A 204,701-nucleotide genomic window follows, 5' to 3' on the forward strand; every position below is an offset into this window, starting at 1 on the left:
TGAGAAGTGTCTGTTTAATTCATTTGCCCATTTATTAATTGGGTTTTTTATTTTTTAGTGTAAATTTTTTTGAGATATTAACTCTCTGTCAGAAGAGTAGCTAACAAAGATTTTCTTCCATTCTGTGGGTTCTCTCTTCAAATTTCTAATTGTTTCCTTTGCTGTGCAGAAACTTTTAATTGATGTCATCCCATTTATTAACTCTTGGCCTTATTTCCTGAGCTTTAGGGGTCCTATTGAGAAAGTCTTGCCTGTGCCTAAAAGCTGGAGCGTTGACCCTATGTTTTCTTCTAGGAGTTGCATAGTTTCTGGTCTCATTCCAAGGTTCTGATCCATTTTGAGTTTTTGTGCAAGGTAAGAGATAAGTGTCTAGTCTCATTCTTCTACATATGGATCACCAGTTTTCCTAGCACCATTTGTTTTTTAGGCTGTCTTTTCTCGGGTGTCTGTTTTGGGCACCTTTGTCAAGGATCAGATGACTGTTGATATTCTACCATTGGTCTATGTGTCTGTTTTTGTGCCAGTACCATGCAGTTTTAGTTACTATAACTTTGTAGTAAAATTTGAAGGCAGGTATTGTGATGTCTCCAGCATTGCTTTTTTGGCTTAAAATTGCTTTGGCTACTCTGGGTCTTTTATTCTTCTAAATCAATTTTAGGATTGTTTTTTCTAGTTCTGTGAAGAATGTCATTGGTATTTTGATAGGCATTGTATTGAGTCTGTATATTGCTTTTGGTAGTACAGCCATTTTGACAGTATTAATTCTGCCTATCCATGAACATCTTCTGAGGTCTTCTTCAATTTCTTTCTCCAGTGTTCTACTGTTTTCATTGTAGAGGGCTTTCACCTCCTTGGTTAGAGTTATTCCTAGTTTATTTATTTGTTTATTTATTGAGGTTATTGTAAATTGAATTGTTTTTTTGATTTCTTTATCAGCAGATTCATTGCTAGTATATAGGAAAATTATGGAGTTTTGTATGTTGTTTTGCCAAATTTATTAGCTCTAGCAGTCTTTTAGTGAAGTTTTTTTGGGCGCTTCTAGGTATAGGATCATATCATCTGCAAACAGTGATAATTTGGCTTCTTCCTTTTCTATTTTTATCCCTTTTATATTCTTCTCTGGCTTAATTGCTGTGACTAGTACTCCTGGCACTATATTAAATAGGAGTGGTGAGAGTGGTCATCCTTGGGCTGGGGATATAGCTCAGCTGGTACAGTGCTTGCCTCGCATGCACATGGCCCTGGGTTCAAGCCCTAGCACCACCAAAAAAAAAAAAAAAGAAAGAAAAGAGAGTGGTCATCCTTGTCTTGTCCCAGATTTTTTTGAGGGGGGGGCACTTGGGATTGAATTCAGGGATGCCCAACCACTGAGCCACACCCTCAGTTCTATTTTGTGTATCATTTAGAGACAGGATCTCACTTGAGTTGCTTAGTGTCTCGCTTTTACTGAGGCTGGCTTTGAACTTGCGATCCTCCTGCCTCAGCCTCTGGAGCCACTGGGATTATAGGCGAGCACCACTGCACCCAGCTTGTCCCAGATTTTAAAGAAAATGCTTTCAGTATTTCCCAATTTACTATGAGGTCAGCTTTGGGTTTTTCCTGTGTAGCCTTTATGATGTTGAGGTAGGTTCCTTCTATTCCCAATTTTTTCAATTCTTTTTTTTTTTTATCATGAATGGGTATTGAATTTTGTCAAAGGCTTTCTCTACATCTATTGAGATGACTAAGTGATTTTTGTCCTCAATTCTGCTAATGTGATCAGTTACATTTATTGATTTGCATATGTTAAACCATCCTTGCATCTCTAGAATAAAACCAACTTGGTCATAGTGTAGTTTTTAAAATATTATTATTATTATTTTTACCTTTATTTGTTTTTTGTTTTTAAGTGGTGTTGAGGATGAACCCACTGCCTCACACATGCTAGGCAAGTGCTCTACCACTGAGCTACAATCCCAGCCCTAATATTATTATTGAACACAATTTGCTAATATTTTAAGTATTTTTGCATCTAAGTTCATCAGGGATATTGGTCTGTAGTTTCTTTCCTTGATGTGTCCTTAATCTGGTTTTGGTAAAAGGGTGATATGACTTTATAGAATGAACTCATAAGTGTTCCATTAAAAAAAATATTTTCCATGGAATAATTTAGGAGTATTGGTATTAGTTCTTATTTAAAAGTTTTGGTAGAACTCAGCTGAGGTGCTCTTCTGATCCTAGGCTTTTCTTTGTTGGAAGGTTTTTATTGTTCTTTGTACATCATTACTAGTTATTGTCTGTTTAGGTTTTCTATGTCCTCTTGATTCAGTTTTGGCAGCTTGTATTTGTCTAGAAATGTATCAATTTCTTCTAGCTTTTCTAATGTATTAGAGTACAAATTTTCAAAATCATCCCTTATGATCTGCTGGATTTCCAAGATGTCCATGGGGATTTCTCCTTTTTCATCTCTGATTTTATTAATTTGGTTTTTCTCCCCTTTTCTTTTGGTTACTTTGGCTAAGGGCTTATCAATCTTGTTTAAAGAATCTATCTTTTCAAAGAACCATCTCTTTGTTTCATCGACCCTTTATATTTTTTTATTTATTACTATTCTCAAGTTCATTGATTTTGGTTCTGATCTTAATTATTTCCTTCCTTCTACTGGGTTTAGAATTGGTTTGTTCTTTTTCAAGAGCCTTGAGATGCATCATTAGGTTGTTTTTGGGGGAGCTTTCTGATCTTCATATGTAGACACTCATAGCTGTGAACCTTCCTCTTAGAACTGCCTTCACAGTGTTCCAGAGGTCCTGGTGTGTTGTATTACCATTCTCATTCAAGTCTAAGAATTTTATAATTTCTCCTTTGATTTCTTCTATTACCCATTCATCATTCAAATCCCTATTGTGCCATTTTCATGTATTTATATAGCTCCTGTAGGGTTTTGTGTTAATTTCTAATTTCATTCCAGGATGAAATAAGATGCAAGGAATTATATCATTTATTTTTTGTATTTGCTAAGAGTTGCTTTGTGACCTAAAATATGGTCTATTTTGGATAAGTCTACAGTTTCTGCCTGAGGGAAACCCTTTGCTGGAGTAGCCACTGGACTATGCCCAAGTCAGACTGGGCAGGGCTGACCTGGCTGAGGGTAGCCTGTGTCCACCTCCACCTTCAATGACCTCACCTTCAGCAGGAGGCAGACACTCACCAGGGAGCAGTGGCAGGCCCTTTCCAAGGGCCTGTCAGTAACCCTCAAGCAGCTCTGAGATGGGTGTTGTTTCAGCCTTTTTTAAAGAGGAGAAGACACATCCAAAAAGGCTAATGACCATGTGAGGCAGCAAATCCAAGAAGGAGCCAAGAGGGCAGGACAGACCCAAACCCAGGCTCCCAGACATCGGGCGAGGCTGTCACTAAAGCCAAGTGGTTTGTTGTACTGGATGGAGGTGAGGGTGCTGGGACAGGACCCAGCGCTCGCGTGGGTGCCCAGTGCAGGCCAAGCACTGCGCTGTTTTCTCTTGGAGCAGCTTCAAATAGCCTGCAGGAGGCTGGTGCTCTTAGCCCCATTTTACAAAGAGAAACCAAGACCAGAGATGGTAAATAATTTCCCCAAAATCCACACAGCAAATAAAGGAGTTGGATTTGAAACCAAATTCCATCATTCACAGCTTTTTTTTTTTTAACCTTATTTTATTCATTTATTTTTTCAATGTGGTGCTGAAGATCGAACCCAGTGCCTCACATGTGTTGGGCAAGCGTTCTACCACTGAGCCACAACCCAGCCGCCATTCACCGCTTTTTTTGTTCCCGCAGTGTGCTGGGGGTTGAACGCAGGGCCTCACCCATGCTAGGCAGATGCTCTACCACTGAGCCACATTCCCAGCACTTATTTTTTGACAGGATCTTGCTAAGTTGTCTAGGCTGATCTCTTTCATTCATATATATATATATATATATATATATATATATATATTTTTTTTTTTTTAAGAGAGAGAGAGAGAAAGAGAGAATTTTAATATTTATTTTTTTTAGTTTTCGGCGGACACATCTTCGTTTGTATGTGGTGCTGAGGATCGAACCCAGGCCGCACTCATGCCAGGCGAGTGTGCTACCGCTTGAGCCACATCCCCAGCCCCTTTTATATATTTTTTAAATATTTATGTTTTAGTTGTAGGTAGACACAATATCTTTATTTCATTTTTATGTGGTGCTAAGGATCAAACCCAATGCCTCATGTGTGCTAGGCAAACGCTTTACCACTGAGCCACCACCCCAGCCCTCAAGGCTGATCTCAAATTTGCCATCCTCCTGCCTCAGCTTCCTTACTTGCAAGTTATCGGGGAGGGGCTGCAGTTGGTTCCCCTTCTGATGGTTAGCATTTCATCTTGGAGCAGTCAGCCTTCCTTCAGGTCCTCTGACACAGAGCCCCCAGTGGCACTACTGTTCCTCTTCAAAGAATTCATTCTCATTCTGGAAGCTCCCATCTGCCTCAGTGCCAGGTCAGGAGGTCACCTACCAGAAGTCTTTCATGTCCTTTAAGGAGGAACTTGTCTCAGAGTTGCAGTGGGAGAGGCACAGGTTGGGCTAAAGTTCTAAGCTGACGATCAATGGACACCTCTTCCATGACAGCTCTGGCTGTCCCTGCAATCTTCTGATTGGGCCAGAGGTCAACTGATAAACCCCAGCTGTTCAAACACACCATTTTCTCTCACTATTCTCAGGCCACTTTCTAAAGCATTCCAGAAAAATCATCTTGGAATGGAACTAAACTGCTGGCGTGGAGCAGCCCCAAGGCCCCAGCCACCTAACACCGTCAGTAAACAAGACAGAGTGACGAGCCTGGTTCAAGGAGCAGCTTGACCTGCTCAAACCCCCTTGGCAAAGCAGGGCTTGACCGGGCCACAGAGACGGGCGTGGGAAAGGACAAGACCAGACCACGCCGAGCCCGGCACTTGAGTGGAATTCTCTAAAAAGTTTATTATGAAGCATGTGACAGACAAGAAGGCGTAAAAGGAATGTTACAACGAACATCCATGTACCTGTTGCCCAAGGTAAGAAGGAAATGTAACCCGAAGGCCCTGTCCCTGAAGGACTCTCCCATCTCCCACTACATTTGATCATTACCCTTAATTTGGTGTTCCTTGTGCTATTGTGGAGTCTCTTCTTTATTTTTAAGAAAAGAAAGAGGAAAAATTTACAAGGCTACAAGGAAAAACTCAATCCAAATGTAATAAAATCACTGCAAAGCTTTCTGCTAAATAGGTAACGGCTCAGTGTGGCCAAGGTGAGACTCAGAGAGGAAAGGCATAAATCCAGGTGGCTGCGACTGAGCAGGGTACAGGGAATTCCACTGCAGAATATAAAGCTTCCAGTTTGATCAAACCCCATGAGCCCCTTCCCCATGTGCCAAGAGCTGCTGCCTCACCCACACGCAGGGCACAGCTGGCAACAGCTGCTTCAAGGAGTGGTTCACACTGCCACACATCTGGCCAGCTCCTGGGCGGTCTCAAGAGCAAGGCAGAGGGCACAGTGACTCTCAGAACTACTTTACAAATAAATGTCTGGCTTTTTTCAGGAGTTGCTTGAACACTGGGCTGAAAGTCCGAGCAGAGAACAGGGTAAGGGCCAGGTGAGGAGTGCTTTGTGGCACCTGGAATGTCCTGGTGCACATAATCACATGAGCAGGACAGTTCCGTTAGGCATTGTATGAAGATGATGACACACTGCCACCATGGCCCGTCCAATTGGTGTGGATAAACTGTCCTGGTTTGTCCAAGAGTTCATAGGTATGAGCCCCAAAGTAATCCCGCTGAGCCTAGAAAAGAAATTAAGTTGTGAGGGTGATATGCAGGCATGGACCCTCAGGACCAGCCAGGTTCAAGTTGAACCTCCAATCCTTCTCCGCAGCTTACCTGGATGAGGTTGGCTGGCAGCATCTCGTGTCTGTATCCATCATAGAAGGAGAGGGCAGTGGTGAAACAGGGCATGGGAATGCCCACCTGGACCCCGGTGCTGACCACCCGCCGCCAGGAGTCCTGCACACAGAAAGCAAAGTCAAGGACAAAGGACATTCTGAGGGACAGATTCCACTCTTAAGACAGACTTTCACAGGCAGATGAAACAGATGCCCCAGTGGTGCAACCCACTAACACGATTCACAGGCCACCGCTCTCAGTTAGTTAGGTACCTGGCAGTTCTCAACAGCCGACTTAAAGAAGTCATCTAGCAGCAAGTTCTGCAGCTCTGGGTTTCGATCAAAGGCTTCTTTAATCTTTCCCAAGAATACACTGAAATAATGGAGGGGGAAAAAAAAAAAAATCAATGGATCTTAACCCTAGCCGCTGAATGCCTGGCAGGAGGCAGGGGAACAGACTGATGTCTGCCCTCAAGAGCCCAGAGTCACAATCCCCACCCCTCAGGGCTGGCTGAAAGGTCAGTAAAAAGTACAGAGCCCAAGCCTGGGGAGGCCAGGCCAGAGACACGGGGCAGGCACTCAGCAGCTCAGCACAGTTGCCCCTCAGTCTGCACAGGGCAGGGTTCTAGGACCCCACGGACACCAAAATCCACAGACTCTGAAGTCCTTATATGGCCTAATGTCTGCATGTGACCTTGCACATCCTCCCCCACGATAACTCCCCTCTGGATGATGTACCACACCAAATACCTACTGCAGTGTCAATGCTGCTCGAACGGTTGCTATACCACACTGTTGGGGAACAGACCAGGAAAAAGGCCTGGGTGTGTTCAACACAGACACGGTTCTCTCCATGGCACTGGGCACTGGGCCAGGGCCTTGCACATGCTTAGCAGTTGGCACTAAGCTACATCCCAGCCCTAGACTCAATACATATGTATTTTTTTAATGTTTTCAATCTGTAACTGTTGAATCCCCAGGTGTGGAATCCGCTGGTACCAAGGGCTGGCTGCATGGGACAAAAGTAACCCACATGTGCCGGTGCTCTCGGCCCCAGGTGTGGGGAGGTCCCAGCCCTCCGGCAGCCCCAGGGGGCCACGCGCTCACCTCCTGATGATGCAGCCGCCTCGCCACATCAGGGCAATGCCACCATAGTTGAGGGTCCAGCCAAATTCAGTGGCTGCCTGTCTGAGCAGCATGAAGCCTTGGGCATAGGAGATGATCTTGGATGCATACAGGGCCTGGAGGACACGGGGCCCTGTGAGTGCGCAAAGCAACCCCCGCACCGTACAGGAACAGGCTGGAGTCCAGGGCCAGGACGGGGCTGACCTCTGTGCCTCCTGCCTGCTGCCCTGCCCCACCACCTTCCAAGGGACCCTTGAAGCCTGTGGCCAGCGAATGCCCCACCTTTCGAATGTCCTCCAGGAATGACTTCTTATCACCCGCAAACTGGACCTTCTGGGGGCCCTTCAGCTTTCGGCTCGCTTGGGTTCTCTCGTCCTTCAGAGATGATAAGCACCGCGCAAAGACGGCTTCTCCTGCAGAGGCATGGGGGTGGGGGACATCAGCAAAGTTCACACCAACTGGAGGAAGGAGGGAGCGGGGGAGGGGGTGAAGGGTGGTGGCCAGAAACCCTAGTTTTAAAAGAGCTCAGATTTAAGGGCTGGGGCTGGGGCTGGGGCTCAGTGGTAGAGTGTTTGCCTAGCATATAAGAGGCCCTGGTTCGATCCTCAGCACCACATAAAAAATAAATTAATAACAAAGATATATATATATATATATATATATATATACACATACATATACATACACTAAAAAAAAAAAAAAAAAGCTCAGATTTCAACCTTTGGCCACAAAATTCAACCTTGGTCAGAATAGATTTTTATAAAAACGTCTGAACAGTTCATTTGACATCCAAACCTCCCATCAGTCTCCCAACATGAATATAAATATTCAAAAAAAGACCAACTTGAGACTCGAAGGGAGTTTTGAGGAAGATGAAGGAGCAAAACAGCTATAATTCAGAATTACTCAATATTTACCCAATATTGGTCTTCCCTTAAAAGAAAAAAATTCTTTCTTTCTAGTTGTTGTTTTTCTGGTACTGGCGATCAAACCCAGGGTGCTCCACTACTGATTTACATCCCCAGCCCTTTTTACTTTTTATTTTGAGAAAGCATCTCACTAAGTTGCTGAGGCTGGCCTCAAACTTGCAGTCCTCCTGCCTCAGCCTCCTGAGTAGCTGGAATTGCAGGTGTGTGCCACTGTGCCTGGCTCAATATAGAATTTTAATATTAAAACATTCAAAAATCCTCAAAAATTATCCCATATAACGTTTAATTGGTAATAATTCTAATAAATTACTCTTTAACCCCTCCCCACCCAGACAAAACACATTGAAATCTCTGGGACCTAACAGATTTTAGTTTTGAGGAAAGAGTATCACCATAACCTGAGAACACCAGTTGAACTCCAAACTTATCCTAAGCAGATATCTGCCTGCCTTTGCCCAACCACTTTCCTTCCTTGCAGGCACACTCAGGATGACTTAGCATTTGTGGAAGGAAGCTTCGTAGGGACTGTGCAGTGGGAGTGTGGCAACTCTCCCGTTACTTAAGTCTGGCCAGATCAGACTCACTTCCCTGAGCTCACCACCCAGGGACCCCCCTCTTCCTTGCCTGCCTCTTGCCACCCAGTGCATGCCCAAGGTGAGGCAAACTCATTAGGAGATGGAGAGAGAGGAGACGGGGAAGGGCTCCTGGAATCAGGAGCAGCAAACAGGAAAGTGTATGGCCTCGGGGAGACCTTCAGCCAGGAGCAAAGACCCCCTCTCCATGGGCGTGGCCCCTGCTTTCATTCCTCTTTCCAGTCTCATCACAAGTACCTCTATTGCATTTTGTTTTGCAGTGCTGGGGATTGAACCCAGGTCCTAGATGTGCTGGGCAAGTGCTCCTCCACTGAGCTACCTCTCCAGCCCATTTCTAACTTTTTAAAAATATTTTTAGTTGTTGGGCTGGGGATTTAGCTCAGTTGGTAGAGTGCTTGCCTTGCATGCATAAGGCTCAGAGTTCAATCCCCAGCACCACACACACACACACACACACAAAAATATATATATATATGCAGTGCTGAGAATCGAACCCAGTGCCTCACACATGCTAGACAATCGCTCTAACACTGGGCTACAGCGCAGCCCTTCCTTTTTTGGCTTTTGAGACAGGTTCTTGCTAAATTGCCCAGGCTGGCCTTGAATTTACCATCCCTCTGGCCTCAGCCTCCCCAGCAGCTGGGCTTACTGGTGAAACCACCACACCTGGCTCTTGCTTTATTCTTAAGAACTAATCCTCTGTCTTCTGCTTTTTGCTATTTCTGTCTTTTTGAGTTTGATGTTTAGCTTGGATTGCAACTTCCTTCTAGACATCAAAGAGGAAGGAACTTAAGAAAAGGATATTCAAGGACTTCAAATATACAGACTATGCTCTACTTTTTTAATATCTGGGAGAAAACTCCTGCACAATATTCTGAGTACATAAACATGTTATTCTGTGAACTTCTCTACGAAAATTATAGTTACCTTCCCCACTACAGAGATCCTAGGTCACTGGCTACGACTAAATCACAAATGCTAAAATATACCAAAAGTAAAATTGACCAGGAAGGACAGGAACTTCTGCATTTATCCCAAAGCCCACAAGGACAACAGGATCATGGGAGACTCGGAAGCAGGGTCAGCCTCTCACACTGTCAGTTTTCTCATGTGCAGAAAAATAAAAAAGCAGCCTGATGCCAGGCAACGTAGCACACACCTGTAATCCCAGCAACTCAGGAGGCTGAGGCAGGAGGATTCCAAGTACAAGGCCAGACCTTGTCTCAAAATTAAAAATCAAAACAAAACACTGGGAATACAGCCAAGTGGTAGGCATCCTGGGTTCAATTCAAAACTTAAAAAAAAAAAACGAAAAAACAAAACTCTGAAAGCTGACTGGAGATCCGTCTAGATCAGTATTCCTGAAGGATGTCAAGACCCAACGTTGGGACCAAAGGGCTCAGGGGTAAAGCAGGACATTACCAATGAGGGTGACGGGAACGCCGTACTCCAGGGCTGAGATGGCGGTCCACTTCCCGGTGCCCTTCTGCCCCGCACTGTCCCTGATTTTTGGCAGCAGATGTTTGCCATCCGTATCTTGGAACTTGAGGATATTGGCAGTGATTTCAATCAGGAATGAGTCCAGCTCCGTCTTGTTCCATTCCTCAAATGCCTGGTGCAGAGCAGAGAGTGAGGGAGAGGCAGGCGGGTCCCCACTGACTCCTGCTGCCCACTGCCCCGTCCTGTGCTCACATGGCCAACACTGCGGCCAGCAGCTCTGGCAGGAGGCCTGTCAGCGTCCACTCCTGCCCACTGAGTCTTGTGCCTACATCCCTCGGCTGTGCACGGTGTCAACCTGGGAAGCCTGATTTTCTCATCACAGAGCCGCTCCCTCCTCAGGGGCAAGCTCCTGGCTTCACTTGGATTTCCGAACATACGTCACTCCCAGAAAGCCTAAAGACCGCCAGACCCGAAACCCGCCTCTAGAGCTGGGTGGGGCTCAGTGGTGCCGCACTTGCCCAGCATGGGTGAGGCCCTGGGTTCCACTCCCAGCAACTCAAAATATAAACAGATAAACAAATCCTACCTCTTACCCCAGTTTTCTTTCCTTTGTTAACACCTATCACTAGCAAATTTTATATAATTTCATTTAAAGTCTGTCTTCCCAGCTCATGAGGCTAAGGACTTTGTTTCCTTTACTACTGTACATTTATTTGTTTGTTTTTGCAGTACTAGGGGCAGAACTCATGGGCACTCCACTACTGAGTAACACCCCAAGCCTCCCACCCCTCTTGTAAATCTTTCATTTTGACAGTGTCTTCCTAAGTTACTAAGGTGGCCTTGAATTTGAGATCCTCCTGCCTCTGTCTCCAGAGTAGCTGGGATTATAGGTGTGTGCCACTAGCTCGGCTATATTCAAAATTTAGAATAGTGCTCCACATGTAGTTAAACATTCATGTTTATTGAATAAATGCACTAAGTATGTAAACCAATTAAATATGAATACAAAAGGAAAAGCACCACTTCTATGGAAACTTAAATGTTTTGGGAAGAATGAAGGCAAGTGAGCAAAACAGTCTGCAGTAAAGAGAAGAGAGGGTGAGGAGCTGGCCAGGGCTGGGGCCCAGACACAGCAGCCAGGAAGCCTGGGCTCTGTCCCTGCACTTCAGGAAAAGTCAGGAAAAAAAAAGGCCTTGGCTCTATGATTGGTGGATCAACGTACTTTCCTATGTTTGTTCACCTCATGCTGCTGAAGGACTTAGAAGCAGCGCCTCTGCCTGCAGTTGACTGAAATGCAACCAAATCCATGAAACTGGCAGAGGCGGCGCAGAGCAGGGTGCCACCCACGCTAGGACCCTTTCCGCTCTTTGAATATATTCATAACAAAATGCCAGGGAACTGCTTCTGCTTCCACTTGGACCGACTTTTAAATTAACTCTCAAAAAGCAAATCCCAGCCAGATGTGGTGGCAACTCCTGTGATCCCAGCAGCTCTGGAGGCTGAGGCAGGAGGACCAGGAGTTCAAAGCCAGCCTCAGCAACAGCGAGGCGCTAATAGCAGCCCAGTGAGACCCTGCTCTAAATAAAATACAATAGGGCTGCGGTGTGGCTCATGGTCAGGTGTCCCTAAGTTTGATCCCTAGTTACCAAAAAAAAAAAAAGCAAATGCCAGCTTGACGGGCAAAGGAAGCCAGTCCTCCCAGGGGGCCCAACTGCAGGGTCCAGGAGGGCAGCATGACGTGTGTGGGCTCACCAACAGGTCCTGGAACTTCTGCTTCACCACAGCTATCCTAGTTTATGGTCCCATTACTGATCGCTTCCCTTAAATTAGCTGAGGCCACGCAGACCAGCAGACAGCCCGGAGACCAGGAAGGAGGAAGGGCTAATTGCGGGTGCCAGCGCCTCTCATTCAGGCAGTGATTACTCCCTGCATGCGGGGCAGTGCCCTGGACCTACCTGGGCCATCTCCTCATGCCCCATGCCCAGGACGTCCCTCATCAAGTGGTAGGCCTCACAGATCAGCTGCATGTCGCCATACTCTATCCCGTTGTGCACCATCTTCACGAAGTGTCCAGCTCCTTCCTCCCCGACCTGTGACGACAGAAAGCACCAAGAGACTTTCAGGGCACAAACAGTACACCCGAGAAGTCCTGACGGCAAAGCTCCCTCTCTATACAAACAAGAGCAAACGTGAAGCAAATAAGTATTTGACACCAAATCACACAGCAATGCAATGCCAGCTTCAGTTCATTCAGTCTAATGTCATTTAAGCTGATCCCTGACTTGTCCCATAAAGAAAGGCCTTCAGGGATCTTCCGTGTTCTCCAGCTCTAGTCCGTGTCTTCTGACTGCAGTTTAAAGCTACCTCCCAGCACCTGCCCACAGGTTAAAAGAAGTTGTCTTTTTCATGAACTTACACTTTTTAAAAAAACATTTATTTTTTAGTTATAGGTGGACACAATATCTTTATTTTATTTTTATGTGGCGCTGAGGATCGAACCCAGTGCCACACGCATGGTAGGCGAGCGCTCTACCTCTGAGCTCCAGCCCCAGCCCCAAATGTTTTTTTTTTTTTTTTTTTTGGCAACTGGAGGTTAAAATAAATTGGCTAGGGCTGGGGTTGTGGCTCAGCGGTAGAGCACTTGCCTAACATGTTCAAGGCCCTGGGTTCGATCCTCAGCACCACATAAAAATAAAATAAATAAAGGTATTGTGCCCAACTACGCTATGACCACATAGATAAATAAACAGGCTAATTAAACCACTTGCACTTTCTTCTGGACATAATTGTACTTTTTGTAATGACTGCTGAGGATAATGGCCTTGGTGCCACATTCTGGCCCAACCCTGGGACATCTAGAGTGTGCTCTCCTGGCTCCCATCTGGATGTTGGAGTAAAATCAGAACACAGAATCTGAATTTACAATGGGAAACTTAACAAGGGATCTTAGTGGTGACAAGATCAATACATTCTGTCCCTACAGATACGCTACCTGGGAAGCCAAAATTTCTGAAATTGTCTTGTGGGCAAGTTAAAAGCACAAAGTAAGGAGTCCAATCCTGCCTGGCCCCAGGGCCTGCAGTCACATGCACCACCTGCACGACAGGGATGCACCTGCCTGGGGAGTGGGGTCTCTCCCTGTGGTCACATGGATCTACACCATGGCTGTTCACCGAGACCTCATCTGCCTGGGTTCCCACTAGCTGACCAGCCCCTTCTGATGGTGACACTGGCCACACGGCACTGTGGCCAATCACATCTTGCTTCACCCTTCCTGTTACTTCAACAGTGAGCTGAGGGGCGCCTGCTTTAGTCTCTTAACGTTTTTTTCGGAGACCTGAGCCTACCCCTGGAAGCCATGAAGGTCAACCTGGCTTGATCCAGACAGTGCAGTCTGCTGTGTCCTGTGACTTATCTTAGGTGTATCCAAGCAGAAGTTGCTCTCGCCACACTGTGTCTGTGGTGTAGTCAAGGAACAAAAGTCCCTTCTAGCCCTTTAGAGGAGAAGACTGCTCAGCCCTTCACAGCCAAACTCTCCACCCTCGGCAGAGGCTGCACCCATGCTGTCCCCTGAGGAAACGGCTGCGTCACCATGCCCCAGGCCCTGGCAGGCCAGGGAGGGAGCGCGTCCCTCGAGCCTCACCTCAAATAAAACTACAATAATAACCGCAGCACATAAAACAGCTGATAGAAAAAGAAAGGGGTCAGGAGCTAGAGAGATCTGAGGATCATCTAGCCCAACCCCCATGCTGTCCAGAAAAAGAAACCGAAGTCCATGGGGAAACTGGCATGCCTGCTGTCACAACACCAGCTATAATGGACACCCAGAACAACAATGCCCGTCTGCCCCAGGCTGGCATTCTTTCCCACCTACGACACAGGCTGGAGCCACAGATGGGAATAAAGAGTTTTCTCCCAGCAACAGGAAACACAGGAAGGGGAGGGTCTGAGCTGGCCCTGGCCTCCGCCATGCAGTGAGGGTCTATGCGCTGTCACTCAGAAAACCCAAATCCCCAGCCTCAGGATTCTCCCACATGCTGGGCAGGACATGGCAGCAGGAGCCATCCAAGCCCCTCCTTCACCCCGGCAGCAAACCCCACTTTGGTTTTGACTTCTTTCTCTGGCCATGAAATAACATGGCTAAGCAGTTCTTCCTTTTTACAGACTCTCAGCTGAATGAGGAAAGCCGCTCGGCACCCTGCAAGGGCCAACAGACGTGCAGACATAAAGACACAGGCGTGCGCTCAGCATCAGCCAGGGCCTCGAGTCACACAGCTAACCACTGGGATGACAAGATGCTCTGCACTCAGCTCTGACTCGGCACTCAGACACGCTCGCATTGCCAGCTGGCTTCCAGGGTGGCCCGGAACTTGCCCAGTCACAGCAGGGTTCTCCAGTTCCCACTTTTGCAGCAATGCCTTGGAAGATGGTCTTGATGTGAGGCCTGCGGAGAGAACGGTGTGGTTCAGCTCACATGCGCGTGCGCGTACACAGACACCAGGAGAAATTTCCACGGCAGCATCAGAATGAGCAGGCCTCACGACAGCTCCTTAAGACCAGGCACAGCACGATCCTGCGCCGTCCATCTAAGTCCAGACAGACTGCGCAACATTTTAAGAGCCGCTCTTATTCGGAGAGCAAGCAGCTCCTCATGGTCCCTTCCAGAGCTCCACTAACTCCCTCCCTGCCCTACCCGCTGCTGACCAGGAAAGCCTCAGAGCTTCAGTAGGCTGGGGCGTAGCACCCGGGCAGAGTGGTCACCTCCAGCGTACAGGGGCCTGGCTGCCATCCCCGGCACCGCCAAAGAAAGTCCTCATCAGCCGCAAAATCCGACAGGGTTCACCCAGGACTGGGCTGCAACGGGCACACCTGAACCTCTGAGCGCCACTGACAGTTACTGCGTCCTGAAGGGGAAGGAGCCACTTCTTTCTTTTTCTTCCCCTACTCCTCTGTCGCGCTGGGGATGGAACTCAGGACCTCATGCTTGCCAGGCATGCGCCCTGCCACTGAGCTACCCCCCAGCCCTGAAAGGGCCATTTCTGTGGTACCAGAGCAGCCCGAGGACAGGAGCACTTCTGCACCCCAGAAGTCTCCAGGAGCCACCATCCAAGAGCCACAGGCAGGTGCCCCAGGGTTGGGGTGTTTCAGATTCTGACAAGCAGGAGGGCTCTCCACCTCCACATTTTAACATGCTGAAGAGACTCCCAGACTCACGCATCAGAGATAACTTAAAGACAATCTTCTGAAAGCAACCCTCCACGGCTCAGGGTTAGCTGTCAGTGGTCCTGCGCTTACCTGATACAGCTCCGGGGTACCTGGGAATCGGATCACCTGGAGTCACACCCCCCCCCACCCCGCCACAGGGTCCCTCCTTCACTGTTGCTTTGAGCACTCATTTGGCTTCCTCTTTCCTGCGTCTGGGCAGCAGGGTTTGCCTCACCCACGCTGTGCATGGTCTGCTGCTCGCGTCCCTCTGTCTGCATCTTCCTACCCACACTGCCACCTCTTAGATCTACGCATCCCAAGTCCACCCAGCAAAGCCCTCCCCTTCCTCTAGGTGGAGCAGAGTGAACAGCCTCAAGTTGGCTTTTCCCCCAAGTAAAAGAATGTCTGCCTCCTCCCCAGGTCTCATCAGACTTTCCCATTACTCGCAATTACTGGAGTCACTTCCAGACCACACGAGCTGACAGTGGGCCTGACTCCCACGGTCAGTGCCCAAGACAAGCCTGTCGGACCCCCAGCATCGTCTCGCAGGGAGTAAGCGAAGGAGGGCAAGGGTGGCGCATGCACAGGCACCACGTCAGAGGAACGCAGGCACAGGAGGAAGAGGCCAGGCTCAGAGCTGCTCTGGGTGGTGCCGAGGGAACTCACCACGCCTCCTTGTTCCCTCCCGGCATGAGTGAGGGGCCGTACCGGGCCCCTTCCTCGCCACCACTCACTCCGCTCCCCACAAACAGGATTCCCTTGGCCTTGAGGTCTCGACATCGCCTCTGAAAGAGAGAAAAACAATTTCAAAAAATTAACTTCCTTCCAGTGAGTGAGATGAGGTACAAGGCAGGTCCAGACATCCCCTGCTGCCAGGAGTGACCCACAGATCTGCGAATAACTGATGTATCCGGAACCTTAATCGCCTCAGTGTGGCCATTAAAAACAAACAAATAGCTCGAGGAGTATTCTAGATATCTATCCTGTCTCCTTGGGGAAAATAATAAAGTCACCCCACCCACACTTTACTGGAAAAGGTCTCGCACAGTGAGACGCACTGAATTCAGAGTGGGTTTAGCTGATCACGGTGGCGCACCCCTGGAATCCCAGCCACTCGGGAGGCTGAGTCAGGAGGACCCCAAGTTCACAGCCAGCCTGGGCAACCTAGGGAGACCTCTCAATGTTAAAAAAAAAAGGGCTGGGCACCCAGGGGTGCACTGGGTACGATACCCAGTGCCAAAATAAACCCACAAACAAAACAGAGGAGGCTGACTACAAGCACGCCTTACCGCCATTCAGCGCCTCCGACCACGCAGGACGCCCAGGACGTCAGCTCAGAGGTTCTCAAACACATTACGCACTAACAGAAAGGGAGGGGACGGCAGACACAGCCTGCCGAATCTACGCAGTTGTCATTCCCAGCTGTAGGTGTGACTGAGAACCTTGTTCATCAGGTGTGTCTTAGCAGGAAAAGGCTGAGTACTAGCATACCAGCACCAAGCCCCAAACTATCAGGACCACAGGGCAGTTCACCATAGTGTCACATGAGCAATTCGGACACCTCTTTCTAGAGTGCTGTCAAGACGTGGAAGGAGCCGGCCTGAAGAACACTTACTATGGTATCCCGATATTCAGAATTTCCTCCATCAATGATGATGTCACCAGCATCTAGCAATGGTACCTGTAATCAGACATTAGCATTAGGGTGGACCAAAGACAGAAATAAAATGTACCTTGGCCACTTTAAACAAACAAGAATTTATCCCAAATAAACACTGCGAAAAAGCATACATTATTTAATTTTCAACAATCCTCTATGGCTACAGCTATACCTTGCTTAAAAGTGTAAGGCTGGGCAGGATGTGATGGCTCACACCTGTAATCCCAATAACTCAAGAGGCTGAGGTAGGAGGATCACAAGTTCGAGGCCAGCCTCAGCAACTTAGCAAGACCCTGTCTCAAAATGAAATAAAAAGGGTTGGTTGGGGATGTGGCTCAGTGGTAAACACTCTTGAGTTCAATCCGTGGAACCAAATAAATAAATGAAAGACTTTACAAAAAATAAAACTTACCTGGAAAATTTGTACCTCCATGGGTACCACCTATACAAACTCAAAGTCTAGGGGCAGGACTAGCTCTAAGAAATGAAAAGGCTTCCAGTATAACCTGTGCTGCACCAGAGGCAAGCTCAAGTCAATACTCCCCCAGTGGGTCAGTGTTGGGGTAAATGCAGCTACCCAGCTGCTGCTGGCAGGAAGAACTCAACAACACCCCCAGAGAGCACCCAGCAGGCGAGCTTCATTAGTTCTTGCTCAGTCCCCCCTCCCACCTATAATACCTTCCTATGTTGAAGACACAGCACACTGTGTCTGAAGCTAGACATGGGCAGCTTGGCCTCTAGCTACACAAATGGCTTGGTATGTCTTTTCTTTATCACAGAGTCCTTCCTTTCTAGGCCATTTATTTAAAAAATGATAGCACAGTGATTACAAATTCCTCTTCTTGTTGAAAACCCACTGTTAACACCACTTTCTCAAAAAGGAAGGCTTGAGGCCAGGCATGGTGGCACACAACTGTAATCCCAGTTTTGGGAGACCAACCTTGCACTTGACTGAGTCACATTCCCCAGCTGGGTGCTGAGGTGCTCAGTCACAGAAATGTGGTAGAGCTTTCCCCACCCTTCTTGGGTTCGAGGGACAGTGTCTTGTGCATGGGTGTGTCTTGCTACAGCCCCATGAGTGGAGCTTCGCTCACGTGTTCCTTTGTTATATTATATTATATATATTATATTGCCCTGTTTAGGATAGAATCTTCCATGGAAGTGCCTTGTGTGTGTCCCCTTCTTTTACTGTGTCCTTGGGTGTGGCCTACCCAGGTGTCAGTCAACCTGCTGACAGTGGACATCATGAAGATAGACTCAGCCCCCTGAAAGCTGACCCCTTGCCTCATTTGAATAGCTTCTCCTCAATAAAAGGGGTCAGCATGTGCTCTCGCGCTCTCTCTCTTTCTGCGGACCCTTAAGGTCAGAGGAGCCGTCACAGCGACCCCAAAGAAAACGGTATTGTGTCTCTTGTGTGGTTATTTTGCACAGCCCAGTCAGCCCAGTTTACCTGGAGTGACCCCTGAGCCTTTTAGTCGCCAGAACAGAAACCTGGCACCAGTGGCTCAGGAGGCTGAGGCAGGGGATCACAGTTTCAAAGCCAGTTTCAGCAACTAAGCAAGGCCCTAAAAAACTTAGTGAGCCCCTGTCCCAAAATAACAAATAAAAAGGGCCAAGGATGTAGCTCCATGGTTAAGTACCCCTGGGTTCAATCCTTGGTACCAAAAAAAACAAAAAAGACAAAACAAACAAACAAACAAAAAAACCCTTCCCCTTCCCTTTGTCGCTCGTCTCTGCCTTTCTTACAACTACATGTTGGGCAGTAGTACCTTGTTTTTTTTCAGAGCTGTTACTGTAGCGTTTTTGAGTATCTAAATAAATTAGTTGCCCTGGTTCCCAGCATTCATGAGTATTATTTTTTCTTTTAAAAGAGATATAACTGCTAGCAGAGCAAGCATGCCTGTAATTCCAGTGACTTGGGAGGCTGAGGCAGGAGGATTGCAAGTCTGAGGCCACGCTGGGCAACTCAGTAAGATCCTGTCTCAAAATAAGAAGGGCTGGGGATGTGGCTCAGTTTAATCGCCAGCACCCCTCAAAAAATACAAGTGCTAAAGCCAACAAATTGGTACAAAATAAGTACCCAGTTCCTAGGATTCCCTAAGGAAATCTCTTATGGTTCATACTAAATTATACAACTCGTTAAGAATTGTTGTATTATGCAATCAAACTGCAAGATCTCGGGGTTGGTGGTGGAGTATGTGCTTGTGCCTGGCAGGCAGGAGGCCTGGGTTCACCCCTGTGTGGGGTTGGGGAATGGACACTAGTAAGATCTCTTTGAATATCAAAGACAGAAAGACCATTAATAGACTGCTGTGGTTCAGTATCTTACAGTCAGCAAATTCTTATTGAAATGTCTCCTAACTGTCCTCTAGTTATTACCACCCTGACTACCCCAAGGATATACTAGTACTTAATTAGCACCAATCAAGTTAACCAACACAGAGAGCTGAACAGTTCATATCCAGAAATGGAAACTAAAGAAATCTCTGAAATAAAACAGCTAGAGGACATAACAGCAACTGTGACAGAAGCAGCAGCTGAGAGCAACTGGCCTCACCAGTTTTTCAATGAAATCGTCCACGGCCTGGCCAGCCTTCACAAGCAGTATGACGCGCCGGGGCTTCTTCAGCTTGGACACCATCTCCTCCAAGGACCGCGCACCTACCACTTTGGTTCCCTTGGCCTCATTGGCCAAGAAATCATCAACTTTGGAGACTGTCCTATTAAAAGCGCAGACCTAAAGCAACAAAAGATGGGCTTAGTGACAGGACACACTGAGACCAGAGACCAAGTGACAATGAAAGTTCTATTCAGCCCCAGGTGGGGGAGGCCCCATCTGCCTTTGCCTTTCCCTCCCCCACCTGCAGGCTGATCCCAGTGGTTAACTCCCCTCATTGGGACACAACAGCAGAGAACTGAGGCAAAGACCAACTGCCCACAGCACATCAGGCTGAACCTTCCCTACTGGTTCAGAATCAGAATTGAATCTAGGAAGATGGGGTTCAGTCTCTGTATTTGATTTTTTTTTTCCAGTGCTGGAGATTGAACCCAGGGCTTAACACACATAAGTCAAGTGCTCCACCACTAAGCTACACCCCTAACCCCTTTTGTCCCTGATAATCCTGGCAGCTAAGCCACTTGAGTATCTAGAAATAACATTTAGATCTCACTGGTTGCCCTCACCTGTAGTCCCAGCAATTCAGGAGGGTAAAGCAAGAGGATCATAAAGCCAGGAATCTGAGGCCAGCTTAGGCAACACAGTGAGAAGTTGTCTCAGAAAACATGAATAAATAAAATAAAATTCATTCTCCCCTGATCTCACTAGGGAATGAGATTGGCTCTAGCTGTGCATAGTGGCACACATCTGTAACCCCAGCTACTGGGTAGGCTGAGAACTGCAAGTTAGCCATCTCAATTTTTTTTTTTTTAAAGGGATGGGGACGTAGCCCTGTAGCCCTGTGGTAGAGCGGCTTGTCCAGCTTGTGCAGAACCCTGGGTTTAATCCCCAGCACCAAAAAGGGCATCAGAGCTGTACACCCAGCAGGAGCTCTCCTCCCTTCCATTCATCTCTACTTAAGATAATGAACCTTACAGGAGTCCTCTTCCTCTAAAGCACACCCTTCCACACCCACAACTAAAGTGACAATTCTTCTTTTCAAAAATTCCATAAATGCTGATGGGGTATGTCTGTACTCCCAGTAACTCAGGAGGCTGAGACAAGGGGATCACATATTCGAGGCCAGCCTGGGCAACTTAAAAAGTTCCTGTCTCAAAATAAGAAATAAAGGGTTGGGGTTGTAGCTCAGTGATAGAGCGCTTGCCTAGCACCAGGTTTGATCCTCAGCACCACATATAAATAAACTAAAGGCGTTGTGTCCACCTACAACTAAAACTTTAAAAAAAGCAAGCCATGAGCCGCAAGCAAAAGCGATCTTGAATAAAGCACATTCGGATTCCGTGGGATCTGGGAACTGGGCTGACTGTGCTAATGCACAGGAGGAGCCACAGGGAAGGCACTGTGTCCCCACCACTTACCACAAAGCCATGGTCATTCATGTTCAAAATTAAGTTCTGGCCCATGACGGCCAATCCAATCAGTGCAATATCAGCTCTGAAAAGCCAGAGAAAGAACAAAGAAAAATGTTAGTGCCACTAACACTTTTTGAAGTTGATCACTTCGGCGGGATTGGTGACCGACTTTCCCTCGTACCCCTCCCCATCTGCACTTGTGAGGCCAGGCACCTTTCCCCGCGGGACCTCTTGAGCTGCAATGGGCGCTAGCGCCCGCGAAGCCTCGCTCCTGCCCAGACTCTGGCCATCACTTTCACTGCAGGCGCAGTGCACGGTCAGGTCTGGTCAGCAGGCGGTCGCGCAGCGGTCCCCGCGGGACGGGAGCCTCCATCGCTCCCAGAAGGGACCCGCCCCAGGCCGCGTCCGGAGAGAGGCACGGGGAGCTCCCCGGCCTTAGGTGCGGGTCCGGGCCCCACGCGGCAGGCGCAGGCGACCCGCGAGGGAGAGGACCAAGCCGACCCGCCCCCGGGGCGTCCCGGCAGGCCGAGCCGAACCCTGCTGCGCGGGCGGGTCACTCACTGGGCCATGGCGGCGACAGGCAGAGCAGAAGCGAAGAGGAAGAGGCACGGACAGCTCTCAGCTCGCGGGCAAGTGCGCTGATGCCCGGCTCCCGCTGGCCCTCGGAGCCTGAGCTGCTCCCCGCCCCGCTTTCAGCGCCAGCCAATAGGAAGGAAGGGGCGGAGTCTTTAGCCATGCCATTGGTTCTCTCCGGCGCCTGTTACACCACCTGAGGGCAAACGGGCACGCCTACCCCCGGGGCCGAATCAGTAGAGCACCGAGCACCTCGATGACACCTCGGGCGCGCCGGGCCGCAGCGCCGCGCCCGCGCCGGGCTAAATCGACGTGGTCCGCGGCCCGCGGCTCCCCGCTGGCGCACGCGGCCCGGGTCTGCAGCGCCGCGCGGAGGAGGAGCTCCAGCGACCACCGAGCACCTAGATGCCTTTTGCTCGAGTCCATCGCTGCTTCCTCCCATCACTGCCTCGCACTATGGGGCACTCACGTCGTGTCCCTCGACTGCCGGGCAGGGGCCAGGTCTATTCGTCCTGTCATGCGGCACGGGGAGTGGGGACAGGAAGTGTGGACCCTCAGCGATCCGGTGTGGAACCGGGCACCCGCTTTCTGCCGGTGAAGAAAATGAGGCGTAGAGAGCAGGCAGTAGACTTAGGAGTTGGAGTGTGATAGGGCCAGGACTGAGTCTTGCTGATCAAGACTTGGGTACCATCCAACCCCGTCCAGCGTGTGTGTGTGTGTGTGTGTGTGTGTGTGTGTGTGTGTTGATACCGGGTGTTGAACCCAGGGGCGCTTTAACTATTGAGCCACGCCTCCAGTTCTTTTTAAATTATTTTTTTTGAGACAGGGTCTCGCTAAATTGCTGGCTTTTGAACTTCTGATTCTCCTGCCTCAGCCTCCCTAGTCGGTGCAATCACAGGCTTGTGCCACCCCATCCCGTTTTACAGAGGCCACAGGACCTAGGAAATGGACCCGATTAAATGCAGAGGCAGATACGGGAACGGCAAACCTTAAGCCAAAACATTAAAGACATTTGGAAAATGTCAACAGTATTGATCTTAGTGAATTTCTTGTTTTAAAGAAATTGGTTTTCTTCTCTGTGTGTGTGTGTGTGTGTGTGTGTGTGTGTGTGTGATTAACTTAGGGCTGCTTTATCACCGAGCTACACCCTAGCCCCTTTTATTTTTGAAACAAGTTCTTACTAAATTGCCCAGGCTGGCCTCCAACTCCCCATCCGCCTGCCTTAGCCTCCAGAGTTGCTGGGATGATAGGTGAGCATCACCATGATCAGTGCCAGGAAACTGTTTTTCAAAAGTTTCTGAGTTTCAGTTTTAAAAACCGTATATTCTGATATAACTTACTAAACAAAAACTCTTTGGGTCTTCAATAAGTTTTAAGAGTGTGAAGTGGTACTAAGACCAAGAAGTTTGAGAACCACTGTCTAGCTCAACTTATATCTGAGAGATGACTCGCTGAGTCCCAGGGTGACAGAGCTACTGGAGAACAGCCTCTTGGAGACAGCTTGCTCTCCCAGGTTCCCTTCATTCACATCTGGGATTCAGACACAGATGCATGTGGTAGGGCAGTAAGTTATCACAGATGTCAGATCAGATGCTGGACTTTAGTTCTTGGAGACTGCCTGATTAAGAGGGGAAAGAATGGGTTTGGGTGTCACGCTGATAGCTCATTCTGGTTCCATTCATTTCATATATATATATATATATATATATATATATATGTTTAGTTGTTGATAGACCTTTATTTTATTTATTTATATGTGTGCAGAGAACCAAACCTAGTGCCTCACACATGCCAGGTAAGTGTGCTACCGCTGAGCCACAGCCCCAGCCCTCCATTCATTTCTAGCTGTGTGATTTGGGAAAGTTTTTGAAAGTTTGTTTTGTTGGTGCTGGGGATTGACCCAGGGTACTGGGTATGCACACACTGTACCACTGAACTTCATCCCCAGGGGCAAATTATTGAGTCCTTCCGTAAGAGAATTGATACAACCTCACCTGGTAGCTGGAAGTTTAAATTAAGCAAATGGGACCTTGTGCCTGACATTTGGTACTTGTATATTAGCTTCTATTGTTGAGGCCCAGAGCACCAACCCCACAAATCCGGCACCTTGGTGTGCTGAATACTTTGGACTGAAGAAACCGAAAAGGCCTGATCAAGGTCTTTCTGATCTCAGGTCTTCCTGTCTCACCTCTCTTACTCCTTTGGAGGGAATTCTGCAAACCAGAATTCCTCTTCCCTAAAGTGGGTCATAGAGACTAGAACCCCACTTCCCTAAAGCCAGCCATAAAATCCTAGAAATATTACTCAAATCTACTTTTTTTTTTTTTTTTTGGTGTTTTGGGAATTGAACTCACACATGCTAGGCAAGCACTCTACCACTCAAGTACCCCCCAAGCCTGGTTCTTCTACCTTTTGGGGCAAGAACTGACCATAAAGGAATTCCACAGCCTACCTTGTCTGATAGCCCCTCATTTCAGAGGGGCCCTGACCCATACCCTGGGGAAAGAAGGAGTGCTGTGCAGAAAAGCCTAGAAAGAAGCTGGGCAGGGCTTGCTGAGTCCCCCTCTCAGTCTGTCACCGCTAGGTTAGACTCTCTGTGCAACCACTTTTCTTCATGGCTGTCCATTCCTCACTGGACCTAAGCATAAAAATAACCAGTTTTCCAGGGTCTTTGGAATCTTCATTTCTGAAGGCTCCTGTGTTGTGTAAAACTTGGCTTAAATAAATCTGTTATGCTTTTGTCTTGTGAACCAATGATTCGTTACAGGAGGTATTCGCTGTGACCCTCATGGTGGGTGAGGAGAGGGACCATCCTTTCTTATCCCCATTCTCTTTTTAAAGGATAGTACTCAGAATGAAGGGACATATGCTGGGTATGGTGGTACATGCCATCAATCCCAGGGACTCCGGAGGCTGAGGCAGGAGGATGACAAGTTTGAGGCCAGCTTCAGCAACTTAGTGAGACCCTGTCTCAGACTAAAAATAAATAAATAAAAAGTGATGGGGATTTAGCTCAGTGAGGGAGTGCTCCTGGGCACTCCCTGGTACCACACACGCAAAAAAAAAAAAAAAAAAAAAAAAAAAATAGAGGAGACACAAATTACATTGGGAAGAAAATTCTCCCAGCTTCCTTTGAAACCTTCCAGAGAAAGAGGTAAAAGCATGGCTCTGCAGAAGGCTCCTAAGTGGTTCCCAGAGCTTGTGCTGAGCTGGGGACACATGGCTCCATCATCTGTTTTCTACTGGAAAAAACAACATTCCCATTTGACGATGGCAGAGCCAGGCACCCCTCACCCCCCATCACTGCCTCTCCCCTCACTCACTGCCGCTTCTGTGTTCCCTTGGGAGTGGGGTGTCCAGCATGTCCTGTTACAAATATCCATGTTTTTTAGTTTGTTTGCTTTCAGATGGGATCTGGCAGTGTTGCCCAGGCTGGCCTGGAACCCCTGGGCTCCACAGATTGCCTCCACCTCCTGAGTCACTGGGACTACAAGCATGCACCACCACTCAGGTATTGCTTTGTTTTCTAGAGCATTCCAGTACAATGACTGGGACCACGGGCCTCAGTCTGGGCTTATGTCCCGGGGTGAGACGCAGCCAAGGTGGAGGAGCAGCCCTGTCTTTGCTCGAGCCCCACATGGTGGTCTTCGGGTGACTGACCACTCTGCAAGACCAGCTGTGCAGTGCCTCTTCACCAGACACATCAGTGAGGCAAGGACTCGCCTGCCTCCCCCTCTCCCTGCAGTCCACTAGGTTCAGAGACTGCTTTCTGGCTCCAGAACTGGGCCTGGGGTTCTGACACACGATTTTACTTGTGTCACCTCTCTGGCTCCTTCCAGCTTGCCGTTTCAGCTCACAGGAGGTGTCCCCTCTTCCTGGCTGGCGTCCTTAGCATGGTGCTGGTCACTGCTGGCTTCTGCTCTCATTCCCATTAGACCATTCAGTGTGAGAGGCCAGTGGCGTGTCTGCATGTTCAGTGTGTTTCTCTCATCCTCCATATACCTTGTGCACGGCAGGCAGCACTACGTGTTGCTGGTGAATGGCTGGTTTACATTGGCTTTTTAAAAGGGGAATTACTGGAACCGGGGCTGGAGCTCAGGGATAGAGTGCTTGCTTAGCCCCTGCAGAGGCCCTGGAGTCAATCCTCAGCACATTAAAAAAAAAAAAAAAAAAAGGGACAGGAAGGGGCACTAACTGTTCAATTCCATTTGGTGAAAGTGGTCTTAGTTGTACCTCCGTCTCCTTGTGTACCTATGAATAACAATTTCTTGCATTCTAAAAACTGTTCTGCTTGGATGATAAATTATATTGGTGTCCTACTTTGACACCATATGTCCTGGGGTTGGGGACTTGGTGGAGAGTGCTTGCTTAGCACACGCAAAGCCCTGAGTTTAGTCCTTGACCCTGGGAAAAGAAAAACAAATAAAAACCCACCCTATGTCCCAACGTCAGATTTCTTTTTAGAAAATATATTTATGGAGGTGTCAACTAATTGCTGTATGATCCGTATGCTGTAAGTATAGGCTGGAGTCGGCTTTCTGTGGCCGTGTAGGCCTCACCATAATCCAGCTTCAGTGCACTCCCGCTGCCCAGGTTTCCTCACCTGTTAGCTCCCTCCCCAGTCCCAGGCAACCTCTGATCTACTTTGTTGTATAGTCGAATCCTCCCCTGCCTTTCTGACAGGTAAGCCCCTGGAGACAGCAATGTTTGCAGAGGGACTAAGATGATCTCAACAGGTAGGTCCTACCAGGTTTCCTTACTCTATTAGGACTTTGTCCAGTCACTTTTTTTTTTTGGTACCAGGGATTGAAGCCAGCAGCACTTAACCACTGAGCCACATCCCTGGCCCTTTTTTATATTTTATTTAGATGCTAAGTTGCTTAGGGCCTCACTTAGTTGCTGAGGCTGGCTTTGAACTGGTGATCTTCCTGCCTCAGCTTCCCAAGCTGCTGGGATTTCAAGGTGCACCCGTCTGATCACATTTTGACATGGCTGTACATGCTTCAGACACACAAAAGGACACACAACCGAGAGAGAGAGGGCAAGGAACTATACCTTGCCCAATGCATCTCTTCATCCATATTCTTTGAAGTTTCCTTGAGAATGGGCCAGAAGACATACCTATGAGTTCTGTTAACTGCTTGAGTGGATTAGTCCAACCTGGGGACAAGGCTGTGGGAACACTGATTTGTAGCTGGATGGTCAGAAACACAGGGGCTTGCAGTTGACATCTGAAGTGGGGTAAGTCTTGAGGACTAAGCCCTCAACCTGTGAGCTCACAGGTTCACTGAATTAGGGGACACCCGAGAGCGAACACTGGAGTTGCTTGCTGGGTACAGGGGGAAACCTTGGGTTGGGGCGACTTGTGTGGTGACAGCGTGGAAGCAGCTGTGGCATTTGCTCTTCTAGAGGTTTGTGGCGCACAGCGTGCCTCATTGCTCCTCATGGCCAAGTGCTTACCTGCTGATAGACATCTGGATTGTTTCTAAATGAGCATCAAAGAAATTGTTTTAAACTCAAATTGCTGTCCACATGTATGTTTTCATTTCCCCTGGATCGATACTTGGGAGTGCAGTTGCTGGGTTGTAAGTATGATTTATTTTATGGGACTTAGATAGAACCTAGGGTCATGTACATGCCAGGCAAGTGCTCTACCACTGAGCCACATCCCCAGTCTATATATATAGTTGTTGATAGACCTTTGTTTATTTATATGTATTTGTATTTATATATATTTTTATTATTTATTAATCGAACCCAGTGCCTCACACATGCCAGGCAAGTGCGTTACCGTTGAGCCACAGCCACAGCCTGTGACTTTTCTTTTTTAAAAAATTTCTTTGAGGGGCTGGGGATGTGGCTCAAGCGGTAGCGCGCTCGCCTGGCATGCGTGTGGCCCGGGTTCGATCCTCAGCACCACATACAAACAAAGATGTTGTGTCCGCCGAAAACTAAAAAAAAAAAAAAAAAAAAAAAAAAAAAAATTTCTTTGAGCTGGGCGCAGTGGCACATGCCTATAATCCCAGCAGTTTGGGAGGTTGAGACAGGACGATCACGAGTTCAAAGCCAGCCTCAGCAACAGTGAAGCACTAAGCAACTTAGTGAGATCCTGTTCTAAATAAAATACAAAATAGGGCTGGGGATGTGGCTCAGTGGTTGAGTGCCCCTGAGTTCAACTCCCAGTACCAAAAAAATATAAATAAAATAAATTCTTAGAGATGGGGGTCTTGCTATTTTATCTAGGCTGGGCTCAAACTGTCCTCCCTCCTCAGCCTCCCGAGTGCTGGGACTGCAGCTAAGCACTGCCATGCCCAGCTGCTACAATTACTGATATGGCTGAATATGTGGGTGCTTTTTGCTATTTGTTTTCTATAGATCTTCCATTTGTTCCTTTGTACTGCTCCCTCTCCCCCAGCCACACACTGGGGATTGAACCAGGGGTGCTTCGCCACTGAGCTACATCCCAGGGTGTCAGTAGATTGCTGTGGCTGGCCTGGAATTTGCCATCCTCTTGCCCTAGCCTCTTGAGTAGCTGGGATTATAGGCGTGTGTCTCCTGATGCCTGGACTTTTGTTACATTTTGTGCCTGTGTGTGCTATTTGAATCCCATGGTTGGTATTTCTTTTTTCCTCTTTTGTTTCCTCTCTTTTCTTTGTGGTTGTGTAGGGATTGCAGTTTGTATCTTTCATTTATTATACCATATTCCAGTTTAACTGACAATTCTGGTAAACTGTAACTTTTTACTCCAGTACTGGGGATTGAACCCAGGGGTGCTATTACTGAGCTACATCCCCAGCCCTATTGGAGACAGGATTTTGCTAATTTACACAGACTGGCCTCTAACTTGTGATCCTCCTGTCTCAGCCTTCCTTGTTGCTGGGATTATAAGTGTGGCCATCATGCCTAGGCTACTTTTCTTTTGAGCTTGACTTTCAGAGAGCTGCCTGTGTCTCCATCACTCAGAGCCATAGATTTGGGAAGAGGTTATGCTCAGACCTTGACCACTGTGGTTGGGCTGGGAAGTGCATTCTCAGCTTCCCTTTCCCTTCCCATTCTTCAGTCTCCCTGGGCCTTGGAGTCCCACCAGGCACATGCCATGTATAGACAGCTTCCCAGTCAGCCGGGGCTCATCTAGTCCTTGAATTCGGCACTCACCTTTCCTGCCTTGCCCTGCTGTTTCTAGCTCCTCTGCTGCTTGCCTTGGAAGCCTCAGGCTAGCAAACTCAGGGCTTTCCCACTCCTTTCTCACCAAGCTTCCCAGTTTAGACTGATGAAGCCCAGGTCCCTGCCTTCCCATCTGCCCAAACCTTTCACACACCAACCTTGAGCTAGTGAGACTGTCCCCCTGAGGTGGTGCAGCAAGTGGAGCTGTCCCAGGCAGGAGTCTGCAGCTCTTGCCTGGGGCTCCACCAAGTGTAGTCCACTGCACCCCCACCCCTTGCCTAGCATCTGCAAGGCCTGGGGTTCAATGGATCCCCAGCACAACCAAAAAAAAGAAAAGAATTTTTTTTTCAATTTTATGCTTTTTAAATTTTCAATTTTTTGTAGTTCACCCCCCCGCCCCCCGCATTCCTTTACACTGCCACAGCCAGCACCTCCATGGCACTGTCCCTCTTTGTCTGTGGCTAAGGCCTTCTGGAGTCCATAGGCTGTGCCTAAAGGTACAAAGCTCCTGGGAGTAGGTTTGGTGCTGGGTGCCACCACTACTGGCATTTCTGCCCCCCCAGACCAGGCTTAGCATCTCACCTCATGGCAGAGACCAGGATCAGAAAAGGCAAGGAAAAGCTTCTAGAAGACAAGAAGCTGGAGCTTTATGGGCTTGTAACAGCCTGCCTGACTGCAGAGACCCTGCTTCTTGCCAGGTATGGGCATGTCAAAATGACCCATGTGACAAAGAAACAGCTCAAGGAAGTTGACTATCCCAGCCAGTCAGTGGCAGAACTGAACTTTAACCCAAGTCTTCAGGGACCAAATCCAGCCCTCTTTCCTAATAGGGCGAGCAGGACTCAATTGTGCATGCTCACGACTGACTTCCAGCAAAACTGGGCATACCTGTGGACTGACCATGTTTAGTTGACTCTAAATGGAAATCTGGATTGAGCTCTGAGTGACTAGTTTCTGGAGAACCCACAGTGGCTCCCTCAAGAGGCCCTTGCTGAAGGGCACAGCTTTCAACTGTACTGCAACTACTTCCTCTTTCCTGGGCTCAGTTACAAGGAAAGCTTGCTATCAGACTTTGCTGAAGAAACAAATTGATTGCTCTAGTCTGAGATTTGGCAAGGCAGGAATTATGCTGAGTCAATGTGACTAAACATCTGAACTTCCTCAGTCACCTCTGGGTAGGCACCGACTGCTCCAGCAAACAAGTAGAAATCTAATCATAAAGCCATTAGGGGTTTCTTTCTTTACTGTCACACACTGCGTGGACTTACCATTTCTATGTTAAGCAACAGAAATAAACAAAAAACCAAAACTGCTTTCCCAGAGTATTGAAAACTATGGCCAAGTAGCTTAGGAGAGAGGGGCTGGGACCTGAGTGAGTGTCCCTCAGAGACACACATAATGCTGGAGCCAGAATTCACCCTGACCTGCTGTTTTTAGAAAATCCACAGATACTCGACATGTCATGCTTAAGAAAATCAACCCATGTTCACTTAAAAAATGTTCTGGCTTGCTGACTCCCAGATCCCAGATCAAAGCAAGGGCATGAATTCTACAAAAACAGCCTTCTAGGCACACCTCCCAGGGAGGAACCCTTTGACTTACAGAAGAGGGTGTGTGAGCACTCGTGGGTTGTCCAGACGTGAAAATCCCAGCCCTGCTGCAATTCCTATTACTGAACTGAAATGGCTGGATGCATGCAAGAAGGCACAATGCTCAAAAAATTCCTGAGACACGAATCCAAAAGCCAGAGGAGCAAGCACGCAAGGTACTCAGAAGAGCTACCCGGCTGTGTAGGGATGAGGAGGCCTGAAGGGAGACTGGAACCCTCCCCATGCGAACAAAAGTGGAATGACAAGAAGTCAGACCAACAAGTAATGTAGCAACATGAGCCCTGTTCCACTGACCTCCTGACTCTCGGTGCAGTCAGCTTTGCCAGCGACGTGCTGTCCTGGTTGAGGTCTATCTGTAAGGTACAATCAGCTTCCTGAGAACAAATTCAGGGATGATGATCCAGTTCAAACTGAACGTCCAGCAGGGTTCAAGGGAGACACGGCCCAATGTACTCTATTCTCTAGAGCTGACCTAACTTTCAAGACTATGAAGGCACCCAGTCAAGTGGGTCCCTCCATCCTGGTCTCCTCCCCAAAGCCAGTTTTCCTTCCCAGTCATTTCACTACAATTAGCACACAAACAGGCTGTGGCCCCATGTCCCCTTCCAGAAGGTTAACCCTTTTCTTCTCCCGTTTTAGTAAGTATCTCTGAAAGAATTGCCTGTTCTCCCTTGGAACTTGCAGCTGGAGTTTTTCTCCCACAATACTCTGCTCACAGGTGACCTTGCTCTGGCAGAGGCACTTATTGTCCTCCCCTCACCCCCAGGACTGGGAAACAAATCCAGGGGCACTTTACCACTGAGCTACACCCACAGCTTTTTTGTTTGTTTGTTTTATTTTGAAATAGGATCTTACCAAGTTGCTGAAGCTGGCCTTAAACTCACAGTGCTCCCTGGCAGAGGCACTCCTGAGGCTCCATTCTAGACCCTTCTCTAAGTTTGGAATGAGACCTCAGACCTGGGTGGGCCAGTTGCCTTCTCCTCCTCAGGACCTCTGCTGCCTTCAGGGATTACACTGGACTGACCTCACCTGGAAGATCATGAAACAGGCCGTCCCAGGCCCTACCAAGACCACCTCAATCAGAATCTGCATTTTGGAATGGTGATCCCAGGTGATTCTGGTGCTTACTAAAGTTCCAGAGGTGCTACTCCAAATCCTTGAAAACTGAGTTTCAGTATCAGAAAACCCATTTTCCCTCAGACATAAGTTGCATCCTCTAATAGCAGTTTTATCACTAATAAAGGTGATATTTTGGTCTCCAATTGGCCTTATCTCACTTGGTTCTGAAACTGGGAAATAGTGATATGATTGGCTCCCCCAAACTTCCTCCACCTTCCTGTTGCTGAAACCTATGGTTCGCTGCTTCAGTTTATCGGCTGCACTGGACACAGTGATGGCATCCTGCATCTTCCAACACTTAGTGGCCACCTGTGGGAGACCAACCTTGCACTTGACTGAGTCACATTCCCCAGCTGGGTGCTGAGGCGCTCAGTCATAGAAATGTGGCAGAGCTTTCCCCACCCTTCTTGGGTTCGAGGGTCGGTGTCTTGTGCATGGGTGTGTCTTGCTACAGCCCCATGAGTGGAGCTACGCTCACCTGTTCCTTTGTAATATAATCCCTTGCCCTGTTTAGGATAGAATCTTCCATGGAAGTGCCTTGTGTGTGTCCCCTTCTCTTACTGTGTCCTTGGGTGTGGCCTACCCAGGTGTCAGTCAACCTGCTGACAGTGGACATCATGAAGATAGACTCAGCCCCCTGAAACCTGCCCCCTTGCCTCATTTGAACAGCTTCTCCACAATAAAAGGGGTCAGCGTGTGCTCTCGTTCTCTCTTCCTATGGACCTTTAAGGTCAGAGGAGCTGTCACAGCAAAAAAGGTATTTGTGTCTCTTGTGTGGTTATTTTGCACAGCCCAATTAGCCCAGTTCAACTGGAGTGACCCCTGAACCTTTTAGTCGCGAGAACAGAAACCCGGCAGCTACCTGTCACTCTTTATGGCCACGCCTCTTCCTCTTTGCTGGACCAGTCTTCTCTCCCTGACTTCTACATGCTGGAGTGCTCTGGACTCTCCCCATGTTTCCAGCCTCTACCTTCCTTCGTCAAAGACCCTCTTTGAATACAACCAGTTTACCCAACTGTCCTGCAGAGTACACATTCAGGTGGAAGTGCTGGCATCTCAAAACAAACACGACCAACCCGACAGCTGTTCTTCTACCATTTTCTTCATCTTGGGAAATTGCAATGCTGTTCTTTTTGCCCAGGCACGCATCTTGTGAACTACTTTCCTCCTTTCTTTCTGACTCCACAAAAAGGCTCTGAGTAAATGTTGGTTCCGACTTGACAATGCTGGTGTCTCCAGACCCGTCCTGCTCTGACCTTGGTCTAGGCCACCATCATCTCCCCTGGAATACTCCTAGTTTGTTCCTTTCCTACTTTTGTCCCTCAACCCCCAGCAAGCTATCTTCCACTCGGCAGTCAGAATGGTCTTTTAAAAACACAAATAATAGGACCTGCCTCCTCATCTCAGAAACCTTCACTTGCTTCCCATTTCACTCTAATAAAGACCCAAGTCCATCCTAAGCCCTGACCCCTGGGACGTCCCCATCACTCCCCTAGTACTCATTCCACACCAGCAATCTTGCTACTTCTGGAACCTACTTAGGACACTGTTAACCCTGGGGCTTAATTTTTCTGCTTGAGACCTCCTTGCCCAGGGATCTGGCGATTCAGGATTCTGCTTATACGCCATCTCCCAGGAGAGCCTTTCCTTTCTGCATGGTGTAAGCAGAGGCCTCCTCCCCATCCCTCTCATTTTCCACTTGGCTTTACTGTCCACTGTGACCCTTACTGCTTGACATTGTGAATGTTTTGCAGATACTGTCCCCCACTGGAACAGAGGCCACAGGTGCTTGCTCCGTGTGCTGCAGAATCACTGGCCGCCACACTGTATCAGCACAGGATCCCCATTCTCAAGTGCTGCTCATAGGAGAGCTTGTTAAAGTAAACTGACATGTTGATATTTTTTCAAATCCTCTTCCCGACAAAGAAAAAACAAACAAAAACCAACACTCAACATAACACTAGTACATCATTGGTAGTTATATACAAAGAAAGGCTTCAGTTGGGCAGTGGCACACAACTGTAATCCCAGCAATGTGGGAGGCCGAGGCAGGAGAATTGCAAGTTTAAGGTCAACTCAGCAAGACCCTGTCCTAATAAAAAACAAATAGAAAAAGACTGGGTATGTAGCTGGGTGGTATAGCATTAGCCTAGCATGCTGGAGACCCTGTGTTTGCTCCCCAGTACCACAGACAAAAAAAGAAAGGTGTTGCAGGAGAGAAACACCAAATCTCTTAGCAAAAATAACTAATATATTTAAGAGGAAAATACTTTTAAACACCACCACCACATTAGCTTTACTGGTTATATAAGAAGCACTACTTTTTTTTTTTTAGTTATAGGTGGACACAATATCTTTATTTTATTTTCATGTGGTGCTAAGGATTGAACCCAGTGCCTCTCGCACGCTAGGTGAGCGCTTTACCTCTGAGCCACAACCCCAGCCCAAGAAGCACTACTTTGAGTATCAGCAAGGAACCTGTAGGTCATAGCACCGTGATTTTCGTTTAATCTTTGCAAGTCAAGAGAAGAAATCTGTGTAATTACTTCTAAAGGATGTGAGAATAAATGCACATTGAGAGCCTTCTGATGCACTGGCTGTACCTTTATTATTTTTACCTTGTTCACTAATAGTTCTGTGATGTAAGTTACCATACACAGTTAGATACTATGTCTGCATTGCACACCTAAGGCTATACAGCAAAAGAATCAGAATTAGTACAAATACAAGAACTATATTTACATTCTGTATACTCAAGCTCCAAACATCAGATAGTATTTACAAAATAAAACATGAAAATGAAAATCCAAAATTAATAATGTACATTGTTGCTAATGTGCTCAACTCCTTCACTGGGGAGAGATCAGTTTGCAAAAGTCTTGGTTCAAAAAGGCCACTTATGCTTCATGGGTTTTGTTATAGCGTGTGAAGATGGTGACAAGAGACTTCAATCTCAACAGACAAGTACTTTAGAGCCACAGTGTCTTAAGACAATGCCTTAAACACAAGAAGGCTGGTGGATTCCTCAGGTGAACTGATGCCAGAATACACAGCATGAAAATAAATGAACTGGAAGACACGGAAAAGCAGCACACAGCAGCCAGGGATCGGCAGGAGGCTAACCTCCGCTTGCACTTCCCACCTAAGCAGCCTTCTGGCTGTGAGTTGTTTGTTTTGTGGTGCTGGGGATGGAACCCAGGGCCTCAGGCATGACAGGCAGGCACTCTGCCACTGAGCCCCAGCCCAGCCTCTGGCTGTGCTTTTAACTTTTATCAATCTGATTTCTTCTTTTAAATGATCGGGGGCTTTCATAAGATTTTATAGGGCTCAAATACTAACTTCATAAATGGCCTTTTGAACAACAGCAGCAAATAATCTCTCAGCAAATGATCTCTGAGCTGCTCCACAGGGTCACGGTCTGGCCTGCAAAGCTGATGGGTCACGGGCCGTGGCAGACGGCTGCAGTGCACACATGCAGAGTCCTATTCAAACACATCCAGCAATCTCCTGAGAGCAGCAGCAGAATTATTCTTTTCTTCTTCAAGAGCAAGTTAATAATCACATTTTGAAAAGGAAACCCAAAGGAAATGCACAGGACCCAAGTCAAACAACCCCTGACACTGTCCAGGAGATCCCAAGCAGAGCCCAGCACCAGAGCAGGAGACATAGGAAGAGTTCCCACAGGTGCTGCACCCAAGAGAATCCTTCTCTTCCAGTCCAATGTGCAATTCATTATAGCTGTATAAATATACAAATACCTTACAAAATTAAATATCCCTGTAAATTAGATAAGAAGCAGCAGGCAATAAAGTCTTTGCTTTGGGATTTGTGCCAGGAGAAGTCACCTCAATTTTAGATCCCCAAAGACCTTTCAAAATGATCTAATTCACTCCTTCATCTAAAAAGCTGAAAAATCCATCCATCTCTAATGTGAGTAGCTATCTAAATTCTATATAGCTGGGTGGAGCAAGTAAAATAATAGTGGTTTCTTAGCTGTGAAAACTTCCTTCCTCACATCAACAATTTCTCCTTTTTAACCATGTGTTGGGGTCCAGGTGCCCACCCAGCCACCAGCAGCAGCCTGGCCTGTGCTCCTGACTGTGTGCAGGGGCTGGCTGGCCCCCCACAGTCCTGGCCTGAGAGCTGACTGACTCCCAGGGTGGCACACAGAAACAGGGACAGTCTGAGCACTGGTTTGGGGCTGGTTGTGAGGCCATCTTTCACTTTGGTAGGAGAAAGGAGGATGGGGAAGGGAGAGAAGTTTTAACTGTCACACGTTTTTCTGTGGCTGAGTTTTCTTTCTTGCCTTTTTGTTTATTTGAATGAATACTTTAAGTAAGAAAAAATAAATAAGCCACCTGAAAACGTAGTTACCTGATGGGTCAGATCTCTTCAAGTTTCCTGCCACCACAGCTACAGCTGGAGCGCCATAAACAGTCTACTCTAAACCCTCTCCCTAAGCTTCAAAGCAGAGACAGCCCTGTTTGGAATGGGAAACATGCATCTTGGAACTGTTCAACTGATCTGAATATAGGCCCCAAGAAAAGGAGTGGAACCCAAGGCTGTGTGTACCCATCAGCCATGGCAGAGGCTCCTGGGATGGGGGAAAGCATGCCTGACCAAGACCCCTTGCAGGACAGACCACTCTCCTACCTCTGATTTTCCAATGAGGCCTTCGTATTTGGGCGTGTGGTGAATACAGTCCAATTTGGCTCATTCTAATGTCTGACCCTCCAAAGCAAAGACTTTTCCAAGCCAGTTTTGAGTTAGACCAAAAAAAAAAAAAAAAATCATTTGTTTCAGTGTATCCCAATTTCACTCTTTCTACCTCCCCCTGCCACAGACACGATCCTTCTGTCCAATTCAACAGCAGCAACACTGCTGATTTAATTTTACAAGTGACCTTCAAATTTCATCTTCATTTCCCTGAAATTATCTTCAGCTGCTATCCATGAAGCTGTCTCTCAGCAGACAGATCCTGCGGGACGGTGTGCGTGTCCAGCAGACCATGAAGACTTCTAACTACATTAAAACCTCACACACCGCTTAGGTAACAATATTAAAGTTAGTGACCCATGTTTAAAAATCCACAAATTTTGTTGATCACCTTTCAGATAAGTCTGACTTCTCTGCTTCTTTTATTAAGCTCTCCGTGATTCACTTTCCTCCTCTTTCCAAGGCAATCATAAGTGAGGCACGGAGACTGGCTCGTCAGAGAAGAGCCCAACCCAGACTAGACAGAGTTCAGAAGTGGAGCCTGGATGACAAGCCTCCCTAGTGACTGGATGTGAGAGCTCTTGACCTACTGGAAAGTAATTCAGCTCCCCACTACCTGAGAGTGCCCAAGAGCCCTCACTCCTGTCAGACGGAGAGCACAGGCCTGTTCCTGGAAGCCTGAGCAGTGGTGAAGTAGAGGTGAGCAGGGGAGTGAAGGGTGGCAGGGAGCAACCCCGAGTCACTGGCAAAGCACCTCAAGGACATGGGGGCTTTCTTTAACCCCAGTCATTCCTACAGAACCCACTGGCAGTTGACAGGAGCAGCGTTATCTTCTATGCTGGTCTTTGGAAATGGAAGGATCTGGTCTGTAAGCAGGAAAGGAGACTGTTGGCAGTGAGCACCCTCCTTTCTCCTTGGGTGGTATTTCTACACTACATGGAGGAGATAGTAACAGAGGAGGAGAGACAGGGCAGGGTACAGCAGCAAACTGTGGGGAAGGGCTCACTCCACCCTATTCTTTGTCCCCAGGTCTGTCTTGTTTTGTTTGGAGAGGTGGTGGGAGTTGGTCTTAATCTTGGGATCCAGAAAGTCAAGACTGCCATGTTTGCTCATTTATGAGTACAGGGTGATGAGCTACTGGATGCACAGGCAGATTTCCACATTTATACTGAAAGCTGCACTTTGATCAAAAGGAGCTACAACATCAAGTCCCTAACTCAGCATCAAGTTTATCACTCCCCCTTGTGGGAAATGTGTGCATGACGCTGCTCTAATTCATAATGTGTCCACTGTCATCCTTAATGCCAACAACAGAACTCAGAAACTCCTGAGCAAGAGCCTTCCTCTCAGTAGGGAAAAGCAGTTCACAAAGTTCCCTCTGACTGCTGCCTTCATGGCCCACTGCAGGTCCTGTGTCTTGTGAGCCCACTGCACCCTCGGCCTGTCCCTTCCCACAAGGCCAACAGCAACCATGGCCCAAGCCTACTGAAAAGGCTCCTCTTGCAGCTCCCATTCCATGAAATCCTGTAACTGTACTCTGGGTAAGCCCCCAGCTTGACTCAGAATCTTAACTGTCCCATTCTTGAGCCCACTAGAACTTTTTCCCTGAATGGAAATACAGGGATTGGCCACAGAAAAAAAGAGACAGAAGGGAGGGGGGGAAATATAAATTTTTTTTCTCAGGGTCTAACAAGGCCAGATTTTTCCTCCCTTAGTCTCTAAGCCACCCAAGAAAATATTAATGCTATCACAGAAAAAAGAAAAAAAAAGGAACCTTGAAAAACAGTCAGAGGTATTATCCAAAGACAACAGTGAGACCTCAGTGGTGGTCATGATGGGCCCTTTCATACAAAAGGCAGCCAAAGTACACCAAAAAAATAACGTGGAGACTCACTGGATCCCCTCAGGTGTGTGTGTATATAGGTGCGCACTGCTGTTAATCTTTTTTCCTTTCATTAGGCCACATGCTACTAACAAGATTCTTAGCACAAGAAAAAAGGAAAGAGTACAGAGCCATGAAGATGGGCAACAGGAGAACTAGAAAAAGTGCTGGACAAGGAGGGAAAAGTAGTTAAGCACAGGGTCACATACAGGAGCAACCGTCAAGAATCACAAAGAGAATGAGAGGTAACACTTCCTTTATCTCTCGAAGGCGAGTGCAGCTTAGTATTTCGGCTGGCTTGTGCATCTGCGGGACAGTTTAGACCTGTGGGACAAATGGGAGGCAGGATCAGCAAACTGGATCTAGGTGTCCTCATCTCACAGGTCTTTTTCCTCTGCAGGACCAGGTCTTCTGGGACCTTGAATGAATGCTAGGCTGAGGTCCTGCCCACTCTGGGGACCCTGTGACACTAGCCTCACTGAGGACCTGTGGCTGAATCACAGGGCTGAATGGTGGGAGATATTAAGGTCCTTACAATCTTCCCTTTCCTTGGTGCCCTGAACCCCACCTGTAGACCTTGAGAACAAAAAAAGGAGATCAACGGGTACACGTGTGACCAGAGTCTCCTTGGTGACCAGGATACAAAAAGGTACCTTAAGGAAAGGAGAGGCCTCATCACCACTATACAGTTCATTGCAGTCCTGCTCTCCCTGCACCTCAATGTTTCCTATTTATGTGGATATCTCTGAAGCCAAAAGTCCAGGGGAGAAAGCAAACAGAAGAACTTCTTACCGTATTGTGCCAGCAAGGAGTGGGTTAAAGGCATATAACCAGTCATTCATGTCTTTGTCATTAAGAGCCTGCAGAAGGACCCCACGATGCTTTGTGCATACAACAAAAGTGTTAGGTGTCTGAAAGAGAGAGGTAGAGAAGAAGGTTGCTGCATGGAACAAGCAGTGGGGACCATCCTGCCACATTTGCCAGATTCACAGGGTATAAAGAGCTTCAGGCTGAAAGCTCAAGGAATTCAAGTCTATAGGAGGATCCATACCACACAACAGAACCTTAAACTCAAAAGGGAAGGCACGTGTGGCAGTGAAAAGCCAGGGCAGAGCAGGACTGACCTTCACCATGGCCTGCTGGTCCTCGCTGTATTCCACCTGTGCTGTGGACAGGTTAATGATGCCACGCTCCACGGGGTCCTTGTCACTGTTATAGATGAAGACGTAAGGGCGGCGGACCACAACAAAATGTTTAGCCCAGTTGCTGGAAAGTGGCTCCTTGAAATGCAGATATCCTTTCTTAGAGACCACTGAGCTAAAAGGACAGTACAAAAAAGTTAGTTTCTCACAAAAAGAAAATGATCATATGCTGAGCATGAGATGATGCATGCCTATAATTCCAGTCAACTGGGAGGCTGAAGCAGGAAGATTGCAAGTTCAAGGCCAGCCTCAGCAACTTAGCAGGTCCTAAGCAACTTAGTGAGACCCTGTCTCAAAATAAAAAATAAAAAGGGCCAGGGATGTGGCTCAGTGGTAAAATGCCCTGGGTTCAGTACCCAATTCCACAAAACCAGAAAAAAGACAGACAATCATGAGCTGAGCACTATTAATGGTCTTTTTGCCCTAGATTATTTTCTGCCAAATTAATATAGCAAAAGAGCAAAAAGTGCCCCAACACCATGCTGTGTCAGATGCCGATGCCTGATGAGGTGTAGCTGGGGCAGAAATCCAGTCTGGCTCCTTCCCCAGATTCAAAGTACACTAGACTACAACAGGCTCACACACATGAGTTGGAAGTCAATTCTTCTTGCTAATTTTTTATATCTAGTATCCCTGGGGAATAGAGTACTTACCCTGGTCTAATTTCTTCAATATCTGGAACGAGATTGAGAAATTCATTTTTTCCTGCTCTGGCCAAATAGGGTGTTTCCACAGCTGGAACAATCTGAAACTGTTCAAATTCTGGGCAGGGACTAGAGGCTCGGGAATTGGCTTCTGGGGTCCTTTAAAAGAGAGAGGTTAGAAAGAAAAGGGTAATGAGAGTCTCAGTAAGGCCAAGCATCTTGGGCACAGCCACTTCTCCAGGAGGGTATGGCTCCTCTCCCTGAGCACTAGCTGCAAATGTCAGTTTCAGAGAACTCAGCTGAGTAGACAAGCTCCTATCAGAAAGTCAACACTGAATTCTACTGGTTTCCTCCTAGAGTTGCAAGAGGTCACTGATGATCACTGAGTCTCAGTTTATCTTCTTAGCCTAAGGCTCTCTGAACACAAGTTGCTGAATGTGAACTCTATTCCCTTATGTTTCTTTTTAGTTCTGTAGTCAAACCTAGGGTGGTTTTCAAAATGTGATCTCTATACTTGCCTGGCATGCATGAGGTCCTGGGTTCTAACCCTAGCACAGAGAATAAAAAAGTGGTCTCTGACAGCAACAGCTTCATCTGGGAAACTGTCAGAAATTAAAATTCTTAAGATTCTAACAGATACCTCCAGCATCAGAAACTTTGGGTGGGGCCTGGCCATCTACAAGCCTTCTAGAGGATACCAATGCACTCAATCTGAGATCTCAATCTGCCTTAGGAGTAGCAGATAAAGTCAACAAATGGGAAGAACCTCGGTTCCTAATGGCTGTGCAAGCAGAGCTGCAACACTGAGCTGGATCAGTTCTCTTTACTGAGAAAGAATCTCCTAGGTTCTGTGTGGTATCTTCATAGAGCAGCTTAGCCTAAGATGGTATCTCACTGATTGTAAGAAACCTTTTTTTTCATAATTTATCACTTCTTAAATTACGATGCCTCTTACAGGTGATGGCATGTTAAACTGAATTAGTTTTTTTTTTCTTAGTGGCCTATAAAATAATCTTATAGTTGATGGCATCATCCTAAATTTATAACATTTAATGAGAAAAGGCTCCAGTGCATTTCTGAACATTGCCAGGGGGATGGCACTGCCCTCACTGAGAACCAGAGCTGGGGGAAGGCTGACATTTTCCTTGGTTCTTAGACTGACTTCTCTGTGAAATTTGGGCACTTACTTCTGATCCGCAGAGTTGCTCCTAGAGTCTACCAGAGAGGGGCAGGTGGAGGAGGGAGTGAGGGTAGCGCTGCTGAAACTGGACACAGAGGGATCCCGCCCAATTGGAGAGATATCAGACAACTGGAAGCAAAAAAAACCAAAGAACAAAAAATAGCCAGTGAGATTCAGGAGCAAATGGCTTCCTCTCGCCAGGCACAGTGGGGCACGCCTGCCATCCCAGCAACTCAGGAAGCTGAGGTAGGAGGACTGCAAGTTGAGTTAGACTAGGTAACTTAGCAAGACCCTGTTAAAGATCAAAAATAGAAAGGGCTGGGAATTTAGCTCAGTGGCAAGGCACCCTTGGGTTTAATCTCCTGTACCATAATAAATCACGAGTAAATAAAAAAATAAATTTTGAAAAGCTACCTTTGCCATAGTCTTTGATAACCATTGACTTCCTTTCATAAATCTTCAGAAGATCACTTAATAAACCTACAGATGGGGCAGTGGTGCACACCTGTAATTCCAGCTACTCAGGAGCTGAGAGGAGGGATTACAAGTTCAAAGTCAGCTTCAGCAATTTAGCGAATCCCTAAACAACTTAATGAGATCCTGTCTCAAAATAAAAAAATAAAAAGGCTGGAGGTGTAGCTCAGTGGTAGAGCACCCTTAGGCTCAGTCTGAAGAGCTGCCAAAAATAAAAAGCATGCACATAAAAAATTATTATTGTCAGTAAATAAATCAAACAAAAATTCAAAAAGAGAAAGTAAATAAGTCTACAAATATTTTATAGACTGAACATAACATTAGGAATCAAGACATATACAAAAGAGGGGGCTACAAAGCACCTGCTGAGCATGTGGGAGTCCCTAGGAGAAATAAGAGAAAGGGGGAAAAAAGATGGGAAGGGAAGAGGGGGAAAAAAAGCAGGGTGGGAATGTAGTTCAGTGGTAAGTGCTCCTGGGTTCAATCCCCAGCAGCAAAATAAAATAAAATTAAAATAAATAAATGCATACAAGCTGCCTCTGCCATAGGCATTAACAATTAGTGCCTTCCCTTCATAAAGTTTTAGGGATAAGGGATACAGCTTAGTGTAGAATACTTGCCTAGCACATGTTAAGGCCCTGGGTTTGACCTCTAGCATCACACACACAAACTCAAAAAAAAAAAAAAAATTGAGGGGTGTATTTCAATGGTAGAATGTTTTTCTAGCATGCAAGAGGCCCTGGGTTTTATCCCCAGCACCATTTAAAAAAAAGAAAGACATTTACAAAAGAAGTAAAGCTGTTTTTTAAATATTTCTATGGCCCTCTGACATTAATTAAATAACATTATGCATGCATGAACCCAAGCAGCCACCACATGCTATGTGTTGTACTAAGAACACAGTAGAGGTCCTGCTCTCCTATGTCCTGCTCTGGAGTTTACATTTTAGTAGAGAAGGCAGACAATAAACCACTGAACAAACGCTTTTAAAAGTGCTGTTTGGGGACTGGGATGTGGCTCAATGGTACAGCACTTGCCTAGCATATGTGAGGCACTGGGTTCAATTCTCAGCACCACTTATAAACAAATAAAGGTCCATCAATAACTAATAAAAATATATTTTTAAAGAGTGTTGTTTAGTAACTGGGTGCAGTGGTACATGCCCATAACCCCAGCAACTTAGGAGGCCAAGGCAGAATTCTAAGTTTGAGGCCAGACTCAGCAACTGGGAGAGATCCTGTCTCCAAATTTAAAAAAGGTAGAAGGGGTGGGGGCTGGGGATGTAGCTCAGTGGTACAGCACCCCTGGGTTCAATCCCCAGTACTGCAAAAAGGTAAAGGGAAAAAAAAAAAGGTACCAGGTAATAATAAGCACTACAGTGAAAAATAACATAGTGTGGTGTGGAAAGTTGAGAGGGCGGCCAGCTTGCGATTGGGCAGTTAAGGAGGCCTGCTCCACACAGACAATCTTAGACCCCTGCAAAGACCCCTGGCAGGAATGAGCTGGGAGTGTTTAAAGAACAGCAAAAAAGCTCATGCTGATGAAGATAGAGTGAATGACATAGTTCTCTGAAGTGTTTTCCTCACTCTTTGCTGAACGCACTGGGTTTTTTGCCACCAAGAAAAAGCCTTAAGACTTTCTTGTGCCTTGTCATACACAAACATATCACCGTCTACAGAATATTCTTCTCCAAGGGATTTAAGGAGAATCCCAAAATGTTTTTCCTCTGATAATCACTGTAAGGGACACATACATTGTTATCTTCAGAAGTCAGTGTTCTGACTTTGAAAAACCAGATACATTTTCAGACATAATGGTCACATATCAAGCCATCTAAAAGCATCAAAAGCCAGGGACAAAATCTGGAACGCTGAAGAGAAACTGGTAACCAACACACTGGCTAATGATGATGGCTTCAAGGTGCTCACCTTACAGTCACTGATGCTGCCATGAACTTGGTTGAATTCTCGATTAAAAGTATGGGTAAGAAGCTGCAGGCACTAAAGAAGAGAAAGAGAAAATGAAGTTGAACTTAAGACTTCATTGGCTAAACAAAGCCTGGGATGCAAGGTAGGAGGGGAACTGACACACCTAAAACTCATGCTGGGGCTCAGATGTTACCCAGACAGCTATGGAAATTAACTACATATACAACAAGGGAAGTCCGGTATATGTCTAATAAAGATGATAAAATAAATAGATCTAGATGGGCAAAGTGACACATGCCTGTAATCTCAGCAACTTGGAAGGCTGAGGCAGGAGAATTGCAAGTTTGAGGCTAGCCTCAGCAATTTAGTGAGGCCCTATGCAATTCAGTAAGACCCTGTCTCAAAATAAAAAAATAAAGGCTGGGCATGTGACTCAGTGGTTAAGCAACTGTGGGTTCAATCCAAAATAAATACCTAATAATAATACCAAAATAAATACATAATAATAAATAAATAGATTTAAAAAGTTATTTTCAGAGTAGGGTCAAAGAGCATGAGAAGAAGATTAACATTAAACAGGGATGAGAGGTGGGAGGGAAAGGGAGAGAGAAGGGAAAATGCATGGAAATGGAAGGAGACCCTCAGAGTTATACAAAAGTACATACAAGAGGAAGTGAGGGGAAGGGGAAAAATAATATAAGGGGGACAAACGAATGTCAGTAGAGGGAGCAGAGAGAGAAGAGGGGAGGGGAGGGGGGATAGTAGAGGATAGGAAAGGCAGCAGAATACAACAGACACTAGTATGGCACTATGTAAATCAATGGATGTGTAACTGATGTGATTCTGCAATCTGTATATGGGGTAAAAATGGGAGCTCATAACCCACTTGAATCAAATTGTGAAATATGATATATCAAGAACTATGTAATGTTTTGAACAGCCAACAATAAAAAATTTAAAAAATAAATAAATAAATAAATTAAAAAAAAAAATAAAAATAAAAAGTTATTTTCAGCAGGATGCAGTGGCATACACCTGTAATCCCAGTTGTTCAGGAGGCTGAGGCAGGAGAGTCCAAGTTAAAGGCCAACATGAGCAATTCAGCAAGATAAAATAAAAAATAAAATGTGCTGGGAACATGGCTCAGTGACAAAATGCTCCTGGGTTCAACTCCAAGTACCTAAATAAACAGCCATTCTCAACACAACAAAAGTGAATTACTGCCAGGCACGGTGGTGCATGCTTGTAATCCCAGCATTTGGGGAGACTAAGACATGAAGACCACAAATTCAAGGCCAGTCTCAGCAACTTAGCAAGACACATCTCAAAATAAAAAAGGGTAGGTTAAGTATCTCTGGGTTCAATATCGGTTTTTTTTTTTTTTGGTTATTGGGGATTGAGCTCAGGGGGTTTCAAGCACTGAGCTACATCCTCAGCCCTATTTTGTATTTAATTTAGAGACAGGGCCTCACTGAGTTGCTTATGCCTTGCTTTTGCTGAAGCTGGCTTTGAACTCAAGATCCTCCTGCCTCAGCCTTTGGAGCCGCTGGGATTACAGGCATGCACCACCATGCCTGGAGGGGTTCAAACAAAAAGTGGATTACTGCAAACACCATAGTATGTAAATGCTTATGAATGTAATAGCACTCCTTTAATTCTCAATACACGGAGACTTTTGGATGGACAAGTTTTCCTAAACAAACTAGAAGACTATTAGGTTAAGAAGTTGCCTAGCAACTATACACCTGGGAGTCATCCTCAATAACCCTCTTTTTTCCCACCACATCTGATCAGATTCCCCCTTCCTCTTCATCCTCATTTAAAAGGCTTAAACATGCCAGGTGCAGAGGCTTATGCCTGTAATTCCACCAACTTGGGAGGCTGAGGCAGGAAGATCCCAAGTTTGAGGTCAACCTCAGCAATAAGTGAGACTGCTCAAAATTTAAAAAATAAATAAAAAGGGCCAGGGGAACTGACCCCTTCTACCACCCAACAAAAAAAGGTTTCAAGATGGGTCTGGGGATGTAGCTCAGTGGCAGAGTGCTTGCCTAGCATGATCAGGTTCTGGTTTAAATCCCCAGTACTGAGCCCCCACCTGAAAAAAAGGGTTCATCATTTCTTATTGGATTACTATATGAAAAGAGGTCTTCCTTTCTCAGTGATTCTTTTCACTACTATTCCATTCTTTTTATTGCTGCCAGGGAAATCTTTCTCAAAAAATAATTTTTAAGGGCTGGGGATATGGCTCAGTGGTAGAGTGATTGCCTAGAATGTTTGAGGCACTGGGTTTGATTCTCAGCACCACATAAAAATGAATAAATAAAATAAAGGTACTGTACCCATCTACAACTAAAAAAGAATAAAAAAATAATAATGTTTAGGGGCTGTGGCTGTGGTTCAGCAGTAGTGCACTTGCCTGGCATGTGTGAGGCACTGGGTTGGATTCTCAGCACCACATTAAAATAAATAAATAAAATAAAGGTCTATCAACAACTAACAAATACTTAAAAAAAATGTTTAAAATATTTCCACATTGGCTAAGGGTATAGCTCAGGGGTATTTCTGGGTTCAATATGAATGAGACTCTGGGTGTGATTCCCAGTACTGGGGGTGGGGGAAAAGCCTATACCACTCCCAAGATCCACTTGAAATTTTAGTGTCACACATAGTACCCTCTCTTATCTCCCACCCCTCTTGCACATGAATTCCCTAAGACTGATTATAGAGAAGTCTGCTGGCTCTGTCCTGTATGTCCTTATAAGCCTTCCCCGAAGAGAAACACGCCTCTGTTGTATGTTGGTTGCCCATAATCTTATGCATAAAGCAGGAATTGAGTCTTATTTACTTCTACATTCAGAGTATAAGCATAGACCTTGAACCAGTGTCTCTCAAAGAAAGTGATGAAAATGAACAAACTGCAAGATTAGCTCAGAGCCTTGAGGTAGGAATGCTCAGCCAGGAGGAAGGAGTTCTCACCTTGGTAGCCAGCTCTTTCTCACGATCCACTAGGCTTTCAATGTCTGCAGAGTCATAGCCACTGCTCTCACTAGGTGTGATGGCACTTTCAAAGGTTGTGGTTGAGATCTGAGAGGAGATGCTGGTGGAGGTGCTGAGGGTCCCACTGCTGAGGCTGGGGGACAGCGAGTCACTCAGGGATTTGGGGATGCTATCACCAAGTCTTTCACGCAGCAGGAGGAAGTGGCGGGTTTTCTCCACCTAAGAAGATCAACACTACTGCCTCAGCAAACACAAGGCTCATGAGGGTCTTAAGAAGCAAAATATTATGACTTCATCATCACAGAAAACTGAAAAGCCATGATCACACGGCAAAGCCAGAGGTTAAGGACTGGGATTGTGCCATCCTGCAGCCGAGTTCTTGCCCTTGGCCCCTCCTGCCCTTGGATACCTCATGCAACAGCTCCAGCTTCTCCAGTTCCCACTGATGCTCCAGGATTAGGCTGTCTCCACGCGGCCGCCAACCTGCTAAATTCTCTTCTCCCCGCACATATGCCACCGAGGTATCCAAGACTTTTCTCCTCCTCCTCTGCATACCTAAGACAGAGGGAACATTTTTTCTTCTCAGAGAAAAATTCAATTCCAACTTTAGGTCAAATGAGTTGTTAATTCTTTTTTTTTTGGCAGTGCCGTAAATCCTATCCAGGGTCCCACACATGAGAATTACTAATCATTATACATAATAAGCTAACTATGATTTCAAGATCCATAAAATTTTGTTTATTAATACAAATTCACACATTTCTCTCAAAGCAACTCTCTAAACTTTTTTTTTTTTGGTGTGGTGCTGAACTTTTTAAAAAACTGAGTTTTATATTCTTTGATAATTATGAAGATTGAAATACAATGTGAGAAAATGCTCAAGTTTTGTGTTAAGTGAAAATACAGAGATGTTAAGTAGTCTGTACACTATGATTCTAAATGCATTAAAATATATCCATATGAAAAAAGTGGAAAGGGACTGCACACACACATTTAGTAGTTCAATGGTGGTAGATGACAGATGGCGTTAACCTCCATCATTTCTAATTATTCCTTCATTTATTTATTGCAGTACCGGGAATTGAACACAGGGCCTATGCATCCTATACAAGTACTCTATCACTGAGTTATACCCCAGCTCTTTTTATTTTTTTATTTTGAGACAGTATCTCACACTAAGTTGCCCAGAATTTGCAATCCTCCTGTCTCAGCCTCCTGAGTAGCTGGAATTATGAGAATCACCATTCCTGGCTTCCCATTTATTTTTCATAAATGATACACTAATTCCACAAAGGAAATACATGAACTTATATTATTCTTTTTCTAAATCTTTCCTGTGGGCCCTGACTCCTTTTCCATGTATGTTATCTAAAATGACTCAAACTACTAGGCTGGGAATATAGCTCAGTGGTAGACCACTTGCCTAGCATGAGCAAGGCAGGCCCTGGGTTTGATCTCCAGAACCACAAAAAATATAACAAAATAACTCAAATGCTCATTAATCAAATATTTTTTAAATGATTTTTTTTGGGGGAGAGAGAGAGAGAGAGAGAGAGAGAGAGAGAGAGAGAGAGAGAGAATTTTAATATTTATTATTTTTTAGTTTTCGGCAGACACAACATCTTTGTTTGTATGTGGTGCTGAGGATCGAACCCGGGCCACATGCATGCCAGGCGAGCGCGCTACCGCTTGAGCCACATCCCCAACCCAAATCAAATATTTTTTAAAAACCTGTGCAAGGACAGGGGTATAAGTGGTAGAGTGCTTGCTTGGTATGTGTGAGGCCCTGGGTTCAATCTCCAGCATTGTAAACAACCAAAAACCCTGTGCTATGGTTTGAACATCTCCCCAAAACTTATGCTGAGACATATGGTGGTGCACACCTTTAATTCCAGTAACTCTGGAGGCTGAGATAGGAAGATTCCAAGTTGGAGGCCAGCCTCAGCAACTTGGCAAAGCCCTGAGCAACTTAACGAGACCCTGTTTCAAAATAAAAAAGGGCTGAGGATATAGCTGATGACAAAGTGCCCTTGAGGTTCAATCCTCAGTACCAAAAAGCTCCCACAAAATTCATCTTAAAATTTAACTGCCATTGTGATAGTATTAAGGGGTGAGACCTTTAAAAGGTGATTATAGCTTAATATTGTTATCTTGGGAGTGAGCTAGTTATGAAAAGGAGAGTTTGGGCCCTCTCCCCTCTAGTTTCTGATGCTATAGGTCTGGGTTAGAGTCTGAAGAATTTGATTTTTTTTTTCTTTTGAATCTAGGGCCTTGCAAATACTAGGCAAGCATACGACTATTGAACTACATCCCCAGCTCAGAATGTGAATTTTTGACAATTTCCCAGGTGAAGCTGCTGCTGTTTCTGCTCAATAATGTATTACACCAAGTTATCTTTGGGCTAAGGTGGTGAGGGAAGTGGTTACAGTTTTGAAGTCAAATTCATTCTAATTCACTCAAAAGTTTTATATTTCCCGGCCTAGCAACATTTTGTTTGATATAATTTTTGAAACTATTTTACATATCATAGACCAAACAATATTGCAATTCTGAAAAAGGTAATTCTTACCACCATCACTAAAGTTGGTTTGTAAAATATACATGTTTCTAAAATTTTTTCATCTAGCTACATAATTTTTTAATTTTTTTGTAACAGGGATTGAACCCAGGGGCACTTAATCACTGATCCACACCCCTAGCCCTTTTTTGTATTTTATTTAGAGACACAGTCTTGCTGAGTTGTTTAGGGCCTTGCTAAGTTGCTGAGGCTGGCTTTGAACCACGATTCTTCTGCCTCAGCCTCCCAAGGTGCTGGGATCACTGGTATTCATTACCAAGCCCAGCCAATTTTTTTGTAATATACTTGAAACATATCAAGATATTATCACCTCTACAATCCATAGGCACTTACCCGGACTGCCTGTGTCTGCCATTTTGCATAAGCTGAGTTCATAAATTCCAGTGACTCGATTGCTATTTGAAAATAAAGTAAAACTGCTTCATTTCTTACAGCACAAAAATAGGAAAATCTCAATTCCACCTACTTAAATTCTTCTGTAGGGACTGTAACCCACCTCAAATGTAACTACAGATATTTCTTATCAGTCACTGTTCTTTTCCTATTCTGAACTAAAGCAGTATATATATATCTTAGGAGGAGCTTGTTTTTATCTCAGTCATTTGATAGCTACATTAATAGGATAATAAACTAGAAAATTCATAACACAAATGTAAAAACTAAAAAATTTGCTTTTTGTTAACGTAAGAGAGAATAGATGAGGGGGAAAATGTCTGACTGGAATGAAATGACATACAACACATTCTGGGGATCATGAGTGAGAAGGGATATACCTTAAATATGCCTAATATTAAAAAGAAAAAAATCCCAATGATAATCTGTTAGAAATAGTAATAGTGCCATTCAGTCCTGCAAAGCTGTTTGGGAAATGTTTACAATGTAATATTCTTCCTTTCTTTATTAGCTTGTCCATCCATCAACATTTTATTAAATGCCAGATGCACGTCACTGTACTCCAGCTATCAGTTACTCAAATGGTTTATAATTTGTAAACTAACCATAAAACAGCAAGCTGGGGAAGACTAATGACTGCTGATTCTATTGTACTGGTCAAAGGAACTGACAGGTAAACATCTCAAAAACTTACGAATCTGGTGACTTTGAGTAGCCACTGCCAAAGAGGCTGCGCAGAGAGCGTGGAGGTGAGATCTTGGCATCTCGGGAATAGAAGACCATGCACACATCCTTGGTGACGACAGCTGGCTGGATGCAATGATCCAACTGGAAGCACACAAAAGCAGGTGCTATGTAAATGCAGCAGAGTACCTGTGACCACAGGCTGTGCAGTAGCATATTTGGAAAGCTAGATTTGGAGATGGCAAGGTTTCAGAGCCACCAATTATTTAAATAGAAACTGAATAGATAATATGTGCAAGGTCAGCATATAATCTCAGAGGAAAATATAGCTCAGTGTTAGAGCACTTGCCCTACCACTGTTCAACAGATGAGCAAACTGAGGCACAGAGATTTTTCAAAACAAGGATTTGAACTCAGGGTGTTTTCAGGCTTTCGGCTGTGGAACCACTCCTATGCTCTGCCACAACCATGAAAACAAAGAGGTGCTATTTTTTTAAAGTCATACATTCTTTAAAAGAATGGTAACTGGGTTACTAAAGCATAAGCCATCATAAAATTTGGGATCTTTTGACTAAATAGAGAGCAAGAACACAAACTAATATAACAATCAACAAAGTATAATGAAGCATATAATTTAAGGATGTGGAGGAAGAAAGGAGGATGAAATACGTCAATCTTCCCTGACTGACTCTATAACTTGCCCAATGCTCTGGGCTGGATACTCACAGTCCTTGAAGTTCTGAGTCTACTCACCTCTAGGTAGGCTGACAAGGTCATGTAGATCTTTTCTCCATAGGGTGTCACTCGGTTCAGAAGAAGGGAGTTATGCAGGGAGCTGTCCCATACTGCCTCAAAACGGTAGAAAGTCCTGAGGTCAGAAACACATGAGGGCATCAGCCAAGAGCAGCTGTTGATACTGTAGTCCAGGTTCTGTTACTGTCAGTAATCCTAAGGAATCCTACACCAGCCATCAACACTTTTATTTATTACCCTCATCTCCTAGGAGGAAAAGTAGGTCCTTATCCTCTTGCCCCACCCATCATTAAGGTATACTTGGCAGTGCTCACATTGTTCTTCTTTTAGGACAAGCTTCTGTCTATGAACATAAAAACTGTGTGAGAAACTAAAGACATTAAGATGAGAAGAATAAGTGAGTATGCCTAAAATCCTAGAAAAACTAAGCAAGCTCCCCTGTCATTCAATGATGAAAGCAGATCTAATCTTCACATCACCAGATCTGATCTTCATAGGCCAGCACTGCCAAGCCTCAGAAACATAAGAAATACAGGGGCTGGGATGTGGCTCAAGTGGTAGTGCGCTCGCCTGGCATGCGTGCAGCCTGGGTTCGATCCTCAGCACCACATACAAACAAAGATGTTGTGTCTGCCGAAAACTAAAAAATAAATATTAAAATTTTTCTCTCTCTTAAAAAAAAAAAACATAAGAAATACATCTGGGAGCAGGTGCGGTAATCCCATCAGCTCAGGAGGCTGAGGCAAGAGGATCGAGTTCAAAGCCAACCTCAGCAATTTAGTGAGGCCCTATGCAACTTACTGAGACCCTGTCTCAAAATAAAACATAAAGGGCTGGGGTTGTGGCTCAGGGGCAGAGCACTTGCCTAGCATGGGTGAGATACTAGGTTCAATCCTCAGCACTGCATATAAATAAATAAAATAAAGGTCCATTGACAATTAAAAAATATATATATATACACACAATAAAAATATTAAAAAAGGGCTGGGAATATAGCTCAGTGATTAAGTGCCCCTGGGTTCAATCCCCAGTAACAACAACAAAAAATACATCCGGAAGGCTTGCTGGTGGGAACAGGTAGAAGAATTTTAAATATGGAGAGCCTTGTTCTAAATAAAAGAATAAGAGCCGGTATTTCAATAAAAGATCCTGTATCTAAATCAAATACAAAATAGGGCTGGAGATGTGGCTCAGTGGTTGAGTGTCCGTGAGTTCAATCCCTGGTACTCCCCAAAAAAGGATGATTTTTTAAACAAGAGCCAGCTGTTATCATTTGTTACTTTTTGTATTTCATACATTTTCTTTAGGTATTAGAGATTTAATCCAGAGGTGCTTAACCACTTAGACACAACTCCAGCCCTTTTTATTTTTATTTTATTTGAGACAGGGTTCTCACTAAGTTGCTTAGGGCCTTGCTTAGTTGCTGAGGCTGGCCTTGAACTTGTATCTTCCTGCCTCAACCTCCCAAGCTGTTGGGACTATAGGTGTATGCCACCACACCCAACCAATGTTTTTTTTTTTGTGTGTGTATGTTGGGTATTGAACTCAGGGCCTGTGCATGAGAGGCAGGCACTTTACCAACTGAGCTATATCCCCAGCCCCCAGACAATCTTTTATTTAAGAAAGAATCAGAAGCTAAACTTAGAAGATACCCAAAAAATGTTTTTTGAATTGTTCTAATATCATTTTTCCCTACTGACAAAAAATACAGACAAGCTGACATTCACCCTTTCAGTTTAGCAAGTCTCATCTGAAACACTGCTGGATTTGATGGCAGTTTTACAGATCAACCTCAGGCTCTGCCTCACCCTTCCCTCCTTGTGACCATGACATGTGTCAGGGAAGATGCTTCGTCTACTCCACCACCACTAGCTCTCCATAGCACATCTGACTCACCTAGGAAGAGTGTCTGCACCCTACCACTAGGTTCCTCCTTAGTCTAGCCCAAATGGTGATCTGACTGGTTCTGCCTTCTCTAGGTCTCCTGTGATAATTAGCAGGCAAGTCCTCTCTAAACATACCCAATGCTTCATCCTCTGGAATGAACAAAGGAAATGACACATTTCTGAAAGTGAGCTCCTGGACCACACATACTCCAAGTGCCTATAAGGTGTGGTCACGCCCCTTTATAGCTGCTTTTTAATTTAACTCTTACAGGACTAATTCTTAAATGGCTAGCTTTTAAAGCAACAAGCTTGGGTCATAAAATTCTCAACAAAGACACTGAAGGACTATACATAGAAGCAGCTAATAAGATAAAGTCACCAAGGGGCTCAAACAGCAAATTAAATGATAGACAACAGGAAACTTTCCATGGCTTCTGGGTTCAGGGAGGCATCCACATAGCCCTGCTTAGATACAATCTTCGCTTTAATCTGGTTTAAGACAGATTCTAACATTGGGTGACAATATTCACCATTTCAGCAGAAGCCACCTAAGAACTATAATCACCTCAACAGCTGTTCTTTTATTGTGTTATGGCCTTTGTCAAGGTGCCTAGACTAGGGCCTACCTATCAGATGGTACAGGGACAGCCACTACTTGTACTAGCCCCCCCCCCCAAAAAAAAAAAGTCCCTCTGACAGCTGAGAGAAATTCCTATCACTGCTGCCTATAGCCTATACTTAGTGATTTGCTCTGAGCTCCAGAGAACTCCACCCTGAGTTCAAATCCCTGTTTTGAAAAATCTCTGTGCCTCAGTTTGCTCATCTGGGTCTTTCAGCTGAGGCAATGTTTTACACTTGTACAGGAAAGCCTCTCCAAATTTGTGTTTTCACGTAACCTAAAGTGAAAATTTCACTGGCAGAAACCTGGCTAACATAAAGGAAATTTTGACTTCACTAAAACATTGCTATATTGAAAAAAATTTGTGTGTTTTGTTTTGTAGTTGCTACAAAACATTCTATTGGAATACCCACCAAAAATGGCAGGTTTTTTTTTTTTTTTTTTTTTGGTACTGGGGATTAAACCCAGTACCAAATTGGTCCAGCTGTAGGGTCAATGTGCCCAGCTCAAAGGTGGCAATTCTTGAGAGGTGGTTATAAGAAATACTCTGAGATTGGTAAGCAATATCAATTAAAAGAAACTGGCATGAGCCAGGTGTGGTGGGGCATGCCTGTAATCCCAGAAGCTGGGGAGGCCAAGGCAGAAGGATTAAAAATTAAGAGTCAGCCTAAGCAACTTAGTGAGGCCCTAAAGCAACGCAGAAAGACTCTTGTCTCAAAATAAAATATTAAAAAGGGCTGGGAATGTGGCTCAGTGGTTAAATGCCTCTGGGTTCAAATCCTGGTGAAGAAGAAGAAGGAAGGGGGGGGAGGAAGAGGAGGGGAGGAGGATAAATAATAATAATAATAACAATAATATAATAATAATAATAATAATAATAATTGGCATGAGAACCTGGAGTTAGAAACAGAGTTGAGTCCCAGTGCATGCTTTTTCCTGTATGGTTCAGGAGGTAGTGAAAAATGATTCCAAATACATTCCCTAAAGATGTGCTGACCAACACAGGACCAAAGTAAGAAACAGGTTTCAAGGTAACTGCTTAAATTATATATTCACTTGAATTATTAATTGCGAACAATTTAAAAACCAACTTCTTATGGTCATAACTAATTTTTTCCTGAGACATTCAATTAAGAAAATGCAATGGTGAGGCACTAAGCAACTCAATGAGACCCTATCTCTAAATAAAATATAAAATAGGATTTTTTTTTTGTGTGTGTGTGTGTGTGTGTGTGTGTGTGTGTTGGGGATTAAAGTCAGGGTCACATGTGTGCTTAAGCAAGTACTCTAAGCCCAGCCCCTGATGGACCCTCTTGAGTTTACTAAGAGACTCTCTGAAATACCAACTAGATGGAGTCCGGGTTAAGATATAAACTTGGGGCCAGGGATGTGGCTCAGTGGTAGAGCATTTGCCTAGCAAGTTTAAGACCCTGGGTTCCATTCCCAACACGGCAAAACAAAAAACAAACAAAAAAACTTGGATCTGGCAGTATTGTGGGAGTGCAGTCCCAGACCTGAGTTTGATCCATGGCACCACAAAAACAAACAAACAAATAAATAAGACGTAAACTCATTAATAATATCAGTCAAAAAACATTCAGGCTATATTGTCATGCATTGCTTCTTTCAGCTTGCTTCCCTAAATCAAATAAAGGAAGAGATGGGAAAAACTTTCTTTACTACTAATCCAGACTTTTTTCTATTCCAAAATAAGAAAGATAAGGACCTTTGACAGAAGAATGAAAAATGTTTACAAATACACTTAACATTTCTTCACACAGACTCAGCTAGCCAAAGTGGTCTCTACTACCACGCAGAAAAAACAAAGAAGAATGTGAGCAGTTTTCAAAGGTTTTGGTAGAGCAATAAACCTCTCAAGCTTTTGAGAGAGAGAGAGGAGGGACAAAAGAGAACAGAGAACAAGGCCTGATATTCCATATAAAGTGAGGGGAGATGGGCATTCCACTTTGCAAAGTAGAGAAGAAAAGCTTAAAGGGTATAAGAATAAAATGGACAAACTTAGTAAAAGGAATGAGAAAATAATTTAGAACTCTAAAATTATGAAGTTATATGTGAAAATGTACACACAGCAGAAAAACCCAGGACACAAAGAAAAAGGTCTTGCTCTATCCTAGGCACAGCTTAGATTTACATGGGGAACAAACCACTAAATTAAAATAATAATCAAAGCAACATAAGACATAAAGCATTCTGATAAACTAGAATCTTTATGTGCAAAGAAACAAACAGAAAATACCTAGGAATATCCTTATCAAGAAAGAGCCTGCAAAAACATAGAAAGGGCTTTTGTTAGTGCAGCAACAGAAGGGAGGGAACAAAGAAAAAGAAAAAGCAGAAACAACAAAAACAAAAAAACATGGAAAAGTCAAATTTGCTAATAAGCAAAGTGAATTCAAGTGGACAACTGACAGATATTGGGATCCAATTTGATACAGCATTTACAATGACATGGTCCCTTTTCCTGAGACATTCAATTAAGGAAATGCAATGGTGAGGCGCTAAGCAACTCAGTGAGACCCTGTCTCTAAATAAAATATAAAATAGGGCTGGGGATATGGCTCAGTGGTTCAGTGCCCTTGGATTCAATCTCTGGTACCAAAAAAAAAAAAAAAAAAGATGATTTTAAACTTACCCACTGTGAGTAGTACATTTCTATTTCTGGCCCAAAACCTATTTATGCCAGTTGTGCTTATTATTATCTAATGAAACATTAAGGAAATTAATAAAATATGAAGATAAAAAGAATTCTTATTCTAAAAATTCAATAGTTTTTTTAAAATATCTTTTTAGTTGTAGATGGACACAATATCTTTTTATTTATTTTTATGTGGAGCTGAGGATCAAACCCTGTGCCTCACATGTGCAAGGCAGGTAGGTGCTCTATCACTGAGCCATAGCCCCAGCCCCTAAAAATTCAATAGTTTTGAGTTGTTTAAAAACAGCTGTTTAAATGAAGTTTGAGCAAGATAAATGTAAAAGAAAGAGTAAAATTATAAGATGTTTAAGTGATAAAATGTTAATGAGATAAATGATAAAAATTTGAAAGGATTTTGGATTTAGATTTTCTTTATAGGCTTTCTAATTCCGGTTCTACCAAACTGAAAATCATAGATGATGAGTGTGGTTTTATAAGAAAATAAACAGAATTCCAATAAATAATTCTGCAATTAAAGAAAAGGCCTTGGTCCTACAGCAAAAGCTTGATAAGTGATATAAGTGTATTTCACTTAAGTTACAACAGAAAGACACCTTTAAACAATCTTTTCATTATTCTTAACTTTAGTCAACTTTTTTATTAACTAATTTTACGGTTCTATTATATAAGATAAGCTGCTTCTAAAGACGGCAAATTCATTTCTTACAGCCTGATCTGCTGCTGGGCATGAGCCAAAGGACATTTTCAAGCCAAGGGTGGTGGCACACAGCTATAATCCAGCTACTTGGGAGGCTAAGGCAGGACTGCCAAGTTTGAGGCCAGCCTTGGAAACTTAGCAAGACTCTGTCTCACAATTTAAAAAATAAAATTTTAAGTGAGGGTGGCTGGGGATGTAGTACTGTGATGGAATGCTTCTAGGTTCAATCCCCAGTACCAAAGGGTGAATACAAAGAACCTTTCATGTTACTCTAACGCAGGTAAAGTCAGCACAACCAGCATTTAAACCAAACACCATCATTCCCTGGTATTTTGCTAAGTATCCTAAGAACATTTAAGATACATTTTTTAAAATTGCAAAGAAAACAGTACTAGTGAATGCTAGCTGAATATTGACTATAAATAATGTCTAGCAGAAGAGAGAAAGCTATGTGGAGTTACTACTGACTTTAGGGAAATGGGATTATTCACAGTTCTGCCCAGGAAGGGTCAATGCACACCCCCCTATCTCTCTATCCACTCCCCAAATACATACCTGCTTACACATTCCTTCCTCCCTTTCCACAGTCCCTGCTAGCTAACCTTACATGCAAAAAAGCAAGCAGAAGTTTATTCCTTTTTCCTCTTTGTATGCAAAACTTCTCATTTTCCCCTCCCTCTTCCCAAATAGACACGAACAAGTTTTTCAGTAGATGGAGGTACAGAGAAGCCCTGTAACGAGAAGCATTCTCAGCCCACATTAAACCTACAGCTGCTCGGCTGAGGTTGTGGCTCAGCAGTAGAGCGCTTGCCTAGCATGTGCAAGGCCCTGGGTTCGATCCTCAGCACCACATAAAAATAAAATAAAGATTATTGTGTCCAACTACAACTAAAAAGTAAATAAAATATATATATAGCTGCTCCTGCTTCCCAGCCTTTACAAAAGAAAGAGATGGACTCTCTGAGTCAGCCTTACTCATAACCCCTTTCATGGGTGAGGTAAGAGGAAGCAGCAGGTCTGTCTCCAGTCTATCACACATGAAGCAACATGAACATGTACTTTAATGCACTGTCATCGCTTGGATATAAAAGAATATTTTGAGAGAAACTAGTTTAAAATTAAAAACAATAAAAATCCACTATTTACAGCAGTCACTCTTGGACACAAGAGTTTATATTAATTTATCAACTTTATGCATAAATGGAAATAAGAAGCAAAAATTGATAACGACTAAGTCTATACTAGCAGCAGCAAAGACTGAATGCAAAAGGCTTTACTATTCCTTGGAGGACAAATTTCCATGCTACTCAGCAGTGAGAAACCTTTCTCCACAGTAACCATTTCACCAGAAAATGTTTAGGTTTAGCAATAATTGATGGGCACTTTTAAACCCTTGGGTAGTATGCCGAGGTTTTTGGTCTGGTTTTTCTTTACTACGTGGCAACATCTAAGGTAGGAGTAGAACATCCATTCTCTAAAGGTAAATGATCACACACAATCCAATCACTTTTCTTTCTTTTTTGAGAGCTGGGTAGGCAAAGGAAGAAATAGGGAATTTTGAAGTGAGAAGTAAATTAGTTTCTTCATCTGCATGCATTTCTTAGGATGCCCCACCTGCTAGAGTTGTGGGAAGACTTCAGGTATTTGGCAGAGATGATGTTCAGGGACAGGATGGCATCGATCGCAGCTTCATCCACCTCAGGTTTATTCCTAATCCGGCCTAACAGAAATAATAAAGAAACCAGAAGAAAGGCACATTAAAAACCAGACATTAACATATTAAGTCCAAAACAAACTTTCCATTCTCACAAAGTTAACCCAGTCCTCCTAGGTCGTTTTCACTGTAACTGGTTAAGCGCAGGGTCCTGAAGGCTTCTCCAGTCTGTCTTGTTTCCCCTGTTTTGCACATTTAGTCAGTTGTTGAAACCTTATTCCAGCCTTGAAACCTTATTCTTTTTTTTTTTTTTGACTTCTATGCCTTATGCCTTTATTTTCTTATTTATTTTTTTTTTAATTTTTTATTGTGGGTTGTTCAAAACATTACAAATTTCTTGACATATCATATTCCACACTTTGATTCAAGTGGGTTATGAACTCCCACCTTCACGAAACCTTATTCTTTGTTCAAAGAATTTTTTGTATTGATCTCAGTTTTTACTCTCAATATTATTGTCCTGCTCACAAAGGCCATCTTCCCCTTCAATCTGGAACTGGCAACAGCCATTCATCTGGTCTCCTTGCTAGTCACATGTCCTCCATTCCAATGTGTTCTTTAGCCACTGACTTTATTCTACCACTTTCTTGCTCAAAATGCCACAACTCTGTTGTTTTAAATGCTATAAAACTAGGGGACACAGTACTCCACAGATGATAGGAACACAACCTTGAGAGCTGGACAGCTGGATTCAAGTTGTGGCTTTGACTCTCACTAGCTATGAGGCTTAACACTCATCCTGATTCTGAGCCTCAGTTCATGACAGTAATAATTTCTCCCTTATGTGACTATTACTAAGATTAAATAAACTAATACTTTTAAAGCACTCAGAAAAGCACATGGTGCCTGATAAACATTACACAAAAGAGTTTGTCAAACTAAACTGTAGAGTTCCTCAGAGAAGCCCGAGGGACCACTGCTTCTGGATCTTCCCCCTTCCTTTCTAATCTAAAAACATTGTCACTGTGGGGCTGGAGATGTGGCTCAAGCGGTAGCGCGCTCGCCTGGCATGCGTGCGGCCCAGGTTCGATCCTCAGCACCACATACAAAGATGTTGTGTCCGCCAAGAACTAAAAAATAAATAAATATTTAAAAAATAAAAAATAAAAATAAAAACATCTCTTCTGTTTTGTACATTAATATGCCATAATAATATAATTTTGAGGGCCGGGGTTGTGGCTCAGTGGTAGAGCATTCACCTAGCATGTGCAAGGCCCTGGATTCGACCTTAGCACCACATAAAAATAAATAAATAAAGATATTGTGTCCACTTACAACTAAAAAAAAAAAATTTATTTATTTATTTATTTATTTTTAAATTTATTTTTCAGTTTTCGGTGGACACAACATCTTTATTTTATTTTTATGTGGTGCTGAGGATCAAACCCAGCACCCCGCGCATGCCAGGTGAGCGTGTTACCGCTAGAGCCACATCCCCAGCCCCCAAAAATAAATATTTAAAAAATAATTTTGAAAAAGCTTAAAAACCACTGCCTCAGATAAGAAAGTATAATCTCCTCCCAAGGTTCTTAATCTGGTTCATGGGGACACAAAAGTCCATAGATAGAACTCAAGCAGTCCATCACTTAGATGGAGAAAAAATTATATCTTTATTCTCACAAACAATTAACTGAAATTTGACATTTCCTTGAATTATGGAAGGCAATAAACCACATATGAATTAGCAGTACCTGTTGACTCTGTCCCCTGTATTAACCACAGATGTTTCCACATCAAACTGATTTTCATTCATCCATCACCACTGTGGAATTATGGTCATCAGACTCACGTTAGATCTTGTGATTTAATGCCTCAACGAAGAATACATTGTAGTGCAAATGTGTTTAATTAATCTTACCAGTTGTATTCCAGTATCATTAATTTCTTTTGTAATTTATTTTCTAAGGCTTTACCATTGCCAAAAGGTCCATGGCAACAAAGGTTCTGAACCTCTGCCTTGGACTACCATTCTGAAGCTCTTACTCTGTAGGATGCTTGATTTTTCCACTTTGGTCATGGATCTCTAGCCATTTGATGTTAGGCATATGCATGTTAGGCCTCTCTTACTTAAAATGTTTATGTTTAGAAAACAAATTCTCTTGAATCCATTCAGAACCTTTCTCACAAAGTTAACCCAGTCCTCCTACGTTGTTTTCACTGTTAACTCAATAATGGGAACTGAGAAACCAGAATTTCACTTTTGTGTATAGCCAGAGAATAACTGGAGATCGAACCTAGGACCTGAAGCATGCTAGCGAAGCGCTCTGCCACTGAACTACACTCCTAGCCCTGAAGGGTTTCAAACTCAAGGACTCTTATCATCCTCATATACTGTGTTCTCTATACTGGAGAACACAGAATATAACCAGTGTCCCAAACAGAGAATAATGACATGTCTAAAAAGCCAGGTTTGTGCTGCAGCTATAGTTCAGTGATACAGCACTTGCTAGGCATGTGTGAGGCACTGGGTTCAATTGTCAGCATAACATAAATAAATAAAATAAAATAAATAAATATATTTGAAAATAAATAAACAAATAAATAAACAGCCAGGTTCTATTCTTAGCTGATGTATACTTACCTACCACCAGTTCACGGACATCTTTCCAGTGGAGTTCACTCCCCTTCTCATGGATAATGGTCACTGTGATTCTTCGCTGGATACCCTGGGTAATAGAATAGGGCTGTGAGTTAGCTGGGGCAATCTATCATTTCCTCTTATTTGTTGTTTTCTGAATTGTATGGCATAGGAATGGGCAGGAAGGAGAAAGATGGAGAAGTAGGAGAAAATCTCTCCATGTTATTATTCTAAACAAAGTGGGGTGAGCCAGGAACTGAGCAATATTCAGATTCCGATAAGGTTTCAAGAGAGATGCCATGATTGTGTGTCTCAACTATGGGACTCCCTGCTCCATGCCCAAGCAGTTCTGAGCACTGACTGAATTCACTTTTGATTTACCCAAGTGAGATGTAAATTGAAAAATCAGATTTAAGTCTATCACAACTTTCATCCTCTACCCATCATTAGAGATTATGGCTGTGAAAGCACAGGGCTTCTAAGCATTATGGTAAGTATATGAAATCACAAGGAGCTGCACAAATAATAGTAAATGAATGAAACAAAATCCTTTTATGAAACAGCTATTCTAAAATATATATAAAAGCAAGGGTATATATAAGCCAAGGCCTTAAAAAACACACACACACACACATACACACAAAAGAAAAACAATTTGTGAGCCCTGGGTTCAATACCCAGCAACCAATAAAAAGAGAGGATAACATTCTTCCTCTCAGCTCCCTATCCCTGAAATAGAGATGAAAAGCTGAGAAAAATAAAGAGTTCTGAGGGGAAGGAAAGGGGAAATACTGGGAAATGATGCTGACCAAATTTATATTGTGTGCCTGTATGAATATGTAACATGAATATCACTATATTATTACAAAGCATTGATATGGAAAAAAGAACAGAAAGAAAGACAGAAAGAGAGAGAGAGAGAAAGAGAGAAAGAGAAGGAGAGGGGAAGGGAGGAAGGGAGGGGGGTGTTCTGTTTCTTTTTTTATTATTATTATTTTTTAGTTGTAGTTGGACACAATACCTTTGTTTATTTATTTTTATGTGGTGCTGAGGACTGAACCCAGGGCCTTGCATGTGCTAGGCGAGTGCTCTACCGCTGGGCCACAACCCCAGCCCCCTATTTCTTTTTCTAAATTATTTGGTTCGCTCCTAGGTGTTTCCCCCTGTCTTTGTACCTGGTGAAGCAAAAATGTCCCCTGGCAGGGCAGGCCTGCTGTATGGTCAACCACAGCTGGGATATACCTATAAAAATAGAAATGCAAAAGACAGAAGTCAGTACTATTCTCATCTACAAGGCCTTCCTTAACCCTCTTAAGACATTCTGGCTGTGAAAGCATAGAATTTCCAAACATCAAGATAAGTATATAAAAATCACAAGGGAGCTTCACAAATGATAGTGATTGAAAAAATAAAACTCTTTTTTGAAATAGCTATTCTAAAATATATACAAAAGCAAGCATATATATAAACTAAGATCTGAGGAAGAAACATCAAAATAATAATTGAAGAAAATAAAACTTTTTTGAAATAGCTATTCTAAAATATATATAAAGCAAAGCTATGTTTAAGCACTGTAGCCCAGTGATCTTTGTTTTTCAAAACTCTGATCTCTTCTCTCTCTCACCTATGTTGGCATTTAATCACAAAACCATTGGCCTTTACAACCCTTTCCACATGTCTATGGTGTCTCATCATCTTTACTAGACTGAAATACTCAAAGGACAGTAACATTTTTTGGTCTCACCTCTGGCCCTCACATAAGAGTCCAGTAAATACCGTATAAATGCAAAGCAATTGAAAGAGATAATTTCAGGTTCTAGATCTTTTTTTTTTTTTTTTTTTTAAGATCCAAAAAGCAACTAACTGGTAGAAACCATCACTGTAACTATATCTTCCTTACAGTGCATTAATGATCTGTCCCCTGATAATCAAATTCTTCAAAGTGACATCATTGCTGACAACCACATACAGGATCTCTTCAAATAGGAGAGTCAAATATTACATTTCCTAATTTTGAAACACTTTGCTCTATATTAAAATTTAGAAAGTTGGACTTACTCTCCTGTAGGTTCCAGTTCACTGATCTCAAACCAAACTAGGAGGTCATACTTGCTCATGCTTTGGCCAAGGCTGGTTTTGCTCATGGGGTTTAATTTGGTGGCTGGAACTTTAAAAAAAAATTTTAGAAAATATCAAATCTGGTCCAAAAGCAAAAGCTGAAGCTTCTCTAATGTTAGCATTCAAGGACACACTTAGGAAAAGCAGCAGGTCAGAAGACAGATTTCAAAGATGACCCAATATTAACCATGTAGGTACCTCTAATTAAGAGAACAAGAAAAATGGAGAGAATCTTTTTCCTCCTTAACAGACTGTCCTCAAAGATAAGAAAACAGATTTATGCAAAATAAATGTGCTCACAAAATCACTAAAAACTCTTCAATTCTAGAATCTTATTTTGTGGCATGGTATCACTGTAGAATGGCATAGAGACAGTGCTTAAAAAGGATGTAGAGAGGAACTTCACACATCATGAGGCTCCATGGAAGCTGGAGAGGTGAAGTGAAGATCTATCCTTCAACCCACAGCTTGCAGATCTTCCTGCACCCAAGGGTCACCAAGGATCTTAAGGATGGCAAAACCTAGGCCATGTCCCCAATAATCTACATCAGTCTATGGACTTCCTCCTTAGAATTCCAACATGCAGACAAATCTGGAAACCAGTGGTCTAATTTGTAAATACAGGAATCTCTAAATGACCTGTTACATGTTTCCTTCAGATTTAAATTCCAGGTTCCTAATGGTTTTGATGCTGTGCAATTCTTAATTAAGTTGCTTAACCTCTGTCTCCTTGGTGTATAAAAAGCACATAATAATATTTAGTCTGCTACCATGAAAAGGTATCATAAAGCCCCACTACCATAATAGACAGGAAGAGCTTTATGAATCATATGTGCATCCTACCAGGTGTATTCACCCCAGATGAATTTCACATGCACTGGTGGTGCTGGTGAGGAAGAAAATAGGATTATGGTTCTGGCAGTCATCTGAGGGTCAGAAAGAACAACCACAAGTATTTAAAAAAGCAAACAAAGAGTAGGGGTACAGCTCCGTGGTAGAGCACTTGCTTAGCATGTGCAAGGCCCCGGGTTCCAACCCTAACCTCAGGACTGGAAACACAATAAAACAAAACAAAACCAACTATTAGTAAAAATCTTCAAAATTAAAACTACTACTTCAAAGAATCCAAAGAAAAAGTATCAGGAGCGCCTCACCCCTAGGGTGATGTGAAAGAAGCACAGGCAGCAAAGGTGCTTCCTAAAAGCACTCTGAAAGAAACACGGTGTGATCTTGACAATATGGTGAACTCTACTTTCAGCTCAAGGAGCAAAAAAACATAGATGTTTTCATACACGGCGAGCCAGGCTTCAGGACAAGCCCTTGAGTTGGTTCTACATCTAAGACAGCTAATTTAGCTACTAACCATCTCGTTTGGGTACCCTCTCGCTCTGGCAGCTGGGAACTGGCAGAAAAAGAAAAGGCGGCACTGGGTCAGCCTCGTTCTGGAAGGTGGCAACAGCAGAGGAGGCAAGCACACTGGCGTGCTCAGAAAACATGTCCAGTACATGCACATTCACATAGCCAGACACGAGAAACCGAATCAGCTCAATCTTTCTCTCGTGGTCTGAAGGCCGATGAAGATGAGGAGTATAGCGGGTGGAGAATGAGAACAGGGTGGGATGGGAATTTGACAAGTGGGCAATGAGGAAAAAGGACAAAAATAAAGAAAAATCAAACAATATAAATGAGGAGGAACAAGTTCTGGTATTGTACTGCACAGTAGGGTGATTATAGTTAACAATAATGTATTGCATATTTCAAAATAACTGGAGAGAACTCGTAAGTATGTACTTATTATGTAATCAATCAAGAATAAAATAAAACAAAAAAAAAACCAAGATAAATGAACATGCAGAATAAGTTTAATATGCAAAGAAATATCCAGTGACTGACAGTTTGGGAGAGTTACAAATAAAGCAGAGATATTTAGGAAGAGAGAGATTATAAAAATCTGCATAAGACCAGAGAACTGGCAAATACAGAGATATATTGTTTTTTTACTTCTTTTTTTCCCTCCCCCAGTACTATGAACTGAACCCAGGGGCACTCTACCATTGAACTAAATCCCCAGCCTTTTTTATTTTAAGACAGAGTCTTGTAAAGTTGTTGAGGCTGGCCTTAAACTTTCCATCCTTCTGCCTCAGCCTCCCAAAGAGTTGAGATTACAGGTGTGCATCCCCAACACCCAGCTTACTTGTAGATCAGGAACCAAAAATTTTAGCTCTGATAGATGCGTACAAGAGAAGCAGGAATATATAAGGATGCACAGAAAAGGAGGGATGTGATTGGTTTCTGAAATCATTTAGAATAAGGATGTGTTCACACAGAGAATATCAGGCAAAGAATACAGATGCTCACCTGGCCTGGAGAGTGGCATGGGTGGAGGGAAGAATCGTCGAGAGGGCTGGGGTGGACTGTAAAGACAGAAATACAAACTAATTCAGGACCAAAAAGAATCAGATGTTCATTTTAATGGCATGTTTAAATTCCCTTTAAGAAAATGAATTTTGTACATTTTCAACTCTGGCATATCATTTACCACATATAATCCCACACAGTGAACAGACTAATGTATTTTTTAAAAAGCCCTCTATAACTCACAGTTACTAAATGAGATCAAAAAAATTCACCTGTTAACACTGACATTGATACTATCAAAAAAGCCCCTCTAGAGCTGGGCTGTGACTCAGAAGTAGAGTGCTCGCCTAGCATGGGTGAGGCACTGGGTTGGCTCCTCAGCACCACATAAAAATAAAATAAAGATATTGTGTTCACCCACAACTAAAAAATAAATATTAAAAAAAAGCCCCTCTAGTTGCTCTTCTCATCAATCTATGTTTTGGTACTTGGGATTGAACCCAGGGGTACTGAACCACTGAGCCACATCTCCAGCCTCTTTCATATTTTTTATTTAGAGACAGGGTCCTGCTAAATTGCTTAGGTCCTTGCTAACTTGCTGAGGCTGTCTTTGAACATGTGATCTGCCTATCTCAGCCTCGGGAGCTGCTGGGTTATAGGTGTGTGACACTGTGCCCAGCTTCTTATCAGTCTTGACTCCACTCAAAAAGTTTCTGCTTTATGAATTTGAGGGTTGTTAGAACAATTATATACAACTTCCATGTTATAATCCTAAGACCCCCAACTTTCTACCATATTTGTTATGGTTTGGATATGAGGTGTCCCCTGAAAGCCACTGCTAATGCAGGAATGTTCAGAGGTAAAATGATTGGATTATGAGTTGTGACCTCATTAGTCAATCCTATTTTGAAGGATTGACTAGGTGGTAACTGTAGACAGGTGGGCATGGCTAGAGGAGGTAGGGCATGCTGTGGAAGGGTTCATCTCTGCATCCCCTTCCTGCTTTTCTGTTTCTTTGCTTCCTGACCTTGCATCATGAGCTGAGCAGCTTTTCTCTGCTTCCATGATGTGCTGCCTCACCTTGGGCTCAGAGCTATGGAGTTGGCCGTTTATGGACTGAGACTTCTGAAATCGTGAGCCCAAATAAAACTTTTCCTCCTGTAAGTTGTTCTAGTCAGGTATTTTGGTCACAGTGACACAAAAGCTGACTAAAACACTATTCAAAGTCTCTTCCTACAAAAGGATGGCATTCAAAGTCATCTGGGGGCAACATTCAATTTGCTCTAACATTAGTGATTAGGGAGCTAGAAAAAGGTGGTGAGATTTCTAAAAAGGAAACATAAGGTAATACATAAAACTATTATTTAGTCATCTTCAACCCTCAAAAGATTTCTTCCTTTCCTACAACTGAGGAATAATCATCAAAACAGTAACAACAAAAGTCTTTGCTCATCTGGTCCAAACCTGTTAAGATCCTGTCCTTGCAGATGAAGTGGGTGCTGCTGATAATGCCCAAAAACTTCAAATACAATCGGCTTGGTTTTGATGTAGTCCACAAATGATTCAGTGACCTCCACTGCAATCTAATAAGGAATAAAGCCATATAAGATTAGGGAGAGATTTATCATAAGAAAAATACACATTTGCACTTCAGTGAGGGCTTTAGTACTATTAGGCTCCCAACATGTGTTGGGTGTTTTGCTCTACAGGCCACCTCCACCAATAGTCAGGGGCTCCCTCTTCTTTTCATTCTAAGGTAACTTTAACAAGCTCCAGATGTTCAAGAACGTCTACAATGTCCCCCAACTGATGACCCTGTTGTCTTTCACACACTTATGTTTCAGCTCAAACTCACCTGGGGCTCCTTCTACCTGCTTTCTCCTCTCTTGTGCCTGAGGGCTGGCCTAGGCGGCGCACTGCCAGGAAGGCCCTTCCCATATCTCCACATATCTTAGTCATTCCTATACTTCAAGGCCCCATTCAAACAGTAATATCAATAAGAAAAACACATACTGACTGTAGACTACGAGCAAGGCAAATCTGACATGACTTCTTATTTATAATACATCCATCATGAAGCTCCTATCTCTCTCCTCCATTTAACCATGCTCCCCAACAAAGTTAACATATCTTTGCATACAGAAGAAACATTTTCTTTCTCCACTCTCACTTCATTTAATAAATGTTTTTCTCACATATCTTCATGTTCTACTACTGCATTTTACCTAGTCTCTCATAATTGTAAGCTCCTTGGGGGGGCACCTATATGACTCATCTGCATTCCCCAAACATATCAAGCACAATTCTATGCATAGCAGGCAATTAATATTTATCACACAAATGTGTTTTTCAAATGTATAAATATAAAAATAAAATAGTATATTTCGGGCTGGGGATGTGGCTCAAGTGGTAGCGCACTCATCTGGCATGTGTGAGGCACTGGGTTCAATCCTCAGCACCACATAAAAATAAAATAAAGATATCGTGTCCACCTAAAGCTAAAAAATAAATATTTAAAAAATAAAAATAAAATACTGTATTTTGAGCTAGGTGCAGTAGCATATGTCTATAATCCCAGCAACTCAGGAGGCTGATGCAGAAGGATGGAAGGTTCCAGGCCAGCCTAGGCTACTTAGTGAGATTTTTGTCTCAAAATTTTTTAAAAAGGGCTGTGTGTGTAGCGCATAGTAGAGTACTGTTGGGTTTAATCCCGAGCATTGCATGTGCATGGGTGTGTGCATACGCACATATACATACAAGTATATTTCGTGTTCACTTGTTCTTCCCCTGGAGTTGTCTTCCTCTCTTCCTTTATAGAGTGAACATGGTTAACAAGAAAAGGCAAGGCAGCATCCTGTAGTAGTGAAAATCCTGAAGGCTAGAGCCACATTCTGTGGTGTGTGTTGTGTGTGTGTGTGTTTTCTGGGAATTGAACTCAGGGGTGCTCTACAACTGAGCTACATCCCTAACCCTTTTTATTTTCAGACAGGGTCTTGCTCTCTAAGTTCTCCAGGCTTGCCCTGAACTTGCAACCTCTTACTCCATCTGTGAAGAAGGCTGTAAGGGGCCCTAGTGACTTAATCACAACATCTGATAAAACGGAAACAGACAGAATCTTAATTTAACCACAGAACATATTTAATTTCTTCTACATTATTTGCAACCAAATAATATAAATATATATGGGTTTTAAGGACAATGTATTAACTTTAAAAAAACTAATATTAAATAGGCTTATTTTTATAGGACAGAAATTTAAAACAACTCAAATTGAGTTGATCTTCTATTCAAACTGATAGAAGATCTCATTGGTAGACCAGCTCTCACACCACCATTGTAACGCAGACAAGAGGCTGGCAGCTCCCTCCCTGAGGACTGCCTCACCACTTTGGCCACTCCCTCTATTGTCCATTCTCTCATCTAAGTGCAAGACTAGCAGGGCCAGCAGCAGTGCTTCCAATTATCACTGCACATTGGCATCCTTCCTCAGCCAGTAAAGCGGAGGCACCCCAAACCCAGGATATGCTTGGCAAAAATGTCCAGATCACTCACATTCTGCACATGATAAAAGCCCAGGGGACTTCCTCTGCCATTATTTTTGAGGGGTTCGGTGGAGAATGCTTCATCATGGCGATGCAAGAAGCTTAATAAAAAGATAAAACAAGCAAATATTGTATTAAACAGTTTCATTAGTATCTCTGTTTTAAAAGCCCAACTTGGATCTGATGGTAAGAGCCATCCTACTTAAGTAGATTCTTTAACTGAGCAAAAATTATTTACATTTATTCCCTTATCAAGATCATCTTCTGGGCTGGGGATGGAGATCAGTGATACAACATTTGCCCATCATGTGCCAGCCTCTGGTTTTGATCTCCAGCACCAGAAAACAAACAATAATTTCCAATATCACACAAATAACATTTTAGATTTTATTTGAAAAAATGAATGAAAAATTAACTGACCAAGATAACTGACCCACTTAACTGGATGTATACGCAAGAATGCTTTAGAGAATGAGAAGTGAGTTCAACAAACTCCTGTTCCCTTGTTGAAGTTTTTATTGAAAATAAAAATGATGGGATCATTTTGTGTAGCAAAAATTGGCAGACTTGAGTTTCTATAAGGTAATATGAAAGTCTGTTCATCATGTAGCTGCCTGGGAGTCTCTAACGCTCAGATAAGAGTAAATTCCAATGTCACCTCTTCCAGAAGGTCTTTTCTGACTTATGCTGACAGTGTTTTGTTCCTAGGAACTGTTTTTCCTTAACAACCTGATTTCACTATTTGTAATAATGTCTTTTTATATGCCTATTTTCCCAAAAGGCAGCAAATAGGGCTTAACACAAAGAAAAATACTCCAAAAATACTTGCTGAATCAACGGACTATGTTTATTTATCTTCACAAATAATAAGATTTTATTGTTAGTCTCCCTATTATTAGTCTGAAATTAAAAGTGGAGAATTAAAGAATCCCTATCACAGATTTATTGCCACATAGAACTATCCATCAGAAGGACCCTCAGGCTGGGACAGTGTGTTCAGCATGTGAGGGGTCCTGGGTTTAATCTCCAACATGTGTGTGTGTGCACGCGCGCATGTGCACGAGGGTATACACACACAAACTCCCTGACCCCATTCAGAAAATAAAAAGGGAAGGGGGAAGGAAATACTTTGAATAGGGGGACAGAAAGACCAGTAGGATGAACTCGTTATCTTCCAAATTAGTTCATAGTCTGTGAGCAGCAATGTGCTCTTGACAATTGCTCCAAATCACTGATTCCATGCTTTCCTAGTACTCCATGCATCCTTATATTTTCTTTCTTCTCATTACTCCTCTCTCTCTCTCCTTCTTTTCTTATCCTCCTCTCTATTTTTTTCTTCTCCTGATTGTAGATTATACCTGCCAGAGGCCCTTTGTGGGCATTAGTGGACCTGATCTGCTGTTGTGGGTGCTGCAGATATCCTGGGTCCCAGTGCTGAGTCAGGACCTCAAGCCACTGCTGCAGAGCTGCACCTTCCCTACTCAGACCAGTGGAGAGATGAGGAAAGCCCAGAAAAACTGAGTCTTCTCAGACCACTGGTCCACATGCTCTCAACTCCTGAGCTAATATAGGTGGAGGTGCTGCTCTTTTGGGTTTGAGGACAAAGGGCAACATATTCCTACATTCCTATTGTCATTTCAGACATCAGTTAACCAAACAGATCTGTTTCATAAGATGTATCACTTTTTCTTTTTTTTTTTTTTTTTTTGTGGTGCTGGGGATTGAACCCGGGGCCTTATGCATGCGAGGCAAGCACTCTACCAACTGAGCTATATCCCCAGCCCCACTTTTTCTTATTAAAATAATAGTGAAAGTTGCCCAAATCAGATTCATCTTAGCCATGTCCATCCTACCCTAAATTTGAGGCTCTTAGTGAAAACACACAAAATAGCTGAAATCAACTGGCTGGATAGTATTTCAATAACACTCATGAGTTTCAGCAAATGGTACTGGTGGCTTACTATGTAGTGATCACATTTAATTCAAGACTTGGCTGAAACACACAAGCTTGGAGCATCCAAGCTCCATCATCAGGATGCCCAGGAAGGCTGGGGCACATATTGAGTGGCAAGGGACAACAGAACTCTAAAGCAGTCTTTGGGTAGTACCAGCGGCAAACTGTAGGCTTACACAGCAGCCCATATTGAAAAATATATTGATGTTAAGAGGAATGAAAACTTTAGATTCACAAAGTGTTTTCCTGGGAGGTCTTGAGAAGAAAGCACCTATAGGCTAGGGTTCTGGAAAGTCACAGGATAGAAAAAGATTCTGAGTAAATGAGAAATGAAACCACAATCTTCTCTCCACACTGGCTTTTCTCAGTTGATGCAATAATAGTTTACTCCTCTTTAGAGATAATTCACTGATTTAATCCTTATTTATTAAGAATACATTTCATGGGCTGGGGTTGTGGCTCAGTTGTAGAACGCTTGCCTAGCACAGGTGAGGTACTGGATTTGATTCTCAGCACCACATAAAAATAAATAAATAAAAATAAATAGGGGCTGAGGTTGTGGCTCAGTGGTAGAGCACTCACCTAGCACATGCAAGGCCCTGGGTTCAAACCTCAGCACCAAATAAAAATAAATAAAATGAAGGTATTGTGTCCAACTACAACTAAAAAAATAAATATTTAAATAAATAAATAAAAATGAATATTTAAATAAATAAATAAAGGTTAAATTCTTAAAAAAAAAAAAAAGCAGAAGAAGACAGACATTTCATCATGAAGAACACTAAAAACGGCTGGGGCTGTAGCTCAGTGGTAGAGTGCTTACCTATCATGCATGAGGCACTGGGTTCGATCCTCAGCACCACATTAAAATAAGCAAATAAAACCAAGGTATTCTGTCCATCTAAAACTACCAAAAAATTAAAAAAAGAAAAAAAAGAACACTAAAACCACTAAGTACGCTTATCTGGATCAGACTCTACATTCTTGGTACAGGAGGACAGTTCACAACAGAATGGTCCAGGAGGATACATGGCTCACTTCTCCCCATGAGGAACCCTGTATTATTCCAGTAAAGGTTTCTGATTCCCACTCTCATTATGAGTGAACAAAGTGTTTTCCTTTGGAGACAGTTTCTCAAGAGTACTAATATCTCCACGAGTGTAAAGCTCTCTACTAGAGGACATCTTCTCACTTAACAGCTGGCTAAATAGGCAGAACAAAGGGTGGCTTACTTGAACTGACAGAAGATATCTGCATACTCTGGAAGGATCCCACTGGCCTGCAACACTGTTACTCGGAAAGTGAAGGCACTGCCCAGTTTCAGATGATTGCCAATCTCTTCTGAAAACCCTTCCATAACCATCTTTCCATCCAGCAAAGTGCTTGATTTCAAATCTAAAGAAGGTCAAGGGAACACACACATGGGTCAAATAATGTGAAGAAGAGCGAGTTCTTTCCATTACTAGTTGATGAAAACAACTATGTCCCATATTTTTCCCTCGTAGACAATGTCCCAATCATAGTAAACTCTGTCTACGCACCCAAGTCATTCGTTCGACTGATTTCTTCAGGAGGAGTGATGACCTCAGAACTCTGACCCTGCCCTTCCACAATTCTCAGCTCCTCCAAGGATAGACCAGAACGAGTCATTGCGACTGAAGAAAAGTCACTCTGAAAGCAAGGCAGCGAGGATGGGGGTGAGTGTATATGAGAACATAGAAAAAACACATTTTCCTATTTTCTTTCTTATGTCTGTATACCCAACAAATAATCACTGGAAAACTATATGGATTAAGAACTGTCTAAGAAAAGGCAACACTACAGTAATACAAACGCCGGGTCTCTGCAGTTGTTTGACATAGCCATATACTACTGAGCAACTCAGGGGTAATCAGCCTCCTATACTTTTAGTTCTAGGCAGGAAAACTGGTCTCCAATGCGGGACATTTTCCTGATAAAATCATCTACTTCCTCTCTTCCCTCAAGGTGTTTCTGCTTACCAAAGGTTTCTCACCTGATTAAAGTACTCGTTATCAAAAGATATTTTAGCTGTTCCAGATTGTCGAATTCCAGAGCCATAATCGGGAGCTTCTTCATCCGCTAAGTGGAAAAACATCAGCAAGGATCAAATGAGACAATACATGGGGAGAGGAGATGTAACTCCTACTGGATTATAAAACAAACAAGACAGTCCTTTTGCATAAGGACAAATGACTCTAAAATAATAAAATGACATTGGCTGTTTCCAACTTGACTCATGTAGATTTACCACACTTAGCTCAAGTGAGACTACTTAGTAAAGAATCAGTTTTATCACTGAGATGGTTTAAATATCACACTTAGAAATACTAAGCCTTTCCCATGTTGGCAAGATTGTGTTGAATAACACAAAACAAATATTTGAAAATATTATACTGCACTTGTGGAGGAGACCTCTACAAACTCAATATTGGTGATTGTGTGATAGGTTTCCATGGGAAAAAGACTGAAGTGACAGTCACTAGGGCAAAGCATTTGGAAGTTAAGACAGAAAAATACAGGAAAGGGCCACATTCTTTCCTCAGAATGTCAGCTGGATAAGTGAAAAGTGGTCCATGTGCTGCAAAATAGCAGCCAAAGAAATGTCTACTAGAAGTATCCTGAAAGAAAATTTAGGTAAGAAAAAGTTCTAAAACTCTTTCATCACTTCTGAACATACATTAAGATACATTATTTAAAATGTCAATAACTTAAAGTCATTCCAAGAGCTTATCTTCAAGTTAAAGGAAATCTTTTTACGCCAATATTCCAAAGTAGTAGTAGACCAGACAAAACAAAATCTATTTTTTTATATTTATTTTTTAGTTGTAGTTGAACACAATACCTTTATTTTATTTATTTATTTTTATGTGATGCTAAGAATTGAACCCAGGACCTTGCTCGTGCTAGGCGAGCACTCTACCGCTAAGCCACAACCCTAGCCCACAAAATCTATTTATGATATGTGGGGACAAGAGCTAGAAAGGAAGTAAGAAAGGCCTTCATAATGGATAAACATATCACTATTTGGGTTTGACTGAAGCAAGGCCCATATAGAGCCACCTTTGTCTCCAGGCAAGAACTCACAGCCTTTACTGCAGAGTTGGTGACCTACCTGCAATGGCCTGTACAGCCACGCGCAGAAATCCCCGCACTTCTCCCTTCTCACTGACGATGGCCACCCTGTGAATCAGGGGCACGGGATACAGCAGATTGCTCAGGTATACAAATGCCCTAGAGACAGACACCAGGAAACAAACATCAGAGCATCCTACAGAGGGAGAGGCTGGCTTTCAGCCTCAGTGAGAGTAGCTTCCTGAACCTGAGCTGGCTTCTGCACCTTATCTTAAGATCATTTCTTGGTTCTATCCTCTCAAACTGCCTCCAGCTGCCTTTTTAGCCCTGATGACACGTGAAAAAATTTCAAACACTGGACAAAGTGCTGACAAAAACCAATCTAGTTCAAATTACTCTCTGTAAGAACTACACTGTAGGTAGAAGAGTAGCAATTGGAAGTAGACTTCCAAGATACTGCTCTGTGAATACTGCTGGTGGGGTGAGAATCCCATTAAAGAAATTAAACCTTTAAACATAAGGAATTACCAAGAGTTCTAAGGTTTCCCGATAGAGAAAACAGAAATCAGGAAACAAAAACCAGGGAAATGTGACTGAAATATGATTAATAACTAAAATAAATTTCAAATCTCAGTATTATGGGTCTTTAGTTTATTCTAAGGACTCTTTTATCTTCAGGTAAGGTGACTGACAAGATAAGAGAGGCAGACACATGTGGGCAAAGACTGTGCAGCCAGAAATTTCTGAGTAGCAAGCTTATAGACTGCATGGGCATCAAGATACATGCTAAGGGGAGAAGCATAAAGCTCGTTCCTACAGGGTTTGCTTTTACTCCTAGAGTCCAAAACCTAAGTCAGAAATGCATAAATAAAAGGTGAATTACAGATCTAACACTTTATATTTCAAACAAACTAGCCAATTCTGTCACATCACCACTCTTTTTTTTTCTTCTCTTTATTTTGTAGCTATTGATTTTTAAAAAAAGGCAATAAAAACTGAGTGTTCTTTCTAATCAGTAGAAGGGAAATAGAATCTAGTTCCTATAGTTACTCCTGTCTTCCCACTTGGTATATGCTGCTCTTTGAACATAAGACAAAAGACGAAGAATAAACATTTGCATCAGGAAACCAAACACAATGGAACGTGACACACATGTGCCTGTCTGCTGCTTTTCCTGCTCTGTTTTTACAACAAAGCTAGAAGGATGAAGGAGTGGACAGATACTTGGGATTTCAACTCAAAATAATGAAAACAGACAACATAACAGAAAAACAAATGTTAATTAAAGTTTAAGAATATAAATGAAATATGAAAGAAAACAAAAATAACTGCAAATGAACATTAAATCAGATCATGATGTCTACTTCCCTTTCAGTCTGCTCCAAAGCAGGAGAGGGGGCAATGCTGAGATAGAAGGTTAAAGCTTTGCTATGCATAAATTTAGGAATGAAAATGCATCTAAAAAGGATTACAAACAAGACCATCAAGCACCAACTACTAGGAGAGTCTAGAAGACTAAGAATTTGGCATATGGAACCAAACGGATCCTCTCACTTCTGAATCACCATACATAACAACTTCCTCTCTTGATGGCATTTCCAACATGGAGGACATTAAGAGCCACTACACACATGCCAGGTGGGGCCAACTGGAGGCCGCTCTGCACTCACTGCCCACCTCGTGCCTTTGACTTAACATCTTTGGGTCTTATTTTAAACACCGTTTTTTTTGTTTGTTTGTTTGTTTTTTATAACAGGACCCCGATGTTATATGATCTGAGCAACACACACAATTCTTTAATCACTGGTAAAATGTATATTTGTGTGATTGCTTAAGTGTCTCTATCACCTACCAGACTCTAAGTCTGTGATGACAGGAACCATTTGTTTTGCTTACTACTGTCTGAAGAGGGCTGGGCATAAGGTAAATACACTCAATAAGTATCTAGTGAGTGAACATCTATCTACATATATAAAAGAACAGCAAAGTGATATGTCATCTACCTTTAAGTAGAAGTGGAAGGTTTCTCAGAAAAATGAGAACTCTCAAGAGGCAGAGAGGCAAAGCAATTCAACTTCATATTGGGTTAATTTTTTCAAAACCGAATTTATGATGGATATTAACTATATATAACATGTTTGATCCCTAACCATACTTAATCTGTCACCTTAAACATAGCTATTCAAAACAGGGGCCACCGTTTTTTAGTATAGCTAATTGTATTTTATGGACACATCACAATAAAGTAAGATTGGAGCTCACATTAAAGAGCAGAATTTCCTTCGTGCCTATGGCAATGGCTATTCCAAATGTGGAAGCACTGAAGGCATTATTGTAGATATTCCTTTTCAGAAAAGAGAATCTATAATTCTGTGATAGGAGCATGGGCATCAGTTCTGACACGGAAATGCACACTCACTAACAGCCCTTGTCATGTTAACAGGACACAACCCATAGCCCAAATCAGTGCTGTATAAAACTTCTCCTTTCAAGTTTTTTAAACTGGAATTTTTATAATTACTCTGCTTTTCTGAAAGTCCTTATACTTTGACCTAGCAGACTGAAGAACAGGGAGGAGAGAAGTTATAAAAGATGTATTACGAGAAAGTTCTGTGAAGTTACATCGAAAATAGAAACAAATTTGTCAACATAAAGATAAGAAAAATCAGTATAATTATGGTGATACAGAAAGAATGTTTGTTAGGTACTTAGAGAGGCCACAGAATAATCATCTTTGCCCATTTTCAACCCGGAAGACTAGCTTACATATTTTGTATTTCATCCCAAGTTATGATGGATGGTTCGTAACATCCCAGCATGCCAAGAGAATAGCTAAAGGGACAAGCTCTTTTAATTTTGATATAAAGATTCATCAGAGGTAGCCACAGCCCAGAAACAAATCTATAAATGGAATTTCATAAGAAAATGGATTTTTTTTTTGGGGGGGGAGCGGTAACCAGGGATTGAACTCAGGCACTTAGCCACTGAGCCACATCCCCAGCCCTTTTCTATATTTTATTTAGAAAAAGGGTCTCACTGAGTTACTTAGCTCCTCATTGAGGCTGACTTTGAACTCACAATCCTCCTGCCTCAGCCTCCCAAGCCACTGGGCTTACAGGCATGTGCCACCTAGAGCAGTTAGAAAAATGAAAATTTTCAGAAGTGAATTGTATTTATAATTATGTGCCAACAGGGGAAAACTGATCCTATGAATCACAAAAACAGGAAAAAAGGTACTCCTCTTACACATCCAATGACTACTAAACAACACTGTTATACATTTTCTTTGCAGAGGAGAATAACTGAAGGCAAAAATGAGAGCTATCCTTCATTTTACTGACTGATTTTCACACACACACACACACACACACACACACACACCCCACCTCCCAGTCTTTTCCTTTTTTTTTTTTTTTTGGTGGTAAGAATATGTTCTACCAGTGTGCAACACCCCACGTCCCCCTGTCTCTTTCTGGCAAGGCAAAGTTAGGTCTAAGAATCTGGAAACTCAAACAAATGTAAAGTCAATTCCTGAGCCATAGTATCACAAATATTTACATAAAAATCAAATTAAGAGTTGACTGCCTTACACTTATATTTTATATCTGATATGAAATATAAAACTAGAAAGAAAATAATGTACATATCTTAACCCAGTTAATATCCACATTAAGTAGCATTCTGACTTCAGTTTTCTAAACAACTGATTAAAAATACAAACGCTTCTAAGTAGAAATCTTAACCAGGATATTCATTTTGCCAGTATAGATAACACAATATGAAAGATGAAAGACTGGCAAGACTCTTTCCTACCAACTCATTTTATATGTGAAAATCCAACAGGTCAATTTAAGTAGCTTGTATTAAGTAGAGAGAAGACTTCTCCTGACCAGGCCACTTCTCCTGAAACTGTCCACTCCTCACAGTACAGTGGTGTAGAACACAAGCAAACAGCTTTAAAGCTATGCAACTGGCTTTGTTCATTGAGGCCAAGTTCATGGGTAGAAACTAGTTTCTAACTTCCAACTCTCTTGGAATAGGATGGATATGTGCTGAAGGATACAGAGAGCCATAGAGTAAACGAAAGCATTATTATCCCATTATCTGTATACATTTTTCTCACTTTTGGTATAAATCAGCTTTTCTGAGATTCTAAGTATCTGTTCCAGGTGACATACCAGTAGAAAACAATATCCATGGGTATATAATCCCATTGTGTTTATTCATGGAGAAACAACTTATAATGCCCCTTCCCTATTATAAAGTCCAGAGACTGTCCAATATTATGACTCAAACCTGTAACTGAGGTTTTCGTTTTTATCAAAAAGCTTTTCTTTCTTCCCTTTCCATTATCTTCTATAATAGTTATGAAACTCCCACCTGGTAGGTAACACCTCTGTCTAATGGGGTCAGGAGACTTGCTGGACATCAATGTTTAGATAACTTGTGTTTACCACTTAACAGTGAAACAATTCCCTTATTTGTAAAGGGTTCAGCCATGAAGTTAAATTTTATATTTTAAAACCGGAACATACTTTTTAGTTAATCCAGTGATTTCTCTACTGTCAAACTTGTAATTATCATTTCATCGTGAAGACTTGATGTGGAAAAAGACACCAGTGTCGGGAATTTATGCACAGAGTTCTATATCACTGACAGAGGGATGCACGGACTGAGAGCTAAAGACAATGCCTCAATTTGGTGAACTCAACATAAGTTTTGATAAATAATGCAGTTTTATGTCTAAATGAACAAATATTCATTTGTTGATGGTGTCAACAAGTAGTTTTCTGAGATTCATCATTATAAAGCTGATAGGTAAAATTCCAGCAGAAGCCAAAGGCCTATAGATGCATTCAGTGAAACTGGATATAAAAAAGGCAGCCACTGTAGACATGAAGTTTTCTTGATTCATTTTAGGACTCAGTAGACTAAGCAAAAAAATGAACCTAACAGTACCCGGTTCCACTTTAGTCTCCTGTAGTACCACAAATTCTTCAGCCTAACCTTGGACTTGGTGTGTTTGTTCCCATGTAACCCCATATGCCTCCCTCAGTCACATTCCTTTAAGAAGGAAGCATAGTCCACAGTATCATTTGTGAATTCATTACCTTTGATTCTTAGCCTTACTTTCTCCTTTGAGATTTCCTCCTTCAAAACAAAATGATTGTTCTGAATTTAAGATAAGCATCCCTCCACATAGTCTTCATATATTGCTGTATGCTGTATTAAGGAGATAGAATGCTCACAAATAATGCCTGAGCTCTCTAGCCAGATTTGCATCTATGGGACTTTAAAGCATTGGCAGACCTGGGACTGAGCATTCATGAATTAAACTGACTAAGTCAGTATTATCCAAAATTGAACAAAGAGGTCTTTATAACAAGAGCTGGTCCCTTTTTGCCTTTCTCACAATAACCTCACCAACCTTCCCACTAAAATGAACCAAGGGGACCGGTCGTAAAACGGGTCATGCCCATCACTGAAGAGATCTGATCCCTCCTCCGTCCCTGCGTCAGAGCCGGTGTCATCCACGAATGCCTCATCATCAAAATCCTCCATCTCATCTTGCTGCTCGTCAGCCAGCTCAGTGATGTCGGAATCGGCCGTGGAAAAAGTGGGGGAGGGTGTGCGGTCGGCAAGGCGCTCATTCACACAGCCGTGGAAAATGGGGGAGCTAGACACCAGGCAAGACGCCGATTGACACAGCCAGGGAGAGAGGAATAGTTGGTTAAACAAGAAGCGATAGGTGCCAACAGGACAGAGTCTACTGGGGAATCAACACAATAAAAGCAAATAGAAAAGCAAAAGGATAAAATAAGCATAAATCATCTGGATCAAGTGAAAGGGAACAAAAGGGCAGGTTGAAAAATTCTACAAAGATGGATCCTTAGAATAAGAAAAGCAAAGGAAACCCATGAGTAGAGCGACCTAGGTGAATACTGTGCTAGCAAATATTTACATTCTCCAGTTCACACAGAAAGACCAGCAGCATCTTGGCCTCAAAGGAGCTACTCAACATTAAGGTGAAATAATACGAATTTAAATGTTTATTTAAATGCTAACATGTTCTTGAAACAGAAGAAAAAAAATGGATGAAATAGTACATTCCAAAACAGCAAGTGCTTTGCTTGGGTAAGACGTTTTTGGCCAATTCATCTCTTTAAATAAGCTTGTCTACTATCGGAGTGGAGTGGAGAAGACTTCCTTCATTTCTACAAAATACTCTTACTTCAGCAACAGATTTTTACATAGCTCCTTTAAAAAACAGACTACTTTTGCAATTGAAAAACAATTCTAATTCTAAAAATAGCACAAAATATAAATTTCCTGCTTTAAAATTTCTAAACTTCTAAACGACTCAATATAGACTCACAGAGGCAATATTTGTTTTCATAAAATGTTGAATATAATGTATATATAAAAGAGACTCAAGAGGACTACAAAGATATGCAATTAATTTGCCCTTGGCAATGACAAAAGTGAGATGAACTGCTTTATGACTTCTCAGATTATGAAGATATTGCAGTCGGCTAAGACAATGATTTTAAGTTGCACAATATAACTTAATATATCTTAATCAATTTATCTTAATTAATTGCAAAACATTTTGTAAATAAGCTGAGAACCAAAGAAGACTGTCAAACCCTTTCAAAAGTTTGAGAATCAAAAGAATATGCATGTTTAAAAATGCTGAAGGGAAGTATACCAAATGACACGGTGGTTATGAGAGGATAAAATGGGGCTCTTTTATTCCTTTTTTCCTTTTAACCTTCTGTAATATCAACTGAGATTTTTAAATTAAAATACAAGTATTCATTATTTAAAAAGAAACCAACAAAATCATCACATACCTTCCCACAAGTTTGAACCAGTGGAATCGATCATAGAATGGATCACTGCCAGTCATCGTAGCTTCACTGTCATCTTGGGCATTAGAGGCCATCTCACCCGCCCTATCATACATCTCACGCATCAAATCCAGCCTCTGCCTATTTAGCAAACATGAAGGACACTGAGTTAATATTATGAGCTTCCATTAAATTTTTGTTTTGGAAGCATCTTACATGCAAGGTTTTTTTTTCCCCCTGGTACTGGGGATTGAACCCAGGGGTGCTTAACCACTAAGTATGTCCCCAGCCCTTTTTATTTTTTATATTGAGACAGAGTCTCACTAAGTTGCTTAGGACCTCGCTAAATTGCTGAGATGGGGCTGAGGTTGTAGCACAGTGGTTGAGCACTTACCTCACATGTGTGAGGCACTGGGTTTGATCCTCAGCACCACATAAAAATAAATAAATATATTGTGTCCATCTACAACTAAAAAAAATATTTAAAAAAAAATTTAAAAATAAATAAATAAATTGCTGAGATTGGCCTGGAACTTGCAATATTCCTACCTCAGCCTCCCAAGTGGTTAGGACTAACAGGCATGAGCTACCATGCCTGGCAAGAGTTTGTTTTAAAACCAGGCATTGTGTTGCACATCTGTAATCTTAGTAGCTCGGGAGGCTGAGGCAGGAGGATTGCAAGTTCAAAGCCAGCATCAGCAATTTAGTGATGCCCTAAGCAACTTATTGAGATCTTGTCTCTAAATAAAATATAAAAAGGGCTGGGGATGTGGCTCAGGGGTTAAGTGCCCCTGGGTTCAATTCCTCAATTTCCAATATTAAAACCAAAAAACAAAACAAAAAAAAAAAAAGGAAGAAAAGAAAAAACAAAAAAAATTTTTTTAAAAAAGCTGTTCCCATAATTTTTTAAAAAATATTATTTTTTAGGTGTAGTTGGATACAATGCCTTTATTTTAATGTGATGCTGAGGATTGAACGCAGAGCCTCGCACATGCTAGGCAAGCACTCTACCATGAGCTACAACCCCAGCCCCTGTTCCCATAATTTAATGTTATTAAAAACAAATGAGGGCTAGGGTTGTGGCTCAGCGGTAGAGCACTTGCCTAGCATGTGAGCGCCCTGGGTTTGATCCTCAGCACCACATAAAAATAGATGAAGGTATTGTGTCCAACTACAACTAAAAAATTAAATAAATATTTTAAAAAAATGAGGGCTGGGTATATAGCTCAATTGGTAGAGTACTTGCTTTACATGCACAAGGCCCTGGGTTCAATCCCTAGCACCACAAAAAAAAAAAAAAAAAAAAGAAAGCCAGAAGTACTGAAACCAAAATCCTCAGTATCTAAGAAGTCTGAGTCTACAGAGAAGCCATCAAAATTCAAGAATGGCCACCTAACCTACAGAGAGTCAACCATCACAGGGGAAATGTTCCGTGGTATGTGACATCTCAAATACATTCAGTGGGAATTATCTCACCATATTAAATGTAAAGGAAGCTAGATTATAACTTTGTTTTTATTAATCATCACCATGAAGTCCAGGACAGAAAAGATACTATGGAGGGTAAATTTAAATATCAGATATCTGAGGAGTGTTATGATTCATTCACTTAGAAGGTAATGGATGGTTAGCAATATCACAGGCCAGCAACAGCATTTGGAAAGCACAGGAAAGAAAGCAACCACATCCTCAAATGAAAACATGAGGGAGTCCACTTGAGCAATTATTATTCCCTAAATAAAATAAGCAGCTTTTGAGTGTGTGCATACTTGAGTTTCTCCAAAGACCAATAATGTGTTGCTCCATTCTTCAGATCCTGAACTTCTACTGCCACCACTGTACGAGGAAAAGGTCTCTCCTCGTGAGTTTTATCCACTTCAGTGGGAAGTAATTCGGGAGGCAAAGGGGAATACAGTGTGTCAGTCAGCAGAACAAACTGAAATTGTACCTGAATGGAAAGAATAAACCATGGACAAATGTGAAAACCATTACATTTCAGCAGGTAAACTTCAGAGACAAGACAATATAATTATACTCCATGGGAAAAAGGTGAAACCTGTAGTATGTGCTATGGACTATCGGCAAAAGAAAAAGAAGAAGAAGAAAAAGCTGCCTGTATGTTAAACACAGGAAATAATCCTAGTTTCAAATGAGCCTATTTACAAAGTTTGTTTCCCCAGCCTTGCAAATATAAACTAAGGTTGCAGTAAGTCTACTTCGCTTGATTAAATGAGGACTTCTGTGGAACTTATACAGAGACCAAAAGGTGGACCAAGAATACATCCAGTCCTTCACTAACAAGAGCTGATGGAACACATCAAGGTATTCCAATTTTAAATTCAGAAGACTATATGACTACTACTCTGAGAAGTATTTACTATGGCAGCCAGGTGCTGTGGCAAAGACCTGTAATCCCAGTACCTTGGGAAGCTGAGGTAGCACACACATACACAATGGTATGATGAAAGAAAAGCACCTACCGCACTTTATTTCTGCAGTTCTGGGGATTGAACCCAAAGCCTCAGACATGCTAGGCAAGTGCTCTACCACTGAGCTAGCCCCTATTTGTTTATTTATTTGGTACCAGAGATTGAACCCAGAGCACTTCACCACTGAACTACATCCCTGGCCCTTTTATTTTTTGAGATAGGGTCTCACTAAGTTGTTGAGGGTCTCACTAAGTCAGAGGCTGGCCTTGAACTTTCCATCCTCATGAGTAGAACCTCAGCCTCTGAATAGCTGGGATTATAGGCATTTATCACCACAACTGGTATATATATAATTATAGGCATTTATCACCACAACTGGTATGTAATTTATTTCTTGTTACCACCCTGTATTTTCACCAATAAATACTAATGAATGCTAGACATTGAAATAAGGGTAGGGAGGGAATTCCTGCCTTTAGTTAGTCTACTTAAGGAGAACAGTGGTTAATAAGTAATTATAAAATGAGTAGGGCTTCCAAGATTGAGAAAAAAATGATATCACAGTTTGCAGAAGCAGAATAGAGCCCTAGAGGCAGACAATGACTTTTACCAAAGACAGGCCATCTATGTGCCTTCCTAATGTTTAATGTGGTCTTTGGCTATAATCTTACCAGACAAGAGACTATTAAACAGTGGGACATACATAAGGATAAATCTAAGATTTGGTGTAAAATTTTGGTAATAATTACAAGAACATCTTTTACCATGTTCAGGCATGACTTTTAGTGCTTGATATGCATCCATTCTTTGATTCCCTCACAAATCCCCAAATGGCAGGTACTGCTGCCAATCCCACTTAGTAGATGAGGGAACAGAGGCAGGGGACAGTTAGGTCACACAACCTGTGGAGCTGGGACTGGACTTACACTATCTGGGTGCAGAGCACATGCACTTGTCTACTACACAGTATTGCCTCTTATCTCAGAAGAGGAATAAATTAGTGGCAGGTGGACATACAGGACTTAAAGGTCCAAATTTAAAGGCAGAAAACTAAAAAAAGTTGAGATTTTTTTTCAGAAAGCCAAGAAAAACATTTTTCTATTAATGTCTCTCCAGCTCTTGTCAAAAATACAGTCTCAGGTATAAAATGAACTAGAAAATATCTATTTCTATGAAATTTTATTTAGTAAAAATTAAATCAGTGTCTACTATATTCTAGGTATATACACTAAACAAAGGAATGCAGAAAGAAGCTGAGCTCCCCCCAAAGGTAAGGTTAGTTCAAGGTGATGTCCAAATGAACACACACAGGCTCAGCTCTGCCTCCAGACGACAGTGTTCCTGCCACCCTGCATACCTTCTTCTTCAATTCCACACTGATGGCATTGGCCTCCTTAAGGTAGACGGCATTGCCCCAGAGTAAGTCCCTTAAGGAAGTAAACTGGTGAGACTTCCACTTCCGGAAGGCCCACTGGGCCAACTCAAACTCATGCTGCGTCCAAGGTACTGAAAGAGCAAAGGAAGCATATTTGATGGTCATCTCACAGCTGTAAGAAATTATATCCGTTCTCTACTTTATCTTGGTGATCAAGCTATTTTCCAGTTTCTATTCATTAAATTGCTTTTGCTTTTCTTTTTAGTAAAGCTTACTAAATTCTGTTGATATTATAGAAGCAGAATTTAAAAAAAAAATCTGAAACAGCACATCAAATAAATAAAATTTTCTCTCATTTTAAAATATATTCTAATGTGGTGCTATATTTTTTTAAAAAGTCCCTGATCGCTGGTATAGCAAATGATAAATCCCTGAATGGGAGGTACTGTTGCCAACCCCACTTAGTAGATGAGGGAACAGAGGCAGGGGACAGTTAGGTCACACAACCTGTGGAGCTGGGACTGGACTTCCACTATCTGGGTGCAGAGCACATGCACTTGTCTATTACCACAGTATTGCCTCTTATTTCAGAAGAGGAATAAATTAGTGGCAGGTGGACACACAGGACTTAAAGGTATAAATTTAACAGTAGAAAACTAAAAAAAGTTGAGATTTTTTTTCAGAAAGCCAAGAAAAACATTTTTCTATTAATGTCCCTCCAGCTCTTGTCAAAATACAGTCTCAGGTATAAAATGAACTAGAAAATATCTATTTAGTAAAAATTTAATCAGTGTCTACTATATTCTAGGTATATACACTAAACAAAGGAATGCAGATGAAGTTCTTTTCTAATATAGGGAAAAGGGTTATGTTTCACTTTGATATTTAAAAATAAAGACTTTAGCACATAAAGAATTCCTTCAAAGTTAATTTGAATTCTTTCTTTCTTTTTTAATTTGAATTTTTGAGACAACTGACAACTTGGGTAGAGAACCAAAGTGTAATGAAACTAGAAAACATCTATTTAGTAAAAATTTAATCAGTGTCTACTATATTCTAGGTATATACGCTAAACAAAGGAATGCAGATGAAGTTCTTTTCTAATACAGGGAAAAGGGTTATGTTTCACTTAGATATTTAAAAATAAAGACTTTATTCTGGAAAACTTAACTAAGCTAGCTGGTAATGGCTTTAAAGTATGGATACATTCCAAAGTCTTCAGCTAGGAATCTAGCAAATTAATTATCTTTTTTTTTTTTTTGAGAGAGAGAGAATTTTAATATTTATTTTTTAGTTATCTGCGGACACAACATCTTTGTTTTTGTATGTGATGCTGAGGATAGAACCCGGGCCGCACGCATGCCAGGTGAGCGCGCTACCGCTTGAGCCACCTCCCAGCCCCGCAAATTAATTATCTTAACAATGAGTAAGCTCTGTATTTACTTGAATATATGAAAGTCGTTTGTACAATAACATGAGATAATATACATAAACATCCCAAAAGATTTATGTGAAGACTGCTCAAAAACCTTGTGAAGCTATAAAACACTATCAGCCTCACCTTTACTCCAGAGATCACAGCCTGTGTTCTCAGCACTGAGCATCTTATAAATCACCTTTATATTGGTTCAGTACAAGGTCAACAAATGGTGGGTCAATTTTGAGGAACCCAGTATTCATAACAAATAAAGGATTAATGTGATAATACAGATCCAAAAGACATAAGAGAAGGTTTCAGTCTCTATATTTCACCTTCTTCTTCCTCTTCTTCCTCTTCAGTAGTTTCTGCAGCCAGGGAACGGGTCTCAACTTGCTTCTGCAAGGCCTGCAATTTACTCTCATAGTCCTGAATGAAAAGAAAGGAGACAACATGTAGGAGAGTAAGGAAGGAAGGAAGGAAGAGGAAAGGAACACAGAAATGCAAGGAATACTGGGGGAATGTAAAGAAAGCAAAGAACAATGATTAAGAGAGAGAGAGAGAGAGAGAGAGGAAACAATAATAAAAAGACCTACAGAGAAATGCTTGGGGATGGGGGGGATGGCGAGAGAACGACAAATCATATACCATAGTCTGCAATGCATAGTGCAAAAAAGTAAAATTAACTGCAGCGCCTCTATTTCTATTTCCCCAAGGACTCAAGAGTTCTTTATTTGGGCTTGGGGTAGGAAAAAGGAGAGATTTTGAGGGGAAAAATGCATGTGTCCCTTATATATTAAAATACATTCAAATAATATAGTACCATCAAGCAATTCTAGAGAAAGATAATTTTGGAAAAGATTAAATTCCCCATTCCCCATTATTATCAAAAGTTCCAGTTTCCTGTTTAAAAGGGTAAACAACTAGAGTTGTAGCCTTTGAAGTTTCATGTATATGAAAAATTACTATCTTTGTAGTGATAGGATAATGTCCCCTTCAAATGACCAAAAGCTCACTGCTGGACTGAAATAATTGACAGATTACATTGTTGTTCAGAAAAAGACACTTTAAAATATGTTCTTATACTATAAAATGGATTATTAAAACAAATCAGATTTATCCTCTGTTTCTACATCTACTCTGTGCATTTTCAATAAGAGTACTATCAGCTCAAAACGGACAAAGAAACAGTTCTGGGCAATGAAAACAATCTCATTCGTTTTATGTGTAAGGCATAAATGCAAACAGTACATGAACTGTGTATCTGAGCTATTAAAACTTCATGATGGGGATAAATTAGGGGAAAACTGCCTAAAAATGTCCCTTGGGGTGTCAATGGAAAAAAAATAACACTTTAAATCTGGGTGCTATTGAAAAAAAAGAACTTTAAATTTCAGTGAAAACAAACAGGTAGGATTAAGAAAGGCGATATCCTTCACTTCATGAAACATTAAATTGCAGAATAAATGTGTTATCTTGAGATCTGTAACTGGCTTCCTGCTTCCTTTGGTTCGCCAAGAGTGACCCCAATCACAGGCTCTCATAAGACAGTCCTGGGCTGCTCCATCACACAGAGCTCTCCAAGGCACATATCAAGGTTCCACAACTGGAGTGCTGCAGAAAGCCTCCTTAACAAACTCCACTGCAGAAGGAGCTCCTGATGGCAACACCATGGATACAAACATTCTCCAAGGCTTCCAGGCTCGGTGGAGCACACCTGTAATCCCAGTGGCTCCAGAGCCTGAGGCAGGAGGACCATAAGTTCAAAGCCAGCCTCAGCAACTTAGCAAGGCCCTAAGCAGCTCAGTGAGACCCTGTCTCTAAATAAAACACAAAAAAGAGCTGAGGATGTGGCTCTGTGGTTAAGTGCCCCTGGATTTAATACCCCGTGCCAAAAACAAACAAACAAACAACAACATTGTCTAAGCCTGTGGTCATTTGTCAGGTGGGAGAGATAGAGGCAGAAGGAAAGGAAAGAAAAGGGAAGGAAGCACTCTACCACCGAGCTACACAGCCCAGCCCTTTTTGTTTTTTATTTTGAGACAGGTTGCCCATGCTGACCTTGAACTTATGATCCTCCTGACTCAGGCTCCCCAGTTGCTGGGATTACAAGTGTGTACCAGGGGGCAATATTTTCAAAGTTATTTTCTAAGCATATCATGCACCCAGATCTTTTTATTTAAATTATCATTCCTCACTAAAAGAAATTTGGGCTCCGAGAGGAAATAGTAGATTCCCAGTTTGGTGTATGGTAAGAAAGTATAAGGTGAGCCTAGAATATCTTGTGCCAGTAAAGATGGAATAGCTCAAAGACCCCTGGGATCATTTCAATTGGACACAGACTCCTACTGGCCAGTAAGTCACAACAACAAAAAAAGAAGACAGCACATTGAGTACAGGAAGAATCCATTAGTTTACAATAATACTGAATACTGAAAAGGAGGAAAAAATGGAAATATCTTCTTAAAAAAAAAAAAATATATATATATATGCCAGCTAATAAATGCAGAAGGAACAACTGGGAAATCACCATACTGCAACCCCAGACTCAGAAACAGACTCAGGCAAGGATCATTAATAAATGCTAAAATAATGGAGTGAAAGGTGTACAGGAAACAGAATATTGATACAATTCAAAGTCCACTCCCAGATACCTATTATTATTATGGGAAATGATACATTTACAATGAAGAGAGCTGGAAACCAAATGTGTTAAATTTCAACATTAACAGTAACTGTCTAATGATGTGATGCCACATGAAGTACACAACATCAACTTCATAGTATTCTTAGCAAAAATGTTCAACCTAAATCGAACCTCAGGGCAACGATCATATAAATCAGAATGTGGCCTAGATTCTTAAAAACACCAATGTAATAAAGGATTTTAAAATGCCATAACCAATTTCAACATAAACCTTGAGTAAATCTTGGATTAAAAGGTACACAAATACACACACCCCTAACATTTGTATTTTTTAAATAAGGAGATTTGAAATTAAACTATTTGCACAATAGTTTAATTAAATTTTTGGACAGGATAATGATATTAAATGAACATCACTGATTTTAGGACATACACATAGAAGCACTTAGGGATCAATTATCATGATATCTGCAACTTTCCAGTGAGTCAGGAAAAAACCCACAAATAATAAGGTTGCATTGTCCTATTTTTTTCAGCTTCTTTGTAGGTTTGAAATATTTCAAAATAAATAATAAGTTAGGGGGCTGGGGTTGTGGTTCAGCAGTAGAGCACGCACTTAGCACGTGCAAGGCCCTCAGCACCACATAAAAATAAATAAATAAAATAAAGGTATCGTGTCCAACTATAACTAAAAAATAAGTATTAAAATAATAATAATAGGAGCTGGGGTTATAGCTCAGCAGTAGAGTACTTGCCTCGCACTTGTGAGGCATAAATGACCTCTGAAAATATTCTCCCTCCCTCCCTCCTTTCCTTTTTCCTGAATATTTTCAGATCCTCGGCACCACATAAAAAAATAAATAAATAATATAAATAAAGTAAAGATATTTAAATAATAATAATAATAATAATAATAATAATAATAAGTAGTAGTAGTAGTAGTAGTAGTAGTAGTAGGGGAGGGGGAATTATTTTCCCTTTAAAAAGAACTACATAGGGCTGAGGTTGTGGCTCAGTGGTAGAGTGCTCGCCTAACACATGTGAGGCACTGGGTTCGATCCTCAGCACCACATTAAAATGAAATAAAGATATTGTGTGTCCACCTACAACTAAAAAATAAATATTAAAAAAAGAACTACATACTACATGGGAGTCTTTCAGCAAAAAGAAAAAGACTGCTGGTTTACTGAAAAATCACCAGTTGGAAAAAAATGTTAATATTCTGAAGATTTCTTCAAGAATAAGTTTATAAGCTCATTAAATTACCATTCAAGACAAAATTCTTAGACTCACTTCCCTAAAGGCTCTGGTAGTGCTTTAATGAAGCAGGAAAATTGACATAAACAGATTTGCCATTGCCCTTGCACCAAAAAACTAACTACATTTTTTTAAAATAACTTTTTTTAGTTGTAGATGAATAATACCTTAATTTTATTTATTTTTATGTGGTGCTGAGGATCAAACCCAGTGCCTCACACATATAAGGCAAGCACTCTACCGTTGAACTACATACAACGGCAGCCCCCAACTACATTTTGATCTGTAATTAGTAGTTCAAATATCAACAGCATTTCTTGATCTGAGCTCCTTCCCCAAAGCAGACTGCTTATGAATTTCCAACAAGGAGGTTTTGTATGTCACCAGAAAAATTCAATCAGTACTGCATTTTCCAAGAACAAATAGGTTCAGATAGTATTATTTATCTTATGGTGAAAATCAGGATAATTGTTAGGAATGTGGCCCAGTGGAAGAGTGCTTGCCTAGTATGCACAAGGCCCTGGGTTCAATCTCTAGCCACCTGCTCCTCCCACCCACCCCCAATTAAATTAGGACAATTATGGAAAGCATACTAAAAAGAAAGCAAGGAAGGAAAGGAGGGAGGGAGGGAGAATATTTTCAGAGGTCATTTATGTTTATAAAAAGTCCTAACTTGGGGCTGGGGTTGTGGCTCAGAGGTAGAGCACTCGCCTAGCATGCGTAAGGCACTGGGTTCGATCCTCAGCACCACATAAATATAAAATAAAGATATTGTGTCCACCTATAACTAAAAAATATTTTTTAAAAAAGTCCTAACTAGTTCAAAATATTCCCTATTTTGCAAAAGCACAGTACTACCTCTTTTCTCTTCTGCAATGTTCTCTTCTATCCACCAGCCCTCATTTATAAGCCTATTTTGTGCCAGGAGCTTAGCTTTTCTTTTTTCCTTTCTTCCTTCTTTGGTTTTTCTCCCTCCTTCCCTTCCTTTTTTTTTCTTTCTCTCCTCCCCTCCTTCTTTCTTTATTTTAGTACCAGGGAATGAACCAGGGGCATTAACCACTGAGCCACATCCTCACCCCTTTTTTTTTAAAATTTTGAGACAGGACCTCGTTAAGATGCTAAGGCTGGCTTTGAACCTGTGATCCTCCTGCCTCAGCCTCCTGAGCTGCTGAGATTACATGCATGCAATATCTCACCCAGCTGTATCAGGAACTGTTCTTTAAATTTGACATGGGTTATTCTGATCTTACTTCTGTAACTCTATGAAAATTATACTATGGTTAGTCTCATGTCAAAGGGAAAGAAAAAGGCTTAAAGAAAATGAACAACTTTCTACACCATTATATACAACTATAATACACCAATAAAAAATGTGGGGGACAAAGAAGAAAAAACAGAAATTGAATAACTTTCTAGACATTATACTTACTAAGTGGTGGAAATGGGATTTTAAACCAGGCAATCCAGAGCATTATTCTTACAAACATCCATCCATCCATTCATTAAAAAAATACCTTTTATGTCCCTACTGCATGCCTGATGCTAAGAATACAGAGGTCAATGGGCAAAGGTCCTATACATGAAGGAGGGAGAAGTGATAAATATAAACAAGGTATGCACTACAATTTTAGTAGAGAGAAATACTCTGAATAAAAAGGGAGGGGGCAGACACTAGGGAATAATAGGGAGAAAAAGGAATAGGAAGAAGACTTAGATAGGCGGTTAGAAACTGTTTCAGCAAACACTTAGAGGTCTCTCAGGGGCAGATATTTCAATCAAATTAACACTAACAGCAAGAGTAAAAGTCCTGAGATGGAGAGCAGCACAGGGTATTTAAGGTAAAGCAAGAAACCTGTGTGAGCGGAGTAGTAGAGAAAGGAAAGGGAAGGAAACACAGTTGAAAGTTAGGTAGCAACTGAGTTATGGAAGACAGTCTAGGTCCAGGTGAGAATGATGGACTTTATTCTAAGGTAATCACTGGGTTAACTAGTTTATGCTTTACAAACATACCACTATCTATAGGGTGTGGGAGGAACTATGGAAGGAGAACAATGCTGAAGGGAAGTCGCCTCATCTGTGGTGAAAACAGCAAAGGTGGTGAAAAGAGAAGGGAGCTGGGCTATGTTCTGTAGGCACAGGAAAGGGGAACCTCTGGGGATTTGATCATGGGGTACGAGAAAAAAGGAGAAACTAAGGATGACTTGAATTTCTGGCCTGAGCTAGTTGTTCTGGTTTAGACAGTTCAGATGTGAGGCGCCTGCTGGCCATCTGGATGTCAGATCTTGGTTGTGTGCCTGCATCTAGAGCTCAGCACAGAGGGTTGCAACAGAATGATTCCTGGGATGGGACCTGGCTTCCCAGTTAGTAGTTGTGTGACTCTGGTAAATCATGTAAAATGGGAATAATACCACCCATCTTGGAAGAGGGGTGTTTTGAGAATTCAAACCATACATGTGTTAACCACAACACATGCTCAATACACAGAAGTTATTATTTCTATCATCATCAGTGTAAAAATAGAAGGTAAAGCCACTGGATGCATGGAATTATCTGGCAGAAAGGATAAAGATCTAGAAGGAACCAGCTAGTGAGGTGGAAAGAAAATAAAAAGCCTAGAGAGGAAAGTGTCCCAGGAAGTAAAGAGTAGGCAACTCTGTTGGGGGGGGGGGGAATTGATTTAGTAAGGTCAGTACTGAGAAAACACCCTGATATTTGTAAGGAGAGATCTTTGGTGGTCCTGATAAGAGTGGCTTCAATGGGGAGGAGGGAACAAATGTCTGGATATGGGAGTTCAAGCTAGAATGGAGATAGGAAAAAAAAGAACAGCCTGGGAGGTGAACCAACTGGGAACAGTCAACCCCGAGGCTTCTCAAGGAGTATCTCTCTGAGAAGGAACAGAGAGTCAGAGTAGCAGTTCACAAGGGACATGAGGCTTTTTTGAGACTAATAAACTGATGGTGTAAGGGAGAAGGGGGTAAACGTACAGTAAGTCCTGAGAAGGTACAGAGTGCAGGGAACTAGGGCTGGGCTAAGAGAAGACCAAGAAAAGTGTGGCCACCAACAGGAGGGATGGACAGGGATGCATGCAAAACTGTAAGTTAAAAGAAGTTTTCTTCTGATTTTCCCCTCTCAGTGCAACTAAAGAATCCTCAGCTGGGAGCAAGGGCACGCTCCTTTCATTCTCAGAGGCATCTGTTACGACCTTTCAGAGCACCCTGTATTTTCCCCTCATTGTCACAAAGTGGTAGATTGACTCCTGGTGTGGCTCTCTGCCTGTCTACTCTACGACTCTGTCAACTTCATAAGGCCAGGGCTATGATGTGTTCGCCACTGAAGCATCTATCACCTATCTGTTTTCCAGATCAGAAACAGAGTCACGTGCTGATCTTTTTTTTTTTTAAGAGATAACCACTGTCCATATTTAATTCGTTTTTTTTAAGACAGAAGAGAGAGAATTTTTTAATATTTATTTTTCAGTTTTCGGTGGACACAACATCTTTATTTTATTTTTATGTGATGCTGAGGATCGAACCCAGCGCCCCGCGCATGCCAGGCCAGCACGTTACCACTTGAGCCACATCCCCAGCCCCTGAGCCACATCCCCAGCCCACGTGTTGATCTTAACTAGATCAACAGTTCTCAAAAGTGACTATCTTCTAGCACAGGGGTCAGCAAACCATGGCCTGTGGGCTACATACAGCGGGTTGCTTTTGTGAGCAATCCTGCTGAGACACAGCCACCCCTGTTCTTTTACTGATTGTCCATGGCTGCTTTCGTGCTATCAAGGTGGAGGTGAATAGCTGTGAAGGAAACCACATAGCCTGCAAATCTTAAGATAGTATTATCTGTGGCCTTTTACATAAAATTATTGCCAACTCCAATTCCAGGTTAATGATTCTCAAAGGTACCTGCTGGGCATGAGTATCACTTGGAATTTATCAGAGATGCAAATTATCAGGTTTCACCCCAGACCTACTGAATCAGAAACTCTAGGGGTGCACCTAGCAGTCTGTGTTCACAATCCCCAGAGGACTCTTTTGCATTTTACCATTTAAAAACCACTCTTCTGGGGTCTGTGTGAAGAGACAACTGGCCAAGTGAAAAAGATCAAGTACTTATTCTAGGTAAATTTACATTCTCATGAAAGAATCAAACAAAATGCAAAACTGTAAGTTAATTACAGGTTATCATTATTAAAACTAGGGCAGGCTGGTAATCCCAGAAACACAAGAGGCTGAGGCAGGAGGATTCCAAGTTGAGGAATCCTGAGGCCAGTCTCAGCAATTTAGTGAGGCCCTCAGCAACTTAGCAAGTCCCTGTCTCAAAATAAAAAAAGGCTAGGGGTGTAGTTCAGTGGTTAAGTGCCCTGGGCTCAATCCCTTATATGTATGTATAGTGAGAGTTGACCTGGGGTACGCATGGGCAAGAAGAGTAGTATATGAGATCAGATTTGGAAGAAGAGTTAAGCATGATGGGAAAGAATGGCAATGAGGAGGAAGCATAAGAGCCTTGAGGTGGAAAGAAACTCTGTACGTCCAAGAAACAAAAGGCCAGGGTGTCTGCAAGCGAGAGTGTCAAGACATGCAATCAGAACTAGGCAAGCAGCCAAAATACGGAAAGTGCTGTGAGCAACGAAAGATTTAGATTTCTAAGCGCAATGGAAGCCCTTGAGGCCACTGACCGGAGTTTTTAAAAGCTGATTCTGGCCAGATATGGGGGTATGTGACTGTAATCCCAGCAACCTGGGAGGCTGAGGCAGGATGATCGCAAGTTAAAGGCCGGCCTCAGCAATTTAGCAAGATCCTGCCTCAAAACAAAAAATAAAAAGGGCTGGGAAAGTAAATCAGTGGTAGAGCACCTCTGGTTTCAATCCCTAGTATTGCAAAAAATAAAATATAAAATAAAATTCTGGTTTTATGTGGATAATGGATTTGCAGGGGTTAAGAACAGAAGCAAAGAATCAAGTTAGGCTACTAGGTAAGAGTTGATAGTGGCATACTTAGGGCATTCTCAGAGAAGGTGATATTTAAAGTAAAATCAATGTCACTATTCTGAGTTTTCTGATTTGACATCAGAAACTTGGCTCTATATGGCAGATTGTATTCAGTAAGCCATAACTGGGAGAGATCTACACCAAGGTGACACCCTGGTTCTTTTCAACACCTAAATTTGTTCCTCATCACCAGCAGTACTATGTAGCCAATCTCACATCTATCCTTCTCCAATGGTCCCACAACACTTTTTCCTAGACCTGAACTGCTTCTGTTTTCTCCCAACATCCCTGTTCCCTCTTGGTCTTGTTTTGAAAAGCGCTTTCTCATTTGGTTCACATAGGAACTTCCCAATTGATGTACCTGGCTCTGAATTTGCCTTCCTGAAACCCATGTTCTATACTTTGGCCATAGGGAACATTATAAAAGGCAAATCTAAGAAAGCAATCTCCCTGCTTAAAATATTTGGCAGCTTTCTCATCACACTTCAGATAATGTCCAATTCCTTAGCATGCCACAATCTTGTCCTTGTTCCAACCATTAAACCCTCCCCCCATATCTCTTACCCTCCTATACACATATGATGTTCTGACCACTTCAGGTTATTCAGAGTTCCCGGGACCTGACCTGCTTCTTTCCATCCCTTGCCACTCTTCACTTGCATAAATTTGCAGTTGTACTTTGGGATTTTGCTCATGGCTCAAGGTCCCCTGCCTTGCATCAAAAAGAGAAAACCTTCCTCCCACCCTCCCCTCTGGATGTGACTCTCACCCTGTGTCCACATTGTCATCACATGTACCACAGTGCATTATCACATACACCTCTTAGGATGGTAGGATTTTGCAAACTTTTCCATCAATTTCTCCCATAGCAGAGAAATACAAAATACCTGAAAGGAAAGGTTATGAGGCCAGATACAAATCAAGTCAAGCCTAACACTCTCTAAAGCTCATCATTTCACATTAGAACTCATGTGGATATTGTATTCTATTACATAGTACATGACTGTTGTTTTCCAGTATAAAAAGTCAAGTCAGTCCACTAACGAGAAATATTCTGCATTGTCTGGCTTTCTCTCTAGCACACATTAAAAATCTGGGTGGATAAAACATAGGTTAAAGGGGAGAAAGTAAAATCCATACAGTTACTCAAAGCTTTTTAGAAATCTAGGATCAGTCATTTAAAGGGAAGCATAACTATTTCATTTTTTTAAAAAACTTCAAATAAGAACCATATCATGAAAAAAATTGAAACCTGCTCAAGGTGAACTCAAAGAAATCAAAGTAATATTCATTTCATATGAGAAAATACTTAAGAGAAATATAACAAAAAGTAGGGGCTTAAAGATTCCTTATAAGACAGAATATCGTTAAATAGAATTGGAGCAAATATAAATGCTTCAAAAAAAACCTCAAGTTCATGTAGAATATGAAACAAGATTAGATATGCAACTATGTTTGAATGAAAAAGCAATAAATAAAAGATAAGTTTAATGAGCATTACACCTTTTTTCATTTCTCCCTCTTCCCACACAGAGAAACCACACTCTTGATCAAGAATTTCAACTTTTATTAAACGAGGATTTTATTTTTTAACATTACAAACTAACTCTCCCTTTCTGAAAAGGCAGGTCTTACACTCAAAGACAATCTTCAAGCATAGTTTTAAGAAATTGAGGGGAAAATCCACAGTCATTAATAAGAAGATTCAAAGCTTCTTTTTACAGTAATAACGGGAGGAAAACCATTACATTTCACAACCTAAAGTGGTCCAAACCAAGTATACCTAGAGAAGAATTAAAAATATAGCAAAGATGACATGAACTAGACAATTACAAAAACTCCTTATAACAAATTTGACTCTGACAATACAGAATGAATGCTTGCTTTGCATTGTGCCTAAGAAGGCATCTCATTAAGGTATGCCAGGGCACAGGCAGCTTCCCCACTGCCCAGTCTTCTGTACACCTCATCAAGGCAAGTCTACAAAGGACCAGGAAGGCACCGGGCATAGTAGCTGGCTGTCTGGGGGAAGTCAATGTTATCTTCCTGGGATCTGACAGCATTTAATACAGACAGGTGTTACAAAGTCAGTGTTTGTCTGTCTGTTTTAGTATCAACCTAAAGCACAAAAGGTCACTTCAAGTCACTTCAATGTTATAATTCCTATTCATGGCATTACCAGCAAAAAGAGAAAGAAATTCACAGTGCTAGAAAGAATTAGAAGAGTAAAGAAAATGCCCTGTGTTTAGACTTATTAGATAACAGAATGTCTAATGCCCCAAGGAGTGCCATTTTGAATTGTGAAAGTACACCAATTAATTAGGTCTCTTCAACAATGCCCCCCCCATAATGTAAGGTCATTACATAATTTCATTAGTATAAGCACATTTTTTTCCCGTTTTGCTATTATAATAGCCAGGAATACTTTAATAACAAAATAATCTTTTAATGATGACTATTTCTCTTTGGTCTTATAGCATTACTTATTTAGTGAGAGATTCAATGAAACACTTTTATTCATACAGTTATTTTCTAAAATAAGCATGAAACGCATGAAGGGGACATATATAGTAGTCAATATATAGTGGTTCATTTCTTCTTGCTCATCTATTTTGATGTTGTTGTTGTTGTTGTTTTGGTTTTTTGTGGGGGCTGGGTACTGGGGATTGAACCCAGGGGTACTCTGTCACTGAGGTACATCTCCAGCCCTTTACTGTTTCATTTTGAGTCAGGGTCTTACTAAATGGCTAAGGCTGATCATAAACTTGTGATCCTCCTGCCTCGGCTTCTCAAGTGATTGGGATTTTCAGGTGTGGCCACCATGCCTAGCCTGGTCATCTATGAAATTAAGGTTTTAGATGTCCAAACATTTCAGCAATATGAGGGCACCTAGATCAGCAGATGAAGCACAGACACAACCCTAATTCTTTGGAATATCATTGTGGGCAGAGTTCTTACCACAACCCACATTTGCAAATGAAATTATTATGGAACTTTCATTCTAGTGTCGCCTGATCACCAGTGGAAAGTAACTCATACCTACTATTTGATGGGAAAAGAAGGCACCTATCCATAACAAGACTAAAAGACTATCCCCCAAAAATGAGAATATGTATGCTTAGCCTATGCTGCCTTAAGAAAATAAGAGCCTGTTTTTTTGCCAGAATTGAAAGCTAATCACTATTTTTAGAATCAAAAAATTAATTTTTGATAAGAATGGAATAGTCAGAATAATTATGTCTAAAAAGGAATAAAGAAGGACAATTTGGGTTTATAAACAATTCACTGAAGTGACTGACTTAAAGGAACCTCCCGAATACACTTAAACCAAACAGCACAGGAGATTGCCATCATGATGAAGTCAATGCATTGCAAGTTCCACTCACCCACCTCTAATCTGCCACAGAAACTTAGACTAGAACTGTTCTAGCTATGAAAGCAAAAATAATCCCCAAAGGTTCTTCTTTTAAAGGAAAAAAAAGTTAATTAGAAGCAAGTTTCTATGCATTAAGAAATCATTTTCTTAGAAACAAAGAAAAAAATACTATGATTAAAAATAATGTGTTCTAATAAAGCACAGTGCCCACACAAAAAGGAAAAAAAAAAAAAAACACCACATAATCACAATCTTGAAGGCTTCATTGAGCTAATTGCTATCTTGGCTGCAGTTTTTCACACTATTTGGAAGACAAGCATTTGACAGATGATTTAGTGTGATTTGGGAATCTTCAACACCGTGAAGTCAGGCAATCTCTGGCTCTTCACACTGCCTCAGAAAAGTTTCTGACAAGTTCAAGAGATGAAGATGAATGTAGAAAACTATTCTTTTCTTCCTATTAAAATCCATCTTTTTTTTAGTGGATTCTCCAGTGAGGCAAACTGAGACCACAGAGTAAAATGAGGTAATTAATGAGGAAATGTTCATCAGGCCTTCTCTTTGCTTGCCTGAGTATCCACAAGCATGGCAACTGCTGACCAATGAGCAGTTCATCATTGATCGTCTCTTTATTCCAGACCCAATCAAAGTTAACTTTTATTTATGATTTCATCAACTGAGAAAAGCAACAAAGAGCCATATCCCATAGCCTTCTCCTCACGTCCCACCTCATCCTCTTCCCATAAAAACAATCTCCTTATAAATTTATATATACTGTTCAAAGCACTCAAGTCTTTTGTTAGAATTTCTGTTGGCACAATTTTAGTGATAAGGGGTGTGTGTGTGTGTGTGACAGAGAGAAATGATACATTAAACTTTAAAATGCAAATCGCAGAAATCCATAACAGTGTCAATTTAAAAGATTTCATTCAATAATATGACAAATTTCATACATATTCTGACTCATTAAGAAAAAAACCTACTGAATCAATTCTACGTAAAATACAGAATTTAAAAAAATGGAAGCTCTACGGAAGATGCAAAACTACATATCAGGAGATATGTCTGAAAACATTTAGTTTGGGCTTATGAAAATCCCAATTATACTTAAGGACAAGAGCAGACATGGATAAGAAATCCAAAGCTGTATCCACACAGTTGCATGGAATTTTTTTTAAACTAACTTCTAACACTCATTGGGAATAACAGACTTCTAATTCTACACATCAAGTTCTCCTTCTGAGTATTTGCATAAACTAAGGCAGGTTTTTCTGGATATCAGATCAATTCATAGACATAACAAACTTACACCAAAATAAGACAAGTTGGTGTAAGTGTATTAATTATCTAGGCACCAAGGAAGGAGGAAAATCTCCAAAAAATAAAGGTCTCAATGTTCTATCCAAAATTCCAGAAACTGCCCATTGATGATATCAAAGCAAAAGGGAGGTGTTGAAACGTTTCCCAGTGTTTTATGTTTTAACAATATAAAACCAGTTAATATTTGTAGGAACACAATACTAAATTCTTAACGTAAAGAGTAGGAACTCAAGGCCAAGGGATGAAAACACTCGAAGCATGAGCCACATTAACACTGCCCGTTTCCTCCACACCATTTCAGTTTGTCCAGTGTTAACTTATACTGTGGTTTCTCGACCAGCTTTGAGGTTGGGAGCTGAGAACTGTCTCCTCATCCTTGGAGGCGTCACAAACTGGCTACCGTGGCTGGATTTGTCAGTCTGCTTCTGACAAGAACCGGCTGCACTGCCTTCTACCTGACCTCCAGTGCTATGATTACAGTAAGATTGGCGGTGTTGGTGGATGTGGCGCTTCGCCTGGAAAGTCTGCAGATCAGCGGTAGGGTGACCGCTGTGCGAGTTTAATGATTCAGAGGAGGCAGATGCCTGGCAGCGTGTACTTTTCGGTTGGCCATTATTGAGAGAATTGCTTCTCCAACGCAACTGAGGTGGCTGTTGTTGATTATTAATTTGCTGCTTGCTAACCTGGATGTGATCTTGACTTCGTGTGTTCTGGGAGCCCCACGGCAACTGGGGGTCCTTAGAAGCTGCCCTCCCCACTTTTTCTTGGCTCTCTTCTTTATTTCCTTTTCTCCCTTCTTCATCTTTTGGAATTCTAAGCTCAATAACCTCATCTTCCGTTATGATGATATGCGTCCCAGGACTCCAAGAGTTTCTGTGTTTAGGGTTGCTCTTAAAGGGGAAGCGGGGCTTTCTGTTCTCGGGAGGGATGAATCTATGAGGTACATTCTGTCGACGAAGCTGCTTTGTTATCTCCTGCTGCTGCAGGTTCTTAAACCTGATTTGCTCTTGCCTCATCCACCGCAGACGTCCACGTCTGAAAGCTGGATCCCCATTCATCAGCTGGGAAACACGTTCTTCTTTGCCAAGTTCTCCGCTGTCTCCTTTACTGACATCATTCTCAGAAAGTCCACTAATTCCAACAGGCTCCTTTGCTTTGTGGTTTCCTTGGCTTTTCTGTTCCTGAGACCCAATTAGGGGCAAGACTTTCTCCATTTTGAGCATTTTATTTCTTAAGACTTTGATTTCCTCATCTTTCATATTATTTTGTTTTTTGACTTCTTGCAAAATATCTTCCAGCTTATCTATGTGTACCTTGAGGTCATCTACATCTGTCCCACCTTTACCACTGGCCATCACATCTTCAATCTTCTCATCCCCAACACCAACAGTGTCCCAGACATCCCTGGCCACTGCCCTCCAGGAGTCCCGTTCATTGGGGTCTTTTTTCCCATACATGGCACAAAGCTCTTTCATCTTAACAATGGCCAAGGCTTCAATCTCCTGCCGACTGTGCCTAAAATCATTGAGAGCGACCTCATAGCAAATCTCCTTGACAGCCTGAATCTTAAGATCTGAGATCGTGACCCACTTGGAATCTTTACTCAGGCGACGCCTTTGAGGGATCTGATACATTTTAATTGGTTCACGCTTCTTCCCACTGCTGGGGAGGCCACATTTTTTAACAATGGTTTGCAACTTGCTGGGAGGTAGCTTTTCTCTCAGAGAAGTTATCAGTTTCCAGCTCTCTTCACAGGACCTCTTGTCAGAATCGTCCCCGCTATCAGAATCCGCGTCCTTTGGAAAAACAAAATCAAAAAATGGCCCCAAAATAACCAAAATTAAAATGTAAAAAAGGAAAATCAAATTGAAGAAAAAGCAAGCAAAAAAGCCTTAACCAGTTTAAAAACAAAACAAACAAACAAAAAAACTAAAACCAAACCAAAAAAACCATAAATGATGTGGAAGTCTATTAAGACATATTCCTATGTAGGTTACTGTTAGTAAGAAAAAAAAAGTTTATTTAGAATTTCTAACCCAAAATTTCACTTTCTGGCTTAAGTGATGAAATATGCAATCATATTTCTTAGGAGGTGACATAGGAAGTGAGTCTCCCACTTTAAGGTCATCTGACAATTTAACAACTTAGTGTGAGATAACATCTCCACTGTATCAAGAAAAGGGAGTCAAACCTATGCCCATACATGCTAACAACCCATGCAGCCACATCCCCACATTTGCCTTGGTTATTGCTGTTGTTTCTTCCAGATTCTCCTTCCCCGTGAGTGAGCACAGATGCCATACAAAGATGTGATGAGCAGGCGGATTAACAAAGGTTAGTAAGGCTGTAGGACGCCAGGTTTTGTTTAGCTTTACTAAAAAGAGCAGCCCTAGAAAAGAGTTAGAGGATGAGAAAGTAGAAAAGAAGCAAACAGAGATGTTGTTAAAAGTGCTAAGAATACCTAGTAGACCGTGTGAGGTTCTTATCAACCAAATTTTTTTCTGTCAGGCAAGAGGGTTCTGAACTGAGTCCTTCCAGGAGCAGATACCGGCATATTTTTTTTTTTTTTAAGTTGTAGTTGGACACAATATCTTTACTTTATTTATTTATTTTTATGTGGTGCTAAGCATTGAACCCAGAGCATCACACGTGCTAGGCAAGTGCTCTACCTCTGAGCCACAACCCCAGCCCCAGATACTGGCATATTAATTGGTATATTTGTAACCCAGGGAACAAGGAAGCATTAAAAAAAGGATCCTTATAGTGGATCTTATTTATTTTTTCACACAATTAAATCAATGAAATCTAATCTTCAAAATTTTGTAATTTGCCAGATCAAAAATTACTAGGTAAATAGACTTCTGCTAAATATAATTTAGCAGAAATTAAATTAAATTTAAATTCCCAAAGTAACAGGATATTTATTTTATTTTATTTTTTAGTTGTAGATAGACACAATATCTTTATTTTATTTATTTATTTTTATGTGGTGCTGAGGGTCATGCGTGTGAGGCAAGCGCTCTACCACTGAGCTACAACCCCAGCCCCGTAACAGGGTATTTTAATATATAAAACAGAGATGTTTTCTATCTAAAAAACCCATAGCATTTCTAGCTATTTAAGGAATATCACTTTTAAGTGACAATACTTCCAATGAATATATAAAACACAAACGTAAAATGGATCCCCTATAAAATCTATGTTTAACTCTTGTTTTTTCAGCTGTTTATCTCTACATCATTACCTCTTTTCTGAAAAACTTCACAGAGCTATAAGAAGGCAATGTTGGGGGCTGGGATTGTGGCTCAGTGGTAGAGCGCTTGCCTAGCATACATGAGATGCTGGGTTCGATCCCCAGCACCACATAAAAACAAATAAAATAAAGGTATTGTGTCCATTTATAACTAAAAAAATATTTAAAAAAAAAAAGAAGGCAATGTTGGATTTACAATTATACATAATAGGATTAGGAAGAATTTCTATTCAGGAAGTAATTTTCTTGGAAAAGAAAATACTTACTAGAATTTCAAGATCGTCTACTAGGGCTGAGGTATTTCTCGGTTATAGAGCACTTGCCTAGCATACATTAAAGCTCTGGGTTTAATCCCCATGACCCACACACAAAAAAAGATAGTCTAGTAAATGGAAATATTCCTGCTTAATAATGTCTTTTTTTTCTTGGCTGTTATTACTAAAAATGTGTGAGGTAAATGTTTTTTGTTTTTTAAAGGACTTGAAAGTGATAAATAGTATCTTTGTTTCTAGACCAAAAAGATTTGTATATATAGTCACTTTCTAAGGAATGAAAAAAATAATCTTGAACAATAATGTCAATAATTTAGCTTCTGAATCTAAAGATGATGCTGTTGATATACATATTATTTCTATTGACATATGCCAAACCCATTTATAACACCTACCTATTTAAAAACTTAGCAACAAAAAGCAGATAAAGCTAAATTTACAGATTATACACTGTTTTTTTTTTCTTTTCATTTTTAATGTTAAAAGCAGAATGGGGGCTGGAGGTATAGCTCAACAGTAGAGTGCTTGCCTAGTGTGCCTAAGGCCCTAGGTTCAATTCCCAGCATGAGAGAGAGAGAGAGAGAGAGAGAGAGAGAGAGAGAGAGAGAGAGAGAGAGAGGCTAATCTTAAGGGATAATGACATTAATAAACATTAGAGAAAAAAAATATGACTGACTTGAAAAGTTTTTTTGTTGTTGTTGTTTTTGTGTGAATATGTATAAGTTGGGTTTTATAAAACACAAAACTCCCTGATTCTTCCCACGTAATTGACAACCATCATTTATTGTTACTGGCTGTTTTTCTTTTCCTCTTAAAATAACTTAGGGATGAAATGAATATTTTCTAATTTAGGAAATGACAACTATTCTAATCATTGCTTTAATACCAGGCTTATGATATAAAAGTTATACCTTTAAACTATAAAATAAAACATAAAATGAGAGTCTACAAAAATCCAAAAGAACTCAAAGTTACATCAAATGGTCATAATTTTCTCTTTCTAAAACACTGCCAAATGAACTCTGTAGAATATGTACTCTTCACAGTTCAAATGTAATACCTTATCACACACTGACTCTATCACATACTACAAGCTGTAGGCAAAGTTTAGGTGCCAAAAATGTAAGTCCTATCTCATGTCAAAAAGATATCTAGATTCACTAATTACAGGGTTAGAAAAACTACTCAGGTTTGACCACTTTATAAGTCACTAAATAACCTTTCAGTTTTCATTAAATAGCAAATGCAAAGTGGGGTCTCCTGAAGAGACCCTACAAAGAGGTTATTCAAATGACAGAAGAGACCCAAAACAGAAGCATAAAAGGACAAGGTTATCTGATGAAGCACCAACTGTCAGAGGGAATGCTCAGTAACAGGAATGAGACACATTTGGGGAACCTATCATCACAGAAACTTATGAGCCTGAACTCCACTTTTTATTCACTCATTTATTTACTTTTTTCAGTGCTGGAGATTGAACCCAGGGCCTTACACATGCTAAACAAATGCTCTACCACTGAGCTACATCTCCAGCCCCCTAAATTCGATTTTTTAATGTTGTCATTAGGCAAAAAAATAATTACATAATAAACATTAGATAAAGATTTATTGAATAATAATTTATTTTTTTGTCCTTTCAATCTACTTACAGGGCATATTATAACTATTATCATTTGGTTGACTGATAAACAGTCATAAAAATACATTTCCATACAATAATGTTACTGGTATTATGTATGATATTCTTCAGGCTAAAGTGTTAAGAATCAGCTCCTCTTGAGATCAAGAAACTGAAGTAGAAGTTGGGCATGGTGGTGTACTCAGGAAGCTAAGGTAGGGATGATCTCAAGTGGTTCAAGGACAGCCTTGCAACTTAGTGAGATCCTGTCTCAACTAAAATAAAATAAAAAGGTCTGGGGATGCAGCTCAGTGGAAGAGCACCCATGAGTTCAATCTCTAGTATCTCAAAGAAGAAAAGAAGAAACAAGTAGAATAGACAGCTGGATTTTTGGAGAGGAAAGCACATTCCATGGCAAAAAGCTGCTCCGGAAATACCAGCTTACTTTCAGATACACAGAGCAAATAATAACCAAAACTGGTTTTCTGCGGACTATATACATCCCTTAGAAGCTAAATATGACTTAGAGACATTTGCTTTCTTTTTATTTAATGGTCAGTGTCTTTATTTTGTGGCACAGAATGATTACTAACTCTGGGTTATAGAGAGCACCAGGCATCATTAATCTTTTTGTGCCTAGTTACCCAAAGTAGAGTCCCAAACCAATAGAATTGGCATCACCCAGGAATTAGTTAGAAGTGCAGAATCACAAATCCTACCCCAGACCTACTCAACACGCAGCTATAATTTAACAAGACTCCCAGGAGGTTGAGAAGCACTGCTCTAATGGACAGAACATTTGAGCAAATCAGAAGACCCAAGTTCAAGCCTCAGATCCATGATTTAGCAGGGTTCAAAAATGGACAAGGGCAAGAAAGTATTTTGGGTTTGGGGGGCGGTTTTTAAATTTTTTTTAACTGAGTTTCCTCAACTATAAACTAGGATTTTATTTATATATACATGTACCAAACAGGTGGTTTCAAGGATCAAATAAAATGATGGATGTTCTTTGTAAATTATCAAGCACTATAAAAACACAAGACCCTACTGCTAATTACAAATACAGCTTAATTACACCTGTCCTCATTTGATCTCTCATAAACCATCAGAGACATGTAATTAAATTATACTATATCATTACGATAAAAGGCTTCTTCATATGACACAAACCTTTCAAGCCCTAACCATAAGGTTGCTAAATCTCTGTTTTTATCAAAGCTAATTTCAAGTGGGCCTCCTAGAGGGAGACTCTTATCTGTTAACACTGATATTATCTTGCCCTAAACATCTGATTTGCCCTTTGGGGGCTTTACTATAATTTCCAAGACAACAAATGAACTAGTTTAAGCCACTACCAAGCCTGAAAACTGAATTCCTTGAAAAGGCTGCTTTTTGCTAGAGTCCTTGGCTTTTTTGGCCCATTAAACCATAGCCCCATTTTCTTCAAAGCACAGAACATGGCTACATAAGGGTGTTAAGCGAAGAAGCCAATGCTCTAGCTTTCTCCCTAATGCTCCTTACCATAAGGAAAGACCCGTGAATCTTAAAAAATGAGAATTTCCTAATCTGCATCCACAGGTTAGTTAACACTTTTTTCTTGCACATCAAATGAATGTCAAGGAGCTTCTTATAACCAGAGCTTTGTTATTCAAACTTGGTTGCCTTTAAAAATGAAAATCTACTAATAGATCAATTTATTCATGAGTTAGTTACTATCAAACCTTGGAAATCAATTTGCATGATAAAATGCTAAAGCCATTAGCATTAGAGCTGGTACCTTCAACTGGCTTTCCAGCTGTGCACCCAAATCCTTTCCAAAGACTGCAACTTCTCTCTCCTGTCTGAGGTGGGTCTGCAGCCCCTGTTCCCACTGTTACCACTCATGCCACTGAGAATCTTATTGAGAATTCAGACTCCATGCAGGGGAACAGAAAAGGATTAACACATGCAACTGTGCAGCATCACTTTTAGACACAGTTTAACTTAAAAAGAAAAAAAAAAGATCTGCCCAGCACAAGAACAATCCCCAAGTCAGCCCAAGAGCAGAGAATTAGTACTATCAGGTGATCAGAAACAAAACCAAGGCAAAATCCCACCAAATTCAATATTCAGAGTAATTATTAAAAGGATCACTATTGATTCAAAAATCACTACCCAAAAGGCAAAGGTACCAGAAAAATTCTCATTATTTGAGACTGTGATAGAAAAAGCCCCTGATTGTGATAGAAGTAAAGACTTGACTTTAAGACATAAAAGGCACAAAATAGTACCTCTATGAACAGTTGTTCAGGCTAAAGTTGCCAGGAGATTTAAGTTAGTCCTCCATTAAGAAAATGAAAGAAGAGTGTGTGACACAATGAGAGCCACAAAAGCTCCTCAGTGGGCACAGGGAAGGTGTGGAACAGCTACCCTTTCCTAATGCTAGCAGATTCAGGACAGATTCCTACCAGTCTTTGCTGCTCCAAGAGAAGATCTGCTTCTTCCTTTTCCTTTTTGTACAGGATCTCCATCTCTTGTAACCTAAAAGGAAAAAATAAAAGTATATAACAAGAAAGAATAAATTATGAAATCACTGAGTGGCTTCACAAATGTATTATTGTTGAAGAGAAAGTCATGTGGGCCATATATTTGTGGATTACCTTTTCTCCATCTCCTGTTTCATATCAATTCCTTGTTTCTCCAGAAGCTCTCTCTGGGCAAAAGTCCAGTCCACAGGCTCAGACGGGGTCTCAGCTGAGGGAGTCTTCTCCCGCTCAGCCCGTGCTTGTTCCGGATGATTAAAACGAAAAACGTGGTTTTTACCCATGATGATGCGGTTTCCTAGCACAAAACAGAAATAGGGTTAAGAAATCATTTTTAAATTTTTTAAAATTTTACTTTCATTTTTTAAAGAAATAATTTTTTAAATGTGTAGTTTCTAGTTTAATAACCTCACTCCCTTAAAGCTTCTGACATTTTACAAGAACATAATTCTAGTGCCAACAATAATAGAGTCAAAAGTGAGAGTAGCAGGCTGGGGATGTGGCTCAGTAGTGGAGAGCTTGCCTAGCACGCATGAGGCTCTCTGGGTTCAATCCTCAACACCATAAAAAATAAAAATTACAAAGAAAAAGAAAAATCTGAGAGTTGCTCACACAAGCCATCTGCACACTGCTGAAGACTTCAAACCTCTCCCAGTCTCACCTGAGCGCAACTGAACAGGCTGGGTCACCCTCTTGCCATTCACGTAGGTTTCTGAGCGCTCACAGGGCTCCAGGGTTACAATAACTAGGAGGAACACAAACTGATGTTATCACCACAAACCAATGTAATTACTAATGGAAAACAATTGACCATCGGGACTTATGGTAATTAGAATAGACTCCTACAACCAATCAAGTGGCTAAAGCATCTATAAGGTACTTCTTTTTGGGTATATTTAGTTGTAACACTAGAAGTTGTTTGGAGCTAAGACAGAAGTATTAAACTAAATTTTATCAACCTCTGAAGAAGATAGGAAATATTAGTTTCAACAATATTCTGACAGTTCAGTCAATAAAACAAAAACCAGTAGAAATGTTAAGTTTGAGATGTAGGTAATAACCAGAAACTCAAGATTAAAAGCTAATATTTCAGTTAAGGGAAGAAGCCAGAATACCAACACAAAAACACCATTAGATTATTGCTGTTTTGTTAATAGCCCAGGCAAAAATCAGATCAACTTTTTCTCCCCTATGGATAGATGGATGAATGGATGGATGGAAGAAAGAGAGAGAAAGAAAAAAGAAAAGAAAATCTACTCAGCTAAGACTTGAAGTTCTTCAAATCTCCTATTATCCTGGATATTTACTCTTCTCTTACTTTTCTATTAAATAATTAACATTCAAGACCAAGCCTAACTGCTTATGTCCTGCTCAGTTCTTGGCAGTAACAAAAGGGCTCCTTTGTCCATGCTATTTTCATGTAAAGCAGCTATGTCCTTTCCCGAATTTATAAGCATCCCAGCTTCCTCCATATTTCAGAATAAGATTATATAACAAGTACCACTAACAGAGACAGGGAATACCAAGTCTTAAGGATTTCTCATACTATAGAATAAAAAATTACAGAAGAAACTCAAACCAGGAACTCTCACCTTCACCACTGTTGTTTCTCTCACTCCGGAAGATACAATGCTCCTCTTTAATGTGGGCCCCACTCAGTACTATGTCCTGGCGCCGCTCAGCATCTGCTTGGCCAACCCTGAACACAAGAGAAAGTGTTTCCCAGGGAAATTCAGACACAAAAAGCACTTAGAAACAATGAACCTCTTTCTCCCAAAGAATATACTTTGGAATGTACAAGAAAACCTATTGCTTTTTTTCTTTCCAAAGCTTTCAATTGCAAATTCTAGTCTCCTGTATAATGAACCTCCCTACATGAGAATAAGAAACCAGGGAGAACCATACACCAATATAAATTGTACAGCACAATAAATATATGAGCAAACTAAACTCCCGAATGAATTCATACAAGGTGTTAAAAGGAAAAGTTTCATTTAGGGTCTTCTAGAGAAAAACTGTTAGCTGTTTCCACTTGCATACATCATTTTGAAAGAGTAAAGTTCATAATGGTTTCAGATAGGATAAACAGCAAATCATTTCAAAAATTGTTTTTCAAAGAACAATCACCTAGGGAAAAAAGAAAACATTAAGTGACCAAAATCAGACACCAATATACCTTGTAATTCCATCTTTGATGTAATAAAGCAGGCATTCGGACATTAGTGGGTCTTCATTAAGATTAACAAGATGTGGGGTCTGAAAAAAGATTACAGATTATCAGTTTGGAGAAAGGCACCATAAGAAGGATATAGTAACAACAGGAGCCCACAGGAGGCCAGGCTTCTCAGATTTCCCCACATAGTCTGAAGAAGATCTTTCATTACTAGTTCTAAAGCTATAATAAAGAGAAAACACTCTCTTCAGGCCTCCCTATACCACACCCATGCATTCTATTACATGAGTTCTGGGATAAAGAACAAGACCCAGTTCTTAGGGTCAAAGCATAGTGAACCCAAAGAAAAAAAATCAAAATAGAATGATTCTCTGGGTGGGTTAATTACAATCTTTGTAACTGCATGGGCAAAAATTGCAAAAGATTTAATTTTTCATTTACTTTTATTCAAATTTACCCCATCCCCTGCCACCTCCTATAATTAACATCAGTTCTTCCATGGTCCCAGTTATTGTCTTTACTTTATTTCTCTTTACCTTAAAAAACATGTAAAAACGAAAATTTCTAAAATTCAATAATAACACCTCTAAAAATTCTTTTCAACTAACTCTAATGTTTCTAAAATGTTTTAAAAACCAACCTTCTTTGGTGAAAAGACCCCACTGGAATCCAAAAATATGTCACATGGCCTCGGGGTCAAAATCTACTCAAGAGTGTGCCAGCAAATGCGGAAAAACGAAAAAAGAGTCAGATGACAAGAAAGAAAAGGACTGCCAAAGATGGTTAAAAGGAAACTGGAAAACCTCTCTCCATCTCCACTACCATCCACCTCTGTGCTTAAGAACCCGGCTTGTTTGAGAGAGTCCAAGCCCTCTGTGGGTAGCATTCTTTAAGTCTCCTCTTTGGACTAAGAAAAAGAGATTATCAGAAACAGTTTTAAAATTATGTTTGGAGGGGTTGGGGTTGTGGCTCAGTGGTAGAGCAATTGCCTAGCATATGTGAGGCACTGGGTTTGATTCTCAACGCTGCATATAAATAAATGAATAAAATAAAGGTCCATCAACATCTAAAAATTTATTTTTTAAAAAAACTAAATTTGGAGGTGGACAATGGTCTCTCCCTCCCTTTCCTGAGGAAACGAAGAAAGTTAAAGCAAGGTGGGCAAGAAAATGCTTTGGAAGTAGAGATGTCTTTGGAATCTTTTATTGTTTATGTCACAATATTTGTTCAAGTTATTGATGATTCACATTAAATATCATAAGTTTTATAAGCTGTTACAAAAAATTTCCCCACAATTTTTTGGGTGATACTGGGAATGAAATCCTCAGCTATGCACCTACTAGGCAAGTGCCCTACCACCAAGCTACAGCCTAGTCCCTCCCCTCAGTTGTTTTTTTTTTTTTTTAACTTTTATTTATTTATTTGTATTTATTTATTTGTTTGTTTGTTTGTTTTTATGTGGTGTGGAGGATCGAACCCAGTGCCTCAGGCATGCTAGGCAAGCACTTTACCAATGAGCCACAGCCCCGTCCCATATTTTATTTATTTTTGTGTGGTGCTGAGAAACAAATCCAGTGCCTCACACATGCTAGGTGAGCACTCTACCACTGAGCCACAACCCCAGCCCCTTTCCCCTCAGTTTTTAACACTACAAGATATTATGAAATACCTTTAGATATATACACAATCTAAATGCTATCAAAACTGTAACTGCTAAAATATCTACCATTATAGGTAATATATCTGAATAAATACATGTGTTACTGAAGGGAAAAGTAATAAAAACACTGATATTTATATAAACATACAAAATACTTATTGTTCTAGTTTTATAATATGTGTGTATATATACATATATTTTTTTTTCCAGTTGTTTATGGACCTTTATTTATTTATATGTGGTACTGAGAATCAAACCCAGTGCCTCACACATGCTAGGCAAGTACTCTAGCACTGAGTCACAACCCCAGCCCCTCTAAATTATCCTTATTTTTTTTAATACTTTTTTAGTTGTTGACAGACCTTTATTTTTATTTTATTTTTATGTGGTGCCGAGAATTGAACCCAGTGCCTCACGCATGCTAGGCAAGCCCACTACCACTGAGCCACAAACTCAGCCCTCTAAATTATCTTTAAATCAATCGTTTTTTAATTTTTTTTTTTTTAGTTGTCAATGGACCTTTATTTTATTTATTTATATACAGTGCTGAGAATCAAACACAGGGCCTCACACATGTTGGGCAAGTACTCTACCACTGAGCCACAACCCCTGTCCTAATTCAATCTTTTTTGTTGAAAAATGACACATTGGAATTTGTAAAAATGTTATTTATGTGACCATGATAAAAAAAACCTAACCAGAAGAATCCTCACAAAAATCACAATAATGTCTCCAACTGTGAGACATAAAAGAAAAGTACCGATTCAAAATTCCCTCCTTCTTCTACTCTAACCTAAAGAGATCTCTGTTCCAAAACTATGTGTAAAGATGTCTAAAAGTCTTAATTGGCTAGTTTGAGGTCATTTGAAATGAAGGGCCATTCTTTTTGTATATATATTTAGTTGTATATTGACACAATATCTTTATTTTTATTTATTTATTTTTATGTGGTGCTAAGGATCGAACCCAGTGTCTCATGTGTCGGGCAAGTGCTCTACCACTGACCTACAACCCCAGCACTGAATGGCCATTCTTTAGTGGTATGAAATATATGCTTTGTACATCAATGTAGATGTTCCATCATTGTCACATAAACAAGTACATAAAAGAATCTTATAGTATTGGTTTTCCAGTATTGAACAGTAACTAAGTAGCAACTAAAATGAAAAAACAACAACAAAAAAGACAACTTACAAATCTAATTAGTTAAAGGTATCAAACTACTCTATGACTATGATTATGGATTTAGGAAAGTAACTACTGAAATCTTAAGAAAATCGAAGGGGAAAAAAGAAAGAAAACAAGGGAGAAAAGGAGTCTTAAAGGATAAGGGCTGGAACTGCTTTACTCAGTATAATGGTTATAAATAATATAAATCACTGGAGCAGTATTTTTCTACACAAACCTGAACAGTTGAAATTGGTTCCAAAAAATCATAGAGCAGAGTTGATGACTTCTGTGGGGGAAACGTACATAGAAAGAGTAGCCAAACTGAAGCACAGCGTGCTAGATTACATTGGAAATTTAAAAGAAAGCAACAATGAAGACAACTATAGACTGAATTGCACAGCTAAAAGGTACAGATTTGTGGCCTCTGAGTGTTTTTGTTTTTTGTAAACAGGATAGGTATTTTGGAAACAGGGTGCCCTTGTCTTTTAATACCATACTATGAAATGAAATCAGAAATTTCTGAAATTATTCCAAATAACAAGATACAAAAGAGGAGGAGTAAAGACCAGCATTGAAAGACAAAGTAACCACTCACCAATTCAGTGTTTTTCTCTCTCTTTTGGGTACTGGGGTTTGAACCCAGGGGTGCCTCACCACTGAGCCACACCCCCAACCCTGTTTATTTTTTATTTTGAGACAGGGTCTCACTAAATTGCCTAGGGCTTCACTTAGTTGCCGAGGATGGCTTTGAACTTGTGATCCTCCTGCCTCAGCCTTCCAAGCCACTGGGATTATAGGCATACATCACCATTTCTAGCCCTTTCTCTCTCTCTCTCTTTTTTTTTTTTTTTTGGCAGAGTGAGGCACTGAATCCAGGGCTTTGAGCATCCTAGGCAAGTACTCTCCCACTAAGCTACAATTCCTAACCCCCAAGCAGAATTTATACATTGTTTCCTACCTTTTTAGGTGAGAAAACCCCTAGAGTTCCTCCATCTTCTCGAATGGCAACTCCCATCTCAGCCAACAAGGCCTCTCTGGAAAAAACAAGTTCAAGTAAATTAAATACTTATACCAAAATGTCAATTAAATCAGTCAGATAAAAACGGAAAAATAAAGTTTGATAAAGTATATAAAGCAAAAAACAATTAGTCAAATCTAGAGTTGGTAACACAAATATGGAATTATGTGCTTATCTCATCAATAATGAAAAATTATTTTTAAGACAAACAGCCCAAAGTAAATACTCCAGTATAAAAGTTCTAGTCACCCAGATAACTGTCAACCTGTAGCTCAAGGATGGAATGCTTGCCAAGCATGCACAAGGCCCTGGGTTCAACCTCCAGTATCACAAAAAAATAAAAAATAAAAAACAAAACAAAAAAATCCTTTGCCTCATCTGATTTTGGAGACAGACAGAAATTCATAAACTCAAAGAAACACTTACCCAGAATCTAAGGAAACGACTTGGATATATGAAATATGGTCTATAAATATGATTTTCTCAAATGTTATTTATATACCCATGCCCACCATTCATTTTGATTCAGTAATTCTAGCTTAAAATCTCTAAAACAAGAAAATTCTTATTGTTTGTTACATTTACTATATCAGTACATTAGAACTTGATCCCACCTCATCTTCTTGTGAAGGGGGAAGAAAGAAACTGATATTTTTTAAGTATACGTTTATTCCAATAGCGAAAGTACCATTTTGGCTTATGCTCACCACTTTACGGTAGAAAAGGGATATAGTGAAAGACAGTGGTCAGAATAGCTCTTTGGATTTGGGCCTTTGTCAAAGGTAGTCTACTCTCTGCGAAGAAATACTCTTCCTCAATTTGTTCCATTTTTTATGCCACAGCAACAGGTAGTATGGTAACTATTATGCACATGATTCCACTGAAAACCTTTAAATATGTGGACTTCTCTTTAAAGTGTATATCCGACTGGCTGCAAGTCCCAGCCAGATTGATAATTTGTCTTGTGTTTTAGGAGGGGAAGTTCTTCACTGAACTTTTTTCCCCTCCTAGTATTAAGGATTATTTTAGGGGCGCTCTACAACTGAGATACATCCCCAGCTCTTTTTGTATTTTTTATTTTGAAACAGGGTCTAAGTTGCCCAGGCTGGTCTGGAACTTGCAATCCTCCTGTCTTAGCCCCCTTTCAGGTGTGCACCACCATACCAGGCTGTTTTTAACTTCCATTTCATCTTTTTTTACAATAAAAGAAACCAAAATGCCCCAAAAAACTTAGAAACATTCCCAGATTTTAATCTCCTGACCTCTCCATTCTGATGGCCTCTGTTTTGCGAAGCTTCTCCTCCCAGGTTTCATTCAACTCAGCAATGATCTTCTCTGATTCCTAAGAAAGGAAGTACATAGTTAAAGTGGCAGTCTTTCAATTTAATGTACCATGTTCAAGAAGGAAAGCAAAAAAAAGATTGTGCCCTTTGAGGATATGGAGCTGAATGTAAAGTGATGAGGCTTTTTTCTTTTTTAACATGTAAGGTAAGAATGCTAAAGATTAGGCTAAAGATTATATGTCAGCCTCAAACATATAAATTCTCTTAAGTTTTAATTAAAATACCTGTCTCCAAGTGTGGGCCTACGTACAGAAAGGTAATGCTAACATCCCAAAATACTTTTTCTGACAACCACTTCTACAAAAGAATAAAGTCTCCAAAGGTATTAATTGCTTTTGACTCACAATAATTTCATTGTAACATAATACCCTTCCCTGAAAGGATTTCTAATAACCAATATAGAAAGGCATAGTATTAAATCTCCCGTAGCCACTGAAGTGTCAATCACTTGCCAAGTACTCGTTACATCTTACAAATGTAAGAACTACAATGTGTTTTCTGCTTTCTAACTATATCCTAAGGAGAGAGAGAAGTAATTGATAACTTACTTGATAATAATGTATAACCCTACTATATGCCAAGCCCTGTTCTAGGCAACTAGAGAATGTCAGGGAACAAAATGCCTGCCTTCTTGAGACTTATATTCTAGTAAAGACACCAAGATAATTTTGATCAGTAAGTACACAGGGGGCTGGGGTTGTGGCTCAGCAGTAGAGTGCTCGTCTAGCATGTGCAAGGCCCTGGGTTCAATCCTCTGCACCACATAAAAAAACAAAATAAATGTATTGTACAAATTTAAAAAAAATAAGTACACAGTATATCAAACCATAGTGTTCTGGAGTACAATAAAGCAAGGAAAAGAAAGAATGGGGAAGGGTAGGTGTGGATGCAATCTAAAGTGAGTCTATTCAGACAGGCCACTGGCTAGGTTCCACATGAGCAGAGATAAGGGGAGGAGCAAAAGTTGCCACAAGAAGATGTGAGGAGGGACAACTGTGTGGCTACATGTCTGAGAACTGAGAATGGGTATGATAGGAGCTAACAACAGTGTGCTAAGAACCAGAACGGAAGCACTCAGTTGTCTGTGAGAGAGGTGAACTGGGGATGAGTAATGCTCACATGGAGGAATGAAGAACAAGTAGGGACTGAGTGGGTCAAGAATGGAGGGAAAGGGGATTCAAAAAAAGGGGAAGAAACATACACAAAAGCAGGAGCAAATGTTAGTCATGGGGACAAAAATCACAAAATCAGGTGATAATGATGATGACGACAGTGGTAATGTCAGTAGTAGTAGTGATTAATGAGGACAAGTCTGACAGTCCACAAAATACATCACTGTATGATTCATTTAACAGATTACTTTAAGAGGCCTCTGAGATCCCAAAACATAATCATCTACATAAAAATAAACCTGAATAGTAAACACAATAACCCTAAGGTATCTAGAGTATGGTTTTCTGGAACTTCTGGGTTTCCAGAATAATTCCACCATTGGAATAATTAATTCCAATTAATATCAAAACCAAAAATACACCAAAGGCAAAAGAAAGGGAACACATAAAAAACCCACAAGGAAAGACCCAAGCAGCAGCTACAGGAATTACAGGAGTCAAGAGAAACAAACAGGACAGCGTGGTTTAAAAGAAAAGAGAAAGAACAACTAGTAAAGCTAGGCAAAGAGCAAACCAGATCAAAGAAACAGCAGGGCAGCTGTGCACAGTGGTGCATGGCCGTAATCCAGAGACTCAAAGGCTACCACAGAACAATCACAAGTTCAAGGCCAGCCTGGGTAATGAAGCCAGACACTGTCTCAAAATGAAAAATAAAAAGGGCTGGAGATGTAGCTTAGTGGTACCATATGCCTGGGTTTAATCTCCAATGCTATTAAGAAAAGGAAAAAAAAAAAAAGAGCTGGTTACATAGCGGGAGAAGCTAGAACAAATCTGTTGTGGGGGTTTGTGCAAAGGTGGCAAAAACTACATAAATTGGCTCTTCTTGGTCCACAGTGCACACACAGAGTGAAGTGAAGGGCTAGCACCACTACCTGAATAGCATCAGTATCCTCAAGGAGCAATGATAACTAGGCAGAGCACCTGCCACTACAAAGCTTATCGGGGAACCAAAATGCCAAGCTAGGAGGAGGCAATGAAGACAAACCCATACGATTCCAGCACGGAGTGAGAAGTCCACGAAAGGATGCTTGCCTGATCCCAAGTGGTCAAAGCTACCTATCTAAAGCACCACAGAATTTACTCCATAGCTAACGGAGTGGTGTTACGTCCTGTACAGTACTCTAAACAGCAAGTGTAACACAAGCTGACACCACAACACACATTAATTTTAGGCTTTTAACAGAGGTAGGTAGAACCTACAAAGTGAAAACTGAAAACAATGGTACAGGACGACCTGAGCAAATCACCTGACTTAATACTGAGTAAAAAGCAGCCCACAAGGGGCTGGGGTTGTGATTCAGCGGTAGAGAGCTTGTCTTGCACGTGTGAGGCACTGGGTTTGATCCTTAGCACCACATAAAAATAAATGAATAAATGAAATAAAGGTATTGTGGGGAAAAAAATAAATGAATAAACAAAATAAAGGTATAAAAAATAAATAAATAAGGCAGCCCAGAAACCACCTACATTAATTAGGGAATACAAACTGACAAATAAGGGGTTTTGTTTGTTTTTGTGGTACAAGCAATTAAATCCAGGATCATGTGCAAGCTAGGCAAAGGCTCTACCACTAAGCTACATCCCCATCCCACACTTTTTAAAATTTATTTTTGAGTCGGTCTAAATTGCCCAGCCTGGCAACTTAAGATTAACTTGATTAATTGATTAACCTAAGACCACACTACTCACGGAGCCAGGTTGAACTGGGTTTCCTCTTACTGTTCTTTCTTTAAATAGGGCAAAATCAACAGTTTTTCAAGTACATAATCTACAAAAGAGCTCACAATAAGAGAAAGACTGAAGGATAGTTTGTCTTCAAGCCTGAACAACAAACTTAGTGTGGACAAACAAATAAACCCAGAGTAGCCAATAGTACCCTGCTGTTAGTATAAAAGGCAATTTCATCTGCAGGCAGCCAGGTATGGCAGTGTATAAAGCTGCCCATAACCCACCCAAGGAGCCTAATGTGAGATGGAACAGCAATGTTGATTCATGGTTCAGAAATGAGGGCTTGAGGAAATATGCACATAACTACATTTTTAAAAAACCTGCCACGCACCCCCGTTATCCCAGCCACTTGGGAGGCTGACACAGGAGGATTGTAGGTTCAAAGCCAGCGTCAGCAACAGTGAGGCGCTAAGCAACTCAATGAGACCCTGTCTCTAAATAAAATACAAAAAATAGAGCTGGGGATGTGGCTCGGTTAGTTGAGTGCCCCTGAATTCAACCCCTGGTAACCCCCCCTTCAAAAAAAAAAAAAATTCAAAGACAAATGAACATAAGGAAATTTTTTAAGCTCAAAGGAATGCTGGGCTCAGGTGGCGTTGACTCTTTGCTCTCACATCATACATGTCTGCATCTGTAGTTATTTGTATAGCACTGGTTAACAAATTATGCTTATACAGCTACACAATTTAATTTCTCTTGATGATTCAGTTATCAAGGTAGAGAAATACACAGGAAAAATCAGAAAATACTTCCATGAAATGCTTAAATGAGAGTTTTGGGTTTTTGTTTGGTGGTGCTAGGGACTGAATCCAGGGCCTTGCAATGTAGGTAAGCACTCTACCACTGAGCTATATCCCCAGACCTAGGTTTTTTTTTTTTTTTTTTTACGAGAATTTTAATATTTATTTTTTAGTTTTCGGCAGACACAACATCTTTGTTTGTATGTGGTGCTGAGGACCTAGGTTTTGATATGTAAAAGGTTAAATGCTTACTACATGAAACATTCCTTAAAGGAATCACATAGCCAAAGTTTTACTGTACTGAATATAGCATGCCTTATAAGTGAGCTCTAAGTTTGGGGGCCCTCAGGCTACTGAGCCCAGCATCTGCCCTTGCCAGCTTTTGTAGTGGATATTTATGGGCAAAGCCTAAGCAATGGAACTCACAGTACTGAATTTGATGCCAGACTATAAATACCAGCCATCACAATGCCTATAGCTGCATGTTTAAGACATTATTGAGCCCATTAATTCCAGAGATTTAGGAGGCTGAGGCAAGAGGATCAAAAGTTTGAGGTCAGTCTTAGCAAGTTGGGGAGGCCGTCTCAAAATCAAAAATATATTTTAAAAAGGGCTGGGAATGTAGCTCAGTGGCAAAGTACCCCTGGGTTTAATCCCCAGTACTGGGAAAACAACAAGAAGTGGCTAATGCATGTAAGGCATGCATAAGACCCTGAGTTCCATTCCCAGGACCCCACCCCCCCCCCACACACACACACACAAAAAAAAGCCTATTGAGCAAGAAAGCAATCAATTTAAGTCAGTTTAAGCTGTGACTTAAATGAATAACAATTACATATCACTTTCTTTCTCTAGAGAGGTTTGTAGGGATCAGATATTTGCTACATATGAAAACAGGCTATTCAACAAACAGAAGCAGCATTAGCCTGTGAAAATTAGTATACTAACTGATCTTTTCTTTTTTTTTTAAAATATTTATTTATTTATTTATTTTTAGTTTTCGGCAGACACAACATCTTTGTTTGTATGTGGTGCTGAGGATCGAACCCGGGCCGCACGCATGGCAGGCAAGCGCGCTACCGCTTGAGCCACATCCCCAGCCCCTGATCTTAAGTAAAGCATAACGAGAAGCAAAAAGAAATAACCTGCTAGGAAAATGCATTCATGTTCTCTACTGCTGTTTCCATTATAATATTGTCCTCCTGCAGTGCCATACCTCAGGAACACAGCTCCAAGGCATTCTCGGCATGTCCATTGTGCAACTGCTATCCTGCTTCAGGGAAGCAAGATCTTATCTGCCTGCAGCATTAAAATGCAGGTCTAGCGGAAAGAATTCTCACCACTCACAAGATAAAAGTAGAAGAAGGCACTTATGCTTCAGTGAACTACCGGGCTGCACTGTAAAGGAGCCATTTTCTCTCTAGAATAAAGCTAGGGAAAAGGGAAGATCTCATTTATGTTGTCTTAAAGGAGAATTAAACTAGAGGAATTTATTTGCTGATTAAAATAAAAGTTTTGTTTTGTTTTAATGGGAAGTAGGAAGGTCAGGAGAGAGAGCTCCCTGCACAATGACAGCATTATTCCCTAGAAACTATTTGGAAGACACTGGGTAACCTAATTCCAGTTAATGTCTTGACTCCTAACATCTGACATTATTTTCAGTTGGTTCCACTTGGCAGTTAAGGAGAAATTTCTCTTTCGTACCAAGGCAAATGTCAAAGAATAGGGTAATCTCATTTGTGCACTAAGCCTTTAATAAGCAAATAGTAAGATTCAAAATCCCCAAAGAAACCGACCACTTCATATTCAATATTCAGTAAGTGGGAGGTCTCATTTCTCCTTCCCACAGAGCCTCCTATTTCCCATCATGCTCCAAACAGAGGCTGCACACTACAGCAGTCCCTGATGCTTATTTGTGAGAAAATTCATGAAGATGCCTTCTGCATAGGGCTTCACCTAGGTCCTCAGTAAAACTTCAAAGTCAATTTTATCAACAGCAGAAGTCACCCTGCAGCCTATAACCTTGAATGGAAAGACTTTTCACTCCCAGGCATTTCAGAACTTCACACACTTTCTGAGGAAGAAACAAGATCATTTTCCTACTCCCCCCCAGCCCCGCCCCCCCCCAAGATTTAAAGGTAAGTATTTTTAAAATTAGAGTACAAGGGACGATACAGTCATTTAACATGTACTGAGATTCTTAATCATGAACAGTAATCAGTAGAATGCACAATTAGATCAAGGTCTAGTGGAATGAGCTTTGAAGTTTCATTTCTGCTTTTCAACAAGTGGGGACAGTAAGTAAAAGGCAACTATTAATAAAGAAAGCCTGGCTCAGTGGCGCATACCTGATATCCCAGCGGCTCAAGAGTCTGAGGCAGGAGGATCAGTAGTTCAAAGCCAGCCTCAGCAACCTAGTGAGGCCTTAAGCAACTCAGTGAGACCCTATCTCTAAATAAAATATTTTATTTAAAGGGGGCTGGGAATGTGACTCAGTGGTTAATCCCTGGTACCAAAAAAATAAATAAACTTAAAAAAAATAAATACACACTGAACATTTCTATATAATAAGCTGCATAATTAGCACATATCCACACAAAACGCATTGGATATGAACTTTAAATGTTATATTTACTCACTTTTTAAAAAAACTTTTTTAGGTATAGATGGACACATTACTTTTATTTTATTTACTTATTTTTATGTGGTGCTAAGAATCGAACCCAGTACCTCACATGTGCTAGGCAAGCGCTCTACTACTGAGCCACGACCCCAGCCCCTTTACTCACTTTTTGAAGTGAGTAAAATACCAAGGGAAAAGGTGGAATGACCAAGAAGGAAAAAGCTGAAACCCATTTTTCATATAAAATTTTTTCAGCCTCACCTAAAATCAAAATGAAATATCTGACATCTTAAATTATTAAGTTTAATTCACTTGTAGTGGTGAAGAGCCTTTTAATCACCAGTCCAAGTGTCACTGTTCAACTGTCCCTGAATGAGCAGCAGTCCTGGGAACACTGAGCAAAGATGAAGAGTACCAATACTGGCTGCACAGCTCCAATCTGCCAGATGAAAGACCACTCTTGAAGATATGGATCAAACTATCTTCCTGGAGGTACCAAGTTGGGAAGCAAAAAAAGTTTTATGTCTTGATGTCATCTGATGGATGGCAGAATTCCTGGTAACCTGTATCAGCACCATGGGTGACAACTGTCTGCTCTCATCATAGTCATTGAAGGGAAAGGAAGACTCTCTGAGTGGTAGGCTTTGCTCTGACGTTGACATTCGTGGAGAGAGACACAATACAAAGCTGGATGCCATGGGCAAGTAACCTACATACAGGGCACCATGGCCCTGAGTCCATATGCACCAGCACAGGAAGAAAGGCCTTCCTCTATGGTAACCAGAGGGTGTCAAGCTTTCTGAGAGCTTTCAGAAGACACAATTTCATGTGCATCTGTTATGGCTTAGATGTGTCCCCCGTAAGAAAGCTTAGAGATAAAATGACTGGGTTATGAGAGCCTTAACCAAATTAGTTCATTAATCCACTTGAGTGGATTAAATGGGTAGGAGCTGTGGGTGGGTAGAGTGAGACTGAGAAGGCAGGTCACTGGGGACATGCCTTTGGGGCACCCTCCCGACTGCTTTCTTCCACAAGCTCTTATGCCTTGATTTTTTTTTTTTTTTTTTTTTTGGTATTAGGGATTGAACCCAGGGTCCCTTAACATATCACCAGCCCTTTTAATTTTGAAACAGGTCTTACTGAGTTGCTTAGAGCCTCCCTACATTGCTAAGGCTGACTTCAAACCTCCTGCCTCAGCTTCCCAAGCCACTGGGATTACAGGTGGGTACAATCAAGCCCTATGATGCCATAATGTTTTGCCTCATCTCGGGCCCAGAGCAATGAAGCTTAACTGTCCATGCACTGAAAACTATGAAACCACGACACACACACACAAAAAAAACTTTTAACTCCTCTAAAATTGTTCTTGTTGGGTATTTTGATCATGGGGTAAAAAAGCTAACTAAACAGAATATGAATAAACCTAGTACAGCTACATGAATGTCCCACTCTCCTTAATTTCATACTAATAGAATAATGGCTCTACACAGAATCCCCTCATCAAATGAAACCAAATGTTTCCAGCTATCTCACTTAAAACTAATTTATAACTAACAATTTCATTGTGACTTATAAACTATCTCAAAGTTAATGTACATATCTACTTATCAGTTAGTTCATGTAACAGCTTTGTCTGGCCAGGTCAGACTCAAAACATTTTGGTGAAAAGAGATTAACAGAAAATACAAAATTCTGTTTTCAGGATACCTCAAGAATTAAAAGTTCTTCATGTGCTAAGCCAAAAATCTCAGTGAGTTTCAGTTCTAGTTCTGCCTTGGGGAGCTACACAGATGGCCTTTCACTAGTTTGAGTGTTTACATACCTTTAGACGTTCAATGGCTTCCTCTCCTCCAGGTGTAGACATGATCCTCTCCTGAATGCTGGTCACAGATGTTAAGCCCACCTGACTACTGAGTGAGCAGGAAGATGGAGATGACGTAAGGGAGCCCATGGATGCTGTGGAAAAATTGCCAGGGCGTTGATTCTCAGAGGCTAGCAAGTACCTATGTTTATTGTTCTGAAAATCTTTCAGATCTGGGAGATAAAAAGAAGGAAAGACAGAAAAAGAAAAGAGGGAAAGGAACAGAAGAAGGAAAAAAAGATAGGAAGGAACACCAGTGTAAGAAAGGATAGCATTACAGCGCAAGACAAAGACATGTTTTAATACAAAGACAAGTTACAATCGTTCTAGATGGCAGTTCTAAAACACGGCTCTTTAATATTGGTATCCTAGAGGTTAACAATCTCTTCTGGATTTAGAAACTAAAAATCCCAAGGTGGGTTAGCATTTTATCTGGCAGGAGGTAAACAAAGCCTCAAAAGCACTCTATCAAAACAGCTAAAGAATATTTCTTGTATTCTTTCTACTGTTCCACATCTACAATGCCTTCACATTTATACTACCTTGAAATTCCATGACTTTGTAACAGTAAGGATAACAATGATCATTTATTTATCAATAATAATCCATATTAACCTGGTTAGAGTTTTGTGGAATTGTCAAAAATTTTCCAAAAAAATGTAAAGAGTTAAAAGAAAATTCTGAGCACTAAGCAGTATATTTGTATAACATTTCAACATGCCAAAAAAAGATTTTTAAAATGTCTTAAATCAAAAAAAGAGGTAACTGTATAAATGAGAGGAATTTTAAGTCTAGCTAAGAATACAGAACTGAATGCTTGCCCCAACAGGGAAAGGCAATTAACAAATTAATAAGTTCTGTTGTAGTTTCCATATTTCTATTATGGCAAACAAAAACATAAGACTGATTATTTGTAAATTTAAGTAAGGCCTTTACTGTGCATAACAGTATGACCATAGGGTCATAGGGTAAGTAAGCCTGCTTTCTATTTTGATATATAAGTTTTAGGAAAATATTTTATTTATGAAGGTGTCCAACAACTATAAATTTAGCTCTGAAACTTATTTTTGGTTAAAAAAAAAAGACACACAAAACAAAGTTCATTAATTCACTTATTTGTGCTTTCCTCCATTAGTCATTTTCCCCAAATGAACACCAGAGGAAAACTGGCACACTCCTATTTTAAAATTAGCTCATTTTTAAAATTAAGAAAATCTACATTGCTTAAAATTCATACCGAAACTAAATTTTCCTTAAAGGATATGAGGCAATACAATTAAAAAAACACTATTCAATTCTCTCTTGTTTTTACTATTTAATCAAAAGCCAGTTCTTGAAGCCCCTCAAAGCGTGTGGTTGCTTCAAGACAGTTTGAAAACCACCATCTGCAAATATAGAAGAACATAAGGAAACAAGCAAAGAGGCATGTTTTAAAAGGGAGATAGGAACTAAAGCAAAAAATTCAGCCACCAGGTGATGGTAGCAAGGTGGGAAAGAGGAAGATGGATAAGCTTAGAAGGTCCCATGGACACATGCAAGCCCTAAAAGGAGTTAAGTAGATCCAAATGGAAACTGAGAAGTAGTCAGGACTGCTTTTCTTTGCAGTTAAGGAATTCAAACTTAGTCATGCATGATTTTCAGGAAATGCCATAGCTGCTCAGAGAAGAGATAGGCACCAAGCTGGCAGCAGCAACACCTCAAGCATAAGAGCAAAAACAAAAAGGCATCCTTTCCACACCAGTATGGTTCAGCTTTGGAAATCTCAGACAGAGCTGTTCCAGTCCAAGAGTCACATGTGTATCAGGACAATTAAAGGTCTGGGGGGCTAACCAATCACGACAACTAGGGCTATATTCCAGTTCTCCTCATTGTGTGACATGCTTTACTGCACAACTAAATCAATAAGAATCCAAAAATTAAACCCCAAAACAAGGTTCTTCACATCTTTGTGCATGTGTGTCTATGTGAGCACTGGGGATTGAACCCAGAGGTGCTTTACCACTGAGTCACATCCTCAGCCCTTTTTATTTTAAGTCACTAAATTGTTTAGGGCCCCACTAAGTTGCTGAGGCTGGCCTCAAACTCGGTGATGCTTCTGCTTCACCTCTAGAGTCCCTGGGATGACAGATGTGTACCACTGCACCTGGCTATTCTTTAAATCTTATAAGATAACAAAGCTTACGTGAATTTTAAAAGGGTAAGCAATCATTTCCTCATTAGCTCAGGGCTACCCGTGGAGACAGTGACCTGTTATGTCATTTCACGCATATGGACTCTTCATTAATTTGTAATTTTAAAATGAGGAAAACTGTTTATTCAACCTTTGAGTAAAGTGAGGTTCAAGATATCAAAACACAACTGCAAAAGCATAGGTTGAGTGCTAACCCAACTTTCATATAGAGCTCCTCAGAGAGTTTGGCCAGGTGGAAGTGATTTTTTAATTCTAAAAGTCTTATATTTACAACACTAATTAAAAAGGACTTGTTCATTAAATAATCAACTCAAGAGGCAAAAATAAATAAATAAAACCCAACAACAACAACAAAAAAAACCAGTATAATGATTAAAAGCCAAGGGCTCTGAGTTATACTACCAAACTGATCATACAAGAAACATGAGGTCTAAGGAAACTAACTACTCCAGGTTACTAGCAAAATGAGAATAATGGAACTTTTTCAGAGTCAGTGACAGAACTGAGATAATATGTTTAAGGTGTCTAGAACAGGGCCAGGTACATTATACACTTATATCAAAAAATGTGAGCTACCCTATTTGATTCAAATGTATGATATGTCAAGATCATTATACTGTCATGAGCAACTAATAAAATAAAAAAGTAAAAATTTTTAAAAAAAGTGAGCTGCTATCACTGTCCTCATAATCTATGATTTGGGACTTAATCACATAGGGGTAGGGATCTAAAAAGTAGAACAGTAAGAAATTCTTATGCCTTCACTCAAGCTAAAAAACTGAAGTTCATCAAAGATAGCTTTGCTAAATGGAAAAGGGCAAACAGGAGAACTTCTGATTCCACAGGATGCTCCGTCTGGGATTTCCTGTTAGGATCACTGGCATGCAAAGCTCATTTTTAAGGCTGATCCAGCAGAGGCAGATTAGCAACTCAGCATACTGGGAATAACGAATACATCAAATACACACATTTGCCTCCACTTCCAGAGTAATCATCGATCAATGGATCAACTGAAGGTAAGCGGGAGGGAAAATACAAGGGTCAAAGTTCAGGTTCAGCAGTGACGAGAGAGGAACAGAGCAATATTCGGCATTGGGAAGATAAAAAAAGTTAATACTTAGATTATCATTTTTACAAATTATATTAATTAACTTGAGCTCTAACCAGTAAGAACTAAAACAGGCCTTGAAAATCTATTAGAATTTCAAAGACTATAATATTAATTTTACACTGAAAAATATGCTTTATTAAACAAACATTCTATCCTATCTAAATAATCTACTTTACATACTTAAGAGAACATTTTGAAATGTTGGACACGAAACCCAGGGCCTTGCACATGCTAGGCAAGTGCTCTACCACTGAGCTAAATCCCTAGCCCTTACTAAAAACAACTTCTGCAGGGTGAGGTGACACATGCCTGTAATCCCAGCAACCCAGGAGTCTGAAACAGGAATATTGCAAGTTGGAGGCCGGCCTTAGCAACTTATGGACACTGTCAACAATCTGGTGAGACCATGCCTCAAAATAAAAAAATAAAAAGAGCTTGGAATGTAGCTCAATGGTAATGTGCTCCTGGGTTCAATCCCCATTGCCAGAAAAACCCATGAAACAAATATAAAAACCTCCAAAAACTTTTTTTTGGAGGAGGGGTTGGAGGGATACTAGGCATTGAACCCAAGGATGCCCTACCACTGAACTACAACCCTATCCATTTTTATTTATTTATTTATCTTTTAGTTTTGAGACAGTGTCTCACTAAGTTGTTGAGGCTGGTTGTGATCCTCTTCTCCAAACTGTGATCTTCCTGCCTCAGCTCCCAAATTGCTGGGAGATATGTATCACTATGCCCAGCTCCAATAAATATTTTTATAAATTAACTCAGTGAAATTAAGCTTTACATTAAAAAAAATCAATCAATCAATCAATCCATGGATAGCCTGGTACATACTATATAAAGGAATTCTGAGATCATAGTCATTATTTTTCTTTTCTTGAACTGGAGGTCTTTCTATGTTGCCCAGACTGTCTGAAACCTTTAGCTCAAGCAATTTTCCCCACTTCATCCTCCAGAGTATCTGGGATTACAGGTATGCACGACTGCACCTGGCTCACTGGATCTTTTTAAGAAAAAATACACATTAAACCACTTTTAGCACAATCTAGTGACCAAGTTCCTTAAATCTAAGCTTATTTTAAATATAAAGACCTAAGGTTTATTTTAAATATATATTTTATGTTGTTCCTTAATTTACTTACTATCAATAATATCTCCCAGCCCCTGTGCACGTAGAAGGTCCTTCAGCCGTGTCACTTCCTCCTTTAATTCACGAACCAGTTTGGCATTGGGGTCCTCATTGATAACAGCATTGCATTTAATTTGTTTTGCACGATCTGCATATCTAGATTCAAGAAGAAAATTCATTCTTGCCATTTCTCAGGTACTCTTCTTCACAAAAGTAACATACCATTACTTCTAAGTCAAACATCTTGAGTATTTATATATTTTATATGCCCCTTTTATATAAAGCTTTACAGTACCTTATAAAGATGAAAAAGGCTCAGATGAATTTAAGTGATTTTTCCCAAGATAACAAAATAAATAAATAGCAGAGAGAATGCAAACCCAGTTTGTTAGATTATAGAATATTTTTTCACTTCTTTTACTATACCAAGGTATCTTCTTTTGGTTGGGGGGGCCACCGAGGGTGGTACTAGGATTGAATCCAAGGTGCTCTACCATTGAGCTACATCGCCAGACTTTTATATTTTGTTTTGAGATAGGGTCTTGCTAAATTATCCTGTCTTCAGCCTCCTGAGTCACTGGAATTACAGATATATGCCCCTGCACCCAGTTTCAAAAGTTTTTGTTTTTTTTTTTTTAATGATTACAAACTCAAGAAGACAGAGTTCCAGATGAAAGTAATAAAACCCATTCACATGCAAATATTTTCGGTTAAGTGAACATTCTGTTGGTAAATTATTTATTTTTTAATTTTTTTTTTATAATATGGGAGATTGGACCTAGAGAGCCTTATGCATGCTAGGAAAATGCCCTAACACAGAGATACAATCCCAACCTTTTTTACTTTGAGACAGGATCTGGCTAAAGTACCCAGGCTGGTCTTGAACTTGCAATCCTCCTACCTCAGCCTCCTGAGTAATTGGGATTACAGGTGTGCGCCACTATACCTGGCTTGATAAAGTTTTTTTAATGCCACATGTACTCATAATTGTATTACATAATTTTTACAACTTGAGCATTTCCATAAAGACAGAAGCTGTATTCACAGAAGGGAACACTTTTTAAAGAAATGAATAAGGAATATTTATTATTATATAGAAGTTGTTCAAAACTCTCATTTGAGCAATTTGAACATCTTTCCTTGAAAAAGTTCCTGACTTTCCCAATGAACTGCCAACCATAGACAGGTAAATTCCATTATAATAAAAATCACTCCCCGCCCCATATATTCCCTGTTAAGAGAGAAAGGGGGGGCTGGGGTTGTGGCTCAGTGATAGAGCGCTCGCCTAGCACATGTGAGAAGGCCCTGGGTTCAATCCTCAGCACCACATAAAAATAAATAAGTAAAATAAAGGTATTGTGTCTAACTACAACTAAAAAATAAATATTAAAAAGAGAGAGAGAGAAAGGGATCACTGTTTACACAAATGACTATCAACCCAGCATAAGAAAAATCCATGGTATAACAAAATGACTGAATGTGGGTCTACTTGGGAAGTAAGGTCAAATGAGAGTACCTCAGAGTGCTCAAAGTTTCATCATAGTTGATATCTGCTGGGCTAAGAGCGGCAACCATTGCAGTCCGAGAATTGCCACCTAAGAAAATGAATCAGATCCCAAAGTATACTCATTTAGAAAGAATGTTATTGAATGTATCAAATCTAACAGCTTTAACTCATATCCTAATATTTAATCAAAGGCCAACAACTTTCTTAAATACCAGTCCCCATTCCAGGCACTGTTATACTCAACTACTGGTCTATGAATCTACTGGGTCTAGTTCTTGTTCTCTCACTCTCTCTAGAATCTACTGCAGTCAAGATAGCCACTCCATTAAAACTGGTGTTAGCAATGGGAAAGTCACTGCCTGGGGATCAGCCCAGTCTCTTTCTTCAGTCATCAACATCTGACATGGCTAATCTCTCCTTCTTCCTGAGAAGGAGGAGCAGCGAATGAAAAGCAGGACTGGAAAGTCAAGAAATATCAGCAATAAGGAGAAGTAAGAGTTGGCAACATCTGATTATGGGCACCTCAGAGGAACATGAGGTTTGGAAAGAACTTTTGAGAAAGAAGCAAACGTTTGAAGAAGCTATAGGGAATCAGGAGGATAATGCTTCACAGTTCATACTCTGAAATAAATGAAATATGGGAGAACACCCAAATTTTAAAGTGAATATAATCAGCTGAAATGAGAAGCAAAGATGAAAAAAAGCAGAACATTCAGTCAGTAACATGAATAACTAAAGAAGATTCTTCCCCAAAACAGACACAGAAAAAATAGCCAACATGTAAACAGATTTCAAAAGATATCTATGAAATGAATTTGTGTCAGTAGTCAACATACCTAGATTTTCTCGAAGAAGCCAAGTGAGTACAGAATCCCTGTAAGGAATGAAATCAGTTTTCTTCTTCTTTTTACTCTATTGAAGAAAAAGGAATAGACTTAGTATTGTTTAGGGGAAAAACTCACTTGAAAGGCAAATCAGTCTAAAATTCCCAAGCAAATCAAATTACAGATGAATTCCATCATTGTTGAAATTTATCATTCACAGTTTTAATTCTTCATAATATCCAAAACTCATGCGATTATTTTTTTCATTTTATATCTTAATTATGAAATTTGTATTATAACAAACACAACAGTCAAGAGAGTGTATAATGAGTTACCAGATACCCACATACAGCTTCAACCATTAACAATATTTTGCCATAATTATCTTTCAATTACTCTCCCAAATACTTTTTTACATTCCTGAAACATTTTGTAGTAAGATGCAGATATTATATCTAAACATTTCAGCAGATAAGGATGTTCTTTTACAGAGTATAATGACCAAGTTCAGAAAAATTTTAACATCAATCCAATGTTGTTATTTCATATGCTGCCCATATCATGTCTGTTATAGGTCTCAGTGTTTAAAGCAAACCCAGCATTTTACTCTAGGTACTTTAGGTACATATTTCTAACAGAAAGGACTTAAAAAAAAAAAAAGATTATTATCACACTTAGCAAAATTAACAGTAATTCCTTACTATTGTCTTATATCCAGCTCTCAAACAATAAGTTTTATTTTTACAGAGGTATAAATATGAATCCTGTGCGTTCCCAGTGCTGGGGATACCGGCGTTTAACACCGTGCCTGGCACAAGAGCCATTTTCAATAAATAGGCTCAATTTAAAATTGCACAAGCCTCCTAGGATAAGTTAGCCTTTCAGTTCTTCACAGAATGATGAGTCAAACTTTTCCACTAAATGAAGAAATTTCATTTATTGCCCTTTCAAGAGGTTTATAGAACTGTCAAAAGATAGTCTTATAGATCACTAGAACAAACATAAGATAATACAATGTAAAAGCTTCCTCAAATAAAGTTCCTTTATTCTTAATTCCTTTTCCAAAAAACATCATGTTCCTAAAGTAATTCTGGTGTGAAGTCTCATGATTTATGGTCACCCTAAACAGCCAGAAGACAAATGATAAAAAGTTCTTTGAAGGTTCCATTCCATGCTTCTATATATTCTCTGAGGATTTAAAACCATGAGTTGATTCTATAGCTAGTTCATCTCTACCAATCCCCACCATACCTTGCTGGTGCAGTTATCCTATAGACGAAAGCATTTAAGGGAGAGAACAAGAACACAGGATAAACCTCAAACAAAAAAATAGTGAAGTCATAGATTATGACTTCTCAGACACAGATAAGAAAACATTTAATTCTACTTAAGCAATTTAAATGAGATTATTAGTGTACATCAGAGCACACATGATGAATACTTCCTTGGCTTCTAACCTAAATAATAAAGACGATTATATAAAAATTGTGTTAGCTCTTATGTTCCACTGTTAAGGAATAGGAAAGAATGAAGTTACAGTCATGTCCATGTGTGGTGGCACACACCTGTAATCCCTGTAACTTGGGAGGCTAAGGCAGGAGTATTGCAAGTTCAAGGTCAGCTTCAGAAACCCAGTAAGACCCTAAAGCAACTTAGCAAAACCCTGTTTCCAAATAAATAAATAGAAAGGAAGGGAGAGAGAGGTAGGAAACTGGGGATATAGCTAAACGGTAAAGAAACCTCAGTTCAATCCTCAATACTAGGGGGAAAAGAAAAAAGAGAGAAAGAGAAAGGCAGAAAGGAAGACAGGAAGGGAAATTACACTTCTGTGCTGAATAATGGCATTTCAGTCCATGTACAGACTGCATATATGATGCTACTCCCATAAAACTATAATAGTGCTGAAAAATTCCTAGGTGGTAGCACAACTACTGCTCACTTGTTTAAAACCTATTACACTGTCAGTTGTATAAAAACACAGCATATACAATTAAGTACATAAGTGTCTGGTTTAATATTTACCATACTCTACTTTTTTCTATTATTTTAGAGCATTCTCTACTTCCTAAAAAGAGTTTACTGTAAAATAGTATGCCATATGTCAGTAGCAGCCTCATGCATCTTGTGTTTACCTTGTCCACTGATTGCACCATTCTCTTGTGCTTGATTTAATCTCATGCTGTTCTGTTCATCACAGTTGTAGGAGCAGTAGGCTCTACCAAAGCCAAGTTGTATAACTGTATACTATCAGGTTTGTGTGAACATACTGTATGACACACCCACAATATCAAAACTGCCTAATGATAAATTTTCCAAAGCATACACTCCTTGTTAAGTGATGTATGACTGTGTTTTATTTTTATTTTTCACTTTTGTAGTGCTAGGGAACAAACCCAGGGCTTCACACTCTACCCCTGAGCTACATCCCCAGTATTCTATCTAGAAAAAAACTGCACAGGAAAAGGACATACAATAAATACACTTTTTTTTTTTTTTGGTGAGACACAAAATAAAGCTCAAAAAACTAGTCAAACCTTTGATTTTTGCTCTAGCCTTTATACATCTACATGTGCTTTCATTCTATGTTCAGCACAGACTCAAACTGTGTCAGACCTTCTGTCTTACCTGAAAAGTTCTAAAAGGAGAAAGGCAAGACTACATAATAGGGTCAAAACACAGCAGCCTCTGTAAACAAGCATAAAGTAACATCAAGTCTACCTGCTGTACAAACAATTTCCCCTTAATAAAAAATGAAGTAGCGGGGGATGTAGCTCAGTAGTGGAGAGCTTGCCTTGCACATGTGAGGCACTGGGTTCAATCCTTGGCACCACATATAAATACAGGTATTGAGTCTATCTACAACTAATACATATATTAGTTGTAAAATATTATTTTTAAAAAATGAATTATAAAACTTACCACCTCTGCCAAGGCTGAAATGACTTTGCCCAAAGTTGTAAGAGACTTATTAATATTTGCTCCTTCCTAAAATAAACATCAAACATGAAAGAATTAGGATGAAGAGTTTCTACTACTGTCACATCATTCATATAGAAGATAAGCTTGCCATATGCTAGCATATTTGTTGATGTCCATAAGTTCTAAAATTTCGTTTAGTCCTCCGTAACTTCTCCTCACACTTAATACCATGCTGAGGCCACATACCTACCTCATAGTTCCAAGTATTTTCCAGATATTTGTATTCCAAAACCTTACAGATGCAGCCTTCTTTCCACAAATCACCAACGTAAAATTTCTGGTCTTGTTAAACAATCTTTTGTTCTCATATCTGGATCTTGTATATCCTATTCCCATTACTGTCTTACTTCTAACTAGTCAAAATCTGCCTGTTTCCCAAACTGCAATTCAGGTCTCACTCGACCATTATGTCTTCCCTAACTATTTTGTTATCCAACTTAACCTTTCTTTGAAGTCAAAAGATCCTCAGCAGGTCAAAATTTTCTATAAAGGGTCAAACATAAGTTTGTGGGTCATGTAATATCTGTCGCAACTCTGCAAAAGCATCCATAGACAACATATCAACTGATGGATAGAGCTATATTTCAATACAATTTTATTTACAAAACAGGTGGTGAGCTGGATTTGTCCCACTGGCCATAGTCTGCTGACCTATGTTACAGAACACTGACAAGGCCACTTATTTGGCAAAATAGATACCTTTAATCGAGTTCCTTTGGCACCAGTTGAATCAGCTCGTTCACTTCCTGCGAGATCCACCAAGCTGATTTTACTAACCTAGTAAAGAACAGTAACATGGGAGCAATTCAAATAGAAGCAGAAAACATTTAAAGGCAGGAAATTCTTTTAAAAATTAAGGTATGAAGAAGATTAAAAATATTAGTGCTCTTAACCATGACTCAAGATGACAAAGACGACAAACATATATGAAAATCAGTTTAAGAAGCATATACATAAAGCTGGGGGTGTGACTCAACATCTGACCAGCAAGCTCAGCACATACGTGCACAACACGTGCACGCACACACACAGAGCATAAAATTCATAGCAACTATCTTGGTTCTAAAGTAGTAAAATGATTGTGGCTTGGATGTAATCTGTCTCCCAAGGGTTCATAAGCTGAAAACTTGATCCCCAATGTGGAATATTAAGAGTGTGAAACCTTTGAGAAGTGGAACATACTGGGAAGTTCTTAGGTCTATGGGGGTGCTGCTCTTTGAAGGGATTAGGGAGGTCCTTGTGGGACCCCTGAGTGAGTTCTCAAGGGAGAGTTGTTATAAAAGGACAAGGCTAGCCACTCCCCAGCTTCTTTGGCTTCCTGTGGGAGATGTGATCTCTCCTTTTTATACCTGCTCCCACCATTGTGATGCCATTTGTCATAAGGTCCTCATCAGAGTCAAATTTGATGTGGATGCCAATGCCCTGAACCTCCAGAACTATGAGTAAAACAAGCCACTTTCCACTTTTCTTTTCTTCTTCTTTTCCTCCCACTAGTATTGGGTAATAAACCCAGGGGCACTTTACCACCAAGCTACAACCCCAGCCCTTTTTATTTTTTATTTTGATACAGGGACTTGCTAAGTTGCCAAGACTGGACTCAAGCTTGCAATCCGCCTGCCTCAGCCTACTAAGTAATTGGGATTACAGGAGTGTACCACAATGCCCAGCAACCTCTTTTCTTTATTAAGTTACCCAGCCTCAGGTATTTTGTTATATTAACAAAAACTGAACCAGTTCATAGCTTCAGGATAAATATGACATTTTACTATAGTATGTCAAAATAATATATAAAACTCATTAGTGTAGTACTAAATGGTATGTTAAAAAAGAAGCTACAAGGAACCAGAACTCTCATATATACTGTTGGTGGGGAAGTAAAATGTTATAGTCACTTTGAAAAGTAGTTTGGCAGTTTCTTAAGAAACTAAATACTCATCTACCATAAGACTCAATATACAAACTGTGATGTATCTATATAATGTAATATTTGTCAGAATGAAAAGGAACAAACTACTGATAAACTCTGTAATATAGTTGAGTCATAAAATCATTACACTAAGTCAAGGAAGCCCAGCAAAAAATAGAGCATGCTATATGATTCTATGTACATAAAATTCTAGGAAACAAGCTAATCTCTAGTGGCAAAAGCAGATCAGAAGCCCAATGCAATGGAGTGGGCCTGTGATCCCAGCAACTTAGGAGGCTAAGCCATGAGGATTTCAAGTTCAAGACTAGTCTGGGAAACTTAGAAAGACCCTGCTCAAAAGGGGAGAGAGTAGCTGGGACTATAGCTCAATGGTAAAGCACCTGGAGTTCAATCCCCAGTTCTAGTTCCACACTGCCCCCCTGCCAAAAAAAAAAAAAACACCAGCAGATCAGGAATTGCCTGCAATGGGGTAGTAGAGGTATACAGAGGTATTACAAAGGGGCCTAAAGCAACTTTTTTAGGTAACAGAAATTCTCTTAATCTGGACTGTGGAACTGGTTGCATAGTTATAAAAATATTTCAAAACATAGCTCAAATTTTACACTTTAAATATTTATAGTTTATTGTATATCTCTGTAAAGTTGTTTTAAAAAATTATATTTCAAGAAACTCTAGACAAAAGGTCCAAAATGGATTATCAAGAAAGATATTGGGCTGGGAGTATAACTCGGTGATAGAGCATTTACCAAGCATGCTCAAGGCACTAGATTCAACCCCAGCACCAAAGGGGAGAGGGGGCACTACAGCTACGGATTAACATAATTTATTTTGCAGATTTAACATTGTGGGAAAAAGGCAAAACATTTTCATATAGAATGTCCCTTGGTGCCATTCAGAAAAACACTAACCACCAAATAGCATCAACATTATTACCTCTGGCAAAGCAAGTTATTTGATCACCTATAACTAGTATATTTTTTAAAATGATTTTTAGCTGAAAGCAAATAAAATGTCATCAAGAAAAAAGGTGTGGGCTGGGGATGTGGCTCAAGCGGTAGCGCACTCGCTTGGCGTGCGTGCGGCCCGGGTTCGATCCTCAGCACCACATACAAAGATGTTGTGTCCGCCGAAAAACTAAAAAAATAAATATTAAAATTCTCTCTCTCTCTCTCTGTCTCTCTCTCTCTCTGTCTCTCTCTCTTTCAAAAAAAAGAAAAAGAAAAAAGGTGATTCTAGTTTTTAGTGACAATGATATCACACACAATATACTAATTTTATATAGCAAAGGATCCTGTGTAACTGCTAGCACAATAAATCTAAATTCAGATTTAAGATTGCATGCCACTTAGGAATGCACACAGAGCAGAATTGAACTTTTTATTATTATTAACAGTAATAGCAACAAAATTAACATTTACTTGGGAGGCTGAGGCAAAAAAAACTGCAAGTTCAAGGCCAGCTTCAGTAACTTAGTGAGACCTGTCTCAAAATAAAAATTTAAAAAAAAAAAAAAAGAAAAAAACTATCGGGGAAGGGGGAGGTAGGGCCTGACTGGTAACATAGCTCAGTGGTGAGGCACCTCTGGGTTCATCCTAAGTACTATAAAATTAACATTTATTAAGTAGCTACTCTGTACTAGACACTATTATATGTACTTAATCTATATTAATATTTGATCCTTTTTAACAACTCTATAAGGGTTTATAGGTGAAGAAAATGAGGCACAAAGAGGTTAAATAATTTGCCCAGGTTAATATATCTGAAAAGTAGCAGTCAGAATTCAAAGCAAGAAGTTTGATTTCAAAATCTATAAATTTTGGTTTTGATATTGGGGATTGAACCCAGCAGTGTTTTAACACTGAGCTACATTCCCAGCCCCTTTTATTTTTTATTTTGAGAAAGAGTCTCCATAAATTGAAGGGGCTCGCTACAGTGCTGGGACTGACCTGGAACTTGCAATCCTCCTGCCTCAATCTCCAGAGCTGCTAGGATAATAGGTATGCACCTCTGCAACTGGATTGCAATATTTAAACACTATACAAAGTAAGAAATTAACAAGAACGGGTATTTGAAGAAAACCAGAGTTCTCATGGAGTTATATTTGTTTTCCAGGAATAAAACATATTCTGCTTGCCTAATCATTTTCTTCACCATTTAATCCCACAGTAATATTCTGTAGTAACATTATTAATATTATCATGGTTCAATCAGGAAGAAAAGGATTTTCTCCCCACGGATCCGCTTTGTAGTTTATGAGACCCAAAGTCTTAAGACTGTTTTTTCTTAACTCTGTTTTCTATTCTGTGATTTCCTTTAAGAACCCATGATGAAACTGATACAAGATGGAAGAAAAATGTTAAGTACAGGCTATAAAGTACCCTCCGTTAAGTAAAAGAGCAATCTACCTCCCTTTCACAAAATACACAGGATATTAAAGGGATTTCTCAAAATTCCCACCTCTGCAACTCAAACCTAGAGACGATGTTCTCCTACCTTCTCAGTGGAAAGGTTGGTCTCAGAGTCATGTTTCTTCTGGGTGAAAACAATGGTGAACACAGCATGGGAACGGCTACTTGTTTCATTCATGTTGGTAGCTGCCACTGTCCTAAATAAACACAATGGTGACCACGTGACAATGGAATTCTTACATGTGGAGCAGCAGGCTCTACATTATAAGCATAACAATCACAAGTTATGGCCTTAAACTGTTAGACTGTCACTTACACAATTGCTCTTAATACTATCTTATTTGTGAGCCCATCAAGATACCCTCCAACTCAAAAAGCGCCCCATCAGAATCATTTTTCATACTCCAGCTATCCCTTTAGAAACCACCAGAGCATTAAATTTTTATTCTTTATTAGGTGCTCATTTATTCCAGACTCAATTACTACCACCGATACACATAGACAAGATGACTAACACTTTACCACGGCTTGATTAAAACTTAAGGGTAAAACTTAACCAAAGTTCTGTTTCAGTAGTGTACTGTTTTGATGAGAAGAAAGACAGACTCCCCCAACTCTCCAGCATGTGAGACTAAGTGAACTGAAGCAACTGTTATCACTATCATCATGGGATAGTCATAAATAGGAAGAAAGAGCCCCAAAATGTGCCAAAGGCCTCAGTCATTAGCCAGTTTTCCACCATACCTGGCTTTGTTCCCAGCATCCATGAGGTCAGCAATGTCTGTGTAGGAAGTGACCGCCAGTTTCGACAGATCCTCCACATAGGGTCCAAGAAGTGGGTGTTCACGCACACGCAAATTACCCTTGTTTTTTGGATTCAGCAAATCTCGTACTCTTTCACAGTAAATTTCCATGTAGCTCACCTAGGAACATATTATTAAAGTGAATTAAAGGACCTGGAAAAAGAAACCACAGACAGCAAAAATATTGTTTTTAATTTTTATTTTTTGTAGTTGTAGATGGACAGAATGCCTTTATTTGTTTACTTTTATGTGGTGCTGAGGATCAAACCCAGTGGCTCACGCATGCTAGGCAAGCACTCTAGCACTAAGCTACAGCCCCAGCTCAAAGCAAAAAGATTTTTACAGAAGTTTTTAAAAAGCTCTACAATTAGGGATCAGCAACATTTACGAAGTGAAATGTCAAAGTTCTAGGCCCTTGGGGCTGGGGTTATGGCTTAGTGGTAGAGCGCTCACCTCGCACGTGCGAGACCCTGGGTTCGATCCTCAGCCCCACATAAAAATAAATAAGTGAAATAAAGGTATTGTGTCCAACTACAACTTAAAAAAAAAAAAGTTTCTAGGCCATTTTTTCTATTAGTAGTATGCACCCTGTGTAGGTTAGAACCCACCTTCTGACTTTGCAGGGAAGGAAGGTTTTATCTCTGGCACATAATGGTTGCTACTTGTCTTAGGCAGGAAAGATATTTTAGTAGCAATTTATCAGTTATCAATTTTAAATGTACATACTACTGTCAGTAATGGAAATTTAAAGTGAAGTCACTCCAAGGGTTGGAAAAAAAGAATTCTATCAGAGTTAAAACCAAGGAACAATATTAATATTCCAGAGCAGGGAGGACAAAAGACCAGTGACTAATTCTTTAAGACTGACCACACTGTTATGAACTACGGACAACATATATACCAGAAGGACTGAGGGCTGGCTGATAATTCATATGGCCTAATTGAGACCTAAAAAGAGGAGGAAACCTCAGAAAATAGATATTTCATAAATTCTTGTGTCACCAGCAGGACCATGCCTACCACGATGATGAATGAATTAGGCTTAACCTGAGGCAATTACACAATTTAGCTAATCAATTCCCTTCCAATTTCATGCTTACCAAACCACTACCAGGATTCCAAAAGAGGTTTGTGCACAGAAAGATAATAAACTAGGTCTTGCAAAGTGAGTGTTCTGGTCTTAGTTATTCCTCATGGAATAATAAAAGCCAATATATTGGGTTTCCTAACATCAGCCAAATGAGCTTCACTCAAGAGTCTGACTTTGAAGGATAGTTTTGTTCCCAATGTATCTATAAAATCAGCCTTCTAAGCACATAAGTCTCTGATCTGGGATACATTCACCATGGTAGGCCATTTTATGATGCTTCCCAGGAATGAGATCCTTCTGCATCACTGCACTACAGGAATACAATATAAACTGCATTTTTCAACTTAAATTTCTACAGACACATTTTCCAAGTATTTGCACTGGAACCTTATCTCCATTTCTACTGCCTTTCTCCTTTTGTCAGTCTCGATCTGTGTTTTTATATTGGTTTTTAAAAGTCAGTTAAAAATTAAGAATCCTGAAAGTAAATCATCTATTATGGGAGTAAAACAATAGGACAACAAATTTTGTTTCTGACAGCAATTCACACTAGAAAGTGAAATGACTTGTTTTAATCATGTTTGCCTGCTTAAATTCACACAATCCTGAACTCCCAGAAGATACATATATCTATCAAAAAGTTGGTCTTTTTCACTCAAATGTGAGACTAAGTGAACCCAAATATCTTGAGAGAAGATTAGTGTACACCACTGCTTATTCTCTACTATGTGAATCCATCCAAAGTCATTATTATTTATTTTACTTATGAACCAACCATGACAGACCTCACTTGGCAAATCCAATTCACCGACCATCTTCCAGACATAGTCTAGGCACCTGACAGACATCAATAAATAAAACAGACAAAGATGCTGCCCTTGGGACTGGGGTTATGGCTCAGCAGTGGATTGCTTGCCTCACATGTGCAAGGCCCTGGGTTCAATCCTCAGCACCACATAAAAATAAAGTTATTGTGTCCAAAAAAAAAAAAAATGCTGCCCTAGTGACTTTATAATTCTAGCAATGGTGACTACGAGGAACAACAAATGCAATAAGTAGATAGTTTATGAAGTATGTTAGAACACGATGAATACTGCAGGAAAAAGAAAACCAGAACAAGCGGGATTAGGATTGCTGGGGCAGAGTTATAGTGTTAAATACAGTGGTCAAGGTCAGTCTTGCTGAGAGGGTAAGATTTGAGCAAGGACATGAAAGAAGAGGGAAACTTAGAAAAATAAATCTAGGGGAAGGGCAGAGAGCATGGTTCAGTGGTGGAGAGCTTGCCTAGCATGTGTAAGGCCCTGCATTTGGTCCCTGCACTATAAAAAAAATAAACAAATAAACAAACAAACAAATAAATATATATATATATATATATATATATATATATATATATTTATTTATTTATTTATTTATTTTTTAAGTTATTAAAGAGAGAGAGAAAAAGAAATCCAGGGGAAGAACCTTTCCAGCGGAAGGAAGAGTAAATATAAAAACCCTGAGAAAGGACTGCTCCTGGCATATTCTAGAAACAGCAAAACACCAATATAGCTGAAGCAGAGAACAGAGAAAGAAGTAGGAAAGGGGGTTAGAAAATGTGACAAGGAAACATAGTATCCACCAGGGATCCAATTTGTACTTCAAAATAAGTCTGTGAACTCTAATTTGAAAGGAAATGGCATCTTCTTTTATTATCTATAAGCTCAAACACTGTAGCACCTGATTTAAAAAAAGAATGGTTATGGGATGAGCCAAGCTGTTTAGAAAATTCATCTCAACATAAAATATTCTTAGAGCACATACACTTTTTGGTCTATGATAGTCACAAGGCAGAAATTCATGCGATGCCTTATAGGTTAAAGAAAAACTCAAGGCCACTAAGTGGAATAATGAGGAATTAAGTCCTACAGAAAATTACAACACAGAGCAGGATGTAGCCTGGTGGTAGAGCACTTTCCTAGCATGTGTGAGGCCATGAATTCAATCCTCAGCACCACAAAGAGAAAAAGAAAATCACAACACATACTAAATAAATGTTATTAAATAGTTTGCTTAAAAGGCAGCTTAATTTCTCAGAACAGGCTCACTTTAATAAAACACCTCAATTTCAGTTACTATGAAAATGAATACCAAAAATGTATGTGTGTGTGTGTGTGTGTGTGTGTGTGTAACAGCAGCTTCAGAAAGCACATATGCAAATCAGGGACTACCCCAGATGTGCTTGTCACAACTGTAATCCCAGCTACTCAAGAAGCTGAGACTGGAGGAACACAAGTTACAGGTAAGCCTGGATAACCTAGAGAGAGCCTGACTCAAAATAAAATTAAAAAGGGCTAGGGATGTAAGTCAGTGGTAAAGTACTCCTGGGTTTATTAATCCTCAATACCAGTTAATGAATGAATGAACAAACAAGTAAATGTAATGTTGGAGGAACACAAATACAGAGGCCCCTGATTTCAACCACGGCTACACTCACCTCTACAGAATAAGACATCTCTTCATTGCAATTGTCATTGATCTTCTCAAAGAGCTCTTCACACAACTAAGGAAGCAGAATAAGAGAAAACATGAGTTGCCCAAATCAGAGAAGTACTGTTTTTCACAAGTGCTAAGTGAATTAGTAAGACCCCCTTTCTCTTTCTCTCTCCACATCATAAACCTCAAGGTAGGATTAACATTTTGAATGAAATTTTTTAAAACTTTGAATACGTTCTTCTTATATATCTATATTCTCCCTCAATAATTGAACCTTGATTTTGTTTTCTGAAGAAGAAAGTCACATTTGGGGGAGAAAGGGAATGTCAGCTTTTTACAGAAGTTGTATCACCATCATGGTAAACACATGTGAATCTGCTTCTGCATATTACTTGTGACTCTACTGTCAATATTACTATAACAATGAAACTACTAGGACAATATTTGCACTGATGTATTGCTGATGCTATACATCAATTTGTTATATTATCAGTGACTATATAGACTTATAGACACAGATGAAGAATGTATACTATTCAAATAAGGAATTTTTAAGAATAATCCTTCCCCTATAAAACTTTCCCTTTACTACTACATCAAGACTCCTCACCCTTATATGAGATGCTACTCTACTGCAAAGTGACATTTCTTGACAGGAAACATTAAATTTTTCTTGATCTGGAAAATTTTAAACTTCATCCTATCCCCTGTATTTCTTCTGTAAAATATGTGATATTTTAATAAAAACAATAAAAATGCTACCGAATTTTCATTTGCTATACTTTTAGCATAAGGCAATCATATACTACAATGGCAATCATACTTTAAAGCAATTTACACTTTGTGATTCTCTAGAAGTCTGAATGGAATTTGAAATTTACAACAAATGGTAATTTTGAAATAATAATTATATTTTAAAAAAACACGCTTTTTCATGACTGGGACTACTATATACGAAGAAGGACAATTCCTAAATACATGTCTTAATATAAACATATTTTAATTAAAAAATTAACCAGAGCCTCACACATGCTAGGCAAGTGCTCTACCTAGCAAATCCTAGTCCTTGAATAAATATTTGCAAAATAAAAATATCTGTTAAAGCAAGTTTTTTTGCTGTTTTATTTTTTACCTGGGGAATGATGCCAGCCTGACTTTCTTCTTGTTTACCCATCATTGTATAAGATTTCCCAGCACCAGTCTGCCCATAGGCAAAAATACAGACATTATAACCCTCAAAGGCATGTAAGAGCATTTCCTTTCCGATGTCATTGTACACACGATTTTGAGATGCAAAACAGGGATCTTCAGGCTGTAAAGATTAAAAACAAAGAAAAATAAATGGCATTCTATTCATAATCCATATTTATTTGATTGCTTACATAATAAATAAGTGTTTAGAATCAGAATAGAAACCCAAAATATGCCACACATTTTTAACTACCCACTACATGAAGGTTTTCTCGTTATTCTCATTCTTCTCCTTCCCGCCCAACTAAGCTCTATTAAGAGGCATCCAGGTCAGCCATGCACAAAAACTTCAAGGTGAAATTTATCTGGCATAATTATGTTTCATTTTCCATAACCTTATACTACTCTGTTCATAAGGAACTCCAAGAAGATTTTCTTAAGTAGAAAATGGGAATAAAAGATCAAAGGTCGGGTCCACATTAAAAAAATACTTCTTTGAACTCACTTAGCTAATGAGGCTCTTTTCAATAAACATAGCTTTCAGTGAAGAATGCTTACAATTCATTCCAGACTATTCCTTAGCAATTAGCTTTCGTTGATAGTTCTTTTTTTTTTTAATATTTATCTATTTTTTAGGTGTAGATGGACACAACACAATGTCTTTATTTTTATGTGGTGCTGAGGATCGAACCCAGGTCCCACCCGTGCTAGGGGAGCGCTCTACTGCTGAGCCACAATCCCATCCCTTGTTGATAGTTTAAAACATCTCTTACTCCTCAATGTAAAACAGGACAAACAAAAACTAAAACATACAACAGAGATGGATGGTACAAAAGCAAACTCCAGTTTAGAACAATCCCTAAAAGCCAGCAAACACTAGGGTCATACAGTGAGTAAAGGTGCCATGGTGGCCCCTATTCTCCATTTTCCTAGATGTTAATGATATCTTGTTTTCCTTGTGGATTTGCAGGTTCTTTCCAAACATTCAGAATACACCGATCTACTGTGATTAAAAGAAAAGAAAAGAAAAAACAAGCCAAATGTGGTGGCCCACAGCTACTCTAGAAGCTGAGGTAGGAGGAGCACAAGTTGGAGGCCAGCATCAGCAACTTAGCAAGACACTGTTGCTGGGGTTGTAGGCAAAGTAGAGTATTCACCTCACATGTATGAAGCACTGGGTTCAATCCTCGGCACCACATAAAAATAAAATTGTGTCCATTTACAACTAAAAAAATATTTAAAAAATAAAAATAAAAAAAGACTGAGGATAGGGCCGAGGATATAGCTCAGTGGTAGAGCAACCCTGGATCTATTCCCAGTAACACAAATCAAACTAACAAATGAACAACAATTTAACTGAGGTCATTCCAATCTTCCTAGATACATCTTCAAAATTTTAACTTAAAACTAGCAATACACTGGGGCTGGGGTTGTGGCTCAGCAGTAGTACGCTCCCCTAGCACGTGTGAAACCCTGGGTTCGATCCTCAGCACCACATAAAAATAAATAAATAAAATAAAGGTATTGTGTTCAACTACAAAAACTAAAAAATACTAAAAAAATTTAAAAAAAAAAAAAAACGAACTGGCAATACACTAAGCAGTTTGGCACTACCTAAGATCTGTAAGTACAGTAACATTCATAATGCAAATCCTAAAATACTTCTAAATAAATCCTCAAGGAATATCTAAATCAGAGTAAATTAGGTTCCATATTTAGTGTAAACTAAATGCTTATATGTATGTGTGTGTGTATGTGTGTGTGTGTGTGTATATATATATATATATATACACACACACACACACACATATACATATATATATACATATACATGTATGGGGGTACATAAACTTTCCATCAAATAAAATACTTTGTTTTATTCTTTAGATAATATTCACTATATCAAAAAAATGTAGTCATGGCTGAGCGTAGGGCACATGCCTGTAATCACAGCAGCTCAGAAGACTGAGGCAGCTAAAATGAGACACTAAGCAACTCAGTGAGACCCTGTCTCAAAATACAAAACAGGGCTAGGGATGTCGCATTCAGTGGTTGAGTGCCCCTGAGGTCAATTCCAGTACCACCACCACCACCCCCCAAAAAAAGTCATGCTTGAGCACACTTACAAACCAAGAATAAGACCAGCTCCACCAGGGAAAACACTAACATGAAAGTAAAGAGGAGGAAAGAAACTCACCGAGGTGTGAGACCAATAGGAGTAGTCGAAGCTGAAGGACTTTGGTGCTTCCTTTGGGTTCTTTGGGTTAATAATACCTAGAGGATGAAAATGTTTCCATTAAGTCTTTCAGTAACAAGTTCATTAATTCAAAATCATATTATACTATATGTTCAAAAATATCGAAATCAGTATATTCATAGCAATGAATTTAAATAGGGCAATCAAAACATAAAAGTATCATGGTGTTTTTTTTTTTTTTTTAAGTTGTAGTTGGGTATAATATCTTTATTTTATTTATTTAATTTTTATATGGTGCTGAGGATCTCGAACCCAGGGCCTTGCATACGCAAGGTAAGTACTCAACCACTGAGCCACAACCACAGCCCCCAAATGTATCACATTTTTGAAGACATAATTTACATATGGAACTTCAAAAAACTCAGGCCAACAACAGTTAAGTGGGTATTACCAGTATTCAGAACAGAGGCAAATACACAGTGAGTTCTCAGAAAATATTCTGTGATTGAATGTTTATCATCCTCCCTAGGAAAGTAGCAGTCAAAATTTAGAAATGAATCATGTTACAAGTTCAAGGTACCTCATAAAGTTTGAAATATGTCGACAAATCAGAAATAATTAGAAAAATGTTGCATTAATCCAACCACAATTTGTAACCAACTCTTTTTAAAGATCTTACTATCTACTTCAGAAAAGCATTTGAAAATGAAGCATTCATAGTTGAAATCCTTGGTTGACAATAATGAATATGTAAGTTATTACATATGAAGTATGCACATATATGTGTTTATGCAGTGGAATTGCAGACTACTAAATTTTCTGTAGAATGTTAAGTTACTTTTTGACTTAAAAGCATGAAGTCACTGCCCATATTAAAAGTGATTTGTCATTTAATCCACTCTAAACTTCAGGGGCTGACTGTGAAGCTTAATATCTTCCTTTTTCATACAAAGCTTCTGACTCCTCATATTTCACATGAAACAGAATCCTTGTAACATGTGGTCATGAAATCTGGAAGACTGGACATCTCAACAAATCTGCTTCTCTAAAACAGGGCCACATCCTAGACTATCAGTGAGATCAGGATTAAAAAATAAATCTGTCTCAGGCAGCTGCTGCTCAGGACACAAATAGCAACAGTTGCTATGGTGCTTAGCTCCCTCGCGCTCTCTCTCTCTCTCTCTCTCTGTCTCTCTCTCTCTCTCTCTGGATTCCACTGGGTACAGCCACACACTTACGTTCCAACCTCAAATGCTGACAGAGTATTAATAAGGCTCACACTGCACATAATCATGTGACAAGGGGACACAGTTCTAGAAAGAACATCTCTCAAAACACAAATGGTAATCTAAGCAAGGAAGTGGACTTCTTTTAAAAATATTTAATTTTTAGTTGTAGTTGGACACAATTCCTTTATTCCATTCATTTATTTTTATGTGGTGCTAAGGATCAAACCCAGGGCCCTGCGTATGTTAGGCGAGTGCTCTACCACTGAGCCACAACCCCAGCCCCAAGGAAATGTACTTCTAACCAAAAGGTACTATATACAAGATTTAAATAACTGCCAACATATAAAGAGCAGTTACTCATAGACAGAAGTATTTTTTGTTTATCTCTTTAATTCTCCCAACTGCTCAAGAGGCAAATGATTTCACATTCTCATTGTATAGATGAAACAGGCTCCAGAGCTCACACTTTTAGCCAAAGACCATCATTTAAATGCCTACTCTCTATGTCTGTGAGCGATGCCAAGACAAAGGACAGTAAGGCATTTTGTGTATATGCATAATTAAACCATTTCAAAATTAAACCACCACCCTTATTTAAAACTCCCTATCCATTTAAAACTGGGAATTACAAGGATCATATACCATTCAAACTCTACCAACAAAATGGAAATTAGCATCCCACTGCATGATCCAGATTCTGGATTTCAGTGACTTGGCAATAAGAACTCCATTAAAGCCAGGTAGGGTGGCACACACCTGTAATCCCCATGGCCCAAGAGGCTGAGGCAGGAGGTCCACAAGTTCAAAGCCAGCCATAGCAACTTAGCAAGACCCTCTCTCAAAATTTAAAAAAATAAAATAAAAAACAGGCTGGGGATGTGGCTCAGTGGTTAAGCACCCCTGGTTTCAATCCCCTGTGCAAAAAAAAAAAAAAAAAAAAAAGAAATCTGATGAGATGCAGGGTACTCCCTCTGAAGCATCTTTACCACTCTAAAACAAAACATTTCCAATCTCTGCAAATTTTTTTAAAGTCACATTTCATACATTCTTTTAGCTACCAACTTTTGAGAAAGAACCAATTCTCACATCCTATCCCATCATTGTCTTTTTTCTAGAAAAAAAGAAAAGTACACCACGAGTTAATTTTTTCAAGGTACATATGATCCTTCCCTCCTTCTCAGGATTCCCTTCTCCCAGATCTGTAAAAATTCTGATACCAGTTATTTTTCCTTATTTATATCTTCAAAACCAATCTACAATGGACTGTTGTTGTGGCTCAGTGGAGAGCATTTGCCTAGCAAGCGTGAGGCATTGGATTTGGTCCTTAGCACCACGTAAAAATAAATAAAGGTGGGCTGGGGATGTGGCTCAAGCGGTAGCACACCGCCTGGCATGCGTGCGGCCCAGGTTCGATCCTCAGCACCACATACAAACAATGATGTTGTGTCTGCCAAAAACTAAAAAAAAAAAATATATATATATTAAAAAAAATTCTGGCTCTCTCTCTCTCTCTTAAAAATAAATAAATAAAGGTATTGTGCCCATCTAAAAATATTTTTTTTAAATCTATACCTACCAACAATGAACACCTTTTAACATAAATATACAGTTTTTTTTTAAGAATTTTAATATTTATTTTTTAGTTATCGGCAGACACAACATCTTTGTATGTGGTGCTGAGGATCGAATCCGGGCCGCACGCATGCCAGGCAAGCACGCTACCGCTTGAGCCACATCCCAGCCCCAAATACACAGTTTTTTAAAGAAAAGTTCTTTAGGGTCTAGGGTTGTGGCTCAAGCAGTAGAGCACTTGCCTAGTACTTATGAGGCCCTTGATTTGATCCTCAGCACTACATAAAAATAAATACATAAAATAAAGGTTTTTTTTTAAAAAAAAGCTCTTTATAAGTCTGAAGATGGAGCTTTGTGGTAGAGTATTTTCATGGCAAGTGCAAGGCCCTGGGTCCCATCCCCAGAAATGCAAAGAAAAAAAAGCCTCTTTATATTTGGCAAACAACATTAAATTTACCCACAATATTTAAAAAGAATTCAATTTCCAAATGAGAAATGTAAGACACTTTAGAACAATATAGAAATTCAATATCGCTATTACCTCTTTCAGAAGGCACTGGTGATTTTTACATCTTAAAATCAGTACCTGTAGAGTTATTTTATTCTTTATAATTATGTATACATCATATAATTATAAAGAATAAAATAACTTGAATACATTTGTCCTAATAAAAAAATTTTAAACAATAGAACTTAGAAACGAAAAAAATTTTTACAGGGATAAAATCTCAATAACAGCATTTACACTCATTAAACCCTCTAAAAAAAGCCCTTAAAGGCCACGGTTATTTCCATGGACAATGAGTTAGTGTTTTTAAATATGCCAAACAATGTTTCTTGTTCTTCCCCACCGACCAATACTGAGGACTGAACCTAGGGGCTCTTTACCTGAGCTATATCCCCAGCCCTTTTCATTTTTTATTTTGAGACAGGGTCTTGCTAAGTTGCCCAGGCTAGCTACAAACTTGTGATCCTCCTGCCTCAGATTTTAAAGTAGCTAGAATCACAGGTGTACGCCATCATACCCAGCAGTATTTTTCTTTCTGAATTAATAATGGTTGAGGTCTACCTCCCTATCTCTAGCCCAATAAAGAAATTGGAAGATTCTGACCTAAAAGGGAAGGGGAAGGCCTGGGGTTGTGGCTCAGCGGTGGAGCGCTCACCTAGCATATGCGGGGTGCTGGGTTTAGTCCTCAGCACCACATAAAAAAATAAATAAATAAAATAAAGGTATTTTGTCTGACTACAACTAAAGGAAAATATTTTTTAAAAAAGGAAGAGGAGCAGCTCAAGAGGCTGAGGCAAAAAAAGCACAGGTTTGAAGCCAGACTCAACAACTTAGCGAGGCTCTAAGCTAACTTAGACCTTGTCTCAAAATTAAAATGAAAAGGGCTGGGGATTTTGGGCTTGGTAATTAAGTGCCACTGGATTCAATCCCTAGTATGAAAAACAAAAAAACAACAACAAAAGGGTGGAGGACGACAGTATTATTCTATCTTGTAATAGAACACTGGATTTGGAATAAAGGACCAACATCAGTGCCTACATATTAGTACATCATTTAATAGAAGTTTATAAAGAAATATTATACTTAGATTTTTGTGTGTGAGACTCTGGGTATTACAGTGCCCATCTTCTGCTTCCTGGCTGCCATGATGTTCTACCTCATCACAAGCCCAACAATAGACTGAAACCATGAGCCAAAATAAATCCTTCCTCCCTTTCAGTCGATTTTATCTAAACTTTTGTCACAGTCACAAAAAGCTAATGAACACAACCACACTGTAAATGATGAGAGATGTTAACTCATCAAATTAAGAAGCCAAATCCAGTGAAGGCTTATGACCAAGGCAAGGATTTTTAGTTTTACTCTAAAAATAATAAGAAGCTAATGAAGAATTTTAAGCAGAGGGGCAGCATATCTGATTTATACCTCTAAAATATGTCTGGCTACTACATGGGGACATGGGTAGAAAGCAGAGACAAGAAGCTATTGTAATACTGATTTTGGGTTAAAGTAAAAATGGTAAAAAGTGATTGAGGATATATTATGAAGGCAAAGACAACAGGACTTACTGATGGAATCTGTGAGAAAAAGGGAAAAGGCAAGAATGAGTATTTTTGATCTGTGCAACTAAAAGAATGGGTAATGAAAGAGCAGCCACTTCGGTTGGGTGAGAAAGGGGGAAACCACAGTTATGTTTAGGACATGTTGGGTTTGAGACACTTCTTAAGACTTTCAAGTAGAGTTAAGCTGGCATTGGGTGGACAACTCTAGGAAGAGTCCTACAGAAAGATACAGGCAGAAGAAATTAACCTGGGAGTCATTGTTCCAATGGCATTTAAAGGCTTGGGACTGGATGAAATCACCTGCAGGGTCTGTCTTCTCTGGAGATAGAGAAATAAGGACAAAGGACTGTTTGGGTGAAGAACTGAGAGTGGCCTAGAGGAAGGCAATAGGGAGGGCACCAGGTATGGCAGCCAGGATATGAAAATGATTCAGAAGGCAGGCAAACTATGTTTCCTACCATTACTACAATGATCTTCATTAAAACCAACTTCAGGACTCCCCAGGGAATGAGTCTTTGCTCAGACTGTCTTGTGATTTTCCAATCCCTTGCTCTGCTAACCTGCTCCTTTGGGTCCTGGATCCAGTAACCATCCAAATCTTGTCTGCTTTCAAAGCTGTTTTCCTTCATGAATCTGAAAGGCAGCCACAACATGTAAGACCTGAATGTTTTCCCCTCAAGTCCAAAAGGATGACCCCTCATTCATCCTCTCCATAGAACCCTCATACCTTCACTCTGTCTTCAAATTTTGTCCTCATGCTATAGCCAACACTGGTTACCTCAGGAAAGCCAAGGACACTCAGGATAGTGTCCTTACTATCAAGGCTGTCTTTACCCTTATCCATGAGAAACATCTTCAAAACAGTGATCACAAAATGTTATTTATGAACCACAGCTGACCACGTTCTCTTTCTTGGAGCCACTCCAAGTCAAAATTACTAGCCATATAAAGTCTGTTAAATGTCTCAATTTAACCCTTTTTTCTCCTTGTCTTTTTTCCAATTTTATTATCTTGCCATCTTTATGCAGAAATGATGTTTTCATCACTGAGCCCTAGAAAATAAGGCAGTCAAAACAACATTTGTACTTAAAAGCCTTTTTATCCTGCAGGATAAATGTGTTTATCTAATATCTCAAAGTCTCTAATGTAGTAATTATACTGTTGCTAGCAAACTACTAAGATTTTGTCTGTGGCTATAATTAACATATCAGTATAGCAACACTGTAACTTTATATTAACTTTTCTCACAAAGCATGTTCCCGGCTTGTTAAAAATTCCAGTGGTATCTTCAGTACAACCTTCCTCTTCCAAAATCCTCAAATAACAAAAATTAAGAAAAAATAGTATATAGGCTGGGGTTGTAGCTAAGAGGTAGAGCACTTGCCTAACATGTGTGAGGCCCTGGGTTCGATTCTCAGCACCACATATAAATAAATAAAAGTCTATTGACAACTAAAAAAATACTAAAAGGAAAAAAAATTTTTTTAAATGGTATACAATTAGGGCTGAGGTTGTAGCTCGGTAGAAGAGCACTTTCATAGCCTGCATGAGGCACTGGGTTCGATCCTCAGCACCAAATAAAAAAATAAATAAATAAAATAAATGGGGGGGCTGGGGTTATGGCTCAGTGGTAGAGTGCTTGCCTCACACGTGCAAGGCCCTGGGTTCGATCCTCAGCACCACATAAAAATAAATAAATAAAATAAGCACATTATGTCCATCTACAACTAAAATATATATACAAAAAAATGGTATACAATAAAAATACTGTATGTGCCAATTATATTTTAAAACCATAAAAGCAAAACCCATAGACAGCCCCTTCCCCTTCTCACAGCAATATATTCTGGAAATATAGTAAAATGTTTACACAAAGCATATTGTCATAAAGCAAGTTTGAGCAAAAGACCTATCATAAAGCTCCTTCATCATTTTAAAATAACAAACTTAGATTCTAATCTTACAAAACAGGCATAAATGTACCATATGTGTTCATCATAATCTGAATCCCAGAGTTCAAGAAAATAAATATATATCCAGGTGCAACGGCACACACCTGTAATCCCAGAAACTTGGGAGGCTGAGGCAGGAGGATCACAAGCTCAAAGCCAGCCTCAGCAAAGTAGCAAGGCCCTAAGCAACTAGGTCAAACTGTCTCAAGGGGCTGGAGTTGTATGTAGCTCAGTGGTAAGCTCTTGCCTAGCACATCTTAGACACTGGGTTCACTCCTCAGCACCACATAAAAATAAATAAAATAAAGGTATTGTGTCCATCTACAACTAAAAGTTTTTTCTTTTTTCTTTTTTTTTTTTTTTTTTAAGTCTCAAAATGCTGGGCATGGTGGCACATACGTGTATCCCAGCGGATCAGGAAGCTGAGGCAGGAGGATCCCGAGTTCAAAGCCAGGCTCAGCAAAAGCAAGGCATTAAGCAAGACCCTGTCTCTAAATAAAATATGAAGTAGGGCTGGGAATGTGGCTCAGTGGATGAGTTCCCCTGAGTTCAATCCCTGATATTCACCCCCCAAAAGAGTCTCAAAGTAAAAATTTTAAAAATGGGGGGGAAGGCTAGGGATCTAGCTAAGTGCCCCTAGGTTTAATCCCTGGCACCAAATAAATAAATAAATAAATATGCAACATGAGGGAAAAAAAAAAACCTGCAATTCCTTAGTGCCATTATGTGATCACTATTACATAAAATAAACTAGATATAATATTCTTGAAACTCTCACATAACAGTTCTGCTCTTCCTAAACAAATTTAATAATTTTAAAGAGAAACAATCTGAAAGGTTTGGAGCACTGAATCCAAGTGACCCAAAGATTTCTATGCTGGTAATTATGATCCCCTCCCTTTTTTCATGACTTTACTCTTTCAAGAAGAGACACCAAGATAAATATTAACCTAAACAGTAAAATTCAAATTAGACAAAGACATTCAGGATTGCTGCACAGAAAAGTGGAAAAACTATCTTAAGAGGTGACAGAAGGGGCTGGGGCTGGGGCTGGGGCTCAGTGGTAGAGCACTCGCCTAGCATGTGCAAGGCCCTGGGTTCAATCCTCAGCACCACATAATAATAAAAAAACAAAATGCATTAAAAAAAAAAAGAGGTGACAAAAGAAAAAAATGAGGAGCAGGCAGCCAAGTACATTTTCTGGTTCTCCCAATTCCCAGATTTGTGAGAGCCTAGGCAAGTGGGCTAGCACCCCCAGGCCTCAGTGCCACCTTCTGTGAATATAGGAAGATTATTGTGGTGGTGCCTAAGTGTGCCTGGCACAGCTTAAATGTTTATTGTTGTTAATTACTAATCATGGTATTTTTCCTCAACAAAAGGCAGTTTAAAAAGTAAAGGTTTTTGTTTTTCCTTTCACCCATTTTGCCTCCTCAAGTTTATTCACAATGAAAGGAACTCTGGTATCAGACCAGAACAATGTCTGGGGAAACAATACATGTAGTTAAATCATTTCCTCATTGTGCAGCTTCTGCTAATTCTGGCCCTTCAGTTCCCTGTTCTCAAAAACAAAGGCCTCTCAGACATTTCCTACCTTTCCCCTCCCACCCCTCCTTCATTTGGATGCCCATCCTCAGTGCGTTACTAACAGTCATCACACTACTTCCATTACTATGTATATCTAAGATAAGTCTAAAAACTCTGAAAGTTTGGTGGCCTGTATGCTAAACATCAAAAACCTAATTTCCCATAGACATTTGAAAGTATAATTTCATATTTCTTATTCCTACCACTTGTAAGACTTCATCCAACAATACAATTAAAAATAGTCTTAGCCTATTACAATACCCATTCCTTGAAAGAGCAAAAATTAAATCTATGAATGCCCACTGTGCCTAACAGGACTAGAAGTAGTGGTTCCTTTAAAACTAACCGCTCTCCAGACTGTTGGCTCCCATTACAAGGCTTCACATTTCACTGGGCAACTACCAAAAGCAATCAGCACCATGTTACTGGCATGAACTTTTAAAAATGAACTCCAAAGCATCTCTTGAGAGTTGCAAAGAAGGAAGAACAGGAGGAAGGAAGGAAGGAAGGAAGGAAGGAAGGGAAGGAAAGGAAAGGGATGAACCAACCTCTGGACATGAGAAACCAACAAAAGCACATATAAAAGCAACTTAAAGTTCAGTTTGGATATTCATCAAAGCGACCTCAAATGACTAGAGAGTAAGATGAAAAGCAACAAAGAAAGAAGACTAGATTTCCTATTAAAAAAATTTTCCCATTGTCTCTCTTAGATGATTTGATGTGACAACAATTTATTTAAGTAGTTAAGGAAGTTTAAATTATATAATATAATAAAAAGCAATTCCAACTACACAACAAAAAAAAAGCCCCCTCCAACTTTGTGATGGCTTCAATAATTTTTGCCCTTATATTTTCTCACTGAAAGTAATTTAGTGACGAATTAAAATTAATGACAAAATATTTTGAAATACCATATTATTTCATTTGATCCTTACAATAACCATGCAACACTTTCTTTTGTGTGTGTGTGTGTGCTGGAAATTGAACCCAGTTTGTTGCACCTGCTAAACATGCACTCTAATGCTGAGCTACACACCCTAACCTAACATCTCCATTTAATAAGAATTTAAAGCTCTAGTACCTGAAAACACATGATGAATTAAATAAAATATGGGTACACCCCAGCCCTGAAATCTTATTTTTAAGCATATTTAAGAAAAGGGGGGCTGGGCTGTAGCTTAGTGGCAGAGTGCTTATCTAGCATGTGTGGGGCACTGGACTGGATCCTCAGCACCTCATATAAATAAATAAATAAATAAATAAATAAATAAACAAATAAATAAATAAATAGAATTATTATTTTTAGGGGGGGGGGGGCTAGGAAGTATAGATCAGTGGTAGAGCGCCCCTGGGTTTAATAGCCAGTGCCAAAAAAGAAAAAGTTATGGAGGTGTTACATGAATTAGAAGGAACCCTACCCAAAAAAAAGACCATATTATAGAATTTTATATAGTCACTAAGTCATGTAGAAAAATAGTTACACTGAAAACAGCAGATGAGAAGAAGCAAGCTAAAAAGTAGAGAGTGTGTGTGTGTGTGTGTGTGTGTGTGCGCGCGCACACGCGCGCACATGCGTATGCAAAAAATTTATTATGTGTACAGGTATAATAAAGGAAAAGAGCAGCAGACACATCGAGATGTTAACAGTAATGTCTCTGAGTGGTAAGATTAGAAATGATTTTTCTTTATTTTTTTTTATTTTCCAATTTTTCAATTACTTTTGTTTTCAGAACAAAAGACTTTAACATGGTATTTTTACATTCTAGAGCTAATAGGTTTATCTCATTAATGGATATACTAAATATGTCAGTAAAGTGTTCTAAAACAAGGGACAAAGACAACAGGTAGAACCTGCGCTATGAGAGCTAACAAATTATCTACCTTTTGTATTTTTTTTAATTAACAGTGTTAAGCTGTGATACTGATGGAGTAAAGTTGACACTAGGTAAAACATCAGAAGACAACTCCTTGACAAGAGTTAGAGAAGCAGTCAATGTCTTGGAAGAACAGTAATATGCTATTATTTGCTACAAAAGAAAAAAAAAACTGGCATTCCTCAAACAAAAGTTTCCTGAGACTCTAAGCCTCATTTTGATCTATTTTAAAGACATTTTTAAAAATATTGTTCAAAGCCAGGCACGGTGGAGCACACCTATAATTCCTGCAGCTGGCTCTGCAGGCTGAGACAGGAAGGTTGCGAGTTCAAAGCCAGCCTCAGCAACAGCAAGGTGCAACTTAGTGAGACCCTTCTCTAAATAAAACACAAAAGAAGGATGTGGCTCAGTGGTCAAGTGAGTAGAAAAAAAAAAAAATTGTTCAGTAGATATTTGAAAGAAGTTGTTACTAATTCAGAAGAAAAATTATATATAGCAAATGATAAGAGAAAGGTAAAGCAAATTCAATTTACTGAACACTTATTTTAGGAAGGTAAAAGAGACATCAAACACAACCTCAGAATTATTTCTTTTCCCCTTCAGGCTGCTGTCTTTCTTATGAGACACATTTTGTCAAGTGAAAACTGCTTATCAGCACTTAGTCCAAGAGGACATGACTGAAGTACTGCAGAGAAGAGGAGGACCCTGATAGCCAGATTAAAGAGCTGTTAAATAAGAAATAAGCATGCTACTTATTCTAATTTGCTGGAAAACAGATAAATACCCAAGATAATTACAGAATAATACTTTTCCCTGAACAATAACTCCCAGTATTTTCCTAATGTAAAGAAAACAATGAAAGTCACAGAGAGCAATTACTGCTGCAAAACCATACTTAAGTCAAAAGAATCCTCTTTTGTTCACTGAAGCAACCAAAACACGCAATCCTCAGTTGCTCCCAAGGCACTGCTATAAATACAAATTCTACAGCAAGAACTTGAGAAAAACTGCAAGATATGCCAAGAAGAAAAAAATGATTTCAACACCAATATGCCATTAAATTGTATTCATATAACCAATCAATACTTTATTGACAAATGTCAAAGTTATCTTCATTTCCAAAACCAAGAAGATCAGAAGCAGATAAATTTAGAAGATATGTGTATAACATACCAAAACAATTTTCCTTTCACTACAAACAAAATGCCTTTCTATGATATGTCTAAGTAATCAAATGCAATAGTGTTTTTAAATGTATACAACAAAAAAATACACCCGATATCTACAAATGGCACAATCTAATATCCTCTTTATGACCATAAACTTTATCTAAGCAGAATAAACAACATTATAAATATAGAGATACATTTCAGAATGTCAACTTAGCAATCCGCCACATGAGAAGTCATGAACTACTAAATAAAACTGTGTTGGATGTAGAAGAAATAACAAAGTATGTGTTAAATTATGAGGGAAGGGAAGGGAAATGGTAATTTAAAAACTGAAAGGGGGCAGAAGGATCAGGGTGACAATGGTCCCCAGCCAAATCAGTGGCCAACAGACATGTCTGACAAAGAAAGGTAGCCTCAAGGATCATGTCTTCCCCAACTCTGACACTGCAGAGGAAATGTGCTATTAATTAGTCAATATCCCTGAAGGAAAAGAAAGCCATGGATAATCAGGCTCAGGTCCTAGACTTTCCCCTTTGTTGACCTGTTTTAACTGCTTTTAACCAACTCCAGTTGAGTAAATGTAGCATCATTTCAGAGGCACCTTTATTTTTACTCACCATCTCCAAACACACACACACACACACACACACACACTCCCTTGTTGCTATAGCTGCAAGTCCTAACCACAAGAAAAGTGTTGCATTTCAGAATTTTTAAAAAGTTTACTGCCACTGGTAGCCAATCTGATTTCGATAGTTTACTAAACTCTCTCCCTATGCCCTATAAACCTCTTCTTTTAAAAAAAAAAATCTTTATTTCATTTTTATGTGGTGCTGAGGATCAAACCTAGTGCCTCACATGTGCTAGGTAAGCGCTGTACCTCTGAGCCACAACCCCAGCCCCTATAAACCTCTTTATATTCTTGTTGCTTACCTTCTTTTATTCCAGTAAATGAGAATCATTTAATCAATGAACATTTGACTATAAAAGTAAAGATTCCAGTATGAAGTTTCCTCAAAAGACTAGGAATGGAACCACCAATGTGATCCAATTATGCTACTCCATGTTTATAGCAGCACAATTCACAAGAGCCAAACTGTGGAACCAACCAGCCTAGGTGTTCATCAGTGGATGAACAGATAAAGAAAATGTGGTACATATACCCAAAGAAGATTAATTCAGCCATAAAGAAGTCAAATAAGGGCTGGGGTTGTAGCTCAGAGGTAGAGTGCTCGTCTAGCATGTGTGAGGCCCTGGGTTCGATCCTCAGCACCACATAAAAATAAATAAATAAAGGTATTTAAAAAAATAAATATTTTTAAAAAAGAAGTCAAATGAAATTATGTCATTTGCAAGAAAATGAATAAAACATGAGAATACTACTAAGCAAAATAAGCCAAACTCCCAAAAGTCAAGGGTCAAATATTTTCTCTCATAGGTGGAAGCTAAATAAGAAAAAGGAGAATAAAGGTATGGGGATGGAGGGAATATCATGAAAACAGAAGAGAGATCAGTAGAGTAGAGGGAAGAGTCCAGGGGAGGGATGAGGGGAGCAAAATACTGGGAAATAACATTGGTCAAATTATGCTGTTACATTGTATACATGTAAGTAATAATGAATCCCATCATTACATGAAATTATAATTCACCAATTTAAAAAGTGGAAAAAACATACAAAAAATTAAAGATTCCCCACTTTGGAAAGGAAAAGAGCAAACACCTGGCTAAAAGGTTTTGAAATGAGCATACTATAAGCAAGGACTTACATGCCTTGTATATGATATGCCCTATTCCCTACTATGAGCAGGCATATGTATACAACATCTTTATTTGCAAGATTAACTGAGATTGCCAGGTTGGCCTAAATCCTAGCTACTGGGGAGGCTGAAAGAGGAAGACTGAAAGTTCAAGACCAGGCTGAGCAACTTAGGGAGACCCTGTCTCAAAATAAAATAAAAAGGGCTTGCCAGGCATGGCAGAGTGTGTCTGTAATTCCAGCTACTCAGGAGGTTGAGGCAAGAGGATTCCAAAGTATAGGTCAGTCCTGGCAATTTAGTAAGCCCCTGTCTTTAAAAAAAAAAAAAAAAAAAAAAAAAAAACTAAAAAAGGCAGGGAATATAGCTCAGTGGAAGACCCTGGGCAAAGGAAGAATAAAACAAAATACTGCAACTCAATCACCCAATGGAGTATATATCTCACATCATAAGTGAAACACCAGCTTTATATATACCTCCTGTTTCTCTCAATTTATGAAGGTTCACTATCTCCAGATTTACACATAAACGTGAGCAGTTAAATCATTAACTCCCCCATTTTCCTTTTTACAAATTAGACAATAAAAAATGCCTCCTGCTGTATAACCAATGTGATCCTGCAATCTGTACACATAGAAAAATGAGATTACGTACCCCATTTGAATCAAATGTATGATGTCAAAATCATTGTAATGTCTTGAGAAACTAATAAAAAAATATTAAAAATAAATAAATAAAATAAAAAATGCCTCCTAAGTGGGAGAAACTTGGAATATAATGATATCATTGAACAAAGACATTTGTATGCACTCAGGACTCTAAAATGTCAAGGCAGTAACATTTATCTAGGCCATGGAAAATATTTCCTTCAAAATCAGAAAGTGCTTAAGTAAAATGGCTGCTACTCAGTTTTCAGATTTTGCATTCCCTAAAGCACTCTTTATACTTTTCTACTTTTTCATAAAAGATCTGATAGCAGGAATATTCCACTGCATTCCATGTGCAATCAGCTATAATCCCTGTGAGCAGCAATACAGGCCAGTTTGCCAGCACAGCAGCCTTTTAATGAAGCTAACACACATGGCTACAGCATACTCATTTCATCTCATTTTTGCAAGAATGTATGCACTCTCCCCATCTAAACCCACCACTTAACCATTAATATTCCAAACATCCACTACACTGGTATATTAGGTTAAATCCTATTCATTCCTCAAGGTTCAGCTTAACCACTATTTTTCATCAACGACTCCTTGCATTTACTCTTTTCCAAACTCACACTTCTACTTTTTAAAAACACTTTTTTAATGGCAATTATCATTTGATCATTTTCATTCTATATTAGTTATTTGTGTATATCTTGGTATCTCCTATCACAAACTTTAAGGACGCCATAAAAAGGTAGGGTCCAATGATGCATTAGTCTCTCCAACTACTATACACTCATTTTACAGCAGACTCTCAAAAAGGTAAAAGGGAAAGAAAGGAAGGGCAAGGCAGAGCAGAGCCATTAGTCCAGTTTTGAACAATATGTGTTAAAAGAAATCATTAGCAGTTCAGCATGTGCTTGAGGTGGTCCAGAGATGGGTTTTCAAATACTAGTATAGCACTAGTATATTTCACATACTAGTATTCTCTAACTGAATATTTACTTTGTGTTCAAAATGAACCCCATTATTATGTATAAATACAATGCAATAATTTTAAAAGATTGGGAACCCAGACATTTCATCTATAATATTTAATCAAAAGATATATCAAGGGCTGGGGATGTGGCTCAAACGGTAGCTCGCTCGCCTGGCATGCGTGCAGCCCAGGTTCAATCCTCAGCACCACAAAGAGAGAAAGATGTGTCTGCGGAGAACTAAAAAATAAATATTAAAAAATTCTCTCTCTCTTTAAAAAAAAAGATATATCAATATTTTTAATAATTCTGGAGATTTTTGTGGGAGATAAGCCAAAATGGGTGAGTAGAATTTATATCCCAACCAATTCTAAAATTTTATAGACCTATTCTCAAAAGATTTAACTAAAAATCTTATTACCTTCTTCAATTTGCTTTCGACACAAATTAAAATATCTGAAATTCTTCAAGACTGAATATCACATTTGGATGATTTTACTTTATCCTCTAAACTGAATTCATTTTTTTTAAGAGAGAGAAAGAGAATTTAATATTTATTTTTTCATTTTTGGCAGACACAACATCTTTGTATGTGGTGCTGAGGATCGAACCCGGGCCACACGCATGCCAGACGAGCGCGCTACCGCTTGAGCCACATCCCCAGCCCCGACTTCATTTTTAATACAATTAAAATAATAAAGTCAAATAGTGAGTTGCCTAGCCTAGATACGAGACCTAACTCCTTCTTGATTAGCCATCAACAATCTCTTAGGGCTGGGGATATGGGTCAATCATGGAGTACTTGCCTTGCATGCTTGAAACCCTGGGCTCAATCCCCAGTACCAAAAATATAATTATAATCATAATCTCTTAGTAAGGTTTCTTTTTTTCTCCCAGTACTGGGGATTGAATCCAGAATTTCATGCATGCTAGGCAAGCTACATCCCCGGTCCATTTTAGTGAGTTTTAATCCATACTAGCAAAATCAGAAAACAAGCAAACCCACATTTATTTCTCTACAGAAAAACCTTACAAGAGTTTAAAGATGGTTTGTCTTCAACAAAACTCTGACTGAAGCCTGAGTCCCCAATGTAACAATATTGAGAGGCAGGAGGCACATGCCTGTAATCCCAGTGACTTGGGAGGCTGAGGCAGGAGGATCACAGCTTCAAGGCCAGGCTCAGTAACTCACCGAGGCCCTAAACAACTTAGCAAGACCTTGTCTCAAAATAAAAAACAAAAAAGGATGGCAATGTGTCACCATACCTGGCTAGACTACTATTTTTGAATCTTTTCCTTTTCTTTTCTCTTTCTTTCTTTTTCTGAGATAGGATCTTGCTATGTTGCCCAGCCTGGCCTTGAACTCCTGGACACAAGCAATCCTCCTGCATCAGCTTCCTGTGTAGCTGGGACTATAAGTACACACCACCGCACCCATGACTTGAATATTTTAAACTTGGAATGGAACCATCACTTGATCCAGTCATCCCACTCCTAGGTTTATACCCACAGGACATACAATCAGCATACTACAGTGACACAGCCACATCAATGTTTATAGCAGCTCAATTCACAATAGTCAAATTATGGAATCAACCTAGATGCCCTTCAATAGATGAATGGATTTAAAAAAACTGTAGTATATACATGCAATGGAACATTACTCAGCCTTAAAGAAGAATGAAATTAGCCGGTAAATGGATGGAAATGGAGAACATTATGCTAAGCAAAATAAGCCAATCCCAAAGAACCAAAGGCCAAATGTTTTCTCTGATATGCGGAAGCCAACGGGGGGAGGGTGTCGTCAAATTAGGGGGGGATATTGGAGTAGGAATGATAGTAGAATGAATCAAACATTATTACCCTGTACATATATAATTACATGACCTGTTTAACTCTACATCATGTACAATCAGACAAATGAGAAGTTATACTGCATTTATCAATGAAATACTTTAAGTTCTATATTAACTATCCTGAAATGTGGGCTGCAATATCTAGCTGGCTTTTATGGAACAAATATTGACCAACAGCAGACAGATGAGGTCAAAATGGTTACTTTAGAATTTTGTCTGAAAGATCAATGATTCTTCTCTATTGCAAAAATTATAGATTTAAAGATAGAAGAGCCTGCCTGTATTTTAAATAAAAAATTTTTTGCCCACAGACCCAAGTCACATTACATTCTTTCTTTCTTTTTTCTTTTTTTTTTTTTGGTAGCAGGGATTAAACCAAGGACTGCTTTACCACTGAGCCATATCCCCAGCCTACCTGCCCCCTTTTTAAAAATTTCTTTATAAATGTTTGTGGAAATAAATATGTTTAACCTTATTTAAACGTTACTGAAGAAGGCCAAGCACAGTGGCATATGCCCATGACCCAGCGACTCTGGAGGCTGAAGCAGGAGGATTGCAAGTTTGAAGCCAATCTCAGAAACTTTTTTTTTTGTTACCAGAGACTAAACTCAGGGGCACTCAACCACTGAGCCACATCCCCAGCCCTTTTTTATATTTTATTTAGAGAAAGGGTCTCACTGAGTTGCTTAGATCCTTGATAAGTTGCTGAGGATGGCTTTGAATTCATGATCCTCTGGTCTAAGGCTCTCTAGCTGCTGAGATTACACGCCCATTTAGGAAGATAAATTTTAAGACCATCTTGGCAAGTTCAAATGCTATTTAAAATAGAGAAAGAAGGGCTGGGGATGTGGCTCAAGCAATAGCACGCTCGCCTGGCATGCATGCGGCCCGGGTTCAATCCTCAGCACCACATACAAAGATGTTGTATCCACCGAGAACTGAAAAATAAATATTAAAAAATTCTCTCTCTCTCACTCTCTCTCTCTCTCTCGGGACTTTCATAGCTATTTTATGTCATGATTTAATAAAATCTCTGCTTACATCTTTACTGTCATTAAGATGTCAACTACTTAGAAGGCATTAATAATAGCTAAATCAGTTCATTTATTCATGGTTTCCAATTATAAAGAGCAAAATACACAGTCCACATTTAAGTACTGCAGCAAATATCTCAGAGGAGGAAGCAATGAATGGATCATTCAGAATGGCAAAGTTCAAAGTGTTAACATACAAATGTTCATTTATTCTGATCACAGAAAGAAGGGCAGGGAGGGAGGTGAAGAAGGTGAGATACAGAACTGAGAATATGCACTCACTGGTCGAGTTGCCTTGCATCTGAATGATGCACTTGGACTCCTTGCTGGTCTCTCGAGAATTGAAGGGCCTCACACGGACAGCAACCTTCACTGAGGCTCCCGACATTCTGATGGCCTTTGTAATGTATATGCAGTCCAGAAATAAAGTATCAAATCTTCTTTTGAAGTTATGTTCAAGTTTCCTTTAAAAAGAAAAAGGTTCCATACAAGATAGTCAAAATTAAAGGAAACACAAGCAAACTGAAGCCTAAGAGTTCTACTTATTTTCACTTCTAGAAATCTCATTCCCTTTCTCCCCCGACAAGTCATATAGCTAGTAGTAAATTATCAAATATCGAAGAAAGAAATTTGGTTTCCTACTCTATTATCTCCTTCTCATATCTAAAAAAAAAAAGTCCCTAAACTTTTAAAACTCTAAAACAACAACAACAAAAACAAAAACAAAAAAAACAGGCATCTATCTTGCTTTCTGTATTTCTGGATCAATCTTCAAAGGTAAATGAAAAATTTACAATGTTTATTTGTTAAAAGAGTTCCTTGAACAGCTAACTTCCCGTCTGCAAACCCCCTATTTCCTTTCTTTAAAGAAATGTATTGAATTTTATACTTTTAATTACAGTTTGAACCATTTGGTTATACCATGTGTAATTAAACAGCAAAGGACAGAGATAAGTTTGTGCTGGCTCCTTTAATTACCCCTATGTAGTAATTAACTTGGAAGTTCCTTGGCATGCATCCCATTTGACCTGCAGGAGCACTCTACACAATAAGCAGAGAAGATTCCCACAGACTCAGGTCCTACACTTCAGATGTGCCAGGGACTCATGGCAGAATGTAGTGAAATCACTACATTTCACTACTAAAAGAAGCCAGAAAAAAATATATATTAATATTTTCTGAGGAATAATTCCCATCCCAACAGAACAACATCAACACTCTTCAGTGAAAAAAAAAAAAAGTATGTAATCTCCACAAGAAGCAACCTCTCTCTCTCTCTCTCTAGTCAGGAAGAATTCTACACTCTATTCATTACTCTATTAATATTCACGAATAAAATGAAAAGGGAAAAGTTAAAAAAGAAAAGTATTTATGAGTCCAATTATCAGGGAACCCAACCAGTATTTAAATCTGACTAATTTTTTTCCACATAATTAAACAGTTTAGAAATACTAACCTTCAGTGGCACAACACTACCAATGTTTTCCCCAGGAAAAGGCAAAAAATAAAACCCGAGTCACTCTCTACCTCAGTGCACTAATTCTCCTAGCAGTAGTATCAATGTCCATCTCTCAGGCCATACCAAAGTATTCAGAGATCTCCTGTCCTATGTGCTAGCAGTTAGAACAGTACCTGTTTGAAGAGCTCAGTGTTTGTTGAACAAATAAATTAATGAACTGGATTACAGAGCTGTGGGAATCATCTGTTTGAGTCTTTGTCTATTTGCTGATTTTTGGTTTTGCTTTAAATGATCACAATATTTTTAATACTAATATTTTTATATATGTTGCAATGTTTTTTCCAATCTGTTTTTCATTTCACTTTATATGGAACTAATAGTACTTTATTTAACATATCAAATATTTTTGTGATTGCATTTATCAAATGAAAACTTTGGGAATTATTATACCCTCCAATTGATATAGTATATCTTGTATTCACCAGTTAAGTACCATGCCAAAAAGATGATGCATTCTAATAAAACATGATATCAAACACATTTCAACCTCCTAGAGTTTCCTTTAATATATAACCATCATCTCAACTTTCATCATGTCCATATCTTCTTTCCCAAACTAATAATTTTTCAATCTTCCCATTTCTGCCAACATCATTCTCCCAGGCCCCATTATTTAAGTTCTGGGGTCATCTTTGTTTTCTTCTCTTAGAATCCTTGTATTAGTATTGACATTATTCATGACAAACCATAGGAAAACTTTTCAGACAGAAATTTGCGTTGTTGTGGTCCCTCCTACCTCTTCTCCTCATTGCCTTCCCCTCCCTAATCCATGGACTCACTACCACATGTCTAGAATACTTGAAACAGATGAACTCTTCTTTGAATTTTAGTCTTTGACTCAATAGAATCAAACAGAGTTACACAAAACAAAATCACACAGCAGTCTTTTGAAAAGCAAATGAGCCTAGACTCCCTCCTCCATGAATTAAAAGGGGAAAAACTAGATTTAAAAAGATGCTACTGCTTAATCTATTTATAAAAGTAAACACAAATTGTCTCTGGAAGCAAATCTAATACAAGTTGCTTATCTAATACAAAACTTTAAAGATGGGATCCTGACATTAGGGTTTTTGCTTTGGTTTATCTTTCAAAGATTATGTTGTAGATCCCTACACAAAAACCACTGCTTTAAACTACTGCTAAACCATGTTAGAAGATCAACCTTTCTAAAGTATGACTCTCCCTGTCGCTCTCAATTGTGAGAACATTCTCATATTCCCCTGTGCTTCCAAAATCAAGACCAAAGTGAAGATACTCTGTTCTAGCCAAGCTCCTTCACTATCCCACAAACACCTCCTATTTCTGCCCAACAATGGGCATACCGGTTTTCTCTCTCTTTTTTTTTTTTTTCTCTCTCTCTCTCTCACCCAGTCTCATCTCTTCCAAAATACCTAACCCAAACATTCTAGGAATCAATCAATGGTTCTTACACTTCAAACACTGGAACACACTGTGAGACACTGCTATCGTTTTACATAACTGCATTCTATCTTGCACTATTCCTTTTATTTTTGGTATCACAGATTGAACCCAGTAGGACTTAACCAATGAGCCACATTTTCAACCCATTTTTTTAATTTTTAATTTTGAGAAAGGGTCTCCCTAAGTTGCTAAGGCTGGCTTTGAACTTGTGATCCTCCTGCCTCAGCCTTTCAAGCCACTGGAATTACAGGCATGCACCACTACACCTGTATTTTTAATAGCTTCTTAAGGTGAAAATTTTATTTCTTAAAAAAATCTCCTTGAACTTGCACTCCTTGAAAATTTCAAGTCTGGGCAAGAAATTTCAAGGAAATCCTAGAACATTTTGTGTGCCCAAGAGCAAGATCCTATCAAAGATGAATGGATCATGTCCAAAGGACAGGGGTGCCAGCCTAAAGGAGCTCTCACTGACCAAACCGGATAATTAAAGCATTGAAAGAAGAAGAAGAAACTGCAAGGAAAACATCAAATACATGAAGTTATGAGTTTATAATGACACTTTAGAAAATCTCAAATTATCGACTGGGGTATGGGCTATGTAGCATGCATGAGGTCCTGGGTTTGACCCTTTGAACCACCAAAGAAAAAAAATAATAAAGAAAAATCTCAATATTTTGAAAAACTAGCAAAATATAAAATATCCCAGGATAAACTATAATAGTCAGTGAGGGTAGGTTTTTTATTTTTAATACCTTTTTTTAAAATTTATTTTATCTATTTATTTTTAAAAGCTTGCTTGCTTGCTTTAATATTTTTGCAGTTATAGATGGACACAATATCTTTATTTTGTTTGTTTATTGTATGTGGCGCCAGGGATCGAACCCAGTGCCTCACACGTGCTAGTGCTCTACCACTGACCCTCAACCCTGGCCCAAGGGTAGGTTCTTTACAGAAAAATTCTAGCTAATAAATGGAAAAGATATTACCTAGAATATCACTACTGATATAAAGGCTTTCTGACACAATACCACTGGCTGTTAAAATGCATTGCATGTAAGGATGGTTGGTGGGAGAAGCTGAGAATACTCAAACCAAATGATCAGTTTTGTGTATATAATGTGCATTCACCTATGCTAGGGATTGAACCCAGGGCTTCATGCATGCTAGGAAGTGCTCTACCACTGAGCTACATCCCCAGGCCTTTTAAAATTTTGAGACAGTGTCTCACTGATTTTCCCAGACTGACCCTCAAACTTGCAATCCTTCTGACTCAATCTCCTGAATAGCTGGAATTACAAGACATGCACCACCATGTCCCACTCAGTTGATCAGTCTCAACACCACTAGAAGTAGGACACCAAGGTCATATAGCCCCTCTTGATGGACTACACAGAAATACACAGCACCACCTAGGAAGTATTCTTGCCCCATTCCCTCCTTGCCCCACTCCCTTAGAAAGAAACTGTAACAGGGCTAGAGTTGTGAATCAGTGGTAGAGCACTTGCCTAGCATGTATGAGGCACTGGGTTTGAGTCTCAGCACCACATATAAGTAAGTGAATAAAATAAAGAAAAAAATAATAAAGAAAAATCTCAATATTCTGAAAACTAGCAAAATATAAAATATACATAAAATAAAAAATGAAGTTATAACAGAATGAAATCTTAGATCTAACTATCAGTTCACCAGATATATAGGGAGCAAAGAGGCAATTCAGATGAGGTGCCAAAGATACAATCAGCCAAATTCAAAATGTGGGAAAATCTACAGACCAAGATGCCCTGTTTAATCCAATAAACAGCATAACTTGGGAGGAAGCGTTATAAAAGAAGCTTGCATTATCAACCATATGCAAATATTTTTTTCAGTCAAGAAAATCTATAGAAACTAATTTTAAAAAATAATCAGGAATAGAAAAGCCCGATGCAGTGGTGCCGCCTATAATCCCAGCTGCTCAGGAGGCTGAGGTAGGAGCATTCCAAGTTCAAAGCCAGCCTCAGCAATTTAGCGAGGTCCTAAGCCATTTAGTGAGGGAGGCCCTGCCTCAAAGGGCTGGCAACATGGCTCAGTGGTAAAGCACCCTAGGATCAATCCCCAGTACCAAAAAAATTTTAAAAATTTAAAAAATAATCAGGAATAGAAAAAGCAAGATTGCCAAAGAGCCAACAGTTATTAAATACTATAGGTATTTAAATTAATTTATGTATGTGTATGTGTGTTCTACCCAGGGCCCACTGGAGTGTTGAATACTTCTGACTTAACAAACAAGACAGCCCTGGCTAAATCCTCTTTTTACTGTGCTTCTGATATAAGGTATAAGGTAGTATGCATTTGTAACTATGAACCAAAATACTAACATTTCCAATATCAAAGTCCTTATACAATTCATGTTTTCAGGAGACTGCTTGATTCCTCTATCTAGCTATCTTATCAGTAAAATATCTCTCCTCCAAACACTACCAGATCTTTTACCTCTTTTCCTTTTTCTTTTCTTTCTTTTTTTTTTTTTTTTTTGTGTGTGTGTGTTGGGGGGTTTGCTGGGGATTGAACCCAAGACCTATGCATGCAAGACAAGCACTCTACCAACTGAGCTATATATCCCCAGCCCTCTTTTACCTCTTTTCTACTTCTTTTAATGTTCCCACCATTCTGTTCCCACTTCTCTTTCTTTTCTATCAACATACCCATTAGGCCTTCAATACTTTCTAAGGCCTGCCTATTTATTTATTTATTTATTTATTTATTTATTTATGTGGTGGTGCTGTGGAATAGACATGGGGTCCTGGCACATGCTAGGCAGGTGCTGTACCACTGAGCCCCTCCAAGGCCTTCTTAAGCAGCTTTATCTCTTTCTTCCTTCTACCCCATTCATACTACACAACATTCCCATTTTTATCTGTTCCATCTACACAATACTGCTAGATTTGTCTCTCTGAAATACAGGTCTATTCCTGTCACTGTCCACTTAAAAATCTTGATTTTCCCTACACTCAATGGCAGAACTCCCCACACTAGCTTTAAATTGTTCTGAAACATAAACAAACTATTTTTGCAGGACCACAAAACACAGCCTTCCACCCACATTCCCTAACCATCCCCCACCAGAGAGCTTCAGAATCATCTTGTGTTTTCTTGCCTCTGTGCCTTATAAGTGAAGTTAAGACTGATGATTTGGTTCAAGTGTTCTCTGCCTAATCTGTAATATTCTCCCACAATGCCTTCCTCTTCTCCTGTTCTTTCCAAACTCCAATTTATTCTTTCAAGACCTTTACACATTCCTGAACTAAAAGCAACTGTTTCTTCTAATACTTTATAAAGAGCTGGGGATACTGCTTAGTGGTAGAATACTTGCCTAGCATATAAAGTCCCCGAGTTTAATCCCTAGTGCTGAAAAACTAAATAAACAAACAAACGAATGAATGAATCCAACTTTTCAATTCTTTGACCTTACCCCAGGCAGAATAAATTATTTTTGTTCCTGCTATAGATTTTAAATTCCCTGAAAACAAGAACACAATCTTAAATTTCTAATCCTCTAAAACACAAGGTGCTGGAGATAGCAATTTTATTGTTGAATTCCTGGTTACTATGTATCAATAGACTAATGTTTAAATGAATCTAAATACATATTTTTCCCATTGTTTTTAAATACCTTTATTTTATTTATTTATTTATTTTTTTAAATTATGTGGTGCTGAGGATCAAACCCAATGCCTCGCACATGCTAGGCAAATGCTCTGAGGCTGAGACACAATCCCAGACCACCATTTTTTTAACTCTCTCAGTAAAACTAATCATCTTCACCAGTGAGGTTTTTGTTGTTATTGTTGTTGATGCTACTGTTTTGTTTTTGTTGTTGTTTTCTGGTACTGGGAATTGAATCAGGGGGAACTCTACCACTGAGCTAAACCCTCAGACCTTTTAATTTTTTATTTTGAAACACAGTCTTGCTAAATTGCCCAGGGTAGCCTCAAACTTGAGATCCTTCTGCCTCAGTCTCCCAATTACCTGGGATTACAAACTGGCACAAGTTAGGCTGTGAGTTAAAAGTCTGCACAGTAGGGCTAGGGTTGTGGCTCAGTGTGGCTCAGTTGTGGCTCACACTTGCCTAGTGTGAGGCACTGGGTGGGATTCTCAGCACCACATGTAAATAAGTAAATAAAATAAGGGTCCATCAAAAATTAATAAAAATATTTTTAAAAAGTGTCTGCACAGTAATTGGAAACTATGGTTGTGTGTATTATAAAAAGAGTTAATAGGGGCTGGGGATGTGGCTCAAGCGGTAGCGCACTTGCCTGGCATGTGTGCGGCCCGGGTTCGATCCCCAGCACCACATACAAACAAAGATGTTGTGTCCGCCGAAAACTAAGTAAATAAATATTAAAATTCTTTCCAAAAAAATGTTATTTTAAAAAAAAAAAAAAAAAAAAAAAAAAGAGTTAATAACCAGGCTTGATGGCTCATGTCTGTAATCCAAGCAACTTGGGAGGCTGAGGCAGGAGGATCATGAATTCAAAGCCAGCCCTCAGCAACTTAGCAAGGGCCTAAGCAACTCAATGAGACCCTGTCTCTAAATAAAATATAAAAAAGGGCTGGGGATGTGACCCTTGAGTTCAATCCCTGGTACAAAAAGAAAAAAAAAGTTACTTTGTTACTTCCCTAATACTATAAACAGTATCACTTTTAATAATAGATGTCTGCCAAAATAGTTTTGAAACTCCTTGCTCCTCAAAAAAAAAAAAAAAGAAAAGAAAGAAAGAAAAAGAACTTGTTATATAAATCTTAAATGGAGTTGAAAGTCCAATGAGAAACAATAATAACAGAGTATTTTTAAGAAGTTACAGGAAGTGGAGAACACATGTAATCCCAGCAATTTGGGAGGCTGAGGCAGGAGGAGCTCAAGTTCAAAGCCAGCCTCAGCATATTAATGAGGTTGTAACTTAGTGTCTCAAAAAAAAAAAAAAAAAAGGCTGAGGATGTAGCTCAGTTGTGTACCCCTGGGTTCAATCCCCAGTACAAAAAAAAAAAAAAAAAATGTTTCAGAAGTCAGAGGTGATGGCAACTCAGGAGGCTGAGGCAAGAGGATTGAGGCAAGAGGATCAGGAGGCTGATGCAAATTTGAAGCCAGCCTCAGCAACTTAGCAAGATCTTGCTCAAAATTAAAAATAAAGAGGGGAGGGACTGGGAATGCAGCTCAGTGATAGAGCATCCTGGGCTCAATCCCTACTACCAAAACACACACACACACACACACACACACACACACACACTTCTTTAATTAATTAATTTGGTTGGTTGGTTTTTGGTACCAGGAATTGAACCCAGGAGTACTTAACCATTGTCAAAACCCCAGCCCTTTTTTATTTCTTATTTTGAAACAGGGGCTCCCTAGGCTTCCCTAAATTGCTTAGGGCCTCACTACATTGCTGAGTTTGGCTTTGAACTTGCAATCCTCCTGCCTTAGCCTCCAGAGCTGATGAGATTAGAGGGATTACAGGCAGGGACCACCATGTCCAACTTGAGAACAACCCTTCTTAATAATTCACATAAAATATATTTTTCAAGCTTTCAAGAGCCAATAAAGAAAGGCAGGCAGGAAAGGTAACAACACATACTCTAAATCACTTACACAGCCTCAGTTCTAGACTATTCCTCTCACCAGCTTTTCTTCCTTATGACACATAATTAGAAGCATTAGGAAAGTGGAATGGAGCAAAAATTCCAGAAGCATTCACTAACATTAAAGGGGCAATAAAACTTTTTGGTCTAATTCATTTGAAAACTTCTCAATTAATTTTTGCCTAATTACTTAATTTTGATCTTACAGAACTTTCACTTGCTCTCAGAGGTACCATGGGATTATTAGGGACTCTGAGAGGACAAATTGATCTTCTAGCAAAGTGAATAAACAATAATGCAATAATACTATTTTTGGTTTTTGGATTTTGTTTTTTGTTTTGTTTTGGTTTTTGTTTGTTTGTTTGGGGTTGGTTTTTTTGGTTTGTTTTTGTAATATCCATTTCCAAACTGCCAGGATTATATTCCTAAAACAGATTAGTTCACGTCATTGCCTCTCCTTAAAAATCTCTAACTGCTGGGCTGGGGATGTGGCTCAAGCGGTAGCACGCTCGCCTGGCATGCGTGCGGCCCGGGTTCAATCCTCAGCACCACATACAAAGATGTTGTGTCTGCCGAGAACTTAAATAAATAAATATTTAAAAAAAAAAAAAAATCTCTAACTGGTTTCCATGGCCTCAGAGCATAACCTAAATATTCCAAGGCCCCCACAACTCAACCTACTTACCTGGTCTCAGCTTTTACTGCCCAGTTTTAAGTGCCTTTCTCTACCAGCCACCCTCTTTCTACATCATACATTTGGTTAGTTGGAAACCCAATCTCCCTTCTCAAACTTTACACAGTCCACATCTTTCAAAGACGAGGTCAAAATGTCACCATGGAGTGGGAAGCATTAAACCATACATTCCTTAATATCTACCTTTCTGAGTTGAAAGTCATACCTCCTTTTACTTTGTTCCTTAAAACTGCTTTATTGATTCATTTTTTTACTGACTTCATTCTGCCCTATGTTGTGGTTAGTTAATTCAACACTCATACATAGATTGTTTATTTACCCCATGCTTATTAGAATATAGGTGTTTTTTTTTTAAATGCAGTCTTTTAAATACACTACACAGTAACAAATTTACATCAACAAGCAATCTATTTAAAAAATAATCTTTTCCACTGAATTTCATGGGGGTGTACTGGGAATTAAACCCAGGAGTCTTTACCACTGAGTTACATCCCCAGTCCTTATTTATTTATTTATATTGGGTTTTGAACCTAGAGGTGCTTTACTACTAAGCTACATCCCCAGTTCTTTTGTTTGTTTTGGTACTGGAGATTAAACCCTAGGGCACTTTACCACTGGGTTACATTCCAACCCAGCCACTCCCCTCCCCGAATTTTCTTTTTAAGTTTTGATTTGGGGATAGTTAGGGTTAGGGTTAGGGTTAGAAGTTGCCAGCCTGGGTCCTGGAACTTGTGATCCTCCTACCTCAGCCTCCTGAGTTGCTAGGATTACATGGGTATACTGCCATGCCAAGTTGAACTGCATTTAAGGAATAAATAAAGAATGAATAGATATCAAAAGTAGATTTCTGGTCAGGCATGGTAGTGCACAACTATTATCCCAGATACTGAGAGACTGAGGAAAGATAATGACAAGTTTGAGACCAGCCTGGAAAATCTGATGAGATCCTCTCTCAATATTAAATTTAATTAAAAAGGGAAGGCTGGGTATGCAGCTCAAGTAGTAGAGAGTTTGCGTAGCATGTTTGAGAACGTGGGTTCTATCTGTGGCACCACAAAAAAAAATTAATAAATTTCTATAGCTAAAGAATCCCTATTAAGGGCTGGGGTTATGGCTCAGCGGTAGAGCACTCAACTTGCACGTGCAAGGCCCTGGGTTCGATCCTCAGTGTGAGGCACTGGGTTCAATTCTCAGCAAAATAAAGGTCCAGTCAACAACTAAAAAAAAAAATTTTTTTTTTTTTTTTTTTTTAAAGATTCTATGGGACTGGGGTTGTGGCTCAGAAGTGGAGCACTTGCCTCGCATGCTTGGGGTGCCGGGTTCAATCCTTAGCACCACATAAAAATAAAATAAAGGTGTTGTGTCCATCTACAACTAAAAATTAAATATTAAAAAAAAAGATGCTGTGAAAAAAATCCTTTTTTATAATGTCTTTGCTTTTCTCCATCTAATACTTTCTCTGAAGACCAAGAAGATTTTAGGACCAAATATGGTACCAATGACCAAGACGATAATGAACAAATTATCTCAAAATATGTAAGAATTTGTGTATGTATATGAAATACTCGTCTACTCATGATCTTTGAGTCTAGAATAAAAATCAGCCATGGGCCACACTGATACAGGTCATATTAGGAAAGCTTCTTTCTAATCTAACTCAATGCCAAGAATCAGACTGCACGGAAATGGTCTCCTAAAAGATCAGATTTCCAGTCTCCAATGCAACTACACAGGCTCCCCAATTGTTTCAACCACCATCTAAAATAATATAATTTTTAGATTTATCAGACATTGTCTTCCTGCCACTGCTATTAAGAAATAATTATCTTCCTTTTTACTAGTGATATGATTTTATTCTCATAAACCAAGAAGTGCATCAAAAAACAACAGCGCTTATGGCCCATGGAGTAAAATAAGCTATTCTAAATAAAATTTATTCTTTCCCTTTTGGGGGGGAGAGGGGATGTGTTGGTGGTATGAGAGATTGCACCTAGGGCTTCATGTATGTTAGGCAAGTAATCTACAGTTCTTGCAGGTCCTGCTAAATTGCCTAGGTTAGACTCAAACTTAGGATCCTCCTCCTTCCTGCCTCAGCCTCCTGAGTAGCTGGGTTTATGTGAGTACACCACTGCACCCCACTTCTTTTTAAATTTTTCAGGTGGGGTCAAGTCCAAAGTTTGGACATTTAGTATTAGACCCTTTCTAGGAAGTTAACTAGTTCTAAAATCTGGTTACTTTAGTACTAGACCCTTTCTAGGAAGTTAACTAGTTTTTATATCTGGTTACCTTTTACTTTTTTTTGGGGGGTGGGGGGCAGATCCACTGAGACTCTACCACACCCAAATCCCAACATGCCACTGACACAGTCTTCTATGGGCAAAATCAATGACAACGCTTAGATTCATCAGACATTGTCTTCCTGCCACTGCTATTAAGAAATAATTACCTTCCTTTTTACTAGTGACATGATTTTATTCTCATAAACCAAGAAGTGCACCAAAAAACAATTAATTTCATTTGTAATTGTCCAGGCAAAGACTGAATTTACTTCAGCTATGGGGTAGAAATGGTAAGTTTCAGTCAAAGGTTAATTCAAGTTTAGTATTAGTCAAGATTACTTTCTTTCTGAAATCTGCTCCTCACTACACCTTTACAACTACAATTTGGGGAAGTAACTCACTATCTGGACAAGTATGCAGGTTAGACATTTCTGTGTATAAAAAGGTGTTAATCTGGCCATATAATAAACTGGTTCTCAAAGTTTAATAGGTATGTTTTCTTTTAGATGACAAACACAAAATCAAACAACTACAGAATACAACTCCCCAAGGTTGAATAATGAGTTTTCTGCTGGGATACTCAAATTAATCTTTATATAAAGTTAGATAACTAAACCATATTAGGTTTATTTTTCATAGAGAAGACTTAGTTTCATTAAATTTTAATGTTATATTCTCAGTTTGGAAACCAGGTAGATTACTTTTTTTAAAGTAATGTTTGAAGAATACTTCTTCCTTTCACTTAAAAAATGTTGAAAATACTAAGTATGCACACAGGGGAACTCTACCATTGAGCTATATCCCCTGCCCTTTTTATTTTTTATTTTTGAGACAGGGTTTCACTAAATTGCCAAGACTGGCCATGAACCTGAAATGAACTTCCAATTCTCCTGCTTTAGCTTCCCTAGTCACAGGATTACCGAAATATGACATCTTGACTGGCTAGTACACCTTGTATTAGGATGCCTGTAACACTCAGGAGTCAGAGACAGAGAGATCACAAATTTGAGTCAGCATCAACCAACTTAGTGAGGCCCTAAGCAACTTAGTGACATCCTGTTCTGTCTCAAAAATAAAAAATAAGTTGGGTGAAGTGGTGCACATCTATAATCCTAGCCACTCAGGAGGCTTAGGCAGGAGGATCTTGAATTCAAAGCCAGCCTCAGTAATGGTGAAGCATTAACCAACTCAGTGAGACCCTGTTTCTAAATAAAATACAAAATAGGGCTGGGGATGTGGCTCAATGGCCAAGTGCCCCTGAGTTCAATCCCTGGTACTCCCAAATAAATAAAGAAAGAAAATAAAAAGGGTAGGGTAGGGGCTGGGGTTGTGGCTCAGTGGTAGAGCCTTGCACGTGTTAGGCACTGTTTGATTCTCAGTACTATATATAAATAAACAAAAATAAATAAAGGTCCAACAACAACTAAAAAAATATTTTTTTTAAAAAAAGGGCGTAGAGGGACTGGGGATGTGGCTCAAATGGTAGCACGCTCTCCTAGCATGCATGAGGCACTAGGTTCGATTCTCAGCACCACATAAATGTGAAATAAAGATACTGTGTCCACCTAAAACTAAAGAAATAAATATTTTTTAAAAAAAGGGGAGGGGTAGAGGCTCTGGTTTCGATCCTCAGTACCACAGAAAAATAAATAAATAAAAAATAAAGATATTGTGTCCATCTGCAACTAAAAAACTACTTTTAAAAAAGGGGCTCTTGGGTAAGGATGTGGCTAAATAATTAAGCAACTCTGGGTTCAATCCCCAATACCAAAAAAAAAAAAAAGTCTGTTTTGAAAAGCCATTAGGCTTTCTTTTGCCAAAATGAAAACTATAATTTATCTTTTATCTTTTCCTTTTTGCTTGACTTCCAAAAATTTCAAAACTAAGTTATAGGGCTGGGGTTGTGGCTCAGCAGGAGAGAATATTCACCTAGCATGTGCAAGGCACTGGGTTTAATCCTCAGCACCATGTAAAAACAAATACATAAAATAAAGGTTTAAAAAAAAAAAAAGCAAACTAAATTACAAACCAGGTGGTGACATATGCCTGTAATCCCAGTGACTCAGAAGGCTGAGGCAGGAGGATCAAAAGTTCTAGGCCAACCTTGGCAACTCAAGGAGCTCTGACTCAAAATAAAAAATGGTTGGGGATATAGCTCCAGTAGTACAGTGCACTGGGTTTCAATCACTAGTACATACACACACACACACACACACACACAAACACACACATAAGCCTAAATTATAAAAACCACCTTAGCCTAGGCAAATTTTATTTTTACATTTTTCTCTTTTCACATAAATTTTTGCTTCTCACTTACACTTTAATAGCCTTACAGTTTATGTGGTATTTGTAGTAAGCTACTCAAATATTTCCTCAAAGCAGTAAGTAGTATAAATTATAAATAAAAAATGTCTTATAGTGGTCTATTCCAACTATTTAACCATATATATATATATATATATATATATATATATATATATATATATATATATATATCAGTCCAAGTTCTGATTCCTAAACACAAAATCAAACAATACCAGTAAAATATACAAAAATTTGTTTTCAATAAGTTTGATAGCCATGTGAATGTTCAGGAAACTAAAATAGCCCTACCAAACAGAAACATCCCAAAGCTCAAGGACAGAGGGTGTGAAGTGAGCAATATTTCCAGAGCTACAGTAATGTGAAGTGTGCATGCCCCTAGTTTCAGCAATAAAGGCTGGAAACCACAATAAAAACAGTGTCAGAGACAGGGGAGGCCCTGAAGCCACTCTGTCCTGGGCTGACATGGAAGTAGAAACGCAAGAATTCACCATACTGACAGAACCTCACTGTGATGATCAGAAAAGAAAATCAAAATAAAGAAGAATTTCTCTCCCCCAGTCTTTTTTTTTTAATATAATAGAATAGATTGGCACTTTTCTATACTATATATTAAGTATTTAAAACGTAATAATGAGGACTGGGGTTGTGGCTCAACAGTAAAGCGCTCGCCTAGCATATGCGAGGCCCTGGATTTGATCCTCAGAACCACATAAAAATAAATAAATAAAAGTATTGTGTCCAGCTACAACTAAAATATAAATATAAAATAAAATGTAATAGCAAGTTCCTAGGGTGAAGCAATGAACAAAATACATAAATTCCTTCTCATGGAGGAACTTACATTCTAGTAGCCGGGCATTAAAAATAATAAATAAGCTACAGAGAATGTAATAAGCATTGAGGAGGGAATACAGCAAAGTCAGGGGAATCTAGAGAGTATGGTGGAAGGGGTGCTATTCAGGTACATAAACAAGGTCAGAATAGGCCTGTTGAGGAGGTGAGATGTAATCAAAGACCTGAAAGAAGTGAAGGAGTTGGCCAGATTTCAGAAGAAGAGTCAGAGCAAGGGTCCTAAGGTGGAACTGTGTCTGGCAAGTTCAAGGAACAACGGAGAGGGTCAGTGAAGGGGAAAAAGAAGTAACTAATACAAAAAGTTCCTAAAGATTAGAAGGCAAAGATATACAAAACACAGATCACAGATCAAGAAAATAACAGAAGTCAGGGAGAGGAACCTTGTTCTTAGAATAGAGAAAAGAGCAGAAGAAACAAGGTGAAGTTTCTAAGTAGAAGAAAGGGAAGCTGAGGGAATTCATGCCTTTTTTTTTTTTTCCTATGAGGCAGTAGACAAAATTTTCTGCCAAGCCTGGGGCAATGAAAGTTTGAGTCAAGTGATCAAGATTTTAGAACTGCCACTGTGGAAATCCAAGGAGGGAACTGAGCAGAACTGCTTTGGCAGACACCAAAGCAGACACACAAGAGAACTCAATTCCATATTAATGGGGGCACTAAAGCCCCATACTCTACGAGGTTTCTCCATGACAGAGTAAGAACAGAAGGCATGGGTAGGAACAATAAAAACTGCAAATGCTAGTAAGAAAATAACTGAAGCAACGTACCCCACAGGTCACAGTGTAGAGAAGAAAGGAAAAATGTAAAATCTGTAAGAGACTGACAGGCTAAGAGACTTGAAATGGAAAAACAAAGAAACTATGACAGTAAGAACTGTAAATTACTATGGTTTAAGTTAGGGAGGCAAAATTCAGATATGAAAGCAATGTTAGAAGATGTGGCCACAATACTGAGTTACTAGAACAGAACCAAGACAATGTTTGCTTGAGCAAAAATTAAGAGATTTTATGGGCAGAGTAGTTACAAACTAGTTCTAGTAACCTCAGAGAAGTCACTTAGCCTCTGTCTCAGTTTCTTCATCTGAAAAAAAAGGATCATAGTAGTATCTGTTTTACATGGTTGCCTACAAATTAGTTAACCAATGTAAATTCTTAGAAAAAGGCCTGACACATAGAAAGTGCTCAATATGAATAAGTTATTTTATCATTATTGTTGCTGCTGCTGTTGTTTATTTATACAGTCATTGACATCTGATCTGCCAAGATGATGTCAAAAATCTGAATGGGGGTTAGGGGTGTAGCTCAGTGGTAGAGTACTTGCCTAATATGTACAAGGCTCAGGGTTCAATCCCCAGAATGCAAAAACAAATTAAAAAATAAAAATTTGATGGAAGGGAAAACTAAGCCAAGAATCAAAGTTGTCCAATGGTAGAGGACAGTATTAGCTGAAAGGAATGCTTTGGTGTAAACAATGCCATGTTAAATACTTAATAATGTTTGAACCCATCAGACATTTACAGTCTTGTAACTTGAAAAATACACAAATAACCACAAAACAATCACAAAAGTATTAATACTTATTATATGATAATGTCATAATAATATGAGTGTATTAGATAATAGTATTGTTACAATAGCTTCTAATAGTAACATTACAAAGGGAAAAGAGGCGCTGTGCAAATTGTGGAAACTACCATGGCATTAGTAGCAGAACAGTAAATTGTACTAAAATGAAAGGAGTTGGAGTTAACAACCTTATCTTGCCATACCTGTATAAATGGTAAAGTTAAAAGTTCTTTGAGGGTAAAGAGTTAAATCTATAAGCACTCTCAATTAACTAGTGATGACCTAAATGAGCAAAAATGAATCATTGGGCTGTTAAGAATAAATCCCAACTCTTGGAGAGGCCCAAGGTAATTTTCTTTTCCTTTTCTTTCTTTCTTTTTTCTTTTTTTTTTTTTTTTTTTTTTTGCTACAAGGAATTGAACCCAGGGACACTTAATCACAGAGCCACATCCCCAGCCTTTCAAAAATATTTTATTTATAGACAGGGTCTCAGTATAGGGCCTCACTAAGTTGCTGAAGCTGGTTTTGAACAGACAATCCTCCTGTCTCAGCCTCCTGAGCAGCTGGGATTACAGGCATGCACCACTGCACCTAGCAATTGTCTTTTGTTTTATTTTTTTTTACAGTACCAGGGACTGAACCCAGGGTCTGTGCAGGCTAGGTAAGAACTTTATTACTAAGCTATGTCCCCATCCCTTTTTATTTTATTTTGAGACAGGTTCTCCAAGAAGTTGCCCAGGCTATAGCCTCCAACTTGTCATCTATCCTACTGCCTCAGTCTCCAGAGTAGCTGGAATGCCAGGTACATGCCACAATGCCCAGTTCCAAGGTACCTTTTGCAGATTTTCCTAACACAATCACCTGTTTAATTTCTCTTCAATCCTTCACACACACACACACACAAAAAAATTTTTATATATAGATAGATAGATAGATAGATAGATAGATAGATAAGTGTATATTTGTTCAGATAAGGCCCTCTTTCAAAGAGAACTACATAAAGTACACATGAGATACCTTTAACTTCAGAGCCATGTGAAATTACCTGTTTGTAAGACGAAAGGGATATATATAAATATATTTATATATATATTTTTAAACCCCTGGAAAAGACCTGCTATGATTAGCAGCTGGGACAAACAAGGCAGTGACCATTGTTGTCCTTTACTTTGTACCTGGGACAAGACCATAGCATATAAATGAACTAGAAAGCTTTGGCCTTGGAAACTGTTGGCAGAATTCTGGGCATTTATTCCTTGCACAAATTCAAAATGGGAAAGAAGAAAGAGAAAAAAGGAAAACCACATTAATATCTGTTCTTGAAAAGGAAAAAGAGTCTGTCCTAAGCTTCAGAAGCTATTCTTCATTGGATAAACTCTGGAAAAATATTCATCAAAGCAGAGCCTTCTTAGACTCAAAGTCTTATCTCCATATCAGATTCACAAACAGGTTCAATTTTACCAAATGCTCAAATTATGTTTAACCACAATCTTCAGATCTTTATATAAATAAACTCTAAAAATTAAAAACTTACAAATATTTCTTATTTCAGGCATGGAGTTATAAAACAAACATTTTGCATTTCTCTCATATTAGTGTAATGCAAGAAATGCTAGTTTCTATTGAACCCATATTTAATTTAATCAAGTTTTAAAGGAAATGTCTAATGATAAAAATTGCAAAGAAAAAAAATGGAGGATGTTAAAATTTTTCTTAGAAAAACCTACTGGAAAATTTTTTTAAGTAATTCAACTTAAGAAGCATTAAGAAATGGACCGTGGTTAGGCACACTTCTGTAATCCCAGCCGCTCAGGAGACTGAGGCAGAAGGATCTGGAGTTCAAAGTCAGCCTCAACAACTTGTCAGGCACTAAGCAACTTAGTGAGACCCTGTCTCTAAATAAAATACAAAAAAAGGGCCAGGGATATGACTCAGTGATTAAGTGCCCCTGAGTTCTAATCCCCAGTAAGAAAGGAAGGAAGGGAGGGAAGAAGGAAGTTTGGGCCTAGAGGAGGTGGGGCACACCTGCAATCCCAACAACTAGTGAGGCTAAGGCAGGAAAACTACCAATTCAAAGCTTCAGCAACTTAGTGAGGCCCTAAGCAACTTAGTGAGACCCTGTCTCAAAATAGAAAACAAAAAGGGCCAGTGATGTAGCTCAGTAGTAAAGCACCCCTGGGTTAAATCCAGTACCGAAAAAAAAAAAAAAAGAAAAGAAAGAAATGGAGTTTGAGGGCTGGGAACTAGCTCAGTGATAGATTGCTTGCCTAGCATGCATAAGGCCCTGGGTTAGATCCCCAACACCATAAGCAAAAGAAAGAAAGAGGGAAATAAAAAGCAAGCAGAGAAATGGGATTTGAATGAAAGCAATGTACAAATAAAGGAGCAGGCAGGCTATCTATCCAGGTCCTGCCACCTCTTGGATGTAGGAAAAGACAGATTTACAGACTCACACAGAATCCAGTTATTGATCATTTCCAGATCGGCTTTACAATGCCAACATGTTTGCAATCTTCATATTCCAACCCCAAATGGAACATTAACAACTTCACTTACTTCATAACCCAACAATACCAACAAAATTAGAAAACACCACCTCACTTTTTAGAGGAGATAAAATTTTGTTATGACTAAGCTAAGCAGACAAAATGTCAGGCTTTAAATAAAATATCTACCATGATATCACTTTTTAACAATTATTCAAATCCAATCGCGCACTTTGATTCGGCTCAGACGCATTATGATACAAAGCAGCATGCTCAAGTGTTGGCCAAAGAGCGCCTGGAGCATGAAGAGATATATGAGCAAGGGATCTAATTTCAGCTACCTTGAGATTCCACAAAGATGACAACCTGCATCCTCTAAAAATTGCTACAAGCACTGTCAGAATATTCAAGTTTACTTAATCTCTGCCTGTTGAGCTACTTTGCAAATCTAACCATTCAATACAATATACTACCTGGACTAGTAGAGTGGCCTTGGCAATCCTCAGATCTGCCTATGCACATCGACAGGCTTTCTATGTCCACAGCACTGGATGTATCAGATGAGTACACAAACATACAATTTCATCACAACAAGAATGGACTCTTTATCTTGGCACTTTATCTTGGAAGCTCCTTTACCAATTCACCAAGAAGAAAACGTGATTTTGGAGCTCAATTTTGGTGTTTCGGCCGGGAATGTTTTGTGTTACATGAACAATGACTAGCTTGCTCCAGCGGCCTCCCAACCCCCACAACTTGGCTTCTGGCGCGGCCAGTCACCCTGAAAGCTGCCAGGGCTGTCACTCGGTGCCTTCCAGCAACCGGACTTGGCTCCTAAAGGATTTGTCAGATCATCCTCCCAATATGGCTGCCCGAGTAATCCTGGTCGGCTCAACGCCGAAACCACACCAGCCTAGCTCACTGCTGGCCGACATCCAATAAGCCCCCTCCCCGTGCGTCGCGCCCTCGGTGCCCCCAGGGCCACGCGATGCCCTTTCCTGCCTTCAACTGGCACAGGGGCATAGCCACATTCCCTGCCCAACCCCGATGCCAACCATAATGGGGAACAGCAAAGGGGACAGAAAAGGACGGATCCAGCGGAGCAGCGCCGTTGCCCAGGGCACGGTCGGCCCGCGGCGGGCGTGCTGACCCTGTGGGCAGGGCCAGGGCCTGGCAGCTCGCGGGAAACGCAGGGCCGGCGCAAGGCACTGCGGGGGGCAGCAGGCCGCTGGACACCAGCCCCGGGCGTGTCGCGGCCAGGAAGGGGCCCCTCCCCGGCATTCTCACCCCGGCCTCGCCCGGCCCCGCCGCCCCCTCCCCTGGATCCTCCCGGACCCGGACCCGAGTCCCTGCCGTCGGGAGCGGTCCCCTCCCCGGCGCCAACCGCCGCCCGCTCGCAGCCTCACCTCAGCCGCGCTGCGGGCCGACGGGCGAGCCGGGTCAGCAGGGGCCGGGGCGCGCGGGGGCGCGGGGGGCCGGGCACCGACGCACTTCAGCGCGAGCAGCGGCCGCCGCGAGCCGCAGGGCGCCGCTCCGCAGCCCCATCACGCAGCGGCCGGGCTCTGCATTCGAGATTGTCGGCGGATAGAAGGCCGGAGAGCAGGAAGACGGGGTGCAGCGATGAGCTGGGGGTGGCGGCTGCGGCGGACCAGAAGCGGCTCGGACGCTCGCGGACACCTCCCAGGACTGCTGCCGTCTGACTGCCCAGCGTCGCCGCTTACCAAACTCCGCCCTCAGTCGCCGGCGCCGGACACCGCCCCGAGCGAAGGCGCTGAGCGTCACCTCGGCCCGCCCCCTCTCGGACTGACGTGAAAGCAAACCAATCAGAGCGCGGAGTTGAGCGCAGCGGGCCAATCGCAAGGGAAGCCAGGGAGGGGGCGGGGAAACTGCGAGGAGCTGCGGAGATTCCTCAGCGCCCCCTGGCGGCGCGGGTGCCAGGCTGCGGGGTGGGCAAGGCTGGCGCCGGGAGCTCCTTCCCGGGTGCCGCGCAAAGGGCCTTCGTGGGCAGCAGCCGCGCCCCGGCAGCCGGGTAATCCGCCTCGTAAGCGGACGAAAGGTTCGCTGCGGGGGTGGGGCTGGACTGGACGGTCCAGACGCCCGTGCAAGAGCTGACACTCACAGGGGAGCGGCCGAGTGTGGAGTCATTGTCCTTTTGGAAAACATCTCACACGGCTAACCCGCCGAACACGGCGCGGTGGAAATGGAACCGCGCAAAGGGATGAGTGCATCCCGCGGATTGCTTCCTGGCCTATTCTTGTCGAACCCGCGCACAACACCTCCCACACGCCACCTTGGGAGAAAAGGCGGAATGAGTAATGGAAAAGCATGAGTTAGTGGGCATTCTGCTGTCTCCTCGGGAGACCACGTGCGGGTTGTGAGGAAAAGGAACACAACGCTTTGTGCCGCCCCTGAGTAACGAACCGAGCCCCCTCTGGAGATGCCTTGAAGGAGGGCTGCTGGAACTCAGCAGCTCCAACACAAGAGCTGTAGAGAAGAGATGTGAAAATAAGGCTCAGCTCAAAAGCAAAACCCACAACCGTTCATGAACAGCGTAATTCAGTACTTAATAAAATGTCACGGTGATAATATGTGCAATTGTCACGCCCGTGCCAAGCACCACTACTTTGTAAGGTTGTGAAACGTCTTAGAATTTTCTAGCAGAAATTGAAAATAAAATCAGATTTTCCCCCTGAATTCAACACAATATTATTGGATATAAAACACCTGACGAGCGTAGGTGCTAAACCATCTAAATTAATTTCTACACTAATGATTTTGGAAAATCACCACTGCCACTAAAACCCTAGACATTGTTGAACATTTCTCATTTGGAATCTATACTCCACCCACCTACGAAAGGTTGTGACATCTTACAATGAAACACACAAGCAATGAAATTGCTTAAAATAGTAAAATTCATAATAAAGTTTTTTAAAAGGACTGGGGTTGTAGCTCAGTGATAGAGGGGTTACCTAGCATGTGTGAGGCACTGGGTTCAATCCCACATAAAAGTAAATAAAATAAAGATATTGTGTCCATCTACAACTAAAAAAAAAAAAAAACCTAGGCTGGAGGTGTAGCTCAGTGATGGAGCACCTGCCTAGTGTGTGCAGGGGCCCTGAGTTCAACCCCCAGCAGGAGGTAGAAAGAGACAAGTAGAGGGAAATGTTGATTAATTATGCATGTTGATCAATTAACTCAGTTACAGTTGATCGATCAACTGAGTTCCAGTTATATAGGAGCAAGAAGTTCTGGGTGCTATTGCACAGTAGGATTAACTATAGATAGCAGCAAAAAGCTAGGAGAAAGAATTTCAGTTTTCTCTATAAGGAAATGACAAATGAAGCTGGGCAAGCATATAATCCCAGCAGCTCAGGAGGCTGAGGCAGAGGTTCCAGGCCAGCCTCAGCAACTCAGTTAGACCCTAAGCAAATAAGCAAGACCCTGTCTCAAAAAAAAAAAAAAAGGCTGAACAAAATATTTTAATATATTTTATCAATATTATTTCATTTAAGTGGTTTTAGCAAAAAAAAAATCTTAAGAAAATCCATGATGATAAATTTACATTTTTCAAAACTCATTTGTTGAAAATTTACTACATGCCAGAAAACAGGTTAATCTATTGAGGTAGGGATTGCCTTTTTTTTTGGGGGGGGGGGGTACTAGGTATTGAACTCAGGGGCACTTGACCACTGAGCCACATCCCACACCTATTTTTTTGTATTTTATTTATGTTGAGTTGCTTAAGGTATAACCATTGCTGAGGCTGGCTTTGAACTCGTGATCTTCTGTGTCAGCCTCCCCAGCTACTGGGATTATAGGCATGCATCACCACATCCAGCTTCCAATAATTTTTTAACAGCAAGTAATAAAACATTATGAAGAAAAAAAAAATTTAAAGGGCTATGGAGAGCCAGGTGCAATGGTACACTCCTATAATCCCAGCGACTTGGGAGGCTGAAGCAAGAGGATCGAAAGTTCAAAGCCAGTCTCAGCAATTTAGTGAGACCCTATTCGAAATTTAAAAAAATAAAAAGAACCAGGGATTTAGCCCCTGGGTTCAATCCTCAGTGCCAAAAAATAAAATAAAAAACAAATAATATAATTGTAAAAGAATAGAAGTTAAATTGTAAAAGAATAGAAGTCATCAAGTATCTCTTAACAGGGAATTATTTAAGTATGATACATTCACATAACAAAATATTAATGTCATGCAGCTTTTAAAAAAAGGAAGTGTTCTACATATTGGTATAGAAATATTTCTAAAATATGCAGTTAAGGGGGGGGACAAGTAGCAGAGCAGTGTAAAAATTGCTTTTGTGGGGGAAAAAAAGAATAATCAAGAGTGTATATTCATATTCACATATACCGTGTTTACAAACGTGATACAAAAGAAATATATAAAATAGTAGAACCTACTAAATGGTTTACCTGTATACTCTGACCCTGAAGCCAGAATCTCTGGGTATCTTTCTCCCACTTACAAATTAAAATCTTTATGAACCTACCTTAAAATGTAGGAATTATAGGAATATTTACTTCAGGTTTGATACCTGATACAAATGAGTTAACATTTGTAAAATAGCATACACAGGACAGTATTGAGTATTTAATAAGCATTATAGAAAAGTTTGTTTAAATAAAATAATGCATTGAGCTAATAAACAGAAGCAAGTCAATTCATCAACAGGCAACACTTTATCTCAGCTCAGAGCTCTTTGTATAGTGTTATGAGAAACACTCTGGAGAGTTCCAAAACCTGAATAACAGGTAGTATTTGAGTGCTTAGTGGAGCCCAATCTAAAAAAAAAATCTTAAAAATAAAATAATAGTAATTAATAATGATAAATAGAAATTGAAGGGTAGTGAAGGGAGGGGGGGTGATAATCACTACTAGCTGAAATAAACAAAAACACAATATACAGGCAATAGAGGCGGAGAAGCCTATTGAGGTCCCACAGCCTAAGGGCCTGCTCTACCTAAGCCTTTTGCCCCTCTGACAAATTGAATCACTTTGCACAGCTGTTTAGTTTCTCAGTTAACAAATTCTGTACCCAAAAAAAAAAAAAAAGCTTTAAATTAGTACACAAATTGCTAGAAAATTGAATTTACCAGGTTGGTTAGCCCTGAAGTGCAAGGAGACAGTAATATGAGCAAGTCTGTAAGTGTGATGCACAAGTCTTCTGGATGTGAAATCCAAGTGCTCCTTTTCATTAGGAAAAGCCAACTAGAACATATGATTTTTAAAGAATCACATTAAAAATAGCAGTAAGGGCTGGGGGTGTAGTTTAGTGTTAGAATATTTGCCAAGCATATACAAGACTCCAGATTCAATCCCCAGAACCATATAAAAAAAAAAAATCTTTGCAACCTGGCATGTAATGGGGGGGAACCTTCCATCCATCAACAAGAGAATAGGTGAATACATGGTGATATATTAATTGTATAATGAAATACAATGTAGCAATTAAAAGTGAATAAATAGTACGCAGCTCCATTTAAGAACAGGTCTACAATAGGCAGGGTCCAGTCAGAAAACAGACCATGATAGGCATTATGAACACAGGAGATTAAGTGAAGCAAGACTCCGCAAAACTATGGTTGGGGTAGAAAATGAGGAGGGGGATTACTGAAGCTAGAAGGGTTGAAAGGGGCCCAGACGGAGTGGGGGTATGGAGGAAGGGCTGCTGTGTCAGGAAAAGCATCAGAAGAAGGGAGAAGAAAAAGTGAAAAAACAATACTGTCTCTCCTCATTATGTCTAAAGTACTCCTATTGACAGAACTCAAATTGAAATCAAAGAAGCCCAAGGAATAGAGTACAGAAGGGCAGATACATGGGCTGGGGTGTAGCTCCCTGGTAGAGCATGTACTTAGCATTCATGAGGTCCTGTGTTCAATTGCCAGTGCATAGATGGTGGTGGGGGGGTGGGGGGCAAAAGAAGAAGGAAGGCAGGTACAGCTCTTTAGTGTTAGGGAGTACCTAATACAACCACCAAATCTCACAAATGTAATGCTGAGCAAAATAGTAATGATCATAATAAGAGTTGCAGAACAATGCAGTTTATACAGAAAGTTTGAAATGTGCACAAGAAGAATATGTCGTTTAGAACTATATTCAGGTGTTGTCAAGTGTGAAAATATGCACGAGAACCCTAGTCATGGAATTCAGGATAGGGGTTATCCCAGGAGGGAAAGACACCAGGGAGCAGGACAAGGCCACAGGAAGCTGTAACTGAATCTATAACATTTCTTGATTGAGAAAAAAACAAACAAACAAACAAAAAAAAAAAAAAACACGAGGTTGGAAATGTTGGCAGAGTTGGGAGGTAGGTACATGGATAGGTACCATCACCTAGTCGTTGTGCGTTGCTGCCTGTTAAAAAGCATTTCATGGAAGCCACATGTGGTGGTGTATACCTTGTAATCAAGAGGATGAGGGAGGAGGATCACAAGTTCAAGGCCAGCCTGGGCAATTAGTGGGGCCCTAAATGTAGCTCAGAGATACAGCAGTCACCTAGCATGTTTGAGGCCCTGGGTTCAATCCCCAGGAACACCTGCCTACCAAAAAAAAAAAAAAAAAAGCATGAGCTAGAGGGTATGGCTCAGTGGTGAGAGCTTGCCCAGTGCATGCAAGGGCCTAGGTTTGATGCCCAGCACTGCTTAAAAATAATAATAATAGTAATAGTAATAATAATAATAATAATTTAAAAACTATATTTGTCTGGGGTGGGGTTGTGGCTCAGAGGTAGAGCACTCACCTAGCATGCCTGAGGCACTCGGTTCGATCCTCAGAACCACATAAAAATAAAATAAAGATATTTATGTCCACCTATAACTAGAAAATAAATATTTTAAAAAAAAATCTATATTTGTCTGGAGACACCTCAGCTGTGGTACCACCAGTAATCCCAAGCAGCTGGATCAGAGGGATGGAAAGCAGCTGAGCCGGGGGTGGGGTTGGGGGTGGCGTGGGGGTGGGAGACAGAAGGTACAATCCTCTCTCTGGCCTGGTTTTAAAATGCACCCGTCTCTCAGCCTTCACTGTAAAAGGCCGCCAGAGCTTGGCCAAATATCTTAGAAGTGTGTAAAGAAAATCCCTTCCTGACTCAGTCCACACACTCAAAATTACTGCATGCCAACACTGATAGTGAAAAGAAAATGTAGGAAGAGCCCATTTTTATTTCTGGGAGAATGAAAACTGCAATCCTGTGCTGGACTATCCAAGCCCACAAAGAGAAATATCTTCCAGTTATTTTAACCAAGGTCAGGTAACATATGTACTTAAGTCTCAGGATCACGTTGCATGATTAAAAATAGGAACTGCTTATATTTTTGGACCTAGGAGTCTAGAAGTCTCTCTACTCAAGTCTCTTGCTCAAAAATATCTGTTTTCCTCTACAAAGTCCTTGTAAATTTTAATTAATCTGTGTCTATTTTATATAAGTATGTGTCTACCGACTATTAAACACTGTTAAATAATGACAATAAGGAACCTGTGACAAATCAATCAAAGCTTTTTTTTTTCCCCCAGAGAGTATTTTAACAAGCAGGATGCAATTTGGCTTAACTTGCTAATATTAATATACAGTGACACTGCATATGCCATATTTGGAATCAGAGAATCAAAATGTGTTTAGGCAGGGTGTGTTGGTGCACACCTATCTTCCCAGCAACTCAGGAGACTGAGGCAGGAGGATTGCAGATTTGAGGCCAGCCTAGGGAATTTAGTGAGACACTGTCTCAAAATAAAAAACAAAACAAAACAAAAGACTGGCAAGGTTTCTCATAGTGAAGTTCCCCTGGACTGAATTCCCAGTATCCACACACAAAAAGGCCATCCCATCAGAAGATGCGCATAGCAAGCCTACAGTTTGCTGAAGACTGATTTTTTTTTTTTTTTTGACTTGGCAACTTCAACTACTCAGAATCCAGAAGAAAGAAAATCATTCAAAGTAGATGTTATGAAACTCATGCACCTTAAGCCTACATTCAATGTCTCTTTTGATATTTCACAGCTAATTTTGTTTTTCATTGATGGGAAACAAACCCAGGGCCTTGTGCATGATGGGCAAATGCTCTATCACTGAGACGTAGTCGGCCTCACTGCTGATTCTTTTTATTTTTAGCTGTAGATGAACATAATATCTTTTTTTTTTTTTAAGAGAGAGAGAGAGATTTTAATATTTTTTTTTTTAGTTTTCGGCGGACACAACATCTTTGTATGTGGTCCTGAGGATAGAACCTGGGCCGCACGCATGCCAGGCGAGCGTGCTACCGCTTGAGCCACATCCCCAGCCCGACAATATCTTTACTTATTTATTTTTAGGTGGTGATGAGGATCGAACCCAGTACCTCAAAACGTTCAAGGGAGGCAAGTGCTCTATCATTGAGCCACAACTCCAGCCCCCTCCCTGCTAATTCTAATTAGCTCCATTGCCTGAAATCTTAGCTAGAGAGGTTGGTAGGGAAAATTAGAAATAAGGAGTATAGCTAGGTGTGGTGCTACATACCAGTTATCCCAGTGACTCAGAAGATTGAGGCAGGAGGATCACAAGCTAGGGGCCAGCCTCAGCAATTTAGCAAACCCTGTCTCAAATAAATAAATAAAAGGGCTGGGATGTAGCTCAGTGGTTGAGCATCCTGAGTTAATTCCCAGTACCCCATAAACACACAAAAAGAGGGATTACAATGTTAGAAGAAGCTAGGCTTATTCCAACAAAGATTATTATTTTTTGGTGGAGAAGGTACTAGGGATTGAACTCAGGAGCACTTAACCACTGAGCCACATCCCCAGCCCTTTTTCATATTTTATTTAGAAACAGGGTCTCACTGAGTTACTTAACACCTTGCTAAGTTGCTGAGGCTTGTAAAGCCAGCTGAGGCTGGCTTTGAACTCGCAATCCTCCTGCCTCAGTCTCCCAAGATGCTGGGATTACAGTGCACCACACGCCTGGCTAACAAAGATTAAAATTTGAAAAGCATACATAAGACCTCAAAAAAAAAAAAAAAAAAGAAGAAGAAGAAAGAAAAAAAGAAAGATCTACATGATGACATGTGAGCCCAGATGACTTTTGACTATTTTCAAAAATCATGTTAATACAAATTGTGAATGTCGTAGGCTAACTGAAATAGTTGAAATCATGCTGCAGGATATAAACACAATTCTAGAAATTTTTTTTTAAATTTTTTAAATTTTTAAAACATGTTGAATAAAGGGCAAAGGTGACATCTTTGAGAAAATGACTTTCTAGTCTTCTAGATGACCTTGAAAAGAAAAAGAGCCTGCCAAGACCGCAGGTTTCTGAAATCTCTAAAGGCAACAGCAAAATCAATTGGTGTTGATTTTTTCTTGTCATCCAATGCTCAGTTATACTTAAAGGAATGTCAGTTTACAAAGTAATGTATACATTGCACTACAGGTTAGCACAACCACAAAGACAACCCAGACCCTGAGCACCACACAGCAAGTGCCAAACAATCCAGGCAGAAAGAACAAATCAATAACCAAACAGCAGCCAGGCACAGTGGTGCATGACTGTGATCCCAGCCACTCAGGAATCTGAGGCAGGAGAGTGACAAGTTCAAAGCCAGCATCAGGAACTCAGGGAGACCCTGACTCAAAATTAAAAAAAATAGAAATGGAGCCAGGTGGTGGTGACACCCATAATCTCAGTGACTCAGGAGGCTAAGGCAGGAGGATTGCAAATTTGAGACCAGCCTCAGCAATTTAGCAAGGTCCTAAGCAACTTAGAATCTGTCTCAAAATTTAAAAATAGGCAATAAGAAGCTGGGATTGTGGTTCAGCAGTAGAGAGCTCGCCTAGCATGTGCAAAGCCCTGGGTTCCAGCCTCAGCACCACTTAAAAATAAATAAATAAAATAAAGGTCTTGTGTCCAACTACAACTAAATAGATAAATATTAAAAAAAATAGGAAATAGGGGTGTGGCTCAGTGGTTAAGCTCCCCTAGTTTCATCGAAAGAAAGAAAAGAAAGAAAATACGAAAGAAAGAAAGAAAGAAAGAAAGGAAGAAAGAAAGAAGGAAAGAAAGAAAAGAGAAAGGGATGGGGATGTATGTAGCTGGCTACAGTCAAGCCCTAGCACTAGCAAAAACAAAACACAAAATTAAAAAATATATTTTTGTAAAGACTAAAAGAATGGGAAATTTTAATTTGGCATGTTTTCTTAATTCCTCATGATTTATTCAAGATTTTGTTTTAATTGGTTCTTGGCTCTTTCCACATACAGTAAGCCCTATAATCAGTGTGTCTTGCTGTTTTCACTGCTTGTGGCTGGGGATCTATCATTTTGGCCAGATACTCTGTGTCGAGTCCCCTCTTCTGAATTGCAGTGTGTACGTTATTTTTCTCTAACAGGCATTTTTACTAATTAGGAACAACCTTGTCTCAATTAACTTACTCTTAAAGCCATGATTCAAGAAACTAAATTGTTGTTTACTGGAATTTTTGTGCCAGTGACAGATGGCCCTGGAACACATGGGCAGGAGACTCGGTGCCTGGAACGGGCTCCCTACAGCCCCAGAGTGAGTGCAGCCGCCAGGAGGGATCCCTGGGACCCAAGAACGGGACATTCTGGGCCAAACAGAGAGCTCAGAACACAGTGCCCACAGCTAACCCAGGCCCTGAAGCCATGACATCTCAGATGAACTATCTTCTCCATCATTCCTAAAATCCCCAGGTGAGGAGATGGTCCTGGTGACATCAGGCGCGCCCCAACATGCCAGTTCTCAGACTGCCTCCTGAGAACTGAAGCTCATGGCACTCTGGCTTACAGCATCTTGAGATTAGTGTATGATTCATACTGAGAGAAAGCATCTGCTGGCAAGGAGGGGTAAGAGAGGACTGAGAGCACCTGGCCTCCTTAGTCTGTTAGTCAACTTTCTGTCACTGTGACCAAATACATGAGAGAATCAACTTTTTTTTTTTTTTTGGTATCAGAGATTGAACCCAGAGACACTTAACTACTGAGCTACATCCCCAGCCCGTTTTACTTTTTATTTTAAGACAGATTTTCCCTAAGTCGCTTAGGACCTCACTAAATTACCGAAGTTGGCTTTGAACTTGCAATCCTCCTGCTTCAGCCTCCCGAGCCACTGGGATTGCAGGCATGTACCACCGCACCCAGGAAGAGAATCACCTTCTAAGAGGGGAAGATTGATTTGAGCTCATGGTTTCAGAGGCATCAGTCCATGGTCTCTTAGCTCGACTGCTTTGGGCCTGTGGAGAGGCAGTATATCATAGTGGGAGGGTGTGGCAAGAAAAGCGTCTCACCTCTATGGTGACCAGAAAGCAGAGAGAGAGAGAGAGACAGAAAGAGACAGGATCCCAATATCCCCTTCAAGGGCAGCCCAAGGGACCCAACTTCCTTCCACCATGCCCTATCTCTCAAAGGTCCCCACCTCCCAGTAGCACCACAGGCTGGGGACCAAGGCTTCAGCACAAGGACCTGTGGCGATATTTAAGATCTGAACCATAACATAGCTGGACTGTTAGGATTCTGTCACCTGCATGTGCTGTTGAGCAGGCTGCAGAATCTCCATAGCCCTCAGCTGCATCTCTAAAATGGAATGAACACTAGACCTACCCCAGGCTTCTCATTGTGCAAATCAAATGAAGTCATGAGCACAGAGCATGTCCACTCCTGCGCACAGATAATGATAGGGCCACAGTCTCATCCACATTGAGACTGGCTCTCACTGAATATCCCTTCTTTCTTTCTCTGAGAGATTTCTCATTGTTTCTGTGTTTTGGGTTTCCCTGAATACACATGATAGAATCACAGAATCTAAAATGTTGCAATAAAACCAACCTGCTACCCTCTATCTGTGGGTTAGGGTCAAGTCAATGTCTCTGGACTTCAGAATTTGACCACAGAGTAGGTGAATTGAATTCTAAAGTGTCTTCAGGGACTGGGGATGTGGCTCAGTGGTAAAGCACTTTCCTAGCCTTTGTAAGACCTTAGGTTCAATTCTCAGCACTGCAAAGGAAGGAAGGAAGGAAGGAAGGAAGGAAGGAAGGAAGGAAGGGAGGAAGGAAGGAAAGAACTGAAGTATCTTCAGGTGCTAATATCCTAGCTTTCGGCACTTACTGGACTTGTTTCTCCCACTCCATACTTTTTATTGGTGCATTACAGTTGTACGTAAAGATGGGATTTGTTACATATTGGATATTCATACAATATAATAATATAATTTGGCCAATATCATTCCCTAGTGTGTCCTTTATTTCATTTAATCGTCACAGTCTTATAAAAATATATCCTTTATTGTTGCAAATGCACTTAAAAGGAAACTCCAGAGAAATTGTGGAGACTGAAAAATGCCTCCCCCACATTGGGTCCTAATTCCTGGGAATTAGGATGCATAAATACCACTTTATGTAGTTTGTCAAAAATTATCAAGGTAGCTCCTAAATGCAATCACGGGGATTCTTGGAAGAGAATTCTGGTGACACACACAGGAGTGGAGAAGATAGCGTGCCCACAGAGGTGGGATTGGGAGGGTGAGGCCACAAGCCCAGGAAGGTACACAGGCACCAGAAACTGGAAGAGTCAAGGGACAGATTCTTCCCCAGAGCCCAGGGGGCTGAGCAGTCCTTAAACACCTACATTTCAGCCCAGCAATACTGACTTTGGACTTCTGGCCTTAAGAACTATGAGAAAATAAATAAATTTCTATAGTTTTAAGGAGCTGTTTTGTGATGATTGCAATAGCAGCTCTGGAAACTAATACCAAGGTAAGTCATTTATTCATGATCTCAGTCAATAATTGGGGGGAGGGCCAAGTCCAGGAATCTCTGGCTCTGAAACCACATGCTCTTAAGCATAGCACCCGATTCCTATTATTCTACATAAAACAAACCAACAAAAAATTGACTAAGGGGCTGGGATGTGGCTCAAGCGGTAGCGCGCTCGCCTGGCATGCGTGCGGCCCGGGTTCGATCCTCAGCACCACATACAAACAAAGATGTTGTGTCCGCCAAATACTAAAAAATAAATATTAAAAAATTCTCTCTCTCTCTACCTCTATCTCTCTCACTCTCTCTTTTAAAAAAAAAATTGACTAAGTCTTAACCAAATGAAGAAAGAAAAAAAATCAGAAATTTGATATTGATGGAAGGTGACATTCTAAGTGGCCTCTTCAACGAGATCCCTCCTCTCTTTTGCAAACATCTCAGTTTTAGAGATGTTGCTTTGGAAGTCCATTCTCCCACACTTTACATCAAAGTCAGGTCATAGCTGCATCACCGCCAAGATTGTGTGCACTTCAACAAGAAGACACAATTTGTAAAAAGAGAAAAGATGATATATTTAGTTCACAGCTAAAGAGATTACTTGGCAGTGGATCTCAGGCTCTTAATCCACTCCTGACAGTCAGAGAAACAGAAGTTGCTTATCTTTTTAAAATATTTGTTTTCTCTCTTTTTTTTTTTTTGGTGCTGGGGATTGAACCCAGGGACTTGTGCATGTGAGGCAAGCACTTTGCCAACTGAGCTATATCCCCAGCCCCTTGTTTTCTTTTATCTCCTTCAATTGGGATTCTGTCCTCAATTTTCTCAAAAGGCAAATGGGGGCTGGGGGTGTAGCTCAGTGCTGTAGTGCTGGCCTGGCATGCTCTAGGCCTGGGTTTAATCCTCAGGACTGCAAAAGGAAAAAGAAAAATGAGTAACTAAGAAACTTGATTTTTATTCCCCTCAGTTGCTACCTTCCTGACTGAGCTCCCAAGCATGTTAACTAAGTGCAAAGTTGAGATTTGGGGTTTGACTTTAACCTAATCTAGGAATGAACCTACATTTTTTCTCTATAGAAATGGACAGTCAGTTTAAGCTATTAACATTCATTAAATATTTCATTTTACACTCACTCAATTTCTCTTCTTTCTTTATTCTCTGCGCTAGGGATCAAACCCAGGACCTCATGCATGCCAGGCAAACCCTCGACCTTTGGGATAAATCCTCAATGCTTATAAATTAATCAGCTCATGGCCCTAATCCACCAACTTTATTCACCTTATGTCTTCCCAGTCTTTTGTTTTATTTGCATTTAAATGGATATGCACAGTATTAAAATAAGTGGGCCTAATAGGAGGATGGTCTGCAATGCTCTAAATTTTCATCCCAGATTTCTGGGGTACAAAGCCACCAGCGCAGGGAGATCTGTGGACAAGGCTCCCAGCTGCCAGGGCATTTCTCTATCATCCTAAAGAAATCCACTGAAAAAGAAAATGTTTTCCTACAGCCCAAGGCTGGGTAGGTGTGGCATGCAAGGGAAGCAAAACAGCCTCCTAAGACAAGTGTCTCCAGGGACAGCCAAACATTTACATCTATAGCATTTATATAAACAGCCAACTCTGCACTTATGGCTAAATGTTAACCCCATTTATTAATAATGTGCTTTTCTTTACAAGAGCTCAAAGTTAAAAAAAAAAAAAAAAGAAAAAAGCAAAGAAAGAAGAAGTCATTACATCAGCAATTTCCTCCCACCCTTGAGACACGAGTTCTTGACAGGTACCATGTATGTGAGTTTGGCGGGGGTGGGGGGGTGCTGAGAGCTACAGCCGAGTCTGTATGGCCCCTGGCATTTTGCCAACAGTATTGATTGACAGGCGAGGCATTACTATCCGCCTCTGCCGCAACTTTTGAGTTCTCGCACTATTTTGGAGTTCTCGTGGGGATTTCTGGGGATTCCCCGAGAGTTCCCATTGGTTGGGGAAGTGCAGGAGGAGGGATTTCCGGGAGAGATATTTCCGGCTGGGGGTTCCTGGACAAGCCTCGTGGCGTTCGGGAGGATTCCCCGGGAGCTGTGTGAAGTGTTTTCCTGCAGTTTAAAAATAAAGTTTGTTCCTGCTTCAGTGGCTCAGCCAGACTGCGGCATTTGGTGGCCCGTACGGGGAGCCCCGGGACACTCGGGGGGTAAGTGACGAAAAAAAGCTGCCCGTCCATAGATAGGACGGGAGCAAATCTGCTCGTCCCTACGCAGATAGGGCGAGAGGAAAAATGGCCATTTCGAGAAAATGGAGAAGATTGATACAGTATGTTTGTGTCTTGTTTTGTCTCAGTGTATTGTATTGTCTTTATGATGAAAATATGGAAGGGGTGAGAAGTAAATTACTAAGGGAAGGAGGCACCCCAATGGAACCAAGAATATTTAAGGCATGTGTTGATGGAAGCCCAGGAACTCTAGTCAGAAAGAAAAAGAAAGTTCAGAAGAAGAAAGATTATCAGGAAAAAAGTTGCAGCAAAAGGCTATTACTAAATACTTTTCGTTACCTGAGGGTGCGTGAAGTGGCGAAGCGGCTGCCGAGTGTGCAAGCCGGTCACAGCGCAGCAAGGATTTTCCAAGAGGCGGCAGCGACTGGCCCTTCCCCGCCTCCTGGCCGGGGAGCTGGCTCTTCCACTGCCGCGAACCCAAATCTAGACCTGACCTGGAGGCACAGTCTCGCAGGCTCTTGCTCCCTGTGCCCAGTAGCAGTTTGAGTCCGGGACACTCCCCAGGGCCATCTGGGGCTGCCCAGGCACTACAGTCAGCAGAAGACACTACTGGTGTCCCTGATGTTTGGTCATTTTCAATGCCAATAACTAAGCTACAATGGTTCTCCCACACCTGGAAGCTGATGAGTAATGAGCACTATTAATGCTTATTTCAAATGCAAAAAAACCTTGAGATAATGTACTAAATTGTTTAGAAGGTTGTTTTCTTAGTGGAATGCTACAGGATTTTCTTTAGCCATCTGGAGTTCCTGCCTTCCTCCCAGTGCGGGTGAAGACGAAGGTGGAAGAATTTCCAGTGTTGCTGAAAACCGGTGGAGACTTCGGCTGAGAAACGGACGAGACTTCGGATCAAGCTAGATGCCTGCAGAACTTACCTGGACTGTGATTTAAGCTAGCTGCCTGCAGAACTTACCTGGACTGTGATTTACCTGGACTGTGAGTTAATCTATTGAGACACTGCTTTACCTGGACTGAGACAACAAACTGTAATCTATAACAAATTGTAACTCGGTATCTTTGCTAACAGTGTCATTGCTGGTATAATTTTTCCAAGGGCTTCTTGCATGGAGCCATCAATTGGCTTGGTATTGTGACATTTTGTATCCTCCCCTTCTGCTTGTAGCAGATTATTTATGGTGTTTGTGTAAAAACCATTATGGTTGTTATTTAAATTAAACAAAAGGGGGAAATGTTAGAGTCTGTAAACAAGTCAAAATAACACCTGGCATTTAGCCAGGGGAATGTTAGAGTTCATAAACAAGTCTGGATAGTGCCTGGCAAAATGCCAGAGGGAGTGGTTTGAGAAGTAACAAAAGCGAGCCATTAAGTGTAGAGATTCCTGATTGGTTGACTGATGTATCTAGTTTATGCTAATTAGATAAGCTCTGTGGAATGTATAAATACTGCTCCTGTCCTGCAATAAACGGCTCCTACTCCTGCTATATCAACATACACAAGTTATTCGTCACCTCCCCCCCCCTTATTTTGCTGCAGCCGGACTGCGGGGGGGAGGGGTGGGGTACTGGGGATTAAAGCCAGGAATGCTGTACCACTAAACTACATCCCCAGCTGTTTTTTTTTGGTTTGTTTTATTTTGAGACAGAGTCTCACTAAGTTGCCCAGGCTGACTTCTAACTTGAGATCCTCCTGCCTCAGCCTCCTAGGTCACTGTGATTGCAGGTGTGCACCACTGCACCCAGCACCATGCATTTTATAAAGAGGTTGAAAGGTAGAAAAACAATCTCCAAAGAGCTATAAATCCACCAGTGGAATGAAAGAGACCAAAGACCACGTGACCAGCCAAGCTGTGACCATCATTCATTTCTCTATGTCTGTCTCCTCACTCTCACACACACATGCACACGCACACAATCTGCACCAAAGGAGTTTCAGGGTCACCCGGTTGGAGATCCCATGTTCTATTACAATCCAGCATGCCTGCCCACTTCCTGCCTTTCCATTAGTGGCAATTTCTCCAATGTGCTTAGCTTTCAACAAAACAATATTAATTATTTAAACCACCATAAAAGGTGATACATGATACAAAAGGACAGAAGATTTAGAGACTGTCTACTGGAAACCAGCAATGCCAGGATTTCTCTATCCATCCCAGGATCCCCTGGGGCTTGGAAACGACTGAAGCAAACCTCTTGCCCATGTTTTTTAATTCTCTGAGACAAAACACCCCCAAGAATAGCTTATAGGCACTTGAGGGCAGGACGAAATGGATGAGCCCCCGTGTCTTCAATTAGCAGTTCTGCAGTCACAGGCAAGCGATGTAACCTCCCTGAACTTCAGTTTCTTCATCTGGGGAAGGAGATGGATAATCCTATCTATGCTGGGGTTCTTGGGAGAAGTAGGTGGAGTTGTAATCCACCACTGAACCCAGCCCAGGAGAGAGCTGAGTGGAGCAGGAGGCAGAGGGCTGAGGAACTATGCAGAGATGGAGACGTGCGTGAGCAGACAGGTGGCTGGGTTCTGAGAGGGGAGGTAATGGCAGCTTGGAACAAAAGACGGGGTGTGGTTGTGGGTGGAGGGGGAGCTGGGAAGAGCTTTTGGGACATAACCTAGATTGGAATCAGCCCAAGAGCTGTCAATATGTGACATGGTAATAACAGAATACATGTGTTGCTGGAAAGAGGGACGAGTTCCAAGGCGGGTGGACTGGGAGGGGCCTTGGAATGTGGAGGACTGGGTGGGAAAGCCATGCTCCTCTTACTTGCTTTTCCTCTCTTGCATTTTGTACATACTCTTCATTCAAAAGATTAAAAACAACAAACAAACAAAAACCTCTTCAGGCTCTCATACCACATCCATAGTTTTAAAATTAGAGGACTATGGTTTGATGTGGTTCATCCCTCAAAAACTCCTGTTGAAATTTGGTTCCTGGCCAGGCTCAGTGGCACACATCTGTAATACCAGTGGCTCAGGAGGCTGAGGCAGGAGGATCGCAAGTTCAAGGACAGCTTCAGAACCTTAGCAAGACCCTAAGTAATTCAGTGAGAACTTGTCTCTAAAGTACAAAAAAAGAGCTGGGGATGTGGTTCAATGGGTAAGCACTGCCGGGTTCAATCCCTGGAACCAAAGAAAGAAAGAAAGAAATTTGGTTCCTGATGCAATGCAACAGTGTTGAGAAGTGCTGAGAACGGTTTGTTGTTTTTTTTTTTTTTTAATTGACCCAGGGGTTTCTGTCACTGAGCTACACCCCTAGCCCCTTTTATTTTTTATTTCAAGACAGGGTCTAAGTTACCCAGGCTGGCTTTGAACTCGTGACTCTCCTGCCTCAGCCTCCCAAGCGACTGGGATTACAGAAGTACACCACCACGCCCAGCTAAACCACTATTTTTTATAAATCACCCAGACTCAGGTATTGTGTGACATCAAGAGAACATGGACCAAGATTTTGAGAGAGCTGGTCACTCCACATTTTGAATGCACTAAATGCCACTGACCTGTGCACTTGAAAATGATTAATTGTATGCTCTGTGAATTATACCTCAATTTGAAAAAACACCTGTAAGTAAAACATAGATATAACAATACAATTCAGAATTTCTATTTTCAAAAAGGAAATCACACAAAGATATAAGAGGGAGAAGACAATTGCAACTCTAAAACTGACTAGGAAATGGAATTCTAGAAAAATACTAAAAAACAACAACAAAAAAGAGTCATCTACAAGGCATCAAGAAAAAGGGCAGGAGAGCAAATACATTAGGATAGGCAGTTTACAGAAGGGAGAAACCTGCATGGCTGGCTGTGTTTTCAGACAGCGGCCACAGCCCCTGGGGATAGAACCCGGTTTTAGCAGGCAGGAGGCCCTGAGTTCCATCCTCAGCACTGAAAAACAAAACAATAAGCCTAAGAGACCTCCCCACCTTCATGCTGTTCTTAAAATTCGACACTGACACCTCCCATTGAGGAGAGGGACCTATGTTCCCTTCTGGAAGCCCAGCCTTCCTGTGTCTGTAGCAGAATCATATTATGTGATTTGGGGGCTGCCAGGTCAGAGCAAAACAGCTTCTCGCTGGTCTTTGTAGAGTGCCAGCTCTTGGAACCTGGTCATTATGCTGCTTGTGGAAATCAGGTGGCAACAGAGAGGTCACGTGGAGATGTGCCAGCCAACAGCCAGATGTGACTGGGAAACCTTCAAGGGGTCTCCAGCCTCAGCTACCACCAGGATGCAACCTCTTCCGTTCCTGAGACCTGCCTACTGAGCCCAGCCAGCCGGAGCCACAAAGACGAGGATAAACTTAGGTTCTGTTTTAAGCCACTAAATGCAGGGAATCTGTTCAGCAGCAAGATTCCGATCCTCAGAATTGGGTGCCCATGTGACAAAGCGTAATGTGTGTGGCACTGGCGTTGCGACTGAGTGGCAGGTGGAAGGCAGAATTGCAGTCAGGAGACTGAGGAAAATGAGCAAACGTGGCAGGAAGCTGGCGGAAGGGGGACCCTCGTTCTCAGGTCGCGGAGAGTCTGTCAACCCTGCTGCCTGCGACGTGGAAAAGAGTGAACTCCGTGATCTGGGTAAGGAGATTCGGAAGCAGAATAGTAAAGGTACATGTGTCACCCGCTTCCTGTTGCCGTCACCAATGCCTAAGTTGATCAACGTTAGAAGAGAAAAGCTTCATTTGGGGTCCATTCAGTCCATGACAGTTGGCCCTGTTTCTCCGGCCGAGGACGAGGTACACCTTAGGGCGGGAGTACACAGTGGGATAACTCTGCTTACCTTATGGCCAGGAAGAAGAGGAGAAAGAAAGTGGAGGGGCCAGGTCCCCCAAGCCCCGTGGAGGGCCACCCAGTGACCTGAGGACCTCCCAGTAAGCTCTGCCTCCTAAAGGCTCCTATTTGCCAATAGTACTGCTGCCCCAGGGAACAAGCCTTGGCCGCGGGGACCCTGGGGGACCCTAAGCTACTGCTTGACTTTTCATCATCTGTAGATAAATGTGAGCAGAACTAACAGGTGGTTCCAAAATTAAGAAATGGAGAAATGGTTTATTTCTTTTTGGGGAAAAGAAGGTATATACAGTGGGCCAGGTTTGGGGATGACAAACCCAGGGATTCTTTCCAAGTTCTACTTTAACATGATATCTGGACCCCTAAAGCAAGAATTCTCAACCTGTTAGATTCAACACATTCTTTTTCTATTTTTTGGTACTGGGGGTTGAACCCCGGGCATTCTACCACTGAACCACATCCCCAGCCCCTTTATTTTTGTATATTGAGACAAAGTTTCGCTAAGTTGCGGAAGCTGCCTTGAACTTGTGCCTCCACCTCCGGAGCCACTGAGCTAAAGGACATGCACCACCACACCCAGCCAGCGCTTTCCTTTTTATAGCCAATACTCTTAACTCTCCCTTCCACTATCCTGAAATAAAATTCACTTAAAAAATTAATATTTTGCCTGGCATTCAATTGTCACGTTGGTGGGCAGGAACTGACTTAAGATGCTGTGAAATCTGATTTTTCATTGGATTGCCCCAAGCACCAACAGCACTGTTTCACAGAGGCATTTTGAAAATAAAGTTCAGAGAAACAAAAGCTATTTCGGGAGGATAGTGAAATTGCAGTGCATCTAAAGGGTGGGGTGGCTGATGCCCTCCTGTATAGAGCCACCAGAATTTTCAGTTGATGGAACAGCATATACCATGTATCAATCTATGGCTTCATCTCCTAAGAAGCAGGACTGACTATAGTCATCTCAGCAATCATAGGTTGTTTCATTCAGTTCTCTGTGGACTAGTAATCTATTAATAACTAAGCTCTTCTTTGGGGGTAAATATTTACTTGATTAGTACAACTAGTTGACTTGTACAGCTACCACCAATAAAGCAATCTTCACCATGAAAAAAAAATTTTCTTGCCAGGCGTGGTAGCACATGCCTGTAATCCCAGTGACTCTGGAGCCTGAGGCAGGATGATCTTGAGTTCAAATCCAGCCTCAGCAACAGTGAGACGCTGAGTAACTCAGTGAGACCCTGTCTCTAAATGAAATACAAAATAGGGCTGGGAATGTGGCTCAGTGGCTGAGTGCCCCCTGAGTTCAAGTCCCAGTACAGAAAAAAGAAAACAAAATTTTCCTTGTGGGGCTCAGGAACCCAACTCAGGGCCTAGCCCATGCTGGGCAAGAGCTCTACCCGTGAGCTGCTACACCCTCAGCAGCCAGCTGTGGTTTGGAGAAAGGCCAAGGGGATGAGCAGGAAGGTCCGTTAGGCTCTTGGAAAACCCAGGAGCCCACAAAGACTCAGACCAACAGACCAAGGAACAGAGCGGCGGATCTGGTTGCTGAATTCTGGGATACATTTTTTCTTTTTTTTAAAGAGATTGAACCCAGGGGCACTTAACCACTGAACCACATCCCCAGACCTTTTTTATATTTTATTGAGAGACAGGGTCTAAGTTGGTTAGGGCCTCACTTAAGTTGCTGAGGCTGGCTTTGAACTCATGATCCTCCTGCCTAAATTTCCTGAGCCCCTAGAATACGTTTTTTAAGTATGGCTGAGAGCCCTGTGGAGAGACTGAATGGAGGGGAGAGCCCAACAGGTGTCAAGGATGACTTCAAGGGTTTTGGCTTGAGGGACTGGGAAGAATGGAGTTGACATTTCTAGAGATAGGAGACCAAGAGGAATAAGCTGGGGTTGACATGTAAGGATTTCAGGTCACAGGTGATGAAGGCCTATTAGACATCTGAGATGTCCAGTGTCTGTAGTCCAGAGGGGACTTGGGCTGGAGATGCAAATTTGGGGTCTACCATGAGTGATTGGTAATGAATCAAAGCCATGAAATTGAAATAATCCAACCATTCAAATTGAGGGTTAGGTCTAGAGTGGACCCCAAGAACAAAGCACCTTCCAGAATGCTCTGCTGTTTCTCCTTGGGCATTCTGGACCATTTCTGGAGTATCGCCATACAGGTTGGGGTCTGAAGCCAGACAGCCTAGGTTCATGTGCCAGTTCTCCTACATTCTCCTTCACATGGTTGTTGACTACCATGTGAGTTAATAAATGTAGGAGTAGGTCACACAGAATATGCTCATGAATCACAAATTATCAGCCAACCTCAGATTGACTTCCTGCAGCTCACAGCTGGCTGATACCAACACTACACATAGGTTACTACAGGAGTTTCCTTCAATCAAAAACTCACCTGGTCAGGAGGTGCCTATTTAGGTCACTTTAATATCCAATAAGAACATCATGCAGTTCACTGTTTTATGTACATAGCCTGGAATTACTTAAAGGGAACAACACATGTGCTCAGTTAGTTTTTCAAAAAACATTCTACCAACTCCTTTTTAGAACCCACACACCAGTGAGTCACAATACGCAAGAAGTTATTTTAATCGTCTTTCCCTCAAGAATTCTCTCTCTTTTGCTGATGATTCGCAGATTCTTTTTCCTTTTTGTCAAGACTTTCTTTTGAAATATTCTGGAATTTATTTTAACATCTCTAATGAACAGATTGAAGGCTAGTCTGAGTTTCTGCAATATGGTCACCCTGAGACTCTAAAAATGGAAAAGCAAAGCATTTTCATTCTTGAGAGTCTGGCAAGAGAATGACTTCATCCACATCCTGTCCTGGCCCCTGCCCCAGAGGTCCTTGAAACCTCAAAATTGTGAATATTCAAAAAACCCCAAATGCACATGGAGGTAGAAGGCAGCATCTTGTTATATTCATGGGGGATGATTGGGGAACTCAAGTCACACAACAGATTCTGTGCCTCCTAAGAGTTTATAATCAGGTGGAGAGGAAACAAACAATATCCATTTGTGAGAGAAATAAAGAACAAAAATTAGGAGCTGGGGATGTGGCTCAGTGGTAGAGCACTTGCCTGGAGTGTTTAAAGCCCTGGGTTCAATTCCCAAAGAAATAAAAACAGGCCAAGCACTGTTAAACATACGGTAAGCTTAGTAGAAAGTAAGTTGACAGAATTATCTGCATGGTAGGATTATGGGAGATTTTCATCTTTTTCTTTATGTTCATTTATATTGTCTTTTATTAGAATAGATACATTGTACTTTTTAAAAAATATTTTTTAGTTGAAGCTGGACACATCTCTTTATTTTATTTTTAAAAAGTATTTTTTTTGGTTGTAGTTGGACACAATACCCTTATTTTACTCATTTATTTTTAAGTGGTGCTGAGGATGGAACCTAGGGTCTCACATATATAAGGTAAGCGCTCTACTGCTGAGCCACAAGCCCAGCCCACATTGTACTTTTTAAAAAAAATATTTATTTATTTTTTAGGTGTAGGTGGACACAACATAATGCCTTTATTTCCGAGCCACAACCCCAGCCCTACACATATTGTATTTTTTAAAAAAGTCAAAATGTGCTCAAGAGCAGTAGACACAAAGGTGAGGGCGCTGGTGCCTGCACACCTGCCACTCACCTAACCAGCCAGGTGACACTCAGCAGGTTACCTAACTTCTTCCACCCACGCCTGGCCTGTTTCAAACAAAACGGAGACCCAAAACAAACTAATAAATAGCAGTGTCCTCCTAGAGCTGGCACCATGAATGCAAAGTCCTTTGCACGGCCTCTTCCCACA

At 40.5% G+C, this 204,701-nt stretch overlaps 3 protein-coding genes and 1 long non-coding RNA gene across 13 annotated transcripts; 1 reads left to right on the forward strand and 3 right to left on the reverse strand.

Moving 5' to 3' along the window:
• Window positions 1–4,928: 4,928 nt before the first annotated feature.
• On the reverse strand, window positions 4,929–21,577 carry Pgd (phosphogluconate dehydrogenase). The gene is made up of 13 exons (XM_046424843.2): window positions 21,433–21,577; window positions 20,878–20,953; window positions 19,400–19,579; window positions 16,798–16,863; window positions 15,849–15,967; window positions 14,352–14,421; window positions 11,933–12,067; window positions 9,960–10,149; window positions 7,298–7,428; window positions 6,998–7,131; window positions 6,164–6,263; window positions 5,889–6,011; window positions 4,929–5,791 (listed from the first exon to the last, which is right to left on the reverse strand). Exons 1-13 carry the CDS (start codon window positions 21,438–21,440, stop codon window positions 5,672–5,674), a joined length of 1,452 nt encoding a protein of 483 aa, XP_046280799.1. The 5' UTR covers window positions 21,441–21,577; the 3' UTR covers window positions 4,929–5,671.
• Window positions 21,578–21,729: 152 nt separating this feature from the next.
• On the forward strand, window positions 21,730–33,739 carry LOC131423412 (uncharacterized). Of its 2 annotated transcripts, XR_009224930.1 has the most exons (4): window positions 21,730–22,694; window positions 24,852–24,955; window positions 26,128–26,180; window positions 31,066–33,739. It is a non-coding gene; the product is annotated as an uncharacterized LOC131423412 (long non-coding RNA). The 2 variants fall into 2 exon arrangements; XR_009224929.1 differs by having other exon boundaries at window positions 21,730–24,955.
• A 181-nt stretch (window positions 33,740–33,920) lies between these two features.
• Kif1b (kinesin family member 1B) lies at window positions 33,921–182,658 on the reverse strand. 9 transcript variants are annotated; one of them, XM_058572668.1, is made up of 49 exons: window positions 182,549–182,658; window positions 162,664–162,845; window positions 144,661–144,737; window positions 142,405–142,584; window positions 141,274–141,339; window positions 137,649–137,827; window positions 136,990–137,101; window positions 133,269–133,346; window positions 132,510–132,575; window positions 130,842–130,859; window positions 129,603–129,678; window positions 128,776–128,854; window positions 127,273–127,415; window positions 125,982–126,023; window positions 122,784–122,917; window positions 114,618–114,697; window positions 113,296–113,371; window positions 109,511–109,590; window positions 108,927–109,033; window positions 107,996–108,079; window positions 107,452–107,632; window positions 107,260–107,332; window positions 86,412–86,505; window positions 84,642–84,790; window positions 82,625–82,803; window positions 80,859–80,996; window positions 79,433–79,681; window positions 74,045–74,163; window positions 72,926–73,011; window positions 72,453–72,582; window positions 72,144–72,306; window positions 68,968–69,058; window positions 66,880–66,998; window positions 65,416–65,471; window positions 62,998–63,106; window positions 62,115–62,181; window positions 60,943–61,027; window positions 58,262–58,367; window positions 50,769–50,883; window positions 50,026–50,159; window positions 49,272–49,333; window positions 46,770–46,915; window positions 46,340–46,579; window positions 43,364–43,435; window positions 40,969–41,090; window positions 39,791–39,940; window positions 39,060–39,252; window positions 38,728–38,846; window positions 33,921–38,259 (listed from the first exon to the last, which is right to left on the reverse strand). In XM_058572668.1, the coding sequence occupies exons 2-49, from the start codon at window positions 162,767–162,769 to the stop codon at window positions 38,217–38,219; spliced, it is 5,373 nt and encodes a 1,790-aa protein (XP_058428651.1). In that variant the 5' UTR covers window positions 162,770–162,845; window positions 182,549–182,658; the 3' UTR covers window positions 33,921–38,216. The 9 variants fall into 9 exon arrangements, with proteins under 9 accessions (XP_058428651.1, XP_058428650.1, XP_046280793.1 ...); XM_058572667.1 differs by having other exon boundaries at window positions 122,784–122,995; XM_046424837.2 differs by lacking the exon at window positions 130,842–130,859 and having other exon boundaries at window positions 122,784–122,995.
• Pano1 (proapoptotic nucleolar protein 1) lies at window positions 182,583–183,370 on the reverse strand. The gene is made up of 2 exons (XM_046424876.1): window positions 183,324–183,370; window positions 182,583–183,222 (listed from the first exon to the last, which is right to left on the reverse strand). The coding sequence occupies exons 1-2, from the start codon at window positions 183,368–183,370 to the stop codon at window positions 182,583–182,585; spliced, it is 687 nt and encodes a 228-aa protein (XP_046280832.1).
• Between the last annotated feature and the right edge of the window lie 21,331 nt (window positions 183,371–204,701).

Source organism: Marmota monax, unplaced genomic scaffold, assembly GCF_021218885.2.
Source record: "Marmota monax isolate L192 unplaced genomic scaffold, Marmota_monax_Labrador192_F-V1.1 WCK01_AAM20220418_F8-fsc00080, whole genome shotgun sequence".
NCBI lineage: Eukaryota > Metazoa > Chordata > Mammalia > Rodentia > Sciuridae > Marmota > Marmota monax.

Excerpts from the sequence above, each read along its gene's own strand:
- Pgd (XM_046424843.2), bottom strand. Across the intron at positions 12,068-14,351 it reads GAGAACCCTGCTGTGACTGG|GTCGGGGAGGAAGGAGCTGG; the intron begins GCAAGTTCCGGG and ends CTGTCGTCACAG. Across the intron at positions 6,012-6,163 it reads CGGCTGTTGAGAACTGCCAG|GACTCCTGGCGGCGGGTGGT; the intron begins GTACCTAACTAA and ends TTCTGTGTGCAG.
- Kif1b (XM_058572667.1), bottom strand. The coding sequence starts at position 162,769 with ATGTCGGGAGCCTCAGTGAAGGTTGCTGTCCGTGTGAGGCCCTTCAAT. Across the intron at positions 74,164-79,432 it reads TGGTTCATTTTAGTGGGAAG|GGCATTTGTATACCTGAGCA; the intron begins GTTGGTGAGGTT and ends GTCTGTCTCTAG. Across the intron at positions 38,260-38,727 it reads CTCCTTGCTGGCACAATACG|GTCTAAACTGTCCCGCAGAT; the intron begins GTAAGAAGTTCT and ends TTTGTCCCACAG.
- Pano1 (XM_046424876.1), bottom strand. The coding sequence starts at position 183,370 with ATGCACTCATCCCTTTGCGCGGTTCCATTTCCACCGCGCCGTGTTCG. Across the intron at positions 183,223-183,323 it reads TTTCCACCGCGCCGTGTTCG|TCCAGCCCCACCCCCGCAGC; the intron begins GCGGGTTAGCCG and ends TGGACCGTCCAG.